The sequence below is a fragment of the Sciurus carolinensis genome, chromosome 2 (assembly GCF_902686445.1).
Source record: "Sciurus carolinensis chromosome 2, mSciCar1.2, whole genome shotgun sequence".
Classification (NCBI taxonomy): Eukaryota; Metazoa; Chordata; class Mammalia; order Rodentia; family Sciuridae; genus Sciurus; species Sciurus carolinensis.
The window spans coordinates 26,571,230-26,856,399 of record NC_062214.1 but is presented as its reverse complement, the minus strand read 5'-3'; the positions used below and the strand labels follow the sequence as shown (position 1 = coordinate 26,856,399).

Here is a 285,170-nt window from a genome sequence, read left to right as displayed (position 1 = left end):
GGACTGGTCCAGGGGTCTGGGCTGCTTCCACAGAGGTGTTCACATCTGGCTTCGGGATGCATATGAAACTGATGGCCACAGCTGGGAGAGAGGCATGGAAACAGCATAGCCTGCTGAGGACATGGGACGTCCAGGGGCATTAGTGGGGGGCAAGGGTGGGCGGGGAGAGAGAGAGTGAATGTGTATGTCCAGGGCACCCAGGGCAGCAGAGCATGAGTGGTGGACAAGGTCATCCACGGTCACACAGGGGACCCTTACGCACCTGGCAAGTGACTTGTGACTCAGGCCACAATCAGGTAGGTAGAAGGTGTCATTGAAGGTAGTGTAAAATCAGTTCAACATTCTGAATTCAGGAGGTTTTTAGTCAATATCTGGATTTTCTTCTTGCCTTGGACAGTCACCTCTGGCCACCCTGGTCCCACATGCTGGAGGAGAAGCACCAGGTCAGCAGGACTTGGGTGAGAAGGATCCGTGCAGTCTGGTCCAAAGCCCTTGTCACTACATGGAATACTAAGGGACAAGGTTAAAGTTCAAGTGCCCCGTGTGTGCAGCGTGGCGAATACACATGTACATTCATTTACTGCCAAGCAGACAGTGACGGTGACAGTGGTCACTCAGGGGCGTGGAGGCTGGGGACGGGTGATGGCAGGAATGACCCAGAGAAGGCATGAGTTACTTTGAGTGCCATCCCCCGGGTGGCCCTGCCGAGACGTGAAGGCCATCAGATGGGTGGAGGAATGTCCCAGGCTCCATGATTCCCACTTGGGTCATGGTGGATAAAGGCCAGACAAGCCCCCAGGGAATCTGCAGTCAGCCGCTCATGAGGTTTCAGATCGTCCCTGAACTGTTCCTATGGGACCCAGCGTCTGGGCACAAGGTAGGTGGGTCATCAGCAAAGGCAGATGCCAGAGCCAGAGCTCTGGAGTGTCCCACTTGGTGAGCAGCAGTGTGGCCAGGAGCACCCTGGAATGTCCTCTAAGCCACCACTTTCTCTGTCCCCACCCTGCTTTGGTCCAGGCCCAACGTCCCTCTCTGGCTCTTTTTTGCAGGGAGGTGCTGGCTCTTGAACCCAGGGCCTTGCACATTTTGGGCAAGCATTCTACCTCTGAGCCCGGTCCCCAGCCCCCAACACCTGTCACTCACACGAGCTTCCATGGGCCTCCCTGACTCCTGGCTCCCCCTGCCACTCCACTCTCCAGTCAATGAGGTGACTTTTCCAAAACCCACATCCCAGCTTGGCCCTCCTGTTGGGAGCCTGGAGACAGAGGCCCACTTCCCAGCTGTGACTCACAAGGTCCTACATGGGCACGATCCTGGCTTCCTCCTCCTCGCCTGTCATCTCTCATCCTCCCTCCCCTATCCCTCCTCAGTCCCTCCAATTTCTCACCTGACTGGACTCTCACCTCCATTCCCATGGCCTGAATACTCTTCCTCTGCCCAGTTCCTGATTCTCCTCCACGGCAACATCCCCCTCCAGGAAGCCCAGGGCTGAGACAGGTCCCTCACAGCCCGTGGGTTCTGGCATCTCCCCGTAGGTGATCACCTTTGTTTACTGATGGCCTCCACCTAGCTGTGAGTTCCCTGGTCATGTCCATGCCTGTTGGGAGCAGGGATTTGAATTACAGTCTCTGATGGTCCAACGACAGGAATTCACCTCCCCGGAAACTCCTTGTGCAAATGCATGGGTTGAGACTGCCCAGTTGCTATGGTGACACCCTGTTCAAAGGAGGTTCCATGCTGGCCATGGGACTATCAGTCTGGACCCTGAATTTGGACACCAGCTACTGGGGGTAAAGAATTATGAGCACAAGTTGATAATAATAATTGGGCTGCCTAGAAGTTCGTCCTTCATCCTGCGTGCTTTGAAGAAACTTTCTCACAAAGAATCCTTTTGATGTTAAAACCTATATAATAAGCATACTGAGTTAGCCCTGGGTCATTATATCTCTATCAGAGTGTAATGCCCACCTGGTCCCAGCTTTTTCTCTCTATGTGTGTCTGTGATTTTTTATTTATTTTTTTTCTTAATACCTTTTTTAATTTATTTATTTGTATGTGGTACTGAGTATCGAACCCAGTGCCTCACATGTGTCAGGTAAGCGCCGTACCACTGAGCCACAACCCCAGCCTATCTGTTTGTCTTTTCTAATCCCGCATGGGCCCTAGCCTGGTTTCTGAATTAAAACGGCTGTGCAGGTCCCGGCACATGCCAAGCGAGTAAAGGAATAACGAGGCTGGATTCCAGCCTGTGCTGTCCCGGGCTGGCCTACCACAACCTTTGGCCTGTAGGAACCTGGGTCTCCTCCCCTGCACAGTGGGACAGGGAGGCCTTTCTCCTGGGCTGTCGGGAAGGTCAGTGAAGAATGTTTGCATGTAGCTAGGATGATGTCTCTCAGGGAGTGTGAGCTCCTTCGCTGCTAAGGAAAGGAGAGGTGAAGTCCAGAAGCAAGCATGGCTTCCTCCTTGGCTAGGTTTTGGGTCTGGTCCCAGGATGACATTCAGAGAAGCAGTTCGATGGCAGGTCCAGGATCCATGTGTCCTGTCTCTATGCAGGGCCTCTTCAGGGCCTCCTGCAGGGTCCTTCTCTCCTGAGCAAAGATGGTTTCTGGAGGGTCAGAGACTGGATCAACTTTTCTCATAAACCAGGGGATCCCAGGTTGGGGGATAGAGGGAAGACCTGGGGGTAGTGGGGACACAGGGAAGGGGCTCCCAGTCTTACATGACCAGGCAAGAGAAGGTAAGCAGAGCACTCATACCCAGGGTGGCAGTTCCAAGAAGTTACCTGTCCATCCACATAGGAGGGCGAGGAGAGATCTGAGACCAGAGGGGTTGAAGTTTGTCAGGGGAAGCCAGGCTCGGTGGCACATGCCTACAATCCTAGCAACTTGGGAGGCTGGGGCAGGAGGATCATTCCTTAAAAGCCAGCCGCAGCAACTTAGCAAGGCCTTGAGCAACTTGGTGGGAACCTGTCTCAAAAAACACAAAAAGGGCCGGGGATGTGGCTCAGTGGTTAAGCACCTTGGGTTCAAATCCTAGGTATCAAAAAAAAGTATTTGTCAGGGGGATCTGGCTGGACACAGACCTGCCTTGACATCCCCCATGCGTTGGTCAAATGGGCTGCTCGAAGTTTCTGGCCTTGGCTGGCCCCAGGTGCCTGGTCTGGGAGCTGAGATCAGAAACACGTCCTGCCTCCCCTCCACCTGCTGCACCCACCTGGCTCCTCCCAGCAGTCTCTGGGGCCCTCATCAGGGATGGCAGAAGGGGCTTCCTTGACTGCCTTTCTCCCCACCCCCAGCCTGGAAGCAGGAACTCAACTCTCTCTTCTCCCCTCCTGCCTGCCCCCCCCCACCGTTCTCCTATTTGTTAAGCACCTACTGTATGCACCCAGGAGCACTATTTATTTATTCATCTATTCACCAAATATCTCCTAAGCGTTGGTTATTGGCCCAGCACTGTGTGAATGCAGGAGTGAAGAAGAGTCCAACTTCCTGGGTCTCGAGGGTGGATGTTCTTGGGGAGGGGCCCACGCAGCCTGCAGAGCCAATCGTGAGGCGACAGGGAAGCCTGGAGGGAGGGTGCCTGAGCGGGCAGAGGGGAGGGCGCAAGGGGGAAGAGCTGGTCTGTTGTCAGACTATCGGGCTCGGGCAGAAAGACGGGGGGGGGGGGGGGGGGGGGGCCGTCCTGGGGGAGGGGCACTGCAGGTCAGGAGAGCCTGGGAGGCTTCCTGCAGCCAGCTGGGGTCTTATGCAGGAGAGTCGCCATCCAGTTTAAAGTGGAGAAGGGCCCTGCAGCCACTGCAGGGGAAACGGGATGGGTGGAGGAAGGAACCCAGAAAGGAATACGTTTGTCCCTGGGGGAGGCGCCACAGAGGCTCAGGCTGGGGTGTCGCAGGGTCGGATGGGCTGAGGGATTCCTTATGGGAGGTGGGTGTTGGCTCTCTCTGATCCGTGTGACCATGAACTCCTGACAGTTGGGGACAGAAGGGCTGAGGTGGAGGAACCATTTATTAGTCCTTCCAGGTCACAGAAAGTAGTTCAGGACTATTGATCTGGGTGCCCTGGCTTCTACCGGCTGCAGCTGAGCGCCTTTTGCGAACGCAACCAGTGAGATCACCAAAACCTGCGGAGACCATCTGAAAGGAGCCCAGCGCCCGAGAGGTACCCCCGCCCCCTCCAGGGCGTGAGCCCTAGTCCCTTCTGCCTCTGCGCGTCCCACACTCCCTCCTGACTCTGATCGGAGGAGGTGAAAGGTCAGGGAAAGGGGCCGAGAGCGCCGCGCTCTCTGGGCCGCGAACAGCGGTGACCTCAGGTGCCTGCTGGAGCCATGGGGACCAGACGCTGCTCCCGCCACCCAAGCACTTACCCCCGCGGCCTCTGCGGTGGCTCTGACAGGAAGACACCAAGCCCTCAGGCAGGTCAGGGCAGGCCAGGTCGCCCAGAAGCAGATGACCGGCGATTTGCTCAGGCAGCCAACGGGCGCCGGCAGGACCCCCACGTAGCACCAAAGGACACGGACCCCATTCACACCACACAGGGCGAGGTCCCGGACAGATGACCCGGAGCTGGCTACAGCTGAGAGAGCGCTTCCCTGCAGAGCAAGCTCGGAGCTCAGGCAGGGCTGGAATCAGAACCTCTGCTTCTGTTCCCGAGGCCGGAGAAATGGCCCTGCCTCGCAGGCGGCTCTGTGCTCCTGGGTGCCCCTCATCCTCCTGCTTCCACAGAAGCTTGCTCTTCCTCTTTCCCCAGGTAACACCACTGAGGAAGACCCTGGGGAAAGATCCTGAATGGAATCTGAGTAGGGGACAGAGGAAGGGACCCCTGAATTCCTGCCCCACTCCCTTCTTGTGCAAGAGACACAGACACAGAGACACAAGCACAGTGAAAGCTTGCCTGAGGTTGCTCAGCTTTGCCCAAAATCCAGGCAGTGAGGACACCCATCATTACAGACAGGTTCTAAACCCCAACAGATCTGAGTTTGAAAGCTAACTTCACCCCTGATTTACTGTGTGATCCTGGGCAAGTGACTTAACCTCTCTGAACCTCTTTTCTCATGGGTAAAACAGGTTGATATGAGGACTAAAGCTTCTAGCCTGGTTCCAGATACTTTAAGTTCTAGAGAAATGGTAGCTGTTATCATCTTGTTACTTTTAAAAACAAAGATGGTTCTTCTTATTTCCTATCTCAGAGTGCTCCAGATAGCTCCATGAAATGGCACGTGGGCTGGACCAGGAGCCTCTGCGTTCTAATGGGGACGTGGGCTCATCGCCGGTGGCCTGGGCTTTCCTCCTTTTAACTCCACAGCTCCTTTGTTCTGTTTTTTTTTTTTTTTTTTTTTTTTTTTTTTTTTTTTTTTCTTCGTAGTGTTTATTTATAGGGCCAAAGCCAAAAGGTCTGATTTACAATGACTTGAAAACATTGGATCCTTTTTAAAGTTCCTTAGGTGAACATTCTGTCACCACCTCCAGCCACAGCCTGGTTGGCCCCCTGGTGGCCCTGGTGAGTGATTGGGGCTACAGATGGAGGTCAGTCCCTCTGGCTCAGGCATTTAAGAGCTCATTCTTTGGGGCCTCTGCAGGTCCATGACTCACTTTGTCATTTTGTGGAAGAATTAAATTGATCAGTTTGCATTCTGTATTCTGGCTCTTTGCATAAATTTTCCTTAGGAAAATACCTTTGGAGCTAAAAAAAAAAAATAGTTCAAAAGTACCCTGGTTCAGATGGCTTACAGGTGCTGAGGTCGGAGCCCAAAGTGACAGGGGAGTCTGTCCTGGGCTGGGTCCAGAGAGTCAGCCAAGCAGCTGGGGCGGCTTCCCGTCAGTCAGTCAGTCAGAGAAGGCAAAGCCCAGCGCCCTGGCTTTCAGCCACCACCGCATCTGCTGCTCCAGCAGCACCAGGCAGGAGGATCTGGATTCAACTTCCGCTCTGTGTGACCTTGGCCAAGTCACGCCCCCTTGTAAGCCACCATGTTCACTGCCTAACGCTAAGCTTCAGGGGCAAGGGTGAGAGTGTGCACTGAGCACAGGTTCTTACTGACGCCACCCATACTCAGGATTCCCGGAAGCTCTGCGCAGTATGTGCAGCTATTATCCCATTGACAGATGGGAAACTGAGGCCAGGAAGGCGCGCCATCTCCAGTCACGCCGCTAGTGAGTGCTGCAAGGAGCTTAAAGTGAACCATACCCACATCTCTACCTCTAGAGGTTTGTATCCCTGCCTGTGCCTTAGAACTGCCTGGAGACAGGTTTACAAAACGCAAATACGTAAGTCCTGCCCCCAGAAATTCTGGTTCAGTCTGGGCTATGTGCCAGGTATGTACCTTTTTATTTTTTAATTATTTATTTATGTATTATTTACTTATTGGTACCAGAGATTGAATCCTGAGCCACCTCCCACAGTCTCACTCAATTGCTTAGGACCTGACTAAGTTTCTGAGGCTGGGCTCACACTTGTGATCCTCCTGCTTCAGCCTCCCAAGTCACTGGGATTACAGGCATGCACCACTGTATCCTGCCAGCATGTGCCTTTAAAAAAAATTTAAAAAGCTCTCCAGGAACTTTTGGACGGCGGTTGATACTGGCGAGAACAGACAGACCCGACAGTCCTCGAGGGCTGATGCAGTAAGGACACCACCTCTCAGACGCAGAGTTCCTAAGATATCACACACAGAATCTGACGGAGCCCTTCTTCTAGCCACCGGTTTATGGGGAATGCAGTGCCCAGAAGAACATGTTCAATAACACCCCAAAGAATTTGTTCTCCTGCAAATAGGAGCCACCTTCTCCCATAAAGCAAAGGCAGAAGAGAGAAAGAGAAAGAAGGAAGAAAAGGAGGTCGAGGCAGAGAGTAATGGATCCCCAAGATAATGAGACCTAGGAAAAGAGTGTGAAAATGGAGTCATGTACTGAAGTCTTCATCTCCCAGGACAAATGTCTTCCAGGCAGCAGGCAGATGCAGACAGGGAGGAGGTGCCCTTAAAGGAAGCAGTCTCTGGGAGGTGTTAATCTCCTCCAAAGTAAACTCCCTTCAAACTCTGCCCGCAGACCCTGACCAAAAGGCTTGCCTATCCAAGCAAACTGATATATGTTCACTAGACCACTCCTCAAAATAACCTGTATAAACTTACCCAGTCCCTTTCTTTGCTTGGTGGCTCATTTTCCACCAGGAGAGTGGGTCCACCGGCACCATTTCATCCCCCTGAATAAAGAGTTGAGATGACGCATGAGGTTTGCGTCCTGCTGGGTCTTTTTGTGCTAACAGAAAGAAGAGGAGAAAGGCTCTACATGGAGCAAAAGGAAGGTAGGACACACGTGCAGCCCAGGACGTCAGATGAATTCAAACCAACTAACTGCTAGATGGTGAAACTGGTCTTGAAAATCAGGATCAGCCCTTCCCCCTGGCGTTGAAGACTGAACACCCCAGAAATGCCAAGGTGAAAGCAAAGAGTTTTATTTAAAGTTTAGAACAGAGAGAGAGAGAGAGAGAGAGAGACCTCCAGAGAGGAGAGGGTCTGGAGCTGGTGCCCCAGGGGAGTGGGGGTGTCCCACCCCTTTACAGATTTCAGGTTTCCTTTCTTCTTGTGCCCCCTCCTCTCATCCTGCTATGTGATGACCAAAAGGGCAGGAGGAGTACCCCTCCCTATTTTCCATATCTGCCCAATGATAAGGCAGGAAAGAAGCCCCCCAGGGGGTGCTCATTAACAACTCCTTGCTGGGAGGAACAATTCCCTGCAGACAGGGGACCTTGGCACGTGAGGGGGAGGGGAAGTGCTCTGCAGGTATTCATGTTGTATTTCCTTTCCAGTCGCCCCATCTTCCTGACCCAATCACTCATTCTCTGCACTGACTGCCTTTTGCCTGGGTCTCAATCCCCCCTCTGATAAGGGAACCCTTACGCTGTAAGAGGAAATGGACAATGACCACTCTGGCTGCTTCAGCCGAGAGGGAGTGACATCAAGGTGAGCAGTTTGGGTTTCCATTTTAGGAATGTTTGGGGTCAGTTGAGGGATCCGTCAGAGAAGTCTGATTTGAAGCAACAGGTTGTAAGGTCATTTGAGAGGTGGGTGCTCTCTGAGAGAAGCAAGAAGACCTGAGTCCTGGAATGAGATTAATGCAAAATAAATGTCGCAGCATCTGGAACATGTCAATGAATATCATGATGATGGCAGAAACCAGTAATTTTTTACCAGGAGATATAAGAATTAAGAAGGTGTGCCCATGACAAGGCCAGTGGGGACATGGCCTCTCTTTGGGAATGTAAATCTTGAAGGTTATTAGCTACATTGCCAGAATTATCAGGAACGTAAACACAACACTTGGTTTTTATGATGTCGCTGATGCCCCCGTGAGACATAGTTAAGATATCTAATGCCATCTGACTTCTGTAAAATACCTTTTTGTTGGCATGACCTCTGTGTTCAGTAGAGATCCCTTTATTTCTGTCAGTTAGGGCTAGATAATCATACTAGCAAACAGATCAAGTCTTTCTGTGTAGGAGGTTAGGAAGATTTGTAGGAATTAAATTGCCTAAGAAAACTTCTGACTCTGATAGTCTCTTTTGATAGTTATCAGGGACTCCTGCCTAAGAATCCCTCCTTTACTGCCTCCAGTCTTTCTAACTCTTGGTGGGGCTAACACAAGTGTACATCTTAAATTAAGAAAACTATCGTCTTTCCTTTTAAATGCCCAGGTATGGCTGTACTTTGGTTATAGCTTGTTTTGCTAGGTGTTTAAGACCAAGCTGGTCAAATTGACCTTGTTCCTATCTACTGTTAAGAGTCAGCTGAGGGACCTGGGGTTGTGACTTAGTGGTAGAGAGCTTGCCCAGCACATGTAAGACCCTGGATTTGATCCTCAGTACCACATAAAAATAAAATAAAGGTATTGTGTAGATCTACAACTAAAAAAAAAAAAAAAATATATATATATATATATATATATATATATATATATATATATATAAAGAGTCATAAGATCCCTCATAGGATCACTCTTGGTAGCTTGGAAGCAGCCCCTTAGTTTCTCTCTTGGCATCTGCCAGGATGGGTCAGGGTCCTTAACCATGTGACCTCCCTCGGAAGCATCTTCTCCAGTGATCCTCCTCTTTGCAGCATGTGCACTGGTCAGCCTTCTGCTCTCCAGGGTCTCACAGATCCTCCTAATCAGGAAGTCACGTGGCCCAGAGTTACAAAGCCCTCAGAGAAGTCCCCTCGTTCCCTGGGTCTGAGCTGACTCAGAGGGCAAGAGCCAAATACTGGCTATTTTTTCTTGGCCCTTTTATTTCCTTACATTTAGTCTCCAGGTTTTGGTCTTAAACATCCTTCAATACAGTTTCACCCGTCTTAGAGTGACAGTAGTGGGTTTTGCCTTTAATGTCTATAACTCATAGTTATTTTACTCCTTCTATTTAATTAGGTCAGTATTAGTACTGGAAGTCAGCTGACATCCAGTCTGTCCTGTAGGCGATGGCTGTGAATGAATCACGTATTTGTTTGAGCCATCTCAAAGCAGGGGGTTGCTTTTCTGTGAACTCTTTGTGAAATCCCAACTTTTGGAGATTGCTCAGATCATGCTGACACCCTACCATTGGCTCAACAGCCCTAGGTTCAAACGCAGCAGCCTGGTGGGCACAGGAGGTGGGTAAAATCTGCTAAGCCCCAAACAAGTTGCTTTTGCCATTTCATCCTCAGGTTGTTATATTGAAAGTTGAACTTTTGCAAGGTACTAAAAGACAATAGTTATAAAGTTTATAAGAAAGAAGTAAAATGAAGTTAATTAGAGTAAAAACATACTTAGTTCATATAATATCTATGAACTAAGAAACGTGATTTTTATGATCCCAAGTCTTTACTTTAAACTTTAGTTTGGAGAACTCCAGCTTGGTAAAATGCCCTTCTAAATCTTATATTTTGAAGACTTTCATACTTGGGAGACATGAATATATTTAGTATACAAAGTAACCACTAATAGCACCACAACTACACTGGTGTTTTTATACTAGCCAAATTTAGCTTTTAAAGAAAAATTTAGAATCTGCAATGTAGTATAATACTCAAAATTAACAGTTGTTGTTTAACCAGAGTTATACCAACCCTAATTTCTTTAAGAATAGTTTCTCTAAAGAATAAAACTTAACAGACACAAGAAACTATCTTGATAGATAAAAGCAGATTAAGTTTTTAGGAACTCTTTGTTACTTTAAACCATAGAGGATTAAATTTTGGTTTATATCAATACATTAACAATTGACCTTAGGGAAAAGCCTTAAATAACTTTAAATGATAGTTCTAACTATAACCAACTTAGTTACACAGAAACCTTTTGAAATTTACTCTCCACAAACCTTCTGTAACTTAGACATTCTACAACTTTTTACTTTACCACACAAAGACTTTCCCATCTAGAAACATTTCTTTTTCCTTCTACTTTCCATACTAAAATATATTTCCATATCTAGAACTTATATCTCTTTCCCAGCTATTGACCCCTTTTTAAATTCACATTCTGAAACAATCTTTATAAAATTTCTGAATTTTCTCCACTTTAATAAAATGAAATACTTTATTTTTAAAGTACTTTAATTGAAACTCTACTGAAACATTTTGTAGCCTTTGTATATAAAATTACACCTGATAGAATCTTAACTCTTAGTAACCTTCTTTTTAATGAAAACACAAAGCAATCTTAAACTTTTTTTCATTTACTCATTTATGTAAACACACATAATGTTTAAATGTATTACCTTATGGAATTTAAGCCAAGAGTACTTGATTTTATATTAGCAGTTGAGGTTTTAGCACTTCAACTTTGTAAATTAATCAGATGTCTTCTTTAACAAACACAATTATGAAAATTAATCCCATTAATGTTAAATCTATAAAAAAAAGATATCAGACAAGTGTAGTTAACAGTATTAGCCATCTCTTCCCTGTTGAAGAAAAATCCTAGAAGCAATGGTTATTACATTCTAAACATTTTATAGAAACCAACACTCTGTTAATTGTTTAACCACCTAGAAAAACTTGTGAGTTAGTATTTAAAGTCATCTTTACTCTCTTCTGTGTACCTAATTTAAATTGAACCTTTTTAAGTTGTGTGGACCAAATGGTATTTGGATCCATTTCTCATATAAATTTAATTTATGAGCGCTCATTTATGTATGCCAATTTTGATACCATGTACATGATATATGAGCATTAGCACATATGTAGACACAACAACACAATTCACAGTTGTGTGCACATACATAAAACAGACAGGAAGCAAAGATCTTGTAGCTGCTTGTAGGTAGATCTCCACAAGGAAAAAAATACTATAGATGTTTATTAGTGCCTTTATTAGATTTAACTTGTTAGAAATTAAAATAGAGTATATCAGACATTTACATTGTGACTTAAATATAGGGCAGGCTTGTTCAGTTGGAAATGTTTGGTGAAAAGTCCAACACCCACCCACGGTGGACACTGAAACCAAAGATTCAGGTGGCAACTTGTCCTCCCAAAATTACTATGTCTATGTCCTTTTTTGTGTGAAAGGAGATTTTTCCAATGTATTTGAGAGTTAACCCTTGAAAATTGGCCTCTGAACAAAGAGTATAAAATTTCTATGGTTAGATAAAATAAGACTGATCAGAAAACTGTATTAATTTACGCACACAAGATCAAATGTGAATTCACCATAAAACAATGAGCTCAAACATATCAAATAAAAAAAAAACAGGAGTTCTAAAAAAAATTAACAGTCATAATTACTCTAGTAAAGGAGCATGGTGAGCATCTTTATCAGATCAGAGTTTACTTTTTGGCTCAAAATAAAGTCAGTTCAGATATTCAAAGAATGTGAGAGTCCTGAAATCCCCAGGTAAAGAAAGATTCTCAAGGTAAAGAAGACTTGTATATATGAGATCATTTCATTCTTCCTCCCTGTGCTTTAGTGTTTAGGGAGGAACTTGTTAAGAAAGTAGAGATATAGAGTAAGAGAGCAGATAAGATGGCCAACCATTTAGGTCCCACACCTTTCTTCCCCCTTTGGTCTCACACCAGTCCTCCACAGCCTAGTAAGTCTTGCAGGCTCTGTAAGCCTCTGCAATTTACATTTCAAATGCAAGCCTTGGAGAGATGGGGATCTGGCAGAAGCTAAGTGAGGAAAGCTGCTGTTCTGAGCAAAACTTCATGCCTAGGACATTTTAACCATTTTTTTTTTCATTTCCCTGGTAATCAGGCCAGGTTTGCATGCAGAAAGTTATGAGACATCATCTGCCATCAATACTTTTGAGGACGAGGCTCACCTCTGAACAACATGAAAATGAACAACATGGAGAGAGCAGATACACTGAGGAACTGTCTCTTTGACTAGGGGACATCTCCCTGATGCTGGAGCCTCTGGTGGTCAGCAGCTTCCGCCCCTCCTTCCATGCATCACCTCTGGATTTAACGGTTTGCCTTACCAGTCTGATCATAACCCATGTGCTTTCTCATGAGCGACCATGAAAATATGCAAGGCTCTGGATTACCCACCCTTACCATGTGACCTGTAATTCCAGGAAGAATGTGGGGCCCCTTTTTGTAATGAATCTTGGTCTGTGTTGAGCCTCTCATTAGATAATGAACTTTGTGGGGGGGGTTGGGGCCTCACCTGGAATGAAGGCTCATAGTTGAATCTAATTTACATTTTTGGCACAGCTTGGGTCTTAAAACAAGGTCTGAGAAGTCCTTAGGCCTGCACATAGGAACCTTGGACAATTTCTTTCTTTTGACAGCCCAGGATCAGCTGTAGAATGGTATTAAAATGTGTATTTTCCTCTGATGGCCATGATTCTCTATCAGAGTTTGTGTTGCAACCATGCTTAACTGCAGAACAGTGGGCATGACGGCTGGAGTAAAGAGCTCATGTTTGCTAGCAGAGCACAGAGGAGCACAGGAACAACAGTGGGGAGAGTCCCCACAGCTTGTAGAGGCTTCATATGTGACCAGAGGGAACCCAGGCATTTCCTTACCAACCACCCCAGGCCCCTCTCTCAACCCCAGAGACTGAACAGCGAGAGGCTGATGGGCGAGGGGAGGTGCCTGCCGGGACGAGTGCGGCTCAGCTCACCCCGAGGTGCCGGTCGCTGGGGCTTTTGCTCAGCGCCTTTTCATCAACCAGTCACAGGACACCCCGTGAGGGGGTCGAGAGAGGAGGTCGGGGAAGAAGCCTTTAAGACTCACCAGGGAGTGGCTCCCGGCAGAATCTCACAGTGGTTCCACCCGTTGTCCCTCCCCACACATCCAAATCAAATCAGGATTGGAGACACTGTGTACTCACTCAGACACGCTCGAGCCTGCATAGGACAGTTAGGACAGTGAGAGATGGTGTGGCTGCACCTGAGATTCCTCACCTGCAGAGCAGGTGATTAGGAGCCACCTAGGCCGTGCATCCTATCATCTGAGTATTGTAGAATGGTGGCTTGCACTAATGGCGTTTAATTAGGTGACAGGTGCCCATTATCGTCCTCCAGAAAGAAAGAGACAGAAAGAGGCACTCTTGCGAGCAGTGAGTGAGAGAGGAATCGAGTTTGGTTCCATCGAGTGGGTTTTATTCATGCCATGCACACTCAACGTTCCTTATAAAGCAAGTCACAAATACACTGAAGAGTCACTCCCTCGTTCACCTGGAGTCCAGTCCCCATGGACTCACTCAGTGCAGCGTCTCTTAGCCAAGAAGTCAGTCAGCAAGACCGCGGGGATTCCTCTCAGCCGCAGCCTCTCTCAGCTCCCCGGAGGTCTTCCGATGTCCTTGGGTGTCCATAAGCTGGAGGCTGGGTGGCAGTCATCTGGCCTCGGTGACAAGGGTCGATCAGCAATCAGTGATGGAGTGGACAGCAGCCGGGGCAGTCAAGAGACAGAGCGACGTGGAGTCCTCTGGTCACGGTGCTGCTGATGGTTTGCTCCAAAAGTCCAGGGGTTTAAGTGGTGATTCAGCCCCGTCACGCTCTGGTCTTCACTGACAAAGGCCAGAACACGACTAGACCAGGAGCCACCACTCAAATCACAGATACAGGTTCATATCGGCATTGTTCAGGAGTGTCATCCTGCCACGCAGCAAGTTTGTCACCAGGCGCCTTTATTTTAGTTTTACAAGTCCAGGCAAATACCAAATGCAGCTTATTATCACTACATAACACACGGCTATAGCAATTCCTATCATCTCCTTGTCTCATTACAGGCCACTTGGAAAGACGTGGGGTGCAGAGGAGCTTACCTCAGTGATGATCCCAGGTGAACCCCCATCTGAAACCGGTCCTGAAAAGCAGGATCACGTCCCGTTCCCGCTGGTGTTGAAGGTCGAACACCCGAGAAATGCCATCCAAGAAATGGAGCAAAAAGCTTTATTTAAAGGATAGAACAGAGAGAGAGAGAGAGAGAGAGAGAGAGAGAGAGAGAGAGAGACTCCTCCAGAGAGATGGGGGTCCAGAGCTGGCGCCCCAAGTGAGTGGAGGTGCCCTGCCCTTCATAGATTTCATTTCCTTTCTCCTCCTGACGCCTCTTACCATTCTGTCTACATAGTGCTCATTAACAAGGCCTCGCTGGGAGGAACAATTCCCTGGAGACAGGCGACCTTGGTCACAGGTGAGGGGGAGGGGAAGTGCTCTGGAGGTATTCCCATTTTATTTCCTTTTGAATTGTCCCCATCTTCCTGACCCCATCATTCATTATCTGCACTGACTGTCCCTTTGCCTCTGTCTCAGTAGCACAGTTGTGACAATCAAGGAAATCTGCATACGAACTGCGTTCAGGTGAAATCAGTGTTCACAAGTGTGCTGCTGCCAGATCGGCAGCAAGAGACACTGGAGCCTTCATGAGGAAAGTGACGTCTCGCCTGGTGTTTGCTCTAAGATAATCCAGGATAGAACCAGTGGGTGTGTGAATAGCTGATGGGAGATGGACAGAGCTGGGGGTGGGGACAGGGTGTTTACGGCACTAGTCTCATTATCTGGAGGGCATGTTTGAAATATCTCATAGTAAAAAGTTTAAAAGGAAGCTGGCCCCAGCTGGTTCTTAAGTATAACCGTGGCTGAGCGCTCTGGTCCAGAGGCAGGAAACGTGTATGGTGTCATGTTCTATTTTATTTTTTACACAAATGTCAACAGACATAGTCTCATTAGTGCACTTCATGCGGTGATGCTCACTGCAATCTTCCGTTAAGTGGTCATTCCTCCCCTTCTGGGCTGTTCTAACTCTGCTCCTGAAACCCTTTCCCGCTGTGTTGGGCAGCATTCCGTTACTGTAACAAATATCTGAGGTCACCAACTCAAAAAGAGGGAGGTTTACTTGGGCTCAGAGTTTTGTTGCTTTGGGGCCAGTCTGTACAGCCTGGAGAGGCACGTGGTCATGGCGGGAGCCTGCGGCAGAGGAAGCCTGCTACCATCCTGGCCAGGACCGGACAAGAGATGCCACAGTGCCAACAGCCCCTTCGAGGTCACCAGGCCATACCTCTTAAAGGTTCTACCCTCCCAGCAGCACCACCCTGGGAAACAAGCCTTCCACATGTAGGCCTTTGGGGAACATTCCAGATCCAAACAATGGCACCTGCTTGGGATTCTGTTTTGTGGCCGTCGTGGCCCTGTTAGGGGTAGGGCCTCACAGTCTCCCTCCTATACCCAAAAAAGGGAGAGGAGGCCTGGAGAAGAGCGGAGACATGGCTGAGGCTGCCCTGGAGGATCAGGACCCATGAGTTCCTGGGTGGGAAAGAGCTCAGACGCTTCACAGGTGGCAGAAGGATCCCTGTGGGTGACTGGGCTGGACCTCATGGGGAGGGTGGGGCTGGGAGCTGTTTGTATCCAGAGGATAAGCAGAGCCATCTGGCTGGCCCTCAGTGACTAGGCCAAGGGCCATGGCTGGAATCCAGCAGGAGGCCAGGAGGAGCCTGGCCCAGGTGCCCCAGGAATGGCCTTCTCCCCCTCCTTCTAGGAAATTCCCAAGTGAGCACCACTCCTAGCCGCCTGACCCCACCCTAAGGTCAGAGCTGGGCTTCCCTCTATTCCCCTGGCATATTAACTGTGGGAGCCTGGGCATAGTCTTCCCCTCTGATCCGCATCTTCCTAACCTGACAAATAGGCTAATAATATTTTGCTCGCAAAGCCCAGAGGAGAAACGACAAGGCCATGTTCTAAGCACATTGACCCATTTAGTTCTCTCCACACCTTAGCAGGTAGGGTCTTTTGTCGTCCTTATTCTGCAGAGGGGGAAACTGAGGCACAGGGTTGCAGAGCTGGCAAGGGGTGGGGGTCAGGACACGGTGCTGTCAACTTGGACTTGCTCTAACTTACCTTAGGACACCGGCCGGTAGGGGTGGGGCAGAGGTGTCTGGAAGACCTGCCCCTGAGACCATAATTTCCCTAGAGAAACACATTACTCAGTTGGAAAGAAGATGAGCATTCCCAGCCTGGGGATTTGGGCCAGTCATGGCTGTGGAGACTCCAGGGGTGGGAAAATCCAGGAGGGCTTATAAAGGGGGTATGGTTTGGTGGAGCTTCGAAGGCAGGAACTGGTCAGATGGCAAGAGGAGAGGGGAGGCTTCCCGTGTGCAGGAGCCTGTGAAGCTGGGGTGGGGTGAGGAAGTGCTGAGCCCACTCGCGGCCCTCCGTGGGTCTCCTGCATCCTCCCACCTCCGAATGCAGAGCCAGCAGGTCCTGCCATGCTGTCTCTCCAAGGGGCAAGATGGGGGCAGGTATTGGCACCTGCCTCTGGGCCAGGGTTTCCTGTTGGTAGCCGCAGTTGCAGTGACCCAGCCTCAGGATTTGTCTTGGTGCCAAGAGACAGCATCACGGGCCACCAGAAAATTTTCTGTGCCCTAGGGGACACCCTGTACCAGCTCATGGGCAACGCCCTCATCGTCTCCAGATCTTTCTCCTGGACATGATACAAGTGAAGGGTTGGAGACCAGAGACCCAGGGCCAACAGAGTTCTTCTTGCACCAGGGTGGGTACAAATTCGGTCATGGGAAGAAGGTCAAGGCCCCCATGACTCAAGGAGCATTTCATTTTGCCCATTTACTGTTATAGTTTAGAAAATTTGAGAATGCAATCAAGACCACAGGTGCCTGGGATACCCTGACCTGACATATGCTCTCCCACCAGGGTTCTTCAGCCCCTGGAAGCACCCCAGCTGCCCTTCTGGCCCAGTCTATGCCCTACACTCTGTTCCTTAGCAGCTGCTTCTTCATCTCCTCGGCTATCCAGGGAGAGAGAGGCCTGAGTGTAGCCTGGGGCAGGATGGGGAGCACTGGGCTGGGAGTCCAAACCCCAACACCATCCCTGGTCAGCCGAGCCTGCCTGTGTGACCTGGGTTAATCCTTGTGCCTCTCTGGGTTCCAAGGACCAATTGGCAAAGGCCTGATGCCACTTCTCACAGGTGAGTCTTGCAGTCTTGCGAGGGTCTCCAGAAGGACAGTGGGCAGCTTCTCCTATTCCACAGATGGAAACTGAGGCAGGCTCTCTTTGGCCACTTCTACCTCAGGAAGGCAGAAACAGGTGGAATCCCGTGCGATTTGGATCCCAGTGCAGGCGGGGCCCAGGGAGGGTGTCGGGAGAACTTCCTGCACCTCCCACGCTCTCTCCAGGATCCATTCTCTCCAGGGCTCATCCCCAGAGCTCAGGGTTGATCTCCACCTGTGCACCATTTGCCACCAGCAGTCGATGTGCCTGACATTCTCTGCCCTTTTTCACCCAGAGGAGTCATGAATTCTTGTCTTTTTCTGTTCTTATGCTGCAAGCCTCAATAGAAGCTTCTAGTACCTGGTAGTCAACTTGGAAGGGGACTCAGGTGCACCCACTTTGCTTGGGCCCACCAGCCTTGGAGTCAGAACACCCTAAGGTACCTGGCTTAGCCCTTCTCAGTTCAGTGACCTCAGCAGGTGGCCTCTCCTCTCAGAACTCCAGGCTCCTCCTCTGATTTCTACTGCAGCAGTCTCTGGTGAGCCTGAGGAAGATCCACATGTCCGTGCCTGGCACAGAACAGGCACACAGCAAGCACAGCTTCTCTCAGCTCCAAGGGGCATCTGTAAAAGGGGAGGCAGTGCCTTTTGGTGGTGCAAAGTCAATTACAAGGCCAAAAAGAGTCAGGTTCAGATTCTGACTGTCCTTCACCTACTAGGTGACCCTGTGAGTAACCATTCCCCTCCAGGAGCCTCAGTGTGCTCATCTGTAGAATGGGATGACAATGCCTATCTCGGGGGGGCAATGGTGAGGGATAAACAAGGTCTTGAGGGTGCCTGGCACACAGTTAGAATTGCTTTCTTCTTGGGATCTGCCCAGTTGACAGGGCGGGCCACATGCCTGTGTTTGTCTCTCAGCAGGAAATTAATCATTATTCAACATTTTCTGAGCTCCGACTAGGTACTATTCAGCAGCAAACACAACATACACTGTTATGTTCATATGGGGTTCACATTCTGGGTCAAGAACAGGCAAAAATAAGAAATGAAAGAACATACTGGGGTTGGAAGGATGGGGAGATACAGCAGATGCATTCAGTTTCCTGTAGCCTGGGCAGTCAGGAAGACCTGGGGGAAAAAGATCTTTTAACTGAAGTGGAGAAGATAAGTTGAAATTATCCAGGTGGACGTGGTTGTGAAGAAGCGTGTCTTGAAAAGAGCGAACAGTGTCAACAATGGCCTTGGGACAAGACCACGGAAAGGCTTACACAGGATTTTGTCCTGGAATTGGACACCTCATAGGTAACTATTAACGTGTTAGTACTTGGTTCTACTTTTTTTTTTTTTTTTTTTTTTTTGGTGCTGGGGATTGAACCCAGGTGCTCTTAACCACTGAGCCACATCCCCAGGCCCCCCCCCCCTTTTTTTTTGTATTTTATTTAGAGACAGGGTCTCATTGAGTTGACTGAGTTGCTTAGCACCTCCTGCCTCAGCCTCCCAAGCCTCTGGGATTTACAGGCACGAGCCACCACACCCAGATGCAAGTCTACCATTTTACCGTTTTCTGCTTGTTTCCTGTTTCTGTTCTCTTGGGTTACTTATACACTGTTTAGGATTCCATTTTGATTTGTTTAAGTTTTGAGTATATCTCTTTGTATACTTTATTACCAGTAGCTCTGGATATTGCAATATACAAAGGTGACTTTTCACGTCTACTAGAATCAACGTGTTACCATTTTACCACTCCAACAGAAGTGTGAAAACCTCACTTCCCCATTGGTACCCTTACTATCCCCTTTTTGATATCATTGTCTTAAATATCAGAACAATTTCAATCATGAAATATGATTTGTAAAACTCATAAGGATAGTCTGTTGAATGTATCCATATATTTCTGCCCTTTCTATTCTTTCTTCTTCCTTCCTGGTCCTCCAAGATTCTTTCTCTTTCATTCTTTGTAGTACTTCCTTTAATTAGTCTTTAAGGGTAGTCGGCTAGTGACAATTCTTTTAGCTTTCCTTTATCTGAGAATATCTTTATTTCTTCTTCATTCCTGAAAGATAGATTAGCAGGATATAGAAGTTACAGTTGACAGTTGTTTTCTTTCAACACATAAAAAACGTGGTACTACTGCCTTCCACTTCTGTGATTTCACATGCAAAATCCACTGTCATCTTGTTTTCCATACTGTAGGCTGCTCTTAAGGTTTTTTTTTTTTTTTCTTTTTTAGAAGTTTAATTTTGATTCACCTTCAATTGGTTTTCTTTGATTTTATCTTGGTTGGACTTCTCTTGCCTTCTTGAATCTTTGGGTTTGTATATCTAAACAGATTTTGGAGGTTTTCAGCCATTAGAGGGTGACTCATAAAATTTCAAATTGATATATCAACTTTACAACAGTGTGAAAGCAATGCATAGTCAGCAGAAACCATACTTCAAACCTGGCATTTTGCTCTTTTCCCAGGCTAGCAATATGCTGTATGGTACCCTTGCAAAGGTGGGCAGCAGCAGTGAGTCACAGCTCCCAGGTAGCCACAGGACCAAGGCAGTAAATAGCCAGGACTATGTAGTGTACTATGTTGCTACGCTTTGGTGTTCAGTAGGTCAGGTGTGACACAATTTTTACTTAAAATACTTTCAAATTGTGATGGGTTTGTCAGGATGTAATCCCGTAAGTCAAGGAACATGGGTATTTGAGAGCTCTTTCGGCACCACTCTCTCTTCTTCCCTCCAAGAACCCCAAGAACACAAATGTTGATCTTTTGTCACTGCCCCCACGGTTCCCTGAGGCTCTCTCCCTTTTTTCTTTTTCCATTCGTGGCTCTCTTTGTTCAGATTGGGTGAGTTCTGCTACTTTCTCCTTGAGTTCATTAATTCCATCCTATCATCTCCACTCTGATCTTAAGCTAATTCAATGAATTCTTCATTTCTGTTAGTTTAATTTTCTATTGCTGCCATAGACTTGTCATAACAAGTCTAAACTTGTTGTCTTAAAACAACACAAACTGACTATCTCACTCTCCCATAGTTAAGAATTCCAGCACAGGTTTCATACGCTAATATGAAACTGTCAACAGTGCTACATTCCCTTCTGAGACCTGTGGGGGAGAATCAGTTTACCTGTCCCAGCTTCTAGAGGCTGCCCTTATCCTTTGGCCCCCTTCCTCCACCTTCGAAGTCAGCAGTGGTGTATCTCTCTGAGTATTCTTCCATATCCACTTCTCTCTCTGACCAACGTTGGGAAAGATTCTCTTCCCTTGAGGGTCTATATTATTAGAGGGGGTACATGAAGATATCTAGGCTAATCCCTTCATCTCAAGGCCCTCTTTTCCATGCAAAGCAGCATATTTACCGAAGCCAGGGATTGGGACGTGGATATCTTTGTGGATATATTATATATTTTATTTCTATAATTTCCATTTGGAAATATAGACTTTTTAATTAATAGACTTTATTTTTAAAGACAGTTTAGGTTTACAGAAAAATGGAGCAGCCAGTACCAAGAGTTCCCACATTACATCCTCACCCCTTTTTCCCCTGGTGTTAATATCTTATTTGACAATAATACTTTTGTTACAGTTAATGAACCAACACCAATCAACCAGGTCCATAGTTTACTCAGATTTCCTTCATCTGCTCGTCCTCCTGGATACAAGGTGGCTGCTCTGCTCCAGAGAGTGCACCCTGAAGGCAGAAGATAGAGAGGGAAGATGCAGCCCAAGATCACCAACTATTCCCTTAGCAGGAAAGCAATGGCTTTCCAGCCAGGAGACCTCTGCTTTCATCTTATTAACTGTTCACATGGCAACTTCTAGCAGCAAAGGAGCCTGTGCAAGAGTGTGTGCGTGGGAAGGGGTGGTGGATTGGCGCCGTACAAGTGCTTCACTGCTTTGCACAAGATCTGGTTTTGAAGGAAGGAAGAAGGGAAGGATTGGGGCAGATGGCAGTGTCTAGTGCAAATCCTGAATCCACGAGCCAAGCACTCCCATTCACGACTTCAGGCATTCTCTCCCGGTAGGTGGATCTAGATGGGGATCTGACTTTGATATTTCTTAGTAAATGCTGAGTCAGAACTGAGTCAACCAAGAACAGTGACAGTTGATTATTACTGTGTACTTACTGTGTGTGTGTGTGTGTGTGTGTGTGTGTGTGTGTGTGTGAGAGAGAGAGAGAGAGAGAGAGAGAGAGAGAGAGAGAGAGAGAGCGCTAGAAAGACACTCAGGAAGCAAGATTCAAGAGTGAAGATCCCTGCCAGTCCCTACAGAAGATTCCTGTAAAAGTGTCATTGCTCAGAAGTTCTGAAACACACCTAGTGATGACCAAACTCCAGTCCCCTCTCCTTACCAGGCACACTTCCCAGTCTCCTTTGCAGTTGAGTATGGCCCTGTAACTAAATTCTCTTTGTTGGAAGTGACGGGTCCACTCTGGGTCTGGCCAGGAAATCCTCCCATGCCCACTCCTCATGCTCTCTTCCTGCCCTTGAGCTGAAGTGACAATAGAGTCTCCTTAGGATCCATGTGCTGAAACTGGCAGATCGGAAGGCAGCCTGTGTCCCTGAGTGGGCATGTGGAGCAGAGCACCAACCTGCCCCTGCTGGAGCACTTACCCTGGAATGTTCCATGAGATAATCACACTATCTGTTGTGTTCATGTGTTTACATGATGGGCCTGTTTATTAGGGTTGATTAGTCCACCATAACCATGGTTCCAGTTATGTAGTTGAGTCTTCTAATACAAACAGTGTCTCTTCTCCCAACTCCGTCAAAATTTGGGGGCATGGCTCATTTTAGTTACCAGCTATTGGGAGAGAACAGGCCTGGAAGATAACAGAGTAGGAGCCGTGAGGGTAGGAATCTGAGCTTTGGCCCAGTCTGTACGAAGGAGGTGGGGTGAAGACGACCCTGGGCTATTGGAGGGCCTGCTGACTACTGGAGAGAACATGCCAGGGACTCAGATACCTCTTGAGAACTCAGCAAATGCTGGCACCCTACCCAAGTTCCTCAACAGATGCCAAGAACTCATGATGAGCAGACATCTTGTCTCTATCAGCAACATGGTGGGGCATCCAGAGTGTGAGTCCAAGAAGTAGGCGGAAAGCTCTGATGCAAGAAGCCTCCTCTAGCCAAGGTGCAGAAGCCAAAGCACATGGATAGATTGTGACTGCACAGTGAACCTTCAAGGATCAACTCCTACAGAACACGGGGCGAGATCGAGAGATGAATGCTAGCAGCAGTGAAACACCCACTCAGCAAAAGAACTCATTTAACAACAGAAAGTTAAAATAATGGTTGCCAGGAGCTGGGAGTGGGGGCCTGGGGAGCTAGTGTTTGCTGGGCACAGAGTTTCATTTGGGAGAAAGTTCTGGAGATAGATGGAGGTGATAGTTACATACACAATAAACAATGTGAGTGGACTTAATGCCACTGAATTGCACACTTAAGATGATTAAAATAGTCCATTCTATGACACATACATATAGGTAATTGATATACAATTAAAAATAAAACTCTTAAAAATTTAAAAACCTTACTCAGCAGTGAGAAGCCGCTGAGGCACACAACAATGTGAATTAATCTTAAAACTATTATGTTGAGACAAAGAAGATAGAAAGCACTGTCCAATCCGGTAGCTGCTAGTCACATGTGGCTGTCCAAATTTAAATTAATCAAAATTATACAGAATAAAGACAGCTTAAATACAGGCAGTTTAGATATAAGCAGTTTACATACAGAATATTTCCACCATGCCAGAAATTTCTATGGGACAGCATTCATTCTTCTAGGATTAACCTATGGGGGCAGAAACCTAGACTGTGATTGCCTCTTGGAGAGGTGTTTGGAAAGGGAGAACAGGGGACTTTCTATACAAGTATGCAGGAAGCAAAACTTAACCACTGCCTTCTCAGGATCTTTGGCTGGACCTGAGAATAAAACTGACATAGATTAACAGAAGAAAAGCATACAAATGTAATACATGACACAGGTGCTTTGGGAAGGAAATGAAGATCCCAAGAAGTGGCAAAAGCTAGGTGCTGATATCTATGAACTTGTACAAAGAGAAGCAATTACGGGAGCGTAGCTAAAATGTATGTGGAGACTAAAGGCAGAATTCTCCAGAATTCTCTCACCCCTTACTCCCGGGCTCTGCAGTAGGAATGCTTCTTTCTTCCTGGTATGAGGACAGCTTTTGCATGGGTGTTTTCTCTCCAGCTTTCAGGAAGACAGGGGGAGGTCAGAAAGCTCTTCTTGTCCCTGCTATTTCTCAAATGCCTTCAGCTCAAAAAAAAAGTGGTATATTTCCTGGTGGCATACTCTGCCATCTTCATTTGTAAGACTCTGCATCCTGTTTGGGTTGGTTAAAACAGCGTACGCTTTTTTTGCAACTCACTAATCTGTATGCCTAAGATCAGTACATTTTACTATATTAATTAATAGAGTGGTCATCTCCCATGATAGGCAGTAGGTGATGGGCAAAGGTCCATTTGCTTTGGGCTCTGGACCTGGACCCTCTGAGCAAGAGTGTTTTAGGCATGGAGGAGACTCCAAGTTTTAGGTCTCAGACACTCTACAGACACCCCTGCTGAACACCTGAAAAGACGGGAGCCTCAGGACAATTGGCTCACTGGGAGGCACAGGGTATCTAATAGGGTGTCTTCAGAGACACAGTCAAGAGTAATGCTCGGCATGGTGGTACACACCTGTAATCCCAGTGACTCAAGAGGCTGAGGCAGAAGGATCTCAAATTCAAGGCCAGCCTGGGCAACTTAGAAAGACCCTGTCTCAAAGTAAAAAATAAAAAGGATTGGGGGTGTAGCTAAGTGGTGGAGTGCTTGCCTAGCATACACAGGCCCTCGGTTTGATCACTAGTATTGGGGGCCGGGGGAGACAAGAGTAAGGCTGCCTTTCTGGAACTGATACCTTTTCACAGTGAGCCTGGAAACCATAGAATGATGGGGGCCAGTGCCGGGCACCTTTCTGGATGTTTATGGATTAGTTTCCTGAGGCGACTGTAAAAAGGTGTGACAGACCTGGTGGTTCAAAACACCAGAAATTGTCTCAGAGTCTGGAGGCCAGAAGTCTGAACTCAGTACCTCTGGGGTAAAATGAAGGTGTCAGTGGGGTTGTACTCCCCTCAGACACTTTGGGGGAGAATCCCTCCTTGGTTCTTTCAGCATCTAGTGGCTGCCATCATTCCTTGGCTGGTGACCCCATCACGTCAGCTTTCAAGGCCAGCATCTTCAAATATCCCAGCTCCATGGTCACACTACCTTCTTTTCTCTGTGTAGGTAGAGGTCAAGTCTCCATCTTCTTCTTTCTTTATACATGAAATGGTATTTAGGGCCTGATGTGATGATCCAGCATAATCTCCCCATCTCAAGATCCTGAACTTAATCACACGTGCAAAGGGCCTGTTTTCATGTAAGAAAACATTTACAGGACCCAGAAATTAGGACCTGATATCTTTGGGAGGCTATTTTTCAAGACACCACATGCAGCCATAGGGAAATTACCCAATGTCTCTAAGCCTCAGCTTTCTCTCCTATAAGAGAGTGAATAGCTACAAGGGAGTGTCAGGATTTGATAAACTACTGTATGTACCCACCCCACTGCCTTTCCTGCAGCGGAGTCATCTACCCGTTGCCTTCCTGGATGGTGGAGTCCCTTCTCTGATCCTTAGAGCAGTACAGTCCCATCTTGGCCACTGATTCACACTGCTCTGGGGCTCCCCCTAGAGCCATGGGTCACTGTTCGTGGTCACTATGATCTAATGATCACAATTCCCGATCCAAGTATCTCAAGTCTGTGGAGGTCTAAGGGTCATTCTTGAGTCCCAGACCATCTAAGAGATATCATTTAGTTTAGATCCAGACAGAACAGAAACGCTGATGTTTAGAGAAATGAGGAGAGCAACAGAACAGAGAGTTTGCGACTGGCCTGGTTCATTCTAGCAGGTCTGAGCTCCACAGCTGTGAATGTTACATATGAAAGGAGTCAAGGGAAAGGGGTTTCTATTGCCTTCTACTTGTTCCTGGAAGGTTTTATAAGTCCCCTGTGATAGCTTTTCATCACTGTAATGAAATACCCGAGAAAATCAACTTAAAAGATTTCTTTGGGTTCAAGGTCTCAGAGCTTGCAGTATAGGTCACTTGGTCACATCCACTTGGGTTTTTGGCAAGGTAGAGCATCATGGCCGGGAGCACATGGTGGGGCAGAGCTGCTCACCTCAAGGTGGCCGGCAGGCAGAGAGAGAGCATGCAAACACATGCGAGGAAGGGTCAGGGACAGGACGTACCTATCTGTGGCATACCCCCGGGTACCCATTTCCTCCAACTAGGCCCCACCTTTCCACAGCTTCTCCAGTTATGAACCCATCGTGGATTACTGCACTGATGAGACGAGAGCCCTCAGGACCCAGCACCCCCCGCACTCCCACCTCTGAACACTGCTGCACTGGGGCCAGGCTTCTAACACACGAGCCTCTGGGGCCATTCCAGATTCAAACCGCAACAGCTCCGGGACTTTTCCTGAGCACAATAGTAAAAGGGAGGCATGACAGACATTTCTAAAGGTTGTCTGAGAACTGAGAAACCTTTCCTTTAGGAGTTAAGCTTGGTGATTAAACTTCCCATGGACTACTGGAACACATGATTTGGTTCTTTTTCTCATTTCAATCTTGGACCACTAAGATTCCAGGTGTCCTTATTTCAGGAATCATTCTGGGGGCTTTCGTTACCCTAGTGGTTTTCCAAATGTAGTTCCCAGGCCGACAGCATCACTTGGGGACTTGTTAGAAATGCAGATTCATTGGTCACACCTCACGTCTGCAGAATGCGAGACTCTGTAGTAAAGACCAGTAAGCAGTTCTACCAGGTGATTCTGCTGCACACTTAATGTGAGAACTCCATAAAGTCATTACACACAAACATACACACACAAACACGTACACACACACACACACACACACACACACACTAACCAGCAAGTGCAGCCTTTGCAGATTGAGTAATTTGAGTCTGAGGATCATATTACCCAAAAACCTTTTCGTTGCAGGCAGCAGAAAGTTGGATACAAACTGGCAAAAAGATGCACTGGCCCACATAATGGAAAACTTAAGGGTCATCTAGATTCAGACACTGCTGGATCTACTATCATCAGGATTCTCTTTTAATTAGTAACTGCACCCACAAGAATCTAGGATTAGGGGCTGGGGTTGTGACTCAGTGATACAGCGCTTGCCTAGCAAGTATGAAGCACTGGGTTTGATCCTCAGCACCACATATAAATAAATAAATAAAATTTTTAAAAAGCCATGAACTAAAAAAAAATATAAAAAAAAAATTCAGGATTATTTAACTGTGCTATGGACTAAATAATGCCCCTGCCAAATTCACACTGAAGCCCCAGCCCTCAATGTGATGGTATTTGGACATGAGACTTTGGGCAGTAATTAGGGTTAAATGAGGTCACAAGGGGTGACACAGACCCTCACGATGGGCAGCATCCTTATGAGAAGAGACACCAGAGAATTCTCTCCCTCTCTCTCCCTCCCTCCCTCCCTCCTTCCTTCCTTCCCTCTCCTTCTCTCCCTCTGCCTGTCTCCCTCTTCCACTGCTTCTCCCTCCTATGTGAGGAAACAGTAAATTGACTATCTATAAACAAGGAAGAGAGCCCTTACTAGAATCTAACTCCAGATCTTGAGAAAATAAACTTCTGTTGTTTGAGCCACTCAGCTTGGGGCTGGGGTACAGCTCAGCAGTAGAGAGCTTTCCTTGCATGCGCACGGCTCTGGGCTGGATCCCCAGCCCTGCAAGGGGAAAAAACAAAAACACAAAAAACAGCTATGGTATTTTGTTATGGCAGCCCAAGCTAAAACATTCTGTGTGTGCCCAATACTGTCGTGGTCTGAATGCTTGTGTCCCCCTCTCCCAAAGTCATATTTTGAAATCCTCAGCCCCAAGGTGATGGTATCAGGTGGTGGGGGCCTTCAGGATGTGATTAGATCATGGGGGCAGTGTCACTGGCTCTTTGTGGTGCCAAATCCGCAGGTATTTTCCACCGCCTGCAGCAACAATTTGCGCGGGTATAGAGGATAGCGGAAACAAGGGTTTACTTGCTTTGAGAGGAGAGAGAGAGAGAGGCTTTGCTTATTGGAGAGAAAGAGACTTTGCTTAAGAGAGAGAGATTACACTTTCAGGAATCCTATCCTAGTTCTGCTGCTTCTTCTTAAAGGTGCGTCCTGCATCCTGTGAACTAAGGGTGCATCTAGAGGTGTGTTCTCAATTCTCTGCTCTGTGATCTGCCTTCCGCCGCTGCCCCTACTTGCTGCTTCTATCTGCTTGCCACTTCTTCTCCTTCCTTTCTGCTAATGGCTTCTCCGCTTCTTTCTGCTAGCTGCTGCTCTTACTGTCACTCCTTACTCGCTGCTCCTTACTCTCGTGCCCCCGCCCACTGCCCGCTTATATTCCCTCCAGGAGGCGGAAGACGGGGCCACGCCAGTTGTGATCAGGCGAGGAGCCAGCTGCCCCATCACAGCAAGGGTTAAAATGAGGAGGCCCAAGCAGGCGTGCTTGGGAACACCTGTGCACGCGTTGTGTGCATGGACTTAAAGAATACAGCCAGTGATAAATCACCTGAGTGCGCTTATGTCAATTAACCTCCTCACTGCCGATGTGATCAGGCACCGTTCTGGCTGGCACAGCCCCCAACAGGGCAGAACCCTCATGATAGGATTAGAGTCCTTATGAAAGAAACCAGAGACCCCTCACCACTTCCGCCCTGTGAGTACACAGTGAGAAGGTGCGACGAGCCAGGAAGCAGGCCCTCACCAGACCTGGAATCTGCCTTAACCTTGGCCTTCTCAGTCTCCAGAACAGTGATAAATAAAATTCTCTTGTTATTCCTGCCATGTGGCTCTAGGATCCACTCTTACATTTTGGAGTCCTCGGTTGCTCTGCTGTGGGTGTGCTGAAAATTCCTAGAGAGTAGCCTTGGCTTTTGAGCACCAGGAAATGCCTCTAAAATTCTATCGTTAGAGGTCGATGCCATCGCGCCGAGTGAGCCAGCCCACTGACCCCCAAACTGAGGTTGGACGCCATCGCTGAGCCTGCCCACCTGCCCCACTACTGCTGAGGGACACTGCACTTGCCTCTACTCACTCAGCACACCCTCGCTGGGGCTCCCCAGCTTCTTTGGAGGCTGGTGCAGGCATTTTGAATATTCCTGAGGGTGTGGCCATCATCATCAGAAGGGCGGCTCCCTTCCTGAGACACCTACAGGAGACTGGAGGACCTTTGACAGGACTCAGGATTCAAGAAGAGGAGGTATTGAGAGACTCGGGACCAACTCAGAGCTGCCGGGTGAGTCTCTCCCACTGGGCGAGGCTCCCTGGACGGGTCAGTAGTCCTGGAATGCAGAGAACTTCGTGGAGTAGAGTTGCCCAGTGAGACTCCCCCACTGGAGCCGTGAACCCAGATAACCGGGAGCATTGTAGAGGAGGACCGCCCAGCAAGAGGCTTCGGCACATAGCGAGGGTCCTAGGCCCAGGTGATAGTTCTGGACCCCAGGGAACGTCGCAGAGGAGGGCTGCCCAGCCCAGATGGTAGTTCTCAGAGGAGAGCTGCCCAGCGAGACTTCCCCACCGGGTGAGTCTTCCCCGCTGGGCGAGGATTTCCCACCAGGACGGTAGAACCAGAGACATAGGCCCAGACCAGCCATGCCCCAGCCCACAGTCTAGTCCTCCTTTTAACTGACAATCAGTCAACAAGTGGAGGCACCTCTGCCCACCAGAAGGGAATATACCCCATCTGAGAGCCACCACCCCTACAGGGGCAGCTTCCTTGTGGATCTCTGCATTATCAAGTTCCTCCAAGACTTTAGGCTACTGAAGGCTAGGAGGCAAGTTACTGGAAATCTATAGGGATACTATTAGTCAATAGAGGAAATCTGCAATATCTCAGAGTTTCACTACGAGAGGGGTAGATATCTCAGCAATATGAGAAACCAAGGGAAGAAAATGTCCCAAACAAACCTAGATGCTACATCAATAAAATCCAATGACAGCATGGCAGAAGAAATGTCAGAAAGGGAGTTCAGAATGTACATAAATAAAATGATCAGAGAAGCAAACGATGAGATGAAAGAGCAAATGCAGGCTTTGAATGATCGCACCAATCAACAGTTAAAAGAGCAAATGCAGAAAGCAAAAGATCATTTCAATAAAGTGTTAGAGATACTGAAAAAAAAACAAACAGAAATCCTTGAAATGAAGGAAACAATAAACCAAATTAAAAATTCCATAGAAAGCATAACCAATAGGATAGAACATCTGGAAGACAGAACCTCAGACATTGAAGACAAAATATTTAATCTTGAAACAAAGTTGACCAAATAGAGAAGATGGTAAGAAATCATTAACAGAATCTACAAGAATTATGGGATATCATGAAAAGGCCAAATTTAAGATTTATTGGGATTGAGGAAGGCACAGAGAAACAAACCAAAGGAATGAACAATCTATTCAATGAAATAATATTAGAAAATTTCCCAAATCTGAAGAATGAAATGGAAAATCAAGTACAAAAGGCGTATAGGACTACAAATATACAAAATTACAATAGATCCACAACAAGGCACATTATAATGAAAATACCTAACATACAAAATAAAGACAGAATTTTAAAGGCTGCAAGAGAAAAATATCAAATTACATTCGGGGAAAACCAATACAGATATCAGCAGATTTTTCAACACAGACCCTAAAAGCTAGAAGGGCCTGGAACAATATTTTTCAAGTTCTGAAAGAAAATGAATGCCAACCAAGAATCTTATACCCAGCAATACTTACCTTCAGATTTGATGATGAAATAAAATCCTTCCATGATAAACAAAAGCTAAAAGAATTTACAAAAAGAAAGCCGGCACTACAGAACATTCTCAGCAAAATATTCCACGAGGAAGAGATGAAATACAATGATGTAAATTAGCAAAGGGAGGAACTACCCCAAAGGAATAGCCAAATAAAGGAGAACCAAGTCATGTCAAAAAAAAATGAGCCAAATAACCGGGAATACAAATCATATCTCAATAATAACCCTGAAAGTTAATGGCCTGAACTCATCAATCAAAAGACATAGACTGGCAGATTGGATTTAAAAGGCAGCAACAATATGCTGCCTGCAAGAGACTCATCTCATAGAAAGAGATACACACAGACTAAAGGTGAAAGGATGGGGAAAAACCTACCATGCACATGGACTCAGCAAAAAAGCCAGAGTATCCATCCTTATATCAGATAAAGTGGACTTCAAGCCAAAGTTAGTCAGAAGGGATAAAGAAGGACATTACATACTGCTTAAGGGAAGCATAAATCAGCAAGACATAACAATCATAAATAACTATGCCCCAAACAGTGCCTCATCCATGTACATCAAACAAATCCTTCTCAATTCTAGGAATCAAATAGACAATAACACAATAATACTAGGTGACTTTAACACACCTCTCTCCCCACTGGACAGATCTTCCAAACAAAAACTGAACAAAGAAACCATAGATCTCAATAACACAATCAATAATTTAGACTTAATGGACATTTATAGAATATACCATCCAACAAAGAGTGAATACACTTTCTTCTCAGCAGCACATGGATCCTTCTCTAAAATAGACCATATATTATGCCACAAAGCTACTATTAGAAAATACAAGAAGATAGAGATACTACCTTGTATTCTATCAGATCTTAATGGATTGAAATTAGAAATAAATGAAAGAGTAAAAAACAGAAACTACTCCAACACCTGGAGATTAAATAATACACTATTGAATGATGAATGGATAACAGAAGATATCAGGGGTGAAATAAAAAAATTCTTAGAGGTATATGAGAACAAAGATACATCATATCAAAATCTCTGGGACACTATGAAAGCAGTACTTAGAGGAAATTTTATTTCATGGAGTGCATTCAATAAAAGAAGGAAAAATCAACAAATTAAGAACCTAACACTACAGCTCAAAGCCCTAGAAAAAGAACACAGCAACACCAAAAGTAGTAGAAACAGGAAATAGTTAAAAATCAGAGCTGAAATCAATGAAATTGAAACAAAAGAAACAACTGAAAATATTGACAAAATAAATAGTTGATTTTCTGAAAAAAAAATTGATAAACCCTTAGCCACACTAACAAAGAAGAGAGAGAAAAGTCAAATTACTAAAATTTGGAATGAACAAGGAAATATCACAACAGACACGAATGAAATACAAAACTTAATTAGAAGCTATTTTGAAAATCTATACTCCAACAAAAGAGAAAATCTCAAAGACATCAACAGGTTTCTAGAGACATATGAATTACCTAAACTAAACGAGGAGGACATACACAATTTAAATAGACCAATTTCAAGTAATGAAATAGAAGAAGTCATCAAAAGCCTACCAACAAAGAAAAGTTCGGGACCAGATGGGTTCTCAGCCGAGTTCTACAAAACCTTTAAAGAAGAGCTCATTCCAATACTCCACAAAGTATTCCATGAAATAAAAGAGGAGGGAACCCTTCCAAACTCATTCTATGAAGCCGATATTGCCCTGATACCTAACCCAGACAGAGACACATCGAGGAAAGAAAATTTCAGACCAATATCCTTAATGAACATCAACACAAAAATTCTCAACAAAATTTTAGCAAATCACATACAAAAAATATTAAAAAGATAGTGCACCACTGTCGGGGTACCCGGGACTCCCAGCCTTGGGCACAGTCAAGATGGCGCCTGGCGCTGAGCCAAAAGCGGTTGGCTATACAGTATTAGCTAGTTAACAATGTGATTAGTGCATGCCTTTCTCGTGTGCCTATTCTATACCTACAGCTGTTCGCCGTTTACCTCGTGTACTCTCCCTTGATTGGCTGAAGTGTATATAAGCTTGGTAACTTCCTGGGAGTGGGGAGTAGAAGCGAGGAAGAAGAGTGCGAGCGAAGGCGAGAGCCGAGTGGGAGAAGCGGAATGGCCGAAGCAGGCGTGAGCCGAGTGGGAGAAGCAGAGCGGCCGAAGCAGGCATGAGCCGAGCAGGAGAAGCAGAGCGACCGGAGCAGGCGAGAGTTAAGCAGAGGGAAAGAGAGCGAGAGAAAAGAGAGAAGGGGATAGAAAAGAGGGAAGGAAAGGAAGACTGCACAATAAACTTCCAAAGCTTCAGACGTTTGTCGTGTCTCTCTCTGCGGGCAGAGGGAACGCGATAACTGGTGCCGAAACCCGGGAAGATGAAAATTTTATAAAGAAAACAAGGTAAGATATCTAAAAAAAATTTTTTTAATAAGTTAAACCGGTTATAAAAAGGTCAAAAGTAAACAGGTAAAGGAGAGGCAGCCTTGACGTTCGCGGTATAGCAACTATCGGGACACGCGGAATGCGGTCCGGTTAAAGGAAAATAAGGACACGCGGAAGGTGGTCCAGGGACACGTGGAATGCGGTCCAATTAAGGTAAAAGTAGGGACACGCGGAATGCGGTCCAATTAAGGTACAGCTAGCACGTGAAAAGCGGCTACAAACTCTAATACACATTTGACAGATAGTTTTCCTTTTAGTAATCTCGTTGCTCCTGGCAGCTTGGCCACTGTTTGTTATCGTAACTGCCATAACTGAAGCTATTCAAATTAGTAACAATGGGGTCTGAAACGTCTAAATTCAGGATGCAACAGCCCCTCAAGGAGCTATTAAAAAACCATGGGACACCGTTAAAGGCAAAAACAGCTAGAGCATTTCTCGATACTGTAGAAAAGGTTTCCCCTTGGTTTTTGGATGAGGGCCTTTTAAACACCCTACAGTGGGAACAGCTGGGGGAAGACCTTCGTGTAGCGGATAGGCAAAGCCCTTTACCAGTAGGCACTATGGCTATTTGGTCTCTCATTAAATCCTGTCTACGAGGCAAAAACAAAAAACCTTCACTCGCCGAGCCTCTAGCTGAAGGAGGACAGGTCTTGGAAGAAATAAAAGAGGAACGCTCATATCGTTCTCAAAATTCAGAAAGAGGAACTAACTCAGATGAGGAATTATCAGAAGGGGAACTATCAGGAGAAGAATTAGAAAAAAGAGTACAAAAATTAAATAGACAAACCACTTTGTTGTCTGCCGCACTTGCACAAGCCCAGGGGAAATCTCCTCAAAGAACTAATAAAGAGTCTCTAGGATCATGTTTTGTGTGTGGACAGATGGGACATCTAAAAGCCACTTGTCCAAACAAAAGGCTATTCCTTGCCCAAGGTAGGAACATCTATACAGGGAATAGTTTGGGAACCGGACCTGGGCTATGTCCAAGATGCAAAAAGGGAAATCATTGGAGCAGTGCCTGTCAGTCTATTAGAGATAGGGAGGGTAATTTTCTAGGTCTAAATCCTAAACTCCAAAAAAAATGGGAGACAGGGCCCTCCCCGGGGCCCGCAACAAATATACGGGGCAATTCAACAAGTTCCCCGACAGTGGTATCCTCCCACAGAGAAGGGGAGCGTAGAGCCACCTCAGGGAGTGCAGGATTGGACATCTGTGCCACCTCCAGACTCATATTAACCCCAGATATGGGGGTACAGATGATTGATACTGACTGGCATGAAAAAATCCCACAAAACAGTGTAGGACTATTGTTAGGCAGAAGTTCTTCAACATTAAAAGGACTTATAGTACACCCAGGAGTTATTGATCCTGACTTTACTGGACAAATGAAAGCTTTAGTCTCTTCACCAAAAGGAATTACGGTCATCTCTCCAGGGGATCGTATTGCACAAATGCTTGTGCTACCCAGTCAACATTCTTTATGGCCCAGTAAAAATACAAATAGAGGACAAGGAGGTTTTGGATCAACAGGAACTACTTTAATAAATCTTACTATGGATATGGGACAGAGGCCCCTCCTAAAATTAAAAGTGGGAAATATGGAATTTACAGGTCTATTAGATACAGGAGCAGACAAAAGTATTATTAGTGCAGTGGTCTGGCCAAAACACTGGCCATTGATCACAGCAGCTCAGAGCTTGAGGGGCTTAGGAGTAGCGGAAAGCCCCAATCAAAGTGCTTCCTCACTATCATGGAAGGATACAGAGGGACATACAGGAATATTCCAGCCATATGTTTGTAATGTTCCTATTAGTTTATGGGGACGAGATGTCCTGCAGCAAATGGATATGAAACTCACCACTGCTCAGATCTACCAAGGGACTCCTGTAAAAAAATATACTACAAAACATGAACTATAATGATAAAAAAGGATTAAGAGGACATAGTCAAGGATTTGCCCAACCACTGCCCTTACTCCCACCAAAGAACGATTCTCATGGGCTGGGTTTTTCCTAGGGGCCACTGATAAACCATCAATCCCTATAGTATGGAAAGATGATAAGCCTCGCTGGATTCCGCAGTGGCCCCTAACAAAAGAGAAACTAGAGGCAGCTCATAAGTTGGTACAATAGCAGGTACAAGCAGGTCATTTACAACATTCTACTTCTCCTTGGAATACTCCAATATTCTTAATAAAGAAAAAATCAGGAAAATGGAGGTTATTACATGATTTAAGAGCCATAAATGAACAAATGTACCCTATGGGACCTATCCAATGTGGACTCCCTCTTGTCACTGCGCTACCAAAAAATTGGCCTACTATTATTTTGGATTTAAAAGATTGTTTTTTCTCTATACCCCTATACAAAGATGATTGTTGGAGATTTGCCTTTACTTTGCCCTCTCTTAATCACACTCAACCTGATCAGAGATTTGAATGGACCGTGTTGCCTCAAGGTATGGCCAACAGTCCTACTATATGTCAAATATACGTAGATAAAGCGTTAACAACTACTAGACAAAAGTTTAAGAGATTATTGATTTATCATTATATGGATGACATACTTATTTGCCATCCAGAAAAAGAAGTATTGTTAGAAGCATTACAATTTATAACTCAAGCATTAGAAAAAAGAGGATTAGTGATAGCCCCTGAAAAATTACAATTGGAAGAGATCCAAGAATATCTGGGTACAAAACTCACTGCTACTACAGTCAGACCATTAAGGTTGACCATTAGGACAGATCAATTGAATACCTTGAATGATTTTCAGAAACTCTTAGGTAATATTAACTGGATCAGATCCTATTTAAAATTATCCACGGGGGAATTAAAACCTTTATTCGATATATTAAAAGGTGATCCTGACTTGAATTCTTCTAGGAAACTTACTCCCGAAGCACGGATATCCTTACAGCTAGTAGAGAATAGACTTCAGCAGCGTTACGTTGATCATTGTGATCCTACTCAACCATTAAATTTAATCATAATCTCAGAGAAACATGCCCCTTTTGGCATAGTTTGGCAAGGAGGACCTCTACAAAGTATAAATCTTCCTAGCTCTCCAGCTAAAACATTACAATCATATCCCCAAGCTATTGCTCAGGTAATATTCAAGGGAATAGAATCTTGCATTACTGTTTTTGGAATCCATCTGTCTATTATTATAACTCCTTATTCCACTCAGCAAATTAAGTGGCTAATTAATAATGATGATGATTGGTCAGTATTATATTGTTCCACCTCAGCTCAGTTCGATAACCATTATCCCCAACACCCCTGGATTCAATTCTGTAAAAATACTCCCATAATTTTCCCAAAAGTAACTAGTGCCCAGCCTCTTAAAAACTGTGTAACCATTTTTACTGATGGCTCCAAAAATGGAGTGGGCGCAGTACTTATCAGTAAACAACTTCACACCATAATAGTTCCACCCAACTCCACACAAGTTACTGAACTTGCAGCGGTAATATTAGCCTTTAAATTAGCAGATAATCAGCCATTTAACCTCCTATCTGATAGCTTATATGTTGTCAACGCTTTACATGTTCTTGAAACAGTACCCCTTATTTCTTCCACGTCCACTGTAGCTTTTTATTTTATCACGTTACAAAACCTTATTCTACAGCGTAAACATCCATTCTATGTAGGACATATTAGAGCTCATTCTAATTTACCAGGACCTTTGGCCAATGCTAATGACTTGGTAGATATGGCCACCAAATCAATTTTTGTTTTTTCTATAGAGGAACAAGCAAAACTCTTTCATGAAAAATTCCATGTAAATTCCACTACCTTGAGTAGAAAATTTCCTATCTCTAAATGTATGGCTCGACAAATAGTAAAAAATTGTCAACATTGTGCTCCTTTAATCCCAGTACAATCCTTTGGAGTTAACCCCAGGGGACTGCTACCTAATCATATTTGGCAAATGGATGTAACCCATATTCCTGAATTTGGTACTGTCAAGTATGTACATGTGTCAGTAGACACTGCTTCAGGGGTCATTATGGCTTCCGCTCATTCCGGAGAAAAGGTAAAAGACGTCATTCAACACTGCCTACAAGCATTTGCTGGCTGGGGCATACCTAAAGTTATTAAAACAGATAATGGCCCTGCTTATACTTCCAAAAGCTTTCGGTTGTTTCTACAAACATTTAACATCCAATCAGTCACTGGCATCCCCTATAATCCTCAGGGACAAGGCATTGTAGAAAGAACACATCTTACCTTAAAAAATTGTTTAAATAAACAAAAAGGGGGAATAGGAGCCTCCTACAAGTCTCCTAAAGATAAACTTAATTTAGTTCTCTTTATTCTAAATTTTTTAACCTTGGATAGGGACGGCCACTCTGCAGCTGATCGGCATTATAATCCCCATGATACTCCTCAAGTATGGGTAAAATGGAAAGACATCCTGACAGGTTGTTGGAAAGGACCGGACCCAGTCCTTCGTTGGGTCCGAGGGTCTGTTTGTATCTTCCCACAGGATCAACAGACTCCAGTCTGGATTCCAGAAAGGCTGATCAGAGTTGTACAACATGCAAGTGATGCTGCTCCTCCTTGCAGTGATGAGCCTGAGCCTTCCCTCAATAACAAAAACTCAGATGGAAAGGCAAACCCGGGACCTATGGGCTATTGTTAGAGTCTGGCCATATCTTTTACTTCTAACTAACATATATTTTTTTTTCTTTTCTTTCCCCCCCATTTCCCACCATTTCTTCTACAGGTATGTTAATTCTACCAATAATTTTTCAAATCATACTGTTCTTGATCACCCAACTCGTGAAAAACCCTTTCGATAACTGGCTATTTTTCATTTCTAGACAAAGATATACCGGTCTACAGCCTTTCTTTGCCTTAACAGGAGGAACCTTTGCACTTTGCCGATGAAATTATGCTGCAGATCAGACCCAGAGTAGGACAACTCGTTCTGCTGACCTTAACTGTACCAGAAATATTGCCTTTCCTCCCATGTCAGCTTGTGTATTTTCTCCTTTTATGTTTCTGCTAACTGGTACTTCTAATAACACAACTTTTAACTGCTCACTAACCGTGTGCTATTTCTTACAATGCTGGAATGGTTCTTTTGCCACCTGTGCACTTCTGATGCGCATTCCTACCTTTCTACCAGTCCCAGTTTCTGTTACAGATACAGAATTGCCAGTGCTATTATCAAGAAACAGAAAAGACTTTGGCATCACAGTAGCTGTGATCATTGCCATTGCAGCTTCTGCAGCAGTAGCATTGACACAACCATATAGTAACAACAATTACCTGGCCAAAATACAGCTGCAGCCTTACAGACTATAGAGACCCTAAACCAGCATCTAACAACAGGCTTACCTCTTGTAAATCAAAGAATGAACTTACTACAAGAACAAGTGGATATCTTGCAAGAACTTTTGGGACTGGGATGCGTTTATTCCTTAAGAACTGTTTGTGTTACCCCTATTGTATATGATAATTCCAGCACCGTGGCTGGGTTATCTAGAAAATTGTCAGCCTATTTTATCAATTTGATGGTCTTATTTCAAAACCGAGAGCTGAAATTGTCAAAGCTAATTCTACTAGGGTGCATATTGTTTCTGTATCTAATATGGCTAAATAGTTTTTTCTATTTGTGGCTTTGTCAAACAGTGGGCAGGCTTAGGAGCTATGATAGTGCTCCTCTGCCTTGGCTCCCTTCTCTTCATTTGTTTTGGCATGCACCTACAAGACAGCCAACAGAGGGATCGGATTATCTTTCATCAGGCCATGACCGCCCTAAAGGCCGGCAGTTCCCCACAAGTATGGCTCTCGATGCTGGACCGGTAGTCAGAGACGGGTAATGAAGGAGGTGGCTATGTACCAACCTAAGACAGGAGCTGCAGCATGCTCTGCAGACTCTGATGACGGGTAAGGACATATGCTGACCACTCAACCTAAGACAGACACGGTCCCGAGCCTTAAATTTATAATAAAGAAGGGGGAACTGTCGGGGTACCCGGGACTCCCAGCCTTGGGCACGGTCAAGATGGCGCCTGGCGCTGAGCCAAAAGCGGTTGGCTATACAGTATTAGCTAGTTAACAATGTGATTAGTGCATGCCTTTCTCGTGTGCCTATTCTATACCTACAGCTGTTCGCCGTTTACCTCGTGTACTCTCCCTTGATTGGTTGAAGTGTATATAAGCTTGGTAACTTCCTGGGAGTGGGGAGTAGAAGCGAGGAAGAAGAGTGCGAGCGAGGGCGAGAGCCGAGCGGGAGAAGCAGAGCGGCCGAAGCAGGCGTGAGCCGAGTGGGAGAAGCGGAGCGGCCGAAGCAGGCGTGAGCCGAGCGGGAGAAGCGGAGCGGCCGAAGCAGGCGTGAGCCGAGCAGGAGAAGCGGAGCGACCGGAGCAGGCGAGAGTTAAGCAGAGGGAAAGAGAGCGAGAGAAAGAAAAGAGAGAAGGGGATAGAAAAGAGGGAAGGAAAGGAAGACTGTGCACAATAAACTTCCAAAGCTTCAGACGTTTGTCGTGTCTCTCTCTGTGGGCAGAGGGAACGTGATACACCACAATCAAGTGGGTTTTATCCCAGGGATGCAAGGTTGGTTCAACATCCGGAAATCAATAAATGTAATTCACCATATCAACAGACTGAAAGTCAAGAATCACATGATTATTTCAATAGATGCAGAAAAAGCATTTGACAAAATACAGCAGCCCTTCCTGCTCGAAACACTAGAAAAAATAGGGATAGTGGGAACATTCCTTAACATTGTAAAGGTCATCTATGCTAAGCCCATGGCTAATATCATTCTAAATGGTGAAAAACTGAATGCATTCTCCCTAAAATCTGGAACAAGGCAGGGATGCCCTCTTTCACCACTTCTATTTAACATTGTCCTTGAAACTCTAGCCACAGCAATTAGACAGACCAAAGAAATTAAAGAGATACGAATAGGAAAATAAGAACTCAAACTATCCCTATTTGCTGATGACATGATTATATATTTAGAGGAACTGGGACATTCCACCAGAAAACTTTTAGAACTCATAAGTGAATTCAGTAAAGTAGCAGAATATAAGATCAATGTTCATAAATCTAATGCATTTTTATACATAAGTGATAACTCTTCAGAAGGAGAAGTTAGGAAAACTACCCCGTTCACAATAGCCTCGAAGAAAATAAAATACTTGGGAATCAATCTAACAAAAGAGGTGAAGGACCTCTACAATGAGAACTACAGAACACTAAAGAAAGAAATTAAAGAAAATCTTAGAAGATGGAAAAGTCTCCCACATTCTTGGATAGGCAAAATTAATATTATCAAAATGGTCATACTACCAAAAGTGCTATACAGATTCAATGCAATTCGAATTAAAATCCCAATGACGTTCCTCACAGAAATAGAGCAAGCAACCATGAAATTCATCTGGAAGAATAAGAAACCCAGAATAGCTAAAGCAATCCTTAGCAGGAAGAGTGAAGCAGGGGGTATTGCAATACCAGAACTTCAACTATACTACAAAGCAATAGTAACAAAAACAGCATGGTATTGGCACCAAAATAGACAGGTAGATCAATGGTACAGAACAGAGGACACGGACACAAACCCAAATAAATACAATTTTCTCATACTAGACAAAAGTGCCAAAAATATGCAATGGAGAAAAGATAGCATCTTCAACAAATGGTGCTGGGAAAACTGGAAATCCATATGCAGCAGAATGAAACAAAACCCCTATCTCTCACACTGCACAAAACTCAAATCAAAATGGATCAAGGACCTTGGAATCAGATCAGAGACCCTTCATCTTATAGAAGAAAAAGTAGGTCCAAATCTTCAACATGTTGGCTTAGGATCGGACTTCCTTAACAGGACTCCCATAGCACAAGAAATAAAAGCAAGAATCAATAACTGGGATAGATTGAAACTAAAAAACTTTCTCTTGGCAAAGGAAACTATCAGCAATGTGAAGAGAGAGCCTACAGAGTGGGAGAAAATCTTTGACACTCAAACTTCAGATAGAGCACTAATTTCCAGAATATATAAAGAACTCAAAAAACTCTACACCAAGAATACCAATAACCCAATCAACAAATGGCCTAAGGAAATGAACAGACACTTCACAGAAGATCTACAAGGAATCAACAGATATATGAAAAAATGTCCAACATCTGTAGTAATAAGAGAAATGAAAATCAAATCTACCCTAAGATTCTATCTTACCCCATATTAGAATGGCGATTATCAAGAATACAGCAACAATAGGTGTTGACGAGAACGTGGGGAAAAAGGAAGACTCATACATTGCTGGTGGGGTTGCAAATTAGTGCAGCCACTCTGGAAAGCAGTGTGGAGATTCCTAAGAAACCTTGGAATGGAACCACCATTTGACCCAGCTATCCCACTCCTTGGCTTATACCCAAAGGACTTAAAATCAGCATACTACACTCTTGCTTTCTCTCTCCTACTCTCTTTCTCTCTCCTCCTCGCTTTTCCACTCTCTCTAGCACGCACCCTTTCTCTTTCCTCTCATGTTCTCTCTTACCCTGCAGGGAGACACTTTGTTTGCTTAATAAACTCCCTTATGTGGAAAAAAAAAATCAGCATACTACAGTGATGCAGCCACATCAATGTTCATAGCTGCTCAATTCACAATAGCCAGACTGTGGAACCAACCTAGATGCCCTTTCATTGATGAATGGATAAAGAAACTGTGATATATATATATATATATATATATATATATATATATATATATATACACACACAATGGAATATTACTCAGCCATAAAGAAGAAAAAAATTATGGCATTTGCAGGCAAATGGATGAAACTGGAGAATATCATGCTATGTGAGATAAGCCAATCTCAAAAAACCAAAGGACAAATGATCTTGCTGATAAGCGGATGATGACACATAATGGGGGGTGGGTGGGAGGGAGGCAAGAATGGAGGAAGGAGGGACTGTGTAGAGGGAAAAGAGGGGGTGGGAGGGGTGGGGGAAGGAAAAAATAACAGAATGAATCAAACACCATTACCCTATGTAAATGTATGATTACACAAATGGTATGCTGTTATTCCATGTACAAACAGAGAAACAACATGTATCCCATTTGTTTACAATAAAAATAAATTTTAAAAAAATCTCTTGTTTACAAGCTACCCAGTTTATGGTATCTTTTTCTTACACCAACCTGAACAGCATGAGACACATGCCCACCGCTACATCAAGCACTGCATCTAAGGAGACACACAGCTCCAGCTGGCCAGATTTGAGTCACGTGCCCTCTCTGGAACTGCAAGTGATAGCAGTTGAACATTATGGCCGAAGAGAGGAGGAGTGCTTCCCCAAATGAAAACCAAAGCGCAATTTTCAAAAGAAAGGCAAATCCTACAAATGTCCGCCATAGGGATGTACAGGATTTTTAAGTAGGCATCTCTGTTCTACCACTTCCTTCCCCCAGGTCTTCTCCTGATGCAGTACTCAGCACAACCTCACTCGTGCCCTGACACGGCAATGCAGTGCACCTCGTCCTGCTTCCCACCACGCTTAGGACCTTCAGAGTTGGCCTCCTGCACTCACTTCCACCACAAGCAGAGAAGAGCCAGTGCAATGCTTTGTCCCACCCCCAGAGGCCTCTCAGGCGGCACACAGAACTCTCCAAAGGTGCAGGTTCCTACTCCTGAAGGTACTGGGTTTTCTGTCCATTCAAGCAGAATCTGGACAGCCCCTTGGAAGCTTGTCTGGAGAGGAGATTAGAACATTTGGGCTGGATCGAGGTGCTGTCTCGAAGATTCCCTAAGCCTCCTAAGACTTCAGGGAGGCTCAAATATGTCAACTCCATCTACTGATGAATGCCTGAAATTTCACCATGAGCCTGAAGTTTCAAATCTTTAACATAAACCTTTAAAATACAGAGGGAAGATACTGTCAGCCACTATTTGATACCTTGAAAAATGTAGAAGTTTTTCTCCAGGAAGTGAAAGAAGAGAGCTACTGGAGGCCAAGGGGGAAGGGAAGAGCTCAGGACATCAGGCAATTCTGCCTTGGGAAGGGGTCTCAGACCCAAGTGGGGCATGTCTTCAAAATGTTAGACTTGCTTGTTTGGAGTGCACCTTGTGCTTTCAGAGGTTGTGGGTTTCATCTCTTAATGTCAGAGTGCAGTCTCATTGTTTCTTTTTTTTTTTTTTTTCTTTTTGTGGTGCTGGGGATTAAACCCAGGGCCTTGTGCATATCCCCAGCCCCTCATTGTTTCTTTCTCTTCTTTTTTGGTGCCAGGGGTTGAACCCAGGGGAGTTTAAATGCTGAGCCACATCCCCAGCACTTTTTATTCTGTATTCAGAGACAGGGTCTCATTGAGTTGCTTAGGGTCCTGCTAAGTTGCTGAGGCGGGTCTTGAAGTCAAAATCCTCCTACATTAGCCTCCCAAATTGCTGGGATTACAGGTGTACACCACCGTGCCTGGTGAAAGAGATCTTTTTAAAATCAAAGGGGCCAAAATCTGCCTCTGGTTGACTGGAGTAAGCACGATGCACCTTCTCCTCTGAGGAATGCAGCTATACCTTGACAAAGTACATGCAGTAGCTATCAAGGAACTCTGTAAAGTAAAAAAAATAGCAGATACACTTGAGGAACCAAACCAGAGTTTGAAGTAGTTCAGAGCCAGCAAAAAGTTTATCCTTAGTTTTTCTCTCTAGCATGTTCCATCTTGGACTCTTCAGGTTGAAAACCGGAAGCGCATACCCGGGCAGACAGAGAAAGTTTCAGGAGAGGACTTCTATTTCTAGCTCAGGATGAGAAGCAGAACAAGGTCTGCTAATGTCTAGAGTGAGTGATATCTCTTGTTTGTTTTTTATAATTTTTTCATCCACTTGTACCCCACCCAGCCCCTAATAAATCCTTGTGAGGGTGGCAGCAACAGCAATACCAATGATGGTCTGAACAGGCAGGAGCCTAAATTGAGAGGTTGGATTGCCTGAGCCCAATCTAGTCAATTGCCTGCTAACACAAAGATAGCACAGGATTTTTTAAAAGGTTCTGAATATTATTGCATGATATTCAAAATATCTAGGACATAATCCAAAATTACTTGACAGATGAAGGAACATGAAAATCACAACTCATGTGAAAAAAAAGACCATCAATTCATGTTAATGTTGAAATGACACAGCTGTGGAAACTATGTGATCTCTGGAAGAGCTGTTATAAAAATGTTTCAAAAAATAAGGACAAGAGTTGGGGAGGTACCTTGGTGGTGGAGCACTTGCCTGCCACGTGCAAGACCCCGAGTTTGATCCCTGTACTACCAAAAAAAAAAGGAGAGGGAGGAAGAGGAAAGAAAGAAAAAATAAGAACAAATCATCTTAAAACAAGTGGAAGGATAAAAACCTAAGCAAATAAATCAAACATAAAGAAGAGCAAGTTGGAAGTGTTAGAAGTGAAAAAAATAAAACTTCCTTAGAGGCAGGGGTATAACCCAATGGTAGAGCATGTACTTAGCAGGAACAAGGCACCAGGCTTGGTACACGGTGTACACAGACACACACACACATACTTGCAAATGCTTAAGAAGTGCCCCTTGTGTTGCACAGTACACATCAATTCTGTAGTCCAATTCAACGCAGGCCAGTGTTGCATACTGCCACCAGTTATTGAAATGATAGCCACATGCTTCCCCCCGCACCTTTTTCCAAGAAGAAAGCAATAAGAAAGAATGATGCAAACATGAGGATCTTGGGAATCCTCACAAGAAGAGCTAAACGCAGTCTTATATCTACGGATTTTTACAGTTTTTGTCTCAAAGGCAGGACTTTGTTTTTGAATCGATGCCCAATTCAAGCCATGGAAAGAACTACAGGATTACAGGATGAAAGTACAGAAGTTTCCTCCTGCTGGGCTTCAGGGGAAACTGGATGCAGGGATTCTCTTACCTCCTGGTAGCTGTCTTGCTTCATAATTTATGCTCTCTGCAGTCTGGTTTTCTCTAGGTGGTAGGGTTTTAGTGTCCTAGCAACAGCTGGGTTTGCTCTTTTAAACTTTGCTCTCAATATCCATTCTTCCTTTCTGTAGACACAGAACCCCTGAGTTTTAGTTGGGCATATGTCCACCTAGAGTGAAAACTATTTCCCAGCCTCCTATGCAGTTAAATCTGGCCACACAATGAAGTTGTAGTCGGTGAGGTGTGAGGGGAAGAGATGTGTGCAACCTATAGGTCATGCCCTTAAAGTAAAGGGGATGATGTGTTCTCACTCCTTCTTTCTCTCTTCCCACTGTTGGAAGGAAAGCATGTTGGAGAGCCATCTGGTACCATACATGAAGGTAAGAATCTAAGGACTCAGAGGCACAAGCAGAAGCATGGTGCCTGGACAACCCGTGAATTCTTACCTGCACTGAACCATCTGCCTCTGGACAATTACATGAAAAAGACATTAACTTCTCATTGCAGCCACTGTTAATTTGGTTTCTCTTCACAGCCTGTATCCTACTATAAAAATTGACAAAGCAGTCACAAACTCACTGAGATTCTAGGGAAGGGGATATAGACAACAAGAACAGTGTTGGAGAACTTTGAGGTCCTGTTTAAAAGCACTACAGAAGCACAAACAGGGAAACCTGAGAGAGATTAGTACACACCCGCCTCCCTAGGTCTGTGCCACAATGTTCTCTTCTGTCTCCCCACTCTAACATGCACTTGCACAGATGACCAACGCTTGCCTGGCTAACTCAGGAAAGCATTTCACCATACTCCAGACTAAGTCATGGCAGGACACCTTGTACTGCTCTCACTGTACTTACAGAATTGAAACTTTACATTAATTCATGTGGTCATTTAATTGTCTCTTCCACACCAGACTGTAAGTTATTAGAGGTCTGGCAATGAGTATATTCTTCATTGCTATATCTCCAGCTTCTACAGCAGTGCACCATAAATAATAGGTGCTCCATCAGAATATATGACTGCAAAGTATGGCTGAAGTGAATGGGAAGTAATCGAACAAGGGAGGCCAGGCATCATGCAGGGCAATGTAAACACTGGCTCCTCTTCCAAAGAGGGGCCCAGAAACTTGAGCCATTTACTGAACGTGAACCCGACACCCTCGCACTGCCCTCGCACAGCCCTCCACTCTGCAGGATGAGCAGCTGTGTGGGAGGTGTGAACCTGCTCAGAGTCACCCAGTCAGTAACTGGCCGACCCCCCATTATTGCTCCTGCGTTTCAGCGGCGGAAACTTGGTTAAGGAGATGCCCGCCAGGCTGGAAGCACAGAGGAAGGCAGGGAGGGGCGAGCTGGACAGGTCTTCAAACACAGCTGCATCCGGGGGCCTCGGGCTTCCGGTTCCTCCGCGTGCCGGCCTGGGCTTCCGGGACGTGCGCGCCGCCGGGGCGCGCACGCAGGGCGGGGCGTGCGGGGGCGCGCGCGTGCGCAGGCGACGCGCGGAGGGACGAGGCAGAGCCGCGGAACCGCCGCCAGGTCTGCTCACAGTCCACGCCGCCCGTCGCGCCGCCCGCCCAGCGTCCGCCGCTGCCGCCATGGGAGTGCAGGTGGAGACCATCTCCCCAGGAGACGGTGAGTAGGGCGCCCGCGGCCCGCGGCGCTCCGCCGCCGAGCCCGCCGCTCACCCGGCGCGTCTGTCTGTCTCCTCAGGGCGGACCTTCCCGAAGCGCGGCCAGACCTGCGTGGTGCACTACACCGGTGAGTCGGGCGCGCCCGCGGGGTGGGAGCCCGGGCCGCGACCCCCGGCCCGGGTGCGGCCGGCAGCCGCCGCCTGGGGGCCCGGGGCGTGGCGGCGGCGAGGCCCGCGTGGCCCGAGGCTGAGGCCTGGGCGGTGGCCGCGCCCGGAGGGGACAGCCTCGGGCCTGCCGAACCCCGGACCGTGGGAGCCGACGCTTGTGAGCGGTGGCTGCGAACGGGCGGTTCCTTGCACCTCCAGAGCGGTTCTGTGCCTTGGATGTCGCCATTATGCCCACTGCACAGATGAGGAAACTGAGGCTTAGCGAGGCAAGTCACTTGCCCAAGGTCACAGGCTCAGGAACGGGCCGAGCCCTGGCCAGGGACCCCTGGGAAGACTTTATAACGTTTCTCCGTCCCGACAGACACCCTCCCCCAGCTCCTCCCCTGCCTGCATTGAAGATAGAAGGGCAAGGTAATTCGAGTCTGCAAAGTTGCCCCATGCGCCCCCGGAGTCGGGATGCGCCCTGGTGCGGCGGGTGGGAAACGTCCCACTTCCTAAGTCTCTACTTTGTGTTTCGATCTGACTGTGGAAGAAATAGATGTGCACGGTCTTTTTCCTTCTCTTCCTTCTGAAACACGTGAAGCCTCCTTGGCAGTGATGGACCAGGCTAACCGAAAATGCACGTGTCGTTTGCCGACCCCCTCCCCCAACCCTTCTACAAGTAGAGACCTTTCTGATCCCCATTTTAATGCTAAGGAAACTGGAGGCTCAGGGCGGGGGGTATTAGGCAGTAACGTAAGCCAAAGGAAAGTTTAGACCCCTTAGCCAGAATTCAAACATCAGAGTTGCATGCCTTGGAACCGTATTTTACTCCTTGCCCTTACAAGGTACTCCAGGGTTGTATGGGGTGGGGGAGGGAGGAGGGGGGTGTCGGCTCCCGGACTGGAGAGTGATTGGTGTAGCCACAATTGATGTGAATAACCTTCCCTCCCCCTCCTTCCCCTTTCTCCCCTTTCCCACCCTTTCCTCTGTCCCCCACCTCCTTCCTCTGTTTCTTCTGCTCCCCCTTCCTCCTCCTCTTGGGAAGTTCTCCTCCCTCCTCTTCCTCTTCCTCCTCCTCTTGGGGCAATTCTGCACCCCCCTCCCCCCCCCCCCACCCTTGGGCATTTCTGACCAAACTGCTCTGCCCTCCTCTCCTCCATCATGGGAGGAGCCCTTTCTTGGGGGAAATGACTTACATTAGGAAGGGAAAAAAGGCAACTAACATCCTCCTTCCTGTGCCCTTTTATTTCTCTGACCCTTCTCCTTGAATAGAAGTGAAGGCTGGAGGTGGACAGAATTAAGGACTAAAACCTTTAAAGGGCTGCCAGAGAAGAGAGTGTTGAAATCCATCTTTGGAGGGAATAGTCTCATGTTGAACAGAAACCAGAAAGTGGTTTTGATGGTTTACATGACTGTTGTTGTAGGCCACAGTCAGCACCTGTGCCTAGGAGGTCTCGTGGAGGAACGCTCATCAGTGTGGTCACTTTTGATCCACAAGTTGAGAAAAGTAACCATTGCTTTATTTCTAGCGCTGGGGTGAGTGGGCAGTTCCTTGAATTCCCTCAGCCAGCTGGTACTTAGTTGATGGGGCGGTGCCTTCCACTGTCAGCCCAGTTTGCAGGTAGCCACACTAGGGTGCTTGGCTACATTTGTCCCACTCTCATGTCTGTGCCCTTCATCCTTGGCTGTCCTGTGTTTTGGTACTGCTGAGGACCTGAAACCAGCATGTACGCAGAAACATTTCACTGTGCCTCTTGGTGAAATGTCCCCACACAGCATGTCAAAGGCTTTTACTGAAAGAACAGATGGCCGTGGGACCCAGCACACCATCAGGGCTCCCAGTGCCTCTTCAAGTCTGTGTTTTCCTCGCGGGTGGCACCCACCCACACGCTCCCAGAACAGCAGCAAGACCCTGGCATGCATTAGGACAGAAGCTTACTCTTTTATTTCATTTTGATAAGCTCTACAAAGACGCCTTAGTGAGAAGCCAGCTCTGCCTCATGCTCACAGAATAGGCTGTTCTCCAGCAGGCGGGCGGCTTTGTTCCCGTGGGTCTTTGCCACCAGCCTCCCAGGAAGAACCTGTTTGAGACCTGTGGGGGCGTGGGAGGAGGGGTAGGCACTTTGAGATCTCATCTGTAGCTGTTGAGGCTTAAAATCACTGGGAACAGAATCCATCTTAAGGGAACATGATCAGAAGGGAGGTTTATCATAAAGATTGGGAGGGGGTTTCAAAGGCAAGAAGCCCACTGTCCCAAGAAGAGAGAGAGAACATTCTAGAGATGCCCCTAGTTTTCATCTGTTTTTTTCTCCCCACCTGTCTCTGTGATCCTGTTATAGATATGCATTTTTCTGCTTCTCCTGCCTGGTGGATAGTGCCCAATTTCTCTGTCTCCTTTTGGGTACCCAGTTCAGATTGTTTGGCTTACATGATCGATGGTCACTGTTCCTGAGGGGGAGGATCTGACTCACCGGGTTTAGATCAGGTGTATAGTCTTGACTGTGGTAACTCTAGCCAGGTGTCCACTGCTGTTGATTCGGAGTGGATCCAGAGAAAGAGCAGGTAGGAGTAAGGTGACCAAAATCTCCGCTCAGCCACCAGAGCATGGTGCAGTCTGATTTTACCCCTACCATGTTTTAAATGCCACTAGAGGCTGCCGTTAATGGCCTTGATGCCACTCTCAGGGCTCCCACTGGTGCCTTACATGCAGAGCATAGCATGAGCAAGGTCTGAAAGACCTGTACCACCTTTCTGTAGTGCAGAGGGAAAATGAAAACTTTACTGGAAGCATCCAAGCCATCTCCTGTGAGTGTGACAGGCATTGATTAGGTGGGAGGAGGTGGGAAGATAACCACCAATTAAGTGCCTTGAGGATGGAGTCGATTCTCAGAGCCCACTCCCTGCCTCCAGTAGCTTTGTCATCTTTACTCTTGAGCTTTCCCTGGCACGTAGCTAGATTCCTGTCCCTTTTACTCACATCAGCAGGCCATGTGCCTGCCATTGTGAGAGCAACCTCAAGTGGATTGAAGGAATTCTTTTTTTATCCTCTTAAAAAAATAGCAGGACATCTCGTCCTTGGGATCAGGCCTAAGTCATTCATAGCCTCCTGGCTTCTGTCTGAGAGAAGCCAAGAGTCCCTCAGCCTCATTTCTTCAGAGGTCCTCCTGGGGGGCTTCTGAGGCTCCCAGGACAAGGCAGGTATCTATTTTTCCACAGCTCCCACAAGCCTCTTGCTTTTCTTTAACCTCATCCCCCCTCTTCTGTGCTTTATTTCATGCGCCGCCTGCTGGCTGCTTCCTGGTTGATGAGCTGATGTCTGGAGGAAGGCTCATACCCAGCAGAGATGCCTCAGATGGCTTCCCCCAGATGGATGCAATCTCAAGGCAGACAGGCTGGAGCTGTTGGGCAAGGATGTGACAGGACCTTTGCCTTCCTACAGCAGCAGGCCAGGCAAGAGACATGGCCGGTGAACTTGAGAGACAAAGACCTGACCTGGTGGGACTCAGCCCACGGTGAAGACTCCCATGATAGTGTGACAGGTCAGGTATTAAGAGGCACTCTGGTGAGAGAGAAGCAGGAAGGGGAGTTTGCTTTTAATGAGGGTGGTTGAAAAGTCCTGTGACAAAATGACATCTTTACATCACTCAGAGGAAGTTGGAGAATGAGCCCTATGGCTGTTGGGGAGCAGCATTCCAGATAGAGGGGAGGGTTCTCACAGGGCGCACGCCTGGAGGTTGGCGTGAGTTGTGGCGGGTCGTAAGGACAACATTGGCTTTTCCTCTGAGTCAGGTGGGAGCCCTTGGAAGCTCTTAAGCTGACTTGGATTTTAATCCCCTCCTTTGTGGCTTCTGTGTGGACAATGGACTGTGGGAGGGCATGGCAGAAACAGGGTCCTGGTTGTATCCCAAATGCGTGCCAGCCCAGGCCATAGGCAGAAGTGATGCCAGATGGATAGTGATCCTCAAAGAAGACAGAGGTCCTTTGCTGGGTTCAGATCTTGTTTTTGCCATATAACAAGCTCTGAGAACTCGAGCAAATGGCCCTACTCTTCTCAGCTTCCCTGTGCTACCTAAAACAGTGAGGAGTGGCTGAGAATGTTGAGCTGCGGGCATGTGACAGTGATGATGTCATTACACATACTGTCAGGCTCCCTGTGTCCCAGCACTGGGTGGTGTGTTCCCCACTTGTCCTTTGTGATGATGAGAGTGGGACAAAGGCAGAGCCAGTTCTTGTAACTGAACTCCCTGGACAACACACACTTTCATGCCACCTCACGAATTTGGTGTTTTTCATGTGGCTTTCCTTGCATCCTGGTGCATTTGCTTGGGCTAGGGCCTCCTCCTCCTGTTTCACCTGAGGAAATAGGCACCAAGGGAGGGGAGATGGGGCTGAGTGGGGATTCATCTGAAGACATTGTTCCCAGTGTTTGTTGGCTAAGAATGCCGCAGCTGTTCGCTTACATTTGAGGACCAAGAGGTTTCTTAGTTGTGGGTTGTGGCCAGCACTGAATTAGAGGGACGGGTGTTGACCTACACAAGCTTGGCCGTGTGAGCAGGTTAAAGTCGCAGTCCTGTTTCTCCTCCATTCCCTCAGCATGGGGAGATGTTAACACTGTGGAGTAGAGTTTGCTGTGGAAACCACTCTTTTTTGGGGGGAGTTTCATTATCATAATCACAACACAAATACCCTCATTGTCTTCTATAAATAAGAGTGGAGGACAACTCCCTGATCTTGGATGAACCAAAGACCCCACTGCATCTTATCTGTGTGGCAGCTCTTCATGGAGAAGTTTTCAGAGAAAGAAAAATGAAAATAGAACAGTGAATACCCTTGTGCTACCACCTAGATTCCACTTTTGTTTTGTTTTGTTTTTAATTTTTTTAGTTGTAGTTGGACACAATACCTTTATTTTATTTATTTTTATGCAGTACCAAAGATTGAACCCAGTGCCTTATGCATGCTAGGCAAGTGCTCTACCACTGAGCTACACCCCCAGGCCTAGATTCCAGTTTTATCTTAAGTGCCATTTCTGCCTGCTTACAGAAGAGGAGATAGCAATAGTTCTGTAATCTGTGTTTTCTTGCTGAGCCATTTTAAGTTGCAAACAGCATGATATCTTACCTCTGAGGATTTGAAAATACCCAAGAATGAGGTTATTTTCCTTATCCTCTTCCTCATCACATCCAAGAAAAATTTTTAAATGATTGAATAGTATCTAACACCAAACTCATTGAAACCACCCCAGTTTTCTCCAGTGTTGTTTATACTTTAAGACCCCCCCAACTCAATCTTTCACTCATTGCAGTAAGATGTTCTGTCTGTAATCTGAATCTATGAGTTTCGCACTATTTTTTCTTTTCTTTTTTGAAATTTACTTTTAAAAATTTTTATTTTTTCCCGCATTTTTTTAATTGGTGCATTATATGCACTATTTTTTCCTTAATGACCCTGATTTTTTCTAAGGGAGCAGGCTAATTGTCTTGTAGAATACCCCATATCTGTCCCATTGTTTCTTCCTGGTACTTTTTGACTTACCCCTGCCCTCCCCCTCTTCGTTTCCTGTAAACTGCATGTTCAGTGTTAGATGTCTGAATAGACCCTGGTTAAATGTCAGTGTGATTCTTCATCTTGTAGATACCTGGTAAGTGTCACTGTTCGTGATGCTGAATTCCATTTTGTTTCTAAAGGTACAATTTTCCTTTTGCAAGTAGTAGTGATCTGTGAGTGCTTTGAAGTCCTGCAGATGCCCTATCACCATCAGTTTTCACCCGGTAGTGGTATTTCCATTAGTAGAGAATTCTTACCAGAAGAAATTTTTTCATTTGCATCCGCAAAGTGGCAAGTTTTAAAATTTATTCATTCCTTCTCAGCTGTCATCTTCTATAAGATAGGGTAAAGGGAATTCGTTCCCTTTAAATACTGTTTTTTAAAGAGAGAAATCAATTTCAAACTCATCCCCAAGCTGGCAACATTTTTTTCCCCTTTGTTTTTAGTATACTATGAATTCCTAAAATTTCCAGAGAACCTTAAAAACAATGAAATTCCTTATTTTTGTATAATTTGTCCCATTATTCTAGGTGTGGAAAACCCATTTTAAAAAAAACTGAGCAACAAATATAATACTTATGGTAACTTCAAAATAATTATTATGGGGTTGAGATTGTAACCCAATGGTAGAGCACTTGCCTAGCATGTATGAGGCACTGGGTTGGATCCTAAGCATCACATAAAAAGAAACAAAAGTATCGTGTCCATCTACAACTAAAACAAATTTTTTAAAAGTTATTTTGGCACAGTGACCCACACTTGTAATCCTAGTGGCCTGGGAGGCTGAGGCAGGAGGATCGCAAGTTCAAAGCCAGTTTGAGCAACTTCGTGAGACCCTAAATAACTCAGAGAGATCCTTTCTCTAAATAAAATACAGAAAAAGACTGGGAATGTGGCTGAGTAGTTATAAGTATCCCTGGCTTCAATTTCCAGTACCAAAATAAATAAATAATGTTTTTAGAGTTCCATTCTTCGGAGAAAAATAACAGGTGAATGATTATAGTGTTTGGAAAACTTTTTGAATTGTAAAGATTTCATAACCTTGGTTGTAAAAGGTATTTCTAAATGTTCAGCTGAATAAAGTATTATGTACATAACTGATACATAATATAAGAAATGCATTCATTATTTTCTGGAATTAGGCTGTCTCTTTATTTCGAGGAATACACTGTATTTCAAAGCCGTCCTCTGCAACAATGAGTACTGCATGGCAATGCTCAGTGAGCTGCCTGGATGTTCTGGACCACAGACATGATGCCCACCTGCCCTCCCTATTCTCTATTCATTGAAATTCTTCTTTGCTTCTCTCTATCTGCCTTGAATTCAAAGAGACTGACCTATAAGAACCATGCCCATGTGTGCCAGGGTCCTGATTCTAGGGTAGCTTGTATGTATGTAAAAGATACAGTATTGTCCTAGAGTCCAATTATTTATAGGACTAGCTGTATTTTTGTTGTTACTGATAATAAAGGATACATTAGCTTCAGTTTATGATTTTCAACCTATTTTAATACCTGTGTCATTGAAATACTCCCAGAATTGAAAACTTGGAATTGATCAATCAGTTCCTTGTTTTCACTGCTCTGATTTTGGTATCAGCCATCTCCAGAGAGTTCTGACTCCTTCCCGTGGGTCCCATGGACTTTTTTTGAACAACCCTATTGAATATAATTTGTATTCCATAAAATTCATTCACCCATAGACTGTAACATAAACATTTGGGGAGGGGATCAGAAAACAATTTTTATGAAGCACTAACGGGTTAATTGTGCCTATAAACTGGGAATCATTTGTCTGTTATGTAATTTTCTCTTCCGATCCCAAGAACTCAGATCTCCCTACCATCCACTTCATTCTTTGAACATGCCCAGCCTTTCCCCACACGAGGTCTCTGCCCTTCTGCTTAGGTGCCACCACACTGCCCCTATTCCCCATCACATGGCAAGCTTTTTCCTGGTCTTTATATCACAGCTCTTTCTCCAATAGGCCAGGGAGCCCAGAACCTCACTATGGTTCTCTAGGATCTCCCCTTCAGTGCTTAGTATTGATGTACTGTGGTATCAAAGTAGGTGTTCAGTGACTGTTTGAGTCAGTGACTATTTGAATGAGAGTCCAGTTAGGACTTGGCATTAGACTCTAGCTGGGGTGGACAAAATCCACATTTCTGTTATGATTGGTATTTTTCTATTTCCTTTAAGTTAGAATGAGAAAAAATATTTACAACTTTTTGGACTTTATTCAGTCCCTGTGGATTAATCAAGTTGTGACTACTCCTTCCTTTTGTAACTACTGCACACCAAAGCCATCGCTCAGTTATTCAGGGATGTGTTAGGAGACAAGGAAAAACCACCACCTTGCCCTTGTGCTTACCCTGAATGATCAGTACCCCAGCAGCCTGCACCTCTAGGCTTCAGTGAGAAAGGGTCATTTGAGCAGAGACCTAAGGGAGGTAATGGAGTGTGATCCATGTGACTATTTGAGCAAGAACATTTTAGGCAGTGGGAATAGCAAGTGCAAATGTCCGGGAGTGGGATTATCCCAGGTGTGTATGCAGAACACGAGGAAGTGATGTTCTGAAAGTGGAGATGTTTGAGAGGAAGCAGGAAAAGTCAGAGAGATGACAGTAAGGGTTGGCAACTCTTATAGTCTTGTAGACCATTTTAAGGATGATGCTTTTCTCAATGAGATGGGGAGCCAGAGGAGAATTTTAGCAAAGGATTAGTAATAAGGTCTGGCTTGTATTTTAGAAGAATCTGTTTGCCCTATCAAGTTTAAACTGCTTGGACAGAAGCAGGGAGACCAGAGAGAAAATTCTAATAATAGACAGTAGAAGACTACAACTTGTGCTTTTAACTGTTACACTGTACAGAAAATGCATATCCCCACCATTTCTAGCTGTCCACTGTTGAACGGTCATTTCTGCCTGCCCACTCACCCACTGTGTGACATAGCCTAGGAGGGTTTGTATGCATTCTGATCCATGTTCTTTGCGCTGCTGCTGGGATCCTGTGTGCTCCTCTCATCCTGGGCCTTGCCTTTGAAAACAGACTTTTGGTTATAGTACCTGCAGGATTTAACCAAAGGTTAGAAATGTTTCCATGTTGCTTGCACTTATAAACTCAGGAAGATTATGGTGGGAATGGCTGCCTCTCGGGGTAGGCATTTTATCTGTGGTTATACCATTCTCAGGGGGTTCTCAGAACCCCAGTTTAGAAAGGTTGCACTGGGATATAGCCACGGAGACCCCAAAAGGGAACAGAAGTGTAAGGTTTGAATTATTACCTTTTATCTACCAAAATAAAATCCCTTTCTATACCCATCACGATTGAGACATGTGGATAGTTGATGTATTAATCATAAAAGTGGCATGGCTTCTCTAAACATTTTATTTGATACTCGGTCATAAATCTTTTGCCATGGGGCCATTTCTTCTTGAGTATTAGACTCTACTGGTGGAGATTCCCATCAGAGTTCTTACAAAAACCAAGTTTGACTTTTCTTTTTTTTTTTTTTTTTTTGCGGTGCTGGGGATTTGAACCCAAGGCCTTGTGCTTGCAAGGCAAGCACTCTACCAACTGAGCTATATCCCCAGCCCCCTGACTTTTCTTTTTAAGTAGAGCAAGGACTATTAAGAGATCACCTAAATGCCACACCTTTCTAGATTTTTAGTTTCTTTCTCCAAACATACAGTGGTCTCTCTCCTGTGCAGTTATTCACTAGCCATATTTTTTAATGACTTGTGCATATTGAATCTTTCCGGGCAGTCAGCTGGGACTACTACTCCTAGTTACATTCATATTTCATTAATTTGCATATTATTTAATTACATCATCTGTGCACAATTAGTATGACTGCCATAGATGGGTTTGGAAGCAAATACAACTGACCCCCACTCCTTTTTAAACCTGAAAAACTCATATGGAAGTGAAGAAATGAAGATGAGCTGGAGAGGGACAGGGGGGACTTCTCACTGTCCTGCTGGAGTTATTATGTGGGTGGTAGGTCACATAGGAGTCCCTGGTGAGGCATTTAAACAGAAGGTGATTCAGAGAGTCTCTGTGTCTAATAAGGAGGAGAGGGAAGGAAAACAGCTAAGCCATTAGGCCTCAGGCATTTCACCCACATGAGGAGGTTCTAAGTGGCTCCACTTGGAAATCTGCAGAAAAATGTGCGTCTTCAGCTGGGCGCCCCACCTCCATTCAACACTTGACCAGTCGTTCTTACAGAGCTCACCTGTGTGTTGAAAGTAGAAATCCTTTCCCCCTCTCCCAGCTGCAAAGGGCAGGAATGCTGGTTTGAAGATTTGGGACTTGAACTGTTGTATCATTTTGTTATTGTTTGATTTAGGTTTAGTTTTTTTGTTCTTTAGTATTTAAAACTTTACATTTTGGGATTGATGTAATATGCTGTCTATGAAAACTTCCTGCAAAGATTGATGAGCAGCTGTACCCCCATTGTGAACTGAACTTTTGGTACACATGCTCAAGCTGTAACTTTCTAAAGGTACCTCCATCACCTTCTGTCCGTACCCAGTAGAGGGTATGTGGGAACGCTGCCTTCCACAAAGCAGAGTGCCCTGGAAATGACTCCATTTCTCTTGGGTTACTACCAGAATAATAACCCAGTAGTTGTGAATCTCCAAGTCCTAGTTTTAGATCTTAACCACTGCTTCTTGGCCACTGGTGCATGGGCCAAGCACCAGGGACACTTTGCCCAGCAGGTGCTGGCCAAGTCATCTGCTGATTCCTTCTGAACAAGAACATGCTCAGTGGGGATGTGGCTTAGTGGTTGAGTGCCCTTGAGTTCAATCCCTGGTAGCAAAAAAAAAAAAAAATGGAACATGCTCAAGCAGGTAAGCAGCAAGAAAGAACCTGCTGCCGTGGTGGAGGTAGACTTGAGACTCCCCTATACCCCTCTTTTTTTCTTTTTAAATCCTTCTCTTCCCTCTCTAAGGATTTAAGTGTGATTCTTCCTCAAGGAGCTGCTAAACAGTTTGGGTGTAGACCCAGATGAGGTGTCATTAACTCTGTATGCAGCTATACCTTTCATTTCTTTCATGCTCTTGTGCTTTTAACTGGAAGTCCCCAAATTTTCACATTTTTTTTTCACTGATGAGTGACTTAAAGTTGCTGAAAGTAAAGACTGCCATTCTGGGATTACCCTTCAGATTCTTTTTACCCATAAAGGGAAGAGGGTCTAAATATGGAAGCCTCCTGCTTGTCCTCCTGATTCTTAAAAATCACACAAGTGAAACAAATCCAAAAAGTACTTGTGAATGCCAGCATTCAAGTGCCAAGGGCTGAGCTGAGTGCCATGGGGACTCCGAGTCCAGATCTGTGACCTCGAGCTACATTTAGTCCTAAGAGCCAAGACTGAATAGTTGCATGAAGAATGTGGAGCTCTTCCAGGCAGCTTCTCGATCGTGAGGTATGGTTTGTGTATCATCAAAAATGAAAGTGGTGGGCTGGCGAGATAGCTCAGTCGATAGAGTGCTTGCCTTGCAAGCACAAGGCCCTGGATTCGATCCCCAGCACCGCAAAAAAAAATGAAAGTGGTGGGTGCTGTCAATAGAGCAAGTAATGTGGGTGACGCTTTGTGCTGAGCATGGATGGCCTTCCAAGCCTCAAGAATGCCAGCTATCTTGTCTGAAGCCTGGCCTCAGTTGCCTTTTCCCTGCACAGCGTGTTTTCTCTAGGAAATTTCAGCACTGACATGGAGGTGGCGTCACTGCTCAAGGGCTCCAGGTCCTGGCACAGAGACCTCCAGAGTTAAAATTGGAGCAACTGCTGAGACTTCACTTGCTACCTGCTTTGCCTGCTCCCACCCAGACAGGAAGCACTTTTCATCGGTTGCCAGGATGGGTATAGTAGCTAAGCAAAGGCAGAATTTTGTTAAATGTCACTACTTACTTTTTTTTCTTTTCTTTAAAAAAAAGAAAAAAAAAAAAAGTTGTTGAAGCATAATTAACATCCTTTAAAGTGCACAATTTCCGAAGTTTTGAAATGTTTCTTTGAAATCTCTGTTCCCGCTAAAAATCCTTCCTCTTTACCCTCCCCTAGCAACTGCTGGTTGCTTTTCTGTCAGCAGAAATTAGTTTGCATTTTCTGAAGTTTTTCTATAAATGGAATTGTGCAGTATGTATTCTTTTGTCTGGCTTCTTTTAGTCAGCATTATTATTTTGAGATTCAACTGTGTCATTTCAAGCATCAATAGTTTGTTCCTTTTTATTGCTGAATATTTTCTACATATGGATGTATTTATCAGTTCACTAGTTGGTAGATGTTTGGGTCATTTACTAGCTTTTGGTTATTACAAATCTGCTTTGAACATTTGCATGCAAGTCTTTATATGGATATAGCATGTCCTTTCTCAATACATGCTCAGTGGTAGAGTGGCCATGTCACGTGGAAGGTACTATTTTCTGCAGTAGTTGAGCCAGTAGGATGTGTGTGGGGGTGTGGTAGCCCTGTTCCCTCACCTCCTCCGTGAGACTCCAGGCTTCATCTTTTACTTTTATTCAATCTATCAGTATTGGTAGTTACCTCTCCTGGTAGTTTTAATTTGCTTTTTTTTTAATTATTAAGAATGTTTGTCTTTTCATGTGCTTATGTGCCATCATATACTTCTTTTTCAACAAAGTATCCATTTAAATCTTTTGTCTGTTTTAATTGGGTTGTTTCCTTATTGGATAATTTTGATAGTTCTTTGTGTACTCAGGATATAAGGTCTTTATCAGATATATGCTTTGCAAAAAAGTTTTCTCCCAGTCTAACTTGTCTTTTCATTCTCTTAAATGTTTTTTTAAATACAGAAGTTTTTAATTTTGATGAAGTTCAATTTATTCTTTATGAGTTGTGCTTTTTTACGTCATATGTAAGAAATCTTTGCCTAACCCAAGATCACAAAGATTTCTTAGCTTTTACATTTAGGCCTGTGACCCATTTTGAGTTAGCATTTGATAATGCAGTATGGATGCAAACTTTTGCTTTTCTGTGTGGGATATCCAGTTGTTCCAACCCCTCACGTTTTAAATTTCATACATTATATGAGTTCTCATTCTCATTTCTGGAAATTTGAGTCTTATTGTCCTTCTCTACCATTTTCTCATTGTGGGTTATGTTTTTCTGCCTCTTTGTGAATTTTACCTTTTGGAGTATTAGATATCTTTATTCCTCTAAATCTTCTTGAGCTTCCTACTGAGGAACATTCAAGTTACTAGGTCCTTGTGGGTCCACTTTTGTGATTTGTTAGAAGTCTGAAGCAGTACTCAATTTAGGACTGATTATTTTCAGCTACAGAGGTGAGACCTTGCATATTCTACCCAGTGCCTCGTGAACCACGCGTTTCTCTGTTCTGTCTAGTGGAAACAGGCACTAATCCCAGCCCTATGTGAGCACTGGACGCTGTTCCCTCTAAAACGTTTGGATGGTCCTTTTCCTGAACTTCGTTTTTCCAAACATGTGCACTTGTTGGTACTCTGATGAATACTCAAGGAGGACCCACTTTGCATCTCTGCAGATCTCTCTATAGCACTCTTCTGATAGTCTGTAGAGTCTGTAGACTGTACCTGTTGCCGAGCCTAAGCACACCCCGACCCCGGCCCCCCGGAAATTCCCAAGGTTGTAAGCTGGAGCAAGTGTAGGCTTGCTTTGTTTACTTCCCATTTCTTGGAGATTGCTGTCCTCCATTATGAGTGTTCGGTATCTCATAAACCATTTGGATGTTTTATTTAGGTTTTTTCTTTTTCTTTTGTGGAGGTGTTTGTTTATTTAGTTGTTACAGAGATAAGTCTGATCCCTTTCCTCCACCTTGACTTTTGACCACCTACTTCTCTTATGTCCTGCAATCATTGCTGACCAGCCTAACTCCCATTCCAGAGAACTATATAGTGCACATTTATTCCATTTATTCCTGCCTCTTGAGAGACACCACTGCTTCCCCTCCTCATGGCCTCCTCCTCCCAGCCTTCCCACTCACGTCCACACATGGGGTTTGTTCCTCCCCACTGGGGAAGCCCTCCTTCGAGCATCTCCTTATCTTATAGCTTGTGTCACTTGTGACATCCACTCAGACACATACCACCATGCTCATTTCTAAGTATATTGCATAGCATTTGGACTAGAAATATGGGAAATCCCCTCTTTGGGCCTAAGGAACACCCCACCCCCAACCCTTCCTGTGAGGATGAAATGGGGTGGAGTTGACAGATGGTGACTGTAGTCAGAAGTTCTTGAGTATGGTTCACATCCTCTTCCCAGACACAACAGCTTATCTGAAATAACATAGGAGAATCAGGATCCTAGGCAAAGATTCTGCTTCCTGGCTTTTATGGTTTCCTGAGGCAACAGGGAGAGGCTTTGTCCCTCAGTGTCCCACATACACTAAAGAGAGCAGGAGTTAGACATCTGCACAGATCCACTGAAGAACATTCACGTCTCTGGAGTGACTCAGCAGCAGGTGAAGACTTTGTCCCACCTTACGCTCCTTGCCTGGTACCATTCACATGGTTGAAGCACCTCACCTTAGGCAAAGCAGCATCAGTTCATGGAACATTTGGAGGTTGCTTAGAAATGCATTGGATGGGGAGAAAAAGGAAAGTATAGGAAGTCTGTCTCAATACTTGTGATTTTTCATTGCAGTCAAAATATGATCTTGCCCAGCTCTGGGCCATATTCAAATCTGGCATAAAATAGGATAATTCACCTGTAGGTGAACTGTATTTTTTAAACTATTGATTACAACCCATTAGTGTATCATGAAATACATTTAGTGGGTCACAGTTCAATTCTTTTTAAAAATGAGAAGTGTATCACATGTAGCAGGTATGACCTAGAAGCTTTGTTTTGTTTGTACATATACAAAATGTGTCTGCTGTGTCCTGGCATAAAACACTGCTCTGGTTATCTCAGACCAGTGATACCACTTTGTGGTCTTGGTTGTCGAGTTCCATTTCTTTGTTACTTTCATGTCAACTGTACTTTGGAGTGTGCTAAGTAAAATTGAAAAAAAAAAAAAAAAAAAAAAAAAACTTACCTCATACCAGTTAGGTTGCATTCAGCTGTAAGTAACTGAAAATGTGACTTAAAGCCTCAGGAGGCTGAAGCAGGAGGATCAAAAGTTCAAGGCCAGCCTCAGCAGCTTAGCAAGACCTTGTCTTAAAAGAATAAATTTTTTAAAAGGACTGGGGGTATTGTTGAGTGATAAAGCACCTGTCAAGGTTCAATCCTCAGTACCAAAAAAAAAGTTTTTTAAAAAAGCATAACAGACTTTTTTTTTTTTAAAATAAGACCTCTTAGATCAATCTTAGATTCTCAGGAAAATGGAAAGGAAGGTGTGAATATTTCCCGTGTATCTCTTGGCCCATGACATGCATAGCCTTCCTTCCCCATTATTTGCTTTCCCCACTATAGTGCTTTATTTGTTAAAATATCATAATCACCCAAAGTCTGTTATTTACATTAGGATTCACTCCTGGTATTATACTTCTGTTGGTTTGGGCAAATGTATAATGACGTGTATCCACCGTTTAGTATCATAAAGATTATATTCACAGCTCTAAAAATTCTGTTCCATCTGTTCATGCCTCCCTGTCCACCTAACTCCTGGCAGCCACTGCTCTCTTTACTACCTCAGTAGTTTGCCCTCAGAGGACACTTGAATCCCCTCTGAATGCCCCCCCCACACACCTTTTTTCCCCCAGTTGCTGGGCATTAAACCCAGGGCCTCGTGCATGCTAGTAGACAAGTGCTCTACCACTGAGCTACACCCCAAGCTTTGTTTTATTTTAAATTTTGAGATAAGGTCTTGCTAAGTTGCCCAGGCTGACCTCCAACTTGCAGTTCTTCTGCCTCAGCCTCCTAAGTAGCTGAGGTTACAGGGATGTGCCACTTTGCCCACCTAGAATGTGAGTCTTCAAGGAGGTGGTTGGGGTTGGTTCAGAGCACTGGTGCTCTGACCTTCTCATGGCTACAGGTAGCTGCTGTAGCTTCAGATGTGACATCCTAACTTGGCAACATTCAACAGGAATGGAGGGTAGGGACTTCTGAGCATCTTTCTCTTTTTGCTAGTGAGGCAGAACTTCCCTTGAAGACTGTACTAGACGTTCATAGTAGGTGAAGTAGCGCCTAAATTAAGTAGGTCCTACTGCCCAAACGGGCCCATATGCCCCACGCAAACAGGGAAAGACTTAGGTTAATCATCTAGCCTGGGCTCGTGCTGCTCCTGGAAGGTCGAGGTTCAGGCAGAAAGAGGAGCAGACCCTGCGTCCACATTCTGCTACAGCCTTGTTTCAGGTGCCCTCCAGGGCATGCTTTAATGAGTTTGTCTGGCCTGCCTTTGCAGACATTAGGGTTCAGAGGCCAGGGACCACCCTTCTTCTTGGGCCCCAACTCAAGGTCTGTTCAAAGTGCAGACCAGGAAGAGGCTATTTCTGGTTATCAGTCCCCTTTACGATTCGCAGTCCCTGTTGGGCTAAATGAAACTTTTTTGCTAAGAGGCCCCACTGTTCACTGGCTTTAACCTTGGGCAGCTTACAGAGCCTTGAAGTTGGTTTCCAGATTTCTGTTACAGGCAATCTCAAGGTGAATGGAAAGGCTCTCTGTCTGTTCAGGGAAAGGATTCCGGGAATCACAGCTGTTCATTGCCTTAACACTGAGCTCAGCTGTGTTGGGTTCAGTGCATGAAGCAAAGCTTGCAAGGGGCATGTGCACAGTGGGCATTGTGGAGTTGGGGAAAATGTTTCCCTCTCCCAGTTACTCTTTTGTAGAAAATATTCAAGTCCTACTGTTCGTCATTTCTTTTATCCTTTGGTAATTGTGTAGTAGTGAAAGAATGAGCTAAATCTGTACTCCAGCTCACCAGTTCTGAAGTGCCAGTCACTGCCTCTGCATGGAGTTGATCCTCTCTCATCCTCAGTTCCAGGCTTCAGGCCATGTCCATGCCCATTCTGCCCCAGGACATCCGTCTCCCCTCCTGCTCTCTCTTAGAATAGCAATACCCACCTCCAGCCCCATTTCCTATTTTGTTAAAGTCCACATAATCTGATGGTTGTGATAACTCTCAATTCATATCTGCTTCCCTGTCCTTCTTATAAATATTGACATTGTTCATTAGGTTGGGGTTTCCCTCCTCCCCTAAACACATTCACATACACACACAGCAGAATTTTGTTTGGGCAACTCATTTGAGTAATGCTTAAAACTCTGGTGGTTGCCTACCCTCAGCTTCCAGTAAAACCAGTTTTATGTCAGTATATATCAACAACTGGCTGGCCCTGTCCCGTCTGGGATTCCAGGGTGAGTTTCAGGAATTCGCGTCAGCTATCACAATGGGCTTACATTACTTCCGGAGAAACCGGTGCTGATGGTGTTTTTGAAAAGGGGAGTTGCAGATGTCTATCACAGATGCCGTTCCCCCTTTCATTGGAGAATGCCATTATGGTTTGGCTGGCTTCTAGGAAACAGGTTAGTAGAAAGAATGTGGTATTTGGCTTTGTAGTCTAACTTTACTACTTCATCAAATTAGTTCACTTCTCTCTGCCTCAGTTTCCTCATCTGTGGAATTGGAACAGTGCTGTGAAAATAATTGAATGAGTGTGGGGGGGCGGTTTCTACCATATCCCGCGTGGATGAGAAAAAGGTTAACTGCTGGAGGATGATGTTGTCTGTAAATCAGTCAGTTACCCAGGATCTTATCTACTCAATAAACACAAGAGCCAATACTCTTTTTAAATGAGATGGGGCATGACAGGTCTGGCCATACCAGATCTGGCCTCTAACCACATGTAGTAGCCCACCACTCCTTTATTTATAGTCACAGGTAAAGGGGACCAAGACTGGGAGGAGCTGCTTCTGTCATGAACAGGATGGAGTGAGGTTAGGGGGGCCATTTTCTCAGGGAAACTATCATAGAACCAGACAGAAAACCACTCCTACAGTGCCACATATTCCCTGGCAATCTGGGACAGTCCTCCATGGCTGCCAGTTCCTAGAAGTCAGGCCTCTGTCCCATGGCTCAACCTTGTCCGATTCTGCTAGCTAAGGATGGCTCCCCACAAGTGTGTGTGAAGAAATGAGCTTCAGAGGTCGGGTGTACTGCTGGATAAAATAAGTAGGATGAAGGCTGCACAAGGTCTTCATTTCTCTGGTTCAGCCCAGGTTCGTTCCCTTTCTCAGGAAGATTTTGGTAACTCAAGAGCCAGCCTGCAGGGGTCCAGGCTCCTTGCTGGAATGAGTACTTGGTGCCAGAGCGCTGCTGAAGCCTCCCTCCTGTCTTGCCTTGCCACACTGTGGTATGAGTGGCTTCTCCTCGCCTAGGTGAACACCCAGTCTCCCCAGCCTAGAGAGCAGCAAGAGATGGGGGTCACACTCAGCCACAGAGGAGATCATGGAGTGGTAGTGGTGGAGGGGGTTTACCTCATCTGAACAGTAGAACAAGTTGTGTGTTCTATGTGAAGGGTAATGAGGGAATTGGGAATGAATGTTGCTTCTTGCACTGTAAGCCCTGGTGTGAGCCTGAAGGGGCCACAGTTATTCTTAATCTGGGAGGGAATCCACAGGTTGCTGGAAAAGTCATGACTGGAGGAAGTTGTTGCCCCCCACCTCCAGACAAGGTAAACTGCTACTGCCCCTGGGAGGCAAGGTCCCTGTGTAGTCGACTTACTGCTTGGAATTGAAGAGGAGCCTCCACAGGTCTGGGATAGAGGGACTATCTGGACTCCATAGTCGCCCAGTGAGGTCACAGGAAATCCTCCCTAAGTACCTCACTTCCTCCCAGGCTTAGAATATCCTACCACGCCCTGTAGCACTCGCGTGTGTGATGGGTCCTTTGCTGCTGGTTTCCAACTTGCCTCATGTCATTTCTCCTCATTTCTCATGTTACATCTGCCCTTTTCACAGGGATGCTTGAAGATGGAAAGAAATTTGATTCTTCCCGGGACAGAAACAAGCCCTTTAAGTTTATGCTAGGCAAGCAGGAGGTGATCCGAGGCTGGGAAGAAGGGGTGGCCCAGGTATGCTCTCATTTGTTTTGTTTTATTTCCTGATATCTACCTTTTAAATTATTTTAGCACACTGATACGGTTCAAAAATCAAAAAACGTATAAATGAAAAGTCTTGTTCTCATTCTGTCTCATCTGCCTAATACCCCCACAGGTAACTTCTTAATAATGTTTCTTGTGTTACAGTGTCTTTAAGCATACACAGAACATAGTCCCTTTTCTTGCCTCTATATGAACTACACTGTTCTGTGTTTGGCTTTTTCACTTAATCTGTTTTTGATATTTCATACCACAACATAAAGGAGTGTAACTGCATAGTATTCCCTTTGAACTGGCACAGCAGTCTTTGAGGGTGCTGTCTCCTCCCCACCCCACCCGTGTGGTGGTAAAACTTTTGGCCCTGGGATACATATGATGATATCTTGTGTAGTTTTAATTTTTTTTTTTTTTTTTTTTTTTGTCTTATTGTTGATCATATTGTATCAGACAATCTATGAGAGGTCAGACTCTTAAGAAAGTCATTTTGTTTGTCTTGAGTCTGTTTCCTCACCTCCTCCCTCCCTCTTTTCGGGAACAGCAAGAGATAACAGGGGACCCGGGATTGCCAAAATTTAGTTGGATTCTGTCAAGCCCAGATATTTTTTCTTGGCTTTAACCAGGTAAGGGGATGTTTACAGTGGGCTGAGACCTAGCGGACTGTATAACTGCCTCAGCGTGATGGGTGGTTAGTCTGTTGCCTTCTCATCAAGAGAATTGGAAATTGAACCAAGACAAGAAGACAGATTTCTGTCGATCTCATTTCCAGAGTACACAGCGCTCTACTTTCTCTATAAAGTATCGCTAATTTATCTCCAAATAAACTGAGACTTCAAGCCTTCCTACTCCTGGGTGTCTGGGCCTCTGTTCTGAAGAGAAAAGGGCTGCCAGTACGAGGAAGAGGCCCTTTGTGTTTTGCTCCCTTGGGAATGCTTGTCAGCCATGCCATTTTGCCCCAGTTCCCTATAACTTGGCCAGCTCTCGAGTCTATAGTCCATCCCCCGTCTCTTGTGCCAACCTTTTCCACACCACAGAATCTTCTGTGTCTGCGTCTGCACTGGGACGGTGACTGTGTTGTATGTCCCAGGTGCCGTAGCTGCCATTGAGGTGTTGTCACTAACCTGCTTCTTGTATCAGGTGTGGCCAGGCGTTGACGAGTGACTGGGAGATGCCCAGACTCCCCTTGACCCGGTGCTTTGGGGTCAGTCGTAGCCCAGCCACTTGTGAGGCGTTGAGGTAGTTTGAGAACTACGTAGAACATCTGTTAAACTCCCTCACAGAAGCCTTCAGCAGATGAGTTAAGGCATAGGAAGAAGGGAGGACTGTCTTGTGCCTCTTCTTTCTTGACACTGTTATCGTTCTGGTTTTCGTGTTTCCAGGTACAGCATCATGCAACAAGTGCTAGTTTCACCGCTTCCCTTGTTTCCATGTGCCGCTACGTCCTGGGCATCTGTCCATGGCAGTACCTTCACAACTACTGTATTCACAGTCTGTGAAACCAATCCCATTGCAATAGGTTGTTAGCAAATATTCTAGAAGTAGAATTGCTCAAAGAAAATGATTATTTTGAAGTTTATTAGATAGAGCTGGAAGTTTTAACTGTCCTTACCACTGTGGTCTGGTGTGTCCCAGTTTCTGAGAAGTGCTGTGGAGGTGTGGATTCTGAATTACATTAGAAACATCGCTCATTCCCTTCAGTCAGAGAGCCGGAGTGCACGCATGGACACTCAGAGTAGAAATAAGTAAAGGGTGTAAGTACTACAGAAAACCTGCTCAGTGTTTCAGAGAAGACGTTTACACCTACTGGTGTATTTGATTAGAAACTGAAAAAAAGTGTGCAAATTTATTTTTTAAAGTGAAAATTTGTCCCCTTCTCTGGTTACTCACCTCCATTGGAAAAACCCTGTAGTAATTGTACTTCCAAAGATATTTTCTGTTTATACAGTGGGGGCAAATATAAATACTTTTACAAATCGGAGCTTACTGTACATGCTGTTCTGGACTGTAGAAAATCATATTATCTGCTTTCAAGTTTCTCTGTATGAATATAAGTGTATAAACATAGAAAGTACAAAAAAGCAGACTATTCCCAAGTATTACTTTATCTGTGTATTTTCATTTTCTTTTAAAGCAAAAATTTGATAGTCAAACCTCTATATTATTTCCACAATACATTCATCCAACCAAAGATCGGAATTATTCAAGGGGGAGAAAAGTTTAATCTCTACTAATCAGACTTTTGTTGTCGTTATTGCTCAAACAACAGAATATAAAAACTGTGTAGCATTTACGCTGTATTAGGTATTACAACGTAGAGGTGACTTAGTACACAAGAAGACGTACATGCTGATGTGTGTTTTGCGAGGGACTTGAGCATCCACAGATACAAAGTGGTGGCTGTAGTCCTTTCACAAGAAGAGTGTAGATGCCACTTAACCCATGTCCTCTGAGTGACAGATCATCGATGGACGGGGGGGAAGACTGCTGGTCATTCCCTGCCTAGCGTTCCCGTCACTAATATCTGGGTAGAAAGGTTGTGGGCCTGACCTTTAGGGGTGTCGAGGGTTGTTGTTTTCCCCTGCTCCTGGAACCCTTGGAGTCTTGGCTGCTAACCTCCAAGCCCTTCAGGAAGTGAGGGGTGCTGCCTAAAGCCCGACCAGAGAACACCAGGCAAACAGCTCCGCTTCTCCAGAGACATGTGTGCCGCTGAGTGCTCTCTTCCTTGCTCTTCACAGATGAGCGTGGGCCAGAGAGCCAAACTGACTATCTCCCCCGACTATGCCTATGGTGCCACTGGGCACCCGGGCATCATCCCACCACACGCCACTCTCGTCTTCGATGTGGAGCTTCTAAAACTGGAATGACAGAGGAGTGGCTCCTCCCTCAGCTCCCTGTTCTTGGGTAAGGAAACAGTGCGGAAGGCCTTGGCTACCTTTGCTCCTCCTCGTAGGCCCAGATTCCTTGGGAAGAGAACCAAAAAAAAGCCACAGGGCTCTTTCTCCCCGCTAGGTTCCTCCCTGTAGGGTGTCCTTTCAGTGTTAATTAGTGTGTGCCTTGTAGGTAAAAGTTGGTCACCCTAAGGAAAGGAACAGCATATACTGCACAGTTAACCTAAAGTCTTTTTATGTAGCTTAATAACTAAATCTGAGCTGGGGACTGTGGAAACACAGGGCAAATTTCTAGTTTCAGTGTTTTAGTTCATGAGAAATAAGACTCTTGATGACTTTGCTCTACCTTGTTTCTAGAAGCCAGTGAGAGAAGCACCTCTGACGTGAACATCATGTCTACTGTGTGGCTCTCTCGGCCGTATCATTTGTGGTGACTGCCTGTTAGATGATATGAGAGGGGCCTTACTGCCCTGGGGAGCAAGCCCAGGACACTCCTGGCCAACTTATTACAGGGAGTGGGGAGGAACGATGAGGCCCAAGGAGCTCGTGAGGTGGAAAGGACTGCTCACACCAGTCCTGGGAGGGGCACTTAGGGACCTGAATCAGTCTTCCTGAGCAGCAAGTGAGGAAACTGAGTCCCTGGAGACAGGCCTTCCTCAGAGTCATATCCAGGCAGTGGCAAAGTAGGACCAGAAACCATTTCCTGATTCCCTTCTTCTGCCCTTATTTCTTAGGAAACCAAACTGAATATCCCAGTGGTTAACCCTTTTCATGTAGGTATTAGAATCATTAAACACACACATGCTGTCATCTACTTTCCCACTGGCCCAGACCTTTCTATTCACTGTCCTGCTCCTAGAACCATGAGAGTGCTTTTTGAAAGATGCCACAAACTGCTACCAGCCTGTGCTGTGGCAGTTGGAGCTGCTTGGAAGCTTGACTTACGAAGGGCTTCCTGAAGTAAGAGCTTCTTCATATCAGTGGTCTTCCTCTCTGTGGCCTGAGTCCCTAGATGTCAGTGCACACCACGATAATACAGGCCTGGCTGGACTGGATAGCTCTAGTTTGTTTCTTCACTTGTCATTCCTACCAGGAGGGAATTCCAGACATTTAGAGAGCCTCTGTTCACCCAGAGGTCCACACCTTGTTCAAACCCCCTCCTGTTCTTTAAGAACTGAGTCATTTAAATGTAAAAGGGTGAATTGGCAGTTTCTCTTTGTAAACCCTGATGAGTTGGAGACAGGGGAAGGAAAAGAGAGCGGCAGTAAGACACCTTGGCCCAACCTTTCCTGCCCTCTGCTGAACATAAGTTCAGAGCTTTCTACAAAGGTCTCCAAGGAAAGGCCAAGGGCCACCTAGAAAGTTGTAGATTTGAGTAAATGAACTGGAAACATTTCCCAAGTCTTTTCACCATGACAAAAACCAATTAGGGTTGTGATTCTCAGGGTGAACTATACATTAAAACCAGGGGAGTTTTTAGGTCTCCCTATACCAGTTAATCACTAGGGGATCTAGCCATTCAATTTTTTTTTCAAGCTCCCAGATGGGCCAAGCTACACATAGCCAAATTGTAGACCCACTGCTAACGGGGAACTATACTGTCAGCAGTATGGGTCCAGCCCGCCTGCTGTTTGCAGCAAGCTAAACTTGGCCTCAGATTAACAACAAAAGAGCAAAACAAAACACATGGACCAGTTTAGAACGTTGCTGCCCTGGGAGTCCAGCTAGGGCCCACCTGGCTTTCTCCACCTGGAAGAGAAGTGATGTGGTCCCCGAAAATCTCTCAGCTGCTGGGGATGGGACTTGGTGTGGCAGATGGTATTGTGTCTGTCTCCATAGAGAACACTGAGTTGCTGGAACTCACATTTTTCTGTCCCTAACAGATCTGCCATGGAGGGATCCGGTGCCTCCAGACGCGTGCACATGAGTCCATGCGGAGCTTTTCCTGGCGTCCACCACACTCTGTATAAACATCTACCCGACTGAATGTGTTCTGTCACTCAGCTTTGCTTCTGACACCTCCATTTCCTCTTCCCCCTTCTCCCTGTATGTGTGTTTACCTAAACTATATGCCATAAACCTCAAGTTAGTCGTTTTGTTTTCATTTTGGGGTGAAGATTCAGTTTCAGTCTTTTGGATCTAGGTTTCCATTTAAGAATCTTGACAGGTATTAACAGCACAAGTGATGGGTTAACTTTAGAATAGGAATTGGTGTTGGGGGTGGGGTTTGCAAGAATCTTTATTTTATTTTATTTTTTTGGATAAAATTTTTATTATATATTGAACATTCTTGCTGCTGCGCTGCAAAGCCATAGCAGATTTGAGATGCTGTTGAGGGCTGAATTATTCTCCAATGTGAGAAATGTCCTTGGGTTAAATTAAAAGCCCTACCCAAAACTGAAGTGGGGACGGGGAGAGCCTTTGCCTCTGCCAGCCCCGCCCACCCTCCCCTGAACCCCTCTGCCTTTTGAAAGCAGATCACTTTCACTGCGATGTTGGACACTACAGGTATCTATCCCTGGGCCAGCAGGGACCTCTAAAGCCTTCTTTGTGACCTGGCTGGTTTTGTTTTTTTTTTTCCTTAATTTCCTTTCTTTCCTCCATCTTGTGGTTTTTCTAGTGGATTTTCAGAACTTTTGTAACATCAAAGCTATCCAAGTTCCACTTTGTAAATTCTAAGAACTTTAGTTGAAAGTTTAAATTGAAGGTGCTGTTTGTAGACTTCAACACCCAATGAAAGCCGGGCCACCGTGACACATCCTTGAGTGTTCTCAGAAAATGCTGCTGGCCATCGCAGCTTCAGCATCGCCTGTGTTTTGATGCTTGGCTCTCTGCTGATCTCGAAGTTTCCTGGCTTTTTGTCCCTCAGCCCCTTCTTACCCTTCGCTGTCCTGTGTAGTGATTTGGTGAGAGAAATTGTTGCTTTGTTCCCTGCTTCCCCCGCACCACATATGAGTTTCAAGTTTTACTATTGCAATAAAAGTGCTTTATGCTGGCTTTTCTCAGCCCCGGGTCTTGGTGGTTACTTTCACGTGCCTCCCTTGCCTTTTGGAACAGGTTCTGGGAAGGCGTTGGTGGGTGGCAGTGGGTTGTAGTGTCCAGCGTTGTCTCAGCAGAGCTGCAGCAGTGATCAGCCTTCCCCCTTGGCCATGCTGGGGCGCACAGCGAGGAGGGGTGGGCAGTAGGTTTGCACCAGAGGAACAGCTTGTCACTTGTTCCTTAAGTGTGTGTCCTGGATAGAGCACTGTGCTGAGTTCTTAGGTTACAAAGAAGTGAGGTGGAACCATCTCCCAAGAAGGGAGTCGGTCCGTTGGAGGTGAGGAATAGTGAAGGGAAGATTTGGGCTTTAAATTGGTGTTCTAGGTGACATTTGGTGTGGAAAGACTTTGCCATGTGGACAGGCTGAGTGGTTCCACACCTTTCCTGGCCCGGCCCTGTGGATGCCGTTCATACTGGTCCTTCATTGAGCAGCCCAGAGCCCCCAAAGATGCACCACACCTTGAGAGGCACTGTTAGAATTGTTCTGTTTGAGGCTGACTTCAAGAAGGTTATTCAAGGACTCGATTAGTGATTTTCTTAATCCTTTTTAATTTAGATCGCTGGAGTAATATTCTAGGTTTATATCTTATTTTCCCCAAAGTTCTTTTATGAAACCAAAAGGTGAAAGATTGTTTCAGTGACTGTCACTCGTTCTTTGAAATTTTGCTGTACCTATTTGTCACATCTCCCTCTTCCTCCTTTCATCCTTTGTGTCATACTCACAGTCCATGGCAGGCATCACGATCCCTGCAACACATATCCTATGTCAGTATTTGTTTACATTCTTGCACCTCTGTCAGGACATAGAACCATCAAATCAGAACATGTCCTTATGCCCTCTCCCCATCAGTCCCCACCCCCTCCTCCAGAGGCAGCAGTTGTTTTGATTTTTCCCCACCAGAGATGATGTTACCTGTTGTAAACTTTTAAGTGGCATCTACCCTGTGTCCTTTGGCATAGTGTCCCTGCCCTCAGCAGTCTGTACTGTGCTTTCCACTCGGGCACATAAGAAGCTGTTCTTGTGGAACTCGGGAGAATCCCTCTGGATTGGGGCAACAGAGTCATGGGCTCAGTGAAGCTCACATCCTATCCCTGGGACCCATGGATGTGTCCCTTGACCTGGCAAAAGGAATTTGGCAGATGTGTATAAGTGGAAGGACCTTGAGGTGAAGACATTCTCCTGGATTACCTGGGTGGAGCCAGTGTAATCACAAGGATCCACACAAAGTTCAGAAAAGGAGATGTGAGATGGAAAGACATTTGAGAAGTCAGTGGATTCTGTGGCTTTGAAGATGGAAGGAGGGTCTAGAAGCCAAGGAATGCTGGCAGCCTAAGGAAGCTGCACAAGGCAAGGAAATAGATCCTCCCCGGGGCTCCTGAGAAGCTCAGCCCTGCCCATGCCTTCTTCCTAGCCCTAGGAGGTGTACTGTGGACTTGTCTGACTTCCAGAGCTACAAGACAATAAGTTGTTTTAAACCACTTAGTTTATGGTAGTGTTGCAGCAACAAATGCTAATAGGAAACTAATTGAAGGTCATTTTTTGAAACACTAATAACTAAGACTTAAAACTTCATACAGGATCACTACACTAACAAATTCAATTTCTTCTTTCTAGTTCTTGCCCTAGGTACTTGCAATTTTTACTTTTAACCCGAGGCACAAGTTTTTAGTTTTAATCACAACAAAATAAAAAGTCTGCATTTTTTTCCCCTTAATGTTTGATCGGGGATAGTTGTTCATGTTGCTCTGTAGTCTTTTTAACTGTTTTAAGAGAACTGTAAATTGTATCAAGTGAATATATTAAATGTTACTACCTTTGTAAAAGATAACTGTTTACAAAATAAAATTGTGATGCAGGTGCTGTGGCACATACCTGTAATCCCCCGCAGTGACTTGGGAGGCTAAGGCAGGAAGATCCCAAGTTCAAGACCAGCAAGACCCTCAAAATAAATAAATAAAAAGGACTGGTGATGTAGTTAAATGGGTTCAATCCCCAGTGCCAAAAAAGTAAAAGGAACAATTCATACACATGTGGAACGAGCATGTTAAAGGATTCTAATTCATTAGTTAATGAGAATCAGTGAGATGTTTTCATCAGTCCAAAATAAAATCCAAAGAGTAAATAAATATATAAACCCAGCTGAAATTAATTTGCATAATAGACACAAAACCGTCAAAATTAGCCAATATCTACAGCAATTACATCCCACTGGTCCCAGTTTGCATTTCTGAGGGTAAGAATAATCTATGTTATCTTCAATTTATATGATTGTAAAGCAGCTCAATGGCAATTACTGGAAGGGTGGGCAAGGTACGACGCCATTCAGGACAGGCAGTCCTACTTCAAAGCCCTCCCAGTGTTTATTCCCACCCTCTTATTACACATTTGGGTTATTTCCAATTTTTATTTTCATTAAAACCAAGAAAAAGTCAGTATATCTTTGAACATGTAACCTTTTTCTTTCCTAAATACCTAGACCCTGTAAGATACATTACTAGAAGGGACCTGGAGAGGTTTAATGACTTTTGATTCCTGTTTAATGGTTTTTTTTTTCCCCCTAAACTAAAAAACACCACGTCCAGCACCCAGCATTCCATGGCAGAAAATGGCCTCACTTTCCATTTTCCCAAAGCCCTCTGCTTTGACTTGAGTTCCCTAAAGTTTATCTGTTGGAAACTTGAACCTCAATGTATCCATGCTGGGAGGTGTTTGAATCTGGGGGCTCAGCCTTCCCACGTGGATGAATGACATTATCGCCTGGGTGGGTTTGTTATTGCTGGATTGAGTTCTTTTAAAAGAATGAATTCAGCCCCCCTTTCCCCTCCCTCTGTCCCTGTTTTTGCTCTTTTAGCTTCCTCCATGGGGTGACAGTAAGAAGGCCCTTGTAGATGCTAGCACCTTGATCTTGGACTTACCAGCCTCCGGCACTATGTGGAATTTCTGTTCACTAAAATTACTCAATCTGTGGTATTACCCTTCCAGCAGCATAAATTGAACCAAGACATCCTCACATGCCCCATTTTCCCTCAGGTTCATTGGCTAGAATTGAATCTGCGAATTGACTGGCCTGGACCAGTCAGGACCCGTCCCCCAGAGCTGGGGAAGGACCCTGAAGCTCAAAGTCCTGGAGCCCCCAAATATAACCAAGTTCTGTCAGTAAAGAGGAGGTCCAATTGGAAATGGTTTATGTTGTTTATTGACTGCATTTTCTTTTCTTTGTTTTATTTTTGAGAGCATGATGGTTACATTCACCATCCTAGGATTCAGGAAAACTTGTTTCTAATTCTGCTTCCGTCTGCTAAGACTTAGACACAAAATTATGCTAGGTCTGAGTTTTTCCATTTGTTTGACCTAAGTGGAGAGCGGTGACACAGGTGGCCAAAGTTACCAGTGAACTTTTAAGACACCTTCCAACTCGAAAATGTTAATTACTTGAAGTGTGATGATTCATATGGGAAGCTTCCTGCCACCATTCCCCCACTCTACCCCATGAAAACATGATGAAGGTTTGATTGCAAAAAATATTCCCTCGACTCCCTCATGTTCCAGGAAATGGCTAGCCACAGAAAGCCCTCCGCCCCCTTTCTCTTTTGAATTGCTCCCGAACTGCTGGCTTACCCCTTGCAGCTAATCACGAAGGCCACGTGTTCCTGAAGGCCAGTCGGTCTCTTCCTCGCTTCCAGGAATCCTGCTCTACTAGCACGTTCACCAGCCCAGCGGTCAGTATTTTCTTTTTGAACTACGTAGACCATCCTCTCAGACACCTTCCAATCACTGCTGAAACCATGGTGACTGCAGAAGAATTTCCCTCGTTGCAAGGTGATGATAAGTAGCCCTTGTTAACTCCGTCTTGGACTTTCTCTCTGACACACCTGGGATGTGTGTAAGAATTCTGCCTTAACACACGGATATCCTGTATAAACGTGGTTCATCTTGGTTGACTGCCTTGGACTAAAGTGCCTTGAACCTTCTAGAAGCCAGTGTAGGACCCTCATTCAGACCTCTAATTAAATTCAGTGAATAAGTGAATGATGAAGGACAGCTGGCATAAAAATGGATTAAAATTAAAATATCAAGGGCAGCACTCCCCTGGCTTCTGCCCCGAGCACAGAATGGGTTCACCCGAGTTCCAGGAATATGGAGGGCAGGTCAATTTGGGACCATCCAAGGCTGGGCTTGCTGCAGCAGCTGCCTCATGTGACACACAGCTGAACAACAGCCAGCTTTCATGACAAAGGTAGAAACTGGTGCCAGTTCGTCTGTGGGACTGCTGTGTTGTTGGACCTGTATGCTAAAGACCACTGTCATCTTTCCTGTTTTATTAATCTGTATTTCTCAAAGCAGTACATGCCCAGGAGTTAGGAAAACATAAATTCAGTTAAGCACAGGATGGTGCCATTCCTGTGATCAATGCCACTCCAGGTGTTAGAAGTGAGGATGAGACAGAGGCAGGTACACCTTTGAGAACTGGAGACGGACAGTGGATGAAGGCATATGTCAGGCAGCTGCATCAGAAGACAGTGAGGAGCCTGAGGCCCCGAGTCAGGGTCCAGAGGGAAACTTCTAGGCTAATGGAACAGCAAGTGCAAAGGCCCCCATGGCGGCGCATGGGGCCCTGGAGAAGCAGCTGGAAGGCCAGGAGGGGTGAGCAAGAATTGTGCAGGACTGAGTTAGGCAGGGTGTTCCATCATAGGCATAGTGAGCACCATGATGCCTTGGCAGATGTCAGCAAAGGAGAGATGTCTAATTGTTTTTTAAAGATATTGGGTTGGGGATATAGCTCAGTTGGTAGAGTGCTTGCCTTGCAAGCACCAGGCCCTGGGTTCCATCCCCAGCACCACAAAAAAAACAAGATCATTGAAGCTGGGCGTGGTGGTGGGTATCGCATTCCCTCTGCCTGCAGAGAGAGACACGACAAACGTCTGAAGCTTTGGAAGTTTATTGTGCACAGTCTTCCTTTCTTTCCCTCTTTTCTATCCCCTTCTCTCTTTTCTTTCTCTCGCTCTCTTTCCCTCTGCTTAACTCTCCCCTGCTCCGGTTGCTCCGCTTCTCCTGCTCGGCTCACGCCTGCTTCGGCCGCTCCGCTTCTCCCACTCGGCTCTCGCCCTCGCTCGCACTCTTCTTCCTCTCTTCTACTCCTACTCTCAGCTTCTTCCTACTCTTGGCTTCCTTTCACTCTCAGCTTCTTCTTACTCTCAGCTTCTTTCTTCTCTCAGCTTCTTTCTTCTCTCAGCTTCAGCTTCTCTCAGCTTCTTCTTGCTCTCAGCTTCTTTCTACTCTCAGCTTCAGCTTCTCTCAGCTTCTTCTTCACTCCCCCACCCACCAAGCTTATATACACTTCAACCAATCAGGGGAGAGCACACGAGGTAAACGCGCGGACAGCTGCAGGCATAGAATAGGTACACGAGGGGGGCATGCTCTAATCACATCGTTAACTAGCCAATCATTGGAATTCGCTGGTTGTTCTGTATAGCTGGCCGCTTTTGGCTCAGCGCCAGGCGCCATCTTGACCGTGCCCAAGGCTGGGGGTCCTGGAAACCCCGACAGGTGGGCACTGTAATCCCAGTGGCTTTAATCCCAGTGATTTGGGAGGCTGAGGCAGGAGGATCACAAGTTCAAAGCCAACCTCAGCAACTTAGTGAGGCCCTGAGCAATTCAGTGAGACCCTGTCTCTAAATAAAATACAAAAAAGTGCTGGGGATGTGTCTCAGTAGTTAAGTGCCCCTGGGTTCAAACCTCAGTACCAAAAAAAAAAAAAAAATGTCATTGAAGCTGGGCGTGGTGGTGCATGCCTGTCATCCTAGTTACTCCAGTGACTTGGGAGGCTGAGGCAGGAGAATCACAGGTTCAAAGCCAGCTTCAGCAACTTCACAAGGCCCTAAGCAACTTGGTGAGACCCTGTCTCTAAATAAAATATAGAAAGGGCTGGGGGTGTGGCTCAGTGGTTAAGCACCCCTGGGTTCAATCCCAAGTACCAAAAAAGACATGTCATTGGAAACTGGAAGATTGGCTGGCCTTGTTCTTACTTTACCCATGGGAGACTGTGGAAGGATGTTCAGGGATCCCCGAACCCCAGCCCAGGCCTTAAGAGGACAGCCAGCTTCTACTTTCTTCCTCTCAGAACACCAGCTCTGCCAGGCTACACGGAGAGGCTACCAGGAGGCTTAAGACCTACTGTCCTAGCTGGGAACTCATCCATCTGCAGCAGCAACTGCCAGCCAGGTGAGGGAGCCACCATGGACATTGTGCCAGCCGAGCCCACAGGTGCCCACAGTGCCAGCAACATCACTTGTCGGAGAAGCCACATCACTCAGCCCAGGAAAACCAAAGAATGGTGAGGCTGAATAACTTGGTTTTGCAGCAGTTTATTTCACAGTGATAACTGAAACAGGGCCAAGGGTGGAAGCAGGACACCAGGGAACAGTTGTTGGGGTGATCTAGGCCAGAGATGATAGAGCCTTGGCCAGACAGGTAGACGAAGGTAGGTAGTGCTCAGGTTCAGGATGCACTCTGTGAGCCATTTCTGGTTGGAATGTGAGGGAGGGGGCTCTAACAGAAGGCAGCAATCCCCTGTGGCCCTTCCTCGTCCGGGCCACTCCTTACGGACGACTCCTCCAGACTCAGCTCTCTCTTTTGACAGCCACCCCCATATTGTACCAACCACCTGCTTATACTGTTCTTTTTCCCCTTTTTTAATTTTAAAATTATTAACTGATTTATTTTGGTACTGGGGATTGAACCCAGAGACATTTTACTACCAAGCTACATCTCAAGCCCTTTCATATTTTATTTTGAGACAGTCTGGCTAAGTTGCTTAGGGCCTTACTAAATTGCTGAGGCTGGCCTCAAACTTGCAGTCCTCCTGCCTCAGCCTCCCAAGCAGCAGAGATTACGGTGTGTACCACCATACCTGGCTTATTTGCTATTTTTTTTAAAATAAGATTGAAGTACACCTTCAAGTGGAATAGACCTTAGTCAAGAAACAAAACCATAAGGACATAAAGGAAATTATTAATAGATGTAAACTAAAAATGAAAAAAAAAAAACTTCTCTATCAAAAAAGATACAATAAATAAAATTAAAAGATGAGCCCTGCTTTTTAGCAGTGAGAACATGCCTCTTGCAAAGGATCCCCTTCATCCCTCTCCAGAGGAGAAGAGAAACTCCAGGAGCAGAGCTTGGTGCCAGTTCTACGCCATGGGCGTGCCTGCCTGGCCTGCTGTGAAACCTGGTCCGCAGGCGCGCACCAGAGGTAGTTCTGTGTGCTGGCTGCTGCACGGCGCTCTGCCAGCCTCCAGGAGGAAAGGCAAGGCTTCCAGGAGGATGGTAGGAGAAACCAGGAGAAAGCGGCATTAACAGCACCGAGTTGGCCCCAGCGGGAGGCCATCCCAATAGACACGTTCTGAATTTCTAAAAATGGAGCAAAAATATTTGCAAAATAACAAAAATCTCAAATCCTGAATATATAAACTGTTAAAGAAGACTAGCCTGCGTAACAGGGCCCGGCTTCAAACCCCTGTGCTCCACGTTCTGGTTGTGGCCACCCGGCCTCCTGTGAAACACGCAGGCCTCTCAGTGTCAGGACGCTGAGAGGAGCTCCGAGGACTTTGGAAGCCGCAGAACCCACACAGCTGGACTGCTTGCAGGTTCTGTTGCTCAAAATAAGTCACAGGCCCAGCCCAGGTTCGAAGGACTGAAGAAGTAGACCCCACTTGCACTGGGAGGGACAGCAGAGTCACATTGCAGAGTACCATGAGTGGCCCGGGGACTGTTCTTATAACATTCTACCACAGGATTTCTAAAAACGTCACGACTGATCGTTTGGGTGGAACTGTTGTAGACAGGTAATTATTGTCCCAAAAAATGAAGGTATTGCTCCACTGTCTTCAGCTGCCAGTGTCATTGCTGAAAGGGAGATGCCGCTGTGGCTTCTGTTAAATCACGTATGCTCTTTCTTCCTTCTCTCTGTGATCTTTCAGGATCTGCTACTTATCTATGGCATGAAGAAATTTCATCATGGGGCCTTGCATGGCTGTTCTTTTTTCTTTTTAATCTCTTACTGCTCCTCCTATTTTTCTTTTAGCAAAAAGAATGTTGAGCATCTGAAAATTAATTTTAATCTGAAAACATGTGACTTTTAGTTTGTAAATTTTTTTTATTATTTCCTTAATAGGTATACTTTCCAGAAATATATTTTCTCACAAAATGTTAGAAGAGTAGCATTACTTTACACTTTTAAAAATCTCCTTAATGCTGGCTTCATAGAAGACAAGTGAATCCTCACATCTACTTCTGCATTCAATCTGTTGTAATACGTTGTTTTGGTTGAAGTATATGAAGAGGTTAGGACGAAGCACTGTTTTTTTGTTGTTTGTTTGTTTTTAACAGTACTAGGGATTGAATCCAAGGCCTTGCACCTGCTGGTGAAGTGTCTATGACAGAGCTACCCACCAACCCACCTGCCTTTTTTATTTTAACTTGAGACAGAATCTCACTAAGTTGCCAAGATTGGCCTCCAACTTGTTATCCTCCTGCCTCAGCCTCCCAAGTAGCTGGGATTTCATGAGTGTGTTAGTGTGCCCGACTACCATGAACTAACTTGCAATTTAAACATTTCTATGTGCCCAGTCTAAGAGGAGCCCCCAAGCTTTGTCAGTCTTACCTTCAGGATCCCCACCAGATTCTCACAGTGAGAATAAAATATCAGGGAAAATTCTCCCCACATGTGTCAGGGGAAGAGGAAAGTAACCATTTTGAAATAAGCCCAGCATATTCTCAACAAAAATGGCCTAGCCAGCAGTGATGAAGACTTCACTGGAGCCTTCTTCAGCTCCAGTCTCCTCCAGCCTTTGAACCTCACCTAAGGGTGGGCAGGAACCGAGAAGCACTTGTGAAGGTCATAGCCCGAGAGTGCAGGCCCATCACAAGTGTAAGACCAAATCACCGGGATGTAGGCTTCCTCTCCTTGACACCTTGCCACCTCATCGACAGGGCTCCTGTTGGGTTGCAGGCACCAGAACTTCCAGGCTTGGATTCCACTTAAGCGTTGTCTGTTTTTTCCGTGCTGCTAGGGTTCACTCGGGGCCTCACACATGCTAGGCAAGTGCAGAACACTGAGCCACACCCTAGCTCACTGAGACTCCTCTTAAGGAGATTCTAGGGAACCAAAGACAACATTTGGTTGATGTGGCAGAACACCACAGCCTGGGTACTGCAGAAAGAACAGAAACAGAGGCTGAGAAGTCCAAGATCAGGTTCCAGGGATGTGCCGTCATTGGAGCTCAATCTCTGCTTTAAGAGGCTCCCTGGATGCTGCGTCCTCCAGAGGAGGGATGCTGTGTGCTTATGGCGAAGGTAGAGGGCAAAACGGACAAGCTCCCTCGGAGAGTCCTTTCCTAACAGACATGTCACCTCATTGAGGGCCAAGCCTCCATGGCTCAGTCACCTTCCAAAAGCCACCCCTCTCAACGCCGCTGCACTGGGGACCAGCTTCAGTGTGAATCTCAGGGGCAGAAGCCACTGGAAGCATAATAGGAGACCAAATCAAGAGCACCCGAGGAAGACTACAGAGAGGATGGTCTACGTCCAGAGCGACAGCAGACACGGGCAGACTGCTGGCCCAACGAAGGAGCATCACCTTCTAGATCTACTTACCTCCCAGCCTACCGTCCAACACATCTCACTTTCAAAAACAGCAGCGAATTATAGGGAATGCTAAAAGGCAAGGCAGAAGTACCTGAAGAGGGGAGGGAGATAGCTCCATTGGTAGTGTGCTTGCCTGTCAAGTACAAGGCCCTGCGTTCAAACCCCAGCACTGGAAAAAAAAAAAAAAAGAATACGCATTCTTTGGGGCTGGAGCTGTGGCTCGGTGGTAGAGCACTTGCCTGGTACACGTGGCACTGGGTTCGATTCTCAGCACCACATATAAATAAATAAAGACCCATTGACAACAACAATAAAAATCTATCTGAAGAGACAAACACGCATCCAAATCATCAGATAAGTCAGAGATTTGGGCACTCGGAGACAGAATTTAGAATACCTATGACTAATACAACAAGATGGGAAAAGTGGGCAACACGCAAAGAATGATGGGTAATATAAACGCAGAGGGACGCCCTAGGAAGTACCAAACAGAAGTAAGTGCAAGAGAGCAAAGGCTCGGCGACAGAAATGAAGACCCTCGGTGGACGGCCTCAGCAAGCCCACCTGAAGATACGCCCATGAAGCTTTCCAAACAATGCAAAGGAAAAAAATAAGGAAAAGACCAGAACAGGGTTGGGGTGTGGTTTATAGGAAGAGCACTTGCCCACCGCGCATGAGGCCCTGGGTTCAATCCCCAGCACTGGCCCTGCTCTCAAAAATTAAAAAAAAAAATCCCTTAAAAAGGAGGGGTCTGTGCAGGACACAGTGGCCCAGGCCTGTAATCTCAGCTCCTCCGAAGGCCAAGGAAGGAGGATGGCAAGTTCACTGTCTGGCACATGCCAGGCTCTGGGCTTAACCCCCAGTACAAAAGGGAGGGAGGGGGGAGGGGGAAGAAAAGGAAGAGAAAAGTGGGAGAGAAATAAGGACTTTTGTAGCCAAACAAAAACTGAAGGAATCTGTGCGCCAGTGGACCTGTCTTGTGGGAAATGTTAAGAAAGCTACTTCAGAGAGAGGGAAAACGGTGTGGGTCAGAAATTCCATCCACAAGAAGGAAGAGCATCAGACAAAGAAAGAAATGAAAGGAAGTAAAATCTTTCTCCTTTGTGTATCTACCGGATCCTATAAATAACCCTTTATTCAAAGTAATAATAGCAAGAGAGAATGCAGCGATCATACCACGTGCATCAGTGAAATGAACGACAGCAGTGTTCTAAGAGACGGGAGGGAGGAATTTTAGCAATCTGTCATAAGGTACTTGCACTACCCAGGCAAGTAGGGTTTTTTTTTTAAATTAAAAATTGTGGGGCTGGGGAGATAGCTCAGTTGGTAGAGTGCTTGCCTTGTAAGCACAACGCCCTGGGTTCGATCCCCAGCACTGCAAAAAAAAAAAATTGTGTTTAGTTGTAGACAGACAATACCTTTATTTATTTATTTATTTGCTAACGGTGCTGAGGATTGAACTCAGGGCCTCACACATACTAGGCAAGTGCTCTACCACTGAGATACACCCCCAGTTCCTTTTTTAATTTTTAATTTTGAGACAGGGTCTTGCAAGTTGATTATGGCCTCACTTAGTGGCTGAGGCTGGCTTTGAACTCTCCATCCTCCTGCCTCAGCCTCCTGAGCCATTGGGGTTAAAGGTGTGTGCTCGCACATCCAGCTAAAAATATTAACTATTTATACACACAGCATAGATAACCTCACAACATGCCAAATGTAAGAAGACAGACACAGAAGAGCACGTACTGTGTGATTTCATTTACACAAAGTTCTAGAACTGGCACGACTAACCTCTTTGTGCTGATGAACAGGTCAGCATTGTCTGGTAAGAGAATGGTTGGGTGTCCGCAAAAGAACCCGAGGAAAATTTCAGAAACCATTAAAAACTCCTATATCTTTTTTAAAAAGTATTAATTCATTACTTCAAATAATATAAATAAATGTGTTCACTTAATTTTTTTGGTTGACAAAATATGTGGAATCCAGTAAAAGAAAATTTTCACTGTTTGCATTTCTTTTCTGGCCATTACTATTGTTTATTTTCCTTCATGATTATTAACGAAAAGAATCCCACCATGCAGAGCAAGGGCGGGTGGGAGAGTGATCCAAGCAGCTGGGTCAGAGGCGGGCATTCTACGGGGCCTTTCCTCACCCATTTTACAGGTAAGGAAACCAAGGCTCAGTAAGGAGGGAGAGTGAACTGACATTACACAGCTAAGAATTGGTAAGAGGAGGATCCAGACCCGAGGTCTCCCTGACTAAGTGTCCACATCTGAATGCCAAGTGAGTATTGAGACCCTGCCACGAGGCCTGTGGGTGTCGGGGGCCAGGGAGGGCTTCTCAAGTCCACCAGGTCCTGGGGTGAATGTCCACGAGGAGAGGCGCTGAAGTACGAGGACCACGTAGCCGTCAGGTGACGGGGCTCTGACTGCCCAGGCCGGTCAGGCTGGCCTTGGACTTGGAGTCCTCCTGCCTCAGCCCCCCGGTGAGCTGAGAGTACAGGTGTGTGCCATGGTTCCTGGCTTTTCCCCAGAGTTTTAAACCCACGAGTAGCATTGAAGAAGTTACTGATGACACTACTATTATTCTCATTTATAGATGTGGCAATTGAGAAACAGAGGAGTGACATTCTAAGGTCACATCTCTGTTCTGCTTGGCTCAGTGACTGTCCCCTAGGAAGTGATGACTTTGTTCATAGCTAGTTCTGACACATAGTCTTCCCACCAGCACTTTCCTGACATTTCTGGAATGAGGATGTTCCAGGAACACGTCAGCCAGCAGGTGGAAGGTGAGTTAGGTGTCGTCATTGTCTACTGTCCAATTGTTTGAGTGCTGTGATTGAGCCCCGTAGGGGGCTTAAGATGATTAATAAAACGAAACCACAGGAAAATAAATATTGTTGAATATAGGGAAGATTGATAGTCACCACCCCAGGCAATACAGCTGGAAGAAGTAAAAACTGCCAAAAAATATCACACTTTAGATGTGAAGAACTCTAGTCATTATTCCCAAAGACAATAGTGCTATGCAATTTTATAAACAAAAATACCTATTTTCAGTTTTTTGTTTTCTTTTAGTACAAGGGATTGAACCCATGGGCACTTAACTACTGAGCCACATCCACAACGTTTTTATTTTATTTTATTTTATTTTTAAAATACTTTTTGGTTGTCAGTGGACCTTTATTTTACTTATATATTTATATGCAGTGAGAAGAATCAAACTGAACCCAGCACCACACACATGCTAGGCAATGGCTCTGTCATCCAGCCACAACTCCAGCCCCTATTTTTTATTTTGATACAGAGTCTCACTAAGTTGCTTAGGGCCTTGCTAAGGTGTTGAGGCTGGCCTTGAACTTAGGATCCTCCTGCCTCAGCCTCCCTAGCCGCTGGGATTACAGGCATGTGTCATCTTTTCGATTGTTTCTTAAGGGCACATCTGATTTTTTTTTAATAAGAAATATATTAAATAGATTTTTAAAAAATCAACTTATAATTAATGGTGTCAGAATCAAGAAAATTCAACAAAACAGTATTCTGTGAGCAACAAAAACCCATTCAAACTGTTTGGGTGACAAGGCACTTTTTGAGTGGCTCTTCGGCCTCAGTGGGATGGGGGTGTAGGTGGCACCAGGTGGGAGCTGTCTCTCCCCCAGCCCTGCCTGCTCTGCCTGGCTCCATTCTGAGGGAGGCAGGATGGCCGCCCACACCCCAGCCTCAGAGCCTCTCAGGCTGGAAGATTCCAGACTTCTCCACAGTTGGGCAGTCCTAAACCTGACCCCACTGGCTGGAAGCAAGTCACATGACCCCTCACGTCTTCCCAGGTCTGGGAATGGAGTGGAATGCAGGGCTTTGCAAACCTCGTCCCTCCTCCTCAGAGTCAGAAGCAGAGAAGGAGAGCCTTCCCCAGAGGAAACTTGGGAACACTATATAAAAAGGGGAGATGGGTGCTGGGTGACACCAAATAGGTATCTTTCAAAATAATTATGAGAATATATAATAATAATAGTTGGGGCTTTAGAAAGGAGATGTCTGGATCACCCCCATGGCAGCTCAGGTGACCCCAAAGGACAGCACCCTTGTTGGACCACCTGTCAGAGCAGTAAGAGCCCCTGGGGGTCGGTGGTATGGTGGGGATGGGAAACTGGAGGCTGCAGAGAGAGAACGCCAGCAGGGCCACAGCAGAAATCAAACTAGAACACGGAACCTGGGGCTCTTCCTTCTCCATGCAGTGCTCCCAGCTTGCCACGTCGGCCCCAAAGGGGGCTCTGGGAGGGGCCTGCACACGCAGGGCACTCTGGCTCCCTTCTCAAACCTTAGTCTTGAAACCTGCAATCAGTGGAGTCTTCTGATACTGGAGATGGGAAATTTGATTTGGTGATGGTAGAAATGAAATTGAGTCAAATGAGCATAAATACGCAGGTGAGTCTTTAAGCGGGGCTTCAGCTGAAGGGAGACAGCACTGATCAACAAGCAACCAGGATGCTCCCGAAGGGACATGCAAGCTTCTACTGATCTGCTACGGCGGTCTGGTAGTTTCCACTGGCCTGGGGCACAGTTGCAAAAGATTTCTCCTTGCATGAGACTTGGACCACCTGGCGGTCACGGACAACCTGTAATTCCCGTAGTCAACACCATCATCCTGTGCAAACATCCTGGCCTCGTGCCTCAAGTTGAGCCTTTCTATAGGGCTAAAGGACTTCGGGTGCTTGGGCTGCTATAGCTGCTGAAATAGCACTAGGGCAGGGTAGAAGAAAACACACTAGTTCCAACCGGAAATCAGCACGTCTACACACAGGGCTGAGTAAAATCTGACTTAAAAGTTAAGGTGGCAAAGGGACAGACACTATATGAAGACAGATCCTATTCCAGCCACCAGTCAGACATCAGCAAGACCAGGTGAAGAGTTGGTGTTTATAGGAAAAGTGGTCGTCCAGTCCCTGAGAAGTAACCATGATCATCATAACCCACATGTCAGAGGTGATTTTTAATTTGACTAAAAATAAGTGAAGTTAATTTAGATTTTTCTCCAGACAACTATTTCATTGCAAACATTCTGCTCCCGTGGTTTTTATCAGTCTTGTGACAGGACAGTTGAAAAGAGTATAGGGTAGGAAAGCAAATCCCATGCTACAGAGGATAATAGTTGATTGCACCCAGGGATTTATTTCATTGTCCCAGCCTCTGTCCCAGCATGGTGGTCCCTGGCTGTCTTCCTGAGATACCCTCAAGTCATCTGGTACAAAGTACTGGTGGCTTCTTCTCTGTCTCCTCCTTTTCCTTCTCTCTTTTTCTCTCCTTCTCCTCTCCCTCTTCTCTTCTTCTTGTTCTTCTTTGTTCTTGTTCTCCTTTTTTCTTTTTTCTTTTTTTTTTTTTCTTTTGGTGCTGAGGATTGAACTCAAGAGGGCTACATTCACAGGCCTTTTTTATTTTTTAATTTCAACACAGGTTCTCACTAAGTTACTGAGGCTGACTTCAAACTTGTGATCCTCCCATCTCAGCCTCCTGAGTTGCTGGGATTACAGGCACGTGCCACCACACCCAGCACTTGGCTTCTTTTTATTAACACAAATCTCTTCAGCAGCCACACCATCAACTCAGTCTTACACAGAGTCTCAGGGCATGGACTAAATGCAAATATGTTCTTTGCTAGAATGCAACAAGACTGACCTTTATTCTAATTCCTAGAAGAGGCCTCATTTCTATCTGAAAACCCATGAATCTGGCCTTGATCATCTACACTCAGTGTTCTGTTTTTCTGAGCTCCCACCAGAATTGTCCATTAAGTTCTGCTTAACAGTGTTCTAGGCTTTCTCTAGCCTGTTTCTCCCAACTTCTGCAAACTAATTCCAAAGGCTTCAGAACCACATCCCCAGTTATAGTCACAGCAATGAGCCCACTTCTTGGTACCAGTTTTCTGTATTAGCTTTCTGTCATTGTGACAAAATGCCTGAGACTAATCAACTTATAAGGAGAAAAGATACATTTTGGTTCACAGTTTCAGAGGTTTCAGTCCATGGTTGCTTGGTCCCATCTGTTTGGGCCTATGGGGAGGCAGAACCTCATAGTGAGGAGGCTTAGTGGAGTAGAGCTGCTCACCTCAGTGGCCAGGAAGAAAAGGAGGAAAGGAAGGAAGGGAGGGAGGGAGGGGAAAAAGGGGGGGGAGGGGCATGGGGCATTCCCAGTGTCCCCTTCAAGGGCACACTGAAATGACCCTCCATTGTGCTCTACCTCCTAGAGATACTGCAGCCTCCCAAGAGCTGGCAACCCAGCCTTTAATACATGAGCTTGTAGGTAGGCATTCTAGATGTAAACTGTGACAAATATATTCATATTTTATATACTCTCTGTGGGCTCTTCCTGCCCTGGCAGGTGGTCTAATAAGAACTCTTTCCCACTCTGGAGTTATTTGAGCTACCAGGTAGGTGATCCGGAAGTCACCTTTCTGAACCCCCAATTATTATATGTTAATATTACATGTTAATTACCTTGCAAATAAATATATACAATTTAATGTAGTTAAGAGAATAGACTTTGGAGCCAGATGCCTGGGTGCATGTTCCACATTCACCGTTTACCTTGACCATTCTACTTTAAACTGCCCATGTGTCCATTTCCTCTGTAAAATGGCAATAATAGGGTATCTGTCATAACCCGTCTACAACACTTAACACGGGCCCAGGCGTACAAATTCTCAGAAATGTTGGCAGCTCATTTTACTGTTAATCTGCGCAGGAACCTGGTTTCCCCACCGCCCCACCCCAGGCTCAGGGCCCCAGCCTCCTGCCACTGCCGGCCCATTGTTCGGGCCTTCCTGTGTGGTGTGGCTCCTGAGGCCTCTGGGAAAGTGCCCCAGCCCGCCCCCCAAACCCCAGCCTGCTTGACTGCCTGCATCCGCCTGGCCTCAGGGCGGCGTGCGCTGGACTGCAGTCCCAAGACTGAGTCCTGATCACCTGCTTTCCTCTCTGAAAAACAGAACGGAGGGGCCCAGCTGACAGCCTTCTGGGGTTAAGTGAGATGACCAACACGGGCACGCTCGCAATCTTACGGCACGTCTGTCCTGGTACTAAGTCTCCATCAGGGCTGGCTTTAAAACTGCGCTTCCAGCCAGGGGGCAGGGGACAGCTCAGCCCTAGTGTCTAGTAGATTTCTCAGATAATGCTGTCGCTCCCTGTGGGAGCCCCAAGTTTCCCCCAACACAAGGCAACAAGTGGGTGAAAGGCCTGGGCAACCTTCCCGGGCAGGCAGCTGGAAGAGACCAGGATTTGGAGTCCTTGAATCCTGCTCTGCTGTGGAATTCTCTGATCTCCAGCAAGGCCCCTGCCGGCCTGGGGCCCGTTTCCCTCCCGTGAAGTCAGCAGGAGGGCATTCGTGGCTTCTTGCCCTTGCTGTGCCAGGACAGGCTGGGGTTACTCTGGGAAGTTGTGACTGCTCTCTGGCTGTCTGTCTAATCTGTAAATCAGTACGCTCACCTAGATGAAGGAGATGGCTCCTGGTCACTGGAAACTTCCGCAGTGGCCCTCGCCCCGCTTCTCTCTTCAGAGAAGGGACTGTGGCCACGGGCTGGGTGGACTGCTGAGGCTTTGTGAAGAGGAGCTGCGGCTTGGCTTCTGCTGTGTCTGCTACCTGCCCCAGCCCCAGGGAAGCAGAGGACCTGGGTGTCCACTGGTCTGGTCACTTTTGACATGCCGTAGGTGACACAGGCAGCATGCAGTGTTCCGCAAACCCCACCCCTGTCAACAAGAGGGCTGCCGAAGGTGTGAGGAGCTGGGGCTCAGCTCAGAGCAAGTCAGCAGCTTTAGCGCCTCACCCCGTGCTTGCCTTCCCTTGGGGAGGCAGTGAGGGGCTTTCCATGGAGGGCAGTATAATTCGCTTTTCATTCCCCTATCTTGTGAACTCCACCAGAACCCCCAATCTTCTGTTTGCATGGGGGCAGTCATTGAAGTCTTGGAGGTCCCTGCCTTTGTCAGTTCCTCCCAAAACTCTTTCAAATTAAGTCACCCCAAAGAAACCCTGGGAACCTATGCTAGAGCACACGATCTTACAGTAAGTCCCCTCCAACTTGACTGCCTTTTCCGACCCCTCTGCCAAGTTCCTCTTCTCAAACGTGCCCACTAAATTCAGCACAGGGCTCAGGAGGGCAAAGGGCTTTCCTCTGAAAAACAGCACCTTGCAGAGGCTGTTGGGAGTGAAAAGACGCAGCGCCCGGCTGTTTCTCCTGTACTGTAGACATCTTTGCCGAAATCCTGCAGGGTGGGAAATACTGCCTGATTGTTCCCAAGTGGAAACGGCGGCTCCCAGCTGGGATTGTGCTCCTTAGTCTCTTTGGGCTGATGTAACAACATACCTAGACTGGGCAACTTACAAACCACAGAAATGCACTGCTCGCAGTAATGGAGGTTGGAAATGCACAATCAAGGAGCTCCTTGCTGCACAGGTGGCGGGGCCTTGTGCATTCTCACAGGATAGAAGGCAAAGTCCCTGGGCCTTATAAACAAGGGCCCCACCCTCAAACACCTCCTCAAAGCTCCCTCTCTTCAGGCTATCAGGAATTCCGAGGGGACACTGACATTCAGACCTCAGCAGCCTGGGAGGACCCTCAGGTACCACAGCCCAGGCCAAGAAAAGCCAGCTCTTCCCTTCTCTTCTGCAGCAGCCACACGCTGCACAGGTAGTCAGACCTCCACCTGGATGATGTCCAGGAACAAGACCTGGGGTCATCTTCAATGTCACCTTCTGTGCGTGTGGTGGGGGTGGCACACCCCTGCTCGTTTGTGATTGGATGGGGTCACCTGGTCAATGGTGTAGAAGTGACATTTGTCACTTCAGGCTGAAGTATTTAATTGCCAGATGGAGCCCTCTTTCCATCTGCCATGCTACCAACAGCCTCCGAGATGATGGTTGTTCCATTACCCTGGGCCTGGATAAGATGTGGGGACTCTTGCCAGTCCTTGGTGGACATGTGTGTGGGGACTCCAGTGTTAGGAGCCATAGAGCTCAGGATCTTAGTGGCTGCAGGAAGACCTAGCCACTCGGACTAGCATGGACCTCCAGACCGCAAGGCAAGATGGAGCTGGGAAATGGTAGGAAGCACATTTTGTCAAATGTCCACAATGGTCACCTGTGGTGTCCGGGGGCCAGCAGGGGCGTGGGTGTTACTGTGGGACTTTGGATAGCTCACCTGGGGGAATCCTGAGATAATCCACCCAAACTGTTCCCTGAACAAATGTGGCCCAGAGAGCAGGCCCCGCCCGCAGCAGGCTCTAGCAGAGGCCTGTGCCAGAGCCATCCAGACTGCGCCAGGAATCTGCCCATCTTGATTCCCCTTTGACAGGCAGGAGCACTGAGGCCTGCAGAGGAGTTGAACAGGGAGTCGAGAGCAGACTCCCATCCAGGGCTCTTCCATGCTCCCTTCCAGGCAGATGGCCTCTGGCTGCTGCCTGGGAAGGACCAGCAGGCACAGAAGCAGGATCAGTTGGCCAGGCCCCCCATCATACCTTGTGTTGACTACCCAATATCATGCTTCCCACTTTCTTAATAAATGAACCCCAATATCTGGTAACAGGCCTTGTCTACACCAGAAGACTGGTGTTTGCTGTCATAAGGAAGTAGGAATTTAAGACATACTGAATGCCAGCTGTGTCCTAGGCATTTTATTACATGACTAATTAATTTAATCATTAGGACAGCCTGTAGAGCAAGTAGATATGGAAACCATAGCTCAGAGAGGTTTAGTAACTGTGTAGCGTCACAGCTCTGGACTCACATCTGATGCCCTGGCCCGATCCTTCTTTAAATAAGGCCAAGACACTGAAGTTTTAACTAATCATCTTTGCTGGGAAGAGCATTCATCCACTCAGTAACTATTGCGAATGTACCATGCTAGGCACGGTGCCAGGCCCTTGGGATAATAAGCCCACAGACAAGCCCCTGCCACCATAGGGAACCTCACGGGCCAACTCCTGGTGACAGCAAATGCCTGCAGCATTATGAGGAGAGGATTCGGAACAGCTCCCAGGGTCTGCAGGAAGGGTTATGGGGCTGAGATTTCAGATCTGTCATGGCCACTGTCAGGGAGTATGTGCATGTTGGCCACCCGTGTTTTAGACTTACCAAGAGTGCTGATGCAAACAGACAACAAAGCAGAAATAGATCCTGGTCAGAGCCCAGATTCCCGTTTTTATTTTGAAAAGAATAGGCATTGTATATATAATAATCAGGCCCTGCCCACAAGGAATGTAGGGTCTAACTGGTAGCCTTAGGTCAAAGTGAACAATACAGGATGAGAATTCTCAAAGAATGGAACAGGACTGTCTGCCCTGGAGGAAGAGGTGGGAGAGACCCCTGGGATGGGGACATCACTTCCCTGGTGGCACTCCTGGCTGAAGGCTCTCCACAGGTAGTCACTGTCCCTCCCTGGAGTTAAACTCTAGATCTGCTGTGATTCTGCCCAGCATGCCATGGGGACTGTGACGTGGGCCTGCGTGGCCTGGCAAGCAGCCTCGATACTCACCCCACCCCGAGTGGGTGCCCTGCGTCACTCCTCATGGGAATTCCCAACACCCGGGTCCCCATCCTTCCCTAGGCACCAGGTGTGCCAAGCACCCTTATCTAACCAAACCCACAGGAATCTAAACTAAATTCTGCCTCCTGTTTAACTTGACTTTCATATGATTATTTGCTGAGATAATACATTTACATTTTTTTAAATTTAAAAGGCACCAAAAAAGGTATGATAGAAAAGCCCTTCCCACCCCAACACACAGCTCCTTAGCACCCCTTCCAGGAGACAACCAGTTGAAATTCCTTTTTAAAACAGTTAAACTTAGTTTGGGGTGCTGCCTTACAACACGTAAGCAGAGCAAAAAGTAACATAAAAAAATCACAAAACCACATTACCACCTTGGAGGACACACAAAAGTACAAACTGAAAATTTAACGGGCTGGAGATGCAGCCCAGTGGCGGAGTACATGCCCAGCCTATGTGAGACCCTGGGTTCCATCCCCAGCGTGTGGGGGTGTGCCGCTCACCCCTGCCCCACATCCAGTCAGCATTTGAGTGCCTGTCCTTCCAGACGGTCACATACACTTTTCAAAACACAAAAAGCAAAACCACAATACTAATTTTTCCTTATCCCACTGTGTCAGGAACATTTCCTAATAGTTTCTTCCTTAAATGACTTTTAATAATTTGATGATTTATTCAATCAGACCACAGTGATTAGCATTTGGAATTTCTAGACTTTTCCTATTAGAAAAAATTTGAGGATGGGCCCTGAGACCTCACCATAACAATTTCTAGAAGAAATGCTGGATCACAAGGGATGGGCACTTTTTAAGACTCAGGGGACCCATAAACTGCCCTCCAGTCTTCTGCCATTGCCACCACCAGTAGCAAACACTTCCTCAGGAAAAGGGCAGAAAGCCTTGGCCCACGCCCAACTCAACAGCTCTGTGTGTTGACACAAGTCAGCTGTGTGTGCCCTAACCCCACCTCCAAATCCAGACTGAGGCTACCCGCCTTGTTTACCCAACCACCACTGACCTGGGCCCCGCCCAGTCCAAGGTGAGTCAGGTGAACAAGGGGCGGGCACTACCCTTCCTAGAGCAGGAACCCAGCTGGGACAAGGGCCACTACCTTCCAGGAAGTGAGACAGACTGAGCCGTGGCTGGGGGACACACAGCAGCACCTGTCTGCAGGTAAGAGCGGGGCTGTGCTGATTGGGAGAGGGATGAGTGACACCTGCTCTCAGACCGTCGCCTCCTCTGTCCCTTCCTTCTGGGACCTCCCAGGCAGTTTTCTTCCACACTGCTTCACGCTGCAAGTGACATATGAATTGGGGTCTCTTCTTGGACTCCAGCAGGCCAGGTTCGAGGGCTTAGCTGCTGCTGCAGCTTCTTCCCTTAACACTGTGAAGGGCTCCCAGAAAGGTGAGCCACGGCACTGGCTCTGCAGCTCTCCAGGAGTGGAACCCACACCTGTGGTCCTCAGAGGGAGCCCCTGGCCCAGCCGAAGCCAGAGGCTGTGTCCACAAAGCACAGAGCGCCCGGGTCTCTGTTGCTTTTTCCTGAAGCTCTTTCTACAAACCACCTCCTGCTCCAGCAAGGAAAACCTGCTGGGAAAGCCAGAGCCTTCACCACTCTAAAACCGGAGTCCTCATCTGGAGGCTGGAAACAGCCTGGCTGGGACAAGAGAATGAGAATGGGAACGAGTCTCAGGACGGGGCTTAGAATGGGCCCACTGTGTGCTGGCTGTGCTGGCTCTGTGACATACTGCGCCCCGGCCAGGAACACCTCCACTGCTTCCCCTCTAACAGCTGACTTCAGTCCCGGTGGTCAGATGTCTCTGAACACAGCAGGCACCCCACCTCAGGGCCCACGCAACAGCTGTGCCCTCACCCTGGAATGCTCGTCCCCACCCACCCCTTTAGGCCTTTCCTCACACAACCCCCATCCCTAAGCGAGGCTTTTCTGGACCCCCTGACATTCTCCTCTCCATCTTTCATCTTCTTCTCCCTAGCGCTTCCCACCACCTAAGACAGCCTACAAAGTCATGGAGCTTTCTTATCCAGCTCCTCGCAACAAAGCGACTGCCCTTTCACTGCTGTGCTGCTGGCATCTAGAATAGTATCTGCACTTAGTAGGCACTCAGTAATTTCCTGTGTTGAATGAAATACTATTATTCAATGCCTTTATTATGTATTAGTTACCAAGTTAAATGTTTTCCAAATACCTCTTTTAAAAAAATCTAATCCCCAGACAACTCTGTGGTGCAAGGACTATTACCCAAATTACAAAAGAAATGACATCCCACAGGGTCTTAGCCATGCTCTGCTCTCACAAGCCAGAGGCAGGCAGGCAGTCTGAGCCCAGCCGGCCTCCCTCCAAGTCCTTGCTCCTGCCCTGACTCCCTTTGGCATTCTCCTTTGGGAAGGTCTGTATTTCTTGAAGTCCACAGCTTTTCCCCAGCAGGCAATACAGCCCTGAGAAGAGGGGGTGGGAGCAGAGGACTGTGGCCTAGCAACAGCCTCTTCCTTTCCGACTCACCAGATCCCTGGGCTAATTTGGCCTTCCAGAAGCTATTCCTCCACCACACTACCCCACGCTTCCCTCCTGCACACTGTCTTCTAAAGGATGAGTTGTCCACAGGAACATGTGGGAGTCCCTGAGCTTTAGCTCTCTGGAACAAAGTGTTCTCACTCTAAGTTCAAATCCGGGGGCTGAAGACCCCTTTTTCAGCCCTGCTGATCTCCCAGGACCTGACTGCTGTGGGTGTTACTGCTTATAACATCATCAAGAAGTACAGAAGCTCAGGGATGGGAATCTGGAAAGTACTTAAGGAGAGGAAACTTCCTCGGGGAGACAAGAGTTAGATGTATTCTGTTCCTTCCAGGGGAACCAATTATTTGCAGGAAACCATTAACAAAGAACTGAGCCAATTCTTCCACTGAGATTGCAGAAGTCACTACCTTTTAGTTTACCTATCAGGGTTGTTTGCTTCTCCTTCTCTAGGCTGTGGGAATGGGTAGACTGAACATGTAAGTTTTCAGGCTTTTCTCTCTCTGCTTTTCAACTCCTTTAAGAAGCAGTAATTGGATGCCTGTTATATGACAGGCACTGTGCTCAGCACTAGGGATTCTTAAATGAGTGACATTCCCTGACCAGTGAGGATGATAAGCAAACACAGTACAGTGGAATCACAATCCAGGAAATGCAAAAGGTCTTGCTCATAATTGGTGCTTTAATACACCCATTAATACATCTTTACACTTGTGGAATGAACAACATAAAGGTGATATGAGATTCTGTGGTATAGAGGTTTGCTGATCTCTTGGGCAGCAGGCTTGAGAAAAGGTTTAGAATTAAAGAGTTCACCAGATGAATGAGGAGGAGGGAGAAGTTGTGAATGTCATTCAAGACAGAGGGCACAGCAGCTATAATAGCATTGAGGCACAGCTATCAGGTTGTTTTAGGACCAGCACAGTTGGGGATGAATTAAAATGCAAGGCAAATGAGCACAGATGTAAGGTGGAACATTATCAGGATTCAGGTTATGGAAATTTGAATGCCAGGCTGAAGATTGAGATTCACCCTGATATAAAGGGCTGGGTATGGTTTCAAAAGGAGGGAAAGGAAGATCGGAGGAAAACTTTGATTTTCAGACCACGGATGGATTTGGTGGGGCTGCACTGGAGGGATGGCACAGCTGGGGAAAACTGCAGGAAGACAACCGTCAGAAGGTAGTAACTATCCCGAAGGCAGCTGGACTCTCAGGCCGGTACTATCTATACACTACACTCCCACTGGCTGTCACTTTCTAGGGTCTTCCTTCAGGTGGCTTTCCTGGTTTCCCTAGTCTTTTTTCTTTAGTCTACAGACTCAACTGGCGGAGTCCCTTGTAAAAGGCAGTGAGTCCGCTTTCTCCTTGTTAAGTGATCTGCCCAGTAAAGCCCTAGTCCCCTTCCCTGGGCAGCAGGAGCTCGATCCTTCCATCCCTGGTGGTGCCTGGGGTGAATCTGCGTGAGGTGGGGGGCACAGGGCCAAGGGGCTGGCCCAAGCCAGACCCGGGGCGAAAGGGTGACGTTACCCTGCGTGGGAAATGCTCTGGGTCTTCGAGGGACTTCTGAAACCGAGGGGAGGAGGAGACTTCCTTTTCAGTACCAGCAACAAGCAGCGCAGAGCCCGCGTGAGGGCTCTGTCCCCTCCGCCCCAGGCTGCGCTAGTACAGGGTGTCCCAGGCAGGAAGGGGTGCTCAACCCACCCACTGCCCAGCCACCCGCGGCGCGGGGCACCCAGGCGCTCCAAGGCTCTTCGACACACACGCGGCCCCCGGTCCAACAACGAGGGGACGCGGCGCCCGACCTTCCGTCGCTTGCTCGGCTGCTTTACTCCATCTCTCTCTGTGGGTGCCGCCAGCCACCGGCGCCTGTCCAAAGCCTGAGCCGTGACTAGTAACCCACCTGGCCAGCCACCCACGCGGCGAGGGGCCACGCTCCGCTCCGCAGCCGCGGGGCGCCCTGGGAGCCGCACTCCGCCGCTCCGGCCGCGGTGGGCGCGACGCATGCGCCCTAGACACCGCTGCGCGGCCCAAGGGAGGCTCTGCGCAGGCGCCGTAAGCAGTCCTGGCGGGAGCGGCGGGGCGGAGCGGGAGCGGCGGGGCGGAGCGGGCGGGCCTGGCTGTGGTTGGAAGGTGTGGCCGGTGGGCCGGCTGAGGCTGGGCGTGGAGGCACCTCTCTGCTGTGCCTCAACCCGTGGGGTTTGTGCCTGGTTGCGCCCATTACCCAGAGCGGGATATTGAGGCGAGGGAAGGGGCACGTTCGTCCTGAGGCTTCATGCTCGGCGATGGTAGCATGAAGAAAGAAAAAGAAAAATCAACAGGCTGCCTGGCCTGTACGGAGGAGGAAGGGAAATGACAGTGATGCATTTCTCTCTGCGGAAGTTCAGATGGATTACGTCCATCATGCTTGTACCTTACAAGTTCAGATTTAATAGGAGGCAGTATTCAGCTGAACTTTGTAACAGTTTGTATTTGACATCTTGAGTCGAAGGCTTAGGATATACAAGCGTGGAGTCACTGTGACAGCTATAAATGCAGCAGGCGTGGGCGGGCTGTTGTGGTGACTCACCTGTGGTGAGCAGGGTTCACCGAGATTTTCCAAAATGGTGAAGAAAACAAAGTCTAACTTCCTTCAGTTTAGCTGATATATGCATTTCTGGATCATACAGTGCTAAAACCAGGAATATTTTCTTCATATTTGTATACAGAACAGATTATAAACAAATTTTTTTTCTTATATGAAAGTTTGGCAGGAAAGACGTTTCAAAGACAACGTGTGAACTGCCCTGTCCATTACAAGAGCTCCATATCCTTGTCCCCTGCCTCGTAAATGCTAGTTGAATACCTCCAGTCTTGTCATAACCAAAAATTGCCCACATAAATTTCCAATTTGTTCTTGGAAAAACCACTGATTTATTCAATCAAATAACAAGTTTCGCCAGCATACATGTCCTGGGCACTGTCTTCTAGGGGAGAGGGATAGTGTGTTGAAATGGACACAGCCGGTGCCCTGTGGAGTCCAATGCAAGAAAATACCCAGGCATTAATGATATGATAAGTACTTGACAGTAGATTCAGTACAGGTCAGAGCTGAATATACAAGACCCAGTCATCAGATAGGAGGGGGTCACATGGCCTGGAAAAACCGATCAAAGAAGTAGCACTTGAATAGAGCCACAAAGGAACATTCACAGTGATGCACCAGGCAGAAGGACCAGCACGATTAAAACAGGTCCCGGGTGCCAGGCACACAGCAGATACCGCAGAGTTTTGAGTGAATTGCTGGATGATCAAGTGAGACTCAGAGCATCTTCGCTGGCAGGGAACCATTCCCCACTACCTGGTAAACTGCCACAAAGCAGGGAAATACCTGCTTCCGGACACCCTCTCCCCCAGCCTGGCTCAAGGTCTAGGCTCAGAGAATGAGGCGGTGGTGAAAGGGTCTCAGTCTGGCAGCAAAAGGATCTCTGACCTTCTGCCCTGCCCGAGGGCAGCTGCCAAAAATGTAACTGTTCCCCTGCTTCAGCGTTGGAAAAAGTAGGGTGCATGTTAGGTTGGTATCTGTCTTCCATGCACGATCACAAGACGGTGAGAGGCAGACCGAGCGCATTTGGACCTCTGGCCCTTGGTTCAACCTAGGAAGGTGGGTGTTCTTCGGATAACAGCTTTGCTTTTCAAGGAGGAAAGTGAAAGCCCAGGCACAAAGCATCGTCTCTGGCAATATTATTATTTCTTACAAGTACTTTTTAATTTGTTCTTTTTAGATAATACACGACAGTAGAGTGTATTTTGACATATCATACATACATGGAGTATAACTTCCCATTCTTGTGGTTGTACATGATACGGAGTTTCATGAATTGTGCATTCATATATCAGCATAGGAAAGTTGTGTCCGATTCATTCTACTGTCTTTCCCATTCCCATCCCCCCTCTAGTTCCTTCATTCCCCTTTGTCTAATCCAATTAACTTCTATTCCTTCCGCCCCCCCCACTTATTGTGAGTCAGCATCCGCATATCAGAGAGAACATTTAGCCTTTGGTTTTGGGGACTGGCTTATTTCACTTAGACTGATAGTCTCCAGTTCCATCCATTTACCAGCAAATGTCATAATTTCATTCTTCTTTATGACTGAGTAGCATTCCATTGTGTATATTATGCCACATTTTCTTTATCCATTCATCTATTACAGGGCACCTGGGTTGGTTCCATAGTTTAGCTATTGTGAATTGAGCTGCTATAAACAGCGATGTGGCTGTGTCACTACAATATGCTGATTTTAAGTCCTTTGGGTAGATGCTGAGGAGTGGGATAACTGGGTCAAATGGTGGTTCCATTCTAAGTTTTCTGAGGAATCTTCATACTGCTTTCCAAAGTGGTTGCACCAATTTGCAGTCCCACCAGCAATGAATGAGTGTACCTTTTTCCCCACATCCTCACCAACATTTATTGTTAATTGTATTCTTGATAATTGCCATTCTGACTGGAGTGAGATGGAATTTGCCTTCCTCTAATTGCTAGAGATGTTGAACATTTTTTCATATATTTGTTGACCCTTTGCATTTCTTCTCCTGTGAAGTGTCTGTTCAGTTCATTTGCCCATTTGTTGATTGGCTATTTGAGGGTGAGGTGTTAAGTTTTTTGAGTTCTTAATATATCCTGGAGATTAATGCTCTAGCTGAGGTGCTCCCTTTTTGTAGGCTATCTCTTCACGTTCTTGATTGTTTCCTTTGCTGGGAAGAAGCTTTTTACTTTGATGCCATGCCATTTATTGATTCTTGATTTTGCTTCTTGTGCTTTAGGAGCCTCGGTGAGGAAGTTGGCTCCTAGCTTTGGCAATACCATTGCATTAACCTCCATGCTAGGGGCCAGGGTTTGGCAGTGAGTGAGAAGGCCAGTCACTGCCTCTTGGGACTCCCAGTGTAATGAGGCAGTTGGACAAGTGTAGAGGCGACTGCAGGAACAGTGACTAACCAACAGGAGTCAGGACCTGGGCGATGGCAACGGGGAGCAGGAATCAAGGCAGGCTTCCTGAGAGAAGGTCCCTTGGTCTTGGACTTGAAAATCAGTAGGATCCGGCCAGGCAAGGTGGGGGGCTGCAGGGGTAGTTTCAGATAGAGGGAATGACACAAGCAAAGCCCTGGAGACAAGAGACAGTGACATTCATTCAAGTGTCTGAAAGTAGCTCTCAAGACTGGAGCTGGAAGAAGGTGCTGGGGGGACACTGGGCAGGAAAAGGAGCCGGAGGTGAGGTGCTGTGCACACAGGCTTCTCGAATGTAGCCACTCTGATGCAGCCCAGGAGGGGCGAAGCTTCCTGGGTTTCGTTTGTTTGTTTGTTTTTAGGAGCCGCAAGAAATTCAGATTTTAAATGCTGTGTCTTGAGTTTTGCATCTGAACGTCACATACTCTGCAAGGTTCATACAGCCTATTTACAGCTGGCTCGTGGGACACCAGCTCCCTTCTCTGGAGGAATCAGGAAGTCCCCGTAGTTCGTTTTAGGAGATGTGGGGTAGATTCTGAGGACAGAGGGCACCGCAGAGGGACATCAAGCGGAGACACAGCATCCTGGCCTCGTGCTAGAAGACCCTGGTGTCTGCCGTCTGCGAGCCTCAGGAGGGGCCGGGAAGACACATTTGGAGGATGTCGTGGCCCTGGGGAGGCACAGAGATGAAGGACGTCTGCACAACAGGACATGTGGGGGCGGGGATTTGATAACAACCAGAAGGGATGGTGTGGGGGTCAAGGATGACGTGGGGCAGGGCAGCAGGTGCACCGTGAGAAGGGACAGTGATGCGTGAGGATGTCCTCGGTGCCTGCGGGTCACTCGGGGAGGTGCTCAGAGGAGCTGGTCTGGGGGGTGGGCTGCAGCCATCGCCCCAGCACAGCCCACTCAGTCCCCTGTGCCACCAGGCGTTCCTTTATCACATGCACCTGTCACACGTCAGCAAACGGGACATGCCTTGACCCTGATCACCTGCCGTCCAGCTGGGAAAACAGACTGAGGACAGTTGAAAAGTTCAGGGTGGGAGGTTGGCCTGTCCTGAAGGGCAGGGCCCAGGGTGACAGGGACAGTGACCTTTCTGCCAGAGAGGACTTTAGGCAGGAATTGAGGGTAATCAGGGGTGGGGCAGGTCATCCAGCTGGAGTGGAGGTTGAGGCGTGCCAGAGCCAGGGGTTAGTGGGTAAAGGGGAAGAAGCGAGAAAGACGAAGGCTCCTTCCCCGATTCTGTCCAGGAAGGAGCAAAGCCTTTCCCGAGAGGCTGCGATTCCTTCCAGTTTCTCTGGGCACCGGGCTTAGGGGCTCTACCGAGTCTCCCCTGGGACAATCAGAAGATGTTAGTGAGTGTTCTCAGTGGCCACCACCCCAGTCTCTGTGGAGCGAGCTCTGTCCAGTGATTAAATTCTGCCCCTGTGTGTGTGTGTGTGTGTGTGTGTGTGTGTGTGGTGCCCGGGATGGAACCCAGGGCCTCACAAAGGCTAAGCAAGTGCTCTACTACTAAGCTACTCCCCCAGACCCTGTGTGTATGTTTTTATGAAATTTCTAGGATCTTACTTCATTTTAGCTAAGATCAGAAGTTGCCGGGGAGTCTGGAAATCAGTGGTATACAGTGGAGCTCAAACATCCAGAGGTGTGTGGAGGGACTTGGCGTGCCTGCACCTTTCCCATTGGTGGTTTGAGATGATTCTGCGCCTTCCCCTCCCCCAGGCCTGGTGGGCACCAGGTCCTCTATACCTGCCTGCAGGGTTGCATTTAGGTCTCGAGTGATCTGACCTTTGCCGCGGCAGGGGACTGTGGTTCATGATTCTGCCCTTCCCCCATAGCATGTCCTGGGTGGTCCCTGGGCCTGGGGTCTAAGCCAGAGTTAGTCGAACATGGTTGAATGGAATATTTTGAGTGGAGACCATGAGCATGGGAGCCACACAGACTGGCTCAAAACCCAGATCCCCCATTTCTTTCTTCTCCTCCTCCTCCTGGGCATTGAACTCAGGGGTGCTTTACATCCCTGATCTTTTACCTCTCTACATCCCCAGACCTTTTTAATTTTTTATTTTGAATCAGGTTTTGCCAAGTTGCTGAGAGTCTTGCTAAATTGCTGAGGCTGGCCTCAAATTTGCCATTTTCCTCAGCCTCCCAAATTGCTGGGGTTACAGGCATGGACCACCGTGCCCAGCCAGTCCCCCCATTTCTAAAACAGGGATAATTACTCCCGCTGATGATTTTCTCTTATCTGAGAGTGCTGAGTGGCAGAAGCTCGATGTCTAAGCCTCCCCACAGGAGGGGGAGCTGCATCCTCACCCTGGTCACCCTCTGCTCTCTGCAGGGTGTTCCAGGGAGCAGCCATGGCCACCCTGTACCCATCTCTGGAGGACCTGAAGGTGGACCAAGTCATCCAGGTAAGCCACCAGGCCCATTAGCCTGGGTTCCCTGGTTGAGGTCTTGCAGGTGACCCCAGGGTAACTAAGGGAGGCTCGTCCTGGAAGGTGCTGGGTACTGTGGACCTTGGGCACTCCTGGGAGTCCCTGTGGCATGCAGGTCCCACCACAGGGCCTGGGCAGGGAAGGCATCCAGAGGCCGTGGTCTCACAGCAGGAGTGGAAAAGACCAAGGAGCCGCCGACATGCCTTTCCTACCCAGCTGTCTGAGTACTTCCTCTGCCCACTCCAGGTGGACCCTGTGGCGCCAGGCCCGCTCCACAGGAAACCCAGGGGGCGTGGCTTCGGTCTTTCCAGCTTCTTCCTCCCTCCATCCCACGCCCTGTGGTCCCAGAGGACTTTGAGAATGTGGGCCTTTCCCACTGAGAGCTTGTTCGGAGGTTGGCTTTGGTGTCCTGGCTGCCACAGGCAAAAAATGAATGGGAACCTTTGCTGGGTCATGGGCCTCAGGGGAGCCTCCTCTCAGAAAGATGTGTATCTCCAGAGGCCACGTTTTTTAAATATCTATTTTTATTTTAGTCAATAGGTAGTAATTGTACCTATTTATGGAGCACAGTGTAACATTTCGATACGTGTATATACACTGTAACGGTTTGATAAGGGTGATGGCATATTTAGCACTTCAGACATTTATCTTTCCATTGTGTTGGGAACATTTAAAATCCTCTCTAGTAGCTATTTTGAAATATTCAATTAATTGTTGTCAAGCATGGTTACCTTACTATGCTGTAGAACATTCGAATTTATTCCTCCTATCCAGCTGCACCCCTGCACCCTCTAACAACCCTCTCTCCATCCCTCCCCCTGTCCCACACCCCTCCCGGGCCCTAGTAACTACTGTTCTATTCTCTACTTCTTTGAAATTGACTTTTGGCTTCCATACATCAGTGAGAAAGTGTGGTATTGGTCTTTCTGGGCCCCACTTAATTCACTCGACATAAGTAGAAGCCACACACACGCCAAGGAGCCTGGAGAGCTCATGGGCACCCTCCGCCCCAGGCCCACGTACGACCTAGTACCCAGACTCCCCTGCTCAGGGAGCCCCAGGCTCTGAGGGTCCCTGGGGTCCTGACCGCAGCTGACTGGTACTCCTTGCTCCTTCCCAGGCCCAGGCCAGAGCCTTGCCCAGGATGGCCACCCTGCCTGCCCAGGAGACGGCTGTCTCCCCACCCTCAGGTGAGTGAGCCCGACACAGACGGTCACACCTGACACCCCCGCTAGCACTGCTGGTCCTGGTGGGTCCCCATCACCAGTGTGGACCCGAAGGAGTCTGCTTCCAGGACCCGGGCAGGTCCTGCTTGCCTGGTTCTAGAGGTCGTCCTGCCCTTGAGGACACAGCCTCACCGTTTCTAGCCATTTCTGAACCAAGGGCTTGCCTCTCACCTTCTCCTGTGTGGGGCTTTCTGCACATTTTGCCCTCTCCAGAACCCTTGGAGGGGACCCTGGAAAACTGGTTTAGGGAGGGCCACCATGGAAGGCCGCATGGGGCTACCAGATGGTTATGGTGCCCCCTAGAGGCGAGTGCGCAGTTTCGAGTCAGTTCTCAGTTTGAACTCAGGCTGGATCTTTCCCGGCTCTCTGTGCAGGTTCCCTGGGGGCTGCCCTGGGTTCAGAGTCCTGCCCTCCATGGCCTGTGGACCCCGCAGGGCCCCACTGGCTTTGCGTTGGGTGTTTAGCTGGTGCCAAAGTCAGTCGAGTCGAATTGCACAGTGGTCCTGAGGGGCCCTGTGCCCCCCAGGCTGCTCGGGGCCAAAGCAGACAGACTTCCTTCCCACGTGCGCCTCTCCAGCCCTCCAGGGAGGCAGTGTGCGTCACCAGCCAGCGCTGCTGGGGCTCACGGCACTCTCAGCACTTTGGGAATGAACAGTATCCCTAGACTCGATTTTTACTAAAAATGAATGGCCAGGCAGAGGTGGCCAAGCACACTCTCGGGTAACCTTCCTTCTTCCTCCCCCATCAGTTTTGTACCCAAACCTGGCAGAACTGGAGAGCTACATGGGTCTTTCCCTCTCCAGCCGAGAAGTCCAGCAGAGCCTGCCTGGGAGTCCAGAGGGTGACTGTGTAAGTATTTGTCTCCTGCCCAACGGCGGCACAGAACGTCCCGGGCCTCCTTCCCGCTTGGTCTCGCCCTTTTCTCTGTTCGAATCTCCTTTCTCCACTGTGGTCTTATTTAGGGTTCTGTTTCTCAATGGCAGTTTTCATTCTGAGCCTTCGCGGAAAGCATTTTGGGGTTTCCTGGTTTCATGTCTTCCCTGCCCTTTGACCCGTGGCTTCAGGTGGTTGTCCTGATCAAGCTGGACGCCAAGGAAAGACACTAGAGCCAACGGGAGCCTGGGGGCATCTAATGCTAGGGCTGCCTGGGACGTGGCAGCAACGGCAGGAGCTCGGCACCCCGCTGTGGTCCCCAAGTTAAACAGTGCTTGATTCCTGCTTTGCGAGGTTTCAGAGAGCAAACCAAGCCGTCCCACAGAAATACTCCTGAAAACGCATCCAGCGATGGGATCAATCCCACTCCGAGCCCTTTGCATCGGCCCTGGTGTCCCTGTGGTCCCGTGGCCAGTGTCTCCATTGTCCAGCTTCTTCCTGAGCCAACGAAATTGCCTGCAGAGAACAACTTCACTTCTAGCCAAGGGTGCAGGGCTTCACGATGTTGGCAGGAGTGACATTAGCCACATGCAAATCCACAGGTGAATGAGGATCTAGCAGGAGAAAATCAATAAGGACTGTGGAGCCCTGGGCCAAACTGGTGACACCCTGGGGTCCTTCTGCTCAGCGACCCCCTTGATGGTCATGCTGTGAAATACAACCAGGAAGTAAAGAAGGTCGTGTTGGGTCCCCTCTACTCAATCATTCTTTGTTACAATAATGAGGACATAAATGCATTCAACCTCGGTTCTAATAATATAAGACGATAAAATGCATTTTTGTAATATAAGGGTTTTTTCATTGTGTTTTACTTTTTATTTTATCTCCTTTTTATTTTTTTGTGGTGCTCGATGTTGAACCCAAGGCTCCCGCATGGTGGGAAAGTGCCCCACCACTGAGCTACATCCCAGCCCCAAATGTTTTATTTTAAAACGATAGGTTTAAGCCAGGCAAGGTGGCACAAGCCTGTGATCCCAGCAGGTTGGGAGGCTGAGGCAGGAGGATTGAAAGCTAGAAGCCAAGCTCCACAACTCAGTGAGGTCCTAAGCAAGTTAGCGAAACCCTGCCTCAAGATAAAAAAAATAAAAGGTCTGGGGATGGCTTCAGTGGTTAAGCACCCCTGCGTTCAATACCCAGTAAAAATAAATACTAGCTTCACAGGAGGTTGCAAATAGAGTACAGAGAAGTGTATTTCACCCAGTTTCCTCAGTGGTTACATTTTGTTTATTTTTTAATTCATTTGCAGTGCAGGGGAGCAAAGCCAGGTCCTCACACTAGGCAAGTGCTCCACCACTGAGCAGTCTCCCCCTCACTGGTTCCATTTTACAGAACCGTGGCCCTGTCTAGAACCAGGAGTCCCACCCTGGTGCAGTGAGTGCTGGGGATCTGTGTCATTTTATCACATGTTTGAATACATGTAACCACAGCACAGTGGAGAGACCCATCGCCTCATCCCCACAAAGCCTCGCCCTTCCGCTGAGCTGGAATCACGCTCACTCCCGCCTCCACCCGGACACCCTCCCGGACCCGGCAACCACTAGTCTGTTTTCCATTTGTATAATTTTGTCACTTTGGAATATTACATACTATAATGTGACTTTCTGAGGTTGGCTTTTCCCCTGTCCACGCCATATAATGCCTTTGAGGCCCATGCCAGTCCTCATGTGTATCAATATTTCATTCAGTTATTTTAATTTTTAAAATCTATTTATTTACTTCTGGTACCAGGGATTGCACCCAGGGGCACTTTACCGCCTGGCCACACCCCCAGCCCTTTTTATGTTTTATTTTGAGACAGGGTCTTGCTAGGTTGTGTAGGACCTCGCTAAGTTGCTGCGTCTGGCCTGGAGGTTGGGATCTTCCTGCCTCAGCCTCCTGAGTCAGTGGGATTAGAGATGCACACTGCCACGCCCCGCAGTTTATTCCTTTTTATTGCTGAAGAATATTCTGCAATGCAACATGCCAGGGTTTGTTTAACCTGTCGAAGTATATTTTAGTGGTTTCCAGTTTTTGATTATTACAAACAAAGCTGTTCCTGTGTAGGTTTGTGTATAGACATATTTTCTTTTCTTTTTATTTATTTTTGAGACCGGATTTTGCTAAGTTACTTAGGGCCTCACTAAATTGCCCAGGATGCCTCCTGCCTCAGCCTCCTGAGTTGCTGGGATTACAGGCATGTGGCACCGTGCCTGGTGATTTTCTTCTTTATGTTCTAAATCTGTTATAGTTTTATGTTTCACATGAAATTTATGACTGAGTTTGAGTTTGATTTTGCATAAGGTGTGAATTTTAAGTCAAGGCTTATATTTTTGCCCCTGGCTGCCCAACTGCTCCAGTCCTATTTGTTGAGACGGTCCCCGCGCCCCCCACTGTACTGCTTCTACACCTCTGTCCCTTGTCCTTTCTCATGTGAGGCTATTTCTGGATACTAGAGTCTGTCCCATTGATCCTTGTGTCCAGTATCACACTGTCTTGGTGGTTGTAGTTATAGAAGAAATCTTGAAATTTGGTAGAGAAATTACTCTTATTTTGTTCTTTTTATCCTAAAATTCCATTGTTTTCCCATAAAAAGTTTAGATTAACCTTGCCTATATCTACAAAATATCTTATAGAGACTTAGATGGAAATTATGTTAAATTTATATATCAATTTGGGTAAAGGTGACAGCTGTAAAAGTGTTTTAGTCCATGGATACAGAAGATCCTCTAGATTTTCTTTGATATCATTTATCAGTGTTATGTTATTTTTGTTATAGTTTTGGTATGTTTTGTTAGATTTTTGACTAAGTATCTCCCCATCTTTGAATGATTATAAGTGATATTTTATTTTTAATTTCAGTTTGCACTCGTACCTTATTAATATATAGAGAAGTACCATTCTTTTTTTTTTTTTTTTTTTTTTTTTTTTTGAGTCTAGGTCTTGCTGTTACCCAGGCAGGCACAGAACTCCTGCGTTCACATGATTCTCCAGCCAGCCTCTCTTCAGCTGGGACTAACAGGCCAATGTACCTGTGACCCAAAGAATTGATTTTCTTAGGTTGACCTGTATCTTATGACCTGCAGAGCTAATTTGCTAGATGTAGGAGTTTACTTGTAGATTCCTTGGGATTTTCTAGTAGACCATCATGTCATCAGTGAATAAGAAGTTAGATTTCTTCTTTTCTGGTCTGTATCCCTTTTCTTTTTTCTTGCCTTATTGTGCTGGTTAGATCTTCCAGTACTGTGTTTAGTAATGAGAATAGACATCTTTGCCTTTTTCTGCATTTTAGGAGGAAACATTTGTTCATTTTATATTTTGGGGTTAATATTTTTTTCAGCATATAATTATTCAAATAAAATTTTAATGATTTCAGTTCAATACAACTGAAAATGTAATGTCATTAAACAGCATTTTCTACTAAATTTCAAATTACAGGTTCGTGGGCCATTTTTGAGCAAAAGCCTCATATCTTACTAGGTATTCAGTTTATTAGCTAAGATGACTGACAGTATCTGGCAGGAGGTGGGAAGAACGAAGATCCGCTGGTAGAATTTGACTAAGAAATAATAATAATAATAAAAATACAATAAGTTAACAAAGTAGCTACAGACATTGGTAAAAGAAAAACAACCTCAAATAGCCATGTCTTAAATGACTAGAAAAAAAATATGGGCAAAGTTACAGCAAATATAGTTACAGATTTGGGTAACTTTATTTGCATTTATAGTGATTTCCGAAGGCCATAGATGACTTAAATTTCCATTCTTGAGGTTAATATTTTTAAGACAAGAGTCATACTGGGTTCTTTTGTTTGTCACTGCTCACTATTTACCATATTTTTTTTTTCTGTTTTAAGTGGATGTAAAAAGGATCTCTCTCTTCCTGATATTAAGTTGCTTTGGAAAAGGAGCCCCCCGCCCCGCTTCCCTGGGGCCCCGCCCCCTTTTCGCACCCATTTTTAGGGACTTGGGCTTTGATGCCCTCTAGTGGCAACATGGAGCCACATCGCCCCGCGGTCCCTGCGGAGCAGTGCGTGGTCTGGGGCGGGTGGGTTCCAGGGGCTGCTCTGTCCTCGGCTCTCCTACCTGCAGCCCAGTGACCCCTGAGGCCCGCGGCTCCTGGGGCTGACCAGACTCCCTGCTCCCCTGATGTCTGCAGAAGGCGATCTCCAGTCTCATGCCTGGCCAGGTGGTGGCACCGGTGTCCGGGAACAACCTAGGCGTGCTGCGTGCGGAGATCAAGCCCGGGGTGCGCGAGATCCACCTGTGCAAGGACGAGCGCGGCAAGACCGGGCTGCGGCTGCGCGCCATCGACAAGGTAGGCGCGGCGGGCGGGCGACGACGCCCCCTGGCGGGAAAGCGCGCACGCTGGTGCTGGACAGCGCCCGCCGCCGCGCCCACCACCGCTCACCAGCCTGGGAGGGCGGCGCGCAGGGGCCTCCCCACCACGGGCTGGAGAAGCCCTGTCCACATGAGGGAGGCGCAGACCCCTATGCTAACCCAGAGGCTCCAGGGCCGGGTCGGTTGCGGCAGGATCCCTCCACCACCCCTCTGGGCTCCTGTTGGTCAGTGGCTCCCTTTCCCTGCACCCCGACACCCAGGGATCTGGCTTCCCGGGGAAACTTATCTGCAGACTGTGAAAGCTAAGAAAGTCGGACACCACCGGGAGGGGCGGTGCCGTAGAGTGGTTGGCGGTGCGGCCTCTGGCTGGGTTGAAATCCTGATCTGGCTTTTTCCTAGCCATGTTTCCTCCCCAGGAAGACGGGGTAATCATTGTACCTGCCCCGCAGAGTCGTAGTCCTGTACCCTGTAGGTGCCCCCGGGGGAAAACAGCTCGGAGCAGGGCCTGGACTCAGGGTGGCGGGGGACTGACTCTAGGCCCCGCCTCCCCCAGGGGCTCTTCGTGCAGCTGGTCCAGGCCAACACCCCGGCTTCCCTTGTGGGGCTGCGCTTCGGGGACCAGATCCTGCAGCTTGATGGGCGTGACTGTGCTGGGTGGAGCACAGAAAAAGCCCACCGGGCGCTGAAGAAGGCCTCGGCCGAGAAGATCGTCATGGTCATTAGGGACAGGTGAGTAACCAGAGCCCAAGATCCTCTCTGCCTAGTTCCAGCCACGTCCCCAGGCTCAGCTCACTGTCCCTCTCTACCAGACCTTTCCAGCGCACAGTCACCATGCACAAGGACAGCTTGGGCCACGTTGGCTTCTTCATCAAGAAGGGGAAGGTCATATCTGTGGTCAAAGGGAGCTCTGCCGCCCGTAATGGGCTCCTCACCAACCACTACGTGTGCGAAGTGAATGGGCAGAACGTCATCGGACTGAAGGTGAGCGGTGGCCAGCTCTTCCAGGAACTGGGGGCTCTGGGGAGATTGCTGGGGTGGGAGGCTTGTGTCTGGACAGGCCGCAGCCCCCGCCTGAGCTATGGCTTCCTGGTCCTAAGGTTTCTGGGATTCAGTAAGACCATGTGCCCATGGCTCTGCAGGGTGCCAGGCACACATGGAGCGCTCAGGAAGTCCTAGCACTAGCTACTGTCCCTAGCACAGGGAGGGAAGAGGCGTGTGGCAAGGCATATGGGGACACAGGCACCGGGAGGTGCTGGCTGCAGGGACACCTCCTTCTCTGCATGGCGCTTCTGTTTGCATGTTGATCACATTCAGTCATGTTTTTTGAGAAAATTATATTTAGAAATCCACTTCTGATCTTTGCCCATTTTTCAAGGGTGGTGGTGAGTTTGATCTTTAAAAATCAAGAAGGTGCAAGCAGAGGTGGGCGCTGTGGATCTGGAATTGGGGTATCTTTGGGGAATGGGCCATGGATGAGCCACATGGTCCTGAACAGGCGGAAGTGGCTTTATCCCGGCTCACTGCCACTTGGACTGAGAGTGGTCCTCAACCCAGTTGTGAGGTAGAGGGACAGCCCCTTTCTCTCCCATGTCCAGCACTTCGGTATTCCTGGGGCAGGGCTCCCCCAGCAGAGGTGGTCTGGGTAGTGGCATCTCACTCCGCAGCTGGTACAAGCCATTCCTGTCACCTGCCTGCTTCCTGTGCCTGACAGTCTTCCCCACCTTCCTTGGAGTTTGTTCTAGTGACTGTTATGGTCGGAAGTTCTTCCTGATAGTTCTCCAAGATCTCTCCTGCTGCATCACCTCCCCCTTTTCTGGGATCAGGCATAGCCATCTAAAAAGGGCTTAGAAAGCTGAGCATGGGAATATCAGCTGAGAAGCTGGCGTGCACAGATACTCGTGCGCTCGCCTTTGAAAGCCCCACAGCGCTGCCAGGCTGACTCTTCTGGGAGTCAGGCATGCTCAGATGTGAGTCTTTCATCCGCATGATGGCTCAAGGCATCCTCGTGAGTGTCTCCATTGCTCGACCAAGCCATGGCTCTCTGAGGCTCTTAGCCATGGGGTCATTCCCTCTGCCGAGCGGCTCTCGATGGCTAGCTTCTTAACCTCACTTATCTTTCTGAAGTTCATTTATGTTCACCCTGTGGCCATCGCTAGCCCCATCTGGCACATTTCCTCCCATTTATTCTGGAACAACTAAGAAAACAGGACCAGATACATGTGTAAAGGAAAGGTCGCGGGGCCTGGGGTCAGGGCCAGTCTCCGATGGCCAGGGCTGCAGCGTTGGGCTGACTGGCACACGCTGCATAGAGATTGGGTTTGTCCTTGCCCTGGTCTGAGATGTAAGGGGAGGAGCCCGCCGGCCTGCGCAGGCTGTCTGGCCACGGGAGCGGGGACGGTGTGCTTACGTCTCCCACCGGATGGTTCTTCCTTTGGGGCTTTGGAACCAGAACCCGAGAGTGACCGAGGCCAGGCAGACGGGATGGGAAACGTGGGCAAGGGGAAGGCGATCTCCATTCCTGAGGGCATGTTGCGCGCCAGGCCCACACAGCGGGCCCTCGAGGGCTGGGGAGGGGACGGGCATGCTCCTCTGACCCTGGAGAACCTCAGGCGGGAGGCCTGCACCCAACCCTGGCCGGACAGGCCCAGGAGCCCGGCCCCTGCAGTTGGGCATCAGTGGTGTCCTCTAGCAGCAGCCGTGATGACCCCTCCGCAAGGGGCCTGTGGCACTGTCTCTCGCCCCAGCCCTCAAGGTGACCACTCCCTCACCTCCTCTCCAGGACAAAGCAATCATGGAGATTCTGGCCTCAGCTGGAAATGTCATCACCCTGACCCTCATTCCCACCGTCATCTACGAGCACATGGTCAAAAAGTAAGGCCATGCCCTCCTCTGTCCCCGACTCTGCCTCCCCGCCGGCCTCCGGGCCGCCTGGCGTCAGCCACGCTGGCCTTTCCACGGCTGGCCCCAGGTGCAGCCTGGCCTTCCCCGTTCTCCTCTCTCTTCACCTCTCTCCAAGGTGCTGGTGGCTTCTGTGTTCCGGTTTTAGGACAGGGGGTGAACGCCCACCTGGGAGGCTCTGGGGGCTGGGCGGGGAGAGGAGTTCCAGGATCCCCACTGTGGCCACTGCCCCTGTCCAGGTTGTCCCCGACGCTTCTCCACCACACCATGGACCACTCCATCCCAGATGTCTGAAGCCGCAGGAGGGCAGCTCGGCCATCCCACCCTCCTGCAGGACCCTCTCGGATGACAGGTTGCAGCTGGCCTGCTTCCTGGGCTGGGGGTCTCCAGGAGAGCACGTCTTAGGTGGGTGCGTTGGATGGCGAGAGTCTGTCGCTCACATACGCAGGCCTCCGGGGAGCCTCCGTCCTAGCCGGGCTGAGGCACGGGCAGTACCCAAGTGCGGCCCATTCTCTGCACTTATTTACATGCTGGGCACGTGGACAGGCCGGCCAGACGCTTCTCAGAGTTGTAGCTGGGTCCCTTTGAAGATCTTGCCTCTACCAGGAAAACGGCTCCCTGGTTCGAGAGAACAGAACTACATTCTTCACGAGAATCTCGCCTTTGCCTTTCCTTGCTTCTTGCTGCAGACTGAAAACTGGTCATCCAGTTAGAATCCTTGACTGTCTTTTGAATAAAGATTTGATTGGAAACACGAAATTGGGAATTCCAGAATCCTGGGTGACAGACCAGGGCCGGCTTTCTTTGCAACAGTGGTGACACCCCGGCCTTTTCTATGTGTTGCCTCCGGGAGGGGTGACGTGGCCCTGCCTCCGACACGCACTGCCAGCTGGTCTGGCGCAGGGGTGGCTGGACCTAGGGAGCTGTGGGGTGGCGGGGCTGGTGGAGGGAGCACCCCATTGGCTCTGAGCTTTGGGTGACCGTGGCTGCTTCTGCATCTGCAAAGTGGGCATGCAAGTCACTTGAGGGAGGTTGGGGAGGAAGGTGCCCGGCAGGTCTGACGCCTGGTGGGGCTGGGAGAGGGTTCTGGATCCTGTACCTGATGCCGAGTGGGCAGTGGCATCTCAGCCCCGCGCGGCAGCAGCCGGCAGGGTTGAACTCACACACAGCCCTCTGCTTCCCTCCATGGCTCCCCACCAACCCCCCTTGAGACACTGTACAAAGAAACCAGGCCAAGGGTCTTGCTGGGTGTTCATGCTTTAATCAGAGCTGTCTGCTGCAGGTGCGACTCTGAACACAAGGACAAAGGAGACGAGAGTCAGGACCCCTCCCCACCTCCCCCTTCCCATGGCCCCTGAATTCTCCGTCAGTGGTCTAATAATATGAGTGCACTGTGACCCATTTGCATTGTCCCTAGGTCAGAGAGGGAGTTGTAAGTTCACTGGGCAGAGGCCCCACCGCAGGCCTTTGCCCTAGAACTTCGTAATTTGCCCCACCCCTCCCCAAAGTGCTGGCAGATGCCCTGTGCTCGTGGTGCCTGGGAAGGGTGCGTCACTGATCACCTAAGTTAGTCCCCAGTGCTCACAGCTCTGCTCAAGGTCAGCTCTCCGTGCAGAAGCCCAGGCCTCAGCTCCCAATTCCTGCCAGACCTGGGACCAGAGGGGCATCAGGGCTGCCCTGGTCCTGGCCCCAGAACTAAGGAGCAGCTGCTTCTGGCCTTGGGGCTCCAAGGGACCAACAGTTCTAGAAAGTGGTTCCTGGGGACGTTGTTCCTTGGGACTTAATCAGCTCTAGTTAGAGGTTGTGGAGAGGGGGCCCCAAAGATTTCCTCTCCAGAAGCCAAGTGCAGGTGGGAAGGGCTGCAGCCCACAGGAGGGCTCAAGCAGAAGGGAAGGGGAGCTTGGGGGGATACGTGCTCTCAGGGGAGGCCCGGCCCCTGTTCCAGGCCCTGGCTAGTCAGGGCTAGGAGTCCGAGCCAGCGACCTGCTGCTCCCCCGCCACTGGGAGCTGAGTGGGCAGCACTGCCCCTTTGCATAGACGCAGGGTCCTGAGTACACACACCCCAGGAGCTGCACCAGGGCACCAGCCTTGTGGGCCCAGGGTCTGCCCCCGGGGCCGGGCAGTGAGCTGCCTCCTCCACTGGCAAGAAGAGAAGCCTGAAAAAGGCTCCATCTGACCCACGAGGGACCTCGACGCTGTGGGCTGGGCCCCTGACCCACTCAGGTCCCGGCAGAGCAGGAGTGGAGGGCGTCTCCAGACCCACTGGCCTCCTCCGCAGGCCTCAGGCCCCCGCAGCCCAGCCCTTTACAAGGGGCTTCTGCAGCAGCAGGGCAGGGTGGCCTCCAGCCCAGGCACTCCGTCCACGACCACAGACACACAAGACACGATAGGAAGGCCACAGACAGCCGGACACGGACGGGAGAGGGGCTGCGGAGCTTGACCAAGTCCCAGCGGTGAGAAATACATAGATGTTGTGCTGACAGAGTTCATACATTTATTGGCTGCAAAGCTGTGACTGTGTCTAGGGAGACGCTACGCAGCTGCACGTCAGCGGCACAGGAGGCTGGGTCCTAGATCCGTGGCCAGTCCTGGCTCGGCTTTGGATTGGTTTTGTCCCCTGCCTCCTCCATGGCACGACCCCAGCGTCCTGTGGGGCAGCCCCAGCCAGGCCCCAGGCGTTCGATTCGGCTGGGGCGGGGGCTCCACGCAGGGTGGCCGGCCTGAGGTCCCGAGCGAGGTGGGGGGCTTCGGAGGCACAAAGCACGTGGCGGGAGTGGGGGCTCCTGCCCTGATGGCTGGGCTGGCTGCCATTCCCAGCGCATGCAGGTGCCCCCGCGCAGGGAGGGCACAAAGCAGAAGGGCAGAGCCCACGAGTCAGGCAGTGGCTTGTGGGGCCGCGGGGTGAGGGCAAGCCACCTTGGCAGAGAACCAGAGTGGCCCCTGGCCCAGAGGACTGAGTGAGACCCAGGGTCCCACCAGCTCCCCAAACGTGGGACCTAACTTCTGAGAGGTGGCTTGGATGACCAGAGGGATGTAACCCCTGGGGGGGACAAGAAGGGAGTTTACTTTGTAAACTAGTAATGGCAATAACTGTCACCAGCTTTGCTGGGGTCTCCGATGTGATCCCAGGGAAGGATTGGGGACAGTGAGCTTCCCAGGCTGACTGGGCTTGGGCTTGGGCTTGGGCTGGAAGCAGGTGGCCCAAACCCCTGGCCACGCCCCTGCCTGGGAATCACATCCCACCTTGGCCTGGACAAACACCATGGCTTCGTACCCTGCTCTGAGATCCATCCTGCCAGAACCTCCACCCTCCTCCAGAGGCAGACAGGTTGAAGACACGAGAAGCCTCACCCCAGAAAGACAGCAGCCACCTCACGCACTGGAGGTCCTGGGATGAGGGAGAACCAAGCCCCAAAGTGAATATAGTGCAAGGAAGAAGTTGGGCCCGAGGTCCCCAGAGAAACCCGGGGCTAGCTCCAGGGGCCGCCTGGCCTCCAGCTTTTCAAACTGGCCGGGGATTCCTGAGTCCGGCCGTGCCTCGCAGGCAGCAGCTGAGATGGCTTCATCTCAGAAGGTACAGGGGCTCCCTGGACCACCCTGCCCCTGCCCCCTTTCCTGCTGGTGGATTCTCCAGATAGGGCCTTGTCTGGGGGGAGTGTTCCCACCCAGCACACCGAGCTGGTGGGGCTCAGCTCTCACAGGAGGAATGATCTCAGACACCCAGAAACGCCACGAGGAAAGTAGATTACGGGGAGGGCCGGGGAGGACAGACAGACACAGAGCCCACCCTGCCCTCTGCTCGCTCAAGCCCAGCACGTCTGTTCCCCAGCCCTCAGCCTGGACTGTGCTTCTGAATCCCAGCGGGCGGGCCGGTGGGGAGGCTGCAGCTCCAACCCAGGCCTGGGATCCAGACCCTGCTCTGATCCTTGGGTCAGTTATCTGCACTTTGGGCCACAGCTGCCTCCATTCGAGGGGATAATATTGGCCCAGAAACCTGGGCGCAGGGCACGGGGTGGCTTGGGAGAGAGGGCAGTGAGTGGGCAAGCGGCTGGACAGGCTGGTGCAGAGGGAGGAGCCTCCCCAGACAGATCCAGCCGGACACTTCCTAAGCGGAGCCGCCCTCTCTGAAGGGCCAGGTGGACAGAGGGCCGCCCAGCTTCCCCCCTGCAGCTTGTCCACTCAGGGTGCCTCACCCCGGGTCTTTGGCCTCTCTTACCTTTCTCTCTTGTGAGGTCTTAGAATTACTCCCCCAACCCTTCTCCCAGCCCCGGACCCTAACGTTGGGGAGAAAAAAAAAAAAAAAAAAAAAAAAAAAACAGAAAAACTGTTCCAAACCCAAAACTAAATAAATAAGGTGACGCCCACGGGGATATGCGAGGGGCGAACGGCATCCCTACAATCAGTGGTCAGGCCGCGGGGGCTGCCGGGACAGGCCTCCTCAGAGCTGGGAGCCCCCGCCGGCGGAGCTGGGGCCCGGCTGGCTCAGCGAGCGGCAGCTGATCCTGCGGATGGAGTGCAAGGCCACGGTGCAGCAGCCCCGCAGCAGGGAGCTGATGTTGTAGATGGGCTGGCCCTGGCGCCGCTGGGAGCGGCAGAGCCAGGCCACGGTGGGCACGGCAGGCACCACCACGGCCAGCAGATCCACGATGTAGTGGCGGCTCCAGTAGCTCTTGGGCTCCTTCTCCGCCGTGGCGGCCTCCTCCTCCTCCTCCACAGGGCACACCACGCTCACCGACAGGCCGCGGTCGGGGTTGGCGCCGGGCCCCTGCGGGCTGGGCCCCTGGGTAATGGGCTCCGGGGCCTCCGGCTCGTCACCCACTGTCACCACCACAGCCGAGCTGGGGTCTCTGGGCCCCGGGGGGTGGGGCCCGGGCTCTGGGCGCCTGTCCTCAGGAGCGGCCCCGCAGGCCTGGGCCTGGGCCACTTTCTCCAGGATGGCGTCCAGGTCACGCTGGCACTGCACGAAGTCCGTCTGGATGGCACGCTCCTGCATGCAGCTGGCCTGCACGCCGGCCTCCGTGCCGCACAGGAGCTTCTCGTAGGTGTTGCTGGCGGGGAAGCGGGGACCCAGGGGGAAGCCCAGCAGCGAGGCCTCCTCGGGGCCGCAGTCCACCCCCGACGACAGCAGGCTGCTGGCCTCCAGCGCGTCCGTCCGGCTCAGCGTGTCGTCGGCAGCCGCAAAGCCACTGTCAGCTCCGTCCTCGGCAGAGGCGCTGGCCGGGTCGCCGGGCTGGCGGTCACCGCAGACGGCAGGGTCGCTGAGCTTGGTGTAGGTGGAGCTGCGGGTGAGGGAGCGGGCGGGGGACCCGCCGGCGGACTCCCCGGGGCCGTCCTCCTTGGCTGCGCCACTCTGGGCCACCTCCAGGCTGTGCAGCAGCGTCTCCAGCTTCTTGTTCTGGATGTTGATGTCCACGAAGTACTGCTGCAGCCCCTTGTCCTTGTCCATCAGGTTGTTCTTGACGGTGTCGATGACCTGCTTGAGCTGCCTGATCTCCTTGCGGGCCTCCTTCAGGGCCAGCTGGGCCTCCACGCGGTGGCACTCCTCCTCGATCCAGTCCTCCTGCATGCGCGACAGCTGCGTCTTCAGGTCGTCTATCTCGGTGTCCCTGCGGGCAGATGAGACCTGCTTGCTCGCCGCCCGCCTGCCTGGCCTGTCCCTGCCACCAGGGAGAGGCGAGGCCGGTGAAGGGTCACTGAGGACAGAGGGCCCTGTGCTGCAGGGACAGAGCTAGGAGCAAAAGGAGGACTCCCTCCTGGTTCCCTTATATCCCACCAGGAGCAAGGAGGCCAGGGCTGGAGGCAGGAGGACATTTCGAGAGAAGAAATGTCCACAGGAGACGCCACCCCCATCGCCACCCCGAGGGGCTGAGCTACAGAAAAAGAATTTTTTGGGAGGTGGGGTACCAGGACTTGAACCCAGGGGCACTTGGCCACTGAGCCACCTCCCCAGCCCTGTTCTGTATTTTATTTAGCAACAGAGTCTCAGTGAGTTGCTTTGGGTCTTGCTAAGTTACTGAGGCTGGCTTTGAACTCACGAATCCTCCTGCCTCAGCCTCCCAAGCCACTGGGATTACAGGCGTGTGCCACCACATCCGGCTGCTACAGAGGACTTTTAACACTGGAATCTAACAACCAGAAAAGAGACACACCAAAGGTTCTTAACTTATAAATGCTACTGCCATAAAAACCTAATGAAATCTTAACGTCAACCAACAGAAATAAGATAGAAAAGCTCTGCCCTATAGAGAGGGATGCAGCCTCCTAACGCAGGTGGTGAACATTTCAAATAGAGGGACACCTGGCCAGAGACCCCCTGGAGTAGACAGTGGCCTGAGAGAAATGAGCACTGTGGATGTTGGCGGGGGGCTGGTAAGCTTGTCATCCCTCAGGGGCAGGAAGAGAGGAGGCAGGAGTGGCCCTTCCATCCACGCTGGAAACTTCTACTATAAAGAGGAGATGCTGAAAAGATGGCGGAGGAGATGTGGCTGCCCCTGCGGTAGGGCCAGCACCCAGCCAGCAAGACCACTGGAAGCTCAGCAAGACCAGCAAAGCTCAGGCTTCTCAAAGCCCGAGTTCCGGATGAATCCAGAGGGTGCAGGACAGGGAGGCAGGCGAGCTGGAGAAGCTCGCCACGAGGCTGCAGGGAAACCCGGCGACCCTGGGCAGAGGCTGGCGGGAGGCAGTGAGAAGGAAGGACGGTCCTTCACGGACTCGTGGCCCGGCCCTGGGCAGGCCTCGCCCTCCGGGCCTCAAGCACCCACAAGCACTGGGTGCACAGGAATAAAATCCACTGACGCTGCGGCGGTTCCTGTGGGTTCAGAGCCCAGCAGAGTGGCTGTCCCAGACCAAGAACCGCATGCTTTTCAGTCAGGACCTCATTCCACAATATGCCGAAGGGACCTGGTCTCGGGGACTGCAGTGGCCACTTGGTCAGTAGTGGCCTCTAGAAGGCAGCTGACCATCCAGCAGGACACAACCCAGCAGCAGGGAACCAGGGTCAGAGTAGCAACGAGAAGTCGGGTGCGGTGGCGCACGCCTGTAATCCCAGCGACAAGGGAGGCTGAGGCAGGAGGATCGCAAGTTCAAGGCCAGCCTTGAACAACCTCAGCAACTTAGTGAGACTCTGTCTCAAAATAAAGTTTTTTAAAAAGAGCTGGGGATGTGGCTCAGTACCAAAAAAAAAAAAAAAAAAAAAAAATTGTAACTGACAGACATGGTAGCGACAGTACGAGAGTTCCCTGGCCTTTGTTCCTCCTGTCTCAGGGTGTGGCTCACTCCTGGTCAACCCTCCTGGCCTCTCCCCCTAGAAGAAGATGGTTTGGAAGAAGGAACTGGGCATGCTCAGCTTGGCTGGTCCTTCCTCTCTCCTTGGAGCAGCTGGACCCAGGGAGCAGTGGCTTCCTTGCTCTGTCCATGCCTTAGTGGATGACAGGGCATTATTTTGACAGGGACCTGAAGGATGAGGTCGCCAAGAAAGTGACATGGGAAGACCCCTGGAGTGGTGGGGACACGGAGTGCAGAAGCACAGAGTGACAAAGCACAGGGCATCCTTGGGGAGTCGAGGTGGGCTCCACAGAGGGCCAGGGGTGTGGCAGCACAGCAGAGAAGGACCTGCCACAGATGCCTGCGGGAGTAGCAGGCAGAGTGACGGGGACAGGGCATCCCACCCAGGCCACACAGGGTGGACGGTCCCCTCCTGAGCTGCACGGCTGGCCTAGAAAAGCAGCTGGGAGATGCACCATCTGCTCCCTGAGAACATGAGTGAGCAAAGGTCAGGCAGACCCTGGAAATCACTGGGAGAATAATGGGAAACAAAAATAGAAACCTGGCTCTAAGACAGCAAGGACACCACCAAAACTGGCACTCGGAAGCCACAGCGCATCCCAACTGGACCGGCTGCTTGGCTGAGCTCTGGTCCAGAAGGATGTGTCCCTGCATACAAATAGACAAACTCCCGCAGAGCAGTGGTTGCCTGGGACTGGGCAGCCGGAGAGAAATGGTGATTGCTAATGGGAATAGGATTTCCCTCTGGGGCCATAGAAATGTGTGTGGAGCTTGACAGTAGTAAAGGTTGCACAAGCCTGTGACTAAACTAGAAATCATCCAACTGCATACTTTAGACAGGTGCACTGCATGGTGCCGCAGCTACACAGGCTATGGTGCTGCTAAGAAAAGCCAGGCGTGGTGGCACACACCTGTAATCCCAGAGACTTGGGAGGTTGAGGCAGGAGGATCATGAGTTCAAAGCCAGCCTCAGCAATGGAGCAAGACCCCTGTCTCAAAATAAAAAGCAAGAAAGGGCTGGGGATGTGGCTCAGTGGTGAAGTGCCTCTGGGTTCAAACCGCATACAGAAAGAAAGAAAGGAAAAAGGACAGAGTTGTGGGGGCTGCTCTGAGTCCCAGTGCCCCGCCCAGGGTCTTGCCCAGCTCAGGACAGACTACATGGCCCACAGAAGAGTGGTCAAGGGTATGGGCAGTCGGGGGCAGCCCTGAAGTCTCCATCGTGAAGTGACGCTGCCAGGTTGGAAAGACAGCGCCTGCAGGGTCCTGAGTGAGCAGGTAGGCTGCAGGGCTCCTGGGAGACCCCGGGCTGGGAGGAGCGCAGAGGAAGCAGCTGGGGACCTTCTGTCTTCTATAGGAAGGACACAGGGGAGGACGAAGGCTTCTGGGCCTGAACCGGTGGGCTAGGAGCCCCTGGTGACTCACCCTGAGCGGGCAAAGGAGGGTTAGGAGGTGTCTCCTGCCCCAGGCACGTGCGCCTGGAAGAAGCCCTGCGTCCCAGCGCCCCGGGCAGACAGGGATGAGAAGTGGCCAGAAGGAGCTGCTGGCCCAGGTTGGGCGCAGAGTGCCACAGGAGCAGGGCGACCGGCCGGCTCCTCACGGGGACGGCCCGCACCTGACCCGAGCAGTCAGGGGAGCTGGGGGTGGGGTCCTGCGAACCGGCACCCAGGGGCTTGGCTGGAAGGAGAGCGCAGGGTGTGTCGGGAAGCCGCCGGGGTCCTGCTTCCTGAGTGGGAGACTGTTAGGTGCACGCCCGGCCGCCTGCTCACCGGTCCTGCAGCCGGTCCTGGGTGTCCTTCAGCCGGGCCTTCAGGTGCCGGATGCACACCTCCTTCTGCTGCAGCGGCGTCAGGTACTGCTCGGGGGTGGGCGGCTTGATGCCGTGGTTGTCGCTGCACAGTGTGTACTTCATGGAGCGCCTGCAAGGGACGCCGTCATGGGGCGGGGAGGAGGGCACTGGTGCTGTGGCCTCGGTCCACCGCCCCCAGGTGGTTCCAAGCCACGCCTCCTGCACAGGTCCGCGCAGGCGCCAGGGGCAGGGACGCCTTCTGGATTGGAGGGAAGCTGTGAGCGAGGCTAGCATGGGGGTCTCAGGAGGGCGCCTGGCACCTTGCCGAGCGCCTTCCGGCTGCGTCCTGGCGGCAGCACTGGGAGCCTTCATGGTTCAGAGGGGCTCTGGATTCGGAGAGGCTGGCTCTGCCCCCAGCCCCACAGCTGGCCCACCGCGCACCAGAACCCGGGCTTGTAGCCCCCAAAGCAGAGCTCTCCCCTCTGGAGCCCAGGGAGGGAGGCCCTGGAGGCACTGCCCTCGCCCACCCTCACCCACCTGTGGATGTCACCGAAGCCACAATCACTGGGAGCGCGGATCTGGGTCCGGGACCCCTAGTCCGAGCCCACCCGCATGCCCGCACTTCCCCACCATCTCGCTGGTGCCTCACTGGCAACCACCCGTGCCAGGCCACGGTCCTCGATTGTCCACACTTCCACTCTCTGGGGACACGTGTGGGCACCCACGTGGACACCTGTGGCTCTGGGGATGGGCTGTCAGCCGCAGGACCCTGAATGGCAGCAGGCTGGAGGGCGGCAGTGACGCGGCTTGGGTGCAGAGGAGGAGGGATTTCCACCCAGAGGGCAGCAGTGCCTGGGGCTAGCGGCCGGCCAAGGCTCCCGCAGGAAGGGGCCCTCCTCACCCACCGCCCCCATCCACAACAGATTGCGGCCCAGACGGCTCCACCCACAACTTCCTGACGGATCCTGGATCATCTGCTCCTAAAGAAACCTCCTTGGGTCTTGTCTTAAAATCCTGGGCATGTCCCCACACAACTAGAGACCCAGGCCCTGCCACGTCCCACCCTGCTCCGGCAAGGGATGGGGACTTCCAGACCCAGAGAGGGGCAGATGCTTTATGGGGCTGGAGAAGGCAGGCGCCCCCCCCCCCCCCCCCCCCCCCCAGGCATAAGGCTGAGGCCATTTTTAAAGTTTTGTGGAATCTCGCTAATGTTTACTGAGGAATGAGTACTTGGAGATTGTCAACTGCTGCAGAGATTGTGGCAATAGCGGTGGAAGCTGGGAGAAAGGGCCTTCCAGGACTGGCCTCATGGTCCCTGAGTAAACTCAAGCCAAGTCACATGCAGGCCTCTTTTCTGCTTGGCAAGGGGCTGGGGCTGGCTTGGGTTGGGGGCTTGTGTTTTCTCTCTCTGGTCTAAAAAATATCTCTTTCCAAAAGAGAAGCAAGCCACATGGATTGGTCCATGTGGCCCTATACCTGTCCTCCCTGTGTAAGGGACTTGGCCAGAGGGTGGTAGTAGTGGTGGAACCAAGATAAACTAGTAAAAATCGAGAGTTAGAGGGAAGTGACTGTTTTAATATTTTTCCATTTGCTTTCATTTTACATTGAATACTCTATCTTTGTAAAAAAAAGAAATTACATAAAAAAACTGAGCTGGGTGCTGTGGTGTATGCCTGTGACTTGGGAGGCTGAGGCAGGAGGATTGCAAGGCGAGGCCAGCCTCAGCCACTTAGCAAGGTCCTAAGCAACTTAGAGAGACCTTGTCTCAAAATAAAAAATAAAAAATAGCTGGGGATGTGGCTTGGTGGTTAAGCACCCCTGGGTTCAATCCCTGGTACCCTTCCCCCAGCGAAAAAAAAAAATCTGAAAAGAAAACATGCTATCATGAGTATCTCTCAGCTATTCATGGCTTTGGAAGTGTGGCTATAACAGGCCCCACGGGTCACCAAGGGCAGCAATCCTCTTGGTGGGCAATGAAGAGTTCTGGAAAATAATATTCCTACAATACAGTCCCCCAAGAAAAACAGAGGAACAGTGTGGCTTGGGAGGAGGGACAGGAAACTAGACAAGGATTAACCACCCAGTAAATCCTTTCCTCATAACAATGGGTGCTAAAGGAAAGGAGCAAATACTGAATGCTGGGCCCTAAACTTTGACCTTCCCCCATTGCAAACTAGTCCTAAATGGAGGCATAGTAAATACTGAAACTCTGGGAAACAATGGATCCCAGAGAAAGAAAGGCAATGAGCAAGATTTGAGTCCTCATCCCTCGGGGTGTGGCCTCCTCTCTCCCCAGATGATAATGAGTTTCAACCTCTTTACAACGACCTTCCCTAACTCAAAGTTCTAACCTGTACAACTAGCCCCACTGTCTCTCTGCTGGAAGGGGTGACAGGGGTCTTCCCAGGAGAAGCTCTGGCCTTGGGAGCCGCAGGCAGGACATCGCCTGGGCTTTTCTTGCCCAGAACCTTCAAATCAGATCAAAGTCCTAATAACAGCAGTAACTGGCCGGGGGGATGAGTGGCAGGTGTGTGGCTATCAATTCACTCAAGCTCCGCATTATTAGCTCCATTCCACAGACAAGGAAAAAGGAGACTCAGAGACAGGAAGTGGCCGCATCCCAAATCCCTGCAGGTCCCCCGCTCCCCTACCGCCCACTGCTATTTCAACAGGATGAGGGGCGCCCTTCCTGCTCTCGCTTCCTGGTTTTCAGGGACCCGCAGTCCCCTTTACCCTCCTGTCCACCTGACCCTGCTCCTCCAGTCTCACACACCGTGTCCGAGACCACAGCTCGGCATGCTCAGAACACGTCTCGCTAGCTTTCCAATCAGCGCCACCTCTGCCGCTCTGCAGGTGTTCCCTGAGAAGGGCAAGCTGGCAACCCTGCTGGTGGCTTCCCCATATCTGTCTCACCTTCTTCCCAACAGAACCTGGGTTTTGTCTGGGGTAGCACCGTGCTGGGGAAGAGTAAGTCCTCCTGCACTAACTGGCCCTGCAGCCAGAGAACGACCCAGTTCTCTCCAAGGAGGTGCCAGCAGAATTTCCCAAGGAAGCTAGTCTTTTCTCAGGAAAAAGAGAGAGAGAGAGAGAGAGAGAGAGAGAGAGAGAGAGAGAGAGAGAGAGAGAGGGAGAGAGAGAGAGAGAGAGACAGCAGAGGGGGTCAGGGGTCTTTGGTCTTTTCCATCTTTTTTCTTTCGGGATGGCTGACCCGATGGCTGGTGGTCTGGGAGCCATCTTGTGGTGATGAGAACAAACACCATTCGCCAAGGAAGATGGAACAAGAAGAGAGAGGAGTGCGCAGGCTTTAGGGAGCACCTACTCTGGCTCCTTGCTCTGAAAGCATCACCCCTAGGTTATTTAAGCCACTGTATTTGCTTGTGTGTAGCTGAGTATTAATTATGTCCATTTTAAAGACCGGAACTGAGGTTCAGAGGGAGAAAGTGACCTGCTCCGGGTCACAGGGCTGTCACATGCTGCTCCCTGACCTCCCCACCCAGGCCCCAGGCCCCAGGAGGCGCTGATTACCTGGGCGTGGGGCTGCTGTCGCTGCCCTTGCAGGAGCCCGAGTTGCTGCTGCTGCTGAGGGAGGAGGTGCCGTAGGCATCCCGCACGCTCACGGGAGGAGAGGTGCGCCTGGAGGCGGGAAGAAGAGGCAGGTGCTCATTCTGGCTGGCGGGCGGCTGCGGACACTGGGCGAACACGGCCAGGCCGCTCCGGCCCAAAGTACTCCCACTTTGGGGTCATCAGGGAGAGAGGTGGGGGACAGGGGAGCACAGACAGGGTGACAGAACAGAGAGCGCAAATCAAGATGGAAAGCCGGAAGGAGGTCGGTCCTCCGGGTCCCCAGACAAGAATGGAGGCCGGGCAGGGCTGCGGACCAGGGCGGGGCCCCCTCTGTTTCACCAAGGGTCCTCGACTTCCAGGGTCCCCCAAACCCAGGGCAGGAGATCCCTGCCTGTACCGAGGCAGAGGAGAGAACAGGGCAGACAGGAGTGGGGACTGGAGGAGGGACTCAGGGTGAAACCAACAGAGGCCAGCAGAGCCCGAGAGGGGGTTGTGACCTCCCTCCAGTAGCAGTGCACACCGGGCCAGGCCTGGTGGGGGCCCAGGGTCGAGCCGTCAGGTGGCTTTCACACCCATGTCGTGTGAGCCCTCAGATGGCTCCTGGTGGGGTGAGCGTTAGCAAGCCCATTTTAAAAACAGGAAACTGGGAGGTGATTTGCTCAAGGACGCTGCAGGTCGGTGGCAGGTGGGGACAGAGGCCTGCTCTCCTCCCGCCCCACAGAGGCCGAGGTTCTGGGTCGGGGGAGACTCACCTGCGGGATCCAGCAGAGGCCCGTCTGCTCCCTGGTAGGGACATGGCCATAAGGCTGCGGGTCCGGGTGAGGGGCGGGATAGGCGGTGTCCCGGGGGCTGAGGAGAGAGGGCGGGTTGGGGGGGCCGCGGGGAGGGCCGGGCCGGGCCATGTCATCCTCTCATTGGGGCCGCTGCCCGGCATGGCTTCTCCTGTCACCACCCTTTGGCAGGACACCCCAGGACCGGGCGAGGCTCTGGCCCCCACTGCCTCTACCAGTGGACGTAAGGGGGCTGGTGCACAGGTGCCTGCTCCCCAGCTCAGAGTCACGATCAGCAGAGCCTCGGGGTGGCTTTCCAACTTCAGTCCGACCCGGTGTCCTCCAGCGGAGCGAGGGTGCCCCGGGTCGCCAGGGCAGCAGGAGTGGGGCTCCTGTCCGCCACGCAGCACTGGGTCTTCTATCTACGAGCGAGCGGGTCCCTGACACTCAGACCCCCGCCTCCCCACTCTCCTGTCCTCCCTGCTGGGCAGAGGCTGCAGTCTGGAGGTCTGGAGCAGGACCAGGAACCCCAGATTAGGCTGGGCTGGTCCCGGCGACCATCAGCTGGCGTGTGGCTCTGGGCTTCCCGTCTACAGGGGAGACAAGACAGACCAACATACCAACACACGTGTAGAAAGACACATGGATACGCACAAACATGATGTCATTCCAAGATGCACCGCAGCCTCTCCACGAACAAGCATGCTCAGGCCGCTGCCTGCAACGCGGACCCTGCACCCAGGCCGCACGCAGGCGTGCCCACAGCCGCCCGTGCAGAGGCGCATGCTGAGCTTGGCACATCCCAGGAACTTGGGGCACAGGCTGAACGCAGATGAGGCCTGGGGTGGACGGAGCAGAAGCGCTCTCTGCTTGCTGCTGGCTGTCCTGGGGGCGGGCCCAGCAGGAAGCTTCCTCGCCTGGAGAGACTCTTGACAAGTGGCTGGGAGACCTGGGCCCATTGGCTCCCGCCCAGGTGTCCAGGCCTCTTCCCTGGGTGGGGGCACAGGCTCCACGGGCAGCCCTGGGGGGCTTAGGGAAGGGGAGGCCCCATGCTGGCCAGGCGTCAGCGGGAGCCCCTCCAGTGCCACGCAGAGGGACGGGGACTCTGCAGCCAACGTGCTGGTTCCAAGCCAGCTCCAGAGACAGCCCTCTCCTGAGTTCCAAGCAGGGACTGAGGCCAGCGGCCGGGGTTCCAAGACACTCGGCCAGGGTGGTCATGCGGTGGACCTTCTTGCGTGCAGGAGGAGCAGCGTCTGAGCCCCACTCCACGCCAGACCCCGTGCCACACACGTTACGTACATTACGCCATCGACTCCTCCCAACAACCCTATGAGGAAGTTCTGTGATTAGTCCCCTCTCACTGTGAGGAGTCCGCCCCCAGGAGGGAAGGTCACTCCCCGGGCGAGTGGCAGGGCCAACATGGGAACCAGCTCAACAGCAGGCACTGGGGGGCCGAGGCGCAAACCCCAGAGTCCCTGGACCTGGGGCCACCCCCTCCCCGCCCCACAGCAGGGCCTCCCAGGAGCCTGGTCCTCCCAGCCATTGGCGGGGCTGCCTCCTGAGTGGACAAAGATGGCCTGTTTCCTGGCTGTGACACAGAACGCGGCCTGTTCCCCTGGAGGCCTGGACACAGCCAGCATTGTCTGCTTGGAGGTGTCGGGTGCCGGGCCGCAGGAGCCGCGGACACCACACCCGTCACCTGAGCTGTTCACCCAGCTCGGCAAGACTTCCCTCCTGCCATGCCCTGTCACCCAGCAGGGCCTCCGGGGACCCAGGGCCAGCCCACAGCAGGCACATGGGGCAGGGCTGGGATGGGGGCCAACGGTGCCCCCGACACTTGTTTGGATGGCCACGAATGGCTCGCTGTCTCCTGGGCACGGGAGGACTTTGACAGGGGCACTGGGGGTGGCACGGGCGGGCCATGGTCTTTCCTCCCGGGTGGGCAAGGGCTCAAGGGTCACTCATCATCGGCTGGATCCCTCTGGGGTCAGGTGGCCCTACTTAGTGCTTCCTTGCGCCCCTCAAGGTAGGTTTTGTTATCTCACTTGGGCCCAAGGTCACCACTGTGGGTCTGCTGGGCTCTGGCCTCTATTTCACAGCAGGCTGGTCGCCCCTCTCCCTGGCTCTTGGGAGGAGGCAAGCAGGAGGCTGAGCCTCCCAGAGGATGCCCAGCACGGGCGGGACTCCCAGTCAGGGCACAGCGCCCTCCTCCAGCCAGCTCGGGCCAGAGCTGCTAGAGAGCCGGGTAAGTCCAGGTGGAGTTCCACGACCAGAGAGGCAGGCCAGATGCACGTTCGCCTGGAGCTGCCTGTGGCCTTGGTACAATGAAGGCCTGTCCCCGCTTGTCCCTGCTGACACCTTGCTTGGCAGCCCTGCGCCTCCCTCCTTGGCGCCCCCTCTCCTTCCTCCCTCGACAGGGCCAGCACTTGTACCTGGACACAGCCAACAGTCTCCCTGGAGGCCAGAGCCAGCCATTCACCCGGGACGGAGGTGGAAGTGGTATTTCCCCTCCAGGGACGGAACCCAACGGGCCACGTCCCTTGTGGGCGGGCAGAAGCCACCCGGGCTCAGAGGGAGCCACCTCTCCAAGATCCTGCTCTGAAGCCTCAGTGTGTGCCCTGTGCCTCCTGGTCCTCCCGCCCTCCTAGGCCCCCGGGAGGCAGGTTGCCATGGCATTTGTCACCATGCCACCCGCTCAGCCTGGAGTCCCACAGGCCTGTCCCCAAGTGGCCAGAGGCTGCCACTTGCAACGGAAGGTGGAAAGGAAACCCTGAGTCGTGGGGAGCCCGGCTGATGATGGCACATCCTCTGACCCCCAAGGGAACAGCCCCTCCCCTGCCGGGCTCTGAGTCCGTCACGCTGGCACCGTGGCGACCCTGCTGCCTCCGCCCCTTAGATGGGCCCCTCACATGCCCGGGGCTTCCTGAGGGGATGGGAGGTGCAGGAATGGGGTCCAACAGATCGGGGCTCCAGTCCAGCCCTGCGGCCCCCAGTGCATGCTGGGCGCAGGTCGGCCGCTCCTGCAGCCTCGGCATCACCTATACGCGGGGCCACGACAGAAGGTACCTCTGCGGCCGCCGCCAGATCTGAGCCCCACACGTGTGTAACGTGAATCACACAGACGTGGGGCTCAGGTCAGCGCCCGTCACACCACACACACTTACACTCACACACATGCAACTCACACATGCTCACACACTCACACATATATACACACACTCATATAACACACACTCACACACACATGTTCACACACATGCTCACACACACACACTCACATAACACACTCACGTTCACACACATACTCACATACACACACGCTCACACACTCATATAACACACTCACATGTTCACACACATGCTCACACACACACACACACGCTCACACATACACACACACTCACACACACAATGGGAGCAGCCAGTAACCTGAACCTAATTGCAATGTGCTATGAGATTCAAAACAGAAACACATTCAGGGCACATTGGTGGCTCCCGGAAGGTCAAGAAAAGCTTGTTCCAACCAGAAATCTGTGCTGGGTCTTGAGGGATGAATAGGAGTTCGCCAGTGGGAGGGGACGAGCCATCTGGCCAAAGGTGGCGAATAATGCAACAGCCGGCCACTGGGAAACCAGGGTGCCTGGTGCAGGCGGACGTGGCAGCAGGGGGCTGTGGAAGGAGGTGGGGCCAGGCCACAGGGCACCACCGACCCTGAGCGGGGCAACGGGGAGCCCGGGAGGTGCTTTTAAAGGAGGGAGGCACCATCAGACTTGCACTTGAGAAAGCCCCTGGGTTGGGGTCCTTGTGGAGTGAGTTGGGGTGGGGCAAGATTAGAGGGAGGGGGACCCGTCGGGAGGTGACTGGAAACTCCCAGGGGAGAAATTAAGAGGCCTGAGCAGGGCAGAGGCAGGAGTATTGGGGACGAGGGTCTCATCTTGCCTGAAATTCACTGGAGGTGTTGGGTTAAATAAAAATGAAGGCAAAACTCTTGATCCTGAAGTTCAAGATGCTCCCATTCATGCTGTCTCCCTCTCCCTCTGATGCCTGGAGAGCCCTGCGGGTCACTGCCGCCTCCACACCTGCGCTGGCCGCCTCCGCACCTTGCCCTGCCCAGCCGCGGCTCACGCCCGCATGCGCAGATCCACCGCACCCTTCCCCGGGCACGCTCCCTCCTGACCACGCAGCATGCCCAGCCTGGGGTGGGAACTCAGGGCACAGCCCCGGGACGCACAGGAACAAGCACAATGGACACACAGCCGCTGGTCACACGGTGGGTCAAACACACGGGCTGGATCCAGGAGTTGGACTAAATGGTCCCTCAGTGCCTCTGGGTCTAATGATCTGCTTCCCGTGCTGCTCATGATGGATGCTTCCCCTCAATTGCTGGGATGCCTGGGTCTCAGTTTCCACATCTGTAAAACTCAGAAGCTGCATCCCAACCCCCACAGACACGACGGTATTTTCCTTAGTGGGGACCAGGACGACCTCGGACTCCAGCCAAGCAAAGTCCCTGGATGTACCCTTAATTATCTTTTCTTGAAGCACCAGCCGTTGGTAAAAGAAGAAAGCAACCCTAACATGGCAGCCCTGAAATCCCAGGGAACGGAACAGCCCACCCGATGACTGACAGCCCTGGAAGGCAGAGCATCACCACCCAGGGGCAGACCCCGGCCAGGGCCTCTCCGCCAAGGCCACACCAGAGGAGGAAGGCTCTGCCGCCTGGGCAGGGCGCCCAGTGTCCTCGGGTGCCAGTGGAGAGAGGGCACAGGAAGGCCGGCTGAGCACGAGCCAGCAGCTCTCCACCTCTGAGCACTCGTGACACCTGGCAACTGGCGGCTCAGTGGGGCGGACCCTCCGCTGGCTTCCAGGCCTCGCCGGCCTCTGCTCCTTCGCACCCTCAGCAGAAGCTGACCCTGCGTTCTGGATCTGGGAAGCGAGGCACGCACAAGTCACCCTCAGGGCTGGAGCCACAGAGGCCGGCACTGTGTTCCCTCCTCTCACCGCGGCAACCCCAGGACAGGGGCAGGGTGGACCCACACCTTGGCCAAAGCTGCAGGCGTTGCCAGGGCAACAGGATGGGCTGGAGGGCTGAGACCACCGACCCAGGAAGCCTCGGATCATCAGACTCAGACTTCTAGGCGCGAGTCTGGGTGGGCAAGCCACGAGGGGGACCGGGCTTGGGGACACCCAGCGGGGTGGCTCAGGACTCAAGAGTTTCCTCTCCTATCCCTTCTACGGTGGAAGGGCTGAAGGAAGATTATTTTTTAAAAAGGTTTTGGGGCCGGGGTGCAGCTCAGCGTAGAGCGCTTGCCAGCACACGCGAGGCCCTGGGCTGGATCCCCAGCACCGCCCTGAAGCCGGGCGGGGAGGTTCAGGTTACAGACGTGTGCTGTGGATCCTTATCACAACCCCATATGACTTCCCACCCAGCAGGAGGACGTGGGGCACGGGGGAGCGCGGTCCTGGTGCAAATGCAGAATGCCAAGCAGCTGGGAAGAGCTGGGCAGATCCCCAAGCAGTCAGACACGGGAGCACCCGAGAACCAGCAGTTCTACTAGGCGTGCTCCCCGAGAACGAAACTCAGGCGCTCCAGCGGAAACCTGTCGCCATGTCCACTGCACTCTGTTCTCAATAGCCAAGAGGTAAGACCATCCAACGTCAAGGGATTTTTTTTTTTTTTTTTTTTTTTTTTTTTTTTGCAGGGCTGGGGATCCAACTCAGGGCCTCACCCATGCCCGGCAAGCGTTCTACCACAGGGCCACATCCCCGGCCCAAGACTACCCACTGTCCATCAATCGATGAGTGGATAAACACAATGTGACATATCTTGCAACAAAATATTATTTAGCCGTAAAAGGGAATGAGGTGTTAATACATGGTACGATTTAGATGCACCTTGAAAACATCATGCTACATGAAAGAAGCCCGCCATGTATTGTGTGATTTCATTTATACAAAATATCCAGCATATCAGGAGGCTGAGGCAGGAAGATTGAAAGTTCAAAGCCAGCCTCAGCAAAAGCGAGGCGCTCAGCAACTCAGGGAGCCCCTGTCTCTAAATAAAATACAGAATAGGGCTGGGGGTGCGGCTCAGTGGTCGAGTGCCCCGATACCAAAGAAAAAGAAAACAAATATCCCACATAGTCAAACCCACCGAGACAGGAGTTTCAGCAGCAGACAAAGACTAGGGGAAGAAGGAACGGAGAATAACAGAAAGGGCACAGGATTTCTTTTCTGGGATGATGAAATGTTTTGAGAATTAGATAAAGGGGCTGATTGCATAATTTTGCGAAAGCCCCACAAACCCCTGAATTGTACTTTTGTACCTTTTTTAAAAGGGTGACTTTTATGGTATGTGAATCATATCTCAATAAAAAACAACTTTGTAAAAATCTACAGAATACATGTTTATTTATTTTTTGGGTACCAGGGATTGAACCCAGGGACACTTAACCACTGAACCTCATCCCCAGCCCTTTTTTATAGTTTATTTAGACACGGGGTCTGGCTGAGTTGCTTAGGGCCTCACTGAGTCGCTGAGGCTGGCTCTGAACTCTCCATCCTAGGCCTCCCCACCGCTGGGACGAGCCTGGCATAGTACCTGTTTTAACCACACAGTAGAAGGCCAGCATGGTCCAGAGAGGGCGAGGTGCCCAGACTGCTCAGCAGGGTGCAGAAGGGGAGCGGCAGGCAGCGCCGCCCCAGCCTGACTGCAGGCAGTGGGCCCAGAAGGCCTTCCCTGTCTCCTGGCCCTGGGTCAGCCTGGAGGAGACAGGCCACGAGGCTGCGCTTCCCACGTCCCCGGCAGAGGGAGGCCAGGCGGAGAGACCTGGGAAGCCTGAGGCCGCAGGGGTTGGGAAGTCACAGGCGGCTCCTTGGACTTGGGGCTCGTGGGCATCTGCATTTCTACTGCGTCCTGAAGGCCTCATCGGACGCTGGGCCCGGGACACGCAGGACGCTGCGTGAAAGCATTAAGCGGCCTTCCCAAGAGACTCTCAAAGACCACGGTGGAGACAGGGGAGTCCGTCCCAGGCACCTCCTGCCTCCAGAGCAGGGCTCACCAAGGTACAGGAGTTTGTTGAAAAGAAATTCTTCCTGCCCAGAGCAAATCTCTGCTCCTCTAAGAAGCAGAAGTCCCTGCGCCAGGCCCCCGCTCCGGCCTCTCCCGGGGACCCTGACCCTCCCCGCCGCCCAGGTGCTGAGCAGGTCCTCTGGAGACCCCATCACGAGGTCCCCGTGGTGCCCTCGGGCCTCGGATCTCTCAGTGTCTCATCCACCTCATGCCTTGGGGGGGAACCACCCTCTGGGCCCTGCTTGCCTCTCTGGGATCCAACTAAGGTAATAATAAGTGGAGGGCGGAGAGGGCCGGGGTCTGGCTCTGTGGTGGGCCCTTGCTTGGCAGCGAGGCCTGGGTTCAACCCCCAGCAGCACCTCCAACAAGGAGAGAGATGGGGAAACGGATCCTTTCCTGCTGTGACTACCACGACCTGGCGAAGGACAGCTTTCTTTTTCTCTTCAGAGACGCTCTTGCCTGTCGCCGCAGGGAGTCGGGGCACACCCAGGGGTGCTTCTGAAGCTACGCCCCCTGCCGCCCCCAGGACGGCTCTCCAGGGCCACGTGGGCCAAGCCTCCTGTCTGAGAGGGAGCAGCAGGTACAGCCTGGCTCCCATCCTCCCCGATCCCAGCCGCCCATCTCAGACACCCAGGGAAAGGGGGAAGAGAGGGGCCACGGGCCAGGCCCAGCGCGGTGGCTACCTGGCAAGTGGCTGCTGGCAGATGGAGCCCTCCAGCAACCCTGGCTGCAGCAGATGCTCCTGGGGCCTCCGGACTGATAGAGCTGTCAAGCCTCAGCCCCGCGCCTCCCTCTGCCCCGCCTCCAGGCTTCCAGCTCTGAAGTGTCACAGGCAGGGGCAGACGGTGGCACTTCCGTCCCTGTGGATTCTCCCCTTTCTCAGCTCTTTGACTCGGTCCTTAGGATCCTGGAGTCAGTGCCCCTGTCACCCAGCACTGACCCCCGGGAACCAACAGGGCTAACAAATCCTCAGAAGCCTACAATGGATCAGGTGGACCCGGTCACAGCCCATCATTTTATATATAGAGAAACTGAAACCCAGAAAGAGTCGCCCGGGATCGCCCTGCAGGTGAGAAACAGCCTAGGCTGGGAGCTGACGCCAGCAACCAGCCTCCACCTGTCACCCCCACTGAAACCCAGGCAATGGTTCAATAGACTAAGACGAAGGGTAGCTTTTCAAGTTAAGCGGTCTTGGAAGGAAAGCCTAGTGGTAAGACAGAAGTCCTGTCAACTTCGCAGCAACTCACCCATGACATGCAGTAAAATATGCGTTGAAACTGAAGCCCAGGGAAGAAGGGAAACCGTGGCCAGAACACAGGTACAGAATGGTGGCACTAATGGGCTTCGGATTTCATTCTGAGCTTCCTGGTCACTTAGGTGAAAAGGGAAATTATGCTCAGTCTTGTTCTCATGGTTAGGAAAAAACAGGAAGCAGATTAATTCTTTGGGAGAAATAAAGATATCCCGAAACTAAGCGGCAAAAGAAATAATTTTGCATGGGATTTGTTGCAGGAGCCTGTGGGGAGGGGGTCATAGTTTGGGTATGAGGTCTCTCCCCGACTCCCTGCCAAAATCCTGTGTTAAGGCAGGACTGCCGGCTCAGCCCACCCCAAGGTGAAGGGACTGCGCTCGCTGTGGTTGAGTGGAGGTGGTCACTGGCGCTCTGTCCTGGAAGGGCGCCTCTCCTGCGGCCCCTCCCCTCTTCTGCCTCCCGGCAAGGTCCTGAGCAGCTCTCCTTCCCCCGACCCCTCCACCATGATGTGCCGCCTCAACTGGGCTCAGAGCAATGACTCAGCCTCTGGGACCAAAATGAACGTCTCCTCCTCCAAGGTGTTTCTGCCGGGTATTTTGGTCACAGTGATGCAGAAGTGACTAACGGCCAGGGTCCTAAGGTACGAAGATGGTGCCCTCAGAGCTGAAGCAAGTCACCAGGTGAGCTGTGCTGTCCTCCTGGGAGGAGGCACCCAGGGTCACGAGGACCTAGGGCTGAAGGGTTGCGGGAGGCCGTCCGATCTGCAGGGACCACAGCTCCCATCCAGACAGGGCACCTCGGAAACGCCCCTCTGCCTCTGCAGCACCCCCGGTACCCGAGTCCAGCTGCGCGTCTTCTAAGTGGACAGCAGACGGCTTGCCAGAGGCCCCGCACGAGCTGAAGAAGCAGCGGCCCCTGCTCCGCGCGGCCACCGGCCACCGCACGCCAGGCTGCTGGGGCAGAGTCCCGTCCACCTTCCCGCAGCCCCGGGCAGAGCGGAGCCGGCTCCCAGGCCCCTCACCGCCCTCTCTGCCGCCTCCCTCAGCAGCTGATCTCCACCCGCACGTCCCAGGCCACGCGGGGTCTTCCACCTTCCACAAGCCCCGGGCTTCCTGCAAGAGGGTGGTGATTACCAGCCCCTCGCCCAGCGAGTCCTCCCGCTGAGGACGCGGCCCGCCTCCTCACTTAGCCGAAGTCAGCATTTTAAAATGCTCTAGAAGGGAGGTTCTGCCGACATTTTAAAAGACGCCGGTCTCAGAATGAGTTTTCCCCTCTTCCTGGAGCGGAGCGGACCTGATAGAAGAGCTAAGGCTCTGGAATCAACTAGGCCGAGATTTGGATCCCAAACTCCAGCAGCCACCATGTTTATGAGGGTGGAAATGCTACTTGATTCTCTAAGCCTCAGTCTCCTTATCTGTAGAATGGGGCTAGTTACAGTCTTGATGGGCCCTGATGAGCAGTAACGCAGGTGCAGTGCCCAGCAAGGTCCTGGCATTGGGAAAGCACCCCAGAACCAGTGGTGGTTACTTACTTACCTAAGTCCATGATTATTCTAATGTAATCCACATAGTATGTCTTTATCCCAACCCCCAATTTTTTTTTTGGACTGGGGATTGAACCCAGGGGTGCCACAGCCCCAGCCTTTTTAAAAATGTCTATTTTGAGACAGGGCCTCACTTAGTTGCTGAGGCTATTCTTAAACTTGCGATCCTCCTGCCTCAGCCTCCCAGACCTCTGGGGTCACAGGGGTGCACCACCTCACCCGGCCCAATCCCCAATCTTAATCTGAAATATTATAATAGTTTGTATTTCAGAGATTCCTAACTACAGTGTCATTTTTTACATCTTCTTAGTTCTTCTGGTCAAAAAAGAAAAGACTCGCAGGCCAAGAGCTGTCTGCCAGATGACAGAATTTCAGGACAGTGCGCCACTTTGGTCTAACAGAACATGTTGAAGTCAACCTGTCCAAAATGCCAATTTCTGGGTTTTCCTTCAAATCTGTTTCCTTTTTCTCAATAGCGATCCCATCGTTGCAGCTGACGAGGTCAGTACCCTCAGGTGGCTCCAGGTAGCCGCCAGCTCTCCTTCCCCTACAGGGAATCCAGAATCCGAGGCTTGCCGGCACTGCCCGTGTCCGCTCCCTGGTCCACGCCACCACGTCCTCCCCTGGATGCAGCAGTCTCCTTGCCCTGCAATGTCCACGCTGCAGCTCGAGAGGTCCTTTTAGAGCACAGATCAGATCGGGTCCCTGCTCTGCTCAACCCCTCCAACAGATCCCATGGTGGTGCAGAAGCCAAGCTCTTACCTGGCTGATGGAAGGTGCTGCACATCCGTCCCTCCAGCCCCTTACCTCTCCGCCCTCACCTACTGCTCCTCCTCGTTCGCTGTGCTCTCCGAACCCTGTCTCCTTGCACACTGCTAACCTCAGGACCTTTGCACATGCTGTCCCTTCTGCCTGGAATGCTCTGCTCCCAGTCTCCTGCCTGGTGTAATCTCTTCCCACTCCAGGTCTTTGCTCCAAAGGCACCACCCCCCAGGCCTCTTCACTTAAAAAACAAGCCCACATTCCCCAGCCTCCCTCTCTTTCTACCCAGACTTCCTTTTTCCCCATGATGCTTAGCAACATTGAATATATCGATGTGTTTATTTTAGAATATAAGACAAGGATATATAAGGAAGCTATGGGTGCGTGCCCATTTACTCCCCAGTCCCTAGACTAGTACCCAGGACACTGGAGGCTTTCAGTACATATTTGCCAAATAAGTAGGTCTGCACACACTTGGGTGGATGTTACCACCCAAGTAAGTATGGGCTTCTGAGCAAGTCAACAGAGGGACAGAAAAAGTTTGCAGTACTTTATTTATATGATTATAGTCCTCTCTACACTCAGTGACCTCTTGAGTGGGCTTGTCTCTGCTGCTAAGTTATGAGCAGGAGGGGTTCATCCGTCTCCGGGTCCTCAGGGACCAGCAAAGACAGAGCCCGGAACACTCAGCAATGGGTCTCCTGGGAAAGAAGGGAAGCCCCACGGAGTTTTGCTGTCATTTGCAACACTGGGCGGAACCCAGGGTCTCACGCTAGGCAAGCACTCTCTCTCTCACTGGCTACACTCCCACTGCTTTCTACTTTTTGAATTTCGGGGCAGGGTCTTGCTGCATTGCCCCGCCCGCCCCTTGACCTTGCAACCTTCCATTCATCAGCACCCACTGGGTGCCAGGCGCTCTCCTGCGTGCGTTCTCGGCACTCACCCTGCGCAGGCTAGGGAACGTGTGGGACTCACACTCCATTCCTCCTGCTCCTCCGAATCGCTCCTCCACGCCAGGAAATCCAGTTAGTGTGTCAACAACTCCAAATCCTGACGGCAGCTCTCGGAGAAAGAGCAAAGCTAAACACTACGGTGCAGCCGCGTCCTCCTTGGCGTCTCCAGGGACGGATCCACCTACGTGCTAAAATTTCATTTGAAATCCCCAAATCAATACTCGCAAGGCCCTTGCAGACAGGCAGAGTGAGGAAGATTTGAGTTGTATGAGGTTCCCAGGGAGGTCAAGCGAGGTGACCGTTTCTGCTCTCTTCCTGCACACGAGTGTCCTTCCCAAGGTCCATATTTTTGTTGGTGGTTTCGTGTTTAAAACAGGCCCAAGCGTGGGGCTGCAGTGCTCCCTGGTGTTTCTGTGTCTAAAAAGACCGGGGGTCTCGCAGAGGAAATGCCTGGCCTGGGCAAGCCTTGCTCAGGCTGTCGCTGGGTTGCTGCTGGCGTTCAGGCGTGGGAAGCGACGTGGAGCGATTAGGTGCATTCGGACCAAGCACGCGGCCCGCCAAGACTCACAGGATCCAGACCCTGTGTTTCCCCTCTGAGCTCAATAACTCAGCATCAGCGGACTTCAGAGAATGAACCCAGCGTGGAGCTTCCCTCCACGGCGCGCGGTGACTATAGTGCAGAAGGTCAGGTGATGGCTGGGCCCGGTGGTGCACGCCTGTCATCCCGACGGCTCTGGAGGCTGAGGCAGGAGGATCGCGAGTTCAAAGCCAGCCTCAGCAACTTAGTGAGGCCTAAGCAGTTTAGCGAGACCCTGTCTCTCAATAAAATATAAAAAAAGGGCTGGGGATGTGGCTCAGTGGTTAAGGGTCCCTGGGTTCAATCCCGGGTATGGGGGGAAAAAAAAACAAAGACAAACAAACAAAAAACAAAAGGAGGTTCAGGCGACAGTCAGCTCCTGCTCTGCCTGCATCGCCCTCAAGGCCGATCTCCTTACAGGCACAGGAGGTTGGTCGCCATCGTGACGTGGGGTGTGCAGCCCACGACAAGCCTGGGTACGTGGGGCATGTCCCGGTAGGCAGCAGGAAGCCTTTGGGGACTACGCCTGTGGCAGGAGCGAGAACAGCCGCAGGGCCGGCTCTCCAGGCCTGGACCTTGGTCCACTCTGCCCTGGCTGCACAGTATTGGCACCAGGCATCCTGGAGCCCGAGTGTCAGGGTCAGAGCTGCTCAGAGGCAGGCCACCACAGTGGCCCCAAACCTGGGGCCCAGGGGCTGCACCAGGTCTGCAGAGCACTTCCTTTAAATCCAGATTTTTTTTTTTTTGGAGGGAGGAGAGTACTGGGGGTTGAACTCAGGGGCACTTCACCCCAGTCCTTTTTATTTTGAAACAGGGTCTTGCTAAATTGTGGAGGCTGGCCTCCAACTTGCAATCCTCCTGCCTTGGACTCTCCAGTTGCTGGGATCACAGGCGGGCACCACTGCGTCCAGCTCGGAATTTTTTTTAATCCAGATTTCTGGTGTGTCTTGAACCAAGGATCTTGCAGCTCTGTGTCCACATTTCTGCATGGCAGTGACTGTACGGGGCTCAGAAGTGGCTCCCTTATGGCAGAATTCTTACCAGAGATCTTGCTCTTCCACCTGGTCTGCTTTGTCTGTTAGCAGCCGGCCCTGGAGTTTGGGATCAGATGGGGGATCCGAGGTGGGGGTGGGGTGAGGTGGCGCCTGCCCAAGGTGCCAAGTCAGTGGGTGGCAGAGCTGGGGCTCAACCCTGGCCTTTCCAGGGCACTGAGATGCACAGGGAGCTGGGAGCCCAGCTCTGAGATAGTGCTCTTTGGCTCGGCTCCCAGCTGTGGTGAGAATGGGGCTTGGGCTACAGGGAAGTGCTGGCAGGAAGAGGCTGCCCGGCTGGAGAGGCGAAGCAGAGCCCCGGCCCGGCTACAGTCAGCAAAGCGCTCTCTCCTTCCAGCTGCTGGCGAACACGGCTTCCCGCTCTATAAAATCCACTGGGTGCAGGGCTCGGCCCCCCTCCCCAGGCCCTGTTGACACAGGGCCCTCGCGTGTCCCTTCCCCCTGAGTAGCCAGAGCGTCACAGTCACAGGGATCAGGTGTGCAGCAAGGAGCAGGGGCTCCAGCCGGTGTGGTGGCGCACAGCTGTCATCCCAGCGGCTCGGGAGGCTGAGGCAGGAGGACCGAGAGTTCAAAGCCAGCCTCAGCAACTTAGCGAGGCCCTAAGCAACTCAGTGAGACTGTCTCCAAATAAAACAAGAGTGGGAGCTCTGTCCTAGGGCAGCCAGGAGCTGGGACCCCGTCTCAGCAGAGGACTACCCCAGAGCGCCCGCTTGATCTGCCAATCAAGGTTCAGCTGTGAAGATCATGCGGGAGCCTGGCACTGCCACCGTGGAGGGCAGCACCTTCCCGGGGCTCTACGGACCAGTGACTCCCCCCAAGGAGGGCGCAGACTGAGAGACCCCTGAGCTCGGCCCGGGTGGATTTTACATTTTCAATACAGTTATTAAAATCGCACTCACCCTTTAGAAACCTTCTAGTTTTGCAACTCAAAGATAAATCACTGAATAGTTTGTTACTCTTTGTTCCTTTGCCTGAGAGCAGAGTTTTTTGGCATGGGGTTGGGGGTGCATTGCTATTTTTATATCAATCTGACCATGGTGTGTATGTGTGTGTGTGTGTGTGTGTGTGTGTGTGTGTGTGAGAGAGAGAGAGAGAGATTTTGTAACTTTAAAAATTTTTAGCATGGTGTAAGAATTGTCCATATGGAATATTCTTTATAGAAAGTGTTTTATGGGCTACATAATATTCCACTTCATGGGTCCATCATGGTTACTGTAACTCTTCTCCTCTGCTGAACATACAGACTTTATTACTGTTAAAAAATAATGCAAAAATAGATATTGTTATGCACACTTACTGTTCTGTATTTAGGAATTTCTCCTTAGGTTGGATCCCTCCTGCTAGGGCTGGGGCTGGGGCTCAGCGGTAGAGCACTCACCTAGCATGTGTGAGGCACTGGGTTCCATCCTCAGCACCACATATAAATAAATAAAGGTACTGTGTCCATCTACAACTAAATATATAAATATATATATATGTATATATAGTCTGAATGCATTGCCCGAAGGTCTGGGTGGCTTGTGATTCCCCTATTCATGCCGTCCACACAGTAGCTGGGTTTCTACTTAACAAAACCACTGGCACTTGGCCAAAGCTCAGACCCAACAGTCATCCAAGGCCAGGCACAGGGGTACAGGCTTGTTATCCCAGCCACTCCGGAGGCTCAGGCAGGAGGATAGCAAGTTTAAGGCCAGCCTCAACAACTTAGCAAGACCCTGTCTCAAAATAAAAAATAAAACAGACTGGGGCTATAGCTCAGTAGTAAAACACCCCAGGGTTCAATCCCCAGCACCGTTAAAGGAAAGAATAAAGAGAAAAGAGAAGAGAGGAAAAGAAAAGAAAAGGAAAGGAAAGAAAAAGAAAAAAGGGCCATCCAGGATGGTCCTGCTCCCTCCCTCTCCCTCTCCCTCTCTCCCCTTGTGGCCTTCACCCCCATGGGGCAAGGGGGAACTGGGCTCTGGAGTGTCCACGTCTCAGCCAACACTGACCGAGCATGTGCTGCGTGCCTGGCTGTCGCTGCCCACGCAGAGGCCATCGGGGCCTGGCTCCGGTAGGGGCTGGGCCCAGGCGGGAGTGAGCCTCTGCAGGATTCTAGAGGATGACCGCCCAGGGGTCCCGGCACCCAGAGCAGCCTGTGGAGGAACGAGGTGGACAGCACAGAGGGGTCGGAAGCTCCTGGAGCGTGAGAAGGGGCTGGCTCCCGCACGGCCGGGTCAGGGTGCAGGAAGTAGAGAGGAGGGCCGGGCCTTTTGAGCCTACAGAAAAGTCTTGAGCAGGTTTAAGGTCAAGGTCAAATTTAAGGCTCAAGGTCAGATTTATATTATAAAGGAGGATCCTATGCTAACGGTGCCAAGAACGGATGGGGAAAGGAGGAGGAGAGGTACTGGGAGACCAGGTGAGGGATACTGAGGCTGAGGCTTTAAGGGGGCTGCAGAAGCTACAGTTGGGGAGAGGAGAGAGGAGAGAGGAGAGGAGAGGAAAGGAGAGGAGAGGAGAGGAGAGGAGAGGAGAGGAGAGGAGAGGAGAGGAGAGGAGAGGAGAGGAGATAGGAGAGAGGAGAGGAGAGGAAAGGAGAGGAGAGGAGAGGAGAGGAGATAGGAGAGGAGACAGGAGAGAGGAGAGGAGAGGAGATAGGAGAGGGGAGAGGAGAGAGGAGAGGAGAGGAGAGGAGAGGAGAGGAGATAGGAGAGGAGACAGGAGAGAGGAGAGGAGAGGAGATAGGAGAGGGGAGAGGAGAGAGGAGAGGAGAGGAGAGGAGGGGAGAGGAGAAAGAGGAGAGGAGAGGAGAGAAGAAAGAGGAGAGGAGAGGAGAGGAGAGGAGAGGAGAGGAGAGAGGAGAGAGGAGAGGAGAGGAGAAACGAGACACTGGGGGAGGCCAGTGCCCGGGACCCTGAGAGGTTTGGGGTGACGAACTCTAACCACTGCTGCCCAATGGTCAGCCCTCCCTCTCCCTTAACAGCAGAACCCAGTTTTGTTCTGCTTAAAAGAGACGGACAGACAGACTCCAGCTCCGTGTCCAGAGTGGCGCTGGCAATCCTGGCCTGGGAGCCGCCGGACTCGGCCTTGAGACCCTGGCTGGCCGTCTGCCGAGCCTCCCAGGCTTGGGGCGCCCCAGGGGCTGGAACAGCGCTGGGTTCAGGGCGGGCTTAGCTGGCGCGAGGGCCGCCAGCAGAGGACCTGGAGGGCAGGTGGCGCCAGGCGCCAGCAGGAGGCCCCACAGAGCGCCCTGCCGTCTACCCCGGGGAGCCGGGCACAGCCAGCACAGTAGTGGCAGCCGGGGGACTCAGCTGTCGTCCAGGCACAGGCCGCGGGGCACCACCCTCCTGACCCGAGCACCTGGGTCTCCCATCTATAAGGTGGAGGTGGCACCTGCCTCGCGTGACCTCTGTGTGACCCCCGCACACTCCTGTCCCCAGAGTCTCGGGACACCCTCTTCACTGGCCGTTGCCCACGGAGTGCCCTCTGCCGGGAAAGCCCCCGGAGCCTCTCCTGCCCGCTCCCGGTGCAAGGTCCTGCAGGGGCCCCGGCACACAGCGCCCCGGGGCCTCCCGTCGCTGGAGGCCACAGGCGGTTCACAGCTCCACCGGGGACCACAGCCTTCCCGGGTCGGGTTTCTCAGCCCACACGCCCCTGCGCACACGCTCGCGGCTGGTGAGCTGCACGGGCCCAGCTAGAGGTGCCAATGGCTGCCTCCTGCTCCTCACGGCCAGAGCCCAGCTGCCCAGCACTGCTGCAGCCCGTCCCCCACCTGGCAGGACAGGTCAGCGCGCCTTTCTTAAGGGGCACAATGCCTGCTCCTCGGCTCCCCAGAGGCCCTTAGGTCACAAGGGGGCGGCCCAGGGTGGGGACAGCCGGCTGCAGAGCTTGCTCCAGCCTCACCCATAGCAGGCGCTGTGGTGGTCACGGGGCAGCAGAGGCCAGGGAGGTGGGGAAGCGCCCGACTACCCAGGGTCACAGGAATAAGGCATCGCGGGCAGCTAAGCCCACTTCCTCTCAGGTCAGAGTTCTGTGTGGCTCTGGCGTTACACTTTCCTGGGACCGTCTGCAAAATGAGGCTCTGGAGACCTGTGAACCCTAAGTGCCTCCAGGCGCAGGCCTTCCAACTCTGGCCGGCAGGAGGAACTGAATTCGGAAGCAGGGTCTCTCAGGAAGCCAGACTCTCCCTTAGACACGCTCTCTGTTTCTCAAATTTATTTTTTGCAGTACTGGGGATTGAACCCAGGGGTGAGCAGCACCCCAGCCCTTTTTTAATTTTTTATTTTGAGACAGGGTCTCACTAAGTTGCCCAGCCTGATCTTGAACATGTGATCCTCCTGCCTCGGCCTCCCCAGAGGCTGGGATTACAGGTGTGGGCCATCGTGAGACAATCTCTCAGATTCTCTCCTCAGTTTTTTTTTTTTTTTTCACCCACACATGTCCAATGACTACAACTCCTACAAGGCCCTCCAGGGAAAGTCAGAGAGTGGGGGAAAACAGTCGTACAATTTTTGACCAAGAATTTGTATCCAGAGCAGAAAGGATATTCATACTACTCAGCAGTCCAATCATCTAATTTTTTAAAATGAGCCAAAGCACCAAAGAAGATACATAGATGGCAAACAGGCATATGAAATGATGATCAACGCCATTAATCATTAGGAAAATGCAAATTAAAGCCCTGGAGAGATACCACCCATGCCTGTTGGAATGGCTAAAAATTCAAGCCTGGTTATTCCAAGTGTTGGCAAAGTTGTGGAGGAGCCTGAACCCTTGCAACTGCTGCTGGGAACGTGGAACATACAGACACTGTGGAAACACGTGGGCAGTTTCTTAGAAAGTTAAGTACATATTTACCCAATTATAGCCATTTTACTCCCAGTTATTTACCCACGAAAACAGAAAAATACATGCTGCTTGAAAGGTTATACACAAATAGTCATAGTACTTTTATTTATATTACCTTTAAAAAAAAAACCTGGAAAATAACAAGTGTCTACCAACCAACGAATGGACGAACAAATCATGGTTTATGATTTATCCACACAATGGATTGATACCATTCAGCAATAAAAAGGAAGATACACACAAACACGACTCTCAAAATAATAATGCTAAAGCCAGGCACGGTGGTGCACGCCTGTAATCCCAGTGACGCGGGAGGCCAAGGTGGGAGGATTGCGCGTTTGAGGCCAGTCTCAGTCACTCAATGAGAGCCTGTCTCAAAATAAAAAAAAGGGCTGGGGATGTGGCTCAGTGGTTAAGTGCCCCTCTAGTACCTCAAAACACACACACACACACACACACACACACACACACACTCTGAGTGAAAGAATCAAGAAAGGCACACGCTGCATGATTCCATTTATATAAACTAGAAAAGCAAGGTGGGGCTGGGTGGCTCAGTGGTCGAGTGCCTACCCTGCATGTGCGAGGCCCTGGGTTCAATCCCAGCACCAAAACCAAACAGAAAGGAAGTAACCTTCCACTGTTGTCTGGGAATGAGATGGGAGGGGGCTGGAGAGGGGACGTTCCAAAGGGCCAAGAGGAACCTCTTGGGGACGGTGGCCATGTTCACCATCTAGCGGTGGTGACAGTCTCCTGGGCACACGTGTATGTCAGAACTCACCAACGTGCATACCTTGAACAGTGCAGGGCGTCAGCCCCCCTTCAATAGGGCCAGGAGAGGAAGCGGGACCCACAGCGGCTCTCTCTCCTGGGAACAGCGTGGCGCCGGCCGCTGGCCAGGAGCTGTGACCAGCCCGCGCTAGAATCCCCACCCTCTGGATGGCAAGGCTGAGGAGCGCAGTGGTCGCGACTCCAGCCCCGTGACAAGGACACCCTGGTAGGACACCCGGCCTGTGTGAGCAGCCCAGAGGAGGGAGGGGAAGAAGCGGGGAAGCAGGAGTTGTCTTGGGAAGTCCGGCGCCCGTCGCACGCCATGCACTCTCACACTGTGAAACTGCCACGCGGGCTGCAGGCACCCAGCAGCCTCTAAACGGAGGAGGCCATCTGAAAGGGACACTAAGGCTACTTGTCGTCTTTTTTTTTTTTTGGTACTAGGGATTGAACCCAGAGCCACACCCTAGCCCTTTATATATTTTGAGATAGGGTCTTGCTAAGCTGCTGAGGCCAGCCTCAAACTTCGGCTTGAGATCCTCCTGCCTGGGCCTCCTGAGTAGAGTAGCTAGGACTACAGGCAGGAGCCGCTGAACCCAGCTCAGGCCACTTGTCACACACTTGGCATCTTTCCAGAGTACTTTCCGTGTGACTGGCTTGTGCTGGGCATCAGGGACGCACAGGGAAATCAAACGCCATTTGTGCCCCAGGAACTCGGTGGTAGCGGCCCCCGTGTAGCCTTCCCCAAATCAACCTACACGTCCAGCCATGGGCCCCGCACACCCGGGCAGATTCCCCCCTGCAGCTACGTGAGCCCTTCTCCTGGGCCTGATGCTGATTGTCCCCTTGTCACCTCTTGGGAGGAAGTCTTGGCATGAGCTCCCGAGTCCAGAACCGTCTTTTATCTGTGCTAAGCGGACCTCCGAGCTGAACCCCAGCTGATTTCTCACAGTTGACTACTGAGATCTGAGTCGAGGCTCCAGAATCATGGACATTTGGGGCGGGAAGAATCTGATGTCAAAGGCCAATGTCAGTGTGACCCAGGTTCCAGAACCTTCCTCTCTGCAGGCACCCAGACCTGCCTGAACCCCTCCAGCGAGGAGGGAGCTCATTACCCACCACAGGGGCCCAGGATCTTGGGAAAACAGGAGGTTCTTTCTTTCTTTCTAACCCTAGAAGGAAGGGTGCTGGCATTTATTAAGCACCTACTATATACTAAACTCTGTGCAAGGGACTTTACACATGTGGGGTTTCTTTTTCCTTTTCTTTCTTTCTTTTTTTTTTGTGGTATGGTACTGGGGATCTAAACCTGGGGTCTCTACCACTGAACTAAGTTGGCAGCACTTGTTTTTTTTCTTTTGAGACGGGGTCTCACAAAGTTGCCCAGGTTGGCCTTGAACTTGAGATCCTCCTGCCTCAGCCTCATGAGCTCCTGGGATCACAGGTGTGCGCCCACACAGCTGCCACCTACCTAGGGAAGTTCTGATCTAGTTTCTCACGTCAGCTTTGCTCCTAGGAGGCGGGGATTCCTGGGGATGCCCATTTTACCACTGAGGTAATGGACAGAGAAGTCACCTGCCCATGGTCACAAAGCAAATCCACGGGAGAGGTGGAGAGGGAGGTCAGGGTTCGCCCACCTCTGGCTGTGCCTTCAGCTGGGGCCCACTGGGGAGCAGGGCCAGGGGTCCTCCTCTCTGCCACGGGTGGGATCCTGGTCCCCTCTGCCCCGACAGCTGATCTCCAGGCTTCCTTATGACACTGATCACCCGCGGGTCCTAAGGAGCCAGACCCGTTCGCTCTCAGGCAGGTAAGGAGGGGCGGGGACTCTCTTGCCTGTGACAGCACAGAGCTCAGCATGGGGACTAAGGGCCTGGGCTCCCTGGAGGTGCTGGGGAGTTGGAAGAGGACCCCTGGAAGGTGGCCTGTGAGCTGGACCCTGGGATGGATCAGAATATGCCAGGGAGCAGGTGCCACAGAAAACAGCCCAGGGCGCGGGAACCTAGCAGGAAAACGTGACGGGGCAGAGGGGAGGCCTGCGGGCTGCTGATGCGGGAGGAAGGCGACCACGGTCACCTCGGGACCTGGCTGAAGCCATCAAGCATCAAGATGTCCCTGGGCCGGATTAGCGACCTTGCCCTCAGGAGCCCAGCTAAGAGCAAGGCAGGGAGAACCAGGGGGCCCAGCCTCCTCCCCGGGCGGAACGAGGGTGAGCTGGACAGCGAGCGGCAAAGGGGACCCTGCTCGTCCTCCAGGGGCAGCTGGGGCCCTGGGACGGCCGGCGGCTCGGCTGCTCCCTGGCAGAAGGTCACACTTCCATGTGCCGCCCAGAGTGCAGGACTGAGGGGCGGGGACGCCCCCAAGGAAGCAGCACAGGGGTCCCCGCCCCGCCGTTCCCACGGCCGCTGCCAACACAGTCCCCTCTCCTTTCAGGCAGAACAATCAATCCCTCTCTGGTGGATGAGAAAATGGCCAGAGGGGCAACATGATGTGTCCCAAGTCCCCGGCTAACAAGCGACAGGCCTGGAAACGGGCCAGGCCCGACTCTGAGGCCGGAGCTGCCCTGAGCTGCCAGCGGCTCCCAGGAGACCGGCTCCTCCCGCGGATGCAGCGAGGCTCCGGCCCTGCTCTGTGACCCAAATGTGCGGGGGTGGCCCGGTCACACCCTCCTCCCGCTGGAGCGCAGAGTTCAAGATCTGCCACTTTCCAACAGGAGGATGGAAGGAGGCCACGGACAGAGCAGAGCAGGTGGGGAGGGGGCTCTGGGAGGGACCCGGTTTCCTGTGCCTCCACGTTACCCGGTTCAACAACCAGAGGGACACGAACTGCCCTGAACTGCCCTGTTCTAGCGTTGCCCAGCAGCTGTGCAACCTTGAACTAGTTACTTCCCCTCTCTGAGCCTCAGGGTCCTCATCTGTAAAATGTCGATGACATATGGGCCTCCTTCTCCCCTTTCTCCTCCTCCCCTTCCTCCCGCTCCTCCTCTTCCTCCTCCCTTTCCTCCTCCTCTTCCTCCCCTTCCTCCTCTTCCTCCCCCTTCTCCTCCCCTTTTTCCTCCTCCCCCTCCCCCTCCTCCCCCTCCTCCTCCCCCTCCTTCCCCTTCTCCTCCTCCCCTTCCTCCTCCCCTTCCTCCTCCTCCTCCTCCTCCATCTAGCCTTCCCAGGTCATCCTGACCTAGGCTCCTCTCCTGGGAACAGCAGTGGCATCTGCTGCTGGCATCAGCGGTGACTGGCCCTGCGCTAGAATCCCAGGCCCTCTGGATGGCAAGGCAGACGGGCACAGGGTCAGGACTCCAGCCCATGGCAAGGGTGCTCCTAGGTCATCCAGGCCTGTGTGGGTGGCCAAGAGAGAAGCCAGCTCTCAAGACACATGGGCCTGTTGCTAGGTAGCTTTTATTTGAGAACGTCCTCCCTTGGAAGGTGCCAGAATTTGCCTCCTTTGCTGGAGTTCGCAAGTCCTGGTCTGGGACCTCCAAGGCACGCGGAACCCAGCTCTCTCCTGGGACCGTGCTTCCCGTACCTGCAGACGGTCCCCTTCACGATTCTGTCACTGCAGGCGGGAAGCCACGTCCAGCCCACGGGGATGGGGTACAGGCCCTGCCACTCCCAGGTCCACAGCTCCGGGCCAGTTTCTTCTTCCTAGGAGTCCCGGTTTCCTCGTCTAGAAAAACCCCCTGCCTCACTCAGAAGCACTGTGCCTCACCTTGCGGGGGTGTCCAACAAATGATCACGACTCGTTTGTTTGGAGGTAGCACGGCTTAGAGGAAGGGACACGGTGATGATGCCAACAGACCAGCGCCTAAGCGTACGCTCTGCTGCCCAGCTGCTGTGCGACCTGGAACAAATTACTTCCCCTCTCTGAGCCTCAGGGTCCTCATCTGTAAGCTGTGGATAACGTATGCTACGTGGGCCTAACTGACGTTTGTTCTGTGGTGCTGGGGCTCAAGCCGGGGCCCTACTCTGGTCTTCCCAGTTTCCCCAGCCAGCAACGCCACCACCCTACAGTGAGTGGCTGACACCACGCCGGGCGCTGTATCGACAGCCACGTCTGCCTAAGCCGGCACTCTGGCGGCCAGTACCTGGCACTCAGGAGTCAGCGGCAGCTGTGGCCCACGTTCCTGCCAGGTGGGCACACCAGCTGCCCCTTCCCTCCTGCCAGGCCCCGGGCAGGGACCACGCTGCGGCCGGAGCGGGAAGAATAAGTGGATCCTGATACTCTTTGCGCGCCCCCACCACGGCCAGGATGGAACCGGGCCACCGCAGGAGCCGGATGAACAGATTCCCTGGACCACAGGCACGTAAACGGTCACCTGTGGCTTTAGCCCGAGTCCCAGGAGGCCCCGGAACCATGTCGGTGGTTCCTCGCGCTAGTTAGGAGCCCCCTGTGGTCCTTCGGAAGAATGTGAGCAGCGCTGCCCGTGCAGAGGCCATGCCCGGGGACGGCGGGAGACTGACAGCCTGCAGGCCGGACCCAGCAGCACCCAGCAGAAGGCAGGAGCCAGCACTCCGGCCAGGGGGCGGGAGGTGTGCGCCAGGGAGCCCGTGGTCGGGAGGCCCAGCTCCGAGGGGGCGCAGGAGGGGTCTGGAGGCCTCGGTCCCCGAGATTCAGTCCTGCCGGTGCCCCCAACACAGAGGGGCACAACTACGCCTCTGAGGTCGCGGGCCCAGAAGCAAACAGGCGAAAGCCAACAAACCCCGGCGCCTCGCAGACCAGCCTGCGTGACTCCCTCCTCTGCGGACCCGAGGGCGACTTGCTGAGCACCGCGTGCCCACATCTAAAGCCCACGCCGAGGTCACCACCTCAGGGCTGTCCCGGACATGCTTCATGTTTTATTTACTTTTTAATACGTTTTGCAGCCCTGGGGAGTCCAGCCAGGGCCTGGTGTGCACCAGGCCAGCGCCGCGCCCCAGCCGCGCCCCAGCCCCCCGGGCTTTAATACGTGCGTTGGAACATGCGGCCTTGGTGCCACACTTCTAAAATGAGACGTCACAAACGAATATCTGCATTTCTGTGCTGTCGATCAGAGTGAGGACCCGGCCCGCGTACTCGAGGGCAAGAACGGCGGGGTGGAGCAGGGGCAGGGTAGCCACGGCCTCCTTCCAACACGCATTCCTGGGCAGGCAGCCAGCCCCCGGGGGCCTTTGAAGGACACTGTGGGTGAGGTCCCTGGGGGCTTATGTGCTTTTTAGCAGAAAGACCTCCCAGCGACCTCAGGACATCAACAGCATCATCTCCCCATTCCACAGGTGGTGAGGCAGAGGCTGAAGCCAAAAGGAACCCAAACCCAAGCACCTGACTCCAGAGCCACACAAGGATACTTGCCTGTGGCAAAATGAGCAAAATCAGGACAATGCACGAGCTGGCCTGTTTTGTGGTCCTGGGAACTGAACCCAGGGGTGCTTTACAACTAATCTTGTGAAAGTGCTGAGGTTGGCCTTCAACTTGCGATCCTCCAGTCCCAGCCTCCTGAGCAACTGGGATTATAGATGCGTGCTACCCCACTGTGCCTAGCTTCAGGGTGGGGGGGTGGGGTCATCTGTTTGTTTGTCTGTGGTGTTTAGGATGGAATATGGGAGGCAAGTGCTCTACCCATGAGCTACACCCTCAGCCTGCAGGGAGTTTCTACACAAGAAAAGAAAAAAAACATTCAATTTTGAAGCAGTACCTTTATTTCTGATAGCATGGCCTTTTTGTCTGGGGGAGAGAGGTATTTAAATGCTCTCTCCCTTCCTATATGAGAGCAAAGTGAACTAAGTGTCTTTGAAATGTCCTTCTTCAGCACCATAAGGAGCTGGCCAACCTGGGATGCGTCCCCCCAGGACCTCTGTGAGGTCTAAGTCCAGGAGCCTCGCTCTCTAGTCCTGTCCCCCTGTGACAGCAGACTCTGCACCTCCCGATTCAGCGCATGAAATAAAACGCACAGCAACTGCCTCCGCCGGTCTCTGCATGGTCCTATCTTTGAGCGGGGCTTTGAGGGGGCCTTCCCCTGACCCCGGAGCCCAGCCCTTCTCGCCTCTTGTTACTTTATCTTATTCTTCCTCAAGGGACGGCTACCTGCCTCCTGTCCATCCTTGCACCCCAAAGTGCTTATGGAACCGGAAGAAGAGTTGCGACGGCCAGCCTGAGTGGGAAGGGCCCTTACAGGTCACCAGCTCTGAGCCCCAGAGGTGTGGACGGGCACAAGGCCTGGTCTCAGGTCACCCGGGAGTCGCTGGCAGAGCCAGTGCGAGGGCTCACGCCTCCTGGCTGCTGGTGCTGGACCTCTGCACCGTGCCAGGTTCCTCCCAGACAACTCCGTTTTGGTTGTCTTAGCACCTTGAGGAGAGAGGACAGTGCTGGGCATGTGACAGACACGTCATAAATATCTGTCCACTGGGGATGCAAAGCAGCCGGGGTCACACAGGCCTCCCCTCTTCAAGGGCCTCAGCTCAGTATCACCCGCACCAGGTCTCAGCACCAGCTGCCCATCAGGTGGAGCAGTGGCCCTCAGGCCCACGGTGGCCTAGATGCAGGAGGCGCTCCTGTGGCTGGAGCAGAACCACAACCCCATCGGCCAGAGGGGTGAGCCCAGCCCTGCTGAGTAACCGTGGGTGGGTGGCTGCTTCCGCTCTCCAGGCGTTAGCAGTTTCTCCGGACAGGGGGAAGGAGGGGAGACAGGACCAAGAATTCCCAAGCCTACCGGATGGTCACAGGCACTAGGCAGGCTTTCCAAGAGGAATCAGAGTCCTGCTTCTAAGCCAGATGCAGTGGCCCACACCTGTAATCCCAGAGGCTTGGGAGGCTGAGGCAGGAGGATCGTGAGTTCAAAGCCAGCCTCAGCAAAAGTGAGGACCTAAGCAACTCAGTGAGACCCTGTCCCTAAATAAAATACAAAATAGGGCTGGGATGTGACTCAGTGGTCAAGTGCCCCTGAGTTCAATCCCCAGTACCCGCCTCCCCCCTCCTCCCCACAAAAAAGAAGCCTGCTTCTAGAAGCCTCTAAGGACAGGGAAGATTCTGGTCCACCCAGGACAAATGAATAGTTCAACTGGAACTGTGCCACAGAGTGAGCCTGGATGGTCCCTCAGACTCTGTGGACACCTTTTCGGTTGCTGGGGACAAGAGCTAACAGGTCTCTAGAATGGTCTGGAAATGTCAGGGGCAGGGAGATCCCTATTATCATCATTATTATTCCCAAACTCAATTTGGCATCTCTCCCACGCCTTCCTGGCTCACTGGGTAGGTAGGAAAGACCCTCCCGGGCTTCTCTGCTCCCTGATCACACCCACGTTCATACACCTCATGGCTGAGACTTGTTTTCATGCTGACATGTTTGGGTATCTGTCTCTCCGTTTATGAGAACTTCCAGAAACCAGGGACTGCCTGGGACTCTCTCCTGCGCTCTGTGCTCTTAGCCCAGGGCCAAGTTAATAAACAAAAACAGACACTAACCAGTGCCCAGCAAGGCCACAAGTCCCCTCCAGCCCCTCCACTGGAGTAAGGTCACATTTAAGCCTTTTAGGGCCACTAGAGGCATCCAGCTCACTCGGGACGGGAACACCCACTCTCAGAGGGAGACCGGCTTACAAGGTTACTCGACAATGGGCGGCCTCAGACTCAAAGCAGGCCTTGGAGGCCCAGCCAGCGGCTTTCAGGGTCTACGACAGCCATATCAGCCGGACAGCCCTGGGCGAGCGCGAGTCCCCCTACCCTGGTTCTCTCGCTGGTAAAATTTCACACAGTGTCTGCGGATTGGGAGGGTCTAAGGCGCAAACAATTGACCTGGGTAGGACGGAGCCCGGCAAACAGGGAACACTCAAAAGTGTGTCTGTCCTGGCTGTTGCTTGGACCCAGACACCTTCCCTGGTAGAGGGGCACCCCCGCCCCCCTCAGCCAAGCCCAGCTCGTGCTGAAAACCCTCCAGCCGTGACTCACAGGCCCTTCGGCTGGAGCCAGCAAGCCCTCTGCTGCCAGCACGGTGGAGAAACACCTGATCTCTCATAGCGATCCTCGCTGCCCTCCTGTCCCCACCCCCCACGAGCGTGCCAGGGCACCGTAACTGGCCACAGCAAGGTTGGGACGGGAGAGCAAGTCAGACAGGCCTCGTGTCAGGTGAACAAGGCCACCTCCTCCAGCTGGGCAGCATGTGCACGTCACTTAGTCTAAACCTCGGTTTCCTCATCTTTCCAATAGGCCTAGGTAGGTGGGAGGCTCACCTGAGGTAGGTGTTGGTCTGGGGTTCTACACATAATATCAGGAGGAATAGATAGTTGTTCACATTTATTTTTTAAAGTTCACTTGAAATAATGTCACAACCTAAAGGAGCCTTGACCGTGTAGCCCAGTCCCCAGACCTTGAGAGGGGGCCTGGTTGACCCAAGGTCACATGATGAGGGGGTGGCTGAATGGGACCCCAGGAGTCTCCGGACCTCCTGCTACCTGTCTCGATCCTGGGGCTTGGCTCCCTCCCTGCACACAGCGAGGGCTGGAGTCTCTCTTGCCAGCCCCTCCCTCCACTGTCACGCCTCACACTGGCCAGCACCATCCGAACCCCTCCCGGCCAACACTGCCACCCTCCTAGGCACATCTGCCTCTTTGCCCTCGTCAGAAGCCCTAGAAGAACAGGTCAAATATCTGTTAGCCACTGGCAATGGCGCTGACGACAGTATTAGCAATAATCCTAATAATGACAGTCCTCTTTCCTATGCCACCCACACATTGCAGGATCGAGCCAACCTCGCTGGTGCAGGAACACATTTCCTCAAATTTATTCAGTCCAACACTTACTGAGCACCTACTTGTGCTCAATAGCCCAGAGGCTGGAGACACAGGACAACCAGATGGGGCCTCCGCCAGCAGGAGCCCACAGTGGAACAGGGATTTAGGGCGCGGGGGCCGGGGGCACAATGATTCCCTTTAGCCTAAATGGTGCAGTGGCAGAATCCCCTGTCACCCCGTGGGGAATCCCCCCTTTACCACCCTGTCCAAAGGCACAAAGTATCTATGCAATAAACTGGAGCAAGAAAGGCCAAGTTGGTGGCTGAAAGGACCCTGGAGGGAAGATAAAGAATAGAAAACAGGGGAGCCCCACACTTGACTTCCTGGTCTCAGGGAGAGATTCCAGGGAGGGCAAGGGAGCAGCAGGGACTTCATCTGAAATCTGGAAGCCTTGGTCCCTGTACCCTTACCAGCATTCAAGACCAGATGCTTCTGTTCCCTTGGAACCTCTGCCCAAAGATGCCAGGGTGTTCCAAACCCAGGACTGGTCTACACATGCTTCCATGGGACCATCATTTGCTGGAATGATGTCACAGCCTTGCAGTAGAAATGTCTGCACCTCCTGGCTGCTGCGAGGCCCTCGGCCTGGTGGCCCAACACATGCCAGCATTCATTATCTCCTGGCAGGGACACCATCCTCAGGGATGTGGAGAAGACTGGCAGGGGAGCGGGAGGGGGGCAGAAGACGAAGGCAGCCTCCTCCTCTCTCTCCTAGTCCACCTCCCAGGTCCCAAGTAGCTGGGAACCTACTGTGTGCCAGGCACAGGCACCGTTCCAGGAGCTTCCGGCAGGTACCCCTCTCCCCAGATTACAGATGAGGAAGCCGAAACTTGGGGAAAGGCAGAAACAGCACAGATTGTCACGCCAGGCCTGTCTGACACTTCCAGCGCCAGGGAGCCGCAAGGTCAGGGTTTCACTGGAGAAGTCGGGAGCTGGGAGAGCTTAACCCTGGGAATCCCGATGATTTCACAAACCTAAATTTAAATTGCTTTGGTAGAGGTCCCGCTGGGAGAGCAGCCTGAGTGGTACATTAAGACCCTGCAGACCATTGAATCTAACTCCTGCCTCTGACAGAGGAGCAGACAGACACCCACACCTTAAGAATTTTAAGATGGCTACTTGTCGCCAACTAGCAAGTTCGGGGCCTAGAACCCCAATCTCTAGCACTTTCCTTACCCCACTCCCCTTGCAGAGACCTTCCTTTCTAGGAAGCTCCTCCAGTCCAGCCCAGCCCACACCACCAGAGGGACAGAGAGGGCCCAGGGAACAGGCAGCATGTGACCAGGCCTCTCCTTGAGGCTGCAGGGCTGGGGCAGGGTATCTGGGGCTTCCCAGCGGGAAGCTGTTGCCCACGCCCCGCTCCTTCCTGGGATTGGGGGAGAAAGCAGGCATCCCACGGAAGCTCAAGGGAGACAGGCTCGGGTCGCCCTCTCTAGGGGTCATGGACAGTTTTCTCAGACACCGCAGAGCGCTGAGCCTTCTCAGCGGGAAAGAGGGGAAAGAAGCAGTCGTGGGCACTTGACCTTGGAGTAGGTGTGGGGTTCCGTCCTTCTCCCGCCCCCAGGTCCCCTTGCTCCTCCTCCAGGAAGGAAAAAAGAAAAGCTTGCATGTTGCCAAGTACCAGAAGAGGAAGGCAAATGGGAACGGGGAGCGGGCGCTCCCCGCGGCCCCCCAGTGCCGCCCACCTTGGGCATCCCCCTGCCGCACTCGGCATCCTCTCGTCAATCTCACGGCTGGGGTGGGGACGCTGAGGAAGACGCGGGGGAGCGAAGGGAGGGCAGGAATGAGTCACGATGACCCCCTCGGCTGGTGCCCCCGAGGGATCTGCCGCAGCGCGCGGTCCGGGCCCCGGCGGAGCAGCGCGGCCCCTCCCGCCCGGCCGCGGCCTCCTTACCTGAGTCCACTCGCCCTCCGCAGTCCCGCCGCCCGCGCCGCTCCGGCCCGGCTTGGCGCAGCGCCTCTGCAGTCGCCGCTGCAGCCGCCTGGCCCGATCAGCAACCTGCGGCGGTGGGGGAGAGAGACGGACAGCGCGCGTGAGCGCGGGCGGGGACACCCGGGCCGCCGAGCCCCGGCCGCGGACGGCCGGGCCGCCCTGGCCCGAGGGCTCGGGGCGCAGGCTGCCCGCCGCGGGCTCCGTGCGCGCTCCCTCCGCGCCGCCCCCACCCCTGGCACTTGGCACTCTGGGGTGCGGCGGGCGCGGCTGGGCGGTGGGCCCGGAGGTCCCGGGGGCCTTGTCATCACCTGCCGAGGCTTCCATGGCGTGGGCTGCCCTGCCCGGCCGCCGACTCGCGCTCCCGAGCCCCTGCAGGAGGCGGCTGGCCGGGTGCTGGCCGGGGCTGGGGCTGCCGGGAGGGAGGGAGCGAGGAGGGAGGGAGAGGTGGATGCAGGGGACCAGCCAGTCGGCGGCTCGCCGGCAGCTGCGTAAGCGGCCCGTCTTCACTTTCCTTCTTAAAGAGATAGTTGATCTGCGGTTCCCGAGGGCCCAGGAGGAGGGACGCCAGCGCACCGGGAGGGGCTCCTCTCCCACGCACACGCCCGCCAGTCCGCAGAGCCGGGCGGTGGGGCGTGGCGGACAGCGCGCTGGGCCACGGCAGTGCACGTGACCCTGGGCAAGTCGCTTCGCCCGTGGGGCCTCCACTTTCTCATCCGTAACCTGGGATGGTGACACCAATCCCACTCCCTGGCGCGTGGGCTCATGTGAAGCAGTAATTTGATCTGAACGCCCTTAGGAATATTCTTCACTCCCCAGACCAAGTCTGAGTATTTAACGTGATCAACACTTGGACTTCTAAGAAAATAATAACAGAAACAAATTTCTGAGGGCAGAAACGTCTTCCTTTGAAAGATTAAAATAATGATCATGGTACAAAGGAAAGCAATCGCAACCTGACATCTTCATTTGGGGTCTTTCTCTTCTGTCTTCCCCAACAAAGGGATTGGGAAAAAGTCCAGGAAACTGGATTTCCACTTTCCATGTCTAACCCTTCCACTCCAGCCATGTAACTTTAGATAACTCACTCCCTGGGCCTGATTCCTCATCTGCTGCACGTGTGGGAAGGGGGCTGCGGTGGAGAGGGGCTCCCTCTTTCCGAAAAAGCGCTATCTGATCAGCCATTCTCTGCTCAAAACCAACCCGTGCTTTTTTGAATCACCTCTGCCATCTGCCCTGTCTTGCCCCACCCCTCCGACTTCACCTTGCGTGGCTCTGCCCGTCACTCACTTCGCTTACTAGTTGTTACACTAGAATGTACACTTCATGAGGGAAGGAAATTTTCTTCCCTTGCTATATCCCCAGTGCCTAGAACAGTACCTAACACAAAGCAAGTGCTCAATAAATATTGACTGAATGAACAAGAGAGCAGGCACGCATTCTTCCAGGCCCGAGATGTCTATGAGAATGCTCGGCTAGACGTCATGCTGGAGGTCTTGATGTCTAGAGTCTCTGAAGTCTTTAAGTCTCTGTCTACTATTGCTAAGGCTGAACTTGGTACTCTCTCCTCTCCAAGCTGACTTTTCCAAGAGAAGAACCTATAAAGTAACTTCGCCAACTTATTCATGACTCTGCAATATTGGCCTGGTGAGAAACAGCTAATATTTATAATGTACATGAAGAAATCATTATTTATAAATTTTCTGTTACTTTTCAAAGCTGAATCTTTTTCTATCGCTCTATGTAGCAGCAAATGCAGTTTTTGTTTTTGTCTTGTCTTGCAATAAATGCATGTAAATTTTTGGCATTAGCTATATTTTCCCCTCTATTCAGTTACACTGAATTTTCCCATCAGGTGGTCATTATCGTGTCATTGTGGAAAAACATGGCAGTGAAATTGGAGCAGGAATAGAAATTGTAGTTGAAAAAGCCATATGAAATGTTGAGGCCCGCTGTCCACAAAGCCTAGTGCTGTTTTAACCAGTTAGTGGATGAAAATTTTTAGCAGTCAGAACACCCACCTAAGTTATATAAGTGACTTCTTTACACTTGAAATAAAACCAAAAGAAATCATGTAATCACTGGGATTAGCAGGAGAAATTTTCCGAGTTCGTCATTCAAATATTTTTTTATCTTTCCCCCATGTTTTATTTTGCTTGGTAGTTAGAAGACTACATTTCCCAGAAATCTCCACTAGGAACATCTCCAAAACAGGCGACTTCTCCACCCCCATTATTTCCATCTGGAATGGTGTCTGCTAGTAAAGAATTCTCCTGAGCATCAGACAGCAGGTGACTGAGAAGAGACTCAGTGTGTACTTATAATATCAATTGCAATGAATGAGGATTGTAAGTATAAAACAATAAGTATAAAATCATTCCGAAGAAGTCAGGAATTTTGTTTTGAGGTTATTGAGAAATAGTTAAATTTCTGTTAGTTTCAAAAGCAATTTTGATTCCAGTTCTGGGTAAGTGTACTCTTCCCACTGAACACAGCAACAAAACTGAACAAAATACCAGGGGCAGCTACTTGAGGATTCTGAGGAGAAAATACTAGCAGGCCAAATGGGGAAAGCCAAAATTTGATGAACTGCTGAGCTGGTGGTGAATTTACCACTTTTGTTTCCTCTGATCTCTCCCAGACTGGACTCAAGACAGACCAAAACCGGGAATCATCACAGAGAAAGCTCACAAATGATCCCCCTGGTTCTGACTGGAGGCTCGGAAAGGAGGCTTCTGATTCTCAGAGTAAGTGGGGGAAATACATTTTTCTTTTCTTTTCAAATCTTTTCTCCAGTTTCTCACACCCCAGTCTCCAGGTAATCCTTTGGCAGCAGGAATACACAGGTACCTAAAACTCAGAAGGAGAAGAAACTTCTCCAATCAGAGTAGCTGTGCTCCTGAGGGAGGATGAGCCCTGCTGTTTTGCATCTTTTTCTGGCTCCAGATGCAGGGACAATGACTGTGGGAAGCAGGCAGCAAAGCAGAGCAGAGCAAATAAGGCTCCACTTTCCAACTTTCTGAGGAACCCTAAAGAAGATAAGCCAAATGATACCAATGTCATAGTTTTCAGTTACTACTAAAAATTAAAATCTAAGAATATACTCTTTGAGAAAGCAATCAGAGAAAACTGAGGCACTAACTGTAGGAGAGTCATGCTTTTGAGTCATTGCAGATTTCTCATCAGAAACCCCAGAGGACAGGGGAAAACAGAACGACTTTATGTCTTTCAAAAGAAAGGAGACCCCAACCCACACCAGGCAGACATCCTCCAGGAACCAAAGTGAAATAAAGACTTTCTCAGATAAAGAAAAACTAAGACGTCACGTCGAAAAGGAAACTTGGAATGCCAAAAAGGAAGCAAAGGCATTAAAAAATGGTAAATATCTGAGTGAATTTAATATACTATTCTCCCCTTGAATTCTTTAAAATGTTGGACAGTTGAAATTGTTGAAAGGCAACAATTGTATCATTGTTTAATGGGCTTTTAGTGTCTTTAAGCTATATAATAAGACAAATACTTATAAAAGAAACCTCTATGGTGTAAGGTTTCTACACTCAAAGTGGTAAAATACCAATTCTAGGTTGAGTATGAGACGTTAAGGATGTATTTGTAATCCCTAGAGCAGCTATTCAAAATTTTTACTTTAAAAATATGCAGTAAAAACACAACAGATAAATTAAAATGGAATTCTAAAAAAGAGTTCAAATATTTCAAAAAGGCAAGAAAGGGGGAAACAGGCATGAAAATAAAGGGAACAAATGGTGAACAAAATATAAAATGGCAGACCTGAATGCAAACCTGGAAGTAAGTGATCGAAACACACCAATGAAGACGGAGTCATCGGAATGGATCAGCATGACTTTATTACTGTAATTTACAAGAAATTCATTTTAAATACAATGACAGAGGTAGATTAAAAGTAAAATCTGAAAAAAATATACATGTACCATGTAAACCTAATCAAGGGAAAGGAGGAATGGCTCTTAATACTAGAAATGCCATTACTGTAAGAAAACTAGACTTCAAGGCAAAAAAATTACCAGGGATAATCATTACATGATAAATAAAAAGGTCAGTTAATCAAGAAGATATAAAAATTGTACGTACGATAATCCATTTACAACAATAATTGTGAATGTCTGTGTGACACGGCGTAAGACGGCCGCTGGGTAAGCATCTGCCCTGTTGGGAGGCCGAAAGGAGAAATGAACGCACTCACAGCCATCGCTGGGGACACAAATACTCCTTTCCTCAGGAATCGGCAGAATGAATAGAAAATAAGCAAGATAAGAATTGAACAACAAGGTCCAGCTGACATTTATTGACACTCACCTAAAAATTAAGACTATATTCTTTTTAAGTACTCATGGAACATTCACCCAGACAGATCATAAATTCATACATAAAACAACCCTTAACAAAGTTAAAAGAATCAAAATCATTTAAAGTATGTTCTCTGAACATAAAGGAATTAGACAAAATTCATTCATGAAAAATAGCAGGAAATCTCTCTTGGAAATTCAACAACATCCTTCTAAATAATTCACAGGACAAATAGGAAGTCACAAGGGAAATTAGAAAATATTTTGAACTGAACAAAAGCAGAAGTACAATATATCAAAATATGTGATACAGTTAAAGCAGTGTTTGAAGGAAATGTATAGCATTGTATATTTACATTAGAAAAGAAGAAAGAGCATAATCAATTATCCATACTTCTGCCTCCATAAAACTAGAAAGATAAGAGCAAAAGAAACCCAGAGCAAGCCAAAGGAAAAAAAGTAATAAATAAAGGAGCAGAAATCAATGAAATCAAAAACAGAAAAACACGAGAAGATAAATCCAAAACACCAAGAAGGCTGGGTGTGGTAGGGCACATCTGTAATCCCAGCAGCTCAGGAGCCTGAGGCAGGAGGATCTCAAGCTCAGAGCCAGCCTCAGCAACTTAGCAAGACCCTATCTGTAAATAAAATATAAAAAGGGCTGGGGATGTGGCTCAGTGCACCTCTGAAATGAAAGAGGGGTTATTACTGTGAACCTCATAGATATTAAAAGAATAATAAAGGAATATATATTTTTTAGTTGTAGATGGACACAATTATCTTTATTTATTTTTATGTGGTGCTGAGGATGGAACCCAGTGCCTCACATGTGCTAGGTAAGCGCTCTGCCAGTGAGCCACCACCCCAGCCCATAAAGGAATACTTGAAACAACTCTGCATACACAATCTCACCAAGGTAGATGAAACAGAATGATTCTTTGAAACTACAGTACCAAATGCTCCCAAAACGAAATAGACAACTGATAGTTTTACAACTATTTAAAAAAGCGATTCATATTTTGAAATCTTCCAAAATAGAAATCTCCAGATCCAGGTGGTTTTATGGTGTGAACTCTACCAAACATTGAAAGAAGAATAACACAAATCTTCAGTCTTTTGCAGAGAATGAGAATAGGAAGAAATGCTTTCCAAATTATTTTATGATACCCAAACCAGAGAAAGATGACAAGAAAAAATATAAACCATTATGTCTTATGAACAAAAACCCTCAACAAAATATTATCCAATCCCACATAAAAAAGATGTTCTTCATCACTATAGAAATGCAAATCAAAATCATAAGATACCACTTCATACTCACTACTGTGGCCATGATAGAAATGAGGGACAATAACAAGTCTTGACGAAGACATAGGGAAATTGGAATTCTCATACATTGCTGGTAGGTGTGTAAAATGGTGTAGCTCTTTGGAAAACGATTTGATAGTTCCTCAAAAATGCAAACATAAATTTACTGTGTAGCACAGCAATTATTCTACTATGTATATAATCAAGAAAAATAAAAATACACATACACAAAAACTTATGCACTAATGTCCATAGCAGCATTGTTCATAATAATCAAAAGTGGAAACAACTCACGTGTCCATCAACTGATGACTGGATAAACAATGTGATATACCCATATGGTGGAATATTATTTGGGCACAAAAAGAAATAAAGGTAAGTCCTACAATATGGATAAACCTTGAAAATGAAAGGAGCCAGACACAAAAGCATAAATGTTAATATTGTATGATTCCATTTATATAAGTGTATGAAATAACCAAATTGTTAGAGAGTGGATTAGTGTTGCCACGGGCTGTGGAGGGTAAAGAAGGGAACTGGTAGTTATTGCTAATGAGTATGAGGTCTCAAATTGGGCTGATGAAAGTGTTTTAAAATTAGATAATGATTATAGTTGCATAACACTGTGACTATACTAAAAACCACAGAATTGAATACTTTAAAAGGGTTGATTTTATGGTATGTGAATTATATCTAAATAAAGCTGTTAAGAGTATATTAGCAAATCCAATACAGCATACAAAAAAGGAATACTGCACAATGACCAGCGGAGTTTATTCCAGAAATGCAAAATGGGTTAAAAAAGTCCATCAGTATATACTACCATTTTAACAGCCCGAAAAGGAAAAACCTCATGATCCAATCAATTAATGAGAAAAGCATTTGACAAAATTCAGTATCCATTCATAATAGAATCTCTCAGCAAACTAGGAACGGAAAGGAATATCCTTGTTATGATTCAGATGCCGTCCAAAGGTTCATGTGCTGGAAGGTCGGCTCAGCCTGGCAGTACTGAGGTGACAGAACTTTTAAAAGGTGGATAGAGGTTAAGTTATTGTGAGCACAGACCTTGACTAGTTCCTGCAAGAAGAAACTGTTCTAAAAAGAGCAAGCTTGGACTCTGGATTGCCCTTGCTTCCTGATGACCACATGAGCCCTCTTTCTGGCACATATGCCAGCCATGATGCCATCCTCCATGTTGTGATGTAGCCCAGGAGGCCCTCGCCAGAGGCGCAGCACATGCGGCTGCCTAACTTTTGCCCTCCACCCTCTAAAGTTGTGAGTTAAATACACCCCTTTTCTTTTTTAAGTACCCAGTATCATTGTTGCAGCAATAGAAAGCAGACTAATACAATCCCCAATCTGATCGATACAAATTACTCCCCACTAAAAACACAAATGACAAACTCTACCCTCAAATATAGTTAACGTCATATTTTGAGTGAAATAGTTGACACTTATCTTCTAAGACTTAGAATGATACAAAGATACCTAGTCTCACTGTTCCTGTTCAACCTCGTGTTGGTGTTCTAGCCAGTGCTACAGGGTAAGAAAAAGAAAAGACATACAGAATGCAAAGGAAGAAGTAAAACTGTTCCTTTTAGTAGATAAAATGGTTGTCTGTGTAGAAAATATGAAAGGCTACACAAAAACAAAACCACCTAGAACTAATTTGTGAGCTCAACCAAGTCTCCGGATTTTAAGTTAACCCAGGAAAGTCAATTGTACTACTGACAAAATTATAGCAATGAAGAACAGCTCAGTGGTAGCCAGTGGCTAAGGGGAAGAGCAGGGAGGGAGATAACTGGCAAATAAAAGGCAGCACAAATGATCCTCGGGATCGGATTATTCTGCTCCTTTACTACAGTGGTGTTCATACAAAGCTACACATGTGAAAACATTGCATGGAACTAAATACACACACAAATGAGTACATGGAAAACTGGCAAGATCTGAATAAGGCTGGTGGACTATAGCAATGTCAAATTCCTGCTTGTGATGTTACACTAAAGCTGTTCCCGTTGGGAGAAACTGTTTCCTCCTCATTGTGATGATGGTTATAGTCTCTCTGTATTTCTTACAATTGTTATGTGAATCTACGATTATCTGAAAATATCAAGTAAATTAGAACTCTCATTCATTACTAGTGGGAATGAAAAATCCTACATCCGCTCTGGAAAATAACTTGGTAATGTATTAGAAAGTCAAATATACCACCTGACCCAGCAATCACACTCCTAGGGAAATCAAAACTTATATTCACACAAAAATTGTACACAAATGCATGTAGTTCTATTTATAATTATAAAAACTGGAAACAAGTTAAATATCCTTTAATGGGTACATGCATAAATAAACTGGCATATCCAGACAAACAGAATACTAGTTAGAAATAAAAAGGAACAAACTACTGATGCCTGTGCCAACTTGGGTGAATCTCAGAGATGTGATATTGAATGAAAAAAAAAAAAAAAAAAAAAAAACAGTCTCCAAAGGTTACACACCATATGATTCCATTGATATGATGGTCTCCAAAAAACAAAAGTGTAGTCATGCCGAAGAGTGGTTGCCAGACATTAGAATGCAGGAAGGGTGTAACTACAAAGGGAGAATTCAAGGGCGTCTTCTAGGGTGATGTTACTGTTTTCTCCTGATCGTGATGATGGTTACAGGAATCCATCCGTTTGTCTAGCTATCAAAATGTACAGAACTGTGCACCAAAAATAAGAAGTCAATTTTTCTCCATGTTAATTTAAAAAAATAAAAGTTATAAAAGCAAATTCAACATTTATACCTTATGGCTAATTCACTCAGAGACTTTTCAGAATTTAGTCGTTTGTAGCATAATTCCAGATACAATATTTTAAAGAGTACTATAGGCTTCATTTTTACAGTGACCTATGGGGTTCATAGGGCATAATACAAAATCTCCTAACTCAAACTTTAAGAAAAAAAAATTGTTTTAATGTAAAAAATGTAAGCACCAAGTTAAGAACAATTATTTTAGTGATCTTTACTCAAATTTTAGCTGCAGACAACATGCTGAACAAGTACCTGCTGATTTTTTTAAAATATTTTTAGTTGTAGTTGGACACAATACCTTTATTTTGTTTATTTTTATGCGGTACCTAAGATCGAACCCAGTGCCTCACACATGCTGGGCAAGCGCTCTACCACTGAGCCACAAACCCAGCCCTGTTGATTTTTTTAACATAAAAAGCAGATTTCGTTTGGCTGAGACATTAGTGGTAGTTATAATAATAATGAAGTAATAAATAAAAAAGTTAAATGACCTGTAAGTTTAAAACAAAGATGAATTTTACAATTCTTCAGTTAAGTTATCAGATTAAAAACTATGGCATGAGGTCATATCAAGGATGATATGCATTAGAATTAAATAAATTACTGTCTGTGTAGAAATAAGAAAGTAGTAATTATTCATTAATCCCACAAAATTCATGTCAATAATCCGATGTAAAATATCATTTGAAAAAATATCCTTGAATGTTTCTTGAAGGCATATAGTATTTAAAGACTGTAATCTAAATGTACCCTAAATACAACATTCAAATCAAGGAAATGATAAATCAGCTAAGTTAAAAAAATAGTTATAATGAAGTATTTCTGTAAGCATCTAGTTTTCCAATTCTGGCTATGATTATGTTGAATTTACAGAGAGGGAACAGGATCTGAATCCTAGAGAGGGAACGGAAGCAGGAATCTAGGCTATGAAAGGTCAGAACTTTGGCTGCTTCCAGGCGGCTTTGCGTTGAACTGAACGATCTATACAGAAATGCCAGTGGTGATGTAGACCCGCATAGTCTGGACTCCTTCACAACTTATGGAACATGGGTCCTACTGTGGCTATGATGTCTGCATAGGGAGCACTCTGGTTCAGCTCAATAGCCTGCTGCTTTTTCAGAACGAGAAAGCCATAAAACTTGGCAGCTGTTCGTTTCCGATCACTGTTTCTGCACAGCTTCATCAGACTGAAGGACTGCATTCCCATCTTGTTGGATTCCTGGGAAAATAATTAGAAAAGAGGAATGGAAAAGGAAACAAAATCATCAGATGTCAAGCAGGCTGTGGATGCATAATGAAACACAAAATACTGAAATTTTAGATAAGTGACCATGATATCCTTTAAATGGAGGAATACGAACATTTTTTTAATAAACTTATAAAAACCCATAGGTCACTCAGCACCAGTTGGGTTCATTGAGAAAATACATGCAAAAAAAAAAAAAAAAACCCTATAAAGTGTTATGTAAATTTGTCATGTGTTACACAAATGTTAGCTCTTTTTAAAACATTGATGCTAACATAAATGCCTCTTATAGAAAGTGCAAATAGCTTAGACTTTCAGGAAGAAAAACATCCACAGAACTTTGGGAGGCTTCAAATACAAAGAAAATTATCAGCCTATTAGACTTTTTCTCCCAAAGGTACTAAGGGGAGACAATAAACCACTTAAGTGGTAATGTAGAAGTATAGTTTATATAACTATGTAAACATCTTTCAGTTTCTTCCTACAGATTTAAAAGACATTGGATTCATCATATGACACCTGTGTATCTACTAGAAATAACTGAGGGACAATAACATATGTAATTATGGATAAAGATGCCTCATTTTTTAAAGCCTAGGCCTTGGAATCAGATTCCTAGAGAGGGACAGTTTTTTTTAGTTAGAAACGCTATAGTGAATATTGACTTATATCCCTACGAGTATTGTTTTCCTTGGATAATTATAAAGTACTCTTAGAAATATTGTAAGTTTTTCCAGTTCATAATCCTTAATGAATTAATAAGTGAAATGTCTTATTGTGCTTTTTCTTAACCAAAGATGTGGCCCAGAGTCAGCAACCTTTCAGGGATGGTATCCCAGGCTTCATTTATTTCCTCCCTTGGGAGACAAGATGTAGATTGGGTGTCCCCCAACCTAGGTGGGAGGGAGCAGGAACAGCTTTTTCAATTTCAAAAGTTCTGAAAAATCCTGAGTGGACAAATATGCAATATTGAACATATGGGCTTATTTCTGTTCCCTACAGAAACCCCCTAAAACGAAGGAATAAAAGAGTGACAAGTAAAAGAAATAAAGACAAAGAAATGGAATACATTCAGAGTAGAGAAAGTTGGACCCAGTGCCAACAGGGAGGAGAGCCAGCCAAGGTGAGCCAGCATGGGGCACCGACCTTGGGAAGACCAGGAACTGGTGACATGAAGCTGTCCTAAGCGGGGTGTGGGTAAGCCTGAGGACAGAATTCCTCAAGAGTTAGACACCCTGTCCACTCCACGGCCTCACGGAACCAGAGGCAACCACTCATAAAGAAGGAGGCAAGACAGGGTCTTTCTGGAGGTACCAACCACTGAGGCTCTGGACTTGGGACACTGGCACCCTGGATGGGGAAGGAGAAGAGCTGCACCACCAGCGGAGATCAAGTGACACTCCATGACTGCACAGTGAAGCAACCAGCCTCTCCCTTGCTTTTGGTTCCCGAACCGCTGGTATCGTTCTTATATTTCCTGGGCAGCAGATTTAAAGATTACTCCAAGAAACCAGCCATTCTAAGGAAAAGAACCCTTTAGGTATCAGCGTCTGCAGGAGGAGACCGCCCAGCTAGCTTGCTGTCACCACCACAAGCGCACAAGCAAGGTGACCACAGCGTATATAACTTTGAATCCGTTTTTCGGTGCCTTACTCTTAAATATGAACAGAAAGCCACCAGATATTTGAGTACAAGCTCTCACATTAAAAGCAAAAAAGAATGTATTCAAGAGATTCCAGGAAAGGGGATGCGGAGAACAAAAGAAAACAGGAATCTCTGGAGTTAAGTTTTTCACTACATCTATCAAGAGTGATTATGATGACAGTGAGAGAAAGCAGATCAGTGGTGGCTTGGCGATGGGGGGCACAGCCAGTGATGAGGCAAGGGCCATCCAGGGACAAGGACACTTTGGGGTTTTAGATATGTTCATATTGTCCTGAGTGTGATGGTTTCACAGGTGTGCACATAAACTGAAACTTATCTAACTGCATACTGATGTTAACCATACCTCAATAAAGATTTTATTTTAAAAACTAGATAAATAATTAAATGAAAAACATTAGGATTCTATAAAATAAAACAATAGTTAATAACCTTAAAAAAAAAAAAAACTCCTGGAAAACAAAAAGTTGAAAACAGAAATAAGAATTTTATTTTGACTACGAAGTTGAGGAAATCTTCTAGAGTGAAAGAGTATAAAGACAAGGGAAGTTAATATAGGGGATAAAAGATGTTTTAAAAATTAAAGGATCAGCCAGTCAGACACAGTGGCACATGCCTGTAATCCCAGAAGTTCAGGAAACTGAGGCAGGAGGACCTTGAGTTCAAAGCCAGCCTCAGCAATTTAGCCAGGTGCTTAGCAACTCAGTGAGACCCTATCTCCGAATAAAATATTAAAAAGTGCTGGGGATGTAGCTCAGTGGGAAAGCACCCCTGGGTTCAATCCTCAGTACCAGAAAAAAAAAGAAAAAGATCAATTCAGGAGAGATTCCCTATCAGATCTACAGGCCCTCCAAGAAGAGAAAACAAATAGACAAAAAATAGGAAGTCCAAGGCGGAAAAGTCCTAGAGTTCAAGAACATGAAAATTTTGGTTAAAAGAACTCACCACATGGTCAGCACAATGAACTTAAAATTAAAAAAACAAAACCCAAAGCACATCATAATAAAGTTTCAGAGCACTAGGGATAAAGAAAGAATAAAAACTTCCAGAGAGAAAATAAAGATCTCCTACAAAGGATGCCTTCAACCAAGGCAGAGTCTGACTTTTCAATAACAACACAAGAACCTATGTTACAAAGCTTTCTACATCTGAGAGGAATTATTTCCAACTTATGTCTAGAAGCAACAGATCAAGTTCAAGGTAAAATAAAGAAATTTTCAGCCTTGTTTGTAAGATCTAAACTTGTAAGGTCTAAATTTCCTACACACTGTCATATGTGACATCTGAGAGGATGTTAACTACCAAAAAATCAGGATAAAAGATGATCAAAGCACCAAGAAACAGAGGAACTAAAAGGGAGCAAAGAAATCCCCATGTTGAAGGTATCCCAAGATGAAAGCTGCGGAGCAGACCTTGAGAGTAGCTGGTTTGAATTAGAACAAGAGGATGATGAGCTGCAAGAAGGTTATTCTTAAGGGAAAAAAAAAATGGAACTGACACATCAATTAATAATTTGCTGTATACCCTAAAAGGAGTTTGATTATATTGTCACAGAGTTTGGAAAAATAATTAAGAATGGGTGTATCAATGGTAAATAAATGGAAAACATGAGGTAATAATTCACTCACACAACAATCACAACAACAAACCATAACATTCCCAAGAAAAGAAATATAATTACACCTGAAGCTTCATTGTGAACTAATTTTTGTATGATCTTTGTAGCAACAAGTGCTAGTTGTCCTTTGATATCCATTCTCTTTTTCTTCCATAATGATGGAATTATTAGCTGGGCTTTGGTCACTAAATCAGGACTATATTTAAAAATGAAAACAGTTGCCAAACCCGACCATCTTACCCGTAAACTATTTAACATCTGCAGTAATCTTCTGTTCCATCTCTCTGCTTCAATGTTTTGTTCATTCCCCAATGACTCCTGTTTGAATGATTGATAAATAGAGCATTTCACTTCAGCAAGTTTTATAGAATGTTAACTATTTGCCACGCATAGTGTGTGTTGCTACAGGAAACATGATTATAACATCAAGTTCTGCCAAATAAAGAGCTTATGATCTGATAATAGAGAGAATAAGACTAACATAAATATAGATCAACCTGTGCAGGATTATACCTTTGCTCTCCAGGCTGTCTTCTGATAAGGAAATCCAAAGTAGGAGACTCTGCATTCTGTGTGGGTAATGCAACCCAGAATGTTGTGCCCTTATGTACTTTGAAAAGCAAAGTTAGAAAAGACGTTGCTTTCTGCTAGGACTACTTTAGTTCTAGTCAAGCTGACTCAGTTGACAAGAGTAAACTTAAAGGTCTAGAAAAACTGCCTCGTAAAGGCCTTTATCTGAATTTACCTGGTGATACTGAAAAATAACAGGTATTTAGTAGTTTATGAAGATTGGGTTAGAAACCTTGCCTATTTTGAGGGTGCCTAGTCCAAAAAGGTCAACCCACTCCTGTCATGTTATCTGAATAGATTCATTCTTTTCAGTCTTCAAAACTTAACCTCTTTCTGAAATACCTTAATATTTAAAATTGTAAAATTTTACCCCTTTCAACTAACACCTCATGAGCTTCTGAGAACAGAAATTGTCATAGGAAAGGTGTTGATGAATCTGATAAAAGAGCAGGCCTACCAAGGGTTGGGGGAAGCAAAGTGGCACAGATCCCACCTACTTTGTCATTTTGCCTACACTAGCTCTGACCCTGCCACCAATCACTGTTCACTATTACTACATGCCTGCTTTTTGTCTAGCTTCCTATAAATCTCTGGCGATCAAACAAATCCTCAAAATACTTTCAATTTCTTGGACTCCAAGATGACTTCAGAAAGTTCCAGAGTATTCTGGAAATTCCCACATTTATGATAAAGATAAAATTGTGCAGCAGACCTAAAGAGCAATTAGTTTGGATTAGAACAAGAAGATGATGATCTCAGAGAGGTTATCTTCAAGAGAAAAAAAGGAATTTTTGGATCAATTAATATAGTTGATATATACACTAAAAGGGGTTTTACCATATTGTCAGAGAGTTTGGAAAAATAATTAAGGATGGGTGTATAGATGTTAAATAAATGGAAAAATGAGGTCATGATAAACTCAAACAACATCAAAAACAAAACTATCATGAAGCTTACAAGAAAAGAAATTTAATTGTATTTCTCAACATTTTAAATCATTTGCAGCTAAATAGACTCTTTTGAGTCCATCCAGGAACTGCTGAGTCCCCACTCCCACCAGCTATGCTGGCTTCCAGGACCAGCTATACAGCATGGTCCTGCCTGTCCTGTATCCCCTCTCACATTCCAGTGAGACTGATTTTAAAAATATTGTCACTTTTTGTCTGAGGAGGTTTTGAAATCTCTCTAGCTATAATTCACATTTATTCCAGTCTGGTTTGTTCTTGGGTAAATTAGTTTACCTATACTCATACTTATCATTAAATATACAAGTGCTATTTCTGAAATGTAAAAGTTTTATTAAAGATTCAGAAAACTGTAGCTTCACCTACAATGCCCAACTAACCAGAAAAAAATGACTCAGAATAGTCTGTGTGTTTTGCTAGTGCCTGTTCATTTGATCTATCTGGACACCCTACAACTGAATCCATTGTGGGAAAAGCCCAGTGGATTATTAAAATAGCTGAACTTGTGCTGTGTTTTGGTTTGCTTGACCACGTATGAAAATAATCTGTCTATGGAAGCCAAGAGAATGGCAAAAATGAATCAGCTCACATCTGGCTCAGCTGTTTGGATGTTTCAGGTAAAAAGTTCAGGTTATTTTTTCTGTCCTAGGTTATCTAGAGAATTCAGTCCATTTTTCATGTGTGAAAAAAATCTAATAGTTTTAGAATTTATTGTTACGATTACTCACTTTAAAACAAATTAACATCAGGTATTAATAGGTGTTTTTATATTATTTACTAGAAAACTTTTGCTAAAATTCCTTACAATTAGAAATGCTTTCTGCACTCTATTGTCACATATATCTGAAAAGAAAAAAAAATTTTAAATTAATTTTAAAACATGCCTTCTGTACTCTGGGACAAGGACCAGAGATATAAGGTAGTATATAGGGAGTCAGGTGAGTTAGATTTTACTTTTAAATTTGCTATCAACATGTGATCTGACGAGCAAATCATTTTCTTTTTCTGATTTCCACAAGTCTCATACAGATACAAGCCTGAACCATATGTTAAGGGGAAAAATTCCCTCACTATTTTGTAAATAAAATAAAATTTTAAACACCCTAGACTATATCCCTAATACAGCATGATTTCTCTAGAGATGCTAATTAGAAAAGCTTACAACAGTGATTTCTCAATATTTAAAAATCTTTAATAAAAATCTCATACTTTTCTTTAAAATTATTTGAAGTTTCAAAATAAATTAAGAAAATAAAAGAACTAATTATTTCCCTGCTTAAACTTTGAATTTAAATTATAAATTTAGAAAGTAACATGACAGCCCTAGAAAAACAAATTTTAGATTAAATATTAAATATTTAGGAAAAAAGTTTTTAAGAATATACCCAAAACTATACATATATTTACCAATTCAACTGGAAAAGTTTCTTGGGTCAAGAAAGCAGTCATCAAAGGTGATTCCTCAGCATTTGAAGAAATCATTTCCATAAGATCCTGCTAAAGCAAATTGGGCAAAGGTAGGTAATTCTGGTAGTGGTCATCACAGGGACAATCTAATTTTGTTAAATGCTTTAATCCAATGAATATTCATTTCTCAAACTAATTTAAAATGCTGCCCACATTCTCAAAATATTATTTCTGAAATTTGCCGGACAGGCAGTCACCGACTTCCATCTTCCTCTTTCCCAAGTGCTCCACACCGAGGCGGGCCTTGCACGCCCTCACCCCTTTGCTCCCCACCCTTTTCCTTCCTATTTCCCTCTCCACCTCAGGCCTCATCAGAAGTCTCTACTGCTGAGCTCACTTCCCTCTGATGCCTTTTATCTAGCTCCAGTCCCCTCCTCCAGACCAGTGCCAGGTGGCAGGGGAAAAGACCTGCCTGGGCAAGCAGAGGAGTGAGAGTGAGGGAAGGGACATTGACACCCCTACCCAGGGCGTGACGGGACTTCTGCCACTCCTGCTGGAGCTGTCAGTGGCACCAGGGAAGAAAAACTGTGTCCTCTGCAAGGGGAATAAAAGACAAAGGAAGAAGGAAAAGAGAAAGCCAGAACGCCTCCCATTCCCATCATCTCCTTCGGTTTGCACTTAAAAGCTGTCAGCCTTTTTCATTTATTTCCAGGCTTCTTTCCCAACTTCCATCCCTGGTCTTAAGAGCTTCCTCCAACGTCATTTGCTTGAGTTTTCACTTCAGCTTCTAAAAATTTTAGTGACTATAAGAAACTGTATTATTATTATTTTGCTTTTACGGTACTGGGGATTGAACCCAGCGCCTCACTCTATGCTGAGCTTATCCCCAGGCCTTCTGTATTTTGAGGCAGAGTCTCATCAAGTTGCCCTGCGCCCTCAAACTTGCAATCTCGCCTCAGCTTCCCTGGGAGCTGGGACTGTAGGGCAGGTACCCAGCTATATTTTAGTTTTTATTGCACACATTTGTGGAGACTTGTCTTTTTCCTCTTTTGATTTTTTTCTATTTCCACAGCTTACTCTTAATTTTGTAATTATTGTATATAAAAACTGTTTTATAAGGATTTGAAAATGATTAATTAGAATCAATATTTTCCTGTCCCTTCAAACTAAAAGTGCTCCCACACTTCACTGTATTTCACATTTGTTCACTACTTTGGAAGTCATCTAAGAATGGAATTGAAGGTTGAAGTCAGCATAGGATGTAGGAGGAAGGCTTCCAAAGAACTGGTATAGCAATCTTTTCCTTCTTTCCATTTCAAGCAGATGGAAAAAAAATCTATATTGTTAATATGTCTGTGATAACTTCACTTACATTTTCCTTTCAAAAATCATAAACTAAACAAGTTTGTCTATTCACAGTTTTCAATAGGTGCCTTGTAAGAAAGGTCCAAGCCCAAACCCCAAAGATAGTACTGGCAACCCGATATACCTAGTATATTACCAAGCATTTAGTAAAACATGTTCTGTTTAATGCACTGTGAAGCTATCTTTCCTTACAAGGGCATTCAGTTTCAATGTGGGTTAACTTTGAATTCCCTGAGTGGTTATCAAATACAGTAAAGATAGAAGAGACCAGAAAAGCACTGGCTTATTTTTATCTGGTATAACTATAAATATTACAGTTTTATACAATTAATAAAGCAACAATTGATAACACATTTTAAAGCACATTGTTTCCAACTGTGTTTTCAAATAGCTGTTTTTCAAATTAAAAATTATGTCTTCAAATAAAAATTTTAAGATTTGTTTTGGTCATGGACTTCAAAATCTTTCAGATTCAAGGTCAAGGGCATTGGTAGGTCTAAAACATTCTTAGAGGTAGGAAGGGCGAATTTATGATGAGAAATAAAACATAGGTTTATTGACTAGAGTCCTAAAAGATTCCATGCCATATTGAATGTGGGGCCTAGTAAGATTCTCAGTACACAGTCAGATTCAAGCATAGACTATCATTCACTTAATGTATCATGCAAAATACTATTTCAGTGTCAAACTACTCTACTCTGTGATGCACTATTCTAAACTTGTAGAGAAGCTGTCTTAACAAATAAAATAATGCTTTACCTTACAGTCAAGAAGATCTATCAGAGACAACATTCCCTCACTACAACTGTGTCAGAAACAAACATTTTTATGATTCTCTCTTGTTAACTTACCTCAGAGTTAATATTTTTATTGGTGTCCTCGTGAGAGTTACCCTTAGATTCACCAATCACATCCTTCCAAGTTTGGGGTTGGATTAACTCTTTCTGGGAATTTGGTTCTTCCATCATGGAGACCTCTGAAGTATCAAGGAATGGAAAGGAGAGTTCTTTCAGGCCTTCAAACCAAAGTACCTTTCAAACTTGAATTGAGATATGGTCGGTACAAGAGAAAACTCTGGAGAGACCACTTAGAATCCAAGAATTTTCTCAGGACTCCCCACGTCTCACGTCGACCATCCCTTCCCCTCCTCGGTCTCCTTATCAGTCTCCTCATCACCTCGCTGGCTCCTCTGCCACCCACTCACACATTCACTCGCAAGACAAGGCGGAAGGTTCAAGTTCGCATGATTTTCAGCAGAATTTGGTGCTTCAGGAAATGTGATTAGGAAGTGGGTGGAGGCTCACTAACGACATAAGTTGGTCTTATTACTACTTTATAATTGTCACAATAATAATCAGCCATTGTCAATTCTCCATGCTCCCTCTGGGCAGGTGGTCATCTCCGCCTCAGTTTAGCTGAATAGTTTCAGGGCTGTTCGTGTTCCTCTAGAGTTTTTCATGTTAGTTGTTTTAAAGTTAAACATTATCCCGCCAGATATAAAGGTTTTCTTTTTGGAGGGTTTGTGAGCCCTGCCTTTGGGGATGGGGAAGTGAGAAAGAGTGAGAATAGAATGGTTCATGTAGTGAATAGGCTTCATCCTTTCAATGAAGTATCTGGGACAAAAATCGATCTGAAAAGTGGAAAATGTAATACTGAAGTAACTATTTTAAATTAAAATATTTTTCTAGAGAGCATTTCTACTAAAAAAAATATGGAACTGGATTGCATTTTCATCCTAAAATGTAAATTGAAATTTTTGTTCCCACATTTCCTTCAACATCAACAGAATTAAGAACTCTTACCTACTGTGTTTTGGTTTCCCACATCTCCCCTTACTGACTCCTTCTGTATCAATTTTCTTCCAAGTTTAAAGCCAGAGGACAGAAAGCACTTTGTAAACAACTGTAAAAACATATATTTTTATTTCCTGGTTTTCTTCCACCAGTAAAGCAATTCAATAAAGCATAAGCATCTATGGTAAAAAGCAGAAATTACAATTCATAGCTACATATATCCAACAAATTAATTTTCAAATGAGGGGCTGTTTTTCACAAGTTCAAATTTGTTGCACATATGTATGCAAATATGGGTTTGTTTATTTATAAACTAACACAGCACTCGAGCAATAGAATGGAAACGATTACCATTTTCAGCTCAGCATGAATCAAATCCTGGGCTGCAGTTGACAGCAGTGTATCCACTCCTCCCCTCTTCTTCCACATCATTAATCTCTGGGTAGGAGGTGCAAGTTCCAAGACCATGAGTGTATCCATAAAGGAAGTAAGCTGTTTATGCATAGTTTTGCTACTGATCTCCTTGACTGGATCTATGAGCAGTTTTCTCTTTTTGCTTTTCCTTTTCTCAGCAATATCTAAATATAAGAAAAAGGCATAAATGTGATTGGTCATGCAGCTTGGTAAAACAATATTCTAGGCCCTACATATCTAAGAAATGTCCTCAACCTTCAGAGTTGCACTGAGAAGAAAATCCCTTTTCTCTTTTATGAACACGATGCTTTGCAAAGTTTCTGCACAGCTACAATTCCTCAGCAGCCAAAAGCTGATGTATTTTTAAAGGTGCTGCTCGAAAGTACTTATGAGGGACAATGTTGCTTTGCTAGTAGGCAACTAGGGAAGCTTGGAATGGAGGCTCTATTGACAGGGAAGTTAACCAATCTGGAGGTTCCTTAAAATGCCTATGTAACAGGATAACTTTCTGAAACATTCATTTGTATTTGTCCAGTGTATTTTCCTCTCCCCTAATGAAATTCGGGTATAAATTCAAAGTAGGAAGCTAGGTCTGTGGAATTTCACTCCTTTAGAGAATTTTACCAAGCAGAAAGCAGAAGTCAAGCTTTTCTTCAGTAAAGCTGCAAAAGGGGAGAGAGGATTCGATTTCCCAGTGGATGAAGATCCGATATCAGATGGAGCCAGGAGAAACAGAAACCTGCTTGTTGGTGTGCTTCAGTAAAAATCCTGGGAGCACAAGATACTATAGGGCTGGCTGTTTAGCTAGGACAGTGGGTGCTACTAACTGGTGTGGCTGTTTACCTCCTACAGCCCTCCCCTAAACTTTGGTACTACAACACTCATGGCAGACAGGGGAGCTGTGCAGGGTGAATTTACCACCAGCCCTGTGAAACAGTGGCTCAGATTAAATTCAGTAAAGAAAAAATGTGGGTGCTTTATTCCTTGCATGCCTGAGTTTATAAACTGAAATCTACATCAATTATATTATTTAAAACTAGAATGTTCCTAAAGGACCTAGTTATATATGAGATTCATACTTACTGTTTATTTCTAAAAATGAGTTAAATGTCAGAGGCTAAATGTTAGAGGGCATAATGCCTTTCTTCTGCCCTATGTTCACTGGCATGTGCACTTATCCTCCTGATTGTACCATAAGCTTCCTAAAGGGGGAACCATGACTTCTTCATTCCTACACCCAACACAGAGTAATGGCTCAATAACTTCCTGAACTGAACTCAGTTTTTAATTTTCCAGTTTCCCAAACTGGACATATGATTTAAACAGGAATGAAAAGAATGAGAATCATCTCAAATTTCCTTCACACTCTTCTCCTATTGTATTACAAATGCTGTCACTAGATTGACTACCTCCTATAATATTTTGAGAATTACTACAAATATCTCAAGTTAAATATGATAGCAGTGTATTGAAAATAAAAAGAACTCTAACCTGAAATATCAATTGGATCAAGAGTAAATCCTTCTTCTTCATTTGATAATAATGTTGTTTCATCCATTTTTTCATTTTCAGGTAGACACATGTCATCTGGATTATCTGGTTCTACTAATCAATGACACCATAAAAGTAATTATAAAAACATACAGTCCAACATAGTCCTTGAAACTCTAGCCAGAGCAATTAGACAGACAAAAGAAATTAAAGGGATATGAATAGGAAAAGAAGAACTCAAACTATCATTATTTGCTGACAACATGATTGGCTGAAAACATCATGTTGGATCCTCTATAGAGGATCCAAAAAATTCCACTAGAAAACTTCTAGAACTCATAAATGAATTCAGCAAAGTAGCAGGATATAAAATCAACACTCATAAATCTAACGCATTTCTATTTATAAGTGATGAAACCTCTGAAGAGAAATTAGGAAACTATCCCATTCACAATAGTCTCAAAAAAACAAAACAAAACAACAACAACAACAAAAAAAAACCTTGGGAATCAATCTAACAAACGAGATGAAAGACCTCCACAATGAGAACTACAGAACACTAAAGAAAGAAATTAAAGAAAATCTTAGAAGATGGAAAGATCTCCCACGTTCTTGGACAGGCAGAAATCATACTGTCAAAATGGTCATACTACCAAAAGCGCTATTCAGATTCAATGCAATGCCAATTAAAATCCCAATGATGTACCTCATAGAAATAGAGAAAGCAATCATAAAATACATTCGCAAAAATAAGATACCCAGAATAACCAAAGCAATCCCTAGCAAGAAGAGTGAAGCAGGAGATATCACAATACTGCACCTTAAACTTTACTACAGAGCAATAGTAACAAAAACGGCATGGTATTGGCACCAAAATAGGCAGGTAGATCAATGGTACGGGATAGAGAACACAGAGACAAACCCACATAAATAGTTATCTCATACTAGACAAAGGTGCCAAAAACATACAATGGAGAAAAGGTAGCCTCTTCAACAAATGGTGCTGGGAAAACTGGAAATCCATTAGCGGCAAAATGAAATTAAACCTCTATCTCTCACCATGCACAAAACTCAACTCAAAATGGATCAAGGACCTAGGAATTAGACCAGAAACCCTGCACCAAATAGAAGAAAAAGTAGGCCCAAATTGTCATCATGTCAGCTTAGGACCAGACTTCTTAACAAGACTCCCAAAGTGTAAGAAATAAAATCAAGAATCAATAAATGGAATGGATTCAAACTAAAAAGCTTTTTCTCAGCAAAGGAAACAATCAATAATGTGAAGAAGAGCCTACAGAGTGGAAGAAAATCTTTACCACACACACTTCAGATAAAGCACTAATCTCCAGAATTTATAAAGAACTCAAAAATCTTAACACACAAAATACAATAACCCAATCAATAAATGGGCTAAGGAACTGAGTAGACACTTCACAGAACAAGATATACAATCAATCAACAAATATATGAAAAAATATTCAACATCTCTAATAATTAGAGAAATGTAAATTAAAATTACCCTAAGATTTCATCTCACTTCAATTAGAATGGGTATTATCAAGAATACAAGCAACAATAGGTGTTAACAAGAATGTGGGGAAAAAGGTACACTCATACATTGCTGGTGGGATTGCAAATTGGTGCAACCACTCTGGAAAGCAAGATGGAGATTCCTTGGAAACTTGGAATGGACCCACCTTTTGACCCAGCTATCCCACTCCTTGGCCTATACCCAAAGGACTTAACATCAGCATACTACAGTGATATAGTCACATCAATGCTTATAGTAGCTCAACTCACAACAGCTAGATTGTGGAACCAACCTAGATGCCCTTCAATAGATGAATGGTTAAAGAGACTGTGGTATATATACAAAATGGAATATTACTCAGCCATAAAGAAGAATAAAATTATGGCATTTGCAGGTAAATGGATGGAGTTGGAGAATATCATGCTAAGCGAGATAAGCCAATCCCCAAAAAAACAAAGGAAAAATGTTTTCTCTGATAAGTAGATGCTGATGCATAATGGGTGGGGAGATGGGGGGGTAAAGGAAAAATGGAGGAACTTTGGATTGTGTAAAGGGAAACTGAGTGGAGGAGAGGGGGGAAAAGGGGGGAAACACAATGGAATGAGACAGACATCATTACCCTATGTACATGTACTATTATACAAATGGTATGACTCTACATCATATACAACCAGAGAAATGAGAAGTTGTACTCCATTTGTGTACAATGAGTCAAAATGCATTCTGCTGTCACGTATAACTAAATAGAACAAACAATTTAAAAAATACAGTCATGTTGCAAGCTAGAAGACTACATGAGAATTAAAAGTAAAAGCAGAGTGAAGATTTATATTGCTAATGGGAGCCTTATCTGAATTCTTAGAATCATATGTTTAATAGAAATGAAGAGACTCAGATTACCTGGACTGGAACCCACAGTATTTAGGTGAGTCAAAGGTCCTCATTCTCTGTGCACACGAAACATTTAAAGGTAGGCTACACTCAGTGGCAGTGAAAACAGTGGTAGCAATACATGACTAACGTAAATTTGATATGTCTACTAAAATATTTATATTCTGTTGGATCACTTTTAAACTGACTCATAAGGAACCAAAACCAAATTTTTGCTCCTAACTCTTTTTACATTTTTAATTTTGATGATTGTTTTAGAAAGCAAATATAACATTGAAAAATATGAAGAATCAAAATTGGGCTAGTTGTACCTTTAATTTTTAAGAAAAATCAACTTAAAAGATCCAAAATCATCTGAGATACTTTTATAAGAATATCAAGTAGGAAAAATACCCCCACATTTGCAATTTCTCTCAAATTGTATACAGATTGTCAAGCCATACCTTTTAAATTTTTCTTCTTACCATGTAATGTATATTTAGTGATTCTAAAGCACAGTATTCTGGTAGAATGTTTAAACATGTTCTCATACTCAACTCAGTCCTGAATAAATGCCCCTCATCCTACCTGTCTTAGAACCCAACTGCCTATTCTATATTGACTGAGTCCCTCTAAGAGCTTGAGGGACAACATTCTTCATCTCTCACTGTACTGTGCTATTACTTGAACTCAGAAGTTCTGAGGCTTAATATGAACATTAGTGTCTATTGACTTTCTCCACAGAGGGAAACTTCAACATACCCACTGTAGCATGGGGAGGCTCAGGAGGCAGGGAGACTTCTCTGTTCAAAGGCATGTCTTCTAACAGGATATTTTCATCATCCTGCAACAGATTGTCTTGAAAAACACAATACGTACTTTTGTCACACAGACTTGAATCTGTCATTTGTTCACTAAACATTTATTAACATTATTTTGTACAAGATATTGTGAAGGAATAATCAGTTTTAATGTGCACTGGAAGATATTTTAAACTATATTTGATATGAACCGCTAACAAACAATTTTTAAACACACTAAGCTCAAAGTTTTTTTGCTTCTGCAAGTGTTTCAATGAAATTGACACAGGCATAGTAATATAGGTTGGAAATAATATTCTAGTGCTTTTTTATTATTATATTAATATTATACTGTGATTATATTCTTTTTCTTATGATTATATATTATATTGTTATATAATTATATATTATGTACTATAAGTTTTTTTAGGTGTTCTACATGTGGGATGATGGGACAAGATGGGTTAAAATATGCACATTTAGTTTTCTCAGTTTTTGTCTAGCTTATTCCTATGATTATAATGTCATGATATAAATATAAAATAACATAAAATGCCAGAAATTCTTTAGAATAGCTGCTCCACAATTTGTGTCAAAGAAAGCTATGTTTTCCAGCATAAAATCTAGTATATATTTTGAGGGATATACTAAACTTACTCCTTCCCTTCCCAAAATTAGGAATTTATAAAAATGGGCAGTAGTTCCCAACTTTTATAGAAAATGTCTTTAAATAGATGGCTATTTACTTAGTACTAGCTTAAATATACCACAGATTTTGAAAACTTCCTGAAAAATGAGTTGACCTGCATGACACAGAAGCACATTTGAAATTTTAGTTTGATGTAATAAATCTACTAATAGCTGAAATTTGGTTGAAATAAATATTTGATTTCTCTATGACTGGACATCATACCAATCATTTCTCCTGCAGCTCCTTCATCTCCAAATCCATCTCCACTGTCATAGAACAAAGATTTTTCTCCAATAAGGCTTCCAGAACTATGTTCAACTAAAGGACCACTGGAGTTCAGTAATATGTTGTCATCAAAGAAGCTATGTCTCCTGAGAATTTCAGATTCTTCCCCTAAATAACATATATCATTAATGCTAAGTTAGTCATAGAAACACATAATTTTAGGGTTAGAAAGTAACTGAGATATCATCTAGCACAACCCACCCTCATTTTATGAATGAGGAAAATGAAAGTTGAAAAATTATTTGAATTATTCAACTAAAGTCACTCAATAAATAGAGGCTAGAATTCTAGTTTAATAATCTTCCCAATACAATAGAATAAATGCCAAAACATTAGGTAGAGTTTATAGTTGTGATATAGTTTAATAATCTCCCAGAAGGTAGAAATACTATGATAGTAGAATGATTTCCTCTATTGTAGGTAGGTCACGTTCGGCTTGACTAAGTATTCTATCATTTCAAGGACAATTGCTTCAGTGGTTTACCCCTAAGGAGAGTCTGGAAAATAAGAAGCATATCCACCTTCTTAGGAAAATGAAAAGATAGATAAAATATTAAAGAATGGACTCACAATATCCATTGAGTATGTTAAGAGAGCAGTAAAAATGATAACATTAAAACAGCTAACATTACCTGAGTGCTTATTGCATGCCTTATATCACATAATAGAGGAGATTATTATAATTGCATAGTACAAATGAAGAAACCAGTCATTTTCACAGGACACTGAAAAATTTTGTAACTGGTGCAATTACACCCTAATAGATGACAGAGCCGGTCTCTGAACCCAGCCCTAACTCCAAAACCTGCGTTCTGATAGTCACAATGTTATACCGAAAACTCTAGGAGATCAAAAGTCAGCTCTTACACATTCTTTCCCTCCCTTGCATTTGACTCTTTAGGTCCAAGAGTCCAAAAGTCCAAAGGTCAGAGGCTGGGTTTCTCCAAAAGTTCATGTTAATGTTAGACAGTAAAGAAAATCATGAGGCATCACTCATATTGAACATTTTTCTGTGATTCCAGAAAAGAAGAGTTAAAAAAAAAAAAAGGTAACCTTCCTCACACTGGATTAAAGCCTTACTCAACAGAAAAGATTAGGTAACTTCTTCAAAAAGAACTAAAAATATGTTGACATCATCCAGGTACAGGCATTGATAGCTCCCAAAAGAACAATCAGCCTTGGTCTATCAGAGAATAAGACTTAATGAACAGACACTATCTTCCAAGCATAGAGCACCATAAGAATCTGAGATTACACAAAAGAAATAATCATTACTTTCAATTTTGTATCTTAACCCAGAATATGATGGGTTAATATTAAATATATCTCAAAGGAAAGATTTGAGTTAATGTCTGAAGGACAGAAAAATCCCATATTGGTGGAGAAGATTAAAGGAAAGAAGAAAGGAAATAATCTATGATGCTGCTAGTAGTATCTCAAATTTTCAGACAGGGCAGTAAAGTTCAGAGAGGTCCAATGTCACAGAGCAAGACAACAGAGAAAATCCAGATTCAAACCTAAGTCTAAGAACATGATCTTCCCACTTCTTAAAAAATCATATAACACACAGAACTGTGAACAACCTAATTGTATTGATTGGATGGATAAAGTGTCTATAATAAGAGTAAAGCAAACAAGGTTGATAAAGTTGACAAGTTGATACAAGGCTTCCAGGATAAGCAGAGAGATTTGATACAGTGTCAGAGGGACCCAACATACTTAAACAAAATATGTGATATTAAAAAAAAATAAAACTTCAAGACAATTGCTCTTGCAGAGATGTATAAAATGTGGGAAGAGAGTGGATAATTTTCAGGTGGGTAGTGCGATATTCCAGGTCTTTGGTACTAGTGAACTAACTACTTCGGTACTGGGTGGCTACATAAATAGAAAACCTAAGAGACATTTCAGGGGTGTGTGTGTGTGTGTGTGTGTGTGTGTGTGTGTGTGTGTGTGCATGTTTTAATTCAACACTAGTATGAAGCTGGTAGAAGGTGTAGCTGAAAGTAATAAAAAAGTTTCAGGTCTGAAATAAAATAGAATTTACAGAGAAAATTGTAAAAAAAGTGTTTGGGGCAGTTAAGAGAATATAATCATGTTGTTGCCAGTGCATCACATTTATAGTTAGCAAGAGACCTGTTCTACACAGCATATGATCTGTGGACTGGTGCTGGTCCACAACAAATACAGCAATTAGAAGTAGACCTTTAGGAAGTTTATAGCAATTTGACAGAGTAGTTTTATATATGTCGACTCTTATATCTTGAAGTTTTACATTTTTCTAATGATTCATTTTCAATTCTGGTAATTTATTTACTTTATACAAAATTAAAATATGACAGAGACAGATGGGAAATTGAAAAAAAATATAAAACCAGTCCTTCACCAGATTGCTTGAGAAGCAACTATAGATAGCAAGAGTTACAGAAAGAGATGAGAATGAGAAGTCAAGGCTAGAGATATGGCTCGGGCATTACATCCTTGACCTCCCTCCCTGACCCACACCAGGTATGTGTAGGCCATCTTTCCCCTATGCACACTGTCTGGGTACTGTAAGAATTCAAAGATGAACGTGACACAGATTCTACTCTTATGAAGTCTGCTGACCAATAGAGAAGGTGTATAAATACCATGTTACAAGACAGAGTGTGTAGATGCCAGAAAAAAGAACAAATACTATATGGCTGAATTAAAACTTATCCCTTCAATTGTCCAGCACATGTACCAAACATATTTTAACGTTTCAAAAATCAGTTTCTGTTTTATAATCAATCCCTATATTCAGTGGCAGTATTTCCTATTCTTCACCCCCAAGCTGATTTAAAATCTGTTATTTTATAACTAATATTCATTATATACTGGAGAAATATATCTGAAGGCATTTTATGCAGCATACATATAAAACCTTGTATATATGTTAATTATAGCAATTGTTTATTTTCATGTCTCTCTCCCAGCCTGGAGTTCCTTGAGGGTAGAAACAGTTCCTTTAAACTTTGGTACTGCTTGTCTACGGTAGCACCTGACGTACAGTAGGTAGTCAACAAATAGATGTGCACTGAGAAAAAAATACGTTCTAAGACTGAGTCTTGGAATTGATATCTATACCAGAAAATGGCATGGGAAAAATTTATTGGGGATTATATTTATAAATGAAAATATTCATTTTATAGATATTTCTACTAGCATTGTGCCAACGCAGAAATGTAAATATAATTGATTGTGACTTGTAATTTTGATTTCTCATATATTCTCACCAAAACTCCCTGCTTGAAAAAGTAGATCATTGCCATAATCTTCTCTAAGTGTAATTTCTTCGGGTCTACTTTGGTTTTGAGTAAAGTGTTCTGAAACATCAATTGCGCTACAGAGGAATATAAGATTGAGGAAAACATAAGAATGGAACACAATGAATTTGAAGCATCCTAAAAAAAAAACCCTAAAACAAAAAAACAGATTATAAAATATTTTTATTTTTCAATAGTATTATGTATAAACATGAGTTTTTATATATACATATATGCAATATACATACACATAGATACACATACACATAATATACATATACACATAAACATGAGATATATGTATATATATCTCCAGGTTGCCAAGTTCATTGGGTTGCTCTCAGTCCTTATCCTATCTGTGCTAATAAACAGCATTCAAAGTAGATGCTCATGCCTGCCATAGCCGGACGTTTGTGTTCCCCCAAATTCGTATGTTGAAATCTTATCACCAATATGATGGCATTAGGAGGTGAGGTTTTTGGGAGGCGACTAGGTCATGAAGACTCTGCCTTTGTGAGTGGGATTAGTGCCTTTATTAGGCTCCAGAGAGCTGCCTTGCAAGATCTAGCACATGAGGACACAATGAGGAGACTGCTGTCCATGAAACAGGAAGCAGATCCTCACTAGATGCTGAAGCTGCTGGCACCTTGACTTGGGACTTCCCAGTCTTTAGGGCTGCTGTAACAAATACATGAGACCAGATAATTTATAAACAACAGAAATTTATTGTTCAGTTGAGAAGTCCAAAATCAAGATGCCAACAGATTCAGTGTCTGGTAAAGCCCTGTTCCCCATAGATGGTGCTTTCTTGCTGTGTCCTCAGGTGGTAGAAGGTGCAAGGAAGCCTTCCTTGCCTCTTACAAGGGCACTAATGCCATCCACAGCCCCCTCCACCCTCGTCCTCTAATCCTCACTCAAACCCCCACCTCTTAATACCATAACCTTAGGGGATAGATTTCAACATCTGAATTAAGGGGAACACATACATTCAGACCACTGCAAATGTGCAACAGTCACTTCAAAACTTATGTGCAAAACCTAATTTACTTCCCTCTCCCTCTTCTTCTTTAACCTGCCATTCTATAGTTATCCTAATTCTGTTCCCATGCCTAAAATCATATAAACATCCTTCACTTCCTTCTCTTTCAGCCATATCCAATTCATCAGCAAATACTGTTGGCTGTGCCTTCCACACATATCCGTAAATTGTTACCACCTTGATAAGATGAGAAGTGAGAACTGGTCACTGATTACTGTCTCCTCCAGGACTTCCTGCTACAATAATCTCATAGGCTCTCTGCTTCTTCTCTTTACCCTTATAATAAGTAGCCAGAGGGAACACGATGAAATCAAGTCAGATCTGGCCACTCCTTTATTCAAAACCCCACTGTGGGGTGCTGGGGTGCAGGTAAGTGGTAAAGCACTTGCCTAGCATGCCCAAGGCCCTGAGTTCTATTCACAGCACTACAGAAAAACAAAAACAACAAAACCCACCTGTGCTTCCTGAGTGAAATAAAAAACTTATTGCAACTAAGATGCCCTATGTCATCTGCATCTCCTGCATCTCTGACCACATTTTTCTACTATTCAGCACTTCCTTCACTCCATTCCAGTTTCACTTGCCTCCTTTGTGTTCCTTGAAAATGTCCAATGTGCTCTTGGGGCCTTTCCACTTGTTCTGCCCGGAACATTCTTCCACATTATTGAATGAGTTGTTCCTTTACCTGCTTCAGGTTTCTGTTCTTATCTTATCAGAAATTTCTTTCTTGGCCATCAAATTATTTTATTTTCTATTCTTTTCATACTTATCATCTGACCATTTCCTGGAATACTGTATATTTACTTGTTTATTTATTGTCAGTTTACTTCAACTAAAATGTAAGGTTCAGGGCTGGGGTTGTGGCTCAGTGGTAGAGTGCTTGCCTAGCACATGTGAGGCACTGGGTTCAATCCTCAGCACAACATAAAAAAATAAACAAGTAAAAATAAAGTTATATAAAATATAGGATCCAGGAAGCCAGGAGTTATGTGTGATTCACTGCTATTTCTTCAATGATTAGAACAGAGCCTGGCATAGGAAAGGTACTCAATGAATATTTACTGAATGAACAGATAAATGTACTGTCAATATTGCATCCTACATTCAATAAATGTAAGCATACATTTTGCTGTTGTACTTTAGAATGTCATACTAAATTTAAGCCTTGGTCAACTGTATATGTACTTGTTTGATTGCTAACTACATTCCATTTGCCTTCAGTTTGAATAAGAAAACAATAAAATATCCAAAAAATCAAGTTGAGGGAAAGTAAATAAAATAATTTACTTCATATTATGGGTGTCAAAATCATGAAATTCTTCTGGTAACGTGATAGTGTTGTAAGCTGCTTCAAAATTTTCTTTTGGGAGGTCAACCAGTCCTGAAAATTAAAAAATCACATTCAATAAGCAATGATGTGGTTAAAATAAGACATTCCCAATTAAATTCTCATTTTCTTTCACTGGACAACTGCTTAATCTATTTAACTGGTTTCCCTGTATCCCTTCAGTCCATCTTCAGTCCACTCTAACAAAGCACCCAGATCAAAAGCAAAAGCAAAAGCAAGCAGATCAGATGACTCTCATGCTTAAAAGGGCTTAGTGACTTTCCCAGTACATTTAAGTAAAATTCAAATTTATAACTGAGGTCTCTCCAGTCCTACATATCTATCAGGCATCATCTGAAGACTCTCTCCTGTTCACTTGGGATACTTATCCAAACATACTAGCCTTTTTGTTTCCTGAAAAAGTCAAGCATTTTCCACCCCCAGACCTTTGCTCTGGCACTTTCATCTGCCTTTTATGCCATTCCCTCAGGGACTTTGTACATGACTGGGTACTTCTCATCTTTCAAGTCTGAGCTTAGATTCTGTTCTTTCAGAAAGGCTTTCCCTGGCTATCCTAACTACATGAACTTCTATTACTTTCTGTTGTAGTGTTCTGTTTATTTTCCTTTATAGCACAATAATGATCTATAAGTATTATAATAAGTTTTAAAAACTTTTCATCATCTGATTTCCTCACCAGACTAAAAAGAACCTTATTTATCTTGTTTATTCATATGTCGAACATCATGTTTGGTGCAAGGCATGAAGTCAATAAATACTTGTGGAATATATAAATGAAACCATAATTGAACAAGTGAACCACAGTGTGAGTATAAATCTTATCTTGAGGTTCTTCAAATATTTTAACTGAAAAAGAAAAAAACCCCTGTAAATCCTAAATCAACAAATGATGATTTCTATAAGAGATTCAGAAAATGGATGTGCCAAAGATGCTTCTGCCAGGGAGCTTGAACACTAGTGAAAAAGGAAAGCCCTGCTGTATCTAAACAACCATCAAAGAGGATGGAAAATGATGAATGTAGTAAAAGTGGAACAGATGCTACATAAATTAAAATTTGAAGGTTTTACATATACATATATATCTTTAGCACTTTAAAATGCTAAAATTTTAAAATTTTGACATTTCATAAATAGTATGAAACTTAAAAGTCTTGCAAATTCTAAAAACAATGACAATTATTGATATTCACATTTTATCAATCTTGCTATTTCTAATTTCTCTCAGAGAAGCAAAAAAAGATATGATAGACTAAATGACACATTACAAATGGAATATCGGAGTTCTTACACAGTTTGTTTTAAGTATATTTCTTACACAAATCACAGGAACATTATAAGTTTTAGGAAGCATAACCTTTTCCTGAAAACACAGGAAAAGAACAAGGGAAAGAATATAATTTTCTCTTAACTCTGGAAACTTAGATTCAGCAAAATGAAGTTTACATTCACTATACTTGCTTGGAATTACAGGGTTCTGTCAATTAAAAGAGCCCACACAACATAAAAATGTAACAGGGAAACAAAAAGAGTGAGACAAATTAACATTGCATGTATACCTGGGCGAAACGTCATCTTCATTTTAAGAAATGCTTCACTGCAATCTGCCAAAAGATATTTTGCCTTCCTATTATAGATTCGAACAACTCCCAAAAGAAGGTGTCCTGAAGTTCGAAGTGCAATTTTCACCTTTCAATAATTTTGAAGTATTAGAATAATAAAAATTAGGTTCATGAATCCAGTTCTTTGAAAATTACTAAATCATTTCTTCTCTTTAAATAACAGACATTCCATATTCTCAAAGTACACCACTTAACTTTTACTTCACGTTGTAAAATGATTAACTTCTGTTTTGCTTACTCAGTAAAGGTAACCTAACGTGGCATTTAAGTAAAGTATATTATTATTACTATTACAGGAAGAAGGTAAATTCTGCAGTCAGGCCAACTTATGTTCAACTCTTGCCTCAACTGCTAAGGCTGAGCCACTTAACCCTCCTGAATTTCAGTTTAATAAAAATGTCTATAATTCATTATGTATTTATTGTGCCAGGCATTGTCCTAAGAGTTTTTCATACATTAATTTACTTAATTTCAACAACATCTATTTGTAGAAGAAAAAATTCAGAATCAGGTATGTTGAGTGACATACATAAATAATATAACTTTTAAGTTAAAATATAAATATAAAGTAAGAATAAAATATAAATCTGATCAACTCAAAAGTCCATACCACCTACCACACTTCACTGAGACCAAAAGAGTTGATTTCAGAGGGCTGTTGTGGAAATTAAATAAATTAATAAAGTCTAACCCAGTGCCTACACATAGAAGCTTTTCAATTATAATTCATCCTTTTCTCAAGCAAAATGACAACATAAAAATATCAAATTTCAATGCAAATACTAATAGTTGTTTTATAGCTATAAGATATTAAGAATGTTTTCATACAAATTCTAATAGTTGTTTTATAGTATTTTATAATGAACATAATACTTTACTGTTTATGACATAATTTCACATATTTTAAAATTTATAATCAAATTGCCTTCTTTTTCCCTATGCTTCCAATTCATTCATTCATTATTTTCTAATAAGTACTATGCCTCCTATAAGTAATACTGCCTACTATGTATGCAGTATTTTGTTAGGTAATATGAAAAGATTACAAAATACGCATAGAGTATGCCCTTTTTTTCTTCAGGGCCCAGTCTATTTATGGTAAATACATGAAACAATTACCAAGAGAAGCTGATATATGTTCAGATAATGAATACAATAAAATTAAAAGTAATCATATGAGAAATAAAATTGTCTTGGAAATGTATTTCATGATATAAATGCCCTGTGCCTAAAGCCATTTCTTCTACTTCCATGTTAAAGAACACTAGACAAGGAATTTTCTCTTTTCCTTGCCAATATATTTTAATTCCTTTCCTCTTCAGAAGTCATGGCAAATTAAAACTATCATTTTAATCAGTAACATACCTTAGGTGAAAGAATTTTTTCAATGGTTATCTCTAGATTACATTCAAATACATGGGCCTTTGTAAGTTTCTTCTCCCAGTGAGCTGCAAGCCATATTTTGGCCAGTGGGCCCCGTTTACTCATAAGCACATGGGTGTAGAACATGTTGCCTGTATTCCTTATTTTTAACAAACTAGAGAAAATATGAAAAGATACTTAAAAGTTGATAACAAAAACCTTTCAGGGCTATTTTACAGCAAGCAAATAAGTTATTATCAATTATATAAAACAACAGATTCTTTAATTCAATTGATTATTCAAAACATTTTCTTGAAAAAAAATTTATTTAGAATCTAAAATTACAAACTAAGGTCAGGTGGGGTGTGATGGAGCATGTCTGTAATCCCAGCCACTTAGAAGGCTGAGGCAGAAGGAATGCAAGCACCAGCCAGTCTCAACAACTTAGCAAGACCCTCTGCAACCCAGCAAGATGCTGTCTTGAAATAAAAAATGAAAAGTGTTGGGGATGTAGTTCAGTGTTAGGCATCCCTAGGTTCATTCAATCCCCAGACTCCACCCCACCACACACAAATTATAAACTAATGACAAAGCTTTAATTGTTTGTTAACCACATCCGGTTTAAATGCATCCTAATCAATTATCTCTTCTCAGATACTATTTTATCCTACACAGAATTTGAGTTCTTACTAATGCAGCCAAATAAATAAGGGAGGAAAGCTGAAGAAATAGGAGATAGAAATAGGAAAGAATAGAAGAGGAAAAGGTGGACAAAACTAAGAAAGAGGATCTTGAGAATTTGAGAAGTGTTGGATCACTGATTCATATTCAAGTGCTGCATTTCATTGTTCTCTTCAAGATACTCTGGTTTATTCCACTACTTTTTAAAGTTAAGACAGGAGAATTCTAAAGGACTCACTATAGGTGAGAAAAATGAAGACAAAACCAAACTACAGGTTTGAAATGAATCAGAGGTGGCAAGAAAAGAGACAAAATTAAGTGTTTTGAAATAAGAATGGTTAAAAAAAATCACTTAAATTACTATACATTTCCACAAACTATAATATTCTTGAGAACATTTTAAGGCCCTATAACGAAGCCAAAAGTGGGAAGGGATGTTCCAGCACTTTGGTCGACTCCCAGAGAAGAACCAAAGTATTGCTTACACAAAAGTAACCTTAAACTAAGATTATCGAAGCTTCTTTTCTATTTCAAGTTTGGATAAAAGAGAACACTGGGCCAAAATGAACACAAAAACAAAGTCAGCCACAGAATGAAAATCGTAGATGAACTTTGATCAATGCCCATCTTCACCACAAGCATCACATCCTTATGCCCAAAACTATAGGTGGTGCAATCTACCAAACCACATCCCCGGGGGGACACCTCGAGATTCCGCTGCCTGAGGTCTGTGCCTTGTGTTGGCTCCACTTTCCTTTTTAATAGGTGTGTTTGGGCATCTTGGAATAAATTCCAGTCTATCTTTCGAAATTGCTCCCGGGTGAGAGAGATCTTTTAAAGGGACCTTTTAAGTAACCGATTAAACAAAACAAAACAAAGCCCTGAACCCTGGGATTTTTGAGATATTGATTTTCTTTAGCATATATTAACCAACCAACCCCCTCCCAAGGAAAAAAACCACCCTTCCGTACCCCACAAGCCCTGGGGATTCTTTCTACATTGAATTTGCTTCATGCAAAGTGAAGTCAACGACAGGGCACGGCAGGAGCGGCCGGCCACCGGGCCAAGGGAGAAGCCGGCGCCGCAGAGGCAGAGGCAGGGCGGCCCGAGTGGCCGAGACCCCTGGGCCGCGAGAGGGGTCGCGAGGGAAAGGGCGGCGCCGGGCGCGCTGTCCGCGGAGCGGCCGGCAGGGCGCCCGGGGCTCCTCGGCAGACCACTCCCCGGAGGGCGGACCCCAGGCCCGGCCTCAGGAGCCCGCCTGCACGCCGCGAGCGAGCTGCGGGGCCCAGGTGGCGCCGCCCTTCCCGGCGGGTCCCTCAGGCCGGGCCCTCAGGGCTCGGTGAGGAGCGGGCTGGCGCGCGTGGGAAGGTGGGTGGCCGCCAGCCCCGTCACCCAGCCTGCCTACTGCCCTCGGAGCCCGCCCGGCCTCACAGGCTGCGCCCTACTTTGAGCGCCCGCTCTGAGAGGAGGCGCGCCGGAGCAGGGACTGTGAGGAGGAGTCGCCGGGGTCGCGCGTCAGGTCTGAGGCACTGGGCTCGCCGGAGCAACCGGGCGTCAGCAGCGAGCAGCCGGGGAAGGGGCGTGGCGTGCAGGGGGCGTGGCGGTCGGGACTGGCAGAGAGGGTGTGGCGTGATGAGGGGCGTGGCATAAAGGGTTAAGGGCGGGTCGAATGGGCGGGGCTACGGGTGATGGGCGGGGCGTCCCGTCCTAGCGCGCTGTCTCAGGTGCTGTGCTAGCGCAATGCAGCCAGACATCTGGAACCTGTGCAGGGTCACGACAGCAGCCAAGCATAAGCCCCGTAGTTCCATTGTGAAAGGTGATCCTTCCATCTGGATCCGTGAACATCCCTATGATATGGTCCAGTCTCCTCCACTTACTAGTTAGAAGTTCCTGGAGAAATTATTTTATCCCTTAAAACCTCAGTTTTTTTTTTTTTATCTGTAAAATGGAAATGATAATAAAAGTACCTGTGCCATAAGGTATTGTAAGAAATAAATGAGAAGTGTAAATAGCCTACAATAATAAGTGCTTAACAAATACTAGATATTGTTGTTATTATTATTAAGGTCATTCACATTAACATGCTCTTTGAGGACAACAGAAGTTTTCCAGCCTAGAATATTAGAGCTTTAACTAGCCAAAGCCAATTGCTAGAATCTGAAAAAAATCATACTAGAATATAAGGATCCAAGGCCGATCTGTTCCCTTGAGCTGCATAGTAAATACTAATAAATCTCAGAACAGCAATGACATACAATGTAAGGTCATTGATAAGGTTCAATCTCCTTGCTGGACATTTTTGTAGGTTACTTCCTTTACTCTTTAAACAACGTCACAAAGTAGTTATTAGTTTTTTCTCTGTTGGGATGTGATTCAGAGAGAAAAAGTAACCTTTTAGCAGTCACATAGTTGGTCACGTTAAAGACAAGGTTCATACTCAAGCTTAGCTTCCATTTTCCAACCTCAGGGGATGATATGACAGCAACCACTAAAGCAGAAGTCTGGGGGGCACCTTCGCATCCAATGATGTCCACCCATCAGCAGGCCTAGCACTCCACCTTCAAATATGACTTTATCCACTTCTGACTATCTCCACCCACTCCACCATAGAGAAGCACCGCGGTCCTGAGAAATATCCCATAGCTTCCTCAATAGTCACCTTCATGTCACTTGCCTCCCCAAAGTCCATTCTCCACAACGAAGCCAGAAGAGTCTTTGAAAATATGGATCAAATCATGTTATCCCCAACCTCCCCCTTTAAAGCCTGTAAGGTTCTCCTGTTGTCCTTAGAATAAAATCCAAACTTCCTCCTAACAACTGCAAGACCTTGCATGATCTCCCCCTTACTTACTATGATTTCATTTCATATGGGTGGATTTTCCTTGACAAGAATGAATCTTCCTTGTATGAGCCTTTTTAAGGCCTGGGAGACACTTCGTGATGTGTTCACATGGGCATATGTTTCTGTAAACTTTGCAGACATAAGATATTTAACTGTGATCCTTTCAGATCGATATCACCCACTTCAATTCTGTCACACTGTTAGTGGCAATGGATACCTGAGGGAGAAGCTAAGGCAGAGTTGAGTATGCGTTTGATTCATGTGTAGAGAGATCTCATTACATGATCCACAGTCACTTCCATTTATGGTATGTTATTGCTATCCATCTCCGTGTAAGAATGGCTTCCAGGAACACACCTACCATCCGCCAAGCTGACTCAGTCTCCATGTGACTGAGGATGCAGGGTCATAAATTGTGTTAGTGCCCAGCATCAGGAGTATGTACACAGGGAGAGGAAACAGAGCCAGAAACTGATCTATGGAAATTTCTTCCACTCATCAGACATATTCAACTAAGAGAGGATTTGGTTCTCATCAAAGCCCAGTTAAAGCAGAAGTTCTTTCTTGTCAGAATCTATCTGGCAGTGAAGCATAGACAATTATAAATGCACAGCATGCTTTTTCTTCTTTTTGAATAAGAACTGCATAGACTAGGAGATATGAGTCTTGTGCTTGTAGAGCACAAACATGACAGTCCTATAAACAGATGGTATACCCTTGTGAGAAGTTGCAGTTTGTGTGATCTCCTTGTATTGGATCTTGGCTTACTTGGCACATCTGCCTTGCTGATGTCTGGTGCCTGCAGACAAAATGTCCTGCCGGTTATAACAAAAGAAGTAATTCACTAAGATGGACAGATACATTGAAAACAAAATAACAAATAGACTCTTGGATCATTTGATAATCTCATTAATTAAAATTAGTGAATCATAAACATGCTGAGAAAGATTTAATTTTCTCTATTATTTGATATGAAATGGTAACCTGGATGAATGAAATATAGAACTTTTAACACACTACTACGGTGGGGACATCAACAATAAACTGGTTAATATACTGTTAGCTCAAAAAATATTTTAAACTAGTCATTATACAACGAGACTTAGAGCTAATATATGAAAGAAACTTAGAGGTTTCCCCAAATTTGGCAATACTCCTAAAATTTACATGGCATTAAACTTTACAACTTAAAGAACATTGCTTAAAGTATCTCACAAAAAGTTAATCAACCTTGTAGAAGAAATGAATTATTTCCCTAGTCTCTTTACAGAAAACAATACAACAAAATCATTGTATTACGACTAGTTTGAAGAATACACAGAAAAAGCATAGGGAAAATTATTATAGAGGCAAGTACAGTTAATTGATACAAACACTTTGCTGCTGGGCACCTGTAATCCCAGCCACTCAGGAGACTGAGGCAGGAGGATTGCTAGTTCAAAGGCAGCCTCAGCAACTTAGCAAGGCCCTAAGCCAACTTAGTGAGACCCAGTCTCAAAATAAAATATAAAAAAGGGCTGGGGATGTGGCTCAGTGATTAAGCACCCCAGGGTTCAACCCCTGGTACAGCAAAAAACAAAAACAAAAACAAAAAATATTATTCTGTTTCTAGATTTTATAATGTGCATTATTTGTTGGCTTTCAAAATTTTGTAATTTGTCATTTTTTTCTCATTCTAAAAAAAAAAAAAAATTCCCTTCCTAACCTAATTCTGTATTTCTGACTTTGTATTCTTTCTCTTAAAGGACACTCTAACTTGTATGAACTTCAGGCCCCACAAACTTGGTCTACCCTGCTCAACCTTCTTTCTCTTGCTCACTGGGCTCCAGTCCTATTGGATGCCTTCTGTACCCAGGACTTGGGAAATATTTGTCACATATTAGTATCAGAAATCTATTTGTAAATGAATGAATGAATCCAAAACTGGAATGCTAGGGTGTTAGCTGCATCCGTTTTGTCTGTTTTGATTTATTGCTACATTCCCACATCCCAAAGTGTGCCTTGCACACAGCAGGTGCATGGTATTTTCTGAATGAATCCAGGCCTGTTCAACTGCACACAGTGCTTCTTCCCGTTGTGCCAGTTATTTCCAGTTTACCATCTTAAGAGGTGTCATGTTCATTTTAGAGTTAAGGCTAAGTGGAGGTTCAGAGAAGTGACTTGCCCCAGGTCACTCAGTCAACCGCAGAGTTAAGTTCACAGCTAGATCTCTGGCACCGAAAAGTCCTGTCTTCTGTGATCCTCCCACTGCAATGCCACGTAAGACATAGGAAAGCAGATGGTAAAGAAGCCCCAAAGGGGCCGATTCCCTGAAGGATGGCCTTACGTGAACACTAGGTGGCGCCCATGTACAGAGTACATAGTTGCCCTTGTCTGATGGCCTGTGATAAGAAGTAAAACTTCCTTATTGTAATGTGCAACTTCAAATGCCAGTTTCAGTTGTTCTCAGGTGTCCTGTTTTTGCTTCTTTGGCCATTGCTTGCTGAGTCTCAGTCTTCTTTTCTGTCAAATGGGAATACTTACTAGTGAGATGTACACAGGGAGAGGTGCATAGTAACTGACCAAAAAATAGGAGTTCTTCTGATTGGGCCCACAGTAATGGCTACTGCGGTTCCTTGGTATACCTGGGAGGCTGGCTCCAGGGCTCATAATAGATATCAAATTCCATGATGCCGGAGTACCTTGTATAAAATGGCATAGTATTTGCATATAAACTACCCACATCCCACTGTATACTTTAAATCATCCTAGATTACTTAAAATAATATAATACAATCCTGTGTAAAGAGTTATTATACTTTATTGTTTAGAAATAATGACAAGAAAAAAGTCTGTACCCATTCAGTAAAATGCAATTTTTTCCATGAATGTTTTCCATCCTCTGTTGGTTGAATCCATCCATGTGGGCCTCATGGATACAGAGGGCTGACTATGTGAAATTCTTAGTCCTGCACATGAATCAGAATGATTTCCAAAAGAAGGAGAAATTCCCTTCTGTTGGTCACCAGCTGTGGCAGGCCCCCACGTCCCAATCCCTGGAACATGCCAATGTTATTTTACATAGAAAAAATGGGGGCAGATACTTTGCAGATGTCATTAAGCTGAGGTTCTCCACATGGAGAGATGATCCTGGGTGTCTGGGTGGGTCATAAATATAATCACACAAGTCCTTGTAAGGTAGGTGGCGATTTTTACACATGGAGAGTAGAAGTCTATTAGATGACATGGGAGACGGGATGTAGCTCAGTGGTAGAACACTTGCTTAGCATGCACAAGGCCCTGGGTTCAATCCCCAGTACTGCCAAAACAAACAAGCAAAACGAAACAGAAAGGGAGGAGATTGGATTGAGAGGGCCACCAGAAACTGACAGGGGTGAGAAACAAACTCTCCCTTACAGCCCCCAGAGGGAGGACAGCCTGGTCAATGCCTGGCCTTGCTTTTGGCCCAGTAAAACCGACTTCAGGCCAGTGGAACCATGGCACCGGGGAAGGGTTTGGGCAGAGGTGTTGTCCTAGAGTTCGGTTCCCACGCACCAGGGACCGCCCTGACCACCCTGCCCACTCGGGGCTCCACGTCTTGAATGCCTCTTCTTCCCGCACCTTGGTTTTTAGCTTCTGATCTCACTAAGTCCTTTTGCCATCTGTGTCCCCGCTTCTCTTCACCTGGATGCCGCGCTCGGGCGTGCGGTCTTGTTTTTGCGGCCTTAGCAGAGAAAATCCTGCGGTTTCCTTTTGGAGAGCGCGATGCACAGCGCCCCCTGGTGCTCGCTGACCGCCCTGGATGGCACCATGCCCAGCCCAGCCCGCTAAGGATCCAAGCTCAGGATGTCTGTCCAAGCTGGTTCTGATCTGGGATCCGTAACTGAACATCTTGGAGAAGGACAAACACCCATCAAAGGGGCAGACTCAGGCACTCTAGGTCTGTTTATCTTCCCAGATTAGGGTGGGGTGCAGGTTGCAGGGGGTTTTGGTCAGTGGGCCCAGCTGTGGGAAGCTGGATGTGGGAGACCAATGTCCTTTGTTCTTTGCAGGGCTAGGCAGATCTTTCTAGATGGCGGTTGCTAACAAGCCTATCTATTTATAATAGTCACAATTTCACAGATCGGTATATAATCACACAGCAGTAATGACAAGCTGCCATTTATTAGCCTTCCCAGTACCAAGTGCTGTGTAAAGTGATTTATGTGCATTATCCTATTTAATCTGCACAATGATCCCATGAATAAGTACTATTATCATCCCCTTTATTATAGATCAGACAGGCTGAGCAATTTAACTAAGATCAAAAAGTAAGTAAACGGTGCAGATAGAATTAAAACTCAGGTTAAGAACCACATGTGTAATCAGGGTCATGCAGGTTAAGCTCAAGATTATGATCTTTTTTATTTTTATCTTTTGTGGTGCTGGGAATGGAACCCACAGACGCACAGGCTCGGCAAGTGCTATTCTACTCAGCTACACCTCAGCCCTAAGGCCACAATCTAATACCATGATGTGCCCATTATATTGGCAAAAACTAAGAAGATTGATAATATCAAGTATCGGCTAAATGCAGAACACCAGGATCTTGGTGCTTGGTGCTTGGGAAGAGGGTCAATAGATGACCCACCTTGGAAAACAGGTTTCTTACAAACTTCACATCAGATTCCAGCTCACTCAGAGCTGTACATTCTAGAACCTCCTGTACTTGTGCACCAAGAGACATCAACAGAATGATTACAGTAAGAAGAGCAAACAATTGTGTCAGTCAGGGACAGGTAGGAGTCAGAAACCACATCAGTTTTTTGTTTTTTTTTTTTAGCACAGAAAATTTAAGATAAAGAAGTGTTAACTAGGTACAGAGTTGTTAACTGGGTGATTGAAAGGTTATAAAAAGAACTTTAAGGTAGCAATTACAAGAAGCATCTACCACCCCCAGGGCTGAGGAAACACAGAAAAGAAGCTGGAATTATAAAACTTAAAAATTCAGAGGATGAGCCCTATGGGGTGTCAGGTAGGGCTGCTGACTCTGTGCTCAGGAGAAGGGCCGGTGGGGCTGAGACCCTGGAGAGGGCTGGTTCCCTAGAAGGGTTGCTGCTGCGAGGGGAAACCACATTGTTAGACGATGCTTATAGGATCGGGAAGGTCACAGGATGCTACAGGGAACAAAGACGGGTCCCTTCTCTCTCCTGCCTTCTAGTCTTCATGTAGGATGGATGAGGCCAGATACCCAAAGAATTATCAGGAAGCAGGTTTATTTAAGCTGTAGTCGTCCAGAGAAGTTAATATCTAAAAATGTCTGGACCCTGAGTCTGGAAATTCTTTTAGATTTATATCTTGGCATGTGTGTATGGGGAGAGGGGTTTACATAACAGTGGGTGATTACTTGGAGGTAATTTTTGTCCCATATTCTTAGGCTAGACAGAGGTTTTCACAAGTTTTTACCATAAAAACAGTAATAGTGATTTTGGTGCAAAGAGCTTGCTGGCAGACCTAACTTTTACAAGAAAGAAAAATCAGCCTTCACAGACAGAGGAAGCTCCAGACCACATTAAGCTCTCTGGCAGAACTCCTGTGAAATCCTTGGTGACAAGATGCATAATTATAGGGAGGGTCTTTTTGGTAAGGGCACCTGGTAGCTGCTTCTGTCTAATCCTACCCTTTTTACTGACAAAGACAACAAAACCTAACAGCAAGCAACTGGCACCCTAGAAATGTGGTTGGCAGGGTCCCTGCCTCAGCATCTCAGAGCAGAGTTTTTCGTTTGTCTGTTTTTGTTTTTTGTACCAGGGTTTGAACCCAGGTGCACTTAACCACTGAGCCACATCCCCAGCCCTGTTTTTATATTTTTTAAATTTAGAAACAGGGTCTCACTGAGTTGCTTAGGGCCTTGCTGAGTTGCTGAGGCTGGCTTTGAACTCCTGATCCTCCTGCCTCAGCCTCCCAACCTGCTGGGATTACAGATGTGCACCACCACACATGGCTGTTATCCAATATTTTATTAACATCCCAGATTAGCCTGACTATACACACTACACTTATAACACACCCTTTGCACTCTGTTTCTGTGTGCAGATTTACTTTTTCAAAGTTATAAGAACAATATTCTAACAAAATGCAAGTCAATTGTCAAAAACGAAAGACCCACCAGCAGTTAGACCATCCTAACACCATGATGTTTTCCCTTTCACCTTTTCTGTTTGAGCTTTTCTTACAAGCAGAGATAATTTTCAAAGTCCTGAGGATAGCATCCCACACAATTGAGTGTCCTGCTGTATTTTGAGCCTCCTTGGGTATTATTTCAGGGGTCATTGTTACAAACCCTGAATGAACAAAACACTATTTTGGTAACAATTTCTCTTCTTTGCTTCTTTGTATCCCTCAAGAACATTTTGGTTGCACATGAGGGGAATCCCTACTCAAATCAGCTTAAGCAAAAACAAATCAGCACGTGTGGCTGTGAGTGGTGGTGGTAGAATTTACTGGAAAGAATGCACAAGCTAGGGTCCAAAACCAGGGGCCAAAAATTCAGGACTCTTCCTCTCCATCCATTTCTTATGTGGCCCTCTCTCTGCTTCCCTTTGAAGATCAGCCCCTTTCCTTCCTACCATAGATAGGTCTTCTCTACCTGACAGGAAACAGGTCCCTGGCAGCCTCTGCTTTGTAACTGGAGTTACAAAGAGCATCCAGATAGCAATCCCAAGGAAGGACTGTGATTGGCTCTGTTGAGTCACATGCTCACCAATTCAACCAATCGTGTCGTTAGGCCAACTATGAATTATATAATTGGCCAGACCTGGTGACAAGCCCATCCCCATGGCCAGGATGGCAACAGGGCCTGTTGTTATCAGATGAAGGGGGACAGGAAGTCCTGCGGGGAAAACAGAAAACAGCCTCTAAGTCACTATGCAGAGTTCCCATTTTTCGCCATGGCAACACTAGGTAACCATCAAATTCCATTTCGTTTTAACAATTGTCTTGTGGGAAACTCCCAAGGGTGGGCGACTGCTCTGGGTGCTCTCCAGAAGCTCTGAAACACGTTTGCACATTTAAAGCATGTTCACATCCCATACTTTATTTATGCTTAAAACAAAACAACCAGCAAAACCTCTGACAAGTGACAGAAAAGGAATCAGGGACAGAGAGTTGAGTGATGGCCCCAGAAACACAGCAGATGAGGGCAGAGATGAACCCAGACCCTGGCTTCCAGACTCCCATCCCAAAGCCCCCTCCCCAAACATCACAACCAAAGTTTAGACCAGGAGGGCAGAAGGCCAGGGCCCTTTCCGGCCAGTTAGGGAAGGGAGCTTCGTCTGCTCTCTTCCCCTCGGAGGAGCTGGGCCAGCCCCCTCACGGAGACAGGCCGGCAGGCCCTGCCGTCAGAGTCCGCTCGCGCTCTGGCCGGGGACGCCCCTCCGCTGGACCGGGCCTCCCATTGTGCGCTCTCAGCCCGCAACTCCTCCAGGACACTGTGAAGGTGTCTCAGCGTGAGCAGAAGTTGCTGGTCTTGGACCTGCATCTCAGCCTAGGAGAGAGAAGGAGTCTGTGAGGGGGTGTCAAGAGTGCTGGATGTCCCCTGCCAAGCCCTTCCTGGGACGGTCTGGTCAGAGGCAAGTCCTATGCACCACCCAGCAGAAACCACACCCACCCAAGCCCCGTGTCTTCATCTGCAAAGTAGAAAGCAAACTACTTACATTTCAAGGCTCTTCTGAGGACTGAATGGATTCCACACTGGAAAACATGTTTGAACATGTGACCTGTAAAACTCTGCTAGGGCCTCCAGTCCTCACCGTGACAAACAAATCATTTTACAAGAAATACGGTGATCATGACTTCTTTCATATTGAAACAAAGCGAAGTCAACTTATCAGGCTGGAGTCCTTTGGAACAATGATTCCCAGTAAGGTCTGGGATACCCCGATCCCCAAAACCCTTTGGGGATCAGCCAAGCCAAAGCTACTTTTATTACAATACTAACATATTATTTCCATTTTTCACTTTCATTTTCTTATCAGTGTATGGCAGAATGTTCCAGAAGCTAATTACATGTACTATCTTAACAGATTGAAGGCAGAAGCAGAGAGGAGAACCCAGCTGTCATCCATCAAGCCAGATATGAAGCAGTTTGCAACAATGTAAAGGGATGCAACTCTTCTTACTAAATATTTGCTTTGAAAAATAGTTATTTTTAAATTAATGCTATTTTGTTAACATTTGATGAGTTTGTTGTTTCTAAATGCCTAAGAAAATAAATATTAAACATTTCTCAGTTTTCTTTGGTGATTCAGTCAGTATTGATAGGTATAACTCACATACCCAAGGGCTTCTTGGTGTTCTTAAACATTGCAACAAGCATCCAGGGGTCCTAAGACCAAAAAGTTTGAGGACTGCCGCCTCGGGACCCCCTGCCCTCACTGTCTCACCTTTGGCCTTCTCCCTGGTTCCCCTAGGAATTATGTTTTCATCTGTCTTACCCCCTCTTTTAACATGTTCAGATTTTTATTTTCTGACAAGGTGATTTTTACACATGATACAACATTTAATACCCACAAAAGGGCATATGCAGTTGTCCCTGAGTATCTGAGGGGGATTCCAGGACCCCAGAAATACCAACATCCCAGAATGCCCAAGCCCCTAATTTAACCGACCCAATCCTATGTACTTTAAATCCTTTCTAGAATAATTAAAATACCAAATCCAATGTATGTGTCATGTAGATAGTTGCTATACTGTATTGCTTAGGGAACAATGACAAGAAAAAAGTGTACCCATGTTCAGTAGAGACACCGTGTTTCAATTTACTACCATGTTTCCAGTCTGTGGTTGGCTGACTGGGTGGGGATGGCACCTGCAGATACAGAGGACCGCCTGGGTTAAAAGTCTCGCCCACACATCCCCACTCCCTCCAAACGCTGGGACGAGTTCCCAATCTTCCCTTGTGATTCTGACCAGGGCAGAATATAGATATGCAGATTAACCTGTCTCTGACTCTTTTTATAAAAGATAATTATTAACATTATTTCTCTATTAAGAACAGTATTTGAGGGTCCAGGGAATGTAGCTCAGTGGTAGAAGGCTTGCTCAGCATGCAGGATGCCCTGGTTCAATCCCCAGCACCACCATAAAATAAAGTAAAAGAAAAAAAAAAGTATTTTTAAGTTATCTCATACTAGAAAAAGGCACCATAAACATACATTGGAGAAAAGATAGCCTTTTTCAACAAATGGTGCTGGGAAAACTAGAAATCTATATGTAGCAAAATGAAATTAGACCCCTATCTCTCACCCTTCACAAAACTCAACTCAAAGTGGATGGAGGACCTAGGCTTTAGAGCAGAGACCCTGCACCTACTAGAAGAAAAGTAGGCCCAACTCTCTGTCTTGTCAACTTAGGAACCGAATTCCTCAACAAGACTCCTAAAACACAATAAGTAAAATCAAGAATCAATAAATAGGATGGCATCAAACTAAAAAGCTTCTTCGCAGCAAAGGAAACAAGAAGAGAGGGTCTACAGAATGGGAGAATATCTTTACCACCTGCTCCTCAGATAGAGCATTAGTCTCCAGGATATATAAAGAACTGAAAAAACTTGACACCAAAAAAAAAAATAATAATAGTAATAACCCAATCAATAGATGGGCAAAGGAATCGAATAGACACTTCATAGAAGAAGAGATACTATCAGTCAATAAATATATGAGAAACTGTTTGACGTCACTTAGTAATTAGAGAAATGCAAATTAAAACTATACTGAGATTGCATCTCACTCCAGTCAGAATGGCAATTATCAAGAACACAAGTAACAATAAATGTTGGTGAGGATGTGGAGGAAAAGGTACACTCATACATCGCTGGTAGGACTGCAAATTGGTACAACCGCTCTGGAAAGCAGTACGGAGATTCCTCAGAAAACTTGGAATGGAACCACCATTTGACCCAGCTATCCCACTCCTTGGCCTATACCCAAAGGACTTAAAATCATTATACTGTAGTGATGCAGTCATATCAATATTCATAGCAGCTTAATTCACACTAGTTAAGCTATGAAACCAACCTCAGTGCCCTTCAACTGATGAGTGGGTAAATAAAATGTGGTATATGTACTCAATGGAATGTTACTCAGCCATAAAGAGGAATGAAATTATGGTATTTGCTGGTAAATGGATGGAGCTAGAGACTATCATGCTAAGTATGTATATATGTATCATGTCAAAATACATTCTACTGTCACATATCACTAAAGAGAGCAAATAAAAATATTAAATAAAAAAAGAGCTAGAAAAAGAAGTATTTTAATTTTCGTTCCAAACTCATTACTTTACGAGTGAGAAGACCAAGTCCGTGTCCACCTCTCAGGCACGACTAGTCCTGCCAAGAGGAGGCAGCTGGGAAGAGAACCCTCGGGTGGAGTGTGGACTGTGTCCTGGAGAACCCTGGAATCTGCAGGCCACCACTCAAGTGGTCTGGGACCTTCCCTGCTTCCCGGGAAAGCATTCCCGTGTGTTTTCTCAACTTTGGGATTCCCCACACACATCTTTTTGTCCACCTTGTAGCACAAGCTCTGAGTGTGTACCCATGAGTCCATGACAGGGTACCCAGTTTGCAGAGATGCAGAGATGTGGGCTTTTGTTTTGTGATACTGGGGATTGAACCCAGGGCACTTTACCACTGAGCTACCTCCCCAGTCCTTTTTATTTTGAGACAGGGTCTTGTTAAGTTGCTGAGGCTGGCCTCCAACTTGCAATCCTCCTGCCTCGGCCTCCAGGCATCACAGTGATGTTAAGGGAGGTGTCAGACACGATGCCTTTGGCTTTGAGGAATGGAAACCCTGACTGTGAGGCTTCAATGGCAGGAAGTGTCTTCAGCCTCTGCAGTGTATCTCTGTCCTCCTGCCACATGGTCGGGCACTGGGGGCTCAGGCTGGTTTGCCTCCTTGCCATGGGCAGCTGCAGCTCTTTCTTCTCTTGGAGACACACCAAGACTTTGGAGCCCACAGGATCCCAGGAAAAGAGAGAGCACCTGACTTTTGCCTGTAGTGGTTGCTGACCCTCTTGATTTGTTCCCTTGGCTGCATGACATAACTGTCTATTGCAGGCCAGTCCCTTGACAAGGTCAAGGGGGTTTCTTGGGTGTGATCAAAATGTCAGAAATCCCCACTGCTGGAATCTCCTGGCCCCATGAGAAGCCCTGCGGGGTCAGTCCCTCCCTCTCGGGGTGAAGACAGGGTTAGGCCTGATGCCTAGCCTCCCAGAAAGATCATAGGACAATCCTGTCTGTCCTTCCCAGAATGAGAAGAAATTATCCAAACCTCTTCTGAGGCTGAGGGACCTGCCTCCTCCTCTCTCTCAGTTGGTGGCCCAGGTACTTTGGTTTCGTTTGCTTGTAATTTCCACAATCCCACAGTGCTGGGGACTCGAACCCGGGCCTCCAGCATGAGAGGCAGGCACTCTACAAGGTGGGCTATATGGCCTGCCCTGGCCCAGGTACTTTGGGATGCTCCTTTATTTTTGTGTCACCAAAACACCCAGTGAGCTGGGCGCAGTGGCGCCCTCCTGTAATCCCAGTGGCTTGGGAGGCGGAGGCAGGAAGATCAAGAGTTCAAAGTCAGCCTCAGCAACTCAGGGAGACCCCGTCTCCGATAAAATATAAAAAAAGGCTGAGGATGCGGCTCAGTGGTGAAGTGCCCCTGGGTTCAGTCCCCAGTACCAAAGGAGGGGGGACAAATAGCACCCAGTGAAAGGCATATGACCTGGCTTTCCCAGCAGCCACCAAGGGACCAAGTAACACAACACACGTTCAGGAGAGTTTGCACCCCTCGGGGTGGATCTTCACCAACTGGAAATGAGGTGCAGGAGACGGTTCCTGGAGAGAGGTTTCCTCTGTTCCCTCTCTTCCAACGTGCAGTTCTCTGAGTCCAGCCCTGCAGAGAAGTCCTGAGCTGGTAAGCATCTGCCAGACGCCCCTGGGCCTCTTTAGCTCCTCCTGAGGTGGTCGCTCAGGCCCTGTCCTACACTCCTACTCCGTCCCTTTCTCCACTCTGGCTTGCACCTCCTCAGCTCTCGCCTGAGCCTCTGCTTTCTGGAGGATCTGGGCTAGACAGCGGCTACTCCGTCCCCCAGGGTCAGGTGCACGCCCAGCACACACCGGGTGCTGACAAGCGTGCCCGTGCTGAGTCCTTCCAGCAAGCCCTACGGTGTTGGCACGGCAGCGGTCCTCACGTTGTGGTAAAGAAACAAGGCTCGCAGGGGTAAAGCCACCTGCTGAGGCCACACGCAGCCGAGCTAGGCACGCACGCAGGACCCGTGGTGATTCTAAAGCCAGAATGGCGAGAGCGGCACCCAGCGCCTCCTTATGTAGGCCACGACCTACTTACCCTGTCCCTGGGATTGCCATCATGCACTGCGTGGCTGGTCCCCAAGGGGTGCCCGCAGGGCCCGCGCTTCAGCCCGCAGCCTCGGCCCTGGCCAAGGGGGCACCTGAGCAGAAGGACCAGGAAACCTTGGAAAGACGGGGGACGGGTGTCAGGGGAAAAGCGACGCAGAGCCTTACCAGCTCCTTCCTCAGCCACTCCAGGGTCTGCCCAAGATCCGGGGTTGGCTCTCCGGCGGCCTTCATCTCAGCGTCCTTGAGAAGACCTTGGTGATAACCCGGCTATGGGCCTGAGGGACTTTTGATGTAGAGTCCCCAGCCTCCTTCAGGCTGGCAGCAGGTGGCTAAGTCACTGAAGGTGGAGTAAATGGGAGCAGGAAGCCGTGCACACTGGAAAATGCTGTGTGTGTGTGTGTGTGTGTGTGTGTGTGTGTGTGTGTGTGTTTTAAAGGGCTTCAGTGCTCTGAACAAACCAAGTCAGAGGCAGGGGGACCTCTAGGGTACAGGTGCCTCAGTGCCTCCTGGCTCCAGAAGCCAAGGTCCGTGCCAGCAGGATGACAGACCGTAGAGCTTTACGTGACAGCCATCCTGGTTACCATGAACTAGGGGCTCCTTCCCAGGCTCCGTCTTGTGCTTCACATATGAAGTGTGCAGATGCCTCTTCGGGGGGCAGACACCCCACCTCTGGTCCAGTCCCCTCCCTCCCTTTCTCACTTACCCCTCAGTGTCTAGACAAAGGGGGATGCTCACATTCCAAATTCCCTTGCTCATGAAATCCATTCCTAGCAAATGAGATCAAAGCAGAAATTTGTCATTAGACCTCAGGAAAAATCTTTTACCTTTCTAACAAAAGGGAAAGTGTCACCGATGCTTTTCCCTTTATGTTTACTTTCTCCCCTTCCTTCTGCCTTAAATGTAGATGTGATGTCTGGTGCTATGGCAACTATCTTGCAACCATAAGGCAAAGGCCAAGGGAATTAAAGGGATTTGAAGTCATTGAGTCATGGAATCAGCAGCAGCATCGACTCCATTTGTAACTGGGCAATCAAAAAATATTTGTGGACAAACTGTCCTCACTGACTTCCCAGATATTCTCACAGCATACTATGAAGTGGATTATTTTTTAAAATTGTCCCTTCCAATAAATCCTTATTGAGTATCTACTGTGTGCCAAGTTCTCCTCTAGGCACTAGCCCAACACCAGAGGGACAAAGTCTCTGCTTTCCCGGAGCTAATATTCCAGCAGATTGAAACAAACAATAATCAAGTTAATGTTATAATAAGAAAAATAAGACTTATTCTGATGTAGAGTCTTAAAAAATTCATTCTATCTATGTGAACCAGGAACCCTGAGAATTAACAGAGTAATTAATCCCAGGTAACTATATTTTGTCCATCGCCTGGATTCCGAGGTGTCAGGAAAAACAAATTCAGTCCTCGTTGGAGGGACTTTCCCTCAACCCCAGCTGCACAAAACACCCACAGATAAAGCAGAACACACAGTGAAGCCACCCACCACAGGTGAGGGTCAGAGGACACCATTGTGGCCGGATCAGATTCTTCTGCCCCACTTCAGATGAAGGCTATTGAAAAATATTTTGCAAAGAATTAAAGGCATACAAGAAGGAATCAAAAACACAGAAAAAGGCACAATTTCAAAAAGATTTGAAATAGAACTCAATTGAATTTATAGAAGTAAAAATTAGAGAAAATGTTTACAAATTAATAGGAAAGAACCTGTATCTGTTGCAACCCCAGAAGACAGAGCTAACTCAGTGGGTAGGGGACATGGGGCATGGGCTGGGACCCAGCAGGAGGAAGCTGAGAATTCTTCCAAGAACACAATCAGATAGCAGAAGCCTGACCCAGGTGATCAGGGACTCAGGAAGGGGCTCTGTAGGCTCAGAGGTGCACCTGGGCTCCTTCCAAGCCTCAGGACCACAGAGCAGAGAAATGGGTACCATATTGGCAGCCAGGGCACCTGGGTTTCAACCTGGCTCTATGACACTTTCTGTGTGCACTTGGGCCTTATCCTTTCCTTCTTTAGGCAAAACAAGGCTTGGCATAGCTACTAAACTGAGTTGTAAAGAGCCTCACATTTCTTGTTCTCTAGGATTTACAGCCTGAGGTGCATCTGATTGCCACATGCAGACAAAACTCTACGTGCCAGTTCTATTCTGGTTCAGCTGTCACTAGACCTGAAGATCTGAGAAACTCCTGCCTGTGACGTTTACATTCTTTCTGAACACAGGGACCAGAAATGATTCCTTCCAGGCAGGTCGCCAGGCTTTGGTTCATGTGGCCCTGTAATCATGGGACAACGGCCTGGAGCAGAGATGGGTGCTCCAGTCCAAGGCAGGCACCACAGATTGGTCAGGAGGAAGACCTTGGGCTCTTGGGTGACTTGTATATAAACAGCTGTGTGTCTGAGTGGTAATCAAATGATCCAATCAGAGTTGCTCTTAGGGACTCTGAGTTTGCCACAGATAGGGAAGTTAGATTGTTATAAGAACACTGTATAACAAACCTTCCAAAATTCTGTATTTGGAAACAATCATCTCTGAGTGAACTTTCTGTAACTATACCAAAATACCTGAGATAATGAACTTAAAAAGAGGAAGGGTTTATTTTGGCTCACAGTTTGGCATTTCAACCCAGAACTAGCCCTGTGGCTAGCCCTATGGCAAGGCAGCATAGTGTGTGGTGGAATAAGCTGCTCGCTTCATGGTTGCTGGGAAGTAGAGGGAGAGAGAAGGAGAGAGGAGGGGCCAGGGTCCCAGTGTCACTTTTATAGGACTTACTTGTGTTCCCCAAGCAGGTCACTTTGGCAGAGTGCCACAGGCTGGGGGTCAAGGCTTGGTCACACGGGTCTTTGGGGGACATTTATCCAGCCACAGCAATCGTTTATTTTTGCCTGGCATGGTTTTCTTCAGGCTGCACACCTGCAGGTCTGACCTGCTCCGGAGTCACCTGTCACCCTGTGTGCCAAGGCACCTGAAGGTACTGCAGAAAACTCACAGAGGCACAGAAAGATAGTTACGATTCTGAGGGAAACACCAGGACAATCTGTCAGATGCCGTGCGAACAGATATTACTAAGTCATTTGAAACTCACTACTTATTATATGTTAGCTATTTCTTTGGGCCCAGCACAGTGGAAAAGTTACAGAGATGAGGGTGTGGAAATGACAGAGTTAAGATCCTCTGTCTCTGAGTTAGATGTCATCATTACCTGTATATTACAAATGATTACAGTTAGATCCTATCATTTCAGATGAGGAAACTGAGGCTCTGAGATGCACAGATTTTCTTTTTCTTTTTTCTTTCGGTACCAGGGATTGAACCCAGGGGCGCTTAACCACTGAGCCACATCCCCAGCCCTTTTTTATATTTTATTTAGAGATAGGGTCTCACTGAGTTGCTTAGGGGGCTCACTAAGTTGCTGAGGTGGGCTTTGAACTCAGGATCCTCCTGCCTCCACCTCCGGAGCTCTGGGATTACAGGTGTGTGCCACCATGCCTGACCCCAAGAGGCATGGATTTTCCAAGCGTCATTCCAACAGGTTGGACAAAGATGGAATCAGAACTCATTCTCCTTGGCCACTGGGGGAGGTCCTCCTATTGTTCTACAGTGGTGGAGGGCCAGTGATGGAGGGGTTCAAGCCAGGCCCACAGTTGTGGTGCTGACGACAGCATTTGGTAATTAGTCTCTATGCTTGGCCTCCAGTGCTAACACCTAATTACCCTGGAAAAGCCATTTTTTGTGGTTAACTTGTTTTGATGCAAGTTTCATTATTTTAATCATACTCTGGATTCTGGCTCAGAGCACATTTTACTTCATAGGCTCGGAAATACTTGGCACACAGAGTTGATGGGGGTTGAGAGGGGTGCCAAAAGGCCTGGAAAGGGAAAGAATTTAAACTCGTGAATGAGGAAGAATGCTACCACTGAATACGAAAGCCAGAATGGCTGTCCATTCTTCACCCCGTCAGCCAATACTATGGCTTCCATGCGCTGGACTCTGCAGTGCGTGCTGAGGATACAGTGGTGAGCAAGAACTCATGTTCACTTCAGAACTCACGGGGTTTGTGGTCCAGACAGTAGGAGGCTCCATCAGTGACCACCTGGTTCAAAGATGAGGCTGTGTTACCCAAGCAAGTCAGCAGACATTGTAGGCTGTTCCTTAATAACCCCATCTCCCTTTCTGACATGGCAAAAGACTACATTTCCCAGCCTCCTTGCAGGTAAGTGTGCCATGTGATTAAATCCTGGCCAATGGGATATGAACGGAGTTGATGTGTTCAATTTCTGGGGTGTGCCCATAGAAGGGCGGAGGAGGGTGCCTCCCCATCCCTCTCTGCTGACTCCAGTGTAGTGACAGGAGCAGCTGGGGCAGTCATCTTGGCCCACAAGATGAGGGTGGCAGAAGACAGAAGGACCCCAGGCCTTTTGAGATTGGTGAGCTGCCATGTTGACCCCAACCACCAAGTAGACCTTTACAGGAGAGAGAAACAGTTTCCATTTTATTGAAGACATGATAATTTTGAGTCTCTTTGTTTCAGAAATCAATTCAATGTCCTAACAATAGAGCAGAGTGCTCGAGATTTTCCCATTAAAGTCCTTTCCATCCTCCTCCTCCCTATGTATTCAAGTGTTGTGTTCTCTTCCAAAAGTTTTCTTGTTCATGACTGAATCTGGTCCTTACAACAGCCCTGTGATATTCATAGGGAGAAAGGACTTCTGTGACCGTTACCAGATAGACAGGGAAACCAGGATGCAAGAGTGGTGGTGGTCTGCCCTGAGACACGAAGGTGGGGTTTTCTCATCTCTCGGGGGGGCAAGTGGGTCGAGTTGTCATTTAGCTCTTCCCTGTGTCTAGCTTCTAGGGTAGGGGTCCTCCACATCTGGAAGGACCCTGGGCACTTTAGCCCTCATCCACCTGCAAAATACAAATGAGGAGGAAGTCTCAGGGAGAAGTGTACACATTGTGACAGCCCCCCAGCCTTCCCACCCTACTGTCCTACCACGTAAGTTTGTGCTGTCATGCTAACCAGAGGGGGCACCAAGAGGACTACCTGGGGTACCCAGGACGCCCAGCTCTACCTCTCTTCTGTGGCTCTTTGCCTCCCTCCCTTTGGCCCAGACAGACAAGGCCAGTTATCCAATCACTTGCCTTCTGAAAATGGTCCCCTGCCCCTGCATCCAGGAGCAAATGCTGTTGCGTCCCATCCACGTTCCTGCACACTCCCCTTCTCTGCGTGTCCCTAGGGCTTTCTACTGCAAACACATCTGACTCTGCTTAAGGCACCTGTGTGACCTGTGCAGAGGACAGGCTGGAAGTACCGAGGACAGCCCTCAACAATGACAAACGGGTCCTGCTGGATGAAGACCTCAGTCCCCTCAGTTCTCAGGTGGGACCCCAGTTGCCCACAGCAGCCACCTGCTTATCCATGCACCTGGGCCTTTTTTGGAGATCCTTCCTTCCTGGTCTAATGCTGCCATTCCTCCACTGTGTTTCCTGGGATGACCTTCAAATAACCCACGTGCGCTCAGATTCTACCCCCCAGGGGAACTTAACCCACAAGATGTCTGCTTGGTGTGAGGGAAAGTGTCCCCTCCAAAGTTGGTGTGGAAACTTAATCGAGTGCAACCCTGTTTAGAGGTATGGGCTGTGGGACAGGGGGATCAGCTTCCTTATAAAAAGAGCTCAAGGTTGAAGGGAACACACCTGGACCCTTCTGCCTTCCGACAGGTGAGGACCCAGCAACAAGGTGCCATCTGGAAAGCAGAGAGCAACCCTCACCCAACACCAACGATGGCGTCTTATCCTTAGATTTTGTGACCTCTAGAACCGTGAGAAGTCTCTATCTTTATCAGTCACCCACTCTCAGGTATTTTGTAGAGTAGCACCAAGGGACTACAAGGCAAAGTCCAGATTATATGTGCCTTTACACGAGTTCCCTGCTTCTCTTTCTGCACACGCCTGTGCTGTACACGGGTGTCATCAACAGAGGTGTGGTAGTCCTTCTGCTGTGTATACGTGCCCCCTGTGTACCTGTGGGCTGTGCATAACTGGCCTATGCCCACGTGTCCAATGTACCATCCTCTGGAATCCAGGTTGGACTGTGACCTGCGGTTAACCACAGAGTGCAGGGCAATTCCAGGTCTCGGCTTTAAGAGGGTCCAGCAGCTTCTTTTGTACACGAGGGAGAGTTGAGAGCCATGTAGGAACTCTGACTGCCTGGAGAACACCATTGTGTGAGGAAGCCCAAGCCACACAGAGGGACTATGTGAAAGCGAATGGAAATTCCTGGGTGACAGTGAGAAGCCAGTTCACAGACACAGGGTGCAGTCTGAGCTGTTCCAGTCAAGGCCAGACCACACTGCCAAACCATGAGCAAATAAATGATGCTATTCTTCTATTAAGCTGCTAAGTTTTGGGGTGGTTTGCTCTGTGACAACAGATAAACAGAGCACATATTTATCTATATAACCCATAAAATTATGTTATATGCCACTATCCTTTGCAAAATTCTTTATTTGTTGATGTTCTAATGTTCTCCAAAGAGGCCCCTGTTCTCTGACAGATCAATGTCTCCAGATATAAAATTGCAACTAATTTATTGAGGACTGAACCTATGCCAACATGACCATAAATAACCTTCCACAGGGTCTGATTTCTCTCTTGTCCCTTTGTATCTTGGAGTAGCCAGGAGAATATTTTCATAATGCAAATCTGACCATGTCACTATTTTTTTTTGTACCAAGGATTGAACCCAAGTGTGCTCAACCACTGAGCCACATTCTCAGCCTTTTTTATAATTTATTTAGAGACAGGGTCTTGCTAAGTTGCTTAGGGCCTCGCCAAGTTGCTGAGGCTGGTTTTGAACTCAAGATCCTCCTTCCTCAGCCTCCCGAGACGCTGGGAGTGGGGCGTGCACTACCATGCCTGGCCTGACCACACCACTCTTAAGCTCGTCACCCACTGCAGTGTCTACAGAGGAATCTTCTACAGGTTCAACTACACACTCAGACTCAACAGGTGACCAGAGGCCACACCTGGCTTTAGCCTACTCTGGAGAATGTGAGACAGACCCCAGCCTGCTAACGCAGCCAGCATTCTATGCCACCAGGTGCTCCTTTGAGAGGAAGTCCTTGTTGTGCCCAGCAGAGCAGCACTGCTCAGGTGTCACCTGCTGGGCAGCTGCAGGCCCCAGCCTGGCTTAAAATCTTTAAGGCCCTTGGGAGCCAGTATCTTTAGACTTGTCCAGTTAGGAGTCACCATGTTCAGGAAGCCCAAAGTTTAATCCCCACCAGATATTTAGAGTTCTTTCCAGTTGCTAAAAATGACAACTTTGTTTTTTCAGGACAGTTTTAGATCTTAAAAAAAAAAAAAAAAAACCAGGACAATAGTACAGAGAGTCCCCCTATATCCTGCCCCCAGGGACCCCAATGATTGACATCTTACATTGGTGTGGTGCCTTTGTTTCAATGAATGAACCAACATGGATACATTGTCATTAGCTAATGCCCACATTTTACTCAGATTTCCCTAGGTTTTATCTACTGTCCTTTTTCTGTTCCAGGGTCCCATCGAGGACACCACACTATCTCTTTAGGCTCCTCTTGTCTGTGACAGTTTTGCAGACTTTCCTGCTTTTCGATGACCTTGACAGTTTTGAGAACTGTCAGGTATTTCATAGAACATCCCTCAGTGGGGATCCAGCTGGCGTTTATCTCAAGATTGCCCTGAGGCTATGGGTCCGGGAGAGCGGGGTCCCTGAGATGAAGGTCCCTGAAGTTGAGTGCCATCTTTGGTGGACCGTATCAAGAGTGCCTACTCTAACGTGATCTGACGGTTGCTGTGGACCTTGAGCACCTGGCTGAGTTGATCCATGAGGATGTCAGGTGTCTCCACTGTAAAGTTACTTCCACCCCTTCCGCCATGTACTCTCGGAGCGGAAGTCACTATGCACAGTCCAAACTTCAGGATCACAGAGTTATGGTCCCATCTTTGAGGACCAAGCGTCTACATCCTTAGAATTCTGCATGGGAGAGTTATCTCTTTTACTCACTGGTTTATTCATTTGTTGAGTTATTTATGTCAGTGTTGACTGGTGGATTATTGGTTGCATGCTTTCAGGTGCAATCCAATATTAGTTTATTTATTTTGTTGCTCACGTTTCTCCAGCTTTAGACATTAAACTTCTTTAAGTTGGCCTATGTTCTTTGACGCATGCCCATCACTGTGCATGCATGTGTGTGTGCTGGTGCGTGCGGGTGTGTGTGTTTAGCATTTCTCTATTCTCTGGCACTAGAAGATTCTCCGGGCTCATCTTGTACATTTGATGCTCCATTTCTCCAAGGAGGCCTGGCTCCTCTCGTTGGAGGTTGGCATTGGAACCCCAGATCTGGGTGTGAGGCATGCTCATTGCTAGGGAGCACCGCGGCTTCTAGGCCTCTCAACTAACAGAGCAAGGAAATAAGTATGCATATCCTAATTCGTGTTATATAAATGTCTATAAATATTTCTACATGTAATCATCTGCATCTATACTAAGCCAAGCATGAATTCATATTGATGTGTTCAATTCAAATTAATTGCCATATAGATCATTCCAGCCTCTCCTCAGGGGTCATTTTTATCATAGACAATGTTGCTCAATAACACAGCAGACGTAATTTTTTTTTTCTGTTTCCAGGAAACAGAGCTTGACAATTAACCAAAGGTCAAATTCACATGCAACCAGAAGAAAAGGTTTAGTTAACCCTGTTCACACGTTTTTCAAAGAAGCTCTGAGGACAAAGAACAAACTCTGGCCTACAGGACTTTGCAGAGACCTGGCCTACTGACAAATGCAGCCTCATTTCTACCACAGTCCTAACTGAGCAGTCCACATCAGTCATATCTGTCTCCTTCAGCCCTCACTCTTAACGTACTGCCTTCTACCCCAGGGCCTTTGCCCATGCTAGTCCTCTACTGGACCTCTCTTCCTTGCTCTCTACCCCGCTGTATCCTTCTGATCTGGGTTCAACCCTTGATTCTGCAGGGGAGTCATCCCTACCCCCAAGATTGGGTCAGCACCCTTGCTTGAGACTTTCACAATGTCCCTTGGCTTGGTAGCACTTACTGCAGCTGCAGGGTTACATTGACATATCTGGAATATGAGCTTCTTGAGGATAGGGATGGGTTTACCTAGTTCACTAGTATATAACAGGTGTTCAATAAATACTTGCTCATATTCTTTCGTTCTTTCATTTAAAAAGTATTTATCAAGAGCTTTCTAGGGCTGGGGTTGTGGCTCAGTGGTAGAGCACTTGCCTAGTATATGTGAGGCACTGGGTTCGATTCTCAGCACCACATATAAATAAATGAATAAAATAAAGGTCCATAACATCTTAAAAATATATTTAAAAAAAAAAAAAAAAGAGCTTTCTGGGTGTTGGCTCCTTTTCTAGTCTCTGAGGATACACCCATTAGGGAAACGGGCAAAGCCCTTACTAGTCTCTGGACACTCGTGTTTTATTGGCGACAATAAACAAAGAAATAAACTAATATCAGGAGTTAATAAATGCTACAGAGAAAAGCCCAGAGGAAGAAGTAAAGGTGCTGGGGCACTAGAACATTTTGTAGGCTGACCTGGGCAGGTGTCTCTGAGAAGGTGACATGTGAGCAAAGACTTAGGGGAAGTGAGGCGAGTGAGTCCTGGGGATATCAGGAAGAAGGGGTCCCAGGTAGAAACAGAGGTCTGAGCTATCAGGAGGGCATGGCAGGGAGGAACGGGGTGAGTTCTGCAAGGAACCTTTTAGTCCAGTCCCGTACCCTTGCCAAGTCCATTTCACAGACGAGAACACTGAGCTGTGAAAACGGCTGTAAGTGGCACAGCTGGAACAGCATCCCCCACCTGGTGCCCAGGCTGGCTTCCCTTTGGAGACCCTAACAATGGGCCAGGTCTCTGGAAGTCTCGGCAGGAGACAGGCCTTCCCAGTCCTGCCAGCTCTGCACAGGCTGTGCCACCCTGGCCCAGGAGACTCAGGCACCCAGCTTCCAGGGTGGCCCCTGCTCTCCCGGTGGGTGAAGACTGCATAGGCCTTTACATGGGGATTTGCTTGTGAGGTAGCTAAGGAGCCGGAACAGGGTCCTCATTTGCCAGTCCTCCAAAGTCCCAGGAGCCTGCACCGTCATGATACCCATGGACAGAGGTGAACTTCTGAGGCTCAGAGAGGCCACGGAGTCTCCTGGAAACGCCATGCTCCTCAGACCAGACCTCTCTCTGGGCCCGCAAGAGGAAGTGCCTCCTTGAGTTTTGTGCTGGAGCACTTCACTCTCCCCGTCTTACTAAGTCTGGGCTCAGTGAAGGACGGAAGTCGAGGAAGTCACCCCCACTCCTTACCTGTACACCACACCCACACGCTGGGTTCTGGGGGCTCAGGCTTGGACCCTGTTCTCCAGGAGTTGTCAGTCTGAAGGAGGAGGCTGCCCTTAAATAGAAAATCACGCGGGTCAGAGATAGAGGGTTCTCAGGCAGGCAAAGGGAGAGATCAGATGGAGGCACCCCCGGGGAGAGGCTGCGAGTGAAGGAGCCAGGTAGGTTTCCCAGCAGAGGAGGCACTGCCGCTGGGCCTTGGAGGGCGAGGGTGTGCGCGGCCTTCGGCAATGCCCCAGAGAACACCCCTCTTGGGCCGCGCACTCTGTGGCCCCAGAGAAAGAAGGGTGGCAGGCCTCGTCAAAGGCTTCCTTTCAGCCTTTAGGTGGCGCTTTTGAGCCACCGAACCTCAAGCGCCCGAGGAGACTGCCGACCTGCAGACCTCAGAGAGGACCCCGGGTCCTACCTGGGGTTGGGTGTCCAGGATGCGGGGGACGCTTCTGGCTTTGGCGCAGTAGGGGCTCCCCAGTGGCGGGGGAGGGGTCTTCTCCTCCAGCCCCTCCCCCCGCCCCGCCCCCGAACCCTGGGACCGCGGACTGGGAGCTCAGGTTCCTGCAGCCCAGGCGCTGGCGGTACAGATGTGCCCTAAGGGGAGGGGAAGGAGGATGGATTGGCACCCCCGCACCCTCGCCCCAGTCCCTCACCCGCCTCCCCGTCCCTCCCCGCGCTAACTCTCCGGGCGCCCTCGCCGGCCAAGGGCGGAGCTCGATCCGCGGCGCCAGAGAATCCCGGGCTCCCGCCCCTCCCCTGTCGCTTCCTCCCCGGAGCCCCCCAGCGGTCGCCACCGCCGCGGTGTAGCCCCGCGCGGCGCGAGCAGGTACGTGCGCCTCGCCCGCGGCTCCGGCCGGGCGGGAAGGGGGCGGGAGCCGGGGAGGAACAGGCGGCGGCGGCCAGGCCCGCGCCCTCCGGGGCTGCGCTGCAGCCGACACCCCGGCAGGCGGGCTGGCGGGCGGGCGCCGGTCGCCGGGAGGCGGGCGGGCGCCTGGGAGGACGCACCTCGCCCGCTGGCTACCCGGCGCCCTTCGCCTCCGCGTGGGGAGGCAGGAGAGGCCGGGCACAGGTACCCACGCCGAGGTGGGCTGCGGGGGCGGCTGGAGGCTGAGGGCCGGGGGCGGCGAGTGGTGGCGAAGGACAGCTAGCTGACCTCGCGGCCCGCCGAAGGACATGCGGCGGGGGGACCCGGGCGCACGCCGGCGCCGGTGCATCCCGGCCTCCCGGGCCGCCCTGCTACGGGCGCTGCCCGGCCCGGTCCGGCCTGGCCCGGCCCGCGGCGTTTGTGGTCAAGGGCAGGAGCAGGGGGTGTGAATTGCGGGCTGGCGGGCGCGCGGGTGCGGTGGGCTGACGGGCTGCCGGGCTGCCGGGGCTCCCTGCGCGGAACTTTGGGTAGAACAGCGTGGACCTGCGTGTGCGTATCTGCGCGCCCCGAGGCTTTGTGTACAACTCATGCGTGTGTCTATCGATTGGGTTTTGTGAAGCTTCACCCATCCTCGCTGTGCGTCCGTCTCCCCGGGTGTCAGTGTGCGCCATGGGTGGGGTGTTGGGCCCAGGCAGGTCTTGGCGGATCAGGCTTCAATCTCAGCAGCCCTAGGGGTGAACTCACTGTTTCTTTTCTTTCTTTCTATATTTTTCTGTCTAGCTCTCTCTAACCAGTTCTTCCCCCCTCCTGGGTACCAGAGTGACCCATGGATCTGTGGGTCACACTGCTGTCTTCCTGTGTCTGTGGGTACTGCTGTGGGAAACGCCCCCAGGGGATTGAGTATGGAACTGGGGTGTGTCTTTCAGGGCCTGTCCAACTGCAGATGAAATTGGAGTAACTAAGATGATTCTGGGGTGCGACATCTGTGTCAGTTTGTCTGTCTCTGCTTACATTTGGGTAATCGCGCATGGTCTTGTGGGCTTCTGAACCCTTGATTGAGAAACAGAGATATTCTGGTGCTGCTGGGCAGGGGGGTCTTTCTTTTCTCTGCCCTACACTGGGCATCCTAAGGAATAAGTTTTGGGTTTCCCGGTGGGTGAAGGAGAGTTCCTTTCCAAGAAATTGGGTGCCTCAGATTTCCCCTGGGATATGGAGTCATCCGTGTGTCTGTTTGGGGAAGGAATTCCAGGGCCCCTCTGGGAGCACAGTTCTGTTGAAGGTGCCGATGGCCCGGTGAGTGGGTACCATATTTGAGGACCAAGTAGCACCCACTGTGGGGTCGTTGGTGGCTTTTAGTGTTGAGTAGAAAGCCAATCAACACTTCTGTTCTCTCTGTCTATTCCCCAGGAAGTGAGAGCAGTCAGGGTGGGCATCTGGGGACCCAGGTGAAATTCAGATGTATCTCTGCACTCTGGAAGCTCATGGTTGCTGTTAGTTGGATAAAGTGGAGGGTCTGTGTGTTCCTGCTGGAAGAGCCAGGAAAGGAGCGGGGGGGGGGGGGGGGGTGTTGGCACCTGCAAGGGAGTGGGTGGTTTTAAGGTTTGTGGGGGGTAATCATTCTTAAGGAACGTGCATTCAACTCCTGGACCCCCACATACATGTGATAGGATCTAGGCCTTGTTTTATAGATGGAGATAGTAATTCCTGACCCAGGACTGATGATGGTTATGGGGGATACTTTTAAGTGAAGTACCCCATACAGGGTCCAACAGGTCATGGGTGCTCAGGAAGCATTTGTAAAATCAAAATTCTAGAAAGAGAAATGTAGTGATAGAAATGGGTTGTAAGTCGAGAGAGGATTGTACTCAGATGAAAGGCCCTGTCTGTGCTAAAGGGAGATGTAAGTCCATATTGGAAGGAAGGTCAGGAAGGTTGAAAAATGTACCTTTTGTGCTGGACCCTTGGAGTTTTATTCCTCCGCCTGTTCATTTCATTCATTCTTACTCCATTCATTTGCTCATATTCAAAAACACACACCACATATGCAGAACCGCAGAGCATCAGGGAATAAACCTGGTCTGCGAATGCAGAGAACCACATTTATGAGTGTGTGTGTGGACGTGTTGGAGCATGCGAGCTGCTTTGCATCGGGCGTCTCTGTGCCATGTGGGGATTTGTGTGCCGGGCCCCTGGGTGTATGTATCCTCAGGTTACCAACTTGTAAGTGGAACAGCATGATTCTGCTGTGGGATCAGGAGTGACAGCCAGGGAAGGGGACTGAGGCTGGAGATGTGGGGGAGGAACTAAAGCTGCATAAGGGAGGCCTGATTACCAAGTGCAGCGGAGAGCTGGGAGGGGATGGAGACCTAGGGCGGCCAGATCCTTCCATTTTGTGAGAAGCCAGTAATCCAAAGTTTAAAATGTCAAACTTTTACTTCTTATGTATTGGCAACAAATTCACCAAAAACAAATGAATAAATAAAACAAAGCAGAACTTTTGTGAGCCAGATATGGCCCTCGGGATCCCGTGATGGGAATGCACACGTTCTGTGCTCAGGTACTTGGTGAGGTGTTGCCTCTGCAGCACAGAGAACCCCCTTCTGGCCTCCCTCCCCCAACTCTCCTGGTCCAGGCCTCCACCCAGAGGCATTTGGCTTTGACCTCAGTAGTGGCCCTCAAGTCCCGCCCACTTTGTCCTCCCAGCCAGGCCACGCCCACCTGTATGCTTCCTTGCCAGCCGCTGCCCTCCATTCTGTCCCCTTCTAGAACCTCTGTCCCAAACCCCAGCGGACCTCAGCCCTCCCTGCTCCAGTACCTCGCTGCCTTTCTCCCTGGCTCCTTGGCCTGGCTTTCAGAGTCTTCCATGAGGGCCCCCGCGGCCCTCCAAGGCACCCCTCTCTCTTCCAGAATGCCCTCACCCCGCTTGTTACTGTAGAATTTCCCTTTCTTCCTCCGAGATCTGGCTTTCAACTGCCACCAACTCCTGGACCTTCCCTGCCCTTCTCCTCTTGGTTCCCAAGACACCTTGGTGGCCTCCACCAGACCCCTCCCCCACCCCCACCCTCCGCTCTCATACGGTGATGCTCACGCCTCGAAGTGGCCAAGGCCTTGTGTGCGTTATTTTATGAAATATTCACAACAGTCCTACGGGGGGAGCTTTTGTTTATTCCCACTTTACAGGTGAGAGCAGAGAGTTTGGGGAGGAGCTTATCTCGCTTGCCTAAGCTCAAGGGGTAAACCTGATAGCCTGCATTCTCCATCGTGGTAATGGCTCATCACTAATGCTCATTGGGCACTTACTCTACCGAGTACTTTATATGGGTTGTCTCAATCCTTATATAAGCCCTGCGAAGTAGGAGGTAGTTTTGCCATTTTATAGATGGGGAAACTGAGGCCCAGACAACTTAAGTGAATTTCCCAAAGCCACACAGTGAATTTCCCACAAGCCAGTGGTGGAGCGGGTCCTAGCATGGATCACACTGCTCTGTCATTGTCCCATTCCCCAGCTCCTCCTTGGTGTGGGGTGCTCCCGGTGGGGGAGGGGGTCTGTGCCCACGGTCAAGTGTGAGGTGTGGCACAGACAGGGACTTGGTAGAGATTGGTTAAATTCAGCTGACTTTCTGTTTTCTCTTCTAGCTGCCGAGGGGCCAAGGGATGAGCTGGGTTCCTCCTTCCTAATGGCATCTCCCCCTGGTCTGGAACTGAAGACACTGAGCAATGGTCCCCAGGTCCCAAGGAGACCAACTCCTCTGGGCCCAGTGGTCCCGTCCAGGGCAGGCGTGGAGAATGCCGGCTTCTCCTTGGAGGAGCATGAGACCCATTTCCAGAACCCCAGGGATGCCAGACTGGACAGCTCCCCCAGTCCTCTGGGGGGTGTTCCCCCACTGCCCCGGTCCCAGCGGGATGATCTGTCCCTGCATTCAGAGGAGGGGCCGGGCCTGGAGCCGGTGAGCCGCCCTGTGGATTATGGTTTCGTTTCCGCCCTGGTTTTCCTGGTGAGTGGGATCCTCCTAGTGGTGACAGCCTACGCCATCCCCCGGGAGGCCCGCGTCAACCCGGACACAGTGACAGCGAGGGAGATGGAGCGGCTGGAGATGTACTACGCCCGCCTGGGCTCCCACCTGGACAAGTGCATCATCGCGGGCCTGGGGCTGCTCACGGTGGGCGGCATGCTCCTGTCCGTTCTGCTCATGGTCTCCCTGTGCAAGGGAGAGCTGTACCGCCGGCGGACCTTCGTTCCCGGCAGGGGCTCCCGGAAGACGTATGGCTCCATCAACTTGCGCATGAGGCAGCTGAACGGGGATGGGGGCCAGGCCCTGGTGGAGAACGAAGTTGTCCAGGTCTCGGAACCCAGCCACGCCCTCCAGGGGTCCTAAGGAAGAGCCCACCCTTTCTGGCTGCTTTAGCTCCAGGGCTCCAAGGCCCCGAAGGCCTGGGGCTTCACACTGAGCTCTCCATGGGGCCCCTTGAAGGAGGCTGGGGTGTCTTGGGTGCTGGAGGGGAAGCCCAGGGCAGCCCCGCTCAGGCAGGTGCCCGCTGGTCTGTTCTGCAGTTCGAGGTTTTGCTGAAGGTTTTGTTTGGCGGTCGGCTCTGCTGGCTCTGCTGCTAAAAATACAAAGTTTGGAAACCGCTGCTCTTGGAAGATGAGGTTTCTTGGCATTTCCAAGGGTTGGAAGCCATTTGAAAGGTTGCCTGTCCCGTTCCTTAGCTGTGGGAAATTCTGGGGCCTCCACTACCCTCATCGGCTAGCTGAAGATGTGGGGTGATCTTGGAGGGGGCACCTTTCAGTGCTGACCATCTAAGGTGAGAGGTGGCTTCATGGTGAAGGGAGAAGCCAGCACTGGGGTGACCCCCTGTGGCATCCCAACTGACTGAACCATGCATGACCCTCTCCTCTGCAGCCTTCAGTCACTCGGTCAGCCAGGGTGTGGACTGGATGACCCCTCCGGCCATTTCTGCCCTGGCAGTGGGAACCCAGTCTCTGCCTCTGGCCCCGCTTTGCAGAAGGAGGGTGTCCACCAGGCACGGTCTTTCTCCCTGCCCTGCTCTGTGACCACCACGTCAGGAAGCTAGCAGATCTCACTGTCCTGCTGAAGAGCCCCCCTGGGTCAGTCAGGCTTAAACCCAGTTTGCCACAACCTGCGTTTGGTCTCAGGGTCTAATTTCCTGTAGTGACTAATTTTCTGTGGTAGCACATTTTGCAAAGTTAGAGGCACATTTCCACCCATGGGGGCACAGAGAATCTTTCAGACAAGAAAGTGTGACAACTTTGTGGTATATCCGTGGGTATGATGTGCTCTTGTTCACCGATCTTCCTTAATAGCATCGTCTCTTGGGTCTGATCTTATTCTGACAGCAGAAAAAAAAATTTTTTTTTAACGCTGAATTTGTCTCCTCCCACTTACCCTCTTACTAATAAAGTGTAGCCACAACTGATCTGGGGAAAGCAGGCACGCTCAGCCTGGTTGATGGACATTTGTTCTCTGGCTTGTGGAATATTTCCAAGCTCCTTCCATGCTTTCTAAACTCTTGACGAGAAAAGAGAGACTTGGGGCTGAGGAGATAAAAGCATTGGGGAATTTGGGGGGAGGCACCATCCAGTCCAAGTGGCTCTAGAGGGCTTTGAGAGGACCTGCCTTCTTAGGCCACTGGTATGAAGACTCTAAAGGGGTCATTCCGTGAGCCCACTGCTGACAAGTGGGTCCACTTACTCCATCTCCATGTGGGCTGGGAATTCTCATTGTCTTGTGGGGGTCGTAGTAGAAGGATGGTGTGGACAGGGGTCTGATTACCGGTAACATGAGCCTTCAGTCCAGCGAGTGGGACAGCTGGGTGGTGTAAGATCACAGCTTCTGAGACAGATCAAATAGCTGCTCCTGCTGGCAGTTTCTGTCAGGAGTAGAGCTGGGGTGGGGGGAGGAGCTGGAGCGGACGAGGATCGTTCAGCTTGGCCTTCCAGGTTCTGTTGGGGTATCAAAAAGAACAAAGGCCAGGAGGATGAAAGGGTCGCCAGTCCTGGGCTCCCGTGTGTGTGCCAGTCTCTCCCAAGTGCCAAGCAAGGAGACGCCACAGAAAGTGGTGTGAGCCAGGTGAGGTAACGACAGTAGGATTGGACACCCCAAATGATGGGCTGAGGCTTTTCAAATCCATAATGATAATAATAAAAATATCAACCCAAGCCCTATGGATTACTGTGACAGTGGGGGACTCATTTGGATACTAAACCTGTTGAGAGGATGCATCGGGGACCATCAATTCATATCAGTTTAAATGCAGTGAATTGTATTTAGGGGCTAAATGTGGTAGAAGATTAAATCTCAGGTTTTCTCCAAGCCAGAGAAACCTGCTTTGCATTCTAATGTGGAAACTCCTTTAGAAAACGTTTGTAATGGAGCAAAGCAATCATTACCTTGTCAGTGAATTAAGAAAATTTGAGAGATGCCAGAAACATTTCCCCAAGATTGCAGCTGAGATCTCCTAGCCAGTGGGTCAGAAGGAGGTTTAGGAAGTCATTGAGGAAGGATACGGAGGGCTGAGAACTTCCTTTGCACGTTCCTTTGAGGTCAGGTGTGGTGACATCCCAGGGGCCCCTGTGGTTGCTGGGAGAGCTTCCTCACCTCCAGGAACTTTTCCCATCTGACAAGCTACTAGGGTCCCCGCACCTCGCTTGTCCTGGTGTATCTGAACAGATAGCAGTTTTGGAGTTGGGAAGACCTGGGTTTGCATACGGCTCTGCCATTTACCAGCTGTGTGACCTTAGGTAAGTTACTTTACCTTTCTGAGTTTGGGTTTCCTTGCAGAGTTGGTTTTATGAAAACCCTGCCTTAGGGGCGTGGCGCAGATCAGAAGGGCCAGTGACAATGACTGGGATTAAGTCATTCAGGCCTAAAACCTGGGGGTCGACCCTTCTGCCTCCACCCGCACCTCCCCTCCGGCCCACCCGTGGATCTTGTCAGTTCTACTTTCAGAATGTGATCCGCGTTCTCCCACCAGGCTGGTCACTGGAGTCCTGGCTTTCTTTCCCGACCACTCTGTCCTGGTTCATCAGCCACTCGGCAGTCCATTAACAGGTCTGTTCGCTCCTTCCCTCCCGCAACGTTCCCCTGTGTGTCCCTCTTGTTTCCAGGCACAGTCAGAAGTGGACTGACCACAGCCAGGCTGGCCTGTGTCCCTCACCTGCACAGTCCCCCCCAAGTTCCCAGCTGCCTTTTGTATTTGTAATTCTGATTGATTTTTCTTAAGGATGGCCCCATAAACTCCATAAGTTTCAGGTCCCCCAAACCTGGACCCGTTCCCTACAGTGGCCTCAAGGCCCTATGCTCTGTGGTCCCTGTGCATCTCCAACCTCAATTCCCAGCCCTGGTGCTCGCCCACTCCCCTCTAGCCACCATCATGTTGGCCATTCCTAACCTTGCCACCTCAGGGCCTTTGCACTGACTGCTTCTCTGCCTGGGAGGCTCTTTCCCTCAATATTGCAAGCCCCACTCCCTCACCTCCTTAGGGGATTTGGCAGATCTCATGCCCTCCCTCACTCCCTCTTCTCCTGCCTGCTTTATTTTTGCCTGGAGCAAAGCATTGATCGCCACCCAGCAGGCTGTGTCCTGTTATTTCCTGTCTGTACTTCCCCTCCTCCCCTGCAGGACTGCAGGTCTCACCAGGGCTGACATTCTGGTCTAATGAGTTCATGCTGCACTCACACTGTGACCAACTGGTTGATGCACATAGTAGGTGTTTATTGTTGAAGGGACAGGTGAATGTAACTAAAGTTCCCTGTGGCTGCCAGAGAACATGGGCCCTGTATGGGATCCCAGAGCCCCACAGTCCCTGCCCAGTCTCTTGGACCCCTTCCTAGGGCTAAGGATCAGGGATGCAGAAGATGGCATGCCCAGAAGTGTTGAAGGGCCTTATTTTGTCACTGGACCCTGGTGCTGGAGCTTGGGAGCCCATCTGCCTCCCTCTCTCTGGGTCTTGGTACAGCTGTGTGTACCGAGGAGTCAGCTGGGGCTCGCTGATCCATGGAGACCCCTCTTCCAGCCTTGTCAGGACAGCCAGAGGCCAGCTGGACCTGGGAGGCATTTGCTGGGTGGTTAGAAGCCTGTGAGATACACCAGCCTGATTCTGTCCCGCCTGAGGACCCGCAGAGCCCAGGCCTGAACCTTTGGAAGCCCAGGGTCTTATGATCGCCTCTGCCCACTTACCTCAGCCATCCTAAGTCTCCCAGCTGGGAAGGCCGCTTCCTGGGACACTGTCATTATTGCTCCCTTTCTTGGAAATAGTATTACCTTCCCTGGGATTCTCTTTAAATTGCCCTCCCTGCATGTACACATCTGCACACACATGTGCACATGAGCATAAGTGTGTGCCTGTGCAAGGGTGTGCATGCACACGCACACGCAGACACACACACACACACACACACACACAGACACACACACACACACACGCACAGCTCTCTCTTGCCTGACCTTGCTCAGAAGCCAAGGGCGTGCACTCTGGGAAAGCCGCTCCAAGCCAGAGCATCCTCTGGATGACTGAAGACGTTTTTCTTCCTGCACCAGCCAGGCTGTGCTGTTCCCCACGTGCTGACTTCACGGTATCAGCCAGGTGTCCCCTCCCCGGCCAGGCTGCTATCAGGTGTCCTTTCTGCTCCCCCGACCCTGAGGATAGGAGGAGAGATGTCCAGGAGCATTTCCACCCTGGCATTTTGAGAGGGGACTGTGACCCTGGGTTGGGAACCAGGCCAGCCAGGTCCTTCTGGTTACCCTTCGGATGGGTCTTTGGGGAAACAGTACCACCTCTCTGCTTTTCCAGAGGAAGACTGGAAATCTTGCACTCCTTCCCCAGGGGCTGGGGCCTTGTCAAAGTTGACAGCATCGTACTCTGTCAAGGGGCAGAAGTCCTGAGGTGGGGTTCTGTCAGGAGGAAGGTGGGGGGTATGTCCCCTGACAAAGGCAGGAAGGGCCCCGTGATCCTGTTGGCTTCTCCTGGAGAGTGGGCTCAGTGTTCCCGGGCCATGGAGTCTCAGATGGCTGCCATCTCGCTGGAGCTGGGGTGTAGGGAGCTCCTTGCGGTAGAGTTATGTTAACATTTACTGGTCAGGTGTTGGGGTATCTTCAGGGGTGGGTCGTAGTAGAGTTGGGCTGGATTTAGTCAAGAGGCTCCCCAGACTTCCAAACCCCTCCTTGGAGGAGGGTCGACGCCCCAGTGGCCAGAGCCTAGTGGACCTTGCTGTATCGTCCTGTCTTCTCCCGAAATATCTTCTTCCCACATTTTTCCTCTTCCTGGCCTGGCTGTCCATGAGCAGATGGGCGGGACCAGGACAGAGGATGGTGGGATTCCCACCTTCTTCCGCCTAGAGGGCAAGTGCTGCTGAGCTTCCTCCTCATGCAGAGCCCCTGCGGCGAGGTCCACTGAGGAGTGTCCATGGAGGGGAGAGTGTAGGGACACTAGCTCCAGAGACGGAGGGCTGGGTGCTTGGGGTTGCTTGGCTATCTCTTCGCCTGTTTCCTCATCTGTAAGCCTCTTCCCCAGAAGGCTCTGTGAGCGGTAGATGAGGTATGGTCTGGAAACCTCTTGGCCCAGGACCTGGTGCTTTGGAATTGCTTGGTAGACGTTGGCCGTGCGTGTTGATTCCTCCCTCTGCTCCTGCCCTGCCCTCTTCTCTGGTGTGGGCACTGTGGGCACACATGGACCCTGCCCTCGAGGTGCTCGGTGATCGCTGCTGTGATAGGGGGTGCCCAGGGCTGTGGGGCGTGCAGAGGATTGAGCTGGGGTGGGGGATGTCTACTGGGGGTGCTAATGAGATGAGAGCAAGAGGAAGCAGAGGGCCTCAGGCAGAGGGGAGCAGTATGTGCAGCCCTTGACAGCCAGGTGTGCCCCGGGGAAGGGACGGGCTCTGTGCCAGGGTGAGGCAAGGCAGGCTGAAGGGCATCGTGGGCATGAGCTTCATCAGCTGCCAAAGGCGGCTCAAGTCACAGGGTTACCATGGAGACTGAGTTCATACAAGTACCGTGCAAGGCACGTGGCAAGGGGTCCTGTCTGCCCCGTGATGGTTTGTAGATGTGTGTGGCAGGAAGAGTCTTCAGTTGTCACATGCCCTGTAGGGGTGACACTGGCATTGTGGACGCCAGCATCCCTGGCCCTCCTCCGAGGGCTCCCACTGTGGCTAGAAGACAGGACACTGAATTCTAGGCCTCTATCTTGGCAGCCCATCCCTGTTGGCCTCCGAGCCATCCAGGTCAGGGAGCAGCCCAGATCTCCTGGCTTCGGGGAAGGTTAGTGAGTGGAAGGAAGCTCACTAACCAGCTCTTCTGGCACGAGTGCTGGCCCCAGGGGGGCAGGGAGCACTGGGAAGGAAGGCGGCTGCCATGCCAACCTCTTCCCCGGGTGGCGCGGTCGCACGGCATCTGAGCCAGCACCAACTTAGGGCCCATGGCATTCAGCTGAACTCATCTCCCTCCCTCCCCGTCTTTTCCTTCTTCCCCTCTTCCAGTCTCTCACATCCTCCTTCTTTTCTGATTCTTCCGTGTCCTCATCTTTCAATGAAGCCACTCGTGGGGCTTAGGCACCCAGAGGCGAGTTGTGATCATTGCCGACTCCTCTGTCCATCGTCAGTCTCTCCCAAGAGTCCCCATCTTCCCCCATCAGAGATTAAAGCTGAGGGCCAAGTGCAAATGGCTCCAGGGCTCAGCAGGTGAATTAAGGAACACAGCAGGTGGCTGTGGGTGGCAGGGGCAGGATTAGAGGGCGCCTGTGCCGGCTCTGGCTGGCTGTTGCCCAGTGGCTGTCAGAGCCGGGTTTTCCCTGCGCATCTGGACAGCTGGACTTTGTGTGGGTGCAAGGATGCTGAAAGGGATTATCCCACTGCCTGCGTTGTGGCTGAGGCCAAAGCTGTGCCCAGTGAGAGGCCAGCCGCTGGGGCCACACAGCTGCACCCTCTCCTCCCCTCCCCCAGGGCTTACTAAGTCGCTCACCAGAAATGGGGACACCCTCAACAGGGGGCTGGCCCCTGCCTCCCTGTAGGCCCCTTGAGGGTCACCCATCCAAGCATCCCTCATTCTTTCTTTTGGCAACGATTCGAGCAGCTGTTTGGTGCCAGGTTTTGGAGATCCAGCAGCGGGCGGATGAGCAGGAGTCGAGCACTCCGAGAAGGCTCTGGATGTGTCTTCTGAAGCTTGGGGTGTTCGCCAAGGTGGACGCAAAGTCCACTTCTGACCTGGAGGATTCCTGGGGTGGGGGGCCTGAGGGCAGGCTGGTGCCTGGGTCAGTGGGGGAAGGGTAGTTCTGCACCCCCTCCTAGAGTTCTGGGGCCCTGTTGTTCCGGGGGTTCAAGTGTTGATGCAGGGAGGTGACAGGAGGCTGGGAGCTGTGGAGGTGGAGTGGCACAGGTGACTGCACCCCCAGATGGGCTGTGAGCCTCTCTGAGGGTTCAGGGGAGGCTCTCGCCAGTGATACATACCTTCAGCCCACTGGAGACCCAGCTTCAAAACGGAACCCCCCTCCCCAAATCCGAAACTCCAGTAGGAGTGGCTTTTGTCCCTGCTCCTCCCCACCCACCACACTGGAGGAGCTAGGGTCCAGGAGAGGACGGGGGGACCTCTGGGAACCGGATGTGCATTGGAAAGTTTATACTTGCCTGACCTGTGTTTGAAATCAAAGGGACCCAGGAGCTATGGGCTGAATCCTAGGTGTTGAGACCTAGAGGAACTGGACAGGGCTCAGCTGGATGAGAAGGAAACGCTCCATGTTTGTACCCGAACTGAACCTTCACACATTAAACCATTTGTTTCATAGACAGCACAGTGTTGTGTGTGTGCCAGGCCCTCTTCGTCTCTACATCTTCCATACATCTAAACCTCATGACCTCACCTCCCTTTTACAGATAGAAGGCTCTGACACAGGTGGGTTAAGTGAATTGCCAAGGGTCACACACCTGATGAACGTCAGTCAAGACTCAAATCTACTACTATGCTATCATGTAGCTTATCAAATATAGTAACACGCAGGCTTGTGGCAGATCTGGGCTGTGGCTGCCACTCTGAGGCCTGTGGTTTGTCTGAATTAGGAAGCTCTGTGCCGGGTACTGACAGGCAGGCCCACAGCCCACCTAGAGCCCTGGAGTCTCATGTGGGCAGAATCTGAGTCAGGTCCACCCTGACCTCTGTTGTACAGATAGGAAAGCCGCAGGGGACGGGAGCCTGCAGCTGCCATAGCCCAGCCTCCTGCTCACCTACCCGTCCTGGCCTCCACACCTGAATTTACATCCTGGGAACAAGAAGGCTGAAGGGTGTAACTGCTCCTGTGGTTCTATCCGAAAAGGAGGAGGAGGGAAAGCTGTGAACTGGAGGCACAACTAGGCACAGGTCCCCTCCTCTGGGGGATGTCTGCCTGTCACCGGAGCAGGCCATCTTTGATTGGGGTAGTGGACAGTTTGGCTTAACCTGGTTCAAAGCCTGCTCCAGCTATGAAGCTGGATAGAGGGTGCTGACCAGGGTGCTGAACCAGATGGCACTTTCCTAACAGCCTAGCTGAGGAAGAGGGAGGCGGAAGGGAAGGGGACCCTTCTATTTCTGTCACTCGGGAACTCTATAACTATTTTGGTCAGTGTTTCCTGGGAAGTTCTTGGATTTGAAGCTAGGATTTCTCTGGTCTCTGTGGCCCTGTGAAAATCACTCTTCATCAGCTCTGCACTTGCTTTATCGCCTGTTCATGAACAAAAGTAGCTTCCATCTCACTAAACTGGGAAGGCCAAGGTGAGCACTACCTGAGGCCAGGTGACAGGACCTGCAAAGAGCCCACGCCCAGCCCTGGGGCCCAGGGAAGCACTCAGGAGCTCTCCCTCAAGGAGGCTTCCTGGATCCATTTCCTCCCCTGTGGCCCTGAGGTCATGCTGGGTGGTTTTGGGTGCTCCTTTCTAACCCAGGGGCTCTGGGCCCTGTGGCCATAGGTAGCAGTCCTTGGGAACATGAGGAACACTTTGTGGACAGGACCAATTTCAGAGTCTAGGTTCTCCTGGGGATTACGCAGCACCTTTCCCTCCTGGGCTTTCCAGCTTCTGGAATGGGTTTGCCCAAGGACCCTGTCTTTTTCTGGCCAGGTTGTGAGCTCTGGGCATGGGGGAAAGCACTGGCGTTAGAATCAGGCTGACCAGATGTGCACCCCTCGGGGTATGCCTCTAGGAAGGCTGCTGACCGTGTCCACCTTGAGTCTGTGGAGAGCACGACATGAGATGAGAAACCTAGTGCAGCCCATCAACACCTGCTTCCTGCACCGGGGGACGCCCAAGCTTGCTCTCTTCCCCTCGACCCCATTTTACCTCTCCATTTGACCTCAGTATTCATAGCAGCTGGCACCCACTGAGCACCCCAATGCCTGCTCAGAAGACACATTTGGTGGGACCCTGCACCAACTCTGCAGGGAAGGGCAATAGTGGTGATTCTGCAGATGAGGAGACTGCACATTGGCAAAGGGGGTTCTGAGAGTCACACCCACACCTGCCTGATTCTGAGCCCCTTACCTGGCCTTGAGCAAATCATCAGACCTTTCCAAACCCTCTTTTTCTGGTCTAGAAATGGGAATATCTCATTGTGATTATGATTCAGAGATACAATACATGCTATCTTACAAAGATGCCTGGATATTTAAAGACATACTTGAAACACATTGGAGTGACCTGCAGGAGTAAGGGAATGAGTGGACACTGGGGTTAATCGCATGCATCAATCATTATGTGCCATCAACCATGATGACTGAATGACTCAATTCTTTGCATGTGATATCCAGAGGAAGGAAAAGAATGAAGTTTGTACACTTGAGCTTCTTAAACTTTAGTGTGCATATGAATCACACGGAGAACTTGTTAAAATGCAGACCCCCATTCAGCAAGTCTTGGGTGGGGCCCGAGATGATGCACTTCTAACAAGTTCTAAGCACATGCGGCTGCTGCTGCTGAGGAGTAAGGATGTAGACAGGCTTCCGGTCTGAGTCCTCAAACTTGCATGATCACAAGATGATTTGTAAAGAGACAGATTTGAAGGCCCTCCTTTGGTGGTGTGGCCTAGGGCTCAGGATGTAAGTGTACTTAGAACCAATGTCTCAGAAGACAGGCTTGGGCAAGCTGGGCTGTCGTCCCCATTTTTGTCATGGTCCATGCCGCAGATGATCACAGGAGACTGGCTCACCAGACATTTGTCCCAGTTCACTTTCCTGATGGAGAGGTGAGAAGAGTTGCAGGGACATGAGAGCTGAAATAGGTTCCAACAATCAGATGCACTCATTCAATTGAGTCTTGAACTTGGAACTGAGTGGAGCGGGGCTGAGGTAGTAAGAGGAAGGCTACCCACTTTCTGGTGCAGATCTAGGCGGGTGCTGTGTGGCTCTGGAGTCCCTACTCTCAGATCAAGGCAATGACGATGTGATCCTGTTCTCTGGTCTCAACCTTTTGGGTTAAAAAGCCGAAGTGCTTACTGAGCTAAAGCCCAGGACTAACTCTGAGCGGGAGCTCCAGCTCCCTGGTCCCGCGAGCCCGTCACACTGTGACTCTCACAGCACTCGCCTTACGCGGCTTATCTGTAACAAAACCATTCACATGGCCAGCCAGGGCCCTGTAGACCGTGGGTCAGCCGGCGTCCTCAAGCAGGGGTGGGGCCTTGCTGGCACCTCTCGCCAGCACTGCTGCCAGCAGGGTGCTCACACTTCCTGTCATTGCAGCATCTGTTGTGAGTCACCAAGGCCTCGCCACCCTTCCCTGCCCTCCGTCCTCACTGTTTGCCGCTCTTGCCTTCTGACCCACCCTCAGAGCCACGGCCAGCCGTGGAGTGACTTGGGGAGTGCCTTGTGGTGTCCCAAGGGCAAACAAAGCCTGGGGGTGGGCTGCCTGCCTGCAAGTCTCTGCTTTGGAGCAAAAAAGTTGAAGTGACCTACAAGCTCACAAGTCTGATGGCACAGGAGGCTGGGGATACACGGGGGAGTCCCTCCTCTCCTTGATCGTGGCACCTGTCTTTACTGGAACTGTGCCAAAGTGGACAAGATCAGGGCAGAGTATGAACTGCTCCAGATTCTAATTTCCACCTGGAAAGAGAAGCATGGATCAGTAACAAACTGTCATTAAAGACAACAGAAAGGGAGGCTGGGACTTCCTGCCCATTTCCCAAATGTGCCAACAGTTGCTGGCCCTCTGTACAGGGAGACAGTCTCCACTTTGAACTTATACACTGTCAGGGTTGAGGCCTTAATAAACTCATGACTTTCAGTGGAGGATGAGGCTCGGGCCTGAGCCCATGAACACAAGGAGAAACACAGCCAGCTCCAGGAATGGGGAAAGAGATAAACCAAGGAAGAGAAGGGATGTGGGCTGGTGCACCTGGAATAGTATTAATGGCCTGTGGCACTTGAGCACCAAAGCAAGTGATTTAAAACCAGACCTTTATCATGGGGTGAACTATGAAATCTCAAAGCAAAAGTGATGCTGTGAATCACTAGATCTGAAAAGATCACAGGAACTTCCCTAGAGAAGGACCCGTCCTGTGTCATATCCATCCTGGAACCATCCCCAAAGTCAAATCCAACTCCTGACTCACCAGCTACGGTCATCCCAGGTGGCTGTTACCAAAGCCATGGTTTACCCCCCAGGGTGAGTAGCTTTGGGTCCTGGCTTGCTTGGCCTAGGTAAAAACTTTCCATTTAAAAAAACTTTGAAGATAAAACCACAGCAAGATATAACTAGACACCCATCAGGATGGCTACAAGCAAGTCGATGAAGAATAGCAAGTGTTGGCGGGGATGTGGAGAAACCGGATCCCTTGCCCATTCGTGGTGGGAATGTGAAATACTCGGCAGGGTCTCAGGAAGAGACCTTAAATACAGCACTCTTAAATACAGTGCTACCAGGTGATCCAGCAAGCCCACTCCTTGAGATATGCCTGAATGAACTAAAAACGCCTGCCCACGCAAAACTGTACACTAATGTTCATAGCAGCGGTATTTGTAATAGCCAAAAAGTAGAAGCAACCCAACTTCAAATAGACAAAATGTGAGATATCTTTTTATAATGGAGTCTTACTCAGTCATAAAGGAATGAAGTTCTGATACCAACACAACATGAATGGGTCTTGAAAACACTATGCTAAGTCAAAGCCAGACACAAAGGCCACATAGGTTGAGTGACTCTATTTATGAGAACTGTCCAGAATAGGCGAATCTTTAGAGACAGAAGATAGGCTAGTGGTTGACTGGGACTGGGAGGGAGGAAATGGAGTGACTGCTCAAGGTTATAGGGTTTGGGGGTGATGGTGGTGAATATATTCATATTCAGGAATTAGATATGGTGATGGACACAACACTGTGAATATACAACCCACTTACCTTTGAAAGGGTAAACTGTGGGTATGTGAATTCTCAATAAAGCTGTTACTTAAAAAAAAAAGAGGAACAGGTTATTAAGTGCTGATGTTTATTGTTCAGGTTCCAATTTGGGGGGTTCTGTAAAACACACACCAAAACATTTCCACTTGCTGCTTGTTGGTTACTCATGGTCAGAAGAGTGGCCCAGACCAGAATAAGCACCAACGGCTTGACAAGGAAGTTCCTCTAGGTCCCATTCACTTCCCCCACATAATGTCTAGAACACCATCTGTGTCCCTCAGGATCCTTGATGCAAGGAGATCCACACAAAATGGCCGATTCTGCAGATGAGTCACTAATTTTCTCTTTTCAAAAAACAGATAATGTATACTACTATCCTTTTTGACTTTTTGCTATAAGAAAATCTAAGTGACAAATTTTTTGTTTTAAATTTATCTTTTCCTTCAGGGCCCTAAAAGTTATCTATCTTCCCTAATTCTGTCTGATGTTCCTTTAAATGCTTCTCTCAATAATAGTTTGTTGTTGTTGCCATTGTAGTTCTTTCTTTTTTCGTTTTTTGGTACCAGGGATTGAACCCAGGGACACTTAATCACTGAGACCCATCCCCAGACTTTTTTTGTATTAGACACAGGGTCTCACTAAGTTGCTGAGGCTGGCTTTGAACTCACGATTCTCCTGCCTTGGCCTCCCAAGCCACTGGGATTCCAGGCGTGCGCCACATGCCCAGTGCTATGGTAGTTTTACGCAAACTACCCCAAGTCCCTTGGTTGCAGGTATGGTCCAATTCCAGAACAAAAATGAACACTCCAGTCTGCCAGCCCTAAGGAGGGTTACACGTAACGATGATGGTTATGTCTTTGCCTGACACCTGGTCTTTCTTCACAGCAGAGATGTTTCAGGGTGGCTGGCTCTCTGCCTCTGGGGTCTCTTACTACATCGGTTGTGACATGGGGCTTGCCAGAAATGCCAGGGCGCCTGCTTTTGATAGCCTGCCCACCCAGTTCTGTTTACCCTGACCATTCCGGGCTGAGCAAACAGACAGGCAATCTTAGCCACAGAAGCCAGCCTAGCTGGCACCTCAGAAAGCTGCTGCCTACAGGGCAATGACATGTCCTAACTGAGGAAAGCGACATGCATGTTGAAATACTGGCTGCAGGGAAGGTGCACAGGGCCTCGGCCTCGCCCCTGGGCTGTGGTCTCTCCACTGCAATACAGGGCTCAGCACCGCCGGAACCTGACAGGCCTGGGTTTCCAGAGGCTGGGGCTCCCTGCCTCCCAAAGTTCAAGGCCACATTTGGATGAAGCCCATTCGCCAATGCTCTTGTCTGGGTCCCCAGACAAGACTAAACAGACTCCACACAAACCTTGACCTTTTACTCTTTTTCTTTGGCCAGGTTCCTAGGGGACGTAGCCATTCAAGGAAAGAGGCATCAGAGTATTTTAAAGCAGGAAAGGCATCCCAATTTCATAGGGGAGCACAAGGCCCTAAAAGAAGGGACTTCCTTAGGATCACTCAGTAAGTTATAGGGCAAAATGAGAGAGATTAAATTCTGTTTATTCCTCTGCTTATAGGCCACTGCTGCCCAGGCACGGGCGATCCAGAGGGTTGGCCCAGAACAGGAACAGCTGGGACACTTTGCTCTTGTCAGAATGATGCAGTCTGTACACAACGTGCCTGTCCTTGTGAAAGTCATCCTTGTGACCTGTGGGAATTCCAGTCACTCGCTGCCATCCATGCAGCTAGACTCATCTCAGTAATGTCAGGAGCAACAGTAACTCATGAAAGGGAAGTGTCTGAGAGGAATGGGTCCAGGTGGGAAGAGCCGTTCAGTCCTACAGTCTAAATTCTCACAACTGGAAGGAGCTATGCATTAGTGTAAAAAGAAAGTGGGAGACTGGCAACACGAATTCTGTATTGACATTTGGTTCTCAATAATAACATCCGAAATGCATTCTGTTCTTATAGCATTGGGTGGAGGGTGTATGTTGCCGGAGTCTCTCTGGTGGTGAGAGACACACACTGATTTCTCTTTGGGACCTATGTGCAGCCAGGTGGAGGGCTGCTGTACCTTGGCTCTGATAAGGGACGGGGAGGCAATCCCAGCCAGCCTGCAAACACATGGGCAGAGTCCCTTGCCCCCAGCCCGCGAGAACACGGTTGCTGACGGGGCCGGCGGTGGCAGCTCCAGGAGGGTGGAGGGGAGGCTGGGAGGTTACATTCTTGAGGCCTTCACAGGTACATGTCATCGAAGCCCGGCGGGGGGAGATGGTCTGGGTTGGGTCTGGAATGGAAAGAGGGGCTGGTGAGTTAGAGCGAGGGAGGGGCCGAGGCTGACGCAGGCCTGACCTGCACGCTCTCTCTCCAGAGCGACCGACCAGCGGCTGGCGGAGTGTAAGAGCACGCACTTCACAGCCAGCAGCCTGGACTTCCACCCTGGCTCTTCTACTCTGGCTACGTTAACTGACCCCTGGGTCCCCTTCTCCTGTCTGTGAAGTGTGCATAGTACTCTCCACCCGGGGCTGCTGCCACCGCAGCCAGTGAGCTCCCACTGCGCTCAACTTTCAGTAAGGGTTCGTCCCTCCTGTACCTCTTGAGACTCCCTGGAGGGAGGCTGAGGGAAGGGAGGCACAGAGGTACAGGGAACTCCCGGCAGGCTCCGGGAAGGCAGCGGCAGGGGCCTGGAGGAGAGCGCAGGCTCTTGGCAGCAGCAGTGGGGGTGGTGGCAGCTCTGCTGGTGTCAGGTGTCAGACACCTTCACCTGCAATGCGGAGCTGGGCGGAGCTGCTGTCAGGTCCTATTTCTCAGCACACCTGGGCGAATACTCACCCAGACGGGCTGGTCCCAATGGGCCCGAAGGGGTCAAAGCGAGCTCCTGGGGGCACCGCGCCTGGAGGAAGACGGTTTGGGAGGCCTGAAGATGGGTCAATAAGTGCTCTTGGGAAGCCAGATCTCAGGGGGTCCACAACCATGCCACCTCTCCGACACCTGAGGCAAGAATGGATGAGGATGACTGGGGGTCCACTCCAGGTGTCCAAGGGGCACATGGCAGCCAGCAGGAAGCAGGCAAGAGCAAGCCACAAAGAGCACGCGCGAGGGGCTTGTGACAGTACAGGGAGACATGAAGGCCCGCCACGCCTCAAAACTGAGGTCCCAGCCAAGTCCTATACCCAAGTCCCCCGGGGTGGGGCATTTTGATCAAGAACAGGAGCGAGAACCGGCAGGGCCAATCAGGACTGTCCGCCACGGGCTCCGTAAGGCGTTCCCTGAGCTCTAAGGACTCATGGTAGCATCAAGACAATTCGTGATTCCAGGTTTTCTGCTGTCCCTGAGGAGCCACGGGGCAGTCTCTCCTTGTCTGTGGGCTGCCCAAGTCTGGCTCCTGACAGCATCTGTCCTCATGCAGTTGTGCAAACATGACCTCATGGACTCAGCTAGGACGAGCCGATGCTCCTCACGTCCCGAGGTCACATCTGAGTGGCAGTGCAGAGTTAAATGATCTCCCTACTCTCTACAATGAGATGACAGAGATGGAGTTACCTCTCTGCAGTTAGGGTCAGTCTCAACCATCCTGAGGACGGAGCCTTGCTGAGGCTGTGCTAACTGCTGGGTGCGGGCAACTCACCAGATCTAATGGGGCGCAGGACGTCCTTTATCCAGTGACAAGCCGTCTCCACAGCCTGGAGCGCTAAGCTCTGGGCCCCACCGTGTGCTGCAACCCACCCCTGATAAATCCCGTGTGTCCCTGCATCCCAGGGAAGGCTACTGCCCTCTGCCCAGGTACGGGACAGAGGAAGGGCAGAGGAGCTGCCTTCTGGCTTGCTCTCCTGCGCGGCTCTGGGTGTGTAGGGCACAGCGAGTGGCAGTGACTTCTCGGCTGCTCAGCAGCCACTGCCTCCTTCACCCCTGAGGAAGAGACTGACGGAAAGTTCTAAAATTAGAAGATAAGCTGGGGCTCAAAGCCACAGGAGCAGGTTACGCTGCTGCCACCTCCCCAGCAGTACTCACCCAAAAGGGTCCAGGTCTTCTCCCCCGACAGCAAATGGGCCCAGGGGATCACACCTGAAGCAAACAAGGGACAATTAGCGCAAGTCCCAGATCCGCCAGTACCTGGGCTCCCTCAGGCCTGACCCGAGGCCTATGGGGTCGTAAGTGCATTCCTAGCCACGGGACAGGGGAGATCCCTGCACGAGACCACTACGCAAGAGATATTCCAAAGTGGCTCCTGGCACAGATGGACAGACAGTATTAGGAGGCAATTAGGTGTGAAGAGCTGATCAGCTGACCCCAGGGAGGACCCCAGTTCTTTTTCTTTTTCTTTGGTTATACTGGGGATTGAACCCAAGGGTGCTGTGCCACTGAGCTACATCCCCAAACTTTGTATTTTTTATTTTTTGCAGGGTGCCAGGGACTGAACTCAGGGGCACTCGACCACGGAGACACACCCCCAGCCCTGTTTGTATTTTATTTAGAGACAGGGTCTCGCTGAGCTGCTTACTGCCTGGGTGTTGCTGAGCCTGGCTTTGAACTCGCGATTCTCTTGCGTCAGCCTCCCAGGCCGCTGGGATGACGGGCATGCGTCACCGTGCACAGCCCAACCTTTTTATTTTGAGACTGGGTCTCAGTAAGTTGCCCAGGCTGACCTTGAACTTGAGAAATCCTCTCACCTCAGCCTCCCAAACAACTGTGATTATAAGCACACACTGTCACACCCAGTTATCATCTTAGTTCTGTGTAAAGATAAAAACATTAACAGTGGTAACCTCCAGATAAACTATTTTATCCACACTTTCCTCAAGTTTTAAAACTTTGCATAAAGAACCAAGAACTTTTATATCAGAAAAATATCGCTCTTAAAACCAAACACTAAAATTGCAAAGCTAAGACCGAAAAGCTTCCCAGGTGGATTGAGATGGCAGTGTGGGGTCACCCAGACTAGAACAGTATTTCTCAGCCTTCTCTTCATTATGGCTCTTGCATGAGTTTTAGCTCCACTGTATGCTGTGTGTCCATTTATGCGCTGTAGCCCACTGGATGACCACAGACCACAAACCTTTGCAATCTTTCAGGTTCTCCCGTCTCCCTGCAAGACCCAATTTCTCCTTTCATTGAGGATGCGTAACAATGTGGGGCATAAATGAGTGGATGCTTTCTCTGAGCAATCCTGCAGTATCTCTAACATAAACACACAAAGTGTAATCTGTTTTTCCCAAGTCTTATATATCGTCATATTCTTTGATCTGATAATTTTACACCAAGGTATCCATCTTGAAGAAGGAATTTGGCACTCATATTAAGATGTATCCATGAAGACTTCAATGAGGGAAACTGGGATTGGCCTAAACGGGGACCAGCTAGGTACATCCCTATGTGCAGCCATGGAAACAACAGAAACAATGTTCTCAGAATGCTTTAAAAATGTGCAGAAGATGCTTATGTTCTAGGGCTGTGTGTGGGGAGGGGTTTATTAAGAGCCCAGGGGAACGACTGAGAAAAGAGTGTGGGGGGTGTTGGGGGGTGTGGATGGAGGAGGTGTGAATAAAACTAGAAAGGAGCATGCTGCAAGTGCGACCAGTGACAGTCACTCTGGGGTGGCGAGGTTCTTCTTTGTATTTCCCATAAAGGAAATGGAGATGGATGTAATAAAACAAAAAAGATTCTGTATTTTAAAGTGTGTGCTTTGGAATCTGCTCGGAACTCTGGTGAGCAATACAAACGTCTCGCTGCTGGAGCAGGGGTGGGTTCCTGCCAGCACAGGACAGCTTACGAAGAGCAGCTGATCTGAGCTCACCAGTGAGAGCCATCAACAGGAGAACGAGGAGGGAATCCAAAATAAGTGCTCCTCCAGTCAGTTCCACCCAATGGGCTGGAAAAAGTATCGGCGGGACAAAGTCAGGGTCCCAAGGGAATTCCTCCTGACCTCGGTTACCGCTCCCCAGCCAGGGCTCATGAAGCCAGCAGCTGTGGCTTCTGGTGGCCTCCAGCATCTGGCTTCTCTGGAGACAGGCCAGGTGGTGCCTGAGGGCAGCAAGCATCCTACCTAACTCCACCAAGTGCCCCTACACAGCAGCAGACACAGGGGCTTCTGGTGGTCGTTAAAATACCCGGGAGTAAAGGCTCCGATTGTTCCTGAGATATGAAGCCATTTTTACTTTTCCCTCTGGACCACAGAGACTGAAAAATGAAGAACCAGAACAATGCCGGCTTGGAAGGCAGCTACAAGGCCCACCCTAACCACTGCGCACTCCACATTGTCAGAGCATTCTGTTCACAATGGTCTCGCTGCAACACACGCACTCTGGGAACTCACTATGCGCATGCTTAGAACCCATTTGAAACACAAGGCGCAGAGCCTCCCTCTTCCTCTCCACAGCTCTTGTGGCCAAATCTTGGTCCTAGATGTGCCTAATGAGGCCCTAGGGATTTAAAATTTCTCTTTCTTTTTTTAAAATATGGTCCTTGAACTTAATCCCTGGTTCCTTCATCTGGTAATCAGCTGAAGGACTGAGGAAACTAACCACTGAGGAAAACTGCATGGCAGGGCCCACCGGGGCAGGATGTTCGGCTGCCAAAGTGGCCCCTCCAAGAGACTGGATGGAGGGCCATCTTGAAGACAGAGATTCCCTCCCAAGAAGCAGCCCTTTTATATCAGAAGAACAAGCCTTCCTGGGCATGGAAGTCCAGCTGCCATCCCTCTAATGGCTGAGGTGGCTAGGGAGCTGGAAAGACCCAGGGACCAGGAGCCAGAGGCATGTTCTGGACTTTGGTTTTATGATACTCCAGCTGGCTGGCAGCAGCCTGTCGAAAAGCTCCGCGTCTCGGTCTTTCAAATGTAAAGGCTAACAGCACACAGGGGACGCCATGACAGCAATGTAGCTTCTGGTTGGCAGGAGAGGCCGAAAAGAAGGGACTAACAGCAGTCGCTGCCGTTTACTGCAGGCTCGCCTGTGTCAGACATTGTGTTAATTTTTTAAAATTTAGTTTCTGAAAAAGATGGACTTTTCAGGTTTAGTTTTTCGAATAGGTAATGCATTCCCCAGTTTCAAAATTCACGAATGAAAAGGAGGATACAAAGGTTCATAATTTTGGGTCAGATGTTTTGGAACTCAGAATTTTTCATTATATTTTGGAAATATATTTTGGCAATACAAGCATATTTTGTGTAATGCTTCCAAGAAGGGCCCTATAACCAATATGCTAATATTTATGCAAAACTGATGAATATTCTCATTTAAGTAGGATGAATGAAGATATATAGAGCTTCGCACCACTTCGGGTTTTGCCCTCAGTAAGTTTTGATACCAAGCGAAACAAGCTTCTGGTTTTCAGTTCTTTTGATTTCAGAATTGTGGACAAGAGATTATAAATCTGTAATAGTCAAAATCCTCTCTCCTGTTCTTGTCCCCAAGACCACCCAGACAACAGCATCAGTTTCTGGTACATTCTTCCAAAGACACTCTGCATATATGTGCAACTATGTATCGCTCCTACTTTTTAAACAAATCAAAGTGCTGATTTCCCTACATGCATTGCTCCATCTTTAGAACGGCCATGACTAGGCCTGCTTTCTTCCTAGGCCTGCTTTCTTCCGTATTTTACAGACGAGGCTGGGAGGGGCCAGGCTTCTCCCACAGGCCATAGACACTAGTAAATGGCAGACAGGATTCAACCTAGACCTGTCCACCTTGAAAGTCCACTGTCTTTTAATCCGGTGTGTTGAAATTAGTTACCATTAATGTGATTGTTATTATGTTTAGATTTACATCTACCATTTTATGATTGGTTTTCCAATTGTTCCCTTTATATTTTCCCATTTCTTCTTTCTTGTTATTATTCAATTTTAATCTATTTTTGACAATTTCCTTTTGTGCAGTTTTTTGGTGGTTGCTCAGGAATATTACAATGTACATAACATTTTACCATTTCAAGTGGAATTGAGACCACATACATGGTCTCCACTTAACATCTTTATGTGAATCGTCACATACTATATTTCTTTGAAAACCCCATCATAGAATATCATTAATTTTTGCTTTCGACTATAAAACACATCTTAGGGAACTCAAGAGAACAGTCTATTATATTACCCAGATATTTTCCATTTCTATTGCTCTTCCGTTATTTCTGATGTCCCATGTTTCCATCTAGTATCACTTCTATCTCAAGAATTTCCCTTTATGATTCTTTTTGAGAAGATCTAATTCTCATTTTCCTTTCACTGAGACAATCGCAATATTCTTCAGAAATGAAGGTGAACTCTTCACTGGACATATTCTTTTTTCTCGACACTAAGAGAACTTAGTTTCTGAACTTAGTTTCTAAACACTTTTCTCATCACTTTTTCTAATCTCCATGGTTTCCGATGAGAAAGTAATAATCAAATTCTTATTTCCTGAGTGATACACTGTTTTTCTCTAGTTGTGTTCAAGGCATTTGCCTATACTTTTCGGCAGTCTATGGTATGTTTAGGCATGGACTTCTTCAGGTTAATCCCACTTTTGATTTGCCAAGCTTTCAGATCATCGGTTGATTTTCTTTGCTAGATGGAGGTTGCCAGCCACTATCTTCTTTATATGTTTCTTGGATAATGACTTTCTCCACCCCTTCCAGGACTCTAATGGCCCTAAAGTGAGACCTTTATAATTGTCCCATAGATTCCCAAGACTTTGTTTTTAAATCTTTTCTCTCTGTTGTTCAGTTAGGTAGTTTTTACTGATCTATCTTTAAATTAATAAACTTAAGTGAAATCAATTCATCTAACAGGTAGTAATTTTGCTGTACTTTTCAGTTCTAAAATGCCCATTTCATTCTTCTTTACATCTTCTATTTGCTTTTGACTATAAAACACATCTTAGGGAACTCAAGAGAACACTCTATTACATTACCCAGATATTTTCCATTTCTATTGCTGAGACTTCCTATCATTTCATTCATTTCAAGGCTATTTACCTTCACTTCTTGTAGTATTTTTACAATAGTTGCTTTAAAGTCTTTGTCAAATAATTCTAACACCTGTGTCATCTTGGTATTGGCATCTGTTGACTATCTTTTTGTGAGCTGAAATATTCTTGGTTCTTTTATGCCCAGTAATTTTGGACTTTATCCCAGACATGTTGAACATTTTGCTATGAGACTGAGTGAGAATCTTGTATTTTTATTTTAGCAGGCAATTAACCCAGCTGGGTTTGGGCTCCAGCTCTGGTTTCACTGTCAGGTCTGTTTTTAAAGCCTGTGGTACTACCAAGATCTGCACCATACACGTGCTGTCGAGGGCCAGTCTGAAACCTGGTGGTGGCTCTCCTGTGGTTCTGGCCTTGCAGTGTCTGATATACTGTTTTAGGATCAATCCATTTATGTACAGTTTGCAAGCAAGGCCAGGAGTTCTTTGTGAGTTCCTTCTCCTCTGTTGTCTTTTAGTACTTTTCCAGGGGGATTTCAAAAACTTTTTTAAATGTGATCAATACAAAGTCCCCACCCCCTTGTTAGAACCACCCAGTGGCTTCCCACTGCCCGACCTTGGCCCCAAGGCTCCATGCACCCTGGCCTATGCTGACACCACCATGGTCTCTCCTGCTCTCCACCCCACTGGTGTACTACGCTCCAGTCATGTGGACTTTCTCTTCATTCTTCAAAACACTAAAGCTACAATCACCTCTTCTGAAATTGGTGATACACATGCCAGAAGGAGGAAATGCTAAGGGTGACTCCTGCTCCAATGCTCATGAGCTGCTCTGCTTTGGGCAAGCTGACCAACCTCTCGTGCTGTTTCTTTTCTATGAACTGAGGATGCTGACAGTAGCTGCCTCGTTCTCTTATTATGAGGATTCAAAGAGGCTATGTTTACTTTACACTTAACATAACTCTTGGAACACAGCAGGACTCAACTAATACTAATCATGTTAGCATGGTAACGTCAGAATCTTGTTGGGAATCCTTCAGAGAAAAAAACCTGAGGGTCCCAACCAGGTCATTTTTCAAAACATTCTGATGGATCCCAAGGATCACCCAAGGATCAACTCCAGCTCCTCAGCACACACTGCCCTTGTGATTTGGTCCTCGTGCTTACTTGCCTCTTCTCCTCACGTGCTGGCACAGGGATCCCCCCACTGACACACAAGATGATTACACGGCTCCACTGGTACCCACTGTTTCCTTGGCCATGAAAGTCAATTGCCCCCAATGTCATAACATTTTTTTATAGGTCTTTTAAAGTGTGGCTTGGCATCATCTCTGTGAAGTCTTTCCTTCTATCCTGACTAATTGCTTCAGGCTAATTGCTCTTCTCTGAATTTCAGCACGTCTCAGATACATTTCTGTTACTGTTTTAAAAAAGACTTATGATCTGGACCAAAAAAGGCAATTAGCCCTAATCTAATGGAAACTCCTTGAAGGTTGGGCCACACCTCATTGGACATTCCAGTGCCTAGGGACCCATGAGGGACACTTAAACAAACTGACTTGGGGATAAGGAAAAGCAAAGGCCTTAGTTAGCCTCAAGTTCCAATCCTGGCTTCTCTATGATCCCAGAAGCTGTGAGGTCTCCAAGGCCTAGTCTTTTCTTCTATAAAATACAGATAATACTATCTATTTCTCTAAAAGAAAATGTTTATTAGAGTACCCTGCCTGCTACAACATGAAGCATTCAAGAAGTAGTATTGATATTCTACTGTTATAACACAATTTTTGCTTCTTATTGATTGTGATGAAGTTACTTACTATATAGGAACCTCAGATTCCTTAAGTATAAAATGGGGATAGCACTTACTGATCTGATGGAGGAGTTGGAAGATTAAATGAGAACATGTGGATGAAATTCCCAGCATGTTATCTAGAATAGGTAGCATTCAATAATTAAACATGACATACAGAAATACTATTGAAATAACTTTGGTGTCCATGGGGAAAAACCACAAGGTTCAAGATTATTTGAGGAAAACAAAGAGCATAAAATTTAGGGATAAGGAATAATAGTTTCACAATTAATAAAAAATGAAAATTATTCAGGTGGTATAGGCAGAGGGTATTCTTTTCAAAATATGCTACCGAATGAAATGGCTATCAATATGGAAAACTATGAAATTCACACTGCACATAAAAATTTATTCTAAGTGGACTGAAGATCTAAATATAAAAGGTAAAATGATAAAGGTTCTCAAAGAAAATATGAGATTTCTTAAATAGACCAAAAAATTACCAACAATAAAGGGAAAGACTGATAAGCTAGATTCTATTAAAAATTAAGAATGTTTTAATAAAAAAAATCCACCATGAACAGAGTAAGGCAAGCTAGAGAGGGGAGGAAGATTCACAATATAAATATCTAGCAAAATCCAGAATAGATAAGGAATGTCTACAAGCCACAAAATGCCAGGTGAACCAACAGGAAAAATGGACAAAAGATTTGACTTGTGTCCTCACAAAAGAAGAAATCCAAATGGCTAGCACTCCTGAAAACAAATAAACAAAGAAGAAATCCAAATGGCTAGCACTGCTGAAAACAAACAAACAAAAACTTCAAAAAAAGGCCTCTGTACACAGAGTCAAAACTACTTTATCTTAGCAGCTTTTTGCTTTCTCAGCTGCGTTGCCATCTGCCCTGAGGGTGAGCGGCCAAGGCCTCCGCATGAACCGGAGCAGTGGCGCCACCTCGTGGCCACGTGCGGCCCTCACAACGCCCCCTTGCTTCCTTGATGGACAGGTAAAAATTATGGAGTTATTTTAAAAAATCTCAATCTTTTTTCAAAAATTTTTTTTAGCTTTAGATGGATACAATACCTTTATTTTCTCTTACTTATTTTATGTGGTGCTGAGGATCAAACCCAGGGCCTCACACGTGCACAACTATCCCAGGCCTCAAAAATCTCAATCTTTGAGTACATACCTTTTTAATATTCTGTGTGAAAGAGAAGTACTTATGCAGTTGTTTCAGTTTTTAGCTGAACTGGCCACTTGTGCAAGGAAAACCATGTGTGTGTGTGTGTGTGTGTGTGTGTGTGTGTTTTGTTTTTGTACCAGCGATTGAACCCAGGGGTGCTTAACCACTGAGCCACATTCCCAGCCCTTTTTAAATTTTATTTAGAAATAGGGTCTCCCTAACTTGCTTAGGACCTCGCTAAGTTGCTGAGGCTGGCTCTGAACTTGCCTGGTGATCCTCCTGTCTCAGCCTCCTGAGCTGCTGGGATTATAGGCGTGAGCCACCATGCCAGGCAAGAAAAACCTTTTCTACTAGAAAGAATGACAAACCATGGTTACTCGACTTGGCTACACAGTTGATATTTTTTCCAAAACAAAGTGTCCTGTTACTTCAAGGAAAACAATGGACAGCAATTATAGTCAATGATAAAATTCAAAATTTTAAGCAAAAAAATTGTCAATTTGGAAATCTGTTTCCAACATTAGCTTGATGGCATTCTAGTACTCTTTGGATGAGATTTTATTAATGAAAATGATTTTTTGACATTATAAAATAAAATGTATCACCTTTTACCAGGTCTGCATATCTCAGTGAATCAATATTTTCTGAATGGTCAAATGCCTGATCTTCCCAGGAGCAGTGGTACACGCCTGTAATCCCAGCAGCTCAGGAGGCTGAGGCAGGAGGATGATAGAGTTCAAAGCCAGCCTCAGCAATACTGAGTTGCTAACCAACTCGGTGAGACCCTGTCTCCAAATAAAATACAAAATAGGGCTGGGGATGTGACTCAGTGGTTGAGTGCCCCTGAGTTCAATCCCTGGTACCAAAACAAAAAACAAAAAACCTCATCTTTCAATATCACGCATGGGGAAAGGATCCATCTTTTTCAAAAGGCAGGATACACAGTAGATTTTAATGTAACAGATGTAAGTTCACAGATATGGATTCAGATTCCACATTGCTACCAACCCTTCAAAAAACTATCAGATGTCAAGTTTTGGTGTAATAGCAAAGAACAGACACACAAAGGATATTTGAAAAAGTTATTAAACTACTTTTTTCCCAATAAGATAACTATGTAAAGCTTTAACAAAAACAAGTCCTCTAGAGACTGAATTTCACAAGCACAAACAAGAATCCAGCTGGGGTGTAGCTCAGGGGTAGAGCATGTGCTCAGAATGTGTGAGGGCCTGGGTTCCATCCCCAGCACCAAACAAAGAAAAACACCAAATCTAGAGATCTTCTATTCAGTTAGATATTAAAAGGATTTTTTAAAATGCTAAACAATGTCACTCTTCTTACTAAATTTTTTATTTGAAAAGATATTTTCATTAAAGTTGGTTATTTAGGTTAACATAAAATGGGCTGTTATTTTTAAATGCATGAGTAAATGGGTATTTTTAAAGTCTGAAATAATTTCTAATGTAGTAAATGTTGGTAGATATCCAAACAGGAGCTCTTTGGGGGCTTCAGTAATTTCTGAGAGTACAAGATGATCTCTGAGACCAAAAAGTTTGCATTTGCCAGCAAAGGGAATACAACTCAAGGGGGCTAAGTATAAGGAAAAACAAGTATAAGGAGAAACACACACACACACACAATTTATAACGAGGAATTATAAATGCTTGAAGTACCTCATAGAGGTTAGGCAAAAAAAGAAAAAAATACTAAAATATCAGATCTAAAAAAGATATACTTAGCATTTTAGTAAATATTAATAAGGAAACAGAACACAAACTCTTTGAAACATTCAAAAATCACAAGTAAAGATAGAATAAAAATGAATTTAGAATGATATAAACAAGACTTTATATCTAATGATTTATTTTTAGTGAACCTGGTTAAGCATAGGAAAAACTGGCTTTTCAAAACAAGGGACAGGGTTTGGGGCAGAATGAGACAGACAGAGCAGTTATAATGGCAAGAAAAAAGTTAGGCTTAGATAGAAAACAGAACAAAGTCCTTTCCATACAGACAGTCTTTGCTCATCTGTCTAGAGCACTTGGGCGGAGGACAGACCTGCTGTCCGTGCCCATTACAAGGCGAGTCCTCCAGCGACACTTCTAAGCCAGAAGTGGCCAGCATCAAACCCAGAGGCAGGCAGACCCCTCTCCCTCGATGAGCTCTAGACACAGGTCACTCCACACGGTGGAAGACAAATATCTTTATGTCAGGGAAGACACCCGACCTCAGTTTGCATTTGGAGGTTTCCAGGTGTGAGACAGGTAAAATGTGGGCGTGTCAGGTGAGGGGTGAGTGACAGGTCTGTGTCCCTGGGAAGGGGCAGAGGCTGCTATTTCTGCTCAGTGCACCTGCCAGGCTACACCCCGACGGTTGCTCGGGGAGGTGCCACTTCACTCCACGTCTACAAACCTTCCCCACTCAACCGCCATCTGGCAATTGTTTTCTTAAATCATGCCGCCATGTCTAAGCAGCTCATAGCCAGAGCACTTCATGAAGCGAGGACATCTGGAGCTGAGGCCTGGCTCTGCCTCTTGATGAATGGCTGGCGACCCTAGGCAGGTCTTACCTCTGTTCCCTTCTGTGAAATAGGAAGGTTCGATCAGGAAAGCTGTTCTCAATCTTTTCAACCACTCTTTAATTTTTTCCACTCTCTCTATAGGACCTAATATTTTCAAAGATTTTTGCCAAACAGGCTTATCTACTATTATAACAATTAAATTGATTTACCATTTTTAATTAAATAGAAGTATATAACTGCAAACCAGAATAAAACAGCAATGGCGGTTAATGATTATTGAGTGCTACCCCGTCAACCCCACCCTTACTTCCTCCCCGTGGGCTCCAGACTGGGAAGCCACCTCAGCTAGAGATTAAGGTCTCTGGACTTGGTTGCCTTCTGCAGAGCAGAAGCCTTCAGCCCGAATGCTGCTCGCCTAATCCGCAGAGACCCTGAATGTGACTCACTCATGCACCGTGCTGTTCTGGAAGACTTTTAAGTGGTCAGGGGAGTCAACGCTGGAACCGCATCCCCTTTCCCCAAGTACTTCTACATCTTTGCATTTTGCCAACAGCCTGGGCCAGGGCCCTGTGCAGAGCTCGGGAGTGAATAACCAGGACTCCATCGCCTGGGCAGCTCCCTGGACTACTGCATGCGAGTCCCCCAGAAATGACCCTGGGTGGACCTGGGGCTGTGTGTGGCGGGAAGCAGAGGGGCAGCCTGTGATCCACCTGTATCTCCGCTTCCTAGCTGCATCCACCAAGACCTTGGCAAGTCTGCTGAAGACACTCAGGGGCCAGGGAGGGGGCAGAATGGCAGCGGGGAGGGCGGCTGGGATCCTGCAGCGGACGGACACGTGGGTTACCTGCAAGGGAAGGACTCACCAGGGAGGCTGCCGGCTGGTGTGCGGATGGTGAGGGGGAATCCGGAGGGGGTCCACCTCTCTGGCAGTGGCAGGGGGGAACTCCCGATGGGGACTGCTGACACTGGCCTTGTCCCACTGCTCATGGAGGGGTGTGATGAGCCCAGACACGATGCGGGACCGCAGCTCCTCACTGTTCTTGTAGGTCCTGCAGGAAGGAGGCGAGGAGTCAGTAGCTTGCAGTCGTCTGGCAACCCTGCATGCCGGGTGCTGGCGGCGGCAACGGCGGCGGCGGCCCTGGTAGCCCTTGGGCTGTCTGCAACGGTGGGACCGGGCCGTCCGGCGGACCTGGGTGAGGGGGGCAACAGCCCGGCGCTGTCTCCGAGATTTGGGCCTAAGCTTCTTAGGCATCTGAGTTGCCCCTCCCCGCTTACCACCCCATTAGAAAGAGGTGAGGGTGTCGGGGCACAGGGCCTGGACTGGCTGCCTCTGCCCGCACCCCACCCTCCCCAGCTTCATTGTGTGTTCATCACCCCGTGTCACGGGAAGGGTCATGGAAGGAAAGGGCTCCATGGGAAGGACGAACCAGTTCCTGATCTGGGCAGGCAGGGCTCTGTGGGCCTAAGGTCCACTTCTGTCAGTAATTCGGGGTCACTGGGAAGTCCAGTCCTATCATCTGTCCCTTCCAGCCTGAGAGACAAGGAATGTGAGGTGCAGCTGAGGTGCTGAGGCGGCGTCAGCAGGAGTGCACAGACCCTAGTCTCAGGTGGTCCACAATGAGCCACGCCCGGCCCTAAAGCAAAGGCGTAACTGAGCCCACACAGAACGGGTTCCCTGACTGCAGCGGTCCTATCAGCAACCACAGCAGAAGGAAGCCTTTAAATACAGGGACGTTAAACAAAACCCACTTCTAGGTGACCCAGGGACCAAAAAGGAAGTCCAAAAAAGTTACACAGCCCTGAATTAGGATCAGAACACAACGTCGTGTTAAAACATGTGGGGTACACAGCTAAAGCACCGCTGAGGAATCATCACGTTAAGTGCTCACACTGGAAAACAGGAAAGATCTCACATCACTAGTCAAATTCTGACCTTAAGAATCTGAAGAAGAGCAGGCAGAGGTAAGGAAATAATAAAGACAAGAAATCAATAAAAACGAAAACAGGAAAAGGAGAGAAAATTAATGAAACAAAAAGTTGGTCCTTCGAAGAATAAGTAACACAGACAAACTCCTAGTAAGACAACAAGAGATGATGCCCTAGCGCAAGAGTGAAACGGGCGATTATAAAAGCGCTGTAACCACCAAAGGATAAGCAAACACCAAGAACCACTTCACCCAACAACTTGGAACAACCGACTCTTCCAAAACCATCACGACAACATTTCTGAAATATGTAATCTAAATAGTTCTAGTAAAGTAACCGAATACATACTTAAGCAACCCCTTCCCCCAAATCTGCAGGTCTAGGTGATTACTGTTAAGTCTACTAAGTATTTAAAACCAATTTACTGTCCCTCCCAGAAAAAGTAAGAGAACACTTCCAAAGTTATTTTATAGTTAGTATTAGTCTGACGTCAAAAATAGACAAAGTACAAAAAACCTGTACAGACTAGGATCACCTACCAACTTAGAAGCAAAAACACTCAAATGAAACATTAACAAACTCAATATAAAAAAGTATAAAAATTACATACCATAGAATTTATTCTAGTTATACAAAGTTAGTCTAATAGTCACAAATTAATCAATGTAACCTACCACATCAATAAACTAAAGATCATATGATCATGTCAACTGGTATAGAAAAAACACTTGACAAAACAACAGGACAGTTGGGCATGGTGGTGCACACCTGTAATCCCAGTGTCTTGGGAGGCTGAGGCAGGAGGATCAAAAATTTGAGGCTGGCCTCAGCAACTTAGGGAGACCCTGTGTCAAAATAAAAAATAAAAAGGGCTAAGGATGGGGCTGAGTGGTTAAATACACCTGGGTTCAATACCTGGCACCAAAAAAACAGAAACAACAACAACAAAAAACAACAACAGGATAAATCCATTCATGATTTAAAAAGCTCAACAAATTAAGAACAGAGGAACCAAGAACAGAAAACTTCCTCAGCTTAATAAAGAGCATCGACAAAACACTGATAGCTACCGGGAGACCTACTGGTGGAGGACTGAATGCTTTGCCCCAGTGTTGGGAACAGCAAGGTGTTCTCTCTCTCCACACTTGTGCACCATAATACTGGAGGGTATAGGCACTTCAATGAGTCAAGAAAAAGAAAGCATGTAAAGATTAAAAAGTGAGGAATAAAACTGTCTCTATTTGCCTATGACATAACAGTCTACCTTGAAATTCCCAAGAAAATGTCTACCCCCAAAATTTGCAAATTAAAGCCTTTATAAGATATCACTGTCCATCTATCAGAATAATAGCATATAACCAAACACTGGCAAACATGCAAAGAAATGGGATCATGCATACACTTGGTGATGACATAAAAGGGAACGGACACTCTGGAAAACATTTTGGCTATTTCTTATAAAACCAGACATGAAATTATCACTGTACTCTTGGGCATCTGTCCCAGAGAAGTGAAACTTAAGACCATACATAAGCTTGCACATGAATGTTCACAGCACTTTTATTTGTAAGAGCAAAAGGCTGGAAACAATCCACGTGTCCTTTAACCAATGAACGGCTAACCTGTGGCACATGCACACCATGAACTGCTACTCAGCAAACAGAACGAACAAATAGGAATGTACACTTCGACTCAGATGGACCACAAGGGCATTACGTTGAATGAGAAAAAGCCAATCTCAAAAGATTACATATTATGTAATTCCATTTATATAAAATGTTTGAAATGAGAAAATTCTAGATATGAGAACAAACTGCCAGGGGGTTAGTAACCTGAGGTTGGGGAGTAGGGACAGCTATAAAAGAGCATCAGGCGAGATTGAGGCAGGAAGGATGGTGAATTCAAAGCCAGCCTCAGGAATGGCAAGGCGCTAAGCAATTCAGTGAGATCCGGTCTCTAAATAAAATACAAAATAGGGCTGGGGGTGTGGCTCAGTGGCCGAGTGCCCCTGAGTGCATCCCTGGTACCAAAAAAAAAAAAAAAAAAAAAAAAAATAAAATTATTATTATTGTACAGCTGTAAAGCAACTCGAGAATGAGGCTACATGAGTGTTTCAGGATTCTCCGGCACAGGAGGCCAGCTGGGGAGGGTAGGCAGAGGAGCTGAGCGGACGAGGCTGGGCCTGTTGGCTGCCTGGTCCTCCCACAGCAGCTCCACTCTTTCTCACTCAGCGTTCAGACTGAGCAACCTCGCTGCGGGAAGAGCTCCAGCAGCAAAAAGCCCACGGCTGCAAAGGCGGGGCGGGTCCAAGGGCCTGTGGCCACGCCCTCCTTCACCAACCAGGCTCCCGCTCTGCACAGGGAGCCTTGGCCACTCGCCTCGTGTCCCAGTGTGGTGGGGACGAAGCCTACTCCTACAGTGCGTGGAAGTCCTCTGCCTCTCCAGGTGTTCATCAGTAGCACTCGGGCCCAGCTGAAGAACTCCCAAGTCCCGAATTGGAAGTTCTGTGATTCCTAGAACAACTGTCATTTTGGTAGAGGCAAAAGACAGCCACCATCCTGACACAGAAAAGGCATGGCAGAAAGGGACAAAGTAGGTTTACGCTCCTTAGCCAATCACAGCGTACCCATGGAGGGCACAACGTCCTTCCCAGAGCGGGGAGCCTGCTGCGATGGCCTGGCACGAGGGCCAGATGGAGGAAGGACGGGAGGCAGCGCAGCCGCTGGCTGAAGCCGAGGAGCCTCTGGGGCCTCAGTGTCCATGGAGATGAGTCGGGAGATGGAGTATCTCTTCCTGTGCGTACTCGCTAGACGCCCGGCGGCTGCCGTCCGTTCTGTCCTCGGCACGCCCCTCGGCAGTTCTACTGAGCCCCCATCCCACAGTAATCAAAGGACAAGACGCAACTTCCTCCCATACATGCACAAGCCCGTGACAAATGTGTTCAGAAAAACAAATGGCTCGCTGGGCTGGCGGGGTACATTCAATGCTCTAATGCTCATTAGGGCGTGAGCGGCCTGTGCAATTCCTAGGTTCTTCCACAGGTTTTCTCGATTTCTCTCCCAGTGGAAGTCTAGAATGAAGCCAAGAGAGCACATTCCAAATGGCCTTCTGTCCCCTCCAGGGGCCCAGGAGTCATGTGTGGGTGTCACCCAGAAGAGCAGCTCTCTGCCAGGCCAGGCACTTGCCCCTTCCTTCGTTCACTCTTTGAAACAGACCCCATCCCGCCCTCAAGGTGGCCTCAGAAAGTAGGGAAGAAAAACTCCAAGAAGCTCCTCAGAAAACACGCACTCACTAAACCTTACAAGAAGGCTTGGAAACACCAGTCATGGCGGCCAGGGGAGGCTTCTCTGAGGAACTGACATGTTTGTTAGAATCAGAGAAGGGACAGGAGTTGGCTGTGAGGCCGGGAAGGCCGGCTAGGTGAAGGGTCCAGGAGGGGAGGAGAGTGGCAGGAGGCGAGGGCAGGTGGGCGTGGGGCAGGAGTGCCCGGTGGCAGTGGGCCTAAAGGCCCATCTGGGGTCCTGTTCTTTATCCCGAGAGCTATGAATATTCACTGACGGGTTTTAAGAACTAAAAATATTTTTCTTATTGGGTAAATAACACACAGCATTTACCACCTTACCCCTTTTTGAGGTGTCCAGTGATGGGAAGTGCCGTTACTCTGCGGTACACCATTGCCACCTCCCCCCCAGGACTTCTTGTTCCCAAGTGAAACTTCACACTGTCAGCACTGGCCCTCCTTCTCCCCGGCCCAGCCCTGTGTGCCCATGGACCTGACTACTGTGGGCACCTCACTCCAGTATGATCGTACAGCATCTGTCTTCTTTTTTGGTTCCAGAGATTGAAACTAGGAGCACTTATCCACTGAGCCACATCCCCAGTCCTCTTTTATTTTTAAATTTGAGACAGGGTCTTGATAAGTTGCTGAGGTTGGCTTTGAACTCGCAATCCTGCCTCAGCCTCCTGAGCTGCTGGGCTTACAAGCATATGCCACTGTGCCTGGCAAGTATTTGTCTTTTTGTGACTGGTTTAGCTCCTTTACCAGACTGTCCTCAAAGTTTTAGTTCCACGTTGTAGCATGTGTCAGAATTTTCTTTTTCTAAGGCGGAATATCCCACTGAGTAATTATGTAGGTGTACGTGTACACACACCAACATGCCGTATTTTTATCCGTTCGTTCAAGGACAGGTGGTCCCACCACCTTTCGGCTATTATGAAGAATACTGCTGTGAACAGGGGTGAACAAATATCTCCTTAAGACTCTGCCTTTGCTGGAAATGGAACTGTTAGGTTTTATAGTTAATTTAGCTTTTTGAGGAACAATCATTCTGTTTTTCACATCACATTCGCATACAGGGGTGCTAATGTCTCCACATTCCCTCTCTCCCTTCTTTCCTTCATCCTAATGGATGAAGCCATCCTAATGGGTGTGAGGTGGTATCACTGGAGGGTTTTAAGCAATAGTTATAATCATGAGATGATTTATATTTTAAAAAGACTGGTCCAACTGCTGTGTGGGAAACCCACCAAAGGTTTGGCAAGCAGGAGGGAAATACATGAGGGATCTCCTCAGACAGAGTCTGCATGGAAGAGGGAAGAGACAAAAGGCAGGTGGCTTAGAAGTCTAGAGCAATGAGTCCCAGGTGGTTACTGCTGATTAGACAAATTAACACAATAGGGTTTCTGGACAATTCCTAGTTCAATTAATCTTTGATGACTGTGAATTTATAGTGATGCAAAGCTTCCTCCAAAATCCTGAGGTCAACAAGGTTGGGAAAAAAGTTCCTACCTAAAGTGGAATAAAGTAGAAATAAGTTGGTAAACAGACAACTTCATTACACTGATAAAAAAACAAATATCAATCTAAGTTTTGGACATAATACTCCTGACTGTATACACCCTCAGTGGCAAACAGTCAAAGAACAAAAAGAACTGGGAAGAAATCACATTTGGATCTTTATTTAGTAGGCTTATTCTTGATAGATAGAGGTAGAGCAACTGAGAAAGTGCACATTATCAGATCAAGTGAATGATAAATAAACTGATGCTGTTGGGAATCAGAATTCTTGCCACAGGAGAAGGGAAATGTAAGTTTGGAACAAGAGAGAAGAGTCTTGTGATGTTAGATTTAAAACAGAAGTATCAGCTTGAACTCATAATTTAATGAAAAAATGACTGCTAGGCTCTACCCACTGAAAGGGCCTTGAAGCTATGATGCCTTCATATTAATGAGCAGGCCTGGGGCCCAGATCGGGGTTTTAAATACTACACTCCACTAAGAGAAATTGTGGCTCTCAGGGGAATGGCTGGGTCCCAGTCAGAGGCAAGGCAAGTACAAGAACATCACATCTGCCAGAAAGTAAGAAAATGCTCAAAGATGCTGTCAAAAGGATAAAGGAGGCAGCTCAGAGGGACTCCCACTCCAGGAGACTGATAAAACAGCATGCAAACCAACCAGACCATACTGACATTTAATTAACTGAAAATAAGGGGCAGGCAGAAGAGCAAACTCTTTTTATTTAAAAAAAAAAAAAAAAAAAAGTAACTAAAAATGTAGAAAAAATGATAGACATAGAAAGTTACTATTTTATAATCATCTCTGTAATAACTGATTCAGGCAAGCATCATATATAGATGCTAAAATCACTGGGCAAAAGACCAATAGGAAATGACATCCATAGTCCACTAGCATAATCCCACAGATTATTTATTAAACACAAAGGTAAACAGATGCCCTATGTCAAAGAAATCTGGCAGACACTGTCTTCACCACATGATCAAATTCAAAAGCACCAATGATAAGACAGACTCTGTGTCCCAGACACAAAGCACCAAGGAGGACTCGGGCTCACCTATGCAGTGTTCTTGTCAGCAAGGTTCAACCTGAATCAAACGATGAGGAAACAACCTGATGAATCCAATCACGTGGAAATGATCTGAACATTTTGCACAACTGACCTTGAGTCTTCACAAATGTCAGTTTGGGGCCAGGGCTGGGTGTGCACTAGTGCATTTGCCTGGTATGTGTTGAGGTGCTCGGTTCAATTCTCATAGCGCAAAAAACAAATGAGATAAATACATACATTTTGTGTGTGTGTGCGCGTGCATGTGTATGTGTGTGTGTGTGTGTGTGTGTGTGTGTGTGTGTGTGTGTATCTTGAAAAGCACCAAAAGGAAAGTCTGGGAAACTGCTGGGTTAAAGAGACATGAAAATGCAATGTATGATTTGGGGATGGACAGATACAGGAAAGCTAAAGGAACAGCTACAAAAGGGTACTGCCGGGATGGCTGCAGGATTCTGAAGGCAGGCTGAGTATGAAATGACAGCGCTGTACCAGGGCCGCATTTCCAAAGTGAGAAGACTGTGCTAAGGTTAGGTCAGAGGATGCCCTGTAAGAACAGGGAGATGCATGCGGCAGTGTGTAGGGATGGAAGTTCATCAAGTCTGCAAATCATTCTCAGATGGTTCAAGAACAAAACAATTTTTAAAAACTTAAGCAAAAGAGGCAAAACATTAAAAATTGGCTAATCTAAGTGATGGGTAAATGGGTGTTCACTGAATATATCTGTGAACCAATTCTTCTGTGGTGTTGCAAATTTCAAAATAAAAAAGTTTAGGCTGTCAAGAGAATGAGAAAACAAGCCACAGGCTGAGAGAAAATATTTGTAAAACACATGTCACATAAAGGACTACTATCCAAAATATATAATGAACTCCTAAGAAAACAAACGATCCAATTTAAAACTAAGCAAAGGAATTAGAAGAAATATGAACAGCAAGTAAACATAAGCAAAGATGCTTCATATCATGTGTCTCTAAGGAACTGAAAATTATAACAATGAGATACCATTATTAGAATGGCCTAAATCTACAACACTGACATCAGATGCTGGCAAGGATGTAGAATGACATGAACTCTCATTCATTTCTGGGGGGAATGCAAAAGGGCACAGCCACTTTGGAAGAGTTTGCCTGGAATCCTATTCCAGCTTCATGACATTCTGAAAAGGCAAAACTATGGAGACAATAAAAGGATCAGCTGTTGCCAAGGACAGAGGGAGGGGAATGAACAGGCAGAACACAGGATTTTTATGGGAGTGGAACTACTCCACGTGATAGTGCAGTGGTGGCAACATGTCATTATACATCTGTCCAAAGCCTCAGAATGCGTAAGGCCAAGAGTGAGCCCTGACGTGGACCGCAGTATCTGAGCGATCATAGCATGTCCACATGGGGTACTGTTCTGGTGCCAAATGAGGATGCGGGGAGGCAAAGCGCGTGCAGGGGAACTCTGATCAGGCCTAGGTCCTGCAGGAAGCCTACTCCCAACTGAAGCAAGGGCCTGGCCCCAGCTTTACTCTGCAGCCACTGCAGCACTGGTGCAGTCTTGACTGCATCATTTTATTTCATGAGCACTTCCTGTGTGAGTCCTGCCTCTAATGAAAACAAAAAGCACACAAACGGAAAACCAGAAAAGAGGACTGACAGGGGTTTGTGCCCAGGAGTGAAAAGTTCTGTTAACCTCCCTCACTTCTCTGGACACCAAAACCTCATTCCTTACTTCCTGCCACTGCTTCTCCCTTCTCTCAGTTTGGAAAAGACATCATTAGAAGTACCTGTGGAAGTCCTGCAGGTCTTCTGCACTGATATAATCATCTAAGTTCAGGGTCAAGTCTGCCACCTGCTGTGAGCCATATTCCTAGAAAAATGAAATAGAAAATGAAAGACAAGATATTCCTGGGCTACTGGGTGCATGGTGACAAGGACAACATACAACCTAAAGAAATATGTATGTTCAAAAGGAGACACAGAGAAGGACTCTTTGTAATACATGACACAGTCTTCTTTTTTTTTTTTTTTTGGTGGTGCTGGGGATCGAACCCAGGGTTTTGTGCTTGCGAGGCGAGCACTCTACCAACTGAGCTATATCCCCAGCCCCCATGACACAGTCTTCTAATGCTTAGGGACTTCCTTGATTAAGAAATACTGACTCTCCAATGCCAGACGATCTATTTCTGGGTTCTTTTGCAGCTTGGACACAGGGTATGTAATTTTCTTGTTTGCAGCTAAGAACCCTGTATGATACAAGATCTAAATGTTCATCAATAAGGGAAGGGATAATGGAACACTACGTAGAAGTTAAAGCAAATGAGGTATGCCTGTGTGCTCCCGGGTGAAGCCTCCAAAACAGTGAGAAAGGCAAAGGGCATCACGTTCCGCAGGACACCTTAAGCACCCAGATCACGAGACAAAACTTAACAAAAAGCAGGCTAATGCCCTCGCAGTGCTTCAGTGGCAGATCACAGACATTAAAGCAAAGCACCAGTAGGGACATAATTACAAGCCAGCGCAAAAATAAAATGAAGTAGAGAAGCCTAATTTAGATTTTTCTGGCAGGTGGGGTGGGTAGTAGGAATGTATTTCTGAGGAAGTGACAAAAGAGGGGGAGCTGGGTAGACTGAAGGAAAGGCGGAGGTTGTGTATGTACATGAGGTGGCAGATGGGTGGAGGGTGGCGATTATAGCACAAGAAACACCAAGTGTACAATTCCAAGGCAGCAAGAACTCTGCTAACTTAAGAAACTAAAAGCAGCCCACTGGGGCTACAATAAGCCTTTTCTTCCTGTATTGTCCCTGAATGGTTTGCCTTAATTTCTTTAACCTGTGGAGAGAAGTCCCTCCTTTATAATTCAGGCAGTGAGCATCTTTGTGCACAAAGCATTTCACGATTAGGGTACTCACCTCAGGATAAGGCTCCTGAAGTAGGGTCACCAGGTAGAGGCTTTAGGAACAGTTTCAGCTCTGGTTCCGTACTGTTAAATGGGTTTTGGGACAGCCCTCCTAATGCCCAAGGCCATCAGCAGACCCTATGGGTCTGAGACTCACCAGCACATTGATGATCATGCTGGTCTCCATGGTGACTGCTTTCACAAGGAGCTTTCTGGAGCCATCCTTGGACTCATACCGGAGGACGTACAGGTCTTTACTGTGGTTCCACCCAGCTGGCAACAGTTCTGACTTCTTATCACTGGGACCTGGCTGAGAAGACATCAGAGTTGAGGAGAAAGATCATGGCCTCAGAACAGGGACCTACAAAGGATCCTACAGATAATCTAATTGCACCTCTCACTTCACAGATGAGGTTACAGAGGTCAAGAGAGGGATCTGTCCAAGGTCATGCACCAGTTAGAGGTCTGGCACTGGGGTCTCTGAAATGCTCTCTACTATCTGGCTGTCTTTATGACACAACACTGACACCTGTTAAGAACCTGTAACATCAGTTTAATAACCATCTTCTCCCCATCACTCTGTTAAGAATAAGGCTAATTAACTCAAGGGATACTGTGGAACTCTAAAGCACTGATTTTCAGAGTTTGGACCTTGGTCCGTGTGCAACGGGATCACCAAAACGTTGACTAAAAACACCAGCTGATGGCAGTGGTTTAATAAAAGCTACAAACAATTTTCATATATACCCAAAATATAACATACGTACAAGATTTAAAAAATAGAAAGTGGAGATTATGTGGCTACAAACTGCTTAGGAAAAAGAACATTGCAATCATCTCTAAAGCCTTGGGAAGCAAACCCCAAAAGTCTCCCTTCTTTCCCCTCAAGAGTAACACTACTCTGTATTTTTACAAAATTTTTTTTTTTTTTACTTTTCCTACAAATTGCACTATTCATGAAACCATAAAAATACATAGTTTCAAATGTTTCTGAATTTAATATAAATGGCATTATCCCACAGCTGCTTTTCTATGTGATGGTTTTTAAGTGATTACCATGCCCTCTGCTAGAGCTGATCACATTCACCACTCCATGACATCCACAGTGTCAATGTGCTGCAAGACACACTCGCCTGCTGGTGGAGACAGAAGCCTTTCCAGCTCATTCACTTTGCTATTGTAAATAGTGCTATGAGCACCCTGGACACATCTGGCACACGTTTGGAATAATTTGTACAGAGTATGCCTGGAGGAAGAACTTTCTAGTGACAAGATAAAATGAAACTGTTTATCAAAGCGGTGTTGATGTCCACTGCTACTCATCACGTGTGAGAGCTCCTGCTGTTCCACATGGTCAGCGACACTGCTTCTATCCAACGCTAATTCTTACCAACCTCACTGATGTAAAATGCATCTTACTGTGGGTTATGATGTTTTTCCTTTCCTTTCTTTTTTTAGACATCCTAGAGCTTTATTTTCACACAATAAAGTTTGAGAACTAGTTCTCGATTCCTTTCTATAGTGAAAATGAATACAGTGATTTCTGCGGGTAAGGGAGAGATTTCTTAAACAAGATCCAGGCAAGATGGAAAGACTGCCTTGGAAACTGTTGACAATTTAAAGCTTCTGTTCAACAACAGACACTATGAAGTCAAAAGACAGTCACAGGCTAGGAAGAGATATTGGCTAGACTGCAGAAAAACAAAAGTCAGGCTGAAATAATGAGATAGTAGGTTAGAGCTGTCAGCTGTTACCCATTTGTTATTTTAATTTATTTTTTAGTCAGATACTTGTATGGGGGTTGCGAGACCTCTAGGCACAGCTGGTGGGCATTTAAACTCCTATAGCCCCTTTAGGGAACAATCTGGTAGTATTTAGTAAAGTTAGGGGAGCCAAAGTCCCATGACCCAAATTCCCTACTTCTAGAAGAACGCTGTGCACAGAGATGGGACAAGGGATCTTAATCACAGCCTTGGCTAGGGCAGCCAAAGTGGACATAAAAGACAAAATACACTTACAGTGGATTACTCCCTAGCAGTCAGAATGAGCAAAGTAGGTCTAATTGTAGCATTATTAATCAAAGTAGAAAAATATGACTTAAAGTTCAGAAAAAATGAGATTTACAGACAGCACCATTAATGTAAGCAATCTAAAAAGCACACAGGAAATGATATATACCTTTTTACGGATGCATATTTCTATTGCTCAGCAAGGAGCAGGTCGACTGGGACAATGTGTATTCATAAGAGCACAATGGGAAGGAATGGAACCAGAGATGAAGAACACCAGCAAAGGCCAGCAATGCAGAGCGCTACACAGCTAAGGACAAGGGGAGGCCACAAACTGAGGACTGCTAATCCCTCCTCTTTGGTCACCCTGGGGCTCAGGAATTCATTAGGAAAAGGGGTCACAAGTCAAACTCAGGATATTGCAACTGGCATGGTTTAGAAACTGGCTGGATAACAAGTGAATTCACAGGCCTGAAACAGAGAAACGAGAGTGATAAAAACAAAAGTGAAACTGATCAAATCATTCTACTATGTGAGAAAGAGAAACCACCTCCCACTCTAAACAGGGAGAACTTCCTGTTCCATGTTTAGTGTTGCGGGTGATGGCTTACTTCGGAAGCCAGGGATTTGATGACATGCCCTACTTTGCTGTGTTGAGGGTCTTTAATTTCTGTTACAGCCTTCTCCATCTACCAGAAGTGGAATATGGGAATTTGGTCTGCTCATCGTCTTTGGCTTCCAGGGTAAGAGGACTCCTTAAGGTCATGAAAGAATGACACCTCTTGCTGAAGTGGGACCTGTGTTCCCCAGAAACAGAGGTGGGACTGATGAGACAGGCTCGGGTGTGTTAGGTCAACGGGCATTCGACCGCACTCAGAGTCCTCCACTCAGTATCGAGTGTCCCAGAAAGCTACAGTTGGACAGTAGCCAAAGTGCACAGTCATGTAGTTTAACTCCCTTGGGTGAAAACTAAGGCCCACCCAAGGTCACAGCACATTAGGTACAGAGCTGGATTTGGAATTCAGAAGTCCTGGCTGCCAGGCTGTGGCTGGAGATCTTTCACAGCCAGGTCCACCAAACTGGCCCCATGAAAATTTTTCTTGGAAAAAATCTTCAAAATCCTGGGGAGGAAGCATTCTTTGATAGCTGAATGTTCACCCCAGTGCCTCTGGGTGTTAGCCAGAGAAACTTGAAACAGATCATTCTGGGCTTTTCTCTTTCTTCATAATCCTTAGATTCCCACAACAGAAAACCAAATTCTCTCACTGCAGTCTATGGCCATCTCTATCCCCTGCCACCTGACCTGCCTGGCATAGCTATAAAGCTCTTATGAGGAGGGCTGCTGACTTCAAGAAAGAAATCCAAATTCAAATGCTGGACTTTAGTTGGGCCAACAGAAGTGTTTCTCTTCCAGTCAACTCTGCTGTGCCACAGGAGACAAAACCAGAGAGAGTAGACAACCCTGCTTTCTATTTCTCTGTTGATGTGTTAGTCAAATACACACTTTGGGGACACTGTTTCCCTCTTATCACCCCCAGGAAGGTGGGGGGCAGGAGATGGCTGGAGCAGCAACACAAACATCCTCTGCACTTGGCAAACACTATGGTCTCAGTCACATCTGCTGGCTCCAGGCTGAGATATTAAACCTCCTCTTAAATGAACTAACAGGAAAGATCCTCTCCAAACAGCTTCTGCTCTGAATGCGAGTACACTCGGCAGATGCGAGCAGAGGCCAAGTGCAACCTGAGCCCCGAAGCCACTCAGGGGAAAAGGCAGGAAGAAGTACCAACACAGCACGCTCTAGCCTGCGATCCCAACACCCATTCCTTCGAGGACGCGAAGACTGAGCACTGAAGTGCACGGGGGCTGGGGCAATGCCTCCCAGGACTCCCCTTCCTTTAAAAAAACAAAAACCAAAATACAGTATTAAAATGAGATTTACTTTCACACTTCACTTGAAAACTAGGGGGGCCTAGAGTATGTTGCAAAAGGATGATGCCAGGAAAGACACCAACCAATATGAACTGACATCCATAACCTGGCAAAGTGACAGACACAGGTGCTGACAGGAGGTGCGAGGGGACAAGTGGTGGGAGCAGGTCTGCAGGGTGCCTGTGTGCCTGGGAAGTGGCGAGCAGCGGGGCAGGCAGACCCTCTGTGACAAGCTCCTGGTTGGGGGAAGAGGAGGACGGGGTTCTGACAGTGGGGCAGAGAACTAGCTGAGGACAGGAAGAGAACAGGGCAGACCTGTTCCATCTGAAGGATGTGGCCAATGGGGACACACCAAAGTCAAATCCAAGTCTTACTCCTCTCTCCAATCCGACCACACCCTGCACCATCCTACCCATCAGTTCTCTGGGTGAACTTTCCAGGAAAAGTTGAAATGAAATGACTGGGACAAGGGAAAGAGCTGTTAAAGATTAGAAAGCTGGAGCCGAGCAAGTCAGGAGACATGGGTTTCTGCTGAGGGAACTATGCAGTGAAAAGGGACCCCGACACCTGGGAGTGGGGGAGGGCGTCATCTTTCCCTGGTCCCAAGGCCTGAAATGCTGAAGGGTAAGAGGAATGAAGTGCAGTGAGCAGAAAGGCCAGGGACAGGTGCACTTGGGAGGAAGAATGTCCCTGCCTGAGTGTGTGTGGGGGGGAGGCTGGCTCCATTTTTATTTTATTTTATTTTTTAGCCTTGTCTCCTCCTTGAGCCCATGTAAGCAATGAAGGATGTGTAAGTCTGGAGGTCGCAGTGGGCATGCTGAGCACATACCTGGAGTCCCAGAGATACAGTTGAGATTTGGGGGGAAAAAAAGACAGAGGTCAATGATAGTTCCTGTGCTCTGCTTCTGCTGATGGGGGTAGGACTAAAGGGGTGTAGTGGTCTTGGTCCTTAGCTCTGTGGGAGAGAGGAATGGAAGCAGTAGCAGTGGCTCAGGAAGGACATCTGGCTAAGTGCTTGGAATGTGTGAAGGGTTTGAGGAGGGGTCCAGAAAGTTGCATACCTGAGAAGGTAAAATGGGTTCAGGGGCTTGAGAAATAAAGTAGTAAGAAATGAAAGGAAGGTTAAAACCTCATTATGAGACGAAAGGGGTGGGGTGGCCTGCTTGGAGCTGGTCTTGGTTCTGGGAGTGAGAGGACTGTGACAATGAGGGGCAGGCCTGGAGTGGAGTCTGTTTGACTGTGGGAGTGTGACTGGGAGAAGCAGATGGGAAACAAAGGGGCCAGGTCCAGTTTTCATAGGAAGACTGATGTGTAGAGTGAGGGTCACAGAGAAGATGGGAAAGTAGTGAGATGGACCGAGTCCAGATGTCCTGGGGCTCTGTGAGGATGTCGCTAGGCCTCCAGCTGTTAAGAGGCAGGACCTAGGGATGGGAGCACTGCAGGGGCTGGCCCTGTGGGGAAATCTATAGGTAGGAACCCTTACCTGACCCTCAAATCCAGGGTGTGTGGACGCGTGTGTATGCGTGTGTGTGTGTGTGTGAGAGCTGATGATGTTGGGGGTACCTGGGCACTGGACTCTTTAGTAAAAGGTAAGGGTGTGTAAGCTCTGGGGCTGAGAAGGTCAAAGCTCGCCCCCAAATTCATGTTCAGATCCAGATGTCCCATGGAGGCTCGAGGTGGGAATGACGGCAGTTTTGATCACAGCCTTCTCACCCCGACTCCGTGGCTGTGTGGCAAGAGCTTAGAGGGGACCAGGTGGGATGAGGACTCTGGGGAGCTACACCCTATCTCCGTGCCAGATCCACATAATCCTGGCCTGAGCGCCTGCCGGGCTGTGCTGAAAAGACTTTCTGTCCTCCGGTTTACAAACCACGCCGTGCCAGCTGCGTGGGGAGCTGAGCCCCGGCCCCCTGGCTTTACCAGTGGCGTCAGGGGGCCCCAGGGCCCGGACCTGGGACGGGCGCAGAGGTCAGGTGCTCTGGACCAGGTCCTCGGCCTCTGGGTTTAGGCAGAAGACAGCTCCCCCCTCCCCACTGGACGGCTCCGTGGCGTACCTGGTCGCCGGCACCCAGGCCATAGTAGCCGTTCGTCACCACCTCCCAGTGCAGGAAGCAGATGAGCGCGTCCTGCGTGCAGGTGATGGCCGGCGCCGCCGACTCGTAGAGCACCTCCAAGCCCGCCATGAGTGCGCTCGGCTTCTGCGGGCGGAAGGAGGCGGGTAACACGTCAGGGCTGGCTCCGCCCGCCGCGAGGCTAGCACCCCGCCCCGCTCTCCCACTGGCTCTGCGGGTCTCCACCTGCCCTCAAATGGAGCAGCCCGGGGGAAGGGGGCGCAGCCGCCGGAAGTAGCTCCAAGCGCCGGCGCAGCTCCTCTGAGAGTGCCCGGCTGGAAACGCGAGCCGGACGCTGAAAGGTTCCCCCGGGAGTCCTCGCGCGGGGCGTGGCCTCTGCCAGCCGGATCCCGTTCTCCCCGCAGCTGGCGGGACGCCGCAGGCTAGCGTGGCGCCCAGGGCAGAGGACACCTTACCGCCAACTAGACTTCCCGTGCACAAGGTGGGCTGTGCTAAGCCGGGAAAGAACTTAGGAAATGTGGATAAAATATATTTATAGCACGTAAGCACTGCTTGCCACGAGTCCCCTTATGCTAAATCCTTTTCTTGTTGAACCTTCCCGAGGTGGTATTATTAATGCTTATGATAATACCACTTGACAGATGAGGAAATTGAGGTACAAAGGGACAATTTGACCCAGATGATACCGCCATCTAGTGAATGGCAGAGATGGTACTGGAATCCACTAGTCTGGTTCCTAAGATAGCTCTTATTATAGGATCTATTGGGTGCTGCATCCTGTGCCAAAACCTTACATCACCCTTTCAACAAATCTTATGGGCTACGTCTTGTTACCATCCCCGTTTTGCAAGTGACAAAACCCATCAGCGTTGAAGCTACTTCCCCAAGAAGATGGCAGCTGTGGACCACAGAACTGGAACCCCCAACCCCACTATCTAATTAAAACATTTTACCTATCTCTTTCATGATTTTTACCACCTATTACATCTTCAACGAGTTTCTTGAAGTTCCACTATTGTTTTTACTCAAATAAATTTACTTTTCCACATCCTGGTCGGCATCATGGTCCATGCCACGGTCACTTGCATGCCTGGCATCGGCTTTGGAACTGCATCCTTGTCTGTCCACAGTCTGTTTTGCAGCCCCAAGCCAGGGTTGGAACACACGTCAGGTCATGTCCTTCTGCTTAAAACCTTGCAGCATTCCCACCACACTCAAAAGGAAGAGTCTTCCCCTTGGAACCTACATAAGATCTAACCCCCACCCCCTTTTGAACTAGAATATCAAGGGTCAGTCTAATTAAAACACAAGGAACCACACCAGGAGGCTAACCCGTAGACCTATTAATGAGCAGCTCTATCAAGGCCTATTTCAAATGGAAAAGGCTCACCTGTGTGAACACCTCCAGCCAACTCCCTTGTCCCAGGAAGGTAGAGGTGAATCTGGATGGAACTTGAAGGAAGACCATAGCTTTAGGGTTGACTTTAATGCCTGTTTTATATAGATTTTGCTCCATGCTCTACCCAGAACTGAGATAGGGATTTAGGGTAAGGAGAGAGAAACAGGAATCATAAGGGAAACACCCTCAAACCATTGAAATGGAGAATCAAGCCACTGAGATGCAGAAGACACAGCTGCAAACCTTGACCCTTGCCCTTGGCAATACACAAGCCCAGGAAAACTGGGAAGAAATTATAAAGCTCCATCCTGGACCCGCCTGCAGTGCAACCCCCCATAAAGCCTTTCTATAAATATCGGACCCCCAATCCCCACCCAAGGCAGGGCTGTTTCTCACTCTCCAGACAGCCTGCATTCCCCCTTGAATGTGTGTCTACCTTCTTACATAAGCCTCTGTCTATACCTTTGTCTGGCTCATGCTGAAATTCTTTTCCATTACGTATGCCAAGAACTCCTGGGCAGTGGCACACACCTATGACCCCAGCAGCTCAGGAGGCTGAGGCAGGAGGAGGATCATGAGTAAAAGCCAGCCTTAGCAAAAGCGAGGCACTAAGTAACTCAATGAGACCCTGTCTCTAAATAAAATATACAAAATAGGGCTGGGGATGTGGCTCAGTGGTTGAGTGCCCCTGAGTTCAATTCTTGGTACCAAAAAAAAAAAAAAAAAAAAAGACCCCCTGGGATCCTGAGATGAATTCCCTCTCTTTCAGGAACTCCTCGGACCCTTCTCCAGAGACATCTCTTCTCCCCTAACACTGCTATATGCTTTAACTTCTAAATTACTTAGAATCCTTAATGCAGTGTAAACACTAAGCAAATAGTTGTTCTACTCTTACTTAGGGATTGGTGACAAGGAAAAAAAGTTTGTGCTTATTCTATACAGCCATAATTACTCTTTTCTGGCTGTTTTCAATCCCCTGTTGGTTGAATCTACAGATAAGGAATCCACAGATACAGAGGGCCAATCATACCTCTTGCTCTGCCTATATTGCTCTTTTCCCAAACATCTTCATGGTTTGCTCCTTCATTTTAACTATGGTAGTTCCTTACCTCACTTTCTACCCTCTCAGCAGAGGACTTCCCTGGTCACCCCATCCAAAATAACCTTCTCCTGTCTTTATCCCCATTCCCATGCTTTTCTGCAAAGCATTTGGTGTAACCCAATACCATGTTAAGTATTTATTTATTGCTTGTTTTCTTCCCACTAGACTGACAGAGGGCCGGGATCATGTCTGTCTTGTACACAGCTGTATCTGAACACCTTCTGGGCTCAGTGCACACTTAGTGAATGAAAGAAAGTACAAATGCTGAATGAGTGAATTCTTGGTCTATGCCCAACTCAAGTGGGCCAGCCTCACCCTGTCACCACCACTCACCCTGTCTGTCCCCCGACCCTTTGCCTCTCCAGACTCTGTTCTTGTGGTTTCCCTGGGATGCCAGATTCTTGAACCCCATCTGTAAAGATTCCAGATGAGCAGGTCTGAGGAGGAGTGCAGGGTGAAGGAAATGGAGACTTACAAAACCCTCAGGGAAAAAGGGAGCTCAGGAACATCAGATATGGAAAATGAAAAATCCCCAAGATAATGTGACCTGGGAAAAGGGAGTGGAAAAGAAGGTCGTATGCTGATGGCTTGCATCTCCCAAGACTAAGGATGTTCAGATGTCCACTGCAGACAGGGAAGATGTGTTCTATCACCCCTAGAGTGACAGTCCCTAGAGGGCACTAACCCCCTTCAAAGACAGATCCACAGACTCTCAATCCAGAGGATCAAAACCCTAAACCCTCAAACTAATACATTTCCTGACCTCAAACTTCTGAGTGCCCAGGAAACTGATTTGCTCACTCGAGCACCCCTCAAAGTAACCTATATAAACCCAGTCTCTTTCTTTGTTCAGTGGCTCATTTTCCACCAGGAAAGTGGGTCCACCGACGCCATTTCATCCCTACCTCCCCCGTTCCTATGTGACACTACGTTTCTGAATAAACAGCAGAGATGATTCGTGAGGTGTGCACCCTGCCCTGTCTTTCTGTGCTAACAAGGAATCTGACCTGTCACAATCTCCCTTAACTGCCCAAATCCCACTGCCCACCAAAAAGCCCGCCAAAAGTAACTGACCAACTCCTCCCATGACCTGACCCTGCTAAACCCTACCTTGTGGTAGCTTGCTGCCATTTCCCCCCCTCCCTTGCTTAATAAAGCATCGCTGATCCATTGAGGTCTGTCTCTGTCTCTATTTTTGTTCTCTTTCGTTTGCTTTCACAAGCATGTTGATCATACTCTGGGGTTGCTAAAGCTGATGGTCATGGAGCTGCTCTTCGAAACATACCTCCCATGACATAAGGCTCTTCCTATTGAGAAGCTCTCCACTTTCAGTCCCGTCTACTTCTAATGTCCCTCCCCAAGTTATGAAAAATCCCCACAGATTCATTCACTCCTTCAATCAACCTTCATAGGCTGGGAGGCCATGGTGGTGTTCCACAGGCTGTCCACTGCTCAAATGTGTCCCCCAACGGCAGCCCTGTCCTCATTTCCTGCTGCAAGCGAGGCTTAGATGCACAAGCCCAATTCCGTCCCCATAGAGCTCATGTCAAGTGGTTAAAAAAAAAAATGACAAAGGTAACCCTGCGTGAAAATGGCCACGCTAGAGAAGTGTTCAGAGGTCTGTGTGAGCATATAGGAAGGATCTAACTCAGGCCGGGAGTGAGGGAGGGCTTCTTGGAGGAAGAGATGGCCCAGTGCACAGACCTTCAATGAACGAGACCCCCCTCTCCTCTCCTGCCCACCATTAATTACTCTCTCCGTATCTGGGTGTCAGTGGGGTGTCCAAGTGAGAATGGTGAGAGCCCTCAGTCCCCGTGGGGAGGAGAATTTAATCACTGAAGGCGCTCAGAATTGCTGGTTCATGAAAATAAAAAGCAGACCAGCTTTTGGGTGGTGTGATTATGGCTTTAACCCCTGGGTTCCCACCGTTTTGCCTGCGATTGCCTGTGGCTTGCAGCTCACACAGCTTCTGTTCCCTGTTACAGGGCGTCATCCTGTCCTCGCATGGGCTCCCTCAGAAGCCAGTGCTGAGACAAGGACTTGAGTGCAGCGGGTCCCAGGGGACAGCAGGGGAGGCCTGGGAAGGGAGATGGGCCGGGAGGGGGTGCCTGACCCGTCGGTCACCGCTGGGGGCAGCTGGAGCTCACTCCTTCTGGAGAACTCCAGGAGGCGGTGTGGGGCAGGTCTTAGAGTGGCCCCCGATGAGGACCTGGGAACTGGGCTGTCCTCACTCGTACCTGATCTGCCTCAGGTGAGACCTGCTTCTGGGGTCATGGAGAGTCCTCAGGCAAGAGTTGTAGAATTTGCAGGAAGTAGGCTTTGGTGCTCACAAGTGACCAGAGCGGGAGAAGCCCCGGCCGTGGTCCTCCCAACCTCCAACCGGGGGTGGGCCAGCCTTCAAAAGTGTGTGTCCAGCAAGAGGCATTCGCTCCGGCTGAGCCGTGACTGCTGCACCAGTCCGGGGTGCTCTGTCTACCCTGACTCCCCTGGTCTCCCATGACTAGGGACAAATGGGAGGAGTCCTGGGGCTAGAAGGGCCCTGGTTCATCCAGCACTTTCTGTGGACTTACCTACATCAGCAAGAATCCCAATCTGCCCTGTGAAGTCCGGGAGTGGCTGAGAAGGGAAGCAGGTGGCACGTGCCTCCCTGACTGGGCCCCCACTACCTGGGCAGAACAGAGCCCATACCAGAGACAAGGGCCCCCAGTCACGGGAAGAATTGGGCAAGTGGCTGCAGCCACCAGTTCCTGGTTGCTAAGTGACAGCAATGTGGGTATTCCAAGCTCCCCATCTCCCTGGAAACCATGAAGTTGAGCTAAGGGGCAAGGCCCAGGGCACTGAGTTGGAATCATTCACCAGGGGAGTTCTTCTCCTTTGGCCTAGCATCAGCTCCACCATCTCCTCCTCCAGGAAGTCCTCCATGATTAACATTGTTCTAAGTGACTAACTAGTGGTGGGGTACTCAGCATACTTGACACACAGAGAAGAGACTACAACTTTTTAAAAATATACATAACTAATGAAAAATTTGTCATCCTGACCTTTTTAAGTGTGCAGTTCCCCGTGACACTAAGCACATTTGTATTGGGCAAGCATCACCCCCATCCATCTCCCTGGCTCCAGCCGGCTCTCTTTTTGTCTTGCGAAACTGAACAGTGGCGACCCGTTTCCCTTTCTCTTCATCCAGAGGCAACCACATCCTACTTTTGTTTTTATGTCTTTCTTCTTTTTTAAAAACATTTTTTGGTACTGAGGATTGAACCCAGGGGCACTTAACCACTCAGCCACATCCCCAGCCCTTTTTAAATATTTTATTTAGAGTCAGGGTCTCACTGAGTTGCTTAGAGCCTCGCCAAGTTGCTGAGGCTGGCTTTGAACTTGAGATTTTCCTACCTCAGCCTCCTGAGCATCTGTGATTACAGGCATGCGCCACCGAGCCCGGCTATTTTATTTTTGCAGTAGTCATCCCAATGGGTGGGAGTTGGTCTCTCTTTGTGGTTTTGATTTGCATTTTCCCAATGACCAGTGATACTGAGCATCACTTCTTGTATTTATTGACCATTTGTGTATCTTCTTTGGACAAAGATGTATTCAAGTCCCTTGACTCATTTTGAATGGAGTTGTTTTTTAGGTGTTTATATATTCCCTGATCAGATATCTGTGATTTGCAAATATGCCTTCCCTTTCTTTGGGTTGCCTTTTAACTCCATTAATAGTGTCTTGGTGCATAAAAGCTTTTAATTTTCATCAAGTCTGTGCTTGGTGGACTGCCTGGCAAGAGCAGGGCTTCGGTGTGCCCCGTGGTACCCCAGCTGGAGGCTGGTAGTGCACCGACCGAAGCTCTGAGTGCTTGGCATCATCGTTCTAGAAGACCGACTTGGTACCCTTCATGGCTGACACCTAAAAACCTGCTCCTTCGTGCCTGGCGTTTCTCCCCATTGGCATGTCTGAGATTCATCCCTGTTATTGTGTCTGTCTCTTCCTCCCTTTTCATATCTGAGTAACTTTCTACTTTATGGATGTACCCAAGTTTATCTATTCTCTTGTCAAAGGACATCTGAGATGTTTCCAGTTTCTATTGATTATGATTCATGCAATGATGGACCTCCATGTATAGATCTCGGTGTAGAAATTTGTTTTTTAGTCTTAGTTAAATTCCTAGGAGTGAGATTGCTGGACCAGTGGTCATAGTATGTTTAATGTGATGGAGGAACCAGACCTGATTATAAAATGAACTTATAAGAATATTATGATGAAGAACCAATGCCTGGGGAGGCTAATCCCCCATGCTTTCTCTTTGGAGGACCTAATTAACCTGGGTCCCTGTCTATTGATTGTCAACAGCCCTGTGACCTGCTTTCAAGGCCAGAGATTCAACAGGTGCCTGTGAAATCAAGAGTCATTTCTTCTTATACTTTGTAACTTTCTGAATTCTATAGGAATGTCACTTAATTGCTAGGCCAATTAACTGAGGTTTAAACTATAACCTCACAGGGTTGGTTCTTGGAATGAGATAGCTCTTAGGAAGGTAAACTCGAGTTACCTTGAATGGCTGTCACCTGTGGCGAAGGCCACTTTGTGGTAACGCTGGCAGGGGGTTTACTGTCTTCATTCTACACCTGTGGACTACTTATTGTAAATTCCCTGTGCGTGGTCTTTGGTCATTAGGTCAAGAATTCAACGTTGTAATGGTTAAGAAATGATGTTAAATTTCCTATAAATGGCCCATGTAACCTCAGCTCAGGGCCCTGAACTTCAGAGTACTAGCTCATCTGGGTCCACTGGTGTAAATAAACCTGAGTGTGGTGCTTGGTCTCTTGCTGAGCAGATTTCCACAACAATAAGATCTGCCAAATGGATTTCCAAAGTGGTAGTATCCTCCCACTCCCACCAAAGAGTTGAGCCCTAGTTGCTACACATCCAGCAGGAAAAGATATAACATGAAAACTGTGTTTTGGATGGATTGGAACATAAAGATTAAGGAAAGTTTTCAGAGATTCTGGAAGTTTCGGGAACTACAGGAGATCACCAGCAAGCATTTGAGTGGCTCCTTGCTCTGGGGCAGTAAGCTGGGGCAGGGACTGCAGCCAGTGGTATCAAGAACACCAGATTCCCCCTTTTTGGGGAAGCAACGATGTGCCTCTGCTTTTGCTCCCCATTGGCTGAATCTGATCTGGACCGCTGTGATTGGAGGGAGGGCCAGAAGGTATATGTGTGGGCGGAGAAACAGGTACTGAAGCTTTGACCAATGAATTGATATTATCTCATTTAATTTGCACAATTCTCTAAGACTGAGACTATTATGATCCTTATCTTTAAAAATGAGACAAACAGGGCTGGGGATATAGCTCAGCGGGTACAGTGCTTGCTTTGCGTGCACAAGGCCCTGGGTTCAATCCCTAGCACCACTAAATAAATAAATAAATAAATAAATAGATAAATAAATAAAATAAAAATAAAACAAACAAGTCCCCGAGGGGTTGTACTGTTGGATCCTGAGAGACAGAGCCATGGTGAACCTGGATTAGCATCCCTGAAGATCTGCAGGAGTCTCAGCTGAGTTCTGAGGTCTATGCATGACTAAGGATCATTTTTAAGGCCTTGGTTGGGGACAGTAAAGTCTGGGAATAAGGAAAATGGTTCAGGCTAGGTACAGAGAAATGGGGAGAGCATCAGAAGTCCCTCCAACCACAGGGATGCGGGGTGGGGTGGGGGGGTGGTTCATGCAGAGACAAGGAAGGCCACAAGAGGGCGCCTGGGCCCACCTAAATGGCCACAAAGGGCGGTACACAGGGAGGGGCAAGGTGTTCTTTACACTGCTTCATTTTGCCAAGCTGTCCAGGGACCCTGGACTTGTCCCCCAGGAGGAACGACTAACAGTGCAGTCACCTGGAAACACCTGCTTTTAACCCTGGGCATCGATGACATCAGGGAGAGACAATCCTCAGAGAACCCAAACCCCAGGGGCACAGAGAGTCTGTCTGGGAGGGGTAGTTTTTTAAAGCATTATTAAAAGACAAATTTCAAGCCAGGCATGGTGGTGCATGCCTGCAATCCCAGTGACTTTGGAGGCAGAGGCAGGAGGACCAAAAATTTGAGGCCAGACTCAGCAACTTAATGAGATCCTGTCTCAAAACAAAAGAATAAAAAGAACTGGGGAGTAGCTCAGTACCTGGTATTAAAAATAATAATAATAATAAATATATATGTATATATACATAATTTTCAGAAAAAAGCTAAAATCATGACTTTCATATAGCTTGAAAATGAGCACATTTGAAGTTTTGGATTTGTTAAATAATGAAGGAACCACACTGATATTATAATTGGCTCAGGGTAAAAGCATTAAAAGCTCTCATTTATATGGGGTAGAGGAATAGAATTATAAATAAAGGCCAAATCTGGTTCTTCACAGAGGGGAGAGAAGTTGATTCCACCAGACAAGAGAGTCTGCGTGTCTGTCTACTATCTACAATTTACAAGGAGGCAGAAAATGTCTCAAGTGAGCAGGGTCAGGGGCCCAGAGTCCCGGCTTCTCGTGCTGGGTCTCAGTTTTTCTGCTTCTTGGTTTCCTCATCTGTGAAATGGGACTAAGGACTGTATCCTCCTAGGGTGGTAGGGAAGGGGAGACCAGCCGGTGTAGAGGGTCGAGGACGCGCTCACAGAGAGCAAGCCGCCGTCCCTCAGAGCTCCAACTAGTCCTCCAGGAGTCACCACAGCGGCTCAGAGGTCCTGGTGGTGTGTGGCTTCACTTTCTCCTCCTCACGACCTGTTCTGAGAGAGAGACTATGATCAGGGACCGAAGCTCACAAAGGTGGTGACACTTCCCCAAAGTCACCACAGACCCGATTAAAGTCCAGTTCTGTCCAGCTCGCAGCCATCTGATTTTGTGGCATGTCCATGTGACCTTGGTAGCTGGACCTCCTTCTGTCCATCTCTCCAGGAGGGTTGGGTCAGCCCACCTCCCAATGCCATCTTCTCCCCTTCGCCTCCAGTCTGTGGGGCACTGCCCAGCTGCCCAGCTGCCCGGGCTGGAGCGGCTCTGGGAAGGGCCTGGCAGGCAGGTGGCATGGGTGTGGTGGGTCAGGGCAGCTGACTGGCAGGGCCTCCAGCACGCAGCCTGTCCAGGACCCCCATCATTTCTACCTCGCTCACGTGGGCATGTGGCAAGGGCTGGCCCTGGCTGGACTTGGGCAAGAACAGAGGAAAAGATGTTCGTTGGGGTCAGACGCTGAGCTGGCAGCGGGACTGGGAGGAGAGGCGGAGCCCAGCTCCATCTGCACCGGGTCCCCCCTGCCCTGCTGGTGGCCCAGCCGTCACCCGGCGCATCGCCCTCGTCTCAGAGAGTCTTCGTGCCAACTGCAGCGGCAAAAGGCCTCTTGCTTTGGGTCGGGGCCTCCCGTGTACCCAGCTCCAAGCCGAGCTCTCTGGAGGAGCCCTGTCTTCGCAGGGATGGGCTTTGCAAGGGAGAGAAGATTAAAACTTGTTAGGGCAAAAAAACAGATTTATTTGTTTATATGACAAACTGACCTAAGGGGAAAAGCAAAGCAGAGGGGCTCCAGGGTGCTAGGAGCAAGGCGGGCACATCCTAACTCAGAGGCCAGGGAAGGCCTCCCGGACCAAAGACCTTCCAGCAAAGACGCTGGGAAGTGAGTCGGGTAGTGTCCCAGGCAGAGGGAACGGAAGGTGCAAACAGGGGGCACGCCGGTCATCCCAGAGCCTCGGGAGGCTGAGGCAGGAAGGTCGGGAGTTCAGAGCCAGCCTCAGCAACACCGAGGCCCTAAGTCACTCAGTGAGACTCTGACTCTAAATAAAATACAAAATAGGGCTGGGGAGGTGGCTCAGTGGCTGAGCACCCTGAGTTCCATCTCTGGTACCAAAAAACAAAAGTGCCAACAGTTCCTAGTGCACCTGGCATGTGTGTCCAGAGCCCAGAGAGGGCGGCGAGGGACAGGAGGTAAGGTCAGAGGGGTCACAGGGCCTTTAGGCCAAGGAAAAGAGTGAAATAAGTGTTCAGGAAGGTTATTTATCCCTTGGTTGGTGGCAGAACCAGGTGCCCACAGGTTTTTGTGGAGGGGAGGGCTGAGGTAGGAGCAGAAGCTGGGGAGGAAGAGGTGAAATGAAAGACCACACCCTCCCAGCCTGGCCCTCCTTGGCCTCAGGACGCCCAGACGAGGAGCCACAGTGGAATTCGCACTGGACTCCACAGCACAGCTCAGAAAAGACCCTGTGGTCAGTGACAGCGCCCAGGCCTGGTCACTGCCTGGGGTCACAACTTTATGGGATGAATCTGTGGTAGACACTCCAAGTTCTGGGGAAACCCCAAATCTCAGAGCAGAGCAGAAGATCTCGGTCACTGCCTCACTTTACATATGGAGAAACTGAGGTCGGGGGAGGGAGTGTGCTCCAAGGACCCCATGATGGGACAGAGCAAATGGGACTTGGGAAGTCGGTGGGACCCTGGTTCTGTGTCCAGCCATGGGAGGAAGGGCTCAACTTCCTGAGCCCTGGAGTCACTGTGCCTTTCTCAGTTCTGGGTGACAGACGCCAGCCAGCGTGCCAGTCCTAGAGTCAAGCTGAATCCTGGCCGCGTGACCGTGGGCAGGTCACCTGTGGGCCGCGTGACCATGGGCAGGTCACTGCACCGCTCTACACCTCAGATGCCTCTCTGTAAACATGGAGATCATGGTAACAGTAACAGCTGCCTCATGGCATTGTGTTGAAAATTAAATAAGAACATCTGCAAAGGAATTAGAACAGAGATATTATCAGGGGAAATCGTGCGGCTAGACTTCCTAAGTGCAGCAAAGAGACTGGCGACCACAGTCGGTGTCAACTTTTTCAGAACTCTCGAGATGAACCAAAGGCTCGCAGCAATGGAGGGTCATTTATTTGTTGTTCTCACTCACCCCCATCAAATCCCCTTTCCAGCTCTTTGGAAATCAGCAGACACATTCATAGTGAAAACCAGTCACCCGGCAGCCACCAGCAGAGGGGACAGACAGAATGGGGCTGAAGCTCCCTCATGGCCTCCATTCCTGAGAACTATTCTTATTTGGCTACCTAGTGGTCCCCTGGAAGCCTTCACTTGCGAGGCTGTTTTTGCTTCACTTACCCCAGAGCTCACCCAGTGCAAAAAGTCTTTTCCCTGCCTTTCCACTGTGGGCAATTGTCAAAAACATTTATAGGCAATTATTTAATTTGGGGATTGTTTTGGTGATGAATAAAATTTGGGACAAACAATTAGCTAACCAAAAAACTTAAAAGATGAAAAATGAGATGTCCATAGGGCCTTTAAAAACTCTGATATATTCCTGGGAGCCTGGAAATTCATGTGCGTGTGTAGAGTTGCACAGGAAAGACCTGAAAAGGCCCTGAATTCTCACCTTGAAACTCTACTTCAGCAGGAAGTGAAGGCTAAGGCAGAGTTATCAACTGCCCGACTGACTTTTTTTTGGGGGGGGGGGATTGAACCCAGGGACACTTAACTACTGAGCCACATTCCTGGCCCTTTTTGATATTTTATGTAAAGACAGGGTCTCGCTAAGTTGTTAGGGCCTCACTAAACTGTTGAGGCTGGTTTTGAACTCATGATCCTCCTATCTCAGCCTCCTGAGCTGCTGGAGTTACAGGCATGTACTACCACACCCAGCTGCCTGGCTTATTTTTGAGATTGCTCCTCAACAGAAAAGTCCTTTGGAAAAGCTGGGGAGACTTATTAGTCCAAGGTATTTAGTCATCTCTGCCCAATCATTAGCTGACCACTAAGGTAAATGAGCAGAGATTTTATTACCACCACACAAAAAGGATACAGATTGTACATAATTAATTCGGAAAAGTCACTAAAGCAAACAATAACAACAAGTCCTGGGGAGAGGAGAGAATCTAATTTCCAGACTATCCACATTATGTTATATGAAATGTCCAGATTACATAAAAAAAAATTGAGACATGAAAAGAAACAAAAAACTGTGGTCTCTATACAAGAGAAAAGCAATCAAGAAACTGACCCTGAGGAAGGCCAGACATTGGACTTACTAGAAAAAGACTTTGAAGAATCTATTTTAAATATATTCAAAGAGTTAAAGGAATCATGTCTAAAGAATAATGGAAAGTGGAATGATGTCTCATCACATAAAGAATAATAAAAAGAGATACATTATAAATAAGAAAACCAAATGGAAGTTTTGATGCTCAAAAGTAAAATAATTTAAAATAAAAATTCACTAGGACACAACAGCAGGTTGGGACAGGCAGAAAGAGAATCAGCCAACTTGAAGTAGGTCCATCGAGATTATCCAGTCTGGAGAAGAGAAAGAAGAAAGAATGAATAAGAATGAACAGAGGCTCACAAACCTGTGGGATGCCATCAACATGACATCTTCTTCCCAAAGGGAAAGAATTAGAGGAAAAACCTTAATCTAGCCAGGTGCGATGGCACATGCCTATAATCCAGAAGCACAGGAGGATCTCAAGTTCAAAGCTAGCCTCAGCAACAGCAAGATGCTAAGCAACTCAGTGAGACCCTGTCTCTAAATAAAATACAAAATAGGGCTGGGGATGTGGCTCAGTGGTTGATTGTCCTTGAATTTAATCCCCAGTACCTGCCAAAAAACCTTAATCTGCACATCCAAGCAGCTTGATAATTTCTAAGTGGAATAAACTCAGAGATACACATCAAACAATTCATAATCAAGCTGTTGAAAGTCAAAGGCAAGGACAGAATCTTGAAAACAGCAAGCAAAAAGGACTCATCTAAATTCCCTTAATCTTATTAAGGAATCTGTTATAAGATTAGCAGCTGATTTCTCATTAGAAATCATGGAGGCTAGAAGACAGTGGAATGCACATTCCAAGCACTGAAAGAAAAAGACTTGTCAATCAGGTGGTGCACGCCTGTAATCCCAGCAGGATTGGAGGCTGAGACAGGAGGATTAAGAGTTCAAAGCCAGCCTCAGCAAAAGAAAGGCCCTAAGCAACTCAGTGAGATGCTGTCTCTAAATAAAATACATAATTGGGCTGGGGATGTGGCTCAGTGGCTGAGTGACCCTGAGTTCAATCCCCAGTACACCCCAAAATTCCATATCCTGCAGCACTATCCTGAAAAAATGAGAAATTAAGACATTTCCAGATAAACTAAAATGGAGAGAATTAGTTGTTAGCAAATCTTCCCTTCAAGGAATACTAAAGAGAATTCTTCAGGCTGAAACAAAAGGACATGACATAATAATGAAAATCCACATGAAGAAATAGAGAACACCACTAAAGTTATACAGATAAATCAATACAGTAAATGTATATTTTTGTTTATAAATTTTTTTCTCTTCTCTTACATGACTAAGTCAAGAAGTAATTAGACATATGTATTAATGTTCACACAATCTATACAGTTATAATTTATATGATAACAACAACAGAAAAGTGGGGCTGGGGTCATAGGTCAGTGGTAGAACGCTTACCTCATAAGTACGAGGCACTGGGTTTGATCCTCAGCACCACAAAAAAATAAATAAATAAATAAAGTATTGTGTCTATCTACAACTAAAAATATTTTTAAATCATAACAACACAAAAGAAATAAAAGGCCCACATAAACAGGAAGAAGTAAGAGTATTGCCTTTGTAGATGATATGATCATGATCTTATAGAAAATCCTAAGGATCACACACACACACACACACACACACACACACACATACTATAAAGGTTAACAAAAGAATTCAGCAAGATTGAAGGATGCAAGATCAACATGGAAAAAAATCAATTACATTTTGATACATCAACAACAAACAACCAGAAAATGAAATAAAGAGCAAAAGTCTATTTATGAGAGCACCAAAAAATAAATGAACAAAATGCTTCTGAATAAATTTAACAAAAAAGTACAAGATTTGCACAGGATACCATTAAAAGGAATGAAAGATCTAAGTAAATGGAAGACATCTGTATTCTTGCATTAGAAGACATGATAATAGCAATATTCTCCAAATGGATATATGAATTCAATGAGATTCCTATTAAAATCCTAGCTGATACTTTTGCAGATACCAATTAACTGACCCTAAAATTCTTATGGAAGACAAGGGATCCAAAAAAGTCAAAATGATCTTAAAACTTGAGACTACCCTGGATGACTCATAGACCCCATTTCCAGATCTACTAGAGAGCTATAGTCTTCTAGACTGTGTGGTGCTGGCATAAGGATAGACAGATAGATCACTGGAGTAGAATGGAAGAGTTCAGAAATAAATCCATACATTTATGGGAAATTGATTTTTGACAAAGTTACCAGGATTATTCAGTTGAGAAAAGAACACGTTTTTTCAACACATGGTACTGTGACAACTGGGTGCAAAAGATTGTCTCCATCCAGATAGATAGACAGACAGATGGACAGACAGGCTAAAAGTAGAAGAAAGTCCTAAATCTAAGAGGGAACACTACAAAACTCTTAGTTTTTTTTTTTTTTGCTACCGGGGACTGAACTCAGGGGCACTCACCACTGAGCAACACCACCAGCCCCATTTTGTATTCTATTTACAGACAGGGTCTTACTGAGTTGCTTAGTGTCTCACTTTTACTGAGGCTGGCTTTGAACTTGTGATCCTCCTGCCTCGGTCTCCAGAGCTGCTGGGATCACAGGCATGTGCCACTTGCCTGGAGGACCATGGTTTCTAAAGCTCAAACAAACAAAGAAAAAAATTGCAACTTAAAAAAAAATCAAAGTGTGCTAAAAAAGACAATCCATGGAATGAAAGAAAATATTTTCAAATCATATATCAAAGTTTTAGTATCCATAATACACACAAAACTCTTAAAACTCAACAGTTAGAAAATAAGTAACCCAATGTAAAAATGGGCAAAGGATTTGAGTAGATATTTTTCCACAGAAGACACACAAATTACCAATCTGCACACAAAAAGGTGCTCGAGCATTGTGAGTGTTTAGGGAAACACAGATCAAAGCCACAGTAAGATTCCACTTCGCACCCACTGGAATGGAAAAAAAGAGGGATAATAACAAACATTGGTGAGAATGGGGAGGAATTTTAAGTCTAGTTCATTGCCAGTGGAATTGTATAACAATGTAGACCTTTTAGTCAAAGACTTAACAGTTCCTCAAAAAGTTAAGCAGAGAGTTACCATATAACCCGTGATCCTAATCCTAGATGAAGAGAAGAGAATTGAAAATAAATGTTCATAAAAACTTATATACAGGGCTGGGGTAGTGGCTCAGTGGTAGAGCACTTACCTAGCATGTATGAGGCACTGGGTTTGATCCTCAGCACCATACATAAATAAATGAATAAAATAAAGGTCTATTGATATCTAATAAAATAAATAAATAAAAATAACTTGTATATGAATGTCTGTAACAGAATGACTTATAATAACAAAAAAGTGAGAACAAATCAAATGTCTATCTCATGATAAATGAAAAAATAAAACAGGTTATAACCATACAGTGGAATATTCCTCAATCATCAAAGAATGGAAACACTGTTATGTGCTGTACCACAGATGATCCTTGAAAACATCGTGCTCCGTGAAAGAAGCCAGACTGAAAAGGCCACACACATATTGCATGATTCTATTTATATAAAATGTTCAAAGTGGGCAAATTCTTATAAAAGAACAAGGTAAGTCACAAAGTAAGAGAACATATTTGCTGTGTGAACAAGCAACAAAGGACTTGTTCACTAGAACGAAGAACACCTCCAATCATTAAGAAAATCAAAATTCAGTTTTGAAAGGGACCACCCCACTGACAAGTTCTTCTCAAAAGAGAATATCTAAATGGCCACCAAGCACAAGACAACATACTCAACCTCACAGGTTACTGGGAAAATGGAAATTTAAGCCTCAAGGAGGTTCCTCTTCACATTCACTAGGATGGCTAAAAACTCTGACAATACCAAGTGTAGACAAGGACACAGAGCTGCCGAAACTTTCATACATCTTGGTTTAAATTGTTGCTACAACTTTGGAAAACAGAATCTATTAAAGCCAAACATAGGCACACTAATGGCCCAGAAATTCTTCTCCTGGTTTATACCCAACATAAACGAGTTCTCGTGTGTACCAAATGTACACAGTACAAAGTGTTCACAGAGTTATTATCTATAATAGCCCCAAACTGGGAACAATTCCAAAGTACATTGCCAGTAGATGAATGAATAAATTGTGGTGGACTCATGTGATAGAAAGCTAAAGAGAAACAAAAATAATTGAGTTTCTATTTCACGCGATGCCATGGATGAATCTCACAATAACTTCAAGTGAAAGAAGCCAGACGCAGGCAAAACCAATCCATGGTGTTAGATTACTGACGGGGACTACTGTTTGGAAAAGGAAAGGGGCAGTAGGTGGGAGGAGCCCCAGGGGGTCCAAGTGTGCTCAATGTGCCACAGGAAACTGAACACCTAGGGACCGTACACTTTTCTGTATAGAAGTTATACCTGAATCAAATGGCTTGATTCCTCGGCATAAAGGTGATATGAGATAAATGAGGATAAATGAGAAGAATAACAACCAAGATCATTGACCTCTGCTCATGTAAATGCTTTGCAGAAGTGTAATAAGGAGGGCTGGGGAGATAGCTCAGTTGGTAAAGCGTTTGCCTTTCAAGCACAGGGCCCTGGGTTCGATCCCCTGCCCCCCCAAAAAAAAAAAAAAAAAAAAAATGTAATAAGGACTAAAATCTTGAAATGTTTTAATGTGTTTTCTCTTTCTTCCTTGGTCCCTGAAATTTCCCCAGAGGGAGTCATTTGCTTTCAAGAAGAATCAGATTTACTACAGCAAGAGCTCAAGGGAAAAGCTTAAGTTGAACCATGGTCTCCCCAAAAAGGGATTCTGACTCCCTCACAAGGAAACAGTCTTGCAGGCCAGCATTATCTAGAGAGAAATCTACTTTATTAACTCTTTATGGTCCCACTGCTATGGAAGTACCTGGCCTGGTGGGTAGGAAGATAGTTAGAAACATCTGGAAGATGTTGCTAGGGATGTCCCACCTGCCCAGGAAGGAAAACCAGAGAAGAGAGAGAGAGAAGTCAAGGAAAAAGAGGTAGGGAGAAGCAGCGAGATCCCAGGAGCTCCTGAAACACACACACACACACACACACACACACACGCGCGCGCGCGCGCGCATGCACACACACACACACACACACACACCCCAGATGAAGGGCAAGGTGGGCGGCTGCTGAAATGCCCAGAGAGGTACAGAGATCAGTGAACTGCACTGTTTGTGCAAATCCTAACCCTATAAACACACACGCTCAGCTCATTCTCTTCACAAGCTTTCCCCCTACTTCTCACATGTGAAACTGAGAGGGAGGAATGTGCTTGCTGTTGGACGTTGGTTGACCCTATACATTGGTGCCTGATTCATTCAGCACCTAAGGCAGTGCTTCATATATTAGGAGATAAGATTGTTATGATCCTCCAAATCCTTCCTCCCAAATAAATAGTAGATAGCACTATAATTAGTTATCAGAGGACCAGAGTGGTAGAAAGTCCTAATTCTACTACCAATAAAGCAGATGCCCTTGAAAGCAACAGGAGCTAATGCTTGCCTGGGGTTCTTACCCATCACCAGGTCCACTCCTGTCCACTCTCCTATCTGCTTCTTGAAGGGAGCCCTAGCAGGTGATGAGGGAGTCAGCAATGCATGAGGCATTTTCCTGCTACTATAATGAAACACCTGAAGCAATTGACTTATAAAGAGAAAAGGTTTATTTTGGCTTATGGTTCTGGAGGTTTCAGTCCAAGATTGGTGGCTCCCTTGCTATGGATCAGTGGCCAGGGTAGCACATCATGGCACAGAGCACAGCAGAGAAAACAGCATATACCCTGAGCCAGGAGGCAGAACAGAGAGAATAGGGAGAGACCAGGGTTCTATAATCCCCATCAAGGGCACAGTCCAATGACCTCCCAGTAGACGCCACCTCCTGAGGGTTCTACTGAGTCTCAGTAGCACCACCCTGGAGACCAAGCCTTCAACACGTGGAGCTTTGGAGGACACTCATCCCAACCGCGGCAGCGCCATTCTGTGTATGGAAAAAGAACCTCTCAGGTCAGCAAGATTTGTGAGAGAGCAAGTTACTGCTCTTTCCTGGGCCACACTGTCCTCGTCCAAAAGAGGGGGAAGAGCACTTAGGCTGGATAGTTTCTCAAACCTGGTTTAAAGTTTCTGGAGTTCAAGAGAAAAAGAAAAGAAAGGGAGAGGAGGAGAGACAGAGTGTTAAAGGGGTGGTTTGGATTTCAGCTTTAATTTTTTTTTTTTTAAGTCATAATGAGAAGATTCAAGCCAGATGTCCTGGTGACTTGCAGTAGCCAAGAGTGGAACTGTGTTGTGATAATTCCACATTAGCATGAGGCAATATATCTATCAACAGCCCTAGTCAGAGGAAAGCATTTGGCATTTGCAGGAACCATTCCCCACGTTTGATTTTGGTATTTGAAAGGACCTCAGACTCCAACTGGGTTTCCAAACTCTTCCAGGAAGGGCCCATCCTTCAGAGAGTGTCCACCCCCAGCTCCCACTCACGCCTCACTCGCAGGGCAGGGACCCCAGCCACTCACTTGGCGACACTTTTGAGGCAGGCTGGGGAGGCAGGAAGAGAAGCAGCCCAGAAGAGCCAACCTCAGTGGGGGCCATGGAGCGTGGCCCAATCAGCCCACAGGGTCACAGGCCACACGGTTATTACTTTTTAATTAAAACGGCGTCTTTTTCCCTTATTACAAAAGCCATGTCTGTTTATTTTAGCAAAATTAGAAAGGACAGACCAGGAAAAAGAAAAAAAAGTTAAAAAGGATCCATGACCCAGACAGTCATTGTCAATGTCCAAGTATATCCGGGGGTTACAGATTCGATGCTCATGAGATAAGCCGTTAACGTAAATGTGATCTGCATGCTATACTATATATGGGTGCGTGGGGTGAATTAATGTATGTGAAAATTGTTATGAATATATGAACTGTGATATTAAAAAGTGTCAGGAGCGTCTGCATCTGTGAGTAATAGAGAGCATCCAGCCAGCAAATGACCTTCAAAAGTCAGAGATCCTAAATACTCATTTAGACTCCAGGGGCCACAATGTTGGAAGTCTCTGCTAGGTAGCTTTCTAGATCTTTATGTATGTACACACATATGTATGTATGCATCTACAGATGTATCTATACGTAAGGATTATACATATGAAGATAAGCACACAAATAGACACGCAAATTAGGTAGAATTTTATGCATACACTAAGTATCAGATTCAGATAAAGATGGAAGTGTTTGGGTTGAAGGAAGATTGGGAGCTGGTACCTCCGTCCCTTCCCCTTGCCTCTTACCCTAACGGAAGCCCCTAAATAACTCTGGAAATGCAGGAATCTGATTCAAAAATCAATTATCTATTCTAGTAGTTTCTAATCTTCAGTGTTTCATGGGCCAGTCAATTCCATTTTTCAAAAATTAGGGGGAGCTGCTCTGGGGTGCCCCCTTTCCCTCAGGTGTGGTAGGCATGGTCATCTGCTCTTTCGATCACCATTTCCTACCACTCTGTCCCTGCCCTTCTTGGTTTTGTTTGAGGGGTTCCTGTGCCCTGTCCTGGGCAACGAATCATCCTCATCAGTAAACCCCGTCCCTTTCCCAGATTCCCTATTTCCCAGAGTCCCTTGCAGCTAAGGGAGGCCTTATGACCACATTTAGCTAATGGGACATAGGAAGAAATCTGTTGCAGACTTCAGGAAAGTTTTTTGCTTTCCTGGAAAAGGGGAAACATCCTTGGCACCCATTCATCCTCCCTTTTTCTACCTTGGACATGAATCCCATGCCAAAGTCAGTGCCTGTCATCTTGGAACCATGAGGGAAAGGGCAGAAGAATCACAAAGACCTTTGCCTGCCTGGTACTGGTGAGCACTGACGTTTTGCCAACCTCCAGACTTCTTTGTGTTTGTGTCACTGCTAAAAGGATTTTTTGTTATTTGCCTCTTGGGAAAAAGAGAAAAAAAATTCATTATCATCAAGTCAAAGAAATAGAGTGGAGATAATGTTATAGAAAAAGTTTAGTGAACATCTTGCCGTTGTCTCTGTTTTTCTGATTTCGCTAGAGACCAATAAAATCCGTTTCAGAGGGCAGCTCTTGCCATGGACAAGAACACCTGGGCACTGTCAATCTTCATTTAGAAGCAGACTGAAGGACTAGAGGGTACCCTTCGTCATTGCAGAACAGCATCCTGTTGTTGGGCATGCAAATATTTCCAGTTATGTCCTTTTTAAACAGAATTTCAAGGAACATTCTTGAAATCTTTGCCTCACCTTCATTGATTTTCTTGGGGTGAATGCCTCGAAGTAGAATTTCTAGGACGAAGAATAATGATGTTTTAGGCTTTAGCTCATCTTGCACCCTGCCTTCCAGAAAGAAAATACCAAGTTACCCTGACATCTCCCCACTGATGTTTCACACGACTTGGATTGATGCCCCCAGGGGCCCCAGGATCCTGCCTCAACTGCACTTTAGGCCAACGTGGTTTGTGCTGGCTGACTTCTGTCCCCTACAGCCAGAAGTCCTGATCCACACTCCTGGACCACCTCCACCCTCCCAAGATCAAAGCCACCTGCATATTCCCAAGTGGTCACGCCACATCTGAGAGTCCTCCTCTGCTCTCCCAGCTCCCCCAGGCCTAGGAGACTGAAGTCAAGCATCTGCTCAGCTTTAGCAGCAGAGCTGTCTCTTCAGGGCCCTGTGGCAACCTGGGCTCCACTCTGTTGGTGTAACCGAACACCACAGACTGGTCACATCTACAGAATGAATGTTGATTCAGCTCACAGTTCTGGAGACTGGGAGGCCCAAGGTCCAGGGGCCACATCTGGCAAGGACATCCTTGCTGGTGGGGATGCTCTGCCAGAATGTCAGGGTGTCACAAGGCGAGAGAGATGCACACAAAGGGAGCCAGGCCGGGTTTTTTTTGTTTTTTTGTTTGTTTTTTTAATTAGGGATTGAACCCAGGGGCACTTAACCACTGAGCCACATCCCCAGCCCTTTTTGTATTTTATTTAGAGACAGGGTCTCACTGAGTGGCTTAAGGCCTTGCTAAATTGCTGAGGCTGGCTTTGAACTTGCAATCCTGCCTCAGGCTCCTGAGCGGCTGAGAATACAGGTGTGCACCACTGTGCCCGGCTCTAGGCTGATTTTTTTTTTAAATTTTAACTTATTTTTATTGTAAACAAATGGGATACATGTTGTTTCTGTTTGTACACGGAGTAACAGCATACCATTTGCGTAATCATACATTTACATAGGGTAATGATGTTTGATTCATTCTGTTATTTTTCCTTCCCCCACCCCTTCCACCCCTCTTTTCCCTCTTAGGCTGATTTTTATTATAGATCCCCTCTCAAGATAACCGGTTAATCCATGAATGCATCAGTCCATTCAAAAGGGCACAGCCCTCATGACCTAATCAGTTCTTAAAGGTTCCATCCCACAGTGAGGATAAATTCCAACACAGGTTTTGGTGGAGACATTGAAACCATAGAAATTGTTCCTTCTCACTGGCACATCCAGCCATATGGAGCCACTGACTGTCTATATGTTGTCCTTTCTGGGTAGGCCCTTCTCCTCTTCTTGCAATGCTCAACTTTCAAAATACAGCTCAAACATCACTTCTACCAGGCAGCCTCCTTGACCCACCCAAGCTGGGAAACGTCCTGTGCTTGGGACACTTATCTATACAATGCTTCCCTCTAAATTCCAAGGTCACACTCAGCCCATCTGCCTCATTCCCCCACAGACTACCAGGTCCTCGGAGAAAGAGCTGGAGAGGGGCAACTCCATGGAGAGGAGCTCCAGTCCCCACCTGCTCTCACCCTAGCTCTGTCCTTGCTCAATGACCTGCACGCCCCTCCCCCACCCACTCTAGAAATCTTCCCTGCTGGCCTCTGAGCCCCTGTTGACTCCTTCAGGCCTGTGATCTTGCTCCCAAATAGGCAGTTGCTAGGGAGCACTGGGCTTGGTACCCCAAGGTCCAGGATCATGCCTGGGTATGTCCTTCCCTTTCCAGGCCTGATCTGAGGAAGGTACCGGAAGGGGATTTTCAACCAGCCATTCCGGCTCTCCTCGTGGGTGTCTAAGAATCACTTACAACCTCAAAGGGTGGAGTCAGACTGAGGACACTCGACAAAACATTTTCCCAGAAGCGTTAGCAAGGAGTAGGGCGGCCAGGAAACTCTAAGGGGCATTAAGATTTATGACTCCATCTTGCTCAGCATTCATTTCCCTTCCTTCTTGCAAAAACCCTGGGGTTTTTTTTTTTTTTTTTTTTTTTTGGAGATGCATCCCTTTCCTTCAGTCTGTCTAGGAGGGAAAGGGTAGAACACTGAACCTGCACCAGAGTTAGGTATGCCTTGGGCCACCATGATCGGTTCAGGTCTTGGGCACGTGACCTGAGAGTCAATTAGAGTGAAACCCAAACTTCTAGAAGATTGTCAGCGCTTTGTGTGACTTTGGATTCCAGAAGCTGTAGTTACTCATATTGCTGGAGAACGGGGTCCACACTGATAGATCCAGACGGGGTCCAGATCTGGTGTCGTTTGGCCCTGTACCCAGCCTCTCCTGGATTGTTTGTTCCCTCTCCCCTCTCCCCTTTCCCTTTTCTCTTCCTCTCCTTCTTCCTCTGTTCCGGTCCCCTTTCTGCTGTTGAGCATTGTGGCTCACAGGCATGGTACCCACCATATTGTAGGTGTTTCTAGCTCAGGTCTCTCCCAGGTTGGACACTGGCCCAGCGGGGCTGGGAATGGAGTCCTCAGGGGCAGAAGGTACACGGAAGAGGCAGAGTGACTTGGTGGCATTATTTCTGGAGCCCTTCATGGGGCATTTGTTCATTCTGGGCTCGTGACTCATGGTGTCAATGGCCACCTTACCAGCTTAGGAGCTTGACCTGCTAAGCATGGGGCTCTGCAAGTTGTTTACAGCACTGTTGGGGACA

General features: G+C 47.8%; 7 protein-coding genes, 2 long non-coding RNA genes and 1 other non-coding gene across 20 annotated transcripts; 5 read left to right on the top strand and 5 right to left on the bottom strand.

Annotated features, from left to right (window-relative positions):
- The first annotated feature begins 7,300 nt into the window (after positions 1-7,300).
- Positions 7,301-12,669, top strand: LOC124972646 (uncharacterized). The gene is made up of 3 exons (XR_007106478.1): positions 7,301-7,428; positions 7,800-7,953; positions 12,215-12,669. It is a non-coding gene; the product is annotated as an uncharacterized LOC124972646 (long non-coding RNA).
- Positions 12,670-46,105: 33,436 nt separating this feature from the next.
- Positions 46,106-70,886, top strand: Fkbp1a (FKBP prolyl isomerase 1A). The gene is made up of 5 exons (XM_047539198.1): positions 46,106-46,265; positions 46,344-46,391; positions 64,857-64,969; positions 67,729-67,894; positions 69,765-70,886. Exons 1-4 carry the CDS (start codon positions 46,229-46,231, stop codon positions 67,855-67,857), a joined length of 327 nt encoding a protein of 108 aa, XP_047395154.1. The 5' UTR covers positions 46,106-46,228; the 3' UTR covers positions 67,858-67,894; positions 69,765-70,886.
- An 11,938-nt stretch (positions 70,887-82,824) lies between these two features.
- Positions 82,825-111,176, top strand: Sdcbp2 (syndecan binding protein 2). 4 transcript variants are annotated; one of them, XM_047541907.1, is made up of 10 exons: positions 92,205-92,268; positions 94,731-94,808; positions 100,951-101,023; positions 102,168-102,237; positions 103,022-103,122; positions 107,344-107,502; positions 108,079-108,254; positions 108,335-108,506; positions 110,305-110,396; positions 110,663-111,176. In XM_047541907.1, exons 2-10 carry the CDS (start codon positions 94,738-94,740, stop codon positions 110,715-110,717), a joined length of 969 nt encoding a protein of 322 aa, XP_047397863.1. In that variant the 5' UTR covers positions 92,205-92,268; positions 94,731-94,737; the 3' UTR covers positions 110,718-111,176. The 4 variants fall into 4 exon arrangements, with proteins under 4 accessions (XP_047397866.1, XP_047397864.1, XP_047397863.1 ...); XM_047541910.1 differs by lacking the exons at positions 92,205-92,268; positions 94,731-94,808 and adding an exon at positions 82,825-82,849; XM_047541908.1 differs by lacking the exon at positions 94,731-94,808 and having other exon boundaries at positions 92,184-92,268.
- Positions 111,177-113,740: 2,564 nt separating this feature from the next.
- Snph (syntaphilin) lies at positions 113,741-153,821 on the bottom strand. 7 transcript variants are annotated; one of them, XM_047541454.1, is made up of 7 exons: positions 153,628-153,821; positions 153,281-153,385; positions 125,127-125,154; positions 123,810-124,417; positions 123,019-123,225; positions 119,474-119,623; positions 113,741-116,029 (listed from the first exon to the last, which is right to left on the bottom strand). In XM_047541454.1, the coding sequence occupies exons 4-7, from the start codon at positions 123,989-123,991 to the stop codon at positions 114,862-114,864; spliced, it is 1,707 nt and encodes a 568-aa protein (XP_047397410.1). In that variant the 5' UTR covers positions 123,992-124,417; positions 125,127-125,154; positions 153,281-153,385; positions 153,628-153,821; the 3' UTR covers positions 113,741-114,861. The 7 variants fall into 7 exon arrangements, with proteins under 7 accessions (XP_047397410.1, XP_047397414.1, XP_047397411.1 ...); XM_047541458.1 differs by having other exon boundaries at positions 123,019-123,126; positions 153,628-153,818; XM_047541455.1 differs by having other exon boundaries at positions 123,810-125,154.
- Positions 153,822-161,487: 7,666 nt separating this feature from the next.
- Rad21l1 (RAD21 cohesin complex component like 1) lies at positions 161,488-189,294 on the bottom strand. Its single transcript, XM_047541140.1, has 14 exons — positions 189,241-189,294; positions 187,118-187,289; positions 185,690-185,819; positions 184,073-184,166; positions 181,717-181,823; positions 178,397-178,567; positions 177,446-177,541; positions 174,283-174,396; positions 172,729-172,955; positions 172,387-172,486; positions 171,436-171,560; positions 169,220-169,309; positions 166,518-166,595; positions 161,488-162,970 (listed from the first exon to the last, which is right to left on the bottom strand). The coding sequence occupies exons 2-14, from the start codon at positions 187,259-187,261 to the stop codon at positions 162,782-162,784; spliced, it is 1,665 nt and encodes a 554-aa protein (XP_047397096.1). The 5' UTR covers positions 187,262-187,289; positions 189,241-189,294; the 3' UTR covers positions 161,488-162,781.
- An 8,524-nt stretch (positions 189,295-197,818) lies between these two features.
- C2H20orf202 (chromosome 2 C20orf202 homolog) lies at positions 197,819-203,358 on the bottom strand. Its single transcript, XM_047536322.1, has 2 exons — positions 203,167-203,358; positions 197,819-198,141 (listed from the first exon to the last, which is right to left on the bottom strand). The coding sequence occupies exons 1-2, from the start codon at positions 203,230-203,232 to the stop codon at positions 197,911-197,913; spliced, it is 297 nt and encodes a 98-aa protein (XP_047392278.1). The 5' UTR covers positions 203,233-203,358; the 3' UTR covers positions 197,819-197,910.
- A 4,397-nt stretch (positions 203,359-207,755) lies between these two features.
- LOC124977528 (uncharacterized) lies at positions 207,756-213,977 on the bottom strand. Its single transcript, XR_007107200.1, has 3 exons — positions 213,818-213,977; positions 213,379-213,466; positions 207,756-207,923 (listed from the first exon to the last, which is right to left on the bottom strand). It is a non-coding gene; the product is annotated as an uncharacterized LOC124977528 (long non-coding RNA).
- On the top strand, positions 213,779-219,691 carry Tmem74b (transmembrane protein 74B). Of its 2 annotated transcripts, none has more exons than XM_047541130.1 (2): positions 213,779-214,228; positions 217,904-219,691. In XM_047541130.1, the coding sequence occupies exon 2, from the start codon at positions 217,945-217,947 to the stop codon at positions 218,641-218,643; it is 699 nt and encodes a 232-aa protein (XP_047397086.1). In that variant the 5' UTR covers positions 213,779-214,228; positions 217,904-217,944; the 3' UTR covers positions 218,644-219,691. The 2 variants fall into 2 exon arrangements, with proteins under 2 accessions (XP_047397086.1, XP_047397087.1); XM_047541131.1 differs by lacking the exon at positions 213,779-214,228 and adding an exon at positions 214,338-214,471.
- Positions 219,692-232,166: 12,475 nt separating this feature from the next.
- On the bottom strand, positions 232,167-261,955 carry Psmf1 (proteasome inhibitor subunit 1). Its single transcript, XM_047541069.1, has 7 exons — positions 261,674-261,955; positions 255,836-255,988; positions 254,567-254,649; positions 245,887-246,072; positions 234,636-234,689; positions 233,457-233,615; positions 232,167-232,911 (listed from the first exon to the last, which is right to left on the bottom strand). Exons 1-7 carry the CDS (start codon positions 261,800-261,802, stop codon positions 232,860-232,862), a joined length of 816 nt encoding a protein of 271 aa, XP_047397025.1. The 5' UTR covers positions 261,803-261,955; the 3' UTR covers positions 232,167-232,859.
- A 16,827-nt stretch (positions 261,956-278,782) lies between these two features.
- Trnae-uuc (transfer RNA glutamic acid (anticodon UUC)) lies at positions 278,783-278,855 on the top strand. Its single transcript has one exon. It is a non-coding gene; the product is annotated as a tRNA-Glu (tRNA).
- The last annotated feature ends 6,315 nt before the right edge of the window (positions 278,856-285,170 follow it).

Coding starts and splice junctions, on each gene's coding strand:
- Fkbp1a (XM_047539198.1), top strand. CDS start 46,229: ATGGGAGTGCAGGTGGAGACCATCTCCCCAGGAGACG. Junction 46,266..46,343: donor GACCATCTCCCCAGGAGACG/GTGAGTAGGGCG, acceptor CTGTCTCCTCAG/GGCGGACCTTCCCGAAGCGC. Junction 64,970..67,728: donor GGGAAGAAGGGGTGGCCCAG/GTATGCTCTCAT, acceptor TGCTCTTCACAG/ATGAGCGTGGGCCAGAGAGC.
- Sdcbp2 (XM_047541907.1), top strand. CDS start 94,738: ATGGATTTGGTGGGGCTGCACTGGAGGGATGGCACAGCTGGGGAAAAC. Junction 101,024..102,167: donor AGGTGGACCAAGTCATCCAG/GTAAGCCACCAG, acceptor GCTCCTTCCCAG/GCCCAGGCCAGAGCCTTGCC. Junction 110,397..110,662: donor TACGAGCACATGGTCAAAAA/GTAAGGCCATGC, acceptor GCCCCTGTCCAG/GTTGTCCCCGACGCTTCTCC.
- Snph (XM_047541455.1), bottom strand. CDS start 123,991: ATGCCGGGCAGCGGCCCCAATGAGAGGATGACATGGCCCGGCCCGGCC. Junction 119,624..123,018: donor GACAGCAGCCCCACGCCCAG/GTAATCAGCGCC, acceptor CGTCCCTTGCAG/GCGCTCCATGAAGTACACAC. Junction 116,030..119,473: donor CAGGACCGGCTGCAGGACCG/GTGAGCAGGCGG, acceptor ATCTGCCCGCAG/GGACACCGAGATAGACGACC.
- Rad21l1 (XM_047541140.1), bottom strand. CDS start 187,261: ATGTTCTACACCCATGTGCTTATGAGTAAACGGGGCCCACTGGCCAAA. Junction 181,824..184,072: donor TTTGACACCCATAATATGAA/GTAAATTATTTT, acceptor ATTCCTCTGTAG/CGCAATTGATGTTTCAGAAC. Junction 172,956..174,282: donor TGATCCAATTGATATTTCAG/GTTAGAGTTCTT, acceptor TCTTATATTTAG/ATATTGCTGAGAAAAGGAAA.
- C2H20orf202 (XM_047536322.1), bottom strand. CDS start 203,232: ATGAAGGCCGCCGGAGAGCCAACCCCGGATCTTGGGCAGACCCTGGAG. Junction 198,142..203,166: donor AGTGGCTGAGGAAGGAGCTG/GTAAGGCTCTGC, acceptor TCTCTCTCCTAG/GCTGAGATGCAGGTCCAAGA.
- Tmem74b (XM_047541130.1), top strand. CDS start 217,945: ATGGCATCTCCCCCTGGTCTGGAACTGAAGACACTGAGCAATGGTCCC.
- Psmf1 (XM_047541069.1), bottom strand. CDS start 261,802: ATGGCGGGCTTGGAGGTGCTCTACGAGTCGGCGGCGCCGGCCATCACC. Junction 254,650..255,835: donor GCATGATCATCAATGTGCTG/GTGAGTCTCAGA, acceptor TCATTTTTCTAG/GAATATGGCTCACAGCAGGT. Junction 233,616..234,635: donor GAAGACCTGGACCCTTTTGG/GTGAGTACTGCT, acceptor TTCTTGCCTCAG/GTGTCGGAGAGGTGGCATGG.